Source organism: Harpegnathos saltator, unplaced genomic scaffold, assembly GCF_003227715.2.
Source record: "Harpegnathos saltator strain DR-91 unplaced genomic scaffold, Hsal_v8.6 scaffold555, whole genome shotgun sequence".
NCBI classification, from domain to species: Eukaryota; Metazoa; Arthropoda; class Insecta; order Hymenoptera; family Formicidae; genus Harpegnathos; species Harpegnathos saltator.
Window position 1 is genome coordinate 702,994 of NW_020230377.1, and position 277,320 is coordinate 980,313.

Here is a 277,320-nt window from a genome sequence, read left to right on the forward strand (position 1 = left end):
GTGGATTAGATGACGAAATCAGTTTTGAGAGTGAAAAAAGGCGAAAGGTGAAAGTGCCAACATGCCGGAACGCGCATTTAACTCTGGTTGTTGTTAGTATCTTGATTTTTACATATGAATATCTAATAAGAGTTAAATACGTGTCCCGACGCATATTAATGCCCTCGCCCCTTAATATCGCGCAAGAGAAGAACGGCGAAGAGCAGAGCCGCGGTCGTAGTAGTAAGTCGCGGATTTACGACTCCGTCGACTTTTATGCTCTGTTTGCGGAAGAAGAAGAAGAAGAAGAAGAAGAAGAAGAAGCAGCAGCAGCAGCAGCTGGCGGAGGAGCCTCCTCGATTATCTCCTCTAGTCGACTCTACGTTTCAATTTAGCTTCTTCGAGCACGAGCTCTCTCGCACTCGGTACTGCTTGTAAGCCCGTCATTTCACCGCCGCCGAGAGAAGACCGCCCGACGGGAAATCCCGTGTCTGGGTCGTCTCTAGCGGTTAAACGATCGCGGATCTCGACGACGTATCTCGACAAACGTTACGCTCAAGAAACTTACGCTCGCAGATTCGCGTCGTACGACGAGGACGCGCGCTCTCGGATTTCCGACACGCTCAGCTGACCGGCGAGAAAAAGGAGAGACGAGGGAGAGACACGGTACTTCTTTCGCACAAAGCTCGACGCAGCTGGCGGGATTAATATCGCGCGGGCGCGCTGCAATCCCGACGGCGCGCACATCATCTCGTAAGGGGACCTGCTGCTACTTTGACCCGATTAGTCACAGAACGGCCGCGATACAAACGACACGTGATGCATCACGAGTGACGCTCACGCTCTCCTCGCGGACACATCGCCTTTCTGGCCTGCGCCCCGACTCGCGTGCGCGCGCGCGCGCGCGCGCGAATTTGTTAGCCGGCCGCGTTCCGACAGCGCGCGTTTGTCTCGGTGTTATTTCGTTCGTTCCACGCCGCGCTCACGTAACACACAATTCCTGCGCGCTCGCGAGCGCGCGATCTAGCACTTTTCTCGCGACCGCGCGAGCACAGCCGAAAGGATTAATGACGCTATCAAGCGCGCTAAACGTTGCCCGTAACAAAGCACCGGCCGCGCTCTCGTCCGCGGGATAAATCACGCGCGCGCGCGCGCGTTCGCGGCTGTTCGTGGCAGCGCGGCGAAAAATGCCCGGACGCATAATATTTCCTGATCGATCGCTCGTTAACGCTCGATAACGCCGGAATATCAGCGGCGGCGTTGTGACGTTGCAGCGTCGCTGCATTACGACCTGATTCATTCGGTCTTTCCTCGTCGCCTATAGCCCCCCTCCCCCTCATCCTCGTCGATAAAGCGGTGAGATGGGAAAGTATAGCGAATCACAAAGCTTATCACTTTGTGATAATCGCAAATATCCTGCTGTCGAGCTCGTTCGGGAGAGACGGCAGTGAAGCGATTTCCATCGACTGTCGTCGACAGCCTCACGACAAACGCGATAAAATAATAACGGCAAAGTAAGGGAATAGTTAAAGCGATTCGAGTGGAGAAGCGGGGGGGGGGGGAGTCTGATAAAGGAAACGTAAGAAACGCAGAAATTCAAAAAATTGTGAAACTTTGAAAGTAAAGTAGTTAATCGATAATGCAAAACTATTTCTTATACGGAATTCCAGTCTGAGGGGGGGAAACTACCCTTCGAGAAAACGAACCGTTTTCATTTTTAGCATATATCTTTTAAAATACGAGGCGTATACAAAAACAGTTTGTACGAAAGTTGTAGTGTATTTCATACTCTTTGCAACTGTGTACTCAGATTTTGCAAAATTGGAGAAGGGTTTCAAAAATTTTTCAATTTTCGCGTTCCCTATGTTTCCTTGTGAGTGCAACGCTTGCACGCTTCCGCCGACGCTCAATGAGAGACCAGCTAGCGGGCGATTTTCGTCTACGTGTGTATCCGCGATAGTAAATAAACAATCCGCGACGCGGGCTGTCAGTCAACGAGACCGCCCCGAGAGAGCCAGCTGGAATTTGTAAATCAGCCCGATATCGGCGCGTACGGTGCAAATGAGTGGCGCGCGAGCCATTCACGCCCACCGGCCTGACCGTAGCTGCCAGCCGTAATTGACTTTGTATTGAGATTTATCCGGTACTGGCGGCAATCCCTCGGCCCGTCAATTCCCAGCCGCCGCGCGGCCGTTCTCATTATACCGGTAAACACAATCCTCGCAACGCACGTAACATTCTTATTGTTACCGTTCCGCCGGTACGTTTCTCAGCCCGGATTCTGCGGCCCTTTTCCCCAGCGGTCTCGTTTTTCGCGCGCGACGGTCGTAGTCTTTCGAAACGCGTAATAATACGTATCGCCGTATCGCGCTGACAGAACAAACGTGGAAAAAGGACTCGTACTCGGGAAAGGGATCGAGAATCTAAACGTAGCGGTTCGCTCCGCGAACGGTAAGAAGCTAATTGCAATTACAATTATATTTCTTCGTGTCCTCGATCGCAAAACTTGTTTTCATCGTTATCGTGCAGTGTCCACTGCATCGGCTGCACTGATCGATAAACGTTAGAAGGAATTTGGGAAGACCCTTAGTAGTAACTCAAGAATCTCTATCGCGCGAACCGCCGCGCGCGCGCGCGCGGCCGCTCGAGAGGCGCTCTCGAGCTCGGAGCACGAAAAATACCGTTAGGTTCACCTCGCGCGATAGCCGCGCGAGAAAATCGAGACCGTCATTGTTGTCGGACGCGCGCGTTGTCCGACCGTCGGTCGTCAACGGCGACCGTCATTTAACAGTGGCTGCGATTATCGCAGCGTAATTAACGTAACGCAATATCTCCGGGGCAGCGAGGAGACACTTTAGACACCTTGGAGGAGGCGCGCGCTGCGATTATCTGCCCGCCAGGCGACATTCTATATCTTCGTTCGTCTCCGAGATGATATGAGAAACTCGCACGATGCGCCGCTTCGGGGAAACGTCGAAGACTTTTCAGCGTCTCTCTCTCGCCTTAGATATGCTGTATCTGCCGGACTGCAAAACGACACGCACCGTATCCTCCTCGCCAACGTTGTTTCGGCGGCGGCCTTTTTGACCTGAAAAGATCGCTAGACGTCCTCGTGAGAAACCGAAGCCTCCCTCTTTGCCAAAAGCACGAACGACGACGCGTCGCCGCGGGCGAAAATCTTCTCCCTCCCTCGAACGACTGGTGACTTTTCTCGACCGACAACCGGCTAATAATTTATCTTGCCAAAAGCTCCCTCGGCCGTTCCCTCGGCGGCTCCGTTCTTATCGCCTTCTCGTCATTCGCATCGGTGCGATCCTACGCACTCGCGATAGCGCCCTTCGATCATTATTTACGCCCGTATAAAAGGAACCCGTCCCCCGTCTAAATCCCGCGACACCCACCTAACCTCCGGAACAACCAGTGCTGCTGGCCGCGAACGCCGAGGTCCGTCGCGACTGCGAGCAGAGCGCCGTGAGGATGCTCGTAAAAATCACACAACAATTCAGATAACGTAACGTTAAGAAGCCATCGAAAGAAAGTGCGGCGGCGACCGGTCTAGCTGCGATCTCCGCGAGGACTCGCCGACGAGGAGGCGCGCGCGTGTCCTCGCGGTGGAGCGTAGGCGCTCGGACGCGGGCCTCCGCCGAATCGTTTAACATTATAATGATCGGGCTGCCGAGAACAGTCGAAACAGGTAGGAGAACACACCGCGGCGAGACCTGTTGCGAGAGACCGGGGACCCCCCGCGGCCGTCGCTCGCCGGCGCGGCGCGGCGATGTTATCTTCATCTATCCCGGCCTCCTAGAGAAGCTGGCCGGCGGTGTGTAGCCGCGTAAACAATGGACCGAACGAGCGCGACTTTGGCTCATTTGGAGCGAGCGAGCGAGAGCTCGCGAGAGCGTACCGCGTGCGTGCGTGCGTGCGTGCGTGCACGTGTGTGGTATCGGACACGCGAGCGTGCCGAGTAACACGCGTGTGTGGGTGGCTGCGGCGAGACACACCGGTACGGAGAGACCGGCGAGTTGCCGTTATTATCGCGAATATCTGCAGTATTTGGCCGCGAATACCCGCATAAGCGTCGGAGGTGTCGCGCACGGAAGACTTACGGCGCACGCCGCCGGTGGGGCGGCTTCCTCTCCTCTCCTGCGGTCCTGCCGCTTCGCCCGACGAACAAACGGCCGAGGATGAAGATACCGACCGCGGTGGTGAACGCGCGAGGCTGAATCGCGTTATTTCTCTTCTCTCCTCGAGGACCGCTCGTTCCCTCTCTCGGGGTGATGACTTTCACCAACTCCGTTCCGCTCCGTCTAAGCGACGATTCGCGAAAAGCGGGCTGGGTGGCCAACACTGAAATTCCAACGGACACGAATACTTAATTAGGTCTGCTCTCTTTCGAGAACTTTCTGAACCGGTGCACACTGCGCTCTGCGGTGAGTTAGAGTGAGACAGTTTATTGTGTGTCGTTTCGCTCTAACTTGTCGCACCGATGTGCATCGGGGAATTCTTCGAAAGAAGACAGACTATTTGTCTTGTGCTTAATTTTCATGCTCGATTTTCTGGTTATCCGGTTGCTCCGTTCCGCGCGTTCCGTTACGCGTTTCAGTAATATAATATACCGTTTCGGTATAACATAAAAACGGTCTTAAGAAATGCAGGTTATGAAGCGAGAGGAAAGTACGATCCTCCCGCTTGCAACAACGATCTGCATTTATAGTGATTTCTCGGCAAGAAATAGAGACGAAAGTCGTATCGATTGAAAATGAGAAAGTTCATAAAGAAATTATCTCACCTATTCTTGAAATATACAACAAATTGATGATAAAAGGTTTCGTCCGGTGTAGTTTGCCGAACGAGGCATCGAGAGAAAGAACCAGAAAAAGATCCGCCTGCTCGCCGTTGAATCGCACTGCGACGCCGACGGTTTCTGAATAGAACTGATGACGCCACCTAGCAAAGCCTTTTGGAACCAACGAAAGTAACGAATTACTTAGATTCAAAGCCGTCAGATTAAATGATTCTTATCTCTCATCGTTAGATGTTTTCTAAATCAACTGCTGAAAAATCAACTGCTGAAAAGTGCTAACTCTTGGTTAAAATTAATTTTTAGCCGAGACTCAATCCACAATTTACCAACCTTCATCAAATTTAACCGAGACTCGAATCACAGTTTTACCGATCCGCATAAAATCCAGCCGATATTTAGTACAGGATGTTAGGTGCTAGGTGAAACGCGTCGTTTGAATACGATTTTGATGTTGACTTTAGTAACCTCAAACAGATAGATTTTATGACGACATTAATCGCTCCGAATCTAAGCTGGCCGAAGACAAGAAAACCGTCGTTTAAGGAATAATCAAAGTAAGAAAATATATATGGTTTTTTCGTTAGATAAAAATACTCGATGCCTAAGTAATCAATGTAACACATCGCTCATCCCTAGTTCTCTAACTTACCGGATCCAAAGAACGTTACTTCGAAGCGTCCGTTTGGACTGTTTCCAAGTTTCGACTGTTACGACGGTCAGATGATCTTCCATTTTCCTGCGCGTCTTGCAATGGCAGGTAAGCGATCTTTTTATTATCAAGCAATGCGGTGAGGTCAGAGGGACCTTTATTTTCAAGTCGTTTTGCGATTATGCGAGGACAGGGAGTGTGATCGTGTGAGTAACAGACAAATACAGGCACGTCGTTTAATATTATCTAATTCCAAAAAGCACAATAAATATCTGCGCTCAAGGAACGTGCGCTGCGACATCAATTGCTCGCGCCTTGGACAATAACTATATTATACAATATATAATAATTCGACAATAAATAACGCCGGTATAACGGTACAGCGAGTAAAATCGAGGGGACCTTACACGTGCTCTAAGATAACCGTATATCTCGTAAAATGGTCGAGATTATTCTTACGAGGTTAACTATTAGGAAGGACTTTGCAATTTGCTGCGATATATACAAACGTAGGTAAAAATTTCTTTTACGAAATCTATCATCTACACCTGCCGCAAGGAGTCAGACACCAGTCGCAATGCACTTGCGAATATTGTCCCTCGATCGAACGGATAGTAAAAAAAAGGTTTATCTCTACACACTACAACGAAGATTAATTTTTCTCGATCGTGGCGATATATACATAATATTTATGTGTATGTATCGACGCGTATAACGCTTATCTTTCTCTTTCTTATAATATACATATGCATAATTGTACAACACGTAACTGTTGCCGAAATTCGAGCATAGTCTCTGTACATAAAAAAAAATCCGATATATATATATTCTTACAGTATAAAAAAAGAAACTTAAATAGCAAAATATACTCAGAATAAATAATCTTTCTCCTTCAAACTGTCATCCTGCATCGCTCTGCTTTCACACAGGATGTTTCTCGATTTGCGCTCACACAGCGATCACGTCAGCGCTGTTTCTTACTCAAATTTAAATCGAAAGAAGAGCCATGCCATCTTTCCCTCGGCGATGCTTGATGAAGCAGCGAACCTTAAGCTCTAAGACAGTGAATTTTATTTAATAATTCTCACTTCGTCGAGCGTCGCGGAGGAAGAGAGTGGTCTCGGGAATTTTTCGATTTAACCTTCGATGAGGAGCAGCGTTACGTAAATCGTGGACGTAAATGAAGAAAAACCTCGTATATGCATAACATGTATAAACGATTATTTTTTTTATTTCTCATTTATATTTAAATCTGTATCTGTCTACTTCTTTCTCACTTGAGCTTCCGCAAATTATTACGTATTGAAAAGTTATAACCGTAGCGCAAAGTCTTTTCGTAAGATTGTTGGGGATTGAGAGTGATGCTTTAATGAATATATCATATATACTGCCTCGTGATGCAATGAACGTAAAACACCCGCTGCTGGTTTCGCCCTCCTCCGATCGTCCGTCGCGCAACTGGACGGACTCGAGACCGGCGAGAATCCGGGAAAATACAACAGATGGTTGTTTCTTAAAGATTACGGCAAACGGAAACTTGATTTTACTTAGCAGAAGAGGGGAGAGGGGTTTTCATCTCTTTCGGTTGTTTAACACCTTACCGGCGGCGTCTCTCTCTCTCTCTCTCTCGGCGCGGAAGAGTGCTCTCTGGCACTTCCGAGCGGCAAAGCGTTAACAACGTCTGTGAGAAAACACGCGTCTCTCGTTTTGCAAACTGAACTACAGTGTATCCAAAGCTTCTGCAAATCGGAGGGAGAGACTCGCGTGTGTTTCCTCGGTAGAACGACTGTGTGTGTGTGTGTGTGTGTGTGTTTTGTCAATACGTTTCTCGCAACATCCCTGCCGGATGTACGCGCGCGCGCGAACTCTGGAATCGAGAATTAAATATACTTTTCTACATCGGAGTCTTTGAAGCCCTACGCGAACGTTCCTGCCGGACGTTCTATAATAATTGTACCGCTAGTTCAGTCGTGTCGGATAGCGTACGCTGAAAATGAACCCCAGCTTTCAGCTTTCTCTCTCTGTGAATCTACGATGACGATTCCTGAAATTCTGATCGGATTTAACACAACTAGCCGCACGGTTCTTCGTCGCGTTAGCTATCTAGCGAATGGCACACGCTCTGCTTTACGTAGAAATTAATCGCTTATTTCGAGAACGGTGAAGCTGAGAGAGAGAGAGAGAGAGAGAGAGGGAGAGAGACTTCTCTCCGCTTCGCCACTTCGAAAACAAGAGGCTTATACGTCTTATGTATATTTCGGCGTTTATCTACATCGAGAATGAAGGAACATATAGAAAAGCGTTTCTTAAGGAACTGTTGACTGGTGTCGGAAAGAGGCGAAAACTTTACGCGAGTTTACTCTGTAGTCGTATAAAATGTGCGCGATGCGTTGTCCCTGTGGTCTGGGGAATATATCTGTTTATACAAGAATGCTATGCGAATGGACCCTCAACGAGAAACGTGAACACCGTATAAAAATCCTCCGCAAGAAATCCACTCGTTACACATCGTAATAAAATTATCATATCAATAAATAGCAGCAACTGCATGTGTGTATGTGTGTATGACCGAGTTATGCAGCCAGCCGGTGATTAGTCTTATAATATTGAACCTTAGCGCGATGTCGCGGCGAGAGAGAACAACACGGTGTGTGACGACGCGTGTGACTGACAGACATGCGCGCGTGGGCGCACTCGTCGGAGATATCGTAAGATAAGAGCGGAATCGCTCATTGACCGTTTACCTGTGACGAGTGAAAAGAGAAGGTATGTCATGGTTACGCGAACGTCGCCAGCCGGCCGGTTCGCAGAACGCCGCGGATCATCCGCTTGAAATGCGCCAGCTTCTTCCCGAAACGAACTACGGATCAACAAAGGAGGATAAAGAGAAAGGAGAAGAAGAGAAACAGGAAGAGTAGGTGAAGAGAACGAGATACGACGCGTCGCTTCTGTCTCGAGAGTCAGTCTTAAAGATGCGTTGAGCAGAAGGCGACAGAATTGCCGAATGAAGGATGCACCCCGACGCTTCGACCGACTTCGTCTCTTCGTCGCGAAATCTGCATCTGCGAGAAGCAGCTCTTCTCTCTCTTTGTTTCCTGTTTTTCTTTCTTTCTTTTCTTATGTACGTTGACTAACACTTGCCCGTGCGAGACGGCGGACAGTGTCGTCAATGGCCATCCGTGTCGGACGATGCGACTTAATTTCGTGATAGAAGTCAGTCTCAACAAAAATAGCTCCAATGAAGTGAATTTCATCATCGATATCGCGACCCGCGTGTCGCCGCGATATCCGCGTGGAGTCTCAGCTTCTCAGCTGCGACGGCCACGTTGTATTTCTGTTCTCGACTACTACTGAGCACATCTGGCTTAGGAGCCTATGGCTTCAGGGTAGGCTTTTCTACAGCTACAGCTGTGCTATCCACCGTGCAAGTGTCCCGCAAGAAGACGCATACCGTCAGCACGAAATCTACGTTCTAGCTGCCCGACGGGTATCTCGACTCAGGCTTCATTCCCGCAGTGTTTCTTTCGTTCGAGACAGAATCGCGCGCGATCGGCGCACGAGGGATACGGGGGGGGGTAGGCCGTATTTTCTCGAGATCTTTCTCTTAAGTATTCTCACGAGAAAGTGAAAATTCTCAGTACGGCGGCTACCACAACCGTCCAGGCCGCCTTCGGCTTTGTCTTCGCACATTCGAGGAATTTGGAGAATATTTCATGATATTCCCCGTCGATCAATTGAAATGCCGCGTCAGAGGAGCCGGTCGCCTCGCCTGCCTCTGTACTTGTTGAAGAACCCTTTGGTGTGATCTTGGCGCGATCACCTTCGCCCGCAGAGACACGAATACTCACGTGTCCTCCGCTGCTGCTTCATCCCGGGGTGGTATTCGCTACTTTATCATGACTATCGTGACCTCTGACCTTGTACAGTCTCGTCTCTACTCGTCAAAGCGCCGCGTTCTTGGAAGCACTTGCTGGTTCTCGATTTCTTCATGAAATCGCCTACTTGCGTCAGAGCACCGATACGTCGTCGCTACTTTTCTTCTCGTGCAGCATAGACGTCCTCTCTTCCATCTGGATGTTATTGCCGGCGCTGCCGTTCATGGCGGCTTCGCCGGCCAGTTTTAACATGCCCGGTTGAAGATTGACGTACCTGTGAGCTTGACTGTCCTTCACGTCCGTGGCATTTTCCTGCAGCCACGTTTGCTTCAGCACTGACGTTCTCAGTGGATCCAACAGCGGACTGGAACTGTCCTGCTCGTAGGACTGGCCGGCCAGTAGAGAGTCCAAATTGTGCTCGTCGTCCTGGCAATTCAAGTCCAGCAAAAGCGGCGTTGGAGAGTCCAAGGACTTGGAGCCGTGCACCTGGGAAGGTGGACGCTGCGACGGCCATGAGAGGGAGAACTTTCGAATATTCTCCGTCAACTGTATGTCCAGTTGACCGGTGTTCTCCAGCTGTACACTCGCCAGGGGCACGTCCAGACACGGCGAGACGATGCGGGGATTAGTCGCCAGGAAGTCTACGATGTACGGCGCCGTCGGCCTCTTCGAATGGTCCACGTTCCAGCAGGAGTACATTAAATTCTCGCTGCAAATGAGATACGTTCCATTGTAGAAGATTGTCTTGGCAGGCCGAAGAAAAATGATGGTCAAACGAGATAACATCGCCGCAATAGTGATCACTTACAGCAACGGCTTCACTTTCTTCGGCACGGTGAGGGAATTGCCAGCCTTCACGTGCGAGAGAACCTCGTTGTTACTCATACCTTGGAAGGGGAAGCTGCCGAAAGTCACAATCTCGTAAAGTAAGACACCGTAAGACCAAACGTCGGACGCTGGCGTGAAGATACCCAGTCCCAGTGACTCGGGCGACATCCATCTTACCGGCAGCATACCTGCGCGGAAGAAGAAAGATTTCGCGATGTGCAACCGACCGAAAAGTAGAGCGATATTGATGACTTGATTACGCGAACGTAACCTCACGGTGAAACTCACCCTTACGATTGAACTTGTAATAGTCGTTCTCATACATCGGCCTCGTCATGCCGAAATCGCCGAGTTTCACCACTCGTTGGGCGTTCACCAAACAATTGCGAGAGGCGACGTCCCTGAGGAAGAAACGAAACGTCATGCATTCTGCCGATGCATCATCGTTATCGGGATTGTTAAATTGGAAACTCTACAAGTGAACTTGCCTGTGAACGTATTTCAGTTGGGCCAAATAGCTGAGAGCTCTGGCAATGTCCAACGCCATGGCGGTCAATTTTTTATTCGAGATCTCGTCGGAATCCTCGTAGTTCTGGTCGTTCACCAGATGTCTCCTGCCTAGCAAGTAAGTCTTCAAGTCGCCGTAGAGCATAAACTCCATCACGGTGAGCACGGGTTCGCATTTGATGCACACGCCCAACAGCTTGATGATATTCTTGTGCTCGAATCTCTTCATGACTTCGACCTCGCTCAGGAAATCGAGCTTCTCGTCGGTCGAACTGCCGACTTTCAAGGTCTTCACGGCAATGGCTAGCCAGCCCTTCTCGGGGAAGAAAGCCTCGCCGCCATAAACGGTGCCGAAAGCACCCTCCCCGAGTTTTCGATTGATCACTACTCGATCTCGTGGGATCTCCCACGTGTCCAGGCTGGAAGTGTCGGCCTGCGTTATATGGATGCCCAAGGACTTCATGTACTTCTCATGCAGCCGTACCTTCTTCTCATACCTAAAAGGTAAAAGAGTGCGATTAAACTTGGGATTACAGTCACCGACTGTAAGTGACACGCGCCTGAGATCAATGAGAAAAATATAATAAACGTACTTTCGCTTAATGAAGATGAAGCCAATGAAGAGAATTATCCCGAAAAGGCCGAAGCCGATAACGTTTACTATCACGATCGCCACTTCGCAAGAGACACCCAACAGCTCCGCCAAACCTGCTAGGACACATCTCGACGGGGCTTCCGAGCCGTCATCCGGCATCGTCTCCGACAGCCAAACGAGGGCCGACATGTTCAAGTCCAAGGTCCCACCGATAACGTCGTGCTTCTCCTCCGAGATGTTCGGATAAAAATTGCCGACGACTCGCGTGTCGTTATCGATGAACTGCACGACATTGATCACGGAGTATCTCGATGGCCCGCCCAAAAATTTGATCCTGCCGGATACCTGTCGAGTAAAAAAGTGGGTCTCGCTGTTACAAGTTGAAAAACTATCAATTTTTCGATAATCGGTCAATCTTTCTCTCGCTCAACCCACCCCGTTGAAGTCGGTCTCGCCGATGATGTCCGTGAGACGATTGATCGTTTGGTCGCTGTGAAGATCGAAGACGTAACTCTGGTTCTCGTGAATCAGGCGATCCATCGCGTAGGCGTAGGTCCACATGGCGTCATAGGCGTAGCCGGCGTAGTTGGAAGGTTGCTGTTGCTGCGCTAGACAGGAATTCTCATATCGCGTGCGCCATTCGCGCACGGTGATTCCTTCCTGCATTATATCATCGTCCCGGGCGAAGTATGCGTGCGACAGGCCGAGATATCCGTTTATGGCTCTTGTCATCTCCACCGTTGTACAAGGGACCTGTTCGCCTTGCTGATTATAGTAATCCGTATCGTACCATTTTTGCTGGAGCCAAAGTGGGAGGAACCACACGTAACCCTTTGAGAGAAAAGCAGAGTGTGAGCGCTTCGAATCGCAGCCGAATCGAAAACCTCGCTTCTTAATCTTGCGAACACGCCGTTCGATTTGTAATTATCACCTGAACAGCTGTCATGTCCAGCTTGTACGCCTCGCACATGACCTGACGAACCACCCCGTCGTACACATCCGCGATGATGATCTTTGCCCGCCTTTCCTTCAGATCTTGCAAATACTGGGAACAAATGTTAGAGAATTGTCTGAGACCTCGTTTTCGCAACAACATCATCGTACGGAAGGTACAAGGAAAAGTTTCGCGTCTTTACGTCGCGGAACGCGGCTTCATTACATCGGCACAAGACGGCAAAGACTCTTATGAAGGCAAGGCAAGATCACTGCAGAGATTTACCTTCGTCATCACGTCGACCTCCCGCTCCCTCGGAAACTTGGCGGTCGCCACGAAGACGATGCCGTTGTCCCTGAGCATGTCCTGCATGTACGATATATACTCGGTGTACTTTTGCCCGTCCTCCGTGAGGGAGGCTACCCGGTGCCAGCCGAATTTCTGCAGCAGCTGCAGGTACACGTGCTTGTACTGCTTGTTCTCGCCGATGGTCCTGAAGAAATACGGGTATCTAGCGCGGTCGTTGAAGCTGGAGCCTTCGGCGCTGTAGCTGATGATGACCGTTTTGTAGTGCTTGGACACGCCGACCAGCGGCTCCACCGTTTCCGAGCAAGCGGGTCCCAACACGCCGACCAACTTCTCGTAATAGTTGTGCACGATGTAATCGATGAAGGACTTCATCACCATGTCCGACTTGCACTGGCCGTCGCTGGCCAGCAAAGAGAGGGTGTAGTCCCTCAGCAAGGTGTTGTTGGCGTTGATGGCGTGTTTCGCCATGCTGGCGGCGACCACGATCGACTTGGCCTGATAGGAAGTGCCGCTCATGGGGAATATTCCACCCACGAAGAGGGTGTTCTTGTTATCGTTGTTGGGCATCCACCTGGCCAAGGTGTAGTTGAGGTTGTCCTTGAGCCAGTCGCAGGCGACTTGCTCGTCGGGAACACCGCTCGCCGCCCGGCTGCGCCGCGCGATCAGGTCCTCGTACATGGTGCGGCTGAACTTCGCGCGATTGATCGCCTCGAAGGCAAGCCTCGCGATCATCTCCAACCGGCCCCACACCAACTTCGTCAGCCGGTTCGTCTCATAGGAGCAGCTGATCGTGCTGTTCTTCGAGCCGCAACGGGGGAAGTCGATCGTCGCGAATTCCTTCTCGTTCGGGATCACGCTGCTGGGCGAGTAATGGAGGATCACCAGTGACCTGGAAGAGACCAAGAGTTGTAAGAAACATCATACCTTGTCCTGCTTGCTCCCATCGATCAACAGCGAGAGAGAGATTTCGGCAAGATTCACGCATATTATTCGTCATCGCATCGTCAGTACCTGTTGTCGCCGACGGGAGCCGACGAGTTCCGCGTCAACTGCATGTACTCCTTCGTCAGGTACTTGCTGAGATGCCTGAGACTCGGGCCGACCCACGCCACCTTGACGTAGAGCTTCATCTCGTCGATATGCTCCTTCACGAAGCCGGTCTCGTCAGGGTACCCAGCCAACAGTAGCGCGCAGCTCGGTGGCCTCTGTTGCTCTTGACCTTGACACTGTTCCGGCACGTACATTCCGTGCTGGCAGAAAACAGCCTGGCAGTAGTAGTCCCAGGTCTCCGGGTTGATGGTGAAGTTCTTGACGATCGGTAGGTAGGCCTCGTCGATGGCGAACTTGCCGGCTGTCTCCAGCTTGGAGAAGACCAGCCAGGTGTCGTCGGGCCTGGAGAGCGCTTCCGGGACGAACCAACCGAAATGTCCCGGCGGCGCTACCGAGCCGCATTCCTTCACGTCGTACCTGTTCAACAACGGCGTCGTGTCCTGCTGCGGTGAGATCCACACCTCCATGTTTACCGTCGTCTCTGGAAATCTACGATTGAGACAGGAATGTTAATCGCCTTTAAAAGCGTCTTTGCGCGTTTGCTCGCTGGAATTTCACGCGAATTTGTCCGTTGGATTCTTCGACTTGGCGTTTCCGTCTGGGTCGTCTTCCTCGTTTCATGCGAATTTGCCGATTCGCGAGTATCCCAATTTGCAACAATTACGCGCGTCTTTCTAGATAAGTCGACTAACAAAGCTCCAAATTCATCCAAATCTTGATATCTTCGTCAATCTATGATTGATCGGTGACGACAAAAGTGTCGGATAAAATTCTTTAATTATTCTTTAATTAAATTTTTTTCTTTTAATTTACATTCTTATTTCTCTTTAATTTCTCTTTAGTTATTCTTTAATTTCCGCAAAACTAAACTGTCAATTCTAAAACAGTCCTTTCTAAAATATCTATTTGAAATAAATTGAAATCGTCCCGTATTAATCAGAAGAATATTACGAGGCACCGAATGTTTCCAGCGAAACTCGACTTTGAGTATTTGACTTGACAATTTATTATACTTGGCCGCGGATTGCGACTTTTCGAATGAATCGCCTGTCGATCGCCTTTGATTCAACGCGGAAAATATCTCGTAAAATGTCTCAGGATCGCTGATCATGTTTGAGGCGCAACTTTTCCGGCCGCTCGCGCTCGCCGGATATTAGTCAAGCGCATAATCGAGCGCATTGCTATCGTATTTGCAATCAAAGAAACATTGTCAGGCGTATTCGACGCGTCTAAGAATCGCCACTCGAGAGGAGCTCGATGCCTCGATATTACGCTGGAAAATACGTCGCGTCCGTCTGAAAGGTGCACCGTGATAGGCGCTATATTACGCGATGATGAACCCGACTCCTATCGCGCAAATACGTCCTGGATACTTGCCGCTGGGAAAACGCTGTTGCCGAGCTGAGACGCAATTGCTCGGCGAAAAGAGTACAAAGCGTATTTACAATCGGCGCAATGGGACGAGTGTCCTCGATCATTAATCCGCTGATGCGGCCGCACGGTGCTCTTTATGAATGGAAAATGCACGTCAAAAAGTTACACCTTCCATCCTTCTTACGTAAACATCCCGCGAGAAGTTCAACACAGCTGTTTACACACTCGACGAAAAAGAAAAAAAGGACACAACGTCGTATCGCGAGAAGATATTTTTGCGACTCGACAGCGGAGGAGGAGAACACTCGTGGAAAGAGAGAGAGAGAGAGAGAGAGAGAGAGAGAGAGAGAGAGAGAGAGAGAGGTACTGCGAGTTCTTCGAAGTTGAAAATTTCGCGGCAAACGGTCGCGGTCCAGGTCAACTTACACTCTGTGCCCGGTGTATCTCTGGTACACAATTTCGGACAGTCTCTCGAAAGCTTCAGTCGCGTCGAATCTGCTGTCCTTCTCGACCACGGCGACGCCGGTGTAGCCCAGCACTTCGACCAGGAAGATCTTCATGATCTCCGACGCCATCCTCTGGGTGACTCTCCTCGACACCTCGAACTGAATGTTCAGAGTCTGGCCCTCGTAGTGGATCACCCTTTTCGGATTGACCTCTGAAAAAATCACCCTCGCTCGGGGAAGCGTCCTTCGATTTCGCTCGATCGATTCTCCGATTCCGCCGCGAGATTAAATCTCCCGCTGACGACGTCGCGGATGTCAGCCGCGAACGCGAACGACTCCAGCGCGGATTGAGAGTCACTGCATATGCAGAAATACAAGGTCGCTTTGCCGTCCGATCTGAACAATGTAAACATCTGAGAAAAACATGCAGTGGAGGGAAGAACATTTCCGGCCGTTGTCAATCCGCGTAATAACCGTGTTAATAAGCGCTCGATAATAAGCAGATGAAACTACGCAGCGTGCGGCTACATTAACGCACCGGAATGAATTCAGCATATCATTACGTCGCGAGCTCGCGATACATCTAATTATTTGGCCGACGGCTGAAGTTGAGCGAATGCTGATGAACGCGCGATAAATAAATAAACATCCACGGCGGTGGCGATTCGATTCAAAGCGCGTCTAACGATCGCCGCTAATTAGCCGATCGTTGCAGGCGCCGACGTTTCGCCGAGAACGTAGAGAGAAAGAGAGGGGAGAGAGAGAGAGAGAGAGAGAGAGGGGGGGGAGCCGACGGGCAGTATCGCGTCTCTTCGCGAGCTGACAAATGCGCTGTAATTGAGCCGCACGATCGGGCCGGTGATAATGACGGCGATTTACCTTCCAGCATTGTCAGACAGCGGTTCGAGTCCGCGATCTTCAGGACGGCCACGAGGACCAACAGGCCCGCCACGGATCCGGGTCTCAGCATCGTGACCTTCTCATCCTGCAACAGACGAGGGCGATCGACGCCCGATATTGAGATGCTCGTTAGAAATGGATTAATTTAGTCACGAGGGCGGATCGATCGGTCAGGTAAATAAAATGGCTTTCGCTTTGTGTGGGCGAGCGGCATTATTCCGAGGCGAAGTTAGCGCCGGCTGAGTTGATCGCGGAAACCGTGAAGGAGCAAATGGAATTACGGCGGGGATGACCGTTGCCTTATTTAACATTCGCGCAAGCACGAACGAACCAAGTCGCTCGAAAACAGATTCATATTTATCAGCTCGGTCGCGCGCATTCGTATCTCCGGAGAATGTCGTAACAAGCTAATTACGGAACAGTTTGCTGCTATATATACATATGCGTATGCATATACATACGTAGCGATAACCAAAAGTTACCCCGGCCTAAAGATAGACGAACGGTGAGGAAAACGAAACGACCGTTTCCACGATATTCGCGACACGATTATTCACATAAATCGGTGAATCGATTCTCCGAGATGTCGCTGAGAAAGAATTGCGCATTTTTTCTCAGCGTGGCTTGACCCCGCTGAAAGATCACCTCTTCATCGCTGATAATCGCGGACTTGGCAATCTTGAAGAAATAAGAAATAAGAGCAAAGAAATCATCGCTAGAGGCTGAGAGGATTTTTCATCCTCTGAATTGAGGGCCTCTGTTCGCGTTCGGAAGGAATCGACTTTTTTGCTCGATAGCGAATTTATCTGCATATCGTCTCTTTATCGCGACGACTCTTTATCGCACATCCACGCGGCGTCTCGCGTCCGCGGCAGTATCGGAGAATATCCAGCCGGCAAGCAGCATTTCGAGTGCGCGCGCGAAAAACTTATCGTCTTTGGGGATTCAGAAATCAGATCTCGAAGCGCGATGCCACGCGTACTCCGCTCCGTGAATCAGCCGGTATAAATAGCGTTCGTGTGGCCGACATTATGTCTAGAAAGTGCCGCGAGCTGTTGCACGCCGCGCGCAGATCCGCGCGCATATACGTGCAAACGACACGCCGCTTGCTCAGGAGAAGGCGATCGTGACGACGAGCAACAACCCGGGCCGCGAAGCAATGAGTACGGTGTATTTTACAAAGTGTCCAGCGCGCAGGAGATAGGGGGCGGGAGGAGGGAACGGCGGCGGGTCAATCCTGTAATTTAACCCTAGATTGAGGCGCAGATTGTACACGCGTGTGGAAGTCGTAGCAGCCGCGATATCCGCGTCCGCACGACGGAGCGCATACTTCTGCATACCGCCTTTCTTCCGTCCTGAGAGACAGACAGAGAGAGAGAGAGAGAGAGAGAGAGAGGAGAAAAAGAGAGACAAGAAGCGTTATACATTTTTGCGCTCTAGGGCACGTCTCCTGGAACGGTTCAAACTACGATACAGTCAACTACGTAAAGCGCAGCATTTACGTGCATGACACAATTAACATAATTGAAAATTGCTACATATCGGTTCGCTAGTTGCTTATTAACTAGCAGGTATACAGTTGTGCAATTTTCCCCCGAAGGTGTTCCGTCATTTGATATTGCGGATGTTATAGAAGGAGGGAAGAGGGCGGGGGGGGAGGGGGGAGAGAGAGAGAGCGATTTAGTAGAGAATCTTCGTCACTCCGGTCGGCCTAGTCACGACGCGAGCGGAATCGCGTCGCGCGCGCAAAACACATCGTGTCGCGTTTATCACGCGCTGTTCGCACAGCGAGCGATATCAAGGCGCGCTATCAAGGTGAGGTGGCGCAGGGCGATAGGGTCGCGAGGGGTTACGAAAGTAACGGACATGTTCAGCCAGCGGGGTACCGGCCGATCTTATCTTCCCGCGGCGATCGAGAAGGCGCACTTTTTACGGGCCGCGCGATAGTACGGCGCACACGCGAGAGAGAGAGAGAGAGAAAGAGAGAGAGAGAGAGAGAGAGGGGGGGAGAACCGCCAGGACTTCCGGTTTCCATGGACAGTCGCGCGCACGCTCTGAACGGCCGCAGGAAATTCGTCGGGAGACGCCTCGCGTCTCAGCGGTATCGATGCGCCGGGCGCGATATCGTGCTTTACCTTGGATCCTGCTGAAGGTATCGGCGAAGATGCGCCAGGCTGTCGGAAGGAATGAATGAGAATCTCGAGAGCCTCGCGAGAGAGAGCCTCGCGAGAGAGAGAGAGAGAGAGAGAGAGAGAGAGAGAGAGAGAGAGAGAGAGAGAGAGAGAGCGAGCGGAACAGTTGTAACTTTACGCGGTACTCCGCTCGCGGCGCACGGTCTCCGTTGTATATTTCACTATCGCGTGCAGCGATTAAAGCGCGCCTTTAAATCATGCCGTTGCTTTGATTGCGACTATGCAAATCGAAACCGCGACAAAGCACGGCGCCAATGCGCGCCGATGACTGCGCGATTCATGCACATCCGATCCGCGGGGATTAGAGCTCACGGCGAACATGAGCGAGAGGCGCGATGCGATTTTCTGGTGTAAAGATCGCCCGGAGAGAATGGCGACAAGCTCTCGAAGAAGTTCTCGTCCGGGGAAAAGGTCGCGCGGCTCTCGCTCTCTCGGGGCCGAACGACGTGGAATCGGACTGGACGTTTGTTTCTTCATTCCCGTATCCTTGTATCCTGCACTTTAGTGGAAATGCAACGTTCGATGTCGATTTTTCTAACTTTACAAATATAAATACAAAGATTCATATCATACGTCAAACAGCTTGCCATGCCGCCTTTGCTTTATTTTCAATGGCATACGATAGCTCTAGAAAAAAAAAATAAATTAGTGCAGAAGTCGACAAAGAGCAAAACGTCCGAGCGTTGATCGCACACGAGTCAGCTGTTTGATTAATTGCGTCTCGTAATTTTTCCTTCGCTCCTCCTCCAGCGGAGACTCCCTTGCACTCGTAGCGCGCGCTATCGACCGAACGGAATTCCGCGCATCGCGCCTCCTCGACGTGGCTGCAACATCGACGCAAATGCGCCGAAGTTACGGATCGTTGCGTGCGGTCTACATCGTGCCGGGGATTACGTACGAAAGGCGAAATGGGCGTCGTGCAGAGGGCCGTACGCTCGAAAAGTCCAGACTCGCCGGCGCGGCGCCCGGATGCCGCCGCGACGTCTGAGCCCCGTCGTATCTTTCGAGGGTTATAAAGCATGGTAGCAGCGGGGCGGAATTGGGCACGGCGAATTTCGTCACGCCATTTGAGCGCGCGGACAAGCTTCTTTATTGCGAAGCCGATAGAAGGCACGAGGCGTGAAGCGAAGCTTTCGCAAATAGGAAGTGACGACGAGTGATTGACGAGAGAGACTTGGAATATATAGAGCTAGCGAGTGTAAATAACAAACATCATTTCCTCCCCCCCCCCTCCCCCCGTATTTTCCGATCAACTTTTATCAAAACATTTGGAGAAAATGACTCAGCAAAATCCCTCAGCACAGAATTACGCGAATTACAGAAGCCGCGTTAAGAGTAAAACAGAACGATGTGTCTAACAAAGCTCTGAAATCAATTTTCGATAATATACGATTTCAAAGGAAAATGTTTCTCCAAAATAATAAAATAAATAAACGACAAAATAAATAAAAAAAAAAAAACATCCAACAGACGCGCCACGTGTGGCAAATGTTGTCGCAACACGGCAGAGAGGCGGCGTCCGTGAATCCGGCGGTCGCGAAGGGCGGAGGGTGGTAACAATTCTGCGGGCGTTTCTATCTTTCACCGGCGCATACGGACGCGCCTAGCAGACCGGAAAACATGTAAAAACGCGTGAACATCCTCGTGCGTACGTCACTCTTTTTGTGCAGCGTGCGAGTTTCACACGTCTCGCCGCTCGCCTCCGAGGCTCCGCGAGCGCAAGCGCGAGCGGAGCGCTGACGATATTTTTTAACCCCGTTTATGCGCCTCACAGGCTGAATTATGCAAAAAGCGACGAAGCAAAATATCGCGGCCTGCCGAGGTGAGCGGCGAAGTGACGCGCAGGGGACGGCAGGATGGCCGGGAATGACGAAATGACACTCGTGATTTAGAACTCGCAGAGGCTGCAGAGGCGTTCGACACGAGTACGACCTACGCCCTCCGTTATCATTCATGAATAAGACATCATGAGACACGAATTGCCCGAGCTGCGCGGATGCTGCGCGGTCGAATCTCAGCTCTCACCGTCTCGTTCGTTACGAATCTCTCTACGAGAGCGAATGATTTTCAGCTGCCTCCTCGTGCATTTTCTTCTTTTTTACCATCTCCCCGCCCCCCCCCCGTCACTATCGTGGGATACGCCGCGAACGGTTCTACGCTGCGAGCTCTGCTGAACCTCGGTGAGGTCCCACGTGAACGCGACTGGATCGGCTGATTTTGCGCTGAAAACGCCACGCGGGTCCAATCTTAACGCGCGAACTGGAGCGTAAGAATTTTTCGATCACACGGCCGGGAAATTGGCGAGTGCGATTGTCCCGGCTGCGAAGGCGCCCCGGCATTTGCCTTTGTCCCCGAAGTTTTTCCTTCGTTAGCGTCGACATGAATGACGTCGCTTGTTTTAGTTCCGACGTATTAATGCACCGCGAAGGCCTCCGCGCCGCGTGCCGCCTTAGCGCAATCGTCGCAATAAAAGCGCTCAATTGCGACAATGCGTGTTCTATCACTCTTCCGCCGTTCAATGCCGATCACACCTTTGAGCTTTGCTCCGATTACATTGTCGTGACAAGAGACGAAAGTCTGCCTGCCTGGGAAGACATTCCCCGAGGCGGATTTCGCGAGAGCCTCGCTGGCGTCGCGGCGTCGTGCGCCGCGCGAGGCCAGCGTATAATTAAGACGCACGATAATGCGTGCGTCATGGTAATCACCGCACACATTTGCGCATCGCATTTCTATCTTGAATTTTGCATCGCGGAAACACACGTCGTTTGCATACACACTCCGAGTCAAAGCCGAGCGGCCGAAAACAACCGGTTTGCGATTTCTCTTATATTCGTGTTGCCTGAGTTTGTGTAACGACGCATTTTAATAAGTTTCGGACGAAAACTAAAAACGAGATAAATAATTTCCATAATTCCCATGTGAATAAACATCTTTGTTTAATTTCTTTATATTTCCGTGTAAATAAATAAATCTATATCATGAATGTCTTTGAAGACCGTCGTCTCGCGAACCCACTCCGCGAACAAACCGCGTTAATCGTCGGTGGTTGCAGTGTCGAAAAAAAACAATCGAGACGACAGTTGCTGCAAAGCGGACAAACATCTGGTGGTCCGCGTAACACGGACGAAAGCATAAAAAATTTTCCGAAATGTCGCCGCGATGTATATCGACATCGCGAGTCGTGGCTTGCAATTTAATGCAACAGCGGGCGCGTGAATCAACGGCGCAGTTTGTTGCGTCATCTGACGATATTGTAACGTTAATTCTGTCCAGATGCCAGTTGAGATAATCTCTCTCCCTCCCTCCCTCCCTCTCTCTCTCTCTCTGTCTCTCTCTTTCTCTCTCTCTCTCTCTCTCCCCCTCTCTCTCCCTCTTTCTCTGTTGCTCCGGGCGGGACGTGGGGTCAGAACTCGCTGCAGGTGGCGAAATGAGCGTTTTGCATAGGCGGACGTCCGCAAGCCCGCAATTCTAGATGCCGGGCGCCGATAGATGGATAGGAATATTTTAACAGCGCCGCGCGAAAGGGTTGATGCCAGCACGCGACCGCGCACGCGACTTCGCATGTATAAAAGTTCAAGCTGCGACTGCCACGGCTGCAGCGCGCGTTCGTGTATATTCTTGCGGACTCTTGCGCGAGTCGACGCAGCTTGGCGACATTTGTCACATCCCGTCTCTCTCTCTCTCTCTCTCTGTCTCTTTTATTTTTCTGCTTCTCCCACTGAATCCTGAAGCGTGAAAAATCGCTCGTTTAATTGGAATCCGCGTCGATCGCGAGCGTGCTGCACGCGGCTCGTCGTTGAGCGCGATTCTGTTAGACAACTCGCTCTCGCCTCCTTCGTCTCCCGTGACTGAATTTTCACGTCTCACGTACACAATCGCGTTTGATGGCGCGACCATGTGATTGCGTAGCAAATATTTTTTCTACAAATGTTGATACTCCAAGCGCAGCGGCGCGGCGCGGCGCGGCGGCTCGATGATGATGCGTCGGCTTGTTTGCTTTCTTTCTCGCGTATCGCCTGTATTTGTTCTTACGTCAATTTCCCTGTTATTATTGACGCTCCAAATTGTTTGCGCGCGGGCGCGCGTGTGTGTTCGTGGCGTTGTCGCGCGAAGTGTTCGAACGTTGCGTCTAGCCGTGGAAAAAGGGGATCCACCGTAGAACCACGACGTGGAAAGTCTGACGTAACCTCGCTTATCCCTCGCCGCTCGGGCTCTTTTATCTCGCGCCAGATAACGATAATAAATCATATTTTCCAAGCGCGAAGTGCGCCCCAAATAGAGCGCGCGAGAGCCCAGTCGAGCCGAGGAGGAGGCGAGTGGCGCGCGTAGGGAGCAACTCGCGAGAACGAGTGCGTATCTCTCGCAAACAAGCGCTAAGCGTGGAAGAAGGACCCGCCGCGCGGGAAACGTTGCAAAAGCACGCGACCGACGAATGATGCAATCGACGACGCTGAGAGATGCCCGACGACAGATTCTTTCGCGCGCTGCGCGGCGAGGCGCCGAAAAATGTCCCGTGACCGGCCCACCTGCGAGATGCTCCGGTGCGGGAGCGCGCCGGTTTCCCTGGAAGAGAGTCACGCGGAGAATCATGCAACCGGGTGACGCGTCGTCGTCGGTGACACGGCGACGAGGAAAACTCATCGGTACGCCCAGCGGCGTGCACGATGAGACGGCGAAAAGCCGCGAGAAGCGCGCAAGAAGCGAAGAGATCAAGCCGCGGCTGGCCGGCCGGCCGGCCGGCCGGCTCTCCTCCGCTCTTCGTCTATTAGCTCACTTCGCTCGCGGATTTCATCGCGTAAAATAGGAGTTAAAAACATAAAAGGGGGCTGGCTAAGTGGCTCTGTGTACCGCGCCTTCTTGCGCTCGGCAGACGCGCCGCGCGTGACGCGCGTCACTATTTTCACGCGTATTTCTCCGCCAGCAGAACACACAGAGTACTTATCGTCAACGTCTCGAATAGTTATTTCTCTCTTTTTTTCTCTCTCTTTTTTCTTGCTCCGCGCCGATGTCGCATCGCGCGCCACTGCCAGCTCGCGGATTCGTCTGTTTACGCGTATATGCGTTTGTTATTATTGCGCGCTTATTCATTTCTTGCTTTTCATCCGCCGTTTTCCATCCTCCCCCCGCCACGCGCTCGGTGCACCCGTCGTGTAATTATTTCGCGTGACTGCCGGCATTCTCCGCGGTTGTAACTTACAATCAGTCGCTCGGCGAAATTTTATCTCGCGGCGCAATTAAACACCGTCGTGTCGTCTTCTCATTCATTCTTTCTGCCCCCGCGCCCCCTCCTCCTCCTTCTCCCGCTCGCCCCTCGTTCCTCGATCCGCCCCGTTTCCCCGTTCGCCGTGCCGACGACGTCGGGGTAGCGATAAAAGTTTCAGGCGGCGAGACGTCGAACAACAGATGCGGCCGTCTATTTTCGGCGGGCAAACACGCGAGCGAGTACGGGAGCGCGAAATGAAGTGTCTCCGCGCGTTATTGCGCCCATGGAAAAACACCAGAGTGCGAGAACGGAATCGCGCGCGCGAAAGAGAGAGAGAGAGAGAGAGAGAGAGAGAGAGCCGCGAGACAAGAAGTGACGTCGCGGCGGAGGAAGGAGAGGAAACGCGAATGAAAATCACAAATCAGCGACGGCGACGGCGCCGTCGTTCCGGGCTCGTCTTCTTATCGAGTGTTTTTGCCGTGACCGCGGAAACGCGTGCACTTTTAACGGCGATAAGCGACGAGGACGACGACGCGATATCGCGAGGACGCGCTGACGAAATTTGGCCGCGCCGGCGAGGCCAAAGATTCCGCCGATTGCGCCCTCACGGATATGTCATCGCAGGCGCCGCGCGCGCCGCTCTCCGCTCGGAACACTCTTTCCCCGTTTGTTATTCATATCGCCGCGATTAACTTTGCATATGGCGTGCAGTGATCGCTCGCGCTGCCCCGCGAGCGCGTATTGCGTAGCGCGACGTGTCGCGCGCGCGGCGAGCAGCACGCTTCCTCGTGTGCGTCGGCTGACTCCCCATCGCGTCGTTCCGAATCAATAATCATCGCGCGCGGGCAAACGCAAAATTGCGTGTCGGGGCTCGTGCGCGCGAGGTTCTTGCCACGCCAGCTGCGCCAGCGGCTGCGTGTATCCTCTAATTACGCAGCAGCGGAGAGCGCGCGAGGCTGCTGCATCCGTGGGCCGTGAGAAGGATCCGCGCGAGAAAATCACGAAATCGCTGGCTGCCGGCCATCGACGACAAAAACAAGCGGACGGCTCGTAAAAAGTGCGCGAAGAACGCGGCAAATTGTTTCCAAGGAAGAAAGCGCTCTCGTCGGTTGAGCGACGATATCCCCCTCTCCCGTGTCTCGCATGCACGAGAACGGAACGGGATCATTTCCCGCGGAGACGACTACAGGAAACTGCAATTTCCTCCCATCGAGCCGAAACTTTCTCGAAAGTGAAGCGTCCCCATTACGCGCGATTATTCTCGAGCCGCCGAGAGAGTAGGCCATATACGTACGTTCCGGCCGAGGGAAATTGACGCGACGTCGTCGAGAGGAAGAAAAGCCGAAAGACGAATTAATCCGTCCGTCAGTCAGTGATCGCCATTCGGACGATGCTCCGGTCACTCGTAGAGAACGTTGCATGTCGCACAAACACGGCGGAAAGTCGCGGACAGACGAGAAGAGGAAAAGAGAGGAAGGCCGGCGGCGGGCGCGGCTCCTCCCGCGCGCGATAATCCGACGCGTCGCGTCGCGCCGTTCTACTTGATATCGATCGGCGAACTGACGCGCGATCGCCGATCGACGCGATTCGTCGAGGATACGTCGGGTCGCGCGTGACGTCGTCGCGTCGCACCGGCGTCGCGCGCGACAATCGCATAGATGTAGATAAAAGCGCGTCGGCGAATCGTACGCACTTGTCGGCCTCATTGACGTCACGATGACACTTGTTTGCTGCGACCGCGGCGTGATCTATGACGATAAGTATCATTTTCGTGCGCACAACAACGGGACGGCACTTCGCGCCGCCGAACGGTCGCGCGCGCGTGCGTGTGTTCGGCAAACGCTATTTACATTTATTCTAATTCCTGCCATTTGAATGGGAATCCGCGACGCGCTTTGTGTACGCGATTATGTATGTATGCAATTACTCGCAACTACGTTCACGTCTTCGCTGACGAGCCGCCTCGCTCATAGAGCCGCGACGACGACGACGACGACGACAACGACGATGACGACGACGACGACGAGGACGGTCGTTTCGTTCGAATCTGCCGAAGTGAACGCGATAACGATATTTTTCTCCCGGCTCTCTCGATGCAAGTAACACACTTTCGTTTTTATCTGCGCCGAGAGAACCTCGCCGATAACTATCCCCTCCTCCGCGCGCCGGCGAAGGAGCAGGCGATTTTTCATTCGCGCTGAACTCCCTCGGGGACTCCTCGCACGCTTTATCTGCACCTTGAGCCGCGTCGGAGGCGCCACGATAGTGCCGGCGAAAAAAACTTTCTCACGAAGATGCGTATGTACCCGACGGCGACGGCGGCGTATCTGACATCGGCGATTCCAGGGAATTAATCATTCGATTAACTCGCCGGTCGGAGCGCGTCGCGCGCGTGTTTACGCGCGGCGATTGATTCTCGCGGAAAAATCTCCGCCGCGATTTATCGTCGCGGAAGTGCCTGCTCTCGGTCAGCGATAAACATAAATCCTGCCGCCGCTGGCCGTTGATTTAGATTCATTATTCGCGGCGGAGAACATGCATATATTAATAGGCGTAACGCGCCGCGCCGGTCGCGGCTGTACGGCGCGGCGTAAAGGCGTTAATGGACAATAAACGTATAGGGAGGTGCGCTCCCGATACCGTTATCGCCGCCGCCGCCGCCGCCGCCGATACGATGCGCACCGTTACGATGCGCCACTCCTCGCCGAATGTGCAAGTTCATTAGCGCCGTCCGCGCGACGAGAGAGAGAGAGAGAGAGAGAGAGAGAGAGAGAGAGAGAGAGAGAGAGAGAGAGAGAGAGAGAGAGAGAGAGAGAGAGAGAGAGCGCGCGCTGAAAGCAGCCTCAGTCGCCGGCGATTACGTCGATCAAACGTTAAGCCCCGATCAGCGGGAGATGGCGGGGGCGAGGGGGAGGAGATCCGACGGCTCCGGAGAACTGTTTGTCTCCAAGCAGCGAGGCGCGCGATGCTAATTACAAAATAGCGAGCGGGAAGGCGCGGCGGTTTCCTCGCGGAGGAGGAAAACCCGCGACTTCGACGCGAGCTGGAGCGCTCTGAGTGGCGGAGAACCGCGTGCGAAGATTATCGTGGAATTCACGCGGATTTCCAGCTCGGCTCGGCGAAGAGCCGAGCGAGTACGAAATTCAGTCGGTGGATGGTCGGCGATAAAAAAAAAGGGGGCGAGGTGGTTCGCGGGGAATGAGATAAGCGCGTACTACTTAGCGCGTAATTTATTATTTACTTGTGCGATACGATCGACGACTTCGCGAGATCTCCGCGTGTTATCTCTTGAATAATTATGAAACGCGGAGTAAACACCGTAAATACGCTGAAAATAACGCGCCGCGCGCGATATCTCGCCGCGAGCGTTTTCAAGCGCGTTTCAAGCGCGCGAGCTTTCGCCGAAGCGCGCTTGTATGCCGAATTCCTTCTCCCGGCGCGGCGGCGAGTCCTCCTGGAATTCTCGCGGCGTGCGATTCCCAGCGGGAACCGGATTTCCACGCGCGGCGGCGCGGCTTTCCACGCCGCGGAGGAACTGAAAGCCCCCCCCCCGTGCGTGACGACAAATCGCTACGTGGATACCGGACGATCGCTTCCAGCTTGACTCCTGAGCTCATCGACCGGTTAACCTTGTCCGTACGTGAGTGCCGGCGAAATCACAGGTCTCCTGTCCTCGAGACTGGCCGTGAGGGCCCGCCGCCGCCGCGGTTGACCGAAATATGCATGTTCCAGCCGCGCGCGAGAGGCCGCGCGCACTGCGTACTGTGTGATTACGCGCATTAGGCAGATTACTGTTATTTTTAATTCGACGCATGATATAGGCGATTATAATGAGCGCGCGCGCGCGCGTTGCGAATGTGTAAGCACGAAGATGAGAAGCGAGCGCGTCCTCGTCCTCCGCTGAATCCGCGGATATCCGCCACGTCTCCTAGGCGGATGTTTTATTGAGTCGTTCGAACAGGTAATCTCCTAGGCGAAATTGTGTGTGTCCTGTCAAGCGGATTATCTCGTGCGCGTTGAACGGTGGCGCGTGGAAGAAAAAAGATCGCCTCGCGATTAACGCGCGACAGATGAACGAGGCAGCAGCGTTCGACGCGCGTTTGCTCGACGGGCAAACAGAATGTCTGAATCCGTCAAATTCCAGCCCGTGACGGCCGGGAATTCTGTTTTCTTCGAGCAAAGCGCGCGCTCACTTGCCTCATCATCCGTCCCGGCTCCGGATCTTTTTTCTCTCTTCGCCGGCGAGAAGAGCGGCGGCAAGAGAAGTCCATTGACGCGTCGTTGACGCGAGAGACTCGTTAGAGCAATTAGAGAGCGAGCTCGGGTGCAAAAGTCGCGCCACGCGAGTCCCTCCTTTTTCCAAAGCGCCGCCGACACGTGGGAAACGCTCGGGGGTCCCGCGACTACTTTTCACCGTCTCTTTCTCTCCTCTCGGAGGGTGCATATTTTATGAGCAGTTCCTTTGTCCGGCCGGTATATCCTCGTCGAACAAAAGACTACCATCGCGCTTGACCTCGGCGTGTACTCTCCGAGCAACGCGCACGCACATTATTCCTCCGCAGATAGCTCGGCCCATAAACCACTGGTCGCGATTACCACGACGTCATTTTTCGCGTTCCATCGCAAACTACATTGATCCGGACCTCCCACGCGGCAGATAAAGCACCGGGCGCATCGCCGCGCCGCTGGTGCGCGGCTCTCCTCCCCTCTCCCCCCCCCTCTCTCTCTCTCTCTCTCTCTCTCTCTCTCTCTCTCTCTCTCTCTCTGCATCGCGCTCCCGCGAGCCGGCTTTCGAACAAATTCTGCCGGCGAGTAATCAACCTCAGCTCGGCCGATTCATTGACCTTGAAGTGTTGCGAGATCCCCGTGCCCACAATAGCCCATAGTGAAGGCCGAGCCGTGGACATCACATCGGTGCTCTCGCTCGATCGACGCGTCCCGACCTCGTGCAAACGTAATTGACGGACGTGAGCGGGATGCTCACGGAACCCGAGAGAATCATGCGAGGAAAAGTGCCGTCGCCGTAATTTCCAGGCGCTCTCGGAGATCGGAACGGCGGGATTGGGTGAGATTGTTGCCGGGAAAGAGCGCGATTTCCAGCGCGAGTGGAGTCAGAGAGTTCCGGCCGAAGAGGGCAGGTTGCTACGTTCCTCGTGCGTGCGTGCGTGCGTGCGTGCGTGCACGGGACCCACCATCGGTTTATGATTCATGCCGCCACCCAGCCCACAGTTAATTGGTCTTCGTCCTTATTACGGTGGCCGATCGCCCACACGCGCCGTCGCCACACGCTGCATGCGAGAGCGAATGGATTTCTGTCGATCGCCGATTGAACGCGCGAAATGACGTGCGCGCGAGTGCTGACGTGCCGCGGCAAGGGCAGTCGAGAGGTCGAGAGGGAGAGGAGTTTGCCGGCGTTCACCGGCGTTCACCGGCTCGATCGCGGACTAGAGGAACGCGAGACATTTGATCCCGGACAGGTAAATGGCTAATTCCGGAACGAGATTAAGGCCAGGGGAGGGGAGGGAAGGAGATATATCCGAAGTTTCTTCGGAAATCCGTGGCCGTGGCGAGAGATCGATCGATCGTCCATCGTGTCATCGAGAACGGCGATGGATGACGACACCGTCGACGATGACTTTTTCGCTCAACGATGTGTCGCGCGCGGAGGATTGATCGCGACGACCTACGCGCTGAGTCACTCGTTACCGCGCTGCCGGGCGGCGCGGCGGTTTTCTCCGTCGTCCGGTGTCGCACCGCGGAGATTGATCGCGACTCGCGAGTCGCATGTCGGCGCTGTGCGAACGCGCGAGAAACAGAAAAGGAGCGCTGCTCTCCCCGCCATTGTGCGAGCGCGTAAAACGCGCTCTGCAATTAATTCCGGTGCGCGCGCTCGCGCGATCCTCTCTTCCCCACTGCGGCGAGCCAGGTCTCTCCCCCCCCCTCTCTCTTTCTCTCTCTCTCTCGCGCAGCCCGCGGTGCACCTACGCGGCGGCCGAGAGTCAAGGCTCTCTGAATAACTGCAACTTACGCGATGGAATGCGCAACGGTGCTCCGTCACGTAAACAAGTTTCGCGCCCATGCCGCGCCGCGCCGCGCCGGCGATCGCTCATCGAAGAACGCGCGTGGGCCGTGCGTGAGGGCACGTGCGCGTCGATGCGTCGCGGATGCCAGAGGACGGGGATACAGCTGTCCTCTCCGTATACGCGAAGCGGCACCGCGCCGATCCAACGCGTCCTGGCGTCCCTCCGTCGCGGCGGCGGCGGCGGCGGCGACGGCGACGGCGACGGCGCGGCGGCGGAGGAGCAGGCTCGGCCGATTCACGCCGGAAGCCGTCCCCGGCCGCGCGTTCCTCGCGTATCGTTCGCGTTTGTTGCTCTTGAGGATATTTTCATTCAACCGCCGCGCGGGAACGCCTTCACGTCCGATCGTAAACGACTCGTGCGATGGGTTCCGTGTATCCATCAAACGCGCGGCTGTAAGCTGCTGAAATATCATGTCTCGCGATTCTCTCTCTCTCTCTCTCTCTCTCTCTCTCTCTCTCTCTCTCTCTCTCTCTCTCTCTCTCTCTCTCTCTCTCTCTCTCTCTCTCTCTCTCTCTCTCTCTCTCTCTCTCTCTCCTCCTTTTTCCTCTTTCCCTCGCGACCCACGTCGTTCCGAGTTGTCCTCTTCCGTGAGGTGAGACACCACCCTATGTAGTAAAGTTATGCGAGCTTCTGCCGTTCGCTAATCTCGACGATACTTAAATTTCACCTGTCGACCGACGTGGTCGTTTAGCGACCTATAAACGTAACTACATTAAGCGTCATATAACTTGCACGTTGCGCGTTCCGCTGATAATCCCTTCGTACCAATCGCCGCTTTTCCTTCGGCGGGACGAGTGTCGCTCATATTTCACGGCGCGCTACATGCTTCCTCAAGCTGTTTCCCCCAGAGGCTCTCTTTCGTATCTTCGTCATCTCAAGATCGCTGCCCGGATAGATATCGTCTGACACGAAAACGGACGGAAATTCCTAACGAGTGTTTTCAACACTTGCTCCCTCGGATAATCCCCGTCTCCACACAGCGGGCCTGCACGCGATAACCGAAACCTCAAACCGGTCCTAGACGCGCATCACGCGTTCGCATGTGTGCGTGAACGCTTACGCACGTACGTACGTACGTACGAGGAAGAGCACACCGATCGGGTCGCCGCGTATCGGCGGACGCATCGTTACGCAATTTGGCACGGCGCGGCGCGGCGCGACGCAGCGCGGCGGCAGTGCGGCAGGTCAAGCGAGCCGCCGAACGTCCGGAGTCGACAGAAAAACTGATGATGATGCTGTCGCGATGGCGGCGCACGAAGGAAAGCTATGATCTTGCTCTCAATCGCTGTCGGCGGCCGCACAATGTCACGCGAGCAGATAACGTATCTAGCGCGGAAGAATTTTTCACGGGTCCATCGTTCAACACGTCGACGTGATGCTGCCGCATGCAGCAGCGTGAGAGGAAATTCGCAACCGAGTCGAGTTAAAGTGAAAGCATCGAGACGCCGCGCGCGCGCGCGCGTGAAAGTGAACCCCCGAACGGGCGGTTTTCACATCCCCGAGATAGAAGCGCGGCCGGTTCACGCCGTGTCAAGGACAGGCCGGCTATTTCGCGCGGGCCAGGTGTGGGTGGAGAGAGTGCATCGACCTGCTTACTCGCATGCTTATCCGCGCGTGCAACTGCGCTCGCTCGCGGACGTTGCGTAGCCACTCATCGACGCGGTATGCGTAGCTCAGCCGGAACGCGAGATCTTAGTCTGCGCTTAGGGCTGCCGTCGCCGACGACACCGGTTAACCCTTTCCCGACGGAGCTATTCGCGCGGATGCTTGCGCGGTCGTAGACATCGGCTCTCGGGACTCGCAGGGCCTCTCCCTCTCGTCGAGAGCTCTCGAAGGATCGGCTCGCGTAAGATCATAACGGAGCCTTGTGTTCGCGCGCGCGTGCAAGAGAGAGAGAGAGAGAGAGAGAGAGAGAGAGAGAGCCGACGACGACGACGACGAGCATCGGCGAGCCGTGACGGGCTAGGCGTGTAACCGGAATAAAACGTGGCCGGCCTGGGCCACGTAAGGGGTTAACTTTAATCTTGGCTTATCTGAGCGCGCTCGGCGCGCTCTCGCGGCCTGCGCTTCCAGCGCTAAAATTAGAAAAGAGACAAGGAGTAACTTAAGCTTCAACTAAAATTAGCCGACGCCGGCGAAACCGGCGACAAACTAGTCTGCGCACAAAGCAGCCGTAGATGGGGTCACGTAGATAGGGTAGGCACGGCAAAGCGCGCGCGAGTAAATCGTCACACGAGGTGTATTTTTAATCTGCAAGAGACATTTCGCGGAATGTATAATATATTTTTGCAGCCGCTATAAATAGCGAATAGCGCGTAGTGACGGCGCGGCTACGTCGTCGTCGTCGTCGTCGTCGGCGGCAGCGGCGGCGGTGTCGGTACGTCGTGTTGGTGCGCGACAGACAATCTCCATGACTGCGCGCGTTCTTGTTTATGAACATATTTCCCGGGAAACGTCCGGCTCCGCCTACGTGCGCGCGATCCTATGCAAACCAAACAGGCGCGTCATTAGACAGATCTCGCGAACGAGCCGGCTCGACAGCCGCCTGGCTGCGCTACGTCGCGATCCGCGGCGGCGGCGGCGGCGGTCGAGCAGCGCTAACCAGACAATGTGAAATCCATCGCGAGAGCGGAAAAGACCCCGTTCGAACGTGTCGGCCGCGTGTAGCCTATCGAGAGCGCCAGCGTTAGAGGTGGGTATCGCGCAACGCGGCGCGGCACGGCGCGCGCTTGGCAGCCGACGTGATAGCGTGTCGTGCGCGTGCCAACGACGCCGAGGCCAACGCGGTGGTCATCTGAAAAAAATTCGCGCGTGCATGAGCGAGACTGTGGGTCTGATCGTGTCCGAAGAACTCCTCAAGAACTCCTCTGACGCACGCTATCAGCGCGATCAGTCGGAGTGAAAGAGCGAGCGTGTACTTCCCGCTGGAGCCGATCGCGCGCTGCTTCCGGAGGTCCGCGAGCAGACCTCGTGATCGTCGCCGGATGTGATGATCCGCACGGCCGCGTGAGAGAGCTATTGTCTCGCGCGGATAAAAGCGCGCGGCATCCTTCCTTTCTTATCGTCACCGACGAAATCTCGCGATCATACTGCTGCGCGTTGACGAACGACGGGAGATTTGTTTCGTCGCGCTTCCACGACGGAGCCAGCGACTGAAATTTATTCTGTACGAATGTCCTGGAGAATCCTGGACACTCGCTCAGGGAATGATCTCGGGAACTTGTGTATCGCGGTTTGATATACCGCGTTTGGTCATATTCGGGCGTTCTCTGAAGGAACTGTCTCGCGGAAACTTAAATTTCGCCTGTGCATCAGCGTGCTGGGCGGTCTTCTTGGCAATCGCGTGGATGATTAAGCGTCTCGTGCCTAGAGAGAGAGAGAGAGAGAGAGAGAGAGAGAGAGAGAGAGAGAGAGGGGGGGGGCGAGAGCGCGTCGCAAAAGCTGCATCAACCATTCGCTCGCTGGACCAATGAAGAGAACGATCGCGGGGAGTGACGTCCCTGACACGCGCTTTTGCCGCCACGTCGACTAGCACGTGGCCAGAAACGATACAAAAACGGCGTAATATCATGTCGGAATTCGCGACGCAACCACAGGAACCGGTCGCACTGATAGATGCGTTGCACCATCGGGGATGCAGCTTGCACTTTCGTCGCCTAACTGCGTGGCGGCTGCCGCCCGCCAGCTGATCGCCCGCGTCACATGAACGCGCCGCTGTTTTCGGCACACACACACACATACACACACACATACACACAGAGTCGGTGTTTCCGCGAGAAGAACTCCCAGAAGAAGGCCCAGTTACGGCAATTTTTGCGACGTCTCCCTTTCCCGACCGGAGAGACGCGTAAACGTAACATTTTCCCCTTTTCTCGTTAAACCTTGGTCTTGTTAATTCGCAGCTGAGCAAGCCGCGAATGTACAAACAGCCGGGAGGGGGAGAGAGATAGAGAGGGACTTTCGCTCGCGAGCAATCGCGAGCCGCAAACAACGAAGCGAAGGCGCGACGAAAAGAAGCGGCGCGCGGCAGGTGTCGCTTCCGTGTTAAAGTTGTTTACGCGAGCGCGAGGCGAAATTCCGTATCGGCTGTTCGTACGGCCGGACAGATAACCGGGAACTTTACTGCGGTATTAAATGAAGATCGTAAGAAGCTATTGCAGCTCGACAGCGTTTATTTATTCGCGGGGCAATGCTTACCGCGATACGACAATACTCGAGCCGCCGAGAGTCGAGCGGGGTGTCGCGTCGCTACGCGGGAAGAGCGATGAAATTCACGGCCGTAAAACGGCCGACAACGACTTTGCGGCTACGCTCGCGCTCGTAACGCCCCATTGCGACCGCACGGTTCGTCGGTTTGCATGACTGATGCGAGCGGTAAGTCACATCGGGACGAACCGTTACTCCCGCGCGAGCACGTGAGCACTGTAAAACTAGGCATCGGAACATGTGTGTTAAAATTGAGTGTTAGTGTGTTATTTTGACACATTAGCTGGCGTTGAGGCACTAAGTGCGTCAAAACAATTCGTTTCCCCTGACAAAAGTGTGTTTTAATAACACACTACAGAAACGTGTTACTTTTCCTCAACAATCCCGTAGTACACGTAGAGTTATTTAAACACAGAATGATAATCGAAATACTCTGAGAACACACTTGGATGATACATTGGATAACACACCAAGTCACGTAACGCACTAGTAATGTGTTCATGATAACACACTAATTTTGTTAGCACAATTTTGTTTAAATGAACACAGATATGTGTATTAAAAGAAATACATGTGACGAAAACACAAATCGACAAAATCGCCTTCAAAAAAGTATCGTATCTATTGAAAAAAATTAATGTAATAATAACTTTCTTCCATATTGTTACAGATCAAATCATTAATTATATGTTACTCATTATTATATGTTTCAACGTAATATGTTAAATAACGCGTGACTTAAGAAGACAATAGAAGAAATGTGTAGAAAAAGATTCATTCATTTACACGCTTGTGCATTTCAAAATAACACACTTGGATTTGCAATGTTGCTCAATTCACCTTCAAAATAACACACTGTTATTTTGACATACCTTCATAACACATTTGAGATATGTTATTTTAATATACTTTCATAACACACTGAAAGTGCGTTATTTTAATACACCTAATCATTAACACACATACAAACGATTATATTTAACACATACATAAATATGTTCTTTTAACATACATATATGTGTTAATTTAATTTGCTGATTTTATATGTCTAAAGTGGAGACATTAACACGCTTCAAGCATGTATTGTAACACACTTCAGTTTACAGCGAGACGGCGCCTTTCTGCGCGTTTTGAGCTCTCGCCGCAGAAGCGGGCGCGAGAGGCGAGTTATCGCTGTTTGCTTCGTTAGTATTCGAGAGAAAGAGGGAGGGAGGGAGGGAGGGAGGGAGGGAGGGAGGGAGGAGAGAGAGAGAGAGAGAGAGAGAGAGAGAGAGAGAGAGAGAGAGAGAGAGAAAGAGAGCAGCAGACGAATGTGCCAAAACACTTGTTCCAGCTCGGCATAAGATCGAGATCACGTACGAAGAGGCAACAACAACAACAGGCACGCCGCGCGTGATAACCTTCGATAAGTGAAATTTTTCCGAGCAGGCCGTACCAAAAACAAGAGAGGAAAACGACATGATATTGAACTCGTCCGGCGCATTTTTCACGCTTCTCTGTCGAGAGTCACGAATAGCGAATCCTTTCTTCACACGAGAACTCGCTCTCCGCGCGCTTCGCGACATCTTACAAGGAAAGAGTCGTTATGCTTTGTATGAAAATGTTGGTTTCTTTTTAGGGGTTGTTTCACCCTCTAAACCTTGAGATACGCCCATAAAAAAGATACGTATCTAATGTTTTTCGTTGCTCTACAACATCTAAAATCCATCAAAATCGATGAATTCCGATCCTTTCCTTGTTATCTCCCGCCGGCTCCTCTTGAAACTTACACACCTCCCTCTCCTCTCTCTTTCTCTCTCTCTCTCTCTCTCTCTCTCTCTCTCTCTCTCTCTCTCTCTCTCTCTCTCAGCAATATCGTACTTTCGCATTGCAAATATTTTCTTCTTGTGAACCCACCGGCAAGTACGATTAGCGTAATCTCACGACGGTTATGTATAGATCGAAGCCTGCTTATTCGGAATTCAATGACGCGAGCAAAAGCACAGGGGCGCCATGCTCCTCTTGTCTTATCGCGGCGGATAAATCGAGGTGAAACGCAGATAACTCGAGTATGAATATGTACTTCGCAGATATATCGCGAGTACCAGAGCAACCGTGTGACATTCCCCGAGTCCGCCGATACACGCCACCCTCCTCCTCGATCTCCCCGACTGACGACCGACTGACTCTCCGAACGTCTCGAGCTCGCATAAGCGATACGTCGCGATTAGATACATTAATTCGCACATACATCAACATATTAAGCAAAAATATGTCAGGCTTCGCGGGTACTCGGCGAGGTCGCTTTTCGAGCAGATCGAGCCTCATTTCTTTCATCGTCCGCGAAATAAATCATCCCAGGGTGAACGAGAACTTTACGCGCGTAAAGTGCGCGTATGCTAGAGAGTCCGGCTAGAGAGAGAGAGAGAGAGAGAGAGAGAGAGAGAGAGAGAGAGAGAGAGAGGGAGAGAAGCGAAGAAAAGGGAGGAGACGCCGAGTGGCCGCGTAGTTAAACTTTAGGCGGCCGCGGACGCGGAGCTGCCAGCGTTTAATTTCATTCGGCGACACGTGCACGCGCGCATTCGTCGGCGCCTATAAACGGGCACTCGCGATACAGATCAGTTCCGGACGCCTCTCTCTCTCTCTCTCGCCGGCTCCTCGCACCTTCTGCGAGCGGTCTCTCTCGCCGTCGACCCGCGTCATCACGGTAGGCCACGCGTCACCGAGAAGCGTGACTCACGACGACTCGAGACGGCTCATCGTTGATATTCCGAACTAATTTCGAAGATATAATCATCGACACCCCCGGCGGGTTGGAGAACTCGGCGAAATTCTCGTCGGCTCGGCGCGCTCTTCGATCGTACGGACGAATCATTCGCGGGCCGGAAATCCGTCAGCCAGCCGTCTCGCGAAGCCGCGGCCCCGCCGCGAAATCGGGGCCTTACCTTACCCTACTACTACGGTCGCTTCCGTCGAGAGCTGTTCGTCGCAAGAACGGCGCCGGAGGAGCCGCGATCGAATCGATTTCGCGCGGCCGCGGAACGTTCTCGCAGAAACGCACACCAATCACGACACGACATGTGTGTGCGATCTCATCTTTATTGAAAAGCCCTGCAACCGGCGCGCGATTATCGCGACACACGCGCGAGTGTGTGCGCTGCGCCGCGCCGTCGTGCGCGCGCTTATTGAAAAAAAAAGGAGACTTGTTTACGTCGATAAAAGTCGAAAAAAACGTCGCGTCATCCGTGATAACCGACACAGCCGCTCCGCTCGGCTCATAAATGCGCATAATTATCGCGATCGAAAATATTTGTCGCGAGTCTGCGAGCACGCGGCATTCAGGCACTCTCGCATGAATTATATTGCCGAAGGAAATCAAAATGACGAATTTCGCAAAAGATCCCGTCGGCTTGCGCGACCGCGCGCGATCGGAGCTGTCTAGTCGTCGGAAGATAACTGGAACACTTGACACTTCACGTCGAGAGAGAGTGGCCGAATAAAAATTCTCCGTCCACCCGAGCATTCATCCGAAGAATAATGTGCGGAAACATTCACACACACACACATATACACAGCCAACGAGGAACCGACGCGACGTTCCCTCGTCGCGCGAATTGCTTACCAAGAAATCTTAATTAATTTATCTCCTTCGCGATCTGCAATCGTGCCAGTTCTCTCGAGTGAGCCCCCCTTTCGCTTCCTCGGAAAAGCAAAATGCTCGCCGAATATTCCTCTCTCTCTCTCTCTCTCTCTCTCTCTCTCTCTCTCTCTCTACCTCTTTCTGTTTCTCTCATTTTCCCTCCATCTCTCTCTTGAAATTTTTTCCGAGCATCTTACATAAGTCCATACGTGTATCTCGTAGAAACGTTTATCCGGCGCAGAAAAGAAGCGCATACGCATCGGTCAATGTCGAAGCGGCCGTTATTCGTGCATCAGCCTAATAATTCTGTTTGTTACAGCCGACAATGACGATGACGACGACGACGACGACGACGACGACGACGACGACGACGACGACGACGACGACGAGAGCAACTGACTCACGCGCCGCGCTCGCGCGACTCGCGCAACCCAGATCCGATTTTATCTCTGTGCTATAAAGCGCGCCGTGCGCGCGCGTTTAGGTGCCATTACGTGGCATCCGAGAAAAACAACGTGTCGCTGTACGTCGTACGTCGCGTAGGAAATGATTATCTCCCCGCGCTCTCTTTCATGAATGGACGGATGGATGGATGGATGGATGGATCCCGTCCCGTCGGCGTCGGGCCGGCGGCGAGAGAAAGCGCGCGAAAATTACACGCCGAATCGAATGGCGATCGCGATTTCATCTGGGTGACGAGCAGGCTCGGCTTTAGGCACTACCTCCGGGACACCTCCGCTTCCTGCCTGTGATCCATTTCCGTTTCCGCGTATGGGGTAGCTGCTGTGCAAAGTTCGTTTGCTCAATATCGGGTCTGGCAAGGAACATCCGCGAAGAGTCTCCCCTGTCTCCGATTTTGACGAAATTTGACATATTTGTAGGGTAGCCAAAAATAAGAGACTCATATTTTTTATCGGCAATGGCTCAGGTTTAAGGGGTGAAACCGCTCCCCTCAAAGTCTCATCCCCTTTATGCTATCTCGATAATTATTGCAGATAGGAAAAAACTTTTCAAACAGAAATGGTACGGCATGAAAAACTATACAATTTTTGTTTAAAAAGTTTTTTCCTATCTGCAATAATTATCAAGATAGTGTAAAGGGGATGAAACTTTGAGGGGCAGTTTCATTCCTTGAACCTGAGCCATTGCCGATAAAAAAAATATGGGTTTCTTATTTTTGGCTACTCTACAAATATACCAAATTTCGTCGAAATCGGCGACACACACCTAATTCCTTAAAAACGATCCTTGTGTACGAGAATGTTTCAGAGATCAGGGATTCAGACAACAGGGAAGGCAACGACGATAAACAATGGCTCGTATTCGTGGCGAGACTTTTTTGTGCTTTTCTAAATTTTTAGAGTTCCGGAGCGAACGCCTGTTGTCTTGATTAGCCTTGAGGCCGATACCGGCCACAAGGAAAGTCAGGAACGCGCGGTAAACGTATGCCTCGTGATGTCAACGGGGTCGTGATTTGCGTGCGAATCGCGCACGCGTGCGTTCGTTGCACGCGTGCACGTGTGTGTGTGTGTGTGTGTGTGCGCGCGCGTGTACATGCATCTATGTGTACCGGATTCTTTCCCCCTTGCATAATTAATACCTCAATCCGGGGAATGAAAGGTGCTCGATTAAGGTGACGCCGGCGACGATCGGGGGAACCTCGTCGAGAATCTTTACGCAAATAGGCCCGAGCACGCCGGGCCGAGCGCTGCGTGCGTCGCAGTCGGGATTCCGAAGGAGGTGAAGCAACGGCAAAGTGAAGCAATCAAAGTACGATGAGATATACGCGAGATAAATCGAAAGCCTTAACAGCGCAATTGGAACTACGCAAAACCCAGCGTCGCTCGTAATTTCTTAGCGACGTAGTGTTGAAACGAGCATAAATGGCATACGACGATATAAAATGGGAGAGGAGCGGGCGGAGGGGGGCTCTCTCACGCGCGCGCGCGCGCGCGGCTCTCAGTGCGTGTATGTGCGCGCGCGAGCGTGCGTCACGCGCAATTAAAAGACTGAGTTATCGAAATTGGAAGAATTCCCGATTACCCGAGCGCCTTGAGTTGTGTACACGACTCGTGAGCGGGAAGCTTCTTTTTCCGCGACGAATTATCGTCTCGGTAAATTGAGCGAGTTAACAGGTACGTTGTTATCTAAACTTGCGCGCTGCGCAGCGCGCGTATCGAGCGTGCGCGACCTCGGAGAAAGTAAATTGATTACCCGTGGTCTCGACAGACAGATAGAGAGAGAGAGAGAGAGGGGGGGAGGGGAAGGGGAGAGAGCGACGTCGGATCACGAACGGCGAGTCTCTCGTCGGGCGAATTATCGTCCGTTCGATGGCAGCCCCGGCCGATCGGAATCGCGACAATGGCCGTCGCCGGCCGGGAGGGCAAGGTCGCGAGCGGTCGCCGTGCGCGCACAAAGGAGCTTGCGCGTCTCTTGCGCAAAAGCGGAAATGCGGAACGCGAGCAAAAAAGAAGAGGCCGCCGCCGCCGGTTTCGCTATTTTTTTTCGAGAAAATTATCGCGTCCCCGCTCACTCTCCCGGTCCCCCGTCCGCCGGCCGCCGGGCTCGGCCCGCTCGAATTACTCGACGAGCGAGGCCGAGCGCGCAATTACATGGCACCGACCATTACTTCGGAAATCGATTCTCGCGCGTTATCGTTTTCCCGGCCGCTCGCCGCTGACGTCACGAATTCCATCGGCGACCCGCGAACGAATGGTTAGTAACTCGGCGCGAATTGCTCGGAATACTCGAGTCTCGAGACTCGACGCAGCGGCGGCAGCGCGTCCTACCCTGATTGGCCTTTTCATCGATTCTCCGCGGGTATGCGGGTGGAGAGGTGCGAAGAGGTCGGTTCTGTTGGAAAGGAAGAGAAAACTAGGTACGCGTACCGTTTGTACGGGGGGAGGGGAGGGGGGAAATTCCTCGAGCTCGTATCAGGAACACGCGTCTCCTGCTGTTTTCCTGCTGCTTCTTTTCTTTTTCCTGCTCGTCTTGGAAAGCAGCGATCCAAAGATAGCGCGCGATTGCAATTTACCAAGGAAAGGAAGACAATCGTTCGGAGGTAGATAATCCACACGTGTGCGCGCACACACAGAGCGCAGAGCGTGGATGGATAACACTGTCGCTCACGAGCGTCCCTAATAGTCGCGCTTTATCGCGCGCGCGTGCCACGGTGGCGGATAATAAATGCGAGTGACGGCAATCAACTCGGCGTAATAACTCAACGATTCGCCGCGACACGCAGGGTCGGGGAGAATTCGCGAGATCGCCTCGCGCCGCGCCTCTCGCTCGACTCGCGAGGGAGGAGGAGACAGGAGGAGAGGGAGGGAGAGAGAGAGAGAGAGAGAGAGAGAGAGAGAGAGAGAGAGAGAGAGAGAGAGAAGAGACAAAAGGGGAAAAGGACGCGAGTTCGCGTCTTTCATTCACGCCACTTTCGCGATCATCGGCTCGCGAGCGGCGGCGGCGGCGGCGGCTCCGCTGTACACACAGGCGAAAGAACCTTGGGTGAGAATTAAAACATCTCTAAAAGATGGGTGTATGCGCAAGTTTCGCCCAGGATGATAATGGAGCGCCGCGTGGCTGTTGTTCGCGCCGAATTCGTCGTACGACACAACATTGACGCAAGTTGACTCGGCCCGTCGCCGAGGCGCGCATTTTCGATGCGCCTCGCAGCCAATGACAGCTTTGCGCAAGAATAAAGGCGAGTCAAACGCCGCTCGACCTCGCCGCGCTGCTGCTGCTGGTGCTTGGGCATCGATCGACTGAAATGTTGCTGGGCTGAGATATAAGGTAAAAGTCCCGGTATGCGGTATCACTTTGAAAAGAAATATTTACTGTTTATTTTAACAATAATGAATGAAAATAATAATTATTGTAAAAGAAAACTCCAATATTTGGCGATCAGCAGAGAAGAAATACCCAATTTGATACTTTTGTGTTAAAATAAACATTAATTAAGTATGCACCTCTATGGCTTTTGGCGAAAGAACGATCGATCGTTGATAAATTCACTGAGAGATAGCATCTGCATTTATATTATTTCCCGTCAGCACATACTAATTTTCTGATTGCCGTCAGATACTGCGACAGATATATCCCTTCACCCCAACGTGAAGATCGGCTGAATCGCGCAGTAGATTCGCGTGTAACGATCGTGTTGCGACCGATCGTCGCTAGCATTTGATCGATTACGCGCACTGATTTTAACGATTGGCTTGATCGGTGGAGTGAGTTATTCGGGTCAGTGATTTGCCGATTATTTTAATCAACAGCCGAGACTTCCATCGATCAAAGCGCAGCACTGGGTTAAGCGGGCGCCGCTTTGAATCGCAGTTTTGAATCGGAAAATGTTGCGGTCATAAAGATTGATCGGAGCTTTCGAGGATTTCGTGATATCGAATCGTTCGAGGAACAAGCGATGCGGAAGGAAGTACAACGACGATGCTCGAGATGATGTCGCAAAGCTGCTAGAGCCACTTCCAACGTTCCAACGCTCATCGACGACTGCGATTTTCGAGACACCTCGAGATCGCCAACAGCATTCGACGCGGCATCAGCTTCAAATAGACCAGCAGGCCCACGTCGGTAGACAATATTACTAAAGAAAGCATCATCGTGAGAAAGAGAGAATGCGATGATCGATTGTCGGGAACTGTGTTTGAAATAGAACGCGGCGCGTGGAGTCAACGGTACGAGGCAGTCGCGTCCTCTCGTCGGCTAGACTAGACGACTCATTGTCACGTTCATAAATTCTCGTTAAGTCTCTGCTAATCGTACAATAACTCAAAGATGCTATTACGCGGCCGAGCGCTCCTAACGGAAACGTCACGTTTATCGTCACGTAAAAGGTCTGGAAAAGCTAACACGCGTCGCGAGATGTCAATCCTTCTTTCAGGGTAATGAATCGTCCCGCCGTCGATTTAAATATCTTAATGCCGAAGTTGGATAGACGGCTGTCGAATATTTTTCTGGATTTGTACATCCCGCTTGTTCGGGACGCTTTGAATATATTCCGCGCAGAGCGTCGCGCATGTTTCTTAGGGAGGAGGACCTCGCGGCGGCTTGCATCACCGATCTATTTTGCCGAAGGTGGGACTTTGTGTGCGATATTGAGTTGATTAGGACGGACGATTGTTATTGCCCGTGCACGAGTTAGACGGTTCACGCACTTATTATTATGACGAGAGACAGTGCCCCAACAATTCCGCAAAGTGCGCCAAATGCTTTACCACACATTTCTTGGCACGTCGTAGCTCACTCGGGCTTCGGCGATATAATACCCTCGACGACGTAAATATAGCACGAACCTGATTTTCCGCTGCATTGTCTGTTTTACCGTTTATCTCTCTCTCTCTCTCTCTCTCTCTCTCTCTCTCTCTCTCTCTCTCTCTCTCTCTCTCTCTCTCTCTCGCCGATAACGACGATTTATAAACAGAGCGCGTGTTGTTAGAAACATCGATCTACTACAAGTCCGATGCGAGCGAAACGCAATGTAGAAGCGACAGATCCGCTCGTACCGGAGGGAAACTTTTCAAGAAACCGAACAGGTGATTCACGAGCGGGCTCGAGTAAATACGCTCGTGAAAAACACTGCATTACGAAAATAATCGCGACTTACTACGCTGGAGCTGGCGATAATTGAGTTCCGCCAACGATAATTTTAATTGCATTTCGAATACAAAAAACAGACGAGAATTATACGTTCAACGCGGTCATGCGGTAATGTGCGATAAGTTTTTAACGAATAAGATACCGGACGAAACTACGTCAACTTCCCGAATACGTCGATTTCGTCGTTTGAAACGAAAACGCGCTGTCGACTGCATTCGCGTCGTCCGTCTAAAAGCCCCGTCGCCGGCGGCTTGTCAAGCTTCTTTTCTTCTCCTTTTTACTCCCAAAGATCTCGTTAAAATTAAAGATAATTAACTCCAATGCAAAAGCGCCGAAGAGCGTTTTCGTCACGGTAAACGATGACTCGATTCGCAAGCAAACGCCGACAAACATCTGAATGCCTGAAGCATCTCGGAAGAATCACAGAACCCCTTCATCGCGGTGACTTACTTTTCTGGGCAGGAATGAGTGTCAAGTCCCTCGCACCTCCGGAAGCGAAGCCGCGCGACGTAAATCGACAGCTCTTGCCCTTTCTCTCTCTCTCTCTCTCTCTCTGCCCCTCTCACTTTCCTTCTCACGCGAGGACGAAAATCACAGCATCTCACGCGCCGATTATGTGTCTCTGCTAGTTTGTATCCCAGATGCGACGTCGAGTCCGTTACCGCGGATACGAATACGAAAGAAGCCGGTGCCGCCGCGCGACGGCATGAAAGATCCGCAGGCAAGGCCGCGTTTTTGCATCGATTATCAGGCCGAGCGCGGCGCTCGCTCGCGCGGACTTTGCATTCGCTTAAACTTCACACGGGCCGGTCGCTCCACAGCCGTTTTATCTAATCGGCAGTGCCGAGCCGCGACGCGAGACTCGCAATTTCTCGTTCATTAATTCGCACGTTCGTTCATCAACGCGGGGACCCGCGCGCGCACACGCGATTGCACTCGCGTGCGCACGCACGCACGCACGCAAGTCCGAACCGTCACTGTCGAACTCTCTCGGCACTCGTCGTTGCTCCTCGCTTCGAGTTTCTCTAACGGGACCAAAGTGCTCCGTGCACGTTGTCCGTTTTTTCTTCTCTTCTCTCGTGCCTTTCCTCCGTCGATCCTCCGTCGGATCTCTCCTGTCGGTTCGTTCAAACCGTCGCATTCATCCGCCGAGTTTCCTCCGTCGCACTGCGCGAATCGCGAGAAACGCGATCGCGACGCGTAGTGTATCGCTCGTTTCTCGTACCTCGCGATCGAGTCGCGACGGACGGCGCGTGAGAGCACACCCCCTTACGTTCACTCGGCGCGGCAGTCGGCGCAAAACTGACAATACTGCGTATCGGTCAAAACGAGACGCCGCGCCGCGGCCGATGAGACTGGCGCGCGCAATCGCGCGCGCGCGCGCTCGCCTACGCGAGCGAGCGCGCGCGCGCCGCGTGATGCACCATTTCTGTCCCCACGTGCCGCCAGAATTAGACAAAAGAACGATTAATTAATTCCCCAGCCTGCCCGAGAGGATTACGGCGCGTGTAGAAACGCCAATAACGCGCGGCACGCGCACGCCGCACCGGCACGGACGATATCAATCGCGCATGTTCGCGCGCCACAAACACCGCGCACTTGCCGCGATTAATGCGTCCTATTTCGCGGCCGAGCGACTCAAGTGACAGGTTTTTCCGGAGGCGCATTGCGCAAGAGCGCAGAAACGCTCGTCGATCTCATTGGAGTTTTACTCGGCGTTCGTGTAAAAATACGAAGAGCCTCGCGCGGCGGTGATTTTTTCGTCTCAATAATCCGCTCTCGTGCGGCTGCTTCACCGTCGTTGTTGGAGCGATTGAAATTTCGCTGCCGAGCGAATACGCTCTGTTCACTCACGCGGTGTCTCACGGCGAGATTTATTCGTCATTGCCGCGGCCCCGCCGACTCGTCTCTCGTCTCTCGTGGATTTTTCGGCAAATTCGCCGTCAGCGAGAACGTCGCGGTGAACGTCATGATGATTTTCGTTCCCGGCATGAAATATCGTCCAATTCGAAGCGCGGCTGGTAGAGACGAGGAGGAGCCTGCAACACGCACGAACGAGACTGTTGCTTGCCGATTTATTCCGATATGCACTCCGGTGCTGGCTCGTCAAATAGAGTCGCGAGTGACTGCCGCGATCGGCTGCGTGCAAGGCGATAGGGAAGAAAAAGACAAGGAAGCGAGAAAAAAGTTTTGCGTTGGGCCGCGTATTTTTATCGCGTAACGCCGGAGCCGCGCTCCTTGTGTGTATTCTGTAATTCATGAATATCGCTCGGCGTTTGTGACAGCCCGCTAATTGGCCCGTTGATATTCCAGAATCTCGCTGCTAGTCGCTTCTCCCGTGTCTACACGCCGACGGTCGTTTTATTTTTACCGCTTTGAAATTGCATAATCGCCGCCGCTGACCGGATCGTGCGCTCAAAAAAAGTAATTTCAGAACAAGCGGAATCATCTAAATTTTAGAGGATTTTATTCTTATATAATATATATGGCCTCAAGAGGATTCCTCTGAGATTAAGAGGAGAATATTATAAGCACATTAAGAGGAAAATATTATAAACACATTATTCTTAAAGTTCGAGGGATTATATGTGATATGTATAATGCAACCGAGACCTCATGTCTGGAGGTAGAGCATGACTGAACAAAAGAAGCCGACATTTCAATCAACATATTCCTCTTCACATAAGAGGAAATCCTCCTAATGTAGAAGTAAGAGGAAAACCGTTAGAATAATATCTAATAAATTTTAAATGAATGGCTCACCTTAATCGCTTTATCGCGAAAGAGGAATTCTTTTTCTGTAAGAGGCTTCGCTTAGAATATAAGACTATGGGAAAAATCACTTTACAAATAGAATACTTCTTTTGGGTGTACGACCGACGTGGCGTATGTAGCAATTTTGACCGATCGACACGCTCAAACTGTCTTTGCGAGCGCGCCCATTCATTCTCTCGATATTTCGCCATCCGACGTCGATAATCGTCTCTCGCGGCAGACGCCTCTCCTCCGGCGCGAGTTGCTTTTTGTCGCTTCCCGCGAAAGAAAGAGGGAGAGAGAGAGAGAGAGAGGGGAGGAGGGGGGGGTCGTGCGATCATTAACGCGTCTAGCTTTTTGGTTTTGAATAAACCTTTTGCGTCTGTGCGTGAATTTTATCGCGCGGTGGAACATTAATCTTGACGACAATAGATCGTCGGCGAGTCACACCCCTCTGCGTCGGCGAACGAAAACGACTCTTTCATGGCCGCGACGGACGAATCGCTGTTAAATAATACAAGCACACGGCCGAGCGGCGCAATACCGGCTCATTAATGCTGCATATATACGTAATACGGCGACCCGTCGTCGTCGAGTATATTCGTTGTTTTTCGTATCGCGACCACCGTCCTTGTGAATCCGCTTGATCGTTCTCCATTTTGATCTCGGCTAAGCGACGGACGAGGCAATAACGGGGACACCGCCTCATTCATTTTTCTCCCGACGATCGCGAGATAACGCACGCCGAAGAGTCGATAAAAGCGTCGGAATGTTAAAAGGAAACATCAATCAGCAACTTGGCAGACGAAGACGACGGAGAAGTTGGAATTGGCGATAACAAAGCGGCAGATCGGCAGTTGCCATCGCAGGTCACTCGGCCTTATCTGCAGATAAGGATAAGGTCTCGCAACGATAACAAAGGAAATATCTGAAAATTATGTTGCTCCCGCAACATTAATGACGAGACCGAAACCTGCTCGCCGACGCCGACGCCGACGCGACGCGACGCGACGATCGTCCGCGGCGCAGAGCGCTGAAATGAATTCTCGGCTGCTCGACGGCGGCGATTGCGCTTATCGCTGAATTTCCGCGCTGATACCGCGCCGATGGCGTCAATGAAATGAAAGCCTAACTAGTTCCTTTTATTCATATCTAGGTTATATTTATATCATTTCTTCAGTCGTAAGCAATATAGAACGCACATACACACGCGCACACGCACGCACGTGTTTATCCGCTGGTGGTTTAAAATATTAATAAAGGTCATGCGCTAATTTTTGCTCACATCGGAAATGAATTTCAGATTATATTCATATGTCGGCATTTGCGCCGGCTCGTTTTAATTTCAAACAGGCGAGAGCGATAGAAAATGTGATATGATGAGCACCGGGGCGGTATTTGCCAGAAATACGTGTATTACATCTCACATGATACACACACACACGCACTCAGTTATTTATGTACAAGACATATTAAAAATAGTATTTTTATTTATACTTGGTTACTGTACAACGTATCTTTGTATGAAACATCGCGCTTGTTACTTATTAATAACAGTGGTACGTATCTCGGATTAAAAAAAAAAAAAAAACATCAAAAGAGGACGCACAAATCCTTCCGTTCGACGATGCGTCGTTCAATCGAATTAACGCGCCTTTCGGCTGTCAATTAAAACTCCGTAACGTTTGATGGCGCTTCCTTGTCGCAATTCGTACTCGACGTGACCAAGAATTGTATTAAGATTAACAAGTACGTAGTGATGCTCCCCACTATCTGTAAAGAGAAAACCGCGAGATGATGATTGTCGACAGCCGCGAAAGATACACGCGAGAATAAACACGCTTGTTTAGTGAACTCGCGAATGAGGCTTGCGGCTATCGCTTACCGCGGTGAGAAGGCTCGCGTCCACGGTGAGACCTTTCGCGGAGAATGTATTTTCACGGTGCAGTATTTGCAAGGAGAACAGCTGCAACTGCAATGTCAGACACATGCGGAACGGATCAGACGCAGAATCAAAAGTCGAAAAATCGACGGGCTTACGAATGCCCGGCGAGATCGGCGCGCGAAAGGCCGCAGCGCTTTCGTAAAAAAGGAACACGTGGAGAAAATTTGTACTGCATAATATATACTATACATATGTATCGCATAACTGAGATATATTCATATCGAGATGCAAATTTATACGTTATACGTTATACGGTAATCAATCAACAATATATTCGGATATCTGTCCAACTTGGCGATATGAAAATTTACACCGCTCTTGAGAAACAGTCCGCCATGCTATCTGCAAATGTTTCGACGACTATGAGTATATCCCAGCCGGACTTTAGCTAACACTTTGGTACTTTCTCAGTGCACGAATGTTAACGTGTCCTGAAAAAAAAATTCTTTCCGTGCAGATTAACATCTCGCTACCTCGTCCTTGATCTGCTTGTCGCTGGTATTGATGATCACCTCGTGCACGGTGGTGCCGATCTCCGAAGCCTGATCCTTGCCGGTCTCGCAGGCCCACACCATCAGCACCATTTTCACAAAGAAATATCCTATCGACATGGTGAAGTACGAATACCAGATCCGTTTCTCCGGGTCTATAATGACATTCCCTTGCCATTGCAGTATGTAGAAGTACAGGCTGAAGGTGATCTCGGCGAAGGTCATGACGACGGTAGCGAGAAGCTGCAGGCTAAAGGTCGAGTTGAGCATCTGCACCGTGTCGCTAACGAACAGATGCCTCTTCTTCAGGGCCTTGAGCTCCATCAGTAGGAACGGATTTCGCTGCTCGTGGTAGACCCTCCTGAGGAGATGTGGCTCGTCGTTCACCACGAGCTCCCGCAGATTCGCCAGGTTGTCGTTGAGCCGCTTGAAGCAGGCCTTCAGCACGCACACGCAATTCATGTAGAGCATGTCGATCTGAAACACCAGCAAGGTGATGTACAGCGTGTACACCTTCACCAAGGCTTGAAAAACGTCCGGCGAGTAAACGTTCGGCACTTGGGCGACCAGGAAGAAGAAGCCGCAGATGTCCTTGGCATGGATCAGCCAAGACAGCTTGTGATACGACTCCGGCGGTAGTCTCGACGAGATCTCCTGCAGCGTCTGAAGGAGACGCATTCGCGGGCCGTTCATGATGTACGTGACGATTGTTATGATACCGCCAAGGATGAAGTAGCAATTACCCTGAAGGGCGCTGGGCACGGTGTCGTACATCAACCTGTCGGAAAAGTCCGTCTGATAGAACACCACCAGCCCGTAGCCGCAGAAGACGATGAGGACGATGGTGGAGAGTATGTAGCGCTCCCTCGAGCTCACAAAGGTCGATGTGTTGATCTTGTACGGGAATATGCCGACCAAGCGGCAGAAGGTGAAACAGGGAAACATCAAGGACTGAAAGTCCGTGGCGTGGAACAGCCGCCACCTCTGTAGCGCTCTGCTCTTGGACCGCGGCAACTTCTTCGTCGACAGCGAACGGAACATGGCGTCAGTGGAGTGTCATGAGAGGACAGAATCACCCGTGGACCATAGCCCGGAGGAACTCGAGGGCGAAGAGAAGAAGAGGGACGACGATCGGCCGACTCTGCGAGTCTCGCTCTCGAGTCTGCTCCGTCACGAAGCGCGGAGCAGCGAGTCGAGCATGAGAGTCGTCCTCGTGCGCGAGGTAGTCCACCAGCTCGCGGCGTGTTCAAAACTGCGAGGTGTACCGTTGTACACCTCGAACCGCGAGCCAGGACACAGGGATCATTTGTTAGCCGTGGAGTAACCATGGCGCTCTTCGATCGGCCCTTGCCACCCCTGGGATGCAGCGCATAACGTAATGACATGTAATTGCTGTGACATATGACCCATCATCTTGCGCATCTAGATCGCGCGAGACGAGATCGTGTGTGCGTACGACGACGACGACGACGACGATGAGGCAAGAGGAGGCATTCAACGTGCAGTATCCAGCCCGCGATCAGTAGCTCTCAAAGGTCCACGCGGACGGTCCACCCGGTTAATGTTTGAAGCCGAGAGTCTCGTGGTCTGAAGTCTCTACATGCTGATGCTTCAGGATCGAAGCTTCGCGCGATTCCGTTCTTGTGATTTCAGGCGCGCGAGAACGTCTCTGGAAGTTTTGTCGTATTCAACATCGGATGACTCTCTGTGTTTTGGAGGCGGGATGCCCTCCCTTTTCCTCGATCGAAAGTATCTCGTCTGTGAATGACAAGTCAATCTCGCTCTCGATAAATTAAAGATGAGTTTAAAGTGAGAATGGAAGAACTGCAGCCGAATGCACACGATTCGTGAGTAATATCGCACGCTCGAACGTCGTCGAGTCGCGCGCTACGCCGGTTTTGAGAAACACTGATATAGATCGGCGTGAAAGGCACACGCGTAACAAATATAATGTCGATAAACCGAGTCATGATGCAAGGACAATGCTATTATCTAAATTAGAATTAATCGACATATTCCCCCTGCCTGGTGAAATTGTTAACAGACACGTACGCCGACCGATAAATTACCTCAAGGCGACTAATCTTAAGTATTTCAGCGGTAACAAGAGAGTGCGCGATGCAAGGGACACGAACATTATCATTACGGTAATGCCTCGATTCGACATCACGTCGACATCTCACCGAAAACTCATTAAATTCTCGCTGATGAACGAGACCATCAAGTGCGCAAATTTCCTCGGCACTCGTCTCACCTAGTTAAACATTCAATCCACTCTAAGTGTATGATTGTATTCCTATATATTCCCAGTAAAAAGGGAAAAAGATAATTGGGGAAAAGAACGAAGAATGGACAAGAATAAATTATTATTATTGTTATTATTTCTTATTCACTTGGTATTTTTATCGTTGATTTTTGTTCAACATGCAAATATAAAAGATGCACCACTTTGCAAACATTTGCTTTATATGTATATGAGCTTTTGTGTGACGAAGTCAAATAATTACCGTGTATTTTTAGAAAAGATAAAGGCACGCTAAATATACTACTAAGTGCATTTATTTAACGTTAATAAAAATCAAAAAGTTCTTCGAGTATAAATAGATATTCTCAAAATAGGTTGCCGCTCGACTAGATTTGCGTTACTCATAACGATAAATGCATCACATTTTTATGACCATTTCGCGCAATTCTTCTCGACTTAATGCATCTGCTGCAAACGTACTTTAAATACCCTTGCGTTTGTGCGTAATCAGATGTCCTATAAAATTGCGTGTTACGCACATTTTACGCATGAAACACACGATAATAATATGGTAATTATATCGTTGTGTATGATCAAATATTTATGCATGAAAGACACTTAAATGTGTGCGGCGCGTAACGCGTAGACGGACAAGAATGCAATTTTATAATGGACTACTTAGAAAATATTCAAATATATCTACATAATCTTAAGGTTATTGACTAATGACCTTAATATCAGAATAAAACATTGTGAATGGCGAGTGAATGGCATTATGTATATTTTTAGATCGAAGTAATTGTCAAGTTTGTAATTCCTCACGTCTGAAAATGTATTACGTTGTATATACGGGAGAGCAGACACAATACTGTAGACATCGAGCCTAATAAGAGCCAAGACGCAGATATAAACGCGTAAATAATATTAACATATAGAAATATAAAATTCTTGAACATTTCGGTCCTAACTTTGGACCATCCTCGGCAACTACAATTGTTCTTAAGTAAAATCAAAAAGGATATCGACGGACAAGATCGGTGAGCAAACCATACTAAAATACACGCAACCAGTAATGGTTCAAAAGCCAGCTACTGATACGTCTAAATACAAAATGGCCGGAAAAACCTGCGTAACCTTATTGGATGAAAAACAAAAAAAAAACAAAATTAAGAACATTCAAAAACAAGTTATTAATAAAGTAATGCTCACTAAATCAAGTTCCAGCAATTGTCAAATAGCGAAGCTAAGTGTTGACAGTAATGAAAAAGAAGGTTAGATCTGACTGTAAAAGATGAAACACCGAATATTCTCAAAATAGCTTAATTCAGAAATTAGCAATTTATTTAGCCATTTAATCATTTAGTCATACTTATTACGCGTTTATTTAATTTCCTTCTCATTGTAATTCAATTCTCGGCCAAATTTTATGGAGGTCGGTATACGGTATAGGCTGCTGGAAAAGTTACTGCAAACGATATGAAAAAAAAAAAAAAACATGTAAAATTCGGTAAATGGCTTTATTGTTTTTCGAAGTATTCGCCTTTAAGATCGATACACTTTTGCATACGCTCGAACCAATTTTCGAAACATTTTCTCCACTCTGAGGCTGTAATCTCAGAAACCAATGTTCGGAACGTTTCAACAGCTGCTTCAAGCGACACAAATCGCTCACCATGCATCTTATGTTTGACGTTTGGGAACAAAAAGAAGTCATTAGGTGATAAATCAGGTGAATACGGACAATGAGTCATCAATTTGACATTTGAAATTTCTTGAGCATTTCTTTACACTATTTCACACGAGTCTGTTTTTGAGCTTCGGTCAAATTGTGTGGGATCCAAAGACTGCAAAGTACGTTCAAGTGATCATGTAAAATCGTGTGTATTGCTTTCATATCAATGCCCAAGGATGCCTGAATCTCGCGGTATGTCATATGCTGATCTCGCTTAATTATTTCACGCGCAGCATCAACAACATTAGTGGCAACAACAGACGTTGGATGGACGACCTCCACGAAACTCGTTACTAAAAAAGTACGTCCATGTTGGAATTCGACAAACCAATTACAAACAGTCCTATTGGATGGTGCTTCATCCCCAAAAGCCAAATGAAGTCGATCGATACATTGTTTTGGAGTTATACTATATTTGTAATCGTAAAAAATCATTGCCCGAAATCATTTTCTCACAAAATAACTTCTTTTAAAATAATGTGCAAACAAAACTAGTTGAATAGGTACAAACCGTCAACTGAATTATAGGTTAGAAACGTCTAAATTTTACGGATATGATAATAGCAGAACGGTGGCGCCACTGCAAGTACTAGCAGAGAAAAGCCTGAAAGCGGGCATGGCTGCATTTACAGCGTTATGGAAAAGTTGGCTGATTCGCAGCGCCAACTGGGTCCATTTTTCATGGACATGAACTACTAAGCCAATGTCCACGATTTGTCAGTACTATTCCGTGCTATGTCCACAATTATTTGGTTCTGTTCTGTGCTATGTTCACGAGCGAGCTAGATTAGTTAGATAAAAACGAAGAATCGGTCTTCGTCTCACCACCAGCGAATAGACAATCGCGACGAAGCGAGCCAGCAGCGATGTTATCGTAAGGCAGACGTCGCCGTCCCCCCTTTCACTCTCTTGTTTTCCTTTCCGCATTGTTTTATATTCATAATTCGGGAAGAAAATAATTTCGAGAGTTCGGACGATTTCTAGCAATGACGCGACAGAGATAACGCGCGGCCACATTAATTTGTCATGACTTTTATATTACTTATAATTACATAAACGCCCATATGTGCAAATTATAGATAATTATTGCGCGTATGTTTTAATATTGTACAATATGGCATATAATAACAACAACTTCATTTCTTGCAGTATTTTTTTAAGATTATATGCCATATTGTACAATATTAAAACATACGCGCAATAATTATCTATAATTTGTATATATGGGCGTTTATGTAATTATAAGTAATATAAAAGTCATGACAAATTAATGTGGCCGCGCGTTATCTCTGTCGCGTCATTGCTAGAAATCGTTCGAACTCTCGAAATTATTTTCTTCCCGAATTATGAATACAAAACAATGCGGAAAGGAAAAGAAGGGAGTGAAAGGGGGGACAGCGACGTCTGCCTTACGATAACATCGCTGCTGGCTCGCTTCGTCGCGATTGTCTATTCGCTGGTGGTGAGACAAAGACCGATTCTTCGTTTTTATCTAACTAATCTAGCTCGCTCGTGAACATAGCACAAAACAGAACCAAAAATTGTGGACATAGCACGGAATAGTACCGACAAATCGTGGACATTGGCTTAGTAGTTCATGTCCATGAAAAATGGACCCAGTTAGCGCTTCGAATCAGCCAACTTTTCCATAACGCTGTAAATGCAGCCATGCCCGCTCTCAGGCTTCTCTCTGCTCTCAGGCTTCTCTCTGGCATGAATATGAATACACTTACGCATAGAAGTGCTGTTTCGTATTCTCGCCGCATGAAGCTACTAAAGTCAATCTGGGACACACTATCGAAAACTATCGATAGTCATTACGAACTCTATTTTCTATTGTTGAAGTGGATGCACTATTTTGATTCTCTTTCTCCCTTTCTCCCATTAACTCTCAATCTGTTTTCTTTAAGTTATTTAATTTTGTTTCTTTTTAAGTTTATTTAGTTAATTCTAAATTCCATGAATACACTAATTCGGCGATAAAAAACAGACTTTATAATTATCGATGGAGTAGCATATCGATAGTTCTGCGGCTATCTGTGTAGAGGTCTGTTCCTTTTAGCCGAAATAGTGCTGCACTGAAATTTCGTTCCTTCTCTCTTCAATGCAATATGTATATATTTATTTCACTCTAACGGCAAAAAGTGCAACTTGGTTCATCTAAAAAGAATAGACCTTAGCTCTTTTGGCGGCATTGCTGAACCTACTGAACCATAACAATGCTATATTTTAGTAGTTTAGTGGACGTTGTTTATTGTAATCTAGTGTGTGCTTGGTGTAATTGTGTAACGGAATAAGAGAGAAGATAAATTTTTTCTTGCTCTTTCTTCCTTTAATAACTCTTCTATTGTTATCGGCAAACGTCATTTGTTGCATTTTGCAGCATTTGGTATCTACGTTATTGTTCTTAACCTAATCATAATGGATGATATCGAAAGAGGAGTCATTACTCGCATATATTTGGAGAATTTTGTGTAAGTGTGAAAGATATCAATATCTGATAGTATTATGATCTTTTTATTCAAAACATCAATATATATATATATATATTGATATATATATATTGATATATATATATATAAATATATATATATATATACACATATATATATCTATCTTATCGTATAATTTTTAATTTTAATCTCTTTTTCAATTTTACAGTACTTATGATAAAGTCACAATAAAGCCTGGTAGATATCTGAATGTTATTATTGGGCCTAATGGATCTGGCAAGTCCACCATTGTCGCTGCTATTGTTCTTGGTTTAGGCGGTAAGACCAATATTATTGGTAGAGCACCTCATGTGGGAGAATATGTCAAATATGGATGTGAAACAGCAAAAATAGAGATTCATCTAATGTATGGTAGAAAACGGGATCGTGTGATAACCAGGATATTTACTAAACAAGGAAAGTCCACATGGATGATTGATGATGCACCATCAACTACAAAGGCTGTGCAATGTTTCGCAGCTAGTTTAGATATTCAAGTAGATATTTGTACCTTTTACCTACAATACAATTTTTATATAAAATTTACTTTATAACATTAATTGTTTCTTTTTTAAGGTTGACAATTTTTGTCAATTTCTGCCACAAGACAGAGTGCAAGATTTTTCAAAAATGGATGCTCAAACATTGTTAGAGAATACAGAAAGATCTGTTGGATCTCCAATATTACTCCAAAATCATCAAAAGTTAAAAGAGTACAGAACTAGTTTCAAACAACTAGAAGTTGAAATAAACAGTAAAAAACGATTGTTAGAATCTAAAACTCAAGCACGTGATAGAATGAAAGAAATAGTTAGTACAATAAAAGAGAGGAAAATGATAAAGAAAAAAATTACGACACTGAAACAAAAGAAAGCATGGATATTATATGATCAAGCACGTAGAAAATTAGTAGAGGTATAGAAAGTCTATTTCAAATTTTACTAACATTTATTCTATTGTTTGATTATTAAAATTAATTGATTTTCTTCTTGCTAACAGTCGAAGAACAGAAGGGACAATGCAGTAAAAGATATGCAATCTGTAGAAACTTCATTGGAACCATTAAATAAAAAAGTTAGAAAGATGACATCTGAGATAAAAATATTAAAAGATTCTCTAAATAATCATGTAAGTATAATAAAGAAAAAAATAAGGCTCTGCTAAAGATATCTGATGATTTTATAGTATTTTATTATATGTTAATCAATTTTAGAACAAAAAAACTCATGTTAAAAACACACATTTGAGAAGTATTATGGACAAGATTCTCTGCAGTGAAAATAAAATTAAAGAAGCAGAAAATACTTGTTCGTGTCGATGTCAGGCAGAACAGACTCGAGATCAGGATATTAAACTCTTACAACAGAAAAAGTGCAAATTTGAGAACGACTTATCCCTTATGATTAATGAAATTGGATCAGGTTTGTAAATTGATTTCAGTATTTATAATAGTAATAAATGTTAATACATTACAATATATCGTATTTCAGAGGGAAGCTTAAGAGAACAAATGGAAGGTACAACACATCATATGGAACAACACAAAGTTGTAATTAATAAACTCAGTGCTGAACATATATCATTAAAGTACCAAGAAGAAAATCTCAATCGTGAAATTAGAGGTATATATTTGCACATACAAACAAATATATTGTTTGAAATGTATATCCTGTATCTATTACCTATTTAATTTTTCTAATTGAAATTATACATTTAACCACAGCTGCAGAAGCAGAACATCAGTCTCTGAATATCAATACAAAACGTATGGAACTCTTAAGACAAAAGAGTTTAGATGCGTATAAAGGTGTGCTTTGGTTACGAGAGAATCGTGATAAATTTTCGGCACCAGTGCACGAACCCATGTTACTTAATATTAACGTAAAAGATGCCTCATATGCCAAGTATTTGGAAACCGTAATACCACTACGAGATTTAATTGCGTTCACGTGTGAAAACAAGGACGATATGAATTTGCTGATAAAATATTTGAGAGAACAACAGAGGCTACAAGTCAACGTAGTTCATTCCGATCCTATGAAGAGAGTTGCTATGCAACCGACTATACCGATAGAAAGTATTCAGAAATTGGGCTTCAGACATTACTTATCATCCCTTGTAGAAATGCCACCCACTATAATGAAATATCTAATCTCAATGTATCACTTGCACAACATTCCTGTGGGAACCAGTGATGTCGAGGATAACGTAGAAAATGTACCTCGTAGTATAACCTGTTACTTTAGTGGTTTGTATCACTTTTTATATCGATATCGGCTTTTAAAATATTTTAAAATGATTTTTAATTCATAAAATTGCTTTTGCAGCAAATAATGTTTACTTCGTCAGTACGTCTAAGTATACTCGTGCAACGTCCACTAGAATATCACAAGTCTCTGGAAATCAAACATTATCAATTATTTCAGATAAACAAAAGCTATATAAGCTTCAAGAAAAGTATGTCGTGTGAACAAAAGCAGATACATAGCAGATAATAATAAAAAAAAAATGTTGTACTTATTGAAAAATATGTTTTAGATTACAGATTTTGCAGAGAAAGAAGGGAGAAATTTCGAGTAACATTCAAAAGATAGATGAAAGGATAGGCGAGGAGAACAATGTATTAGAGAAGTATCGGCTCGACAGGAATAAATATCAACAAAATATTCAACAAATTGAGGTACTGAAAGGAAGAATACATATGACTGAGAACAATATCAAGAGTATGGAGAAGGAACGGACAAGCATAGATAATATAAAAGCAGCATGCACAAAAGAAATTAAGGTTTTCTTTTATAATATATATTACTTTAAAAACCTAAGTTTAGCTTTGTACATATATATTATATATATGGAATATATATTTACATCTGATAAATTTCCCTCAGGTTATAATAAAGGAACAACTAAATAGATACAAACAGTATAATACAGTTCTAAAAGAATACTTCGACTGTGTCATGAGCAACGAAGAGATCAAATTTGCATTATCATTATTACAAGAAACTTTAGCGACCACAGAAAACGAAACCATAGTGTTGAAGGACAAATATATAGCGGCAGAGAAAATATATAAACAACATGATGAGGAATTCCAACCGTTAAAAAAGGCAGCTGGAGATTTGTATAATGAAGCATTACTAACTACAGATAATATAAGTCCGCAAAATCCAGCGTTCAAGTTTTTAAATAAACTTTTTGAAAAATTACCAGCTACTATAGAGGACATAAACAAAGAGATGGGTACCGCTCAGGCAAAAGTTTTCTGTATGGGAAAAAATGTAAATGTGGAAAATGTAAGTGCAATGAAAGATATCATTCTTTACATAATCTAGCATGTTGTAAAGTATTGCTCTAATCGAAATTATGAGTATTCTTTTTAAGCCATTTTATATCGTTGCACCAAATATCTCGATAACTGGCTCGTTATTCATACTTACTATCTAGTTGAATAATTAGAGAATGTATCTAAATACTTATGTTTCCTTTCTTTCTTATATCCTTAGGTAATGTCTGAATACAAAGATGTAATACATAATATCAATATGTTGACTGAGATTGTCGAAAAAAAAATTGCCGAAGTAAACGTAATAAATCAGAAGATTGAAGAATTGAAGGGACAGTGGTTAAAACCGTTAGAAAAATTAGTCGAGAAAATAAACGTAAATTTCAGCGAATACTTTTCCGCGATGGAATGCGCTGGCGAAGTTACACTTTCGCATGGTGAAAATGATGTAAGTATATACACATTTGCGTAAAAGCTCTTCCGTTTTGATCAAGTTAAATATAATATAAAGATATTTTAACGAGCAAACATGTGTTTTTCCAGTTGGATTTTGATGAGTATGGTTTAAAAATTAGAGTAAAATTCCGAGATGCCGACGAACTGCAAGAATTAACAAGGCATTTTCAGAGCGGCGGAGAACGAACTGTAACTACTGCCATTTATATGATCGCGCTGCAGGAATTAACCCGTGTGCCATTTCGCTGTGTTGATGAAATTAATCAGGTTTGTTGCTCATTGCTAATATCGGAAACACATATTCCATGTTCATTTAAACATATTACACTGATAATGACTTTGTCAGGGTATGGACGCGACTAATGAAAAACGTATTTTCGACTTGCTCGTCAAAATGACAGGAAGACGAGGCAGTTCTCAATATTTTCTACTCACGCCAAAAGTAAGTACAACGACGATGTAGTAAATGTAGATCTGGCAAAGCGAGTTAATCTTCACTAATCGTGTTATTTTAACAGCTACTACCTGATTTAACATACACCGACACTGTGACTGTGCACTGTGTCTACAATGGACCAGCTGTTCATTTGAATGGTAAAGATTTTGAATTTGATACAGAAGCTTACTGCAATCATGTCAAGTCGCTATAATTAAAGGGAGATGTAAAAGGAGAACTAAAAGCAGTATTTTGACTGACGATGATGAAACACATGAAACATGTAAATACGAAAAAAAAAATATTAGTGTGTTAATAAGAAAACATTTTTATTTTTGTATATTATGTATGTATTGAAATTCAAAACTTCTTGATAGGTTTATAAACTGTGTAAAACTTATAACTTATTATGTGTAAAACTTAAAACTTATACAAGTTACTATCGATATGAGAAAAAGTGTATTTTTTTTTATCTTACTAATACTGAGTAGTAATACTTACTATTACAGAGTTTGTCTTGTAATGTGTGTACGTATACTAAGCAATGTTTCAGTTAAGACAGTTATTTTTCTATATAAATTGATGATTATATCAAATTCTTCTCCTGCATAAAAGTAGATATTTCTAGATCTTTGAAGAAATATGTATCTACTTCTTCCTTTTTCCTTTCTTTTTCTTCTGAGCATCTGGCCACGGAAAGCCCCGACACTTCAGCACGTCCATGATGTTGTGGCAGGTGTAATAAGCATTTTCCATCATTTCCTCGTTGAAAATATCCATAGCAAATCGCGCTTTTCCTCCGCTTCTTCTTGATTTTTTCGACCCCTTACTCTTGCCGCCATTGCCACCTTTAGCGCCTTTCCCATTGTTTTTTCCATTGGTTTTCGCGCCAGCAACTTTTTTCTTGCTCTTGCCACGCGTTGCCATTGTGAACGATTATTTCATTAATACCTGAGATTGTGCGAGTCACATTGGAAAAAAAAACTTATTTGCAGCGAGAGTCGTTTGTTTATAAGTATATATGTATGTATTTATTTACTTATTTATACATATAATAGTTGCTTGTTAATTACCGTTCAACTCAAACTCGTTTATTAATTAATTTCTCTTCACCACATTGTGATTTCTGTCGCATTCTGCTAGAAAGAAACCGGAATGAGCCGGAACTCCCGTTGCTATGTCAACTCGTAACACCCGTTGCTACAGCTTCAGTCGCTGATCAACGAGGTAACGCGCGAGCATTGATTATGCGAGACTCGTTAACTTTTTAGACTTAATAAAAGGATGGCGCGAGACACCGATAATTTACTTACATATATTTCTGTTGAAAACTCTCTTTAAAATATATCTACTTTCCTTATGCGCAAAGTTATATATCATTTGCTCCACGAGAGAATCTTTGACTTTTACAAGTTTTTTTTTTTTTCTTTATAATCAACACTTTTTTATAGTTTTGGTTACAAGGACACTGCGTTTATTTTATCGAAATTCAGGAAAAGGCATGATTGCGTCTCTATGTGACATCATTTTTAAATATTTACATAATTTAATAAATATTCAATTAGTAAGGAGACATTTATACAAATCTTACGTAAGAAAAGGCCAAAAGAACTTAGTCAAAGAATAACTGACACCAAGAATTAGATTTACACGTAAAATATGAACTTTCATTCGGCTTTTACTTCGGCTCTCATTGCTTGGCTAGAAAACTATATAATTTACGTTTTGTCTTGCTTGTATAGCGTCGACCTTCACGTGTATAGCGTTCGAAATTCACATGGACATGTTCTCGCGTAATTCGACCTTGACTACTGACCGTTACCCGACATAACGTGAACCGAGACCGACCGGAGGTCGACGTACGTACTCATCGCTTTGCGATTATCATTCAAAGAATCTCCAGTCTCAGCGAAATAACGCTGTGATAAACAGTTGAAACACAGGCTGAAATACTTGGCGCCTAAACGCCATAATATGAATTCACTACAGACTTTTACAAGACACGCATCCAGGACAAGCGCGATATTTATTTGGATATAATTACGTGGCAAGCGTTAATCGCTTTAAATTCACTCGCCTTTTAAACGCGACGAACAGATCGCCCAATTGTCCCTCTTATCGATTCAATTTCCTGCGCTCGAATCTCCGTTCCGGATTTCTCACGACCTGTAGGAAAAAATCGAGTGCGCAAATATTCTGTTCGCTTACCGCTTACCACCAACCGCTCGTACCTGCGTCTGGTATGCAAATGTCGAAACACTTTAACGGCGACCTTAATCTTTTGTCGATTTTCCCTGACGAGGAGAACCTCACGATGCGGCTCCTGCTTTTTTTCTTTGCACACCATTGGGGAACGCGCGAGAGTATTGAATTGAATCTCGATCGATCTCTCTCGACGTTGACTCTCTTCGTCTCGAGATGCGTCCGAGACGGTTCCGACTTCAATTCGCAATGTTCAATCTGCAAAAAGTGCCGAGAGTGCGAGTCACCGGGTCGTTTTACAGTCCTTCCATACGCGTGCGAGATCGTTTCATAGTTAACGAGTCAGATCAACTGGCGGCTGGAACACTTTGTTGAAGGGCTTAACGGCTTCCACCGATGCCGACTTCAGTTCTAACACCATCACAATCGCCGCCTTTCGTCGGCGCGCCACGACGCGGCGGCGCGCTGCTATGATTTTTGCGGGCGTGTACAGATGTCAGTCGTCCGGCGAGGCTCGATATGATCGGACGTGTACAGGTACGTTCGACGAGGCGCCAGTTCACCTGTATTCACCGTATACAAGCTTCGCGTTTCGTGAGGTGAGCCGGTGAGCCGGAGAGCGCACAGTGACGTGTCTGTCGAACGACCAAGTCGCCGGTCGCTCGCGGATCAGTCAGTCGACTGAAAGATCATCCGGTGAGTAGAGATTCCTCTGCGTAACGAGTGCGCGCACTTGGTGCACGTCCGTCTCCTGCGTGACTGCATCTCGCGTGCGCTCGATAATTCCGAGGAAAGCGAGCAAAACGACATTCGGTGCTTGATTTTCGTGTTTGCTGAGGGACAGGATGGCCGGTGTGCTCTGATCAGTTGATTGCGCGATTGCGGCACACACAATCACGCTCCAGACGATGGCTCCGTGATCGTCGTTGTCGTCGTCGTCGGAGTTGTCTCTCACTTTTCGAATTTCTAGTCGAGATACCTAACCGATTGTACTCTTTTTAGTTATATATGTTTGGTTTTCGTCCGTCAGCGGTCATGAATTGTCGGACTTGCGAGATTGTGTCCCGCTAAGCGTTGAGACCCCGAAATCGTGCCGGAGGAAAGGACGGGAATCGGCGACGAGTCGGGAGTCGGCGGTGAGACTCACACCTAGTAGGAATTACGTCGATTTCAAAAGGAAGGGGCTTAATTCAATCGTGTCCAGTCGTACCCGCTGCCGGATTGACGACGTCGTAACTTGACGATTGAAAATAACTCGAGAGTTTCATTATAAGGAAACAACAACTTGCTCGTTGTCAGTATGATACGTCAAAGAACATAATTTTTCACGATAAATTTACCGATATGCCGCGATCGCGCCGCGCCAAGATTGATTTCGCGGTGTGTCGAAGAGTCGCATGCTCGATTCACCTCGCGCGAATTGACCGTTCATGCGAAACGTGATCCCCGAAGTGTCAAAGCGCTCGCGGTATTCCCGCACGGTTTTGCAGACGGCTTGTCACAAAAACGCACGGCGATCGCAGACACGTTCTCCACGCAGGTCTCTCTTACGTTGAGAGAAGAAAGAAAATGCGTGAAGTCGCGCGCACAGGCAGACACGCATATTCGTCGCTCTCTCGCGATTTTTCGTATCGCTTCGCATACGCCTCTTGCGCGGCGCACATACGTGTCGCGATTACACGCGTGCTGGAAGTGCAAAACGATGTGTGATGTGTGATGTCTGATTGATCTGTTTACACGCTCGCCGCCAGCAACATCGTCTCTGTTGCTCGCGTTACAAACGCGTGCGAGCGGTCCTTGCCGACTTGTGCGCTCGCACAGCTACTTCCTGCCGCGCGCGCGTTCACACGTCATTCCGCATCTCCGGTGTGACGAGCGCCGACGAGTACCTATCAATCGACGTGTCGGCACGTTACGGCTCCTAATGAGCTGTAAATTCTGCTTCCAGGTCACGTTGACAGAAACGTCGGCCGCATGAGTCAGTGCCGTTGCACGGCCGCTGCAGCAGCCTCCGACCTTTTGTCGTTCTGAGGGATTTGCAGGAGTAAACAGCAAAATCCACTTGGTGAGGGAGATTATAAGGAGGTAAATGTATATAGAAAACAGTATTCCTTTTTCTCGTTCAAGGGGGTGTACTACGCAAGCAGAGTAGTCTTTAAAAGCCAGGCAGAATTCAGTCGATTTCGGACACAGTTCGGAGGAGATACAGAGAGCGAGGAGAAAAATGTGGGATTCCTCTTGTCGCAGGTTAACGAGAGAAGAAAAATGTCCACGGCGTTGTTGGCCGTGTTCGCTGTGATTCTCTGCATCCTCTTCAGGATATTGAACGTGAACAGCTCGCCGCACCGACCTGTCCTCGTCTGCAAGGATCAGTTCTTCTTGTCAACAGTACTGAAAATCGCGCCGGTTATCGCCGAACCGTAAGTCGACATATATATGTATATATATATATATATATATATATGTATATATATATATATTTTGCGCACGTGAATTCGTTGAATCGCTTCAAATTTTGTCGGTGAGAACCGTTGACACACGAGAAATAAGAATCTTTCTAGATTTCGGAGCCTGCGTTCGCCGGGCGAGCGAGGTTAGGTTGGCGTTCGACGCCGGTCGACGCTCCGGCACCGATGAGTGAGCGTGTCGTTTCCTCCACGAGTCAAGATTTTTCATTTTAGAATATTAACATTATCACAACACGCTACGTGCGATGTGCGTGGACGCATGAGGAAACGCAATTCTTACCTCTAAACATTATGTGTGAGCAAGAAATTGTATACAGTGGCAGAAATATCAGCTGCATTTTATTGTTTCGTTGTTTCTTCATTTTATAATGAGGAAATTGTAAGGACTCAAAGAGGAAGGACTGAGCATTGTTTATGTGTAATTATAAGACTTGTGCTTCATTTTGTACGTTACACATGGAGTTTAACTGACCACAGTGCTTAACTAATGTCAGATATGGTGCTTACGGGTGAGAATTATTCAGTCATTATTAATTATACTTATGTCAGTAATTAAAAAAAAAACGTTGTGTGTTTCTGAATAGAATAGAAATTGGTAGTAAAAGCATAGAACTGTATTTTAGTTGTATAGCTATTCTCACATGATACATGGGTTACTGTGTCTCGTGTCATTGTGATTACTTTGGGATGAATATAATGGATATTCCCATGCAATGATATTTGAGATGGTTAGGAAACACTTGCATGATGAGTCATGAACCATGTTTACGGTACTTATTAGGAGGAATAATACATGGTTGTAGTGGTGGAGTAAAGTACAGTACAGAGAATAATCCTATAATTGAGAATGCACATTCTTGAAAGGCATATTTTTCTACCATTATGAAACCTTAAATTGACATATAGACAGTGGCACTAAATCATTTAGTAAATTCTAAAAATATATAATAAAGATATCATATTATCTAAGTGAGATAATACATGCTTCCTTCTATTTACTAAATCACACAGTTGATATGCAGAAAACGATGCGAGTGTTTCATTAATTACTCGCATATGTTTACCTTTATAAATAACGTTTGCAATCGGGATGAGATGAGATAACACTCATCTCTATTTCGTCTGCTTCAGAAAGATACGCTTGAAGGAAATATACAGTGGCTTGTGAAAGTAACAAACAGTGTTTATTGCTTTCACATTGTGCAATCAATCGTACGAAATTCGTACTTGAAAGGTACATATTAAAATCGTATGCAAGAATCATTGCAAGAAAATGTTCGACAAAGTTTGACAGAGATGCGATTTCTCAAGTGTGAAAGGTCTGAAGTTGCTTAATGCAAGCTTGATTGTCTCGATTTATCTTTAGCTATACAAGATTCCAACGCGGTGAGCTTCGAGAGAACGCGTGAACCGCCGATAGGGAAAAGTTAATGTTCTAACGGAATTTTCTGTCCATTACCATGGATGAAACACCACGCAATCAGTGTAACTTCCGTGTCACGAAAAGAAACGTAAACATTGCTGCCTTTTATCATTGCTTGCGTGCGAAAGAGAAGTACATCATGTGTGTCGCGTGTGTGTCATTCGCGTATCATAAATCTCTATCCCATTCGACGAGATCACGTTCGGATCATATGATGCAAATAGAATAAGAGCAAGCTTATGTTACACTTTAACCGTTACGTAACACGCATCCATCGAACTCGCTGAAATTACCAGCGAGTTTATCGATTCTCACATTTTTAATTTTGTCGTTCCAGAAGCAGATCGAGATTAACCGAAATGTAAAACTTGACGTTTAGTCTGCAATTTTTAACGCGCGGAGATAGAAACTGTATCCATTTCGGATATCGGGATTTGTCGGCGGATGTAACAGCGTGTGTACATCGTCGTAAGTTACAAGTTGCAAAATAAACCTTCTTACTTCGAAGCTACCAACGAAGGAAATAAAATTAGCTTACGATGGACAACGGATAATTAATACTTTGAATTATCGATAAGACTTACGTAAAAGTTTCGCGTTTGAGCGCGCGTACTTCGTGTTTTCCGGCATTTTTTGCCAAATTATATCATGACGTTTAGATACAACGGGGGGTATTATATAGTTTCACTTCTCAGCGGAGATGAAATCGATGATGCGGACGGCTTATCGTTAAAATTACGGCTCTGATTTCCGTTGTCGAGGCGATACTCGCCTCGTCGAATGCTAATGTTAATACGTCACGGGCTTGTCGGATTTATGACAATTATCGTGAGTCATACTTCTATTTTATCACCGCGTCGTTTTTCCTATCCGCCCGCCCGCGCCGGCTGGATGCACACGTGTATGCTCTTTCTTTCGCGAATCATCGACTACGCGAAAGCGCATCGATAGTCATTTAGAAGTTCCCCGGCGTAACGCCGAATACGCCCGCGGAATAATCATCTCGGTCGGAATTTAAGGCGAAACTTGACTGAAACATCAGTCGGACGAGCGCATCGCTAATTACGATTTCTTTCCTCTCTCGATCGCGTCGCGTGAAAGCGCTTAAGAAAGCGGAAACACGCAATGCACAATTCGTAGCATTGTCTCATGCGGAACAACAGCATGCGAGCGTGCTCGCTCGTCCGTGTCACCGGCGAATTCAATCGAAGTCGAAGTATGGTCACGCAACTCGCGCGCGCGTTCTGCGACCAGAGTCGCAGATAACGACTTCGCCGAACTCTTATCAACGTCGCAGTAAGGCGAAGTGATAGCCGGCAAGTAGCCAGCGTATAGATATCGATTCCGTAATATCTATCCGTAATCGCAGTAATTCCCAAGGCCGCTTTATCCATCGCGAGCACTATGGCTGATCGATCGATCATCCGACTTCGCGACTTCGCGGAGGGTCTTCTGCAGTCCAGCTTGAGACGAAGCCCAAGTTCCTCCAAGATCGTCGTCAACCTGTTGGCTTCGCGCGCTTCTGCTCTCTCCGTGCGTGATCGTTCCGCGCTGCCATCGCCGAGAACGAGTCGAGAACGCTCTCGAATCCGGGGGAATTGGAAATTGCAGATTCCGCGCGTGATGATCGCGCGCTCACGCTCTTCCAGGTCTCCAGCTCGTTCATCCTTGACTGACCTCGCGTCACGAAAAACTAAATTGCTCGCGGCCTGTAAGTCGCACGAAGTCATCTTCATGGGCGAGCGAGCGAACGAGAGAACGGCATGAGAACGAGCGACTTCTCTCTCCGTCATTACCGTCCGTTTCTTCTTTCCAATAACTAATCCGCGACCGGCAACGCGCCGGTCTCCTGTATCATACCGCATGTCGGTTGACTTTTTTTCTTTTCGTCCACACGGGAATAAAAAGAAAAATAAAAAGAGCGGAGAAGGGGCAGCCGTCCTTCCAAGTCACGCGCGTGTTTCATATCTCACCCCGGTGACTCGGCGGTCTCCGAGTCGCCGTGAGGCAACTCCACATGTGCGCGAAAAAAATTGAATTGCGATCCGAGCAAGAAGTCACGCAAAGTCGTATTAGAGAATTTAACGCGGCATGAGGTCGGCTAAAGTTAAAACGGCCGAAGCGTGCATTAATATTACGCCTGAGCACTTACATGTATATGGAGTTGAAGTTTATGATCGAGTCTCCTCGTCGGTGCTCCTCGATGACGTAAATTTTACCTGGCCGATGCGCTTTAATTACTAATGCAGAATGTCGAACAAGTGGATCGTCGAGAGTTCGCGCGGGCTATCCAGGTAATGCTCCTGGAAAAATGGTCAGCATACCTGCACGAACGGCGCAATAACGTCCGGCGAATGTGGATAGCTTCCAGGCGTCCTGATCGATAATACCACCCATGACCGTGACTGTGAAAACTGCACGTTGCGACCTATCTAACGCAAGTTTACCTTTTTAATAAATGCGATTGCACAGACCGATAAAAGGAAGGACACGTTCCCTCGACAAAGTACGCGGCGGAATATTTTTGTCGGCCATAACATAAACCGATGTATTCCTGGCCGCGACAACAAACGTCGCGGTTGCCGTAATAACGTAAATCGAAAATGTAAATTCGACGTTCCCGTTGCGCTTCTTTTCGGCGGATTGTTTCATAATGCTTCAGAATGCTTTCAGAAATGTTCGCGAACTTACTTCGCCCGATATGTCGATGATGCGTTTCATTTGCGTACTCGAGGTTACTCGAGGTTTTCCTTTTTTTTCCTTTTACCTTCCTCCTTTTTGTTTTGTTCGTTTTTAGAAAGAACGATAAAGCCGTGAAGAATGTAGTTATGTATATTTATTCTTCAGCTTACCGCCAAGAGTAGACTTTGCAAATTATCCACACTCATCCGTCCATCCATTCCTACGTCACCCTTGCCTTCTATTACACTCTCCTATTCTGCCTTTGTTCTTCTTAATCCTATACCCTATCCTATTCTTTCGCATTGAATCATTTATTTCTTATATCTTACATCTCTCTTGTCTGCTATATTTGTCTGCACCTTATTAATCGCTATTTACACATTTTCCTTCCCTTTATTATATATTCTTCTATTTATCGCCTAAAGTCACATTGATCATATTTACTCTTATTCATTTCTTACCTTTAATTATTCTTTTGATTTCCCTTTCTTTTCCCCTTTTCCTGTAATCCTTTATCCTTTTCTTTCCATGTCATTTTTAATATCCTACCTTTTTGCTTCTGTTAATTCCTCCACCGAGAATGTAATCATGTACTTGCTTAATTTCATCGCGCGCGTTCCTTCGTGGAAAATTCCCGAAAATGCATCAGTTTTTTCTCTCAGGGAATTGCGAAAGGAGACGTCTAATCCTCCGACGAGCAACATACGTCGTTGTTGCTATCGCCTTAGTGCGGCATAAATTCCTTCGTTCCCCCTGCAAAGAAGCGTGTATCGTCGCAGGATGGGCGGGATGAAAGATAGAGTCATTCCACGGCGAAGGTTTCCCGGCCGTTTTATCGACGAAAAAATGGAGTAACAACCGTAACGGAAGGCGGTCGTTATGGAAAGAGCAGAGCTCTTTCTGCTGTCTTTGGCAGTTTAGCGGCCTGGCGTAGTTTACCCTACTTTTCCCTATAGCGTCTAATTCGCGCGATGACTTCGCGATGACCGCGACAGCCAGTATTGACACATTTCTCCTCGCAGAAATTACAATGGCATATTGCGACGTTTTGTCGGCTGCGACTGCGTCGTAACTTTTAAGCGCCGACTCATCGTATGTGAGAGAGGAATTTTACTTCGGCCTGTAATTTGCGGGAGATCTTTTCTCTTCTAGCGCCTCTCGCGCCTGCTCGAGAAAAACCGAATTGAATAGAAAGTACGAGAGCACAGGATAGAAAAGAAGCGTAGAAAAGCGTCCGGGACGCTTGTTAGACCAATTAAGTTCGATATTTTGTATCGTTTGCGGCACCAGTGAAAACGTGGTATTAGGGAACGCATTAGGCGTAGTGGAAAACGGCAGTTACGAGCGATCCGTCGAATCGCGGAGCCGCTCGCGCTAATAAAGCAGTCCAGGTGGACGCGAGGTGAATGTGAACAGCGACGTATGAAATTTCCACGTGTAATATGTAGAGCATCCTCGTAATTGTGACGCTCCTCCCGGTAATTTTTTTGCTCCGACAACTTTCGATTAATTCAAGATCCAACCCCCTCCTCGTGCGGCTGCACGGAGGATGGTCCTCTTTGCGAGGATCGCGCATCTTTTGTATTTAAATGCGCTTTCTCAGAGATGAGGATGACGATAAATAACTCCCGCGAGTAAAAGCGAGTCGCGCGCATTTCCCGCGAGCAGGCTTCGTTCGAGGGGCAATCGATGCCGCGTCAGCGTATTTTATCGATCCGTTGTCGTATGCAACTTTACATATTTCTCTCATTAAAATGCAACAGTTAGAGACGCGCGATGCGATCTTCCGTGCATGTGCCATCGAATTAATAATCGTCAAACAACCTCCATACGTCCTTCGACATTTGTGGGTGCGCATGGATTTTAGCCAATATTTCCATTTTATTATTGCTGCTCGGGCAATTGTTGGGTGCCATCGCAATTTTCGCGCGACTTGCGAAAAGCGGCAACGGCAGGAGAAACGCGTTCGAGACACTTTTCGGTACGGTAAAATTTATACGATTTCTCGTCCATGAGTCGGGAATTGTCGTAAATTCGGGACGTTCGCCTGGAATGGATGATTGTTATTTCGCTACGTTCACGACCGGCTCTGCAGTTTTCTTGTCGGTGAACATGAATTTTAACGCCAGACAGGCGCGCGCCATGATTTACAGTGATCGTAAAGAGCGCGTTTTCACGGAAAACCGTGTCTGGTGCGCGAGAATCTCTTCGTCCCGTGATAATAAACCGTTCTTTTCGCATGTTTGTTTTACTTAGCGTGCCCAGCCGTGCTCCACTGATCTACTGCGACTTCTTGCAATTCCCTATGAACAAGTTTAACGATGCGGCGCATTGTTCGACTTCGCTTTTCACCGTTTCGCATCGCTCGGATTTCGAGAGAAATGCGAATGGTACATTGTGTCGCGCTGTGTTAGCGTTAACAATTTTCCGCTCTTCCAGTCTCGAAAGTAATCAAATAACGGGACAGAATGAGATATTTCTCATAAATGTGTCTTGAGAGATCGATATTTGTTCGTTGTCATGTGCCCGACACATTTTCATTATCGATGACCTATTGTGACTTATTCGGACTTATTCGGACGACTTAGGAGGAACGCGCTGCATATTTCATTGTAAATTTATTTAAACATTTGCTTATCGCGCACAATATATAATTCACATGTACCGGCTTTGTGTCAATTGGAAATATTAACTTGACATCGATTTTCTAAGGCTTTCACCCGACTGCGTTCATTAAGACGCTTTGAATATCATTGCAACGCTATATAATTATAAGACAATCTAGAGTACCCGGAAACTCATGAATAAGAGTTACGCTTTATCTGTGTTTGCAGAGTGTCATAAAGGAACTATGAGTGACAGAGAGAGAGAGAGAGAGAGAGAGAGAGAGAGAGAGAGAGAGAGAGAGAGAGAGAGAAAGGTTTCTCATCCGTTTCCTTAAACGACCAATGTCTCTTGAACAAAATGTGTCATGGACGCTTTCCAAAAACAATTTACCGTTAAAAACGCTCGGGCGTTATAATTGACGTTATTTCGCTATTCTATTCCATCGTGAAGTTCCCTTGAAATAATTCATAGGCCTTCGGCGGGTCGGTTGTCGAGAGTATAAGCGGAATAATTCACGGAAATCGGGAAAGTTAAAAAGCAGTTGTAAGCTCTTAACGAATGATGAGCAGTTTCGGTGCAAGCTAAAATGGTGACGGTCCTTGACCCGTTTCAGATACAAGCCGACAAGGTTGTGGGGTTTCAGCGGGCACGTACAAACCATCATCCACAGCGTCATAGGGCGCGTTCGGTGCCCTTGGCCCATTGGCGAACGCGTGTATATCACTCTTCCGGACGAGACCACGCTTACGTACGATCTTTATCAACCCCTCACCCACGGGCATGAAGGTGCGTAAACTCGTGACGCGTGATTATCCAGAAAGAACTAACTAACTATAGGAGTCCTTTATAGCGATGCGCTTATATCTCATCTGTGAAATAGAGACCAAATTTTTTGTGGAAAAATTAAACTCGTTGATATGTTCGATCGATAAATATAGAAGTCGGCCAGTTGGAGCCTGAAAGACGTTCTTATCGCGCCAATGAATCCAATCTTCTCCGATATCCGTCTATATCGTTAAAATTTGTCAATCTTAAAATTAATATTCAATCCTTGCTTTCGATTCAGTGATAAAAAAAGCAAAACCGTTAGAATGTGCGTTGTAAACTTTAATTTATAAAAATCGTATAATTAATCATGATTGAGCGTTTATCGTGTCGAGCGGACGCACGCGCAAGCAAGCTCGATCTAAAACTACGACCAGATAACTGAAAAGAAGAACGAAACAGTGAAAGCCTTGTGCACTGACAAACAATCGATCCTTTGTGTTATGTTGGTATTTACTTCTTGAGCGCGCTCGACGATGAAGAAGAATGGCACGCTTCCGCAAGAGGAAGTTCGGAGATTTGGAGGGAGAATCGATGAAACTACAAGTATATACTGCTCTACCGTGTTTCAGATGACATAACGATAGCCATCTGTCCCGGAATCGGAAACAGCTCGGAGAGTGTTTACATCAGGACGTTCGTGCACTTCGTGCAATGCCACGGTTATCGATGTGCGGTACTTAATCACGTCGGGGCCCTATCCAGTGTCAAGATCACAGCGCCTAGAATATTCTCTTACGGTACGTGGCGATCGATAAGACTTCTGTCCCGGAGCTTCGAGGCGGTCGATCGAGGAAAGTCAGCGGATAATAACCGAGTGTCCACAACACGCGAGTGTGGGCAAATAAAAAGGGAACGCAAACAGCAGTGTCTACAAAGTTTCTGGGTTAAGCTGTCGTATGATTTCTAATTGCACGCATAAAGATGACTGATGACTGACGTCGAAACACTTTGCGAATAGAATGTTGACATGTTCGAAAGAGAAAGATAATAATTTCATATTCGGTTATATTTTATAATATATACTGTGCTTATGTAGGGGAATTTTCGACGAAGGGAACAATTTTCATTCGAGCGGACAAGTATCTTGAATTAATCGATTTTCTATCGCGCTGCTATTATACTATTTTGTAAACAGGTCACACGGAAGATTACAGTATGATGCTGCAAAGTTTGGTGGAGAAGCATCCCAACACCAGGATAGTTTGTATCGGATACAGTTTGGGCGGTAATTTAGTAACGAAATATCTAGGAGAACGCGGTTCTAACAAATTGTCCAACATTATAGGCGGTATATCAATCTGCCAAGGATACAATGCTCTCGAGTAAGCCTAAGCAGAAATTCATTTCACTATATGTCAAATATAATAACGAAGATAAATCGCGAGACGACGCGAGAGGAGGGAAATAGAGATGTATAATTAATCCGCGTTTCAGAGGGACGAAGATTCTGTTAAACTGGCAGAACTTCAGACGCTTCTACCTTTACGCAATGACAGAGTCAATGAAGAATCTTATACTTCGACATAAAAACGTGCTTTTGTCGGAGGACGTAAAACAGAAATGTAACTTGAACGAGCGCGATATAATATCCGCTGCGACATTACCCGAATTGGATGAAGCGTACACGAGAAGGGTAGGTAAAATCCTTCTGCTTAAAAAAAAAAAAGAAGAGAAAAAGAGAAATAATATCTTATTAGCATCCTCTAATCGACGAATATCATATTTAAAAATATTCTCCCGCGTTTCAGGTACATAACTTTAGGTCTGTACAAGAGCTGTACAAGTGGAGCAGTTGCGTCTTTTATCTGGACAATATTACAACGCCTATGGTATTCATTAATGCGTTAGACGATCCGATCGTACCAGAAGTGCTGCTAAATCCAATTAAAGAACACGCGGGTAAGTGTGCCACTCGCGTAACATACGCGCGCGGTAAGTGGAACGACACGTTTAGAATCAACTAATATTGTGGTTTTTTTCATCGCCAGTAAATCGCTTAAACACGTTATATGTGGAATTAGCGCATGGAGGTCATCTAGGTTTTTACGAAGGAGGTCTTCTGTATCCAAATCCTATAACATGGCTGGATCGAACGCTGGTGTCTCTTGTGGGATCTCTGACCCTAGCGCACGCAGACAAAGCTTTGAAAGCCTCTTAACCTAATTTAGCTCGGTTAATGTACTCGGATTATTGAACGTTGATTGCCAAACGTATCACGCATTGTGGTCTCTTAAGATCAGTCAACACTGCACTTGACCCCGTTGGTTGCCCTTTTAGGCAGCTAAAGTTATCTACAACGAGATGATGTATCAAGGATACTGAAGAGACGGTAGTACATTGTAGAAAAACGTTTGGTACTTTTCATTTCACGGTACATGCAGAGAGAGAGAGAGAGAGAGAGAGAGAGAGAGAGGAATTGCATTTACTTTCACAAACGATACAGGAGAAACAAGTGATAAATACGACTGTACAATAAGAGACGTTTGCTCACTGATGATAGGCAACTTTGAAATTAAAGGTGGTTTTGGGACGCCAACCAAATTGTTGCTCGCATCTCTTTATACATGAGGTTACAGTTAGTGAAGTTTTTATTGTCGCGTACAATTTAGCGTAACAAAATTAGACAGCCTAATTTCCCGGAGAAAACAGCGAGAAACGAAGTGGATTTTTAATATTTTACTAATATTGACGCTTCTTCCTCAGGGATCTTCTATAGAGCAGCGGTTTGATAACAGGGCCTTCGATGGTCGTTAACAGGTTGCTAGTGGTGCTCACTGTACAAGCGATTACGATATATGTACACACAATGAATGTGAGTTCAATGCAATACGAAAAATTTTCTGTATTCCTCACTGATAATCTGTATTTATGTACAGTACGTATATTCATAGGCTATATATCAACTTACTGTATTTATATAAAAACGCGTCTCAATTACAATTTAGGATTATATTAGCTTTATCGATATGGAAGATCGCCGCTGTACAAACATTGCATACGCGTCGTTTAACCTGGAATTGATAAAGTGAAAAAGTGTCTGGTCAGTTATAACGTTGGATTTGCGAAGAAATCGATTAAAATCGAACTCATTGTTTCGCAAATCTATAATTTAACTAGTGTACTCGAATGTATATTACAAATTTTGTAAATAATACTTTTCTAAATGAATTTATAAACAAATCACACACAAGACGACACACTGTGTTTCACAAATCCAACTTTATCGCCGATTATTATATTATATTTACATATTGCGCATGGGAGGGAAATTTTTTCATAAAATTGTAATATCACGTATTCGCGCATACATTATCATGTAATGATTCATAGATATTATGTAATACAGATAACATTAAATTACACAATATCGTACGTGTACCGCGTATCAAATTACTAGAAATATCAGAATTACGAAAATCGGTCTAATTTAATTTATTTTTATTGCATATCGTATGATATGTAAAAAAAATTAGGTGCATATGTGATACAATTAATGTATAACATTTAATCCATTGATATTCCATATCATGATGGTCAAAAATATCTTACTCGTCCACAATGTATATGTATATCTGTAAATTGCAACCTTATTCTGTGGGATATAATGGGTTAATCTTAAACAACAAAAACTGCATATTTGAATACCGGGTAGATCAAGAGTGTCTTGATCCACCCTGATGAATTCATATTGATAAAGCTAATGCACACAACGCGATGTACAATAATTTCTCACGTTAGACGATATATTTTAAACGATAGGTTAAATTGTGCCACGCCATCCTGGGCGATTGTGCGACTTAACTGATATTTATTTGCTACTACTGCATTTTGATGGTAATGGTTTAAAAACGGCACTACCAATGAGGCAACTGATGCAACCTTGTAGAAGGTTGCACAGCCGCGGACGGAGACGAATATTTCTACTTAAACTATTTATACTTACGCGAAAGTGATTCACATATGATCAAGTCGTAACTTGGCGACTTCAAAGTAAGAATTTATTTTCGTGATGATTTACGCCAGCAAGTTACGGTCCAATACCAGAATAAGCATTTGTATTCAAGACATTTAATCAAACATCCAAGCGGATTCGCTTTCTGACCACGGGAAAGCAATCATTGTACGGTAGGGTCGAAATTGTATCGAAGGTATCGATCAACATGCAACACTTGCGATTCTTTATATAATGCGCGATTGTACGAGAGTAACGAGACAATAAGAGACACGAGATATACATGAACGAAATTGATAAATAACGTTATATGTTTCATGAGCAAGGCTTATATTATTTTTTTCGGGCATAAAATATATATTTATTTTTTGTTGTAAATAGAATTTATATTTAATTCCTTTAGTTTTGTTTTAATGATTAATGTTTCGCTGTATTCCTATATGACACAGTTGAATTAGCACAAATATATGTATATGTATATATCGATGACATTGACAATACATTCATTACACAAAATGTAAAATTAGCAGAACTTAATATATGTATTATTTATCATGTTACAATGTACATTTTAAATTTCGAACGCCTAAAAAGTCAAAAAAGAAGTTTTTACGGCTTATTTGTTAAAATTCCGTAAGATTCAATGAATAAAGAAAGTTGTACTTATCAGAATGCGAGACAAAACGAGCCGAGAGTCACTCTGAGATAATCGACGTTCGATCCTGTTTTATAATTTCGTCGTTACATCTTTATTACAGCTGGACTGATAGATGTAATTTAAGATAATCGCATCGCCGTCTTGAAGTTGAACGATTCCTAGCTTTGACCAATTTCCCCACTCGTGATACGAATTGCATTGGAGAACGGATAACGACCAAGAGTAACGTGTGCATTCCTCTGTAACTGATGTAATAATCAACGACAAAAAAAATCTTTTATACACGGGTATATGGTATATATCCCCTGGTTGCAATTGTATGTGAACATGTGTATGAGGCTCCCTTATATCTGTGTGTGAAATCTGGGAGATAGCGAGAGGTGAAAGGATTTAATTTGCTGAAAGACTTGGATTAGAATGTATGCGAGACTTTTCATTCAAAGATATGGTAGGATCTCGCGCCAAATATATACGCGAAGCGCGAGGCACGGGCGCAAGATTGAACTTACACGAGAGCGAGCATTTGTCATCCTATTATCAATTGAGTTGTGTATATGTGTGATTGTTATAAAAATACCAAAGCAATGCATGATTTCAAACGTAGGAGTTAAATGTCGTGGGATGCTATTTTTTACGATTAAACGTAAAGACGTTAAAACGTTTGACGTTCAGTAAGTATGAAGGCTTAGTATGAAATTTTCGCACTGACAACAGCTAATAAGATTTATATCGGCTGGTTCCTTTCTCTATTAATTTATAATTAATATCTCTATTGACTTATTATTAATATCTGTATCGTCTTCATCGAATAACCTTGACAACAATTTATGAAAGTTTTACAGCAGGTACACTCAAACGAATGAAGGCATTCTGACTATTTGCACTATGTCGCGGATAGCAACGTAATATTTATTGTGGCCTGTTTATAGAAAGCTTTAATATTTTATTAGTTACACATGCAGCAAGAAAAATGATATTTTTAAATACAGTGTCAACGTCAATCAAATCTGAGATCACGATTTTCAAGATGTTACGCGATGGTGTTTTTGTAAATCGCGTGTAATTTAACTGCGATATTAAATGTTTCTCAAACACGACGGATAATCACAAATGTTTCGATCTTTGTACGTGACTTGAAGGTCCCCCGTTCTCTCGGGATACTACGAAAAGATATTTTTCGTTAAGTTATACGTGTAAAAATGTGTAGACTATTTTGTATAATGATTCAATATATGTGTCGTGCGACATACTGGTGTTTTTTGTTCGCCATCATTTTTCCGTCAGCTTCCCGCGCACTTGTACGATTGCATTCGTTCGAATGTATTTATTCTCCAGGATATGTTAATTAAAACGAGAGACGGTACCGCTCTTCTACCGATTCATGATGTAATCCATAGGTTTTCAAAGTGGCATAAACGAGAAATCTGCAACGATTCGAGGAACAAACGTCTAAAGGATGATGTAGGAATACAAAGATATTTCAGAAATAAGTTGCCGTCTTGTGCATTTTCAATTTATCGACTTTAGAAAGTAAGTTGCATCGATAAGCAGACATTATGTAACTTTATATATATTGGATTTGACCTATGTTATTATTTTCAACAAAACAATGTTTCGCCCTTTCATATTGTAATTACCTGCTCCCGCATGCATATTTTATTGTATCCCAATTATCACATGTAATAACTTAATGGAGATAAGATTAAGTTATTTATATTCAACGACACAACAGCACTTATCTCTGAACCTCGATCAATCTATACACGTATGCGCAAATTCAATAGCTGCGCAGTTATTGCTCTTCAACATGAATGAAAAAAATAACACTTCTATCGATCCACATGTAATTCGATATGTTTATCTGGCAACTATCTTGATTGTGCACACGTCACGCTATTTTTATTAATGGTCCAAACGAACACACTATGCGACTGATTCGCGCGCAGTGTGTTCAAGTTATTTTCTTGGAAACTATTAGGAACAATCTTCAGTAAGCAACGAGGCGATATTAAGACATTGAGTGTCTTAACATCCATCGAAAATAAATAGGCTGTCCTCTCGTGTTTCCGCAAGTAAAAATATAAAATTAGGATTATTGTAAGTTTTGAGGGATATTTGATACTTTAATGTTTTCTCATACAAAGCATGAAATATATCTTCGTACATTCATCCTCTCATTCGTTTTCCGACGATTTTCGATGTGTGTGCCCTTCATTCCCAGATACAGATTAATTCGGGACGTACTCGTTTTCATCGTAAATTGCCTCGTCGAGGAAACTTTCACTCTTATGGGTTTAGTCAGCTCTGATGGAAACGCAACGAAAAGAACTTTAGACTCTTATTTTTCTTTTTTGAGTTTTCCGTTTGTCCGGTGAAATGGAGAAGTCAGGGGGAACAGGTAGAAATCTGACCAAACGTGAGCGGTGATCTAAAGACCATAAGCGGACGCACGATGCGTTCACGGTGTGTTTAACTAAATTTTCGTGTTAATTTATGGGAAAAGCGATGAGAAAGTACACGCTGACCGAGAACGGGCGGTGAGTGTTCGTTATCGAACTACTGGTTGCAAGTGCGCTTCACGCATCGCTCGTCGTCTCCCGGTGGAAAGGAGTCATTCAGTAGAGTTTGAGCGGCCGTGACGCTCGCATCAGACCCGCATGCAGAATTCGCTGCATCTCGGCAAGATCGATTTTCCAACGCGCGACTCAACAAGTTGCTCCGGAGACCACAATCATGGCCAGATTGCTGTTGCTCGCCTTGCCGATCCTGATGAGCGGCGACGCGATTCATGCGATGATAAAACAATCCAGTTACTGGCAATTACGGAGGCAATTGCTAATGGACGAGAAACGGCAGTCGTTGGGCGGCGATTTGGAATTGGGGCCCGTCGAAACCAAAGCTAATCAGGTCCTGATGGCGGCCAAGGATCTAGAGATCTACAATGGTTCGATGTTTTTCCTTTGCGATCGGTCCGCGACCAGTCCCGTGACTGATAGTCGTACATTTTTGGGATCACGTACATCGTAATCGTGCGTACGTTAAAATTCGTGTTTGTCGGTTGTCTGAATAAGTGAGAATCTCTTGGAGCATGTGCGCGAGTTAGAAGATAGAGCCGATGGAAGGAATGGCCGTTTGAGAGGAATGTTGCCAGATTTTTTCTTATTTTTTCTTTTTTTCTTCTTTTTTATTTTTCCTTGTTTTTTCTTTTTTTATTTTCCTTTTTTTTCTATACAAAGTATTTTATAACAACTGACGCGACCGAGGATTCCACATAAATTAATAAGTAGAGAGCATAGAATGAAATGTCTTTGCATGAACGGGAAAGTTGATTTTACAATCTTTCTGATTATAGCTTTCTAGTCTATTCAATCATTCTGGTCTATCGCGAAACATCCGGTAAGACAGATTCGCGAGCTCCGTCGCAAGTATGAAACAGTTTGAAGAATTCCCTAAAAAATTTAAGGTACCGGTCATTTGTTTTTAATCGCCTGAATCCCCTCGCGCGATGCAAACTTGCCGATCCAAAAGATCGATAGCGCTCTATCGTATGATTCAGTTCCTAGATTTATTTACGTCACGGGAAACGCAGCAGGCTACTTCGTAATTAACATACTGAAGTTATATCACTATCAGTTGTAATTGCAACCGTATAATATAACTATCAACTTATCAACGGCCTTGTGTGACGGTCAATTATCAACGGCTTCGTGTAAAACCGCGAAACCACATGGCCACGCGAAACAACACTATTGAGTGTTGCGACGGACGCGTGTCGGGCGACTTATTCACTCACAACATATCTCATTGACACTGAACGCACAAACCTCCCCGTGTCCCTTCGCAGGTTTCCACAACGACAGTTTCCTGCCGGCGCGGAATTTTATGGAGGTGATACCGGAAATCGAAAAATCCCAGGTCTTCAAGATCCTGCGCGACCTACCCAAAGGCGGCATCCTCCACTGCCACGACACCGCTATCGTCTCCCACGACTACAAGCTGCACAATATCACTTACCGCGACAACTTGTACATCTGCGACGAGAACGGCACCCTGCACGCCAGGTTCTTTGACGCTCCCGACGACAAGTGCGACTGGCGATTGCTGAGCGACTTGCGACAGGACCCGAAGCAGGCTGACGCCATCAACGATAGAATCGCGAAGGAGATGACGATGATAACGCAAAATCCTCGGAACGCCTACGACACCGTTGATAAGGCGTGGAAGAAGTTCAACAGAATCTTCAGCTTCATCACGCCCATGCTGACCTACAAACCCGTCTACGAGGACCAGTTCTACCAGGCCCTGCAGGAGTTCTACGATGACAACGTCATGTACGTGGAAGTGCGAACGACCTTGGCCACGTTGTACGATCTCGATGGCAAGACGTACAGCCCGCTGGAAACCGTGCAGATCCACAAGGACATCGCCGAGAGGTGAAATATTTTCAGTATCTTGTTCCCCCTGTATAAAACGTCGTATTTCAAAGTATTGTTTCGCATTCACGAGATTTCGTCGTGAATTCTGCTTTGCTGGAAATCTCGGATTGGATCGCGGGCCAATACTTTTCAATGCTACGGGGAATAGAACGTGAAAATCTTGTATGCCTCTGAATCCGAAAACAATTAGGAGAAGAAGTGAATACTTTTCAAATGCGAAAGTTCGCATTTGAAAATTATCGATTGCGATTGAATGCAAGGCATATTCGGAATGAATCGAATCCTTTTTAATGCGAAGCATTCACCACCGCCGTCACTGCATTTAGCGCGGTGAAATTTAATGGGAACCAATACTTTTCGATCCCTTTCTTCGGATCAGAAAGCAGAACTCAGACGTATTCAAAATGTCAATACTTTTTAATACACTTCAATTCGAATTCATTTTATACTTGGGTCTGTAGAATTCGATCTAGCCGGCTATCTCACGTTATCCTACCTCTCCGATAAAGAGAGGAATTCCTCGAGATAGACAGCATACTCTACTGACTTTACTGATATTGTTATGCAACAATTCTTCTTTTATCGTCGGAAACAATTACTACGGCTATCTCGGTGTAGTTTTGCGCAATTTACGCCGGTTACGTGTTAGAAAGGAAAAAAAAAAGTTGCACGTGTAGGAGCAGATGTGATGAACAGATGCACATACAGATTCACGAACGACCATCCCGATTTCATCGGTGTTAAGCTCATATACGCCCCGTCTCGAGCCGTTGACGTCGAACAAGTGGACAATTATCTGGAAATAATGGCGCAGCTGAGGAAACGTTACCCGAACTTCGTGGTTGGTTTCGACCTGGTCGGCCAGGAGGACAAAGGCCAACCCCTCATCGCGTTCGCGGACAAGCTGAACTCCGTCGACCCGCAAATTCAGTTCTTCTTCCACGCCGGGGAAACCAACTGGAACGGATGGTCCACCGACATGAATATCCTCGACGCTTTCTTGCTCAACACTAGACGCATCGGCCACGGGTTAGTATCAGCGGCTGCTGCTCTATGCATGAGACAAGCAAGAGTCGACCGCAAAGTTTCAATAAGAAAAAAATTTAATCGGAAACAACGAGAAGTCGAAAGGTCGGTGTTTTCGATCTTTCTAATTATCTGCGAAATTATTCAACGGGATCTCGCGTCTCGTCTGATTGTCGGCTCAAAGGTTCAAGGAGAGAAGTATGATGTAAGAAGTATGATTTGCACAAGGATACTCCTTGGCTCGCTTCGCATTATTAACAATCGGTGTAAAGCAGACGGAGTTTCGAAACGTCAACGGCTGTACTTCTTCAGGTACGCGTTGACGAAGCACCCGCTCCTGTGGGATCTCGTGAAGCATCTGGGAATCGCCGTAGAGGTCTGCCCCATCTCGAATCAGGTTCTCGGCCTCGTGAACGACATGAGGAATCACCCGGCGGCCAACCTGTTCGCGTCGGGGTCGCCGATGGTGATCTCCAACGACGACCCCGCGCTCTGGGGCGCTAAAGGACTGAGCTACGACTTTTACGAGGCTTTCATGGGCATTATGAGCGCGGGTTCGGATCTCAGAAGTCTCAAGAAACTGGCGCTGAACTCGTTTGCCTACAGCAGCATGAACAGGTCGGAGAAGCAAAACGCCATAACCCGGTGGCATGCCAAATGGGACGTCTTCGTGACGAAGTTGGCCGGATTGTCCAGCTGAGGACCGTCTGTCGGCTAAGGACGACGAATCACGAGAGAACTATGGAAAGTATCTTTAGCCTCTCGGTCTCTTTATCAGTACGCATCATCGATTTAATACAAATACATCGCCAGAACAGTGCCATATACGCGTATATTTATATTCTGATAATTTCACTCCTGATGGCTTTATCTCTGAAATTATCTCACCTAATCGCTAATTTATCAGAATATATTTGTTAGAAGAATATCTAAGAAAATTATAATTACGCACACCGCCTTGTCATACACCTGCGCAAATAAATTCTCGTGACGTAAATCGTTATCAGAGATAAAACTGTTTGCGTTAATGCAACATGTGCTCTTAATTCTTGCACGCAAGTTCGCGTTCACGCGCACACTCGCTTCCTCGGTATGCTTCCGGGCGGTGTGTGTTAATTAGTAGAATTATTAAAATCGTACATCTCTACTACCTCATCACGTCCGTTAACGACGCGTAGGCATCTCTTCTTTTCGCGCATGTCCAATAAATTGCTCTTCCGGCGAGACTCTTCTTGCGGAACGAAACAAAGTTGAATTCTCATCACTACGAAGCGTGACATGGACGGCACTTAGTCACGCTTGCGTTAATTGTTCGACTTTCGTAATGATCCGGATGCAATTTTTACACAGGTTTGTATACACACGAGAGTGCCGTGTATATATGTTAATAAAATATATATGTATACGCACAACTACGTACAAAATAAACATCATGTCTCTCCCTCACGCTAGACACACGTTGATGCGAACGTTGATTAATCCGACGCTTGCTGCAGAAGATTGAAAGCCGAGTAAGACGTCTTGAAAATCTGAGGAAACGAAATTCGAGTTACGTCATCACGATATCTCTATATCCGTGTAGTTCTTGCTTCGCCTTCTTTCTCACATTCACTTGGAGATAAATAGCAGTAGCGATAGCAATAAGCCCGAGAGCCATTGGCTCTGACTGTGGCAAACTGACGATCAATTTAAACACATACTTATTGCTGCTATCTAGTTGCTGCTGCCGGCTTACCCAAGTAAAAGTGTCCAGACACAACGTGAATGTCCCATGATAGGAAAATACGAATCCCTTCTGACAGTTTATCATAATGAGCATCAAAGACTTGCGTTCCTGCGGCGTCACCATCGTCCAATTGCTAAAATAAATAGCTCTCGCGATTCCACTGCTCTGCAAACAGAAACCGCACGTCTTCATCTGTACGTTAATATGACATCTTTTCGCAGGATAAACGACGCTCTCCACGAGTAACGACACTGAACGTAAAACATGAAAATATTGCATTAATCGTTTCACCTTCAGTTCAAGCTCATTCCCGTACCAGCAGTAAAAAAATATTTGCAACATTATACCGCTAAAGTATAATATCAGAGAAAAAAACTCGACGCTGAAGAGTTTCGTCTGCAAAAGAAAATAGGCAGAATTGAGGAACGCACGAAAGAACACGCGACGGGACATACAAACCGTGAAGCTCTCTACCGCACGGAGTGACATGTATATCTACTGTAAAAAGCTTGACTTGGTCGTAAGTGAAAGCTAGATCAACTGCGTGTTAATCCCGTACGAATATACTTCTGTCTCTCCACCTTCGTTATGAGGAAAATGCTGGTGCAGAAAATGATCAGACTGAAGAAGAAGAGGACCGCGACCGTCCATACGAACAGCGCTCCTACTCTCTTCACAAAAGCGTGCATGAGTACATGATGCCTGACGCACTCTTCGATCGACGTGTTCGAGCCCGGTCTCATCTCGAGAGTCTCCGAGGCTGCGAGATCGTCCTTTAATCGGCGACCGAGCAACTCGATCTGCCCGCACGCGTGTATCGTCAGGCCGTAAACGAGAGAGTCGAAGGAGACGTTGAGCATCACCGCGTAGAAAAGCGTTAGAACGTGCTGCAGATACGTAGCCGCGTACGGGAACAATCTCGTGATAGAATAAGGGACATACAATTTCAGGGGCAGCACTCGTTCTTCTGCATTTGTTTCCAGAACTGGCGCGATCATCAAGGCCAGACTAGTCGCCTGCGAGATTATCAGGAAGGAGAGAGCGCTCCACTTGGCTGTGACGAATTATTTCGATCGGTGTGATTAGAGGACGTGATTTTTTAACAGGACGGCCAATCTTGGAGCGCACAGAAATGTTTCGTTGCATCGAACAAGAAGTGAAGTGAAAACTTTCCTCCACGCAAACGTACGTTTCGACCACTTGCTGTATCATTCATTTTCGGTGTCATAAATATATCGGTTAAATTAGAATGGCAGGAACGTATCCGCGAAGGCAATTTCTCGTTCTCTCCAAAACCAGCTGTCGATTTTTATCGGTCAATCCGATTCTTATTATTTATTTTTTATTTAAGAATTATAATTATTAATAAATTTGATTCCTCTTCTTTTTCCCCTTTACCATACGGAAAGTCGCACAAATGACTTTAAGAATTTTTTTTAATCGCAAGCGAAAATTACACGGTCGTGATCGCCCGATCGTCGGGAATTTATTTCGCATGGACGATCGAATGGCACGAACATGCAGATCCTGACATCAGGATCGCGACGATTATTCTATTACCTTTCCGACTATGTGCGTCTATTATTAGTCTCTCCTTGAAATTCCTCGGCTGGCATATTTTCATACGCAGATATTCCAACAGCGCCGACAGTTCGTTTCTTCGCAGCAGGAAGTTCGCGTATTTCAGGCACAACGTTACAAAAGTCGACGTCAGGAAGAGTCCTTCCGTCACGTCGCTCATATGATTGCGCGTGCGAAATAATTCTATCACCTCGAATATCGTGGACTCGTATATCAAAAGGAAAACCGCGTACCTGCGAACATCAACATCGTAATCAAAATAAGCTTGAGCCAATTCTTCGAGGTCGGGAGGATTTTTATCTCCGAAACGTTCATTTTCTACAAATTCCCACGCTCGAATAAAATTGCATGCGACCTGCACCTTTAATCCAACTTTCTTCCAATTTCCATTTTTATTTTCTAATTGAACGTTGCTCATAACTACCTGTAACAAGTATACAAGAACGCGAGAACTATATTCTCGTCTTTCCGCTCCTTCCACGCGCCGCAGAACCACAGAACTTTGAAGTTCACCGGTAGGATGTCCATAATTCCCTCGTCTTACTACAAGTCGTTTCACGTTTCTAATCTCAACTCAGTCGGTACTTACTTTTCCCAACATGCCTTGATAATATATGCGAAGAACCGAGACGCGCGTCCGAAAATAACTGACGAGAAATCGCCCGTGTTATTCCGTCAATGCGAACTGCATTAATAATGACACGCGTGCGACATCCTCGAGCGTATTTGAAATTTTAATACAGCCACGGGGTGTTCCTACCCGACTATTTATCTCCGCATTATGGAGAGGGGAAAAAAGAGTAGCCATTTCCGTATGCGATATGTTTTCCATGTAACAACAAGATTACCATAATAAACAGCGCGGTATGTCGTCCGCGTCGCGGACAGAGATGTATTCAATAAGGCTAGTCATTAATATTTGATGAATTATTAAACATCGACGTTCTCTATGCTTCGCGAATAAACTGCGTATAGAAAGAGTAAAGAACAAACAGCGACTTGCTACCGCAAGAAGATCGCCTTGTATGAGACATGAAGAAACTTATATTACTTAATATGTACATATGCTTAAAAATGTCTACAATCTGCAGAAGATTCTACTTCGAAGGATTTTTACGTTTGCCTGAGAAACATGGATGTGAAAATCGTACGTAGCGTCGTACAACGTATTGTTCCTTTTAATGATACAAGATCTTCTTTGTCACATTGACGCCTGTTGCAGAACGTTGAAGGCGGAATAGGAAGTTTTCAATATCTGCAATAAAAACAATGATCTCCGTTTGGTCATCGCTGTATCGCATTGACTGAGTGTCAATGATCGTCCACGTAAATTTTACCCAGGTGAAAGTATCGAGAGCCAAGTTGAAGATGCCGTAATAGGACAGCTTCAATCCCCTCTGACTGATAGTCATCACGAACAGTAAACTCCTGCGATCTTGCAACGTGGCGGTCGTCCAATTGCTCGAATAAATAGCGTCGCTGATGCTCTTGCTCTACGCATGCAATGGATGAAAAAAAGTCCCTCATCGGTCACCGATCAGCTCCCAAGCATATTTCAGACGAACTATATGTGTAATTCGAGGCGAAATTGTAACTACAAACTAAACACAATGGAGGGAACTCAAAACTAGGAAGAAAAAATTTCAAAAGACACGTAAGAAGGAAAATAAAACGAGACGAAAAAAAATAAAAAACAAAATAAAATGCATAACGCGCGTTATTATTTCCTCTCGAGTCAGAGATCGTCTGAGAAATAAACTTCGGAGCGGACGCTCCGAACTCGTCACCTTCCGATCACCTTCAGCTGCAGCTCGTTTCCGTACCAGCAGTAGAAGAACACTTGGAACAGCATGCATCCGAGGTACAGGACCAATGACAGGAATCCGACGCTGAGGAGCCTCTTCTGCGAAGCAAACTTCCGGTCAGTATATTCCCGCTAGCACGGCGATATGCCGAACATCGCACAAGCTAGATACTTCAACAATGAAATGCTGACGTATCTTATTTTACCGACATTTTGTATTGTGCGCTATACGATAACAAAGGCAAGCTCTAGTCTACTCAATGTCTACTCGACGACGGCCGTCAGATCGCCAGGAGTGATGAACGATCGTGACGCGAAATTCGATTCGTACAACCTTGGACATTTGGAAAATACTGGTGCACAGGGTGACCATGCTGAAAATGAACAAGATCGTCACAGTCCACACGAACAACGACTGTATCCTGCTGACGAGCTCGTGCACGCGCAGATGATGCCTCACGCACTCGCCGATTACCACCGCCTTGTTCGATTTGATCCGATACTGATTTACATTGAGGTGATCCTCGAAGATCTCCGACAGACGGTGGCACAGCAACTCGATCTGTCCGCAGGCGTGAAGAGTGAAGCCGTAAACGAGAGAATCGAAGGAGACGTTGAGCAGGACCCCGTAAAATATAGCAGCCACATGCTGCAAGTACGTCAGTACGTATAAGTACCAATCGGATATAGAGTATGGCATGTAAGTCTTGAAAGGCAACGGCCTATCGGTGTCTTGCGGTCCCACAATAGGAGCGAATACAAGGGCCCAGCAGGTAGCTTGGGACATGCTCATGAAAGTTCTGACGCACCACTTGACTGCAAGCAACGTATATCTTTTGATCGATGCCACGTTCAAGTATATTTCTCAAAAGAAGAAATCATTGATATCATGTTGCGTTAGGAATATTAATGTCCATCATCTATTGGACACCGCGCACAAATTCGAACATAATTTGTAAGGAGAATCTGGAGAACGATTTGCCATATGAATGAAGGAAAAAGCAAGAAAAAGACTCTTTGACTACCTTTACGGTCGTATTTGATCAGGATCATCTGTTCCTCGGAGTTCTTCGGCTGGCACGTCTCACCTCGAAAACAGTCCAACAATGCAGACATCTCGTCCCGTCGCACCAGAAAATTTCCGTATTTAATGCACAGGGCTACATAAGTCAGAGTTAGGAAGAGTCCCTCTGTTATATCTTCAATGTGGTCGCGCGTCCTCACAAGTTCAATCACTTCCGATATCGTAAACTCGTATATTAATAACACTATAGAGTACCTAAAAATTTACAGTAAAAACGTATAGTGTAGGTCAGACAGTACAGCAGTAAGACACTACTGCAACAAGCAGTTAGTCGACGAAAAATTACAAAAAAGTGACAAAATATGCTGAAGTTGTATCTCATAACCATCGTAAAAACATGATGCAAATACATTCACCGAATAACGCGACATTGTTATACCTGTAGCAGAGACTTAAGAAACGAACGAGAGGATCGCTCTCTTTTCGTTCGCTCCACACGCCGCAGAACCACAGAACTTTGAAGTTCACCGGTAGGATGTCCATAATCCTTTCACCTTATTACCCTTATCATGTGTCGTTTTACTTGATCCTAACTCAGCCGGTACATATTTTTTCCAATGTGCCTCGATAATATACGAGAATAACCGAGACATTCATCCGAAAATAACTGACGAGAAATGGCCCACGTCATTCCATTTCTGCATTAACAATGACACGTGTGCGACATCGTCGAGCGTATTTGAAATTTTAATACAGCCACAGTATGTTCCTATCTGTTCCTTCTTACTCCACATTATAGGCAGAAGAAAAAAAGAGCACTTTCGTTTTCACGAGCGACATGTTTTCGATGTAATAACAAGATTACCGTAATAGACAGCGCGGTATGTCATGCGTGCAGACCAAGATGTATTCAATGAGGCTTGCTGTTAATATTTGATGAATTATTAAATATCGACGTTTTCTATACTTTGCGAATAAACAGTCATAGAAGCAGTAGAGGACATGCGGCTGCTTGCTACCAGAGGAAGATTGCCTCGTACGAGACGAACAGAAAATTATACTATTTAATATATACATATGTACATTAAAAGTTTCAATAGAGAATCTGGAAAATCTAGAAAAGATTCTATTTCGAAGAATTTTTACATTTGCCTAGGATACATGCACGTGAAAAGAGCGGCATAGTATCGTATTACGTGTTGTTCCTTCTAATGATACACTCTGATCTACTCTGTCACCGATGCCTGTTGCAGAACGTTAAAGACGGAATAAGACGTCTTCAATACCTGCAATAAAAAATATCGATCTCTGCTTGGTCATCGCTGTATCGCATTGACTGAGCATCATCGTTCACGTAAATTTTACCCAGGTGAAAGTGTCGAGAGCCAAGTTGAAGATGCCGTAATAGGACAGCTTCAATCCCCTCTGACTGATAGTCATCACGAATAGCAAGCTCCTACGATCTTGCAACGTGGCGGTCGTCCAATTGCTCGAATAAATAGCGTCGCTGATGCTCTTGCTCTACGCATGCAATGGATGAAAAAAAGTCCCTCATCGGTCACCGATCAGCTCCCAAGCATATTTCAGACGATCTATACGTGTAATTCGAGGCGAAATTGTAACTACAAACTATACACAATGGAGGGAACTCAAAACTAGGAAGAAAAAATTTCAAAAGACACGTAAGAAGGAAAATAAAACGAGACGAAAAAAAATAAAAAACAAAATAAAATGCATAACGCGCGTTATTATTTCCTCTCGAGTCAGAGATCGTCTGAGAAATAAACTTCGGAGCGGACGCTCCGAACTCGTCACCTTCCGATCACCTTCAGCTGCAGCTCGTTTCCGTACCAGCAGTAGAAGAACACTTGGAACAGCATGCATCCGAGGTACAGGACCAATGAGAGGAATCCGACACTGAGGAGCCTCTTCTGCGAAGCAAACTTCCGGTCAGTATATTCCCGCTGGCACGGCGATATGCCGAACATCGCACAGCTAGATACTTCAACAATGAAATGCTGACGTATCTTATTTTACCGACATTTGTATTGTGCGCTATACATAAAAACAAGCTCTAGTCTACTCGATGTCTACTCGACGACGGCCGTCAGATCGCCAGGAGTGATGAACGATCGTGACGCCAAATTCGATTCGTACAACCTTGGACATTTGGAAAATACTGGTGCACAGGGTGACCATGCTGAAAATGAACAAGATCGTCACAGTCCACACGAACAACGACTGTATCCTGTTGACGAGCTCGTGCACGCGCAGATGATGCCTCACGCATTCGCCGATTACCACCGCCTTGTTCGATTTGATCCGATACTGATTTACATTGAGATGATCCTCGAAGATCTCCGACAGACGGTGGCACAGCAACTCGATCTGTCCGCAAGCGTGAAGAGTAAAGCCATAAACAAGGGCGTCGAAGGAGACGTTAAGCAGGATTCCGTAAAATGTAGCAGCTGCATGCTGCAAGTACGTCAGCACGTATATATACCAATCGGATATGGAATATGGTATATACGTCTTAAAAGGCAACGGCCTGTCGGTGTCTTGCGGTCCCACAATAGGAGCCAACACAAAGGCCAAGCAGGCAGCTTGGCACATGCTCATGAAGGTTCTAACGCACCACCTAGCTGCAAGAAACATATATTTTTCAATCTGTACCACATTCGAGTATAATTAGTAGGAAAGAAAATATTGTCAAGAAAATTTCTATTCAGGTCAAGCCAATTTCAAAATTACGAGATCTTGAGACGCGAGTGACGTTGAATTAATGATGCCAATTGTTCATTTGGATCACAAAATTTGGACGCAATTTGTAAAGAGAATCTAGAGAATGGAAAAAAAAGCAAAAAAAAAGCAAAAAAAAATTCTTCTTAGACTACCTTTGCGGTCGTATTTAATCAGAATCGTCCGTTCCTCGGAGTTCTTCGGCTGGCACGTCTGACCTCGAAAACAGTTCAACAATGCAGACATCTCGTCTCGTCGCACCAGGAAATTTCCGTACTTAAAGCACAGGGCTACATAAGTCAGAGTTACAAAGAGTCCTTCTGTTATATCTTCAACGTGGTCGCGCGTCCTCACGAGTTCGATCACTTCCGATATCGTAAACTCGTATATTAATAACAATATAGAGTACCTAAAAATTTCACTACGTTCTAACATTTACAGTAGAAACGTATAGTGTAGGTCAGACAGTACAGTAGTAAGACACTACTGCAACAAGCAGTTAGTCGACGAAAAATTACAAACTAGTGACAAAATATGCTGAAGTTGTATCTCATAACCATCGTAAAAACACGATGCAAATACATTCACCGAATAACGCGATATTGTTATACCTGTAGCAGAGACTTAAGAAACGAACGAGAGAATTGCTCTCTTTTCGTTCGCTCCACGCGCCGCAGAACCACAGAACTTTGAAGTTCATCGGTAAGATATCCATAATCCTTTCACCTTATCACCCTTATCACGTGTCGTTTTAGTTAATCCCAACTCAGTCGGTACATATTTTTTCCAATGTGCCTCGATAATATACGAGAATAACCGAGACGTTCGTCCGAAAATACTGATGAGAAATCGCCCATGTCATTCCATCTCTGCATTAACAATGACACGTGTGCGATATCGTCGAGCGTATTTAAAATTTTAATACAGCCACAGCATGTTCCTTTCTGTTCCTTTTTACTCCACATTATAGGCAGAAGAAAAAAGAGCACTTTCGTTTTCATGAGTGACATGTTTTTGATGTAATAACAAGATTACCGTAATAGACAGCGCGGTATGTCATTCGTGCAGACCAAGATGTATTCACTGAGGCTTGTTGTTAATATTTGATGAATTATTAAATATCGACGTTTTCTATACTTTGCGAATAAACAGTCATAGAAGCAGTAGAGAACATGCGGCTGCTTGCTACCAGAGGAAGATTGCCTCGTACGAGACGAACAGAAAATTATACTATTTAATATATACATATGTACATTAAAAGTTTCAATAGAGAACCAGAAAATCTAGAAAAGATTCTATTTCGAAGAATTTTTACATTTGCCTAAGATACACGCACGTGAAAAGGGCGGCATAGTATCGTACAACGTGTTGTTCCTTCTAATGATACACTCTGATCTACTCTGTCACACCGATGCCTGTTGCAGAACATTAAAGACGGAATAGGACGTCTTCAATATCTGCAATAAAAAACATTGATCTCCGTTTGGTCGCTGTATCGCAATGACTGAGTGTCATCGTTCACGTAAATTTTACCCAGGTGAAAGTGTCGAGGGCCAAGTTGAAGATGCCGTAATAGGACAGCATCAATCCTCTCTGACTGATAGTCATCACGAACAGCAAACTCCTGCGATCTTGCAACGTGGCGGTCGTCCAATTGCTCGAATAAATAGCGTCGCTGATGCTCTTGCTCTACGCATGCAATGGATGAAAAAAAGTTCCTAATCGGCCACCGATCAGCTCCCAAGCATATTTCAGACAATCTATATGTGTAATTCGAGGCGAAATTGTAACTACAAACTATACACAATGGAGGGAACTCAAAACTAGGAAGAAAACATTTCAAAAGACACGTAAGAAGGAAAATAAAACGAGACGAAAAAAATAAGAAACAAAATAAAATGCATAACGCGTGTTACTGTCCCTCGAGTCAGAGATTGTCCGAGAAATAAACTTCGGGGCGGGCGCTAACCCGTCACCTTCAGCTGCAGCTCGTTTCCGTACCAGCAGTAGAAAAACACTTGGAACAGCATGCATCCGAAGTACAGGACCAATGAGAGGAATCCGACGCTGAGAAGTCTCTTCTGTGAAGAAACTTTCAATGAGTATACATGCATAGTTAAGACGATATGCCTAACATCGCGAGCTTGATACTTCAGCAGTGAAGTGCTAACGTAGTTTATTTTATCGACGACACGTTGTATATTGTACGATAATAAAAACAAGCTCTAATCTATTCAATATCGATGACGGCCATCAGATCGCCAGAAATGATGAACGACCGTGACGCGAAATTAGTACAACCTTGGACATTTGAAAAATACTGGTGCACAGGGTGACCATGCTGAATATGAACAAGATCGTGACAGTCCACACGAACAACGACTGTATCCTGCTGACGAGCTCGTGCACGCGCAGATGATGCCTCACGCACTCGCCGATTACCACTGTCTTGTTCGATTTAATCCGATACTGATTTACATTGAATTGATCCTCGAAGATCTCCGACAGACGGTGGCACAGCAACTCGATCTGTCCACAAGTACGAAGAGTAAAGCCGTAAACAAGGGCGTCGAAGGAGACGCTAAGCAGAACCCCGTAAAATGGAGCAGCTGTTTGCTGCAAGTACGTCAGCACGTATATGTACCAATCGGATATGGAATATGGTATATACGTCTTGAAAGGCAACGGCCTGTCGGTGTCTTGCGGTCCCACAATAGGAGCGAACACAAAGGCCAAGCAGGTAGCTTGGGACATGCTCATGAAGGTTCTAACGCACCACCTAGCTGCAAGAAACATATATTTTTCAATCTACACCACATTCTAGTATATTTAATAAAAAAGGAAATGTTGTCAAGAAAGTTTTTATTCAGGTCAAGCCAATTTCAAAATCACGAGATCTTGAGACGCGAGTGACGTTGAATTAATGATGTCAATTGTTCATTTGGATCACAAAATTTGGACGCAATTTGTAAAGAGAATCTAGAGAATGGTTAGAGCATCCGAATGGAAAAAAGAACAAGAAAAAATTCCCCTTAGACTACCTTTGCGGTCGTATTTGATCAGGATCATCTGTTCCTCGGAGTTCTTCGGCTGGCACGTCTGACCTCGAAAACAGTTCAACAATGCAGACATCTCGTCTCGACGCACCAGGAAATTTCCGTACTTAAAGCACAGGGCTACATAAGTCAGAGTTACAAAGAGTCCTTCTGTTATATCTTCAACGTGGTCGCGCGTCCTCACGAGTTCGATCACTTCCGATATCGTAAACTCGTATATTAATAACACTATAGAGTACCTAAAAATTTCACTGCGTTCTAACATTTACAGTAGAAACGTATAGTCTAGTTCAGACACTACAAAAAAAATAGTTAATCAGAGAAAAATTGTGAAAAAATAAAGAGAGCAGTGACAAAATATTTTTGAATATGGTCGTTATCGTATAACCATGTCGCGAAAACGTGATACAAATCATGATACAAATCAGTTCACCTGGGCGAATAACGCGCCATTATCATACCTGTAGCAGAGACTTAAAAAACGGACGAAAGAATTGCTGCCTTTTTGTTCGCTCCACGCGCCGCAAAACGATAAAACTCGAAAGTTTAGCGGCAGTATGTCCATAATTCTCCGGGCCTGCGTTTCGATAAAGTCTCACTCGGGCAGTAATGACCCTCTCATATCTTGCTGTACTTTGAAATGTTACAACTCAGGTTACGGAGAAGAAAATACAGCAAAGCATATGTTGTCAACGCCTATTCTCATGAATTAGTAATGGTACGCCATTAGAGCGTTCTTTAACATTTAATGTGTCGTCGAAGAGAGCGCGCGGGACTACGAGGATTTCTTCTTCTAGCCGCATATTTCCCCCCTAACCGTCGTATTAATTTTGAATAATATACTCCTCTCTCTCTCTCTCTCTCTCAGGACAAAAGTATGCGAATCTGTACGTTATTTTTTATAAATCATGAGGTTGCACAATTTTACATTATTGGGAAATAAAGATGCGTGGTAAAAGATGTGAAGGAATATTGCGCGAATCCGAGGAAAGCATCGAAGTGTCGTTATTATCAGTGGGGTTTATTTGCGAGCAATTCATCTGCGAATTTCGCTCGCTTGTCAGCGAAGCTAAACAGCGGATGGGAGTTTTACGAGAGGAATATAATCCAGAAAATGTCAGTGGAAGTGCGCGGAGCGGACTTTGCAGCTACGTTTTCAGATTTGTTTATATGTTCAAGTTGCTCGGAAGATTACTCAACAGGGAATCTCACTTTATTCTTTTCCACTTACGATAGGACACACGAGATGCGTTCAAAACAGTCTAAGGAACAAGCATCTAGTATAAAAATACGATTCTATTGGTATTCTACATAAACATGCGATATAAACTACTACATCTATAAATATGATACGAAAATACATTCGATATGATTCCGATACTGATAAGTTCGAAACAAGGAACAATAAATGCCACCGTATGTTTTATTACCAGCGCGCGAGGTACTAACTCGAAGTTTGCTGCAGCAAGTTGAAAGCGGCGTAGGACGTCTTCAAGATCTACGCAAGTACAAAGAACGAACGTGTGATTTATAGCGTGATTCTTATGGAATCTGTATCGCACATGTTTTCCAACTGTGCATGCTTCACAGTCTCAAGTCACGTAAGTGGCGCGTACTCACCCACGTAAAGGTGCTGAGAAGCAAAGCGAAAATTCCGTAAGTGGAGAGTATTTTTCCTCGTTGGCTTATCATCATCACGAGCAGCAAACTTTTACGTTGCTTGGCCGAAATTACAGTCCAGTTGCTGGCGTAGATAGCGTGCGCGATATATTTAGCCTAAATAAAACAAATGATAACACCGGAAATGTGGACTTCCGTGAATGCGGAAGATTATCAAATAAGGCAGAGAGTGTCAAGTGACAAGATTCATCATTAACTATACCTTCAAGTCGAGCTCATTACTGTACCAGCAATATAAGAATGTTTGAAACAGCATCGCTCCTAGGTACAACGTAAGAGTGATGAACTCAAGACTGAACAAATTTTTCTGCAACAGACATATCATCACCATGTGATTTGCATGTTGGTTCGACTTAGATTTCATCAGATCAAATTTTATGCTTCTAACATGTATACTGAGAAAAAATATATAAAAAATAAAAAATATTTTTTCGGTAAGTATCAATAACATATTTACTTAAATATAATTTTTGATATTTAAATGAAATAAGAATTTAAATAAAAATTTATTTCTTATGAAAAGTTGCATTTTCAAAAGAATGTACATCTTCTCATCCGAAAAAAAAATGTTCTCTTAGTGTAAAAATATATGTGTATTAGTGTAAGTAAATATGCTATTAATACCCACCGAGTAAATACTTTCTATATTTCTTAAATATTCCTTCTCTCAGAGTAGATATGCTTACTTTGGACATCTGGTAGATAGTGGTGCAGAGAGTAACGAGACTGAAGAAGAACAAAATAGCGACAGTCCACACAAACAATGACTGTATTTTATATATGATGTTGTACATCGATATATGGTGCTTCACGCATTCTGCGATAACGACGTTCTCAATCGCGTTGATTTTTCTTGCCTCGATCTCGTTCTCACCAAGATATCTGAACGTCTCCATCATTCGATGGCACAGGAGCTCGATTTGTCCGCAGGTGTAAATAATGAGACCATAAATGAGGGTATCGCAAGACGTGTTCAAAGCAATCGAGCAAGTTAGGGTTGTGGCTTGCTGGATATATGTCAACACGTAAGGAAACAGCGGTGCGATAGAGTATGGTACGTACACTTTATACGGCAAAGGTCTCTTGTCCGAAGCTAAGACAGGTGAAATGATAAAAAACAGGCCCGTCATTTGACATAAGATCATGTAGAACCAGGCTATCTGGTTAGCTTCGTTCGCAGCGCGTCACAAGATGAGTGGAGTTTGCAACATAGATAATTGGATTTTGTGAGGTCCAAGGATGACTTCGTAGAAATATCTATTCTTAACAATACAATCTGAATCAAATAAAATCTCTCCGTCTGGAGATCATTTTTCATCACTGGTAATGAATTCGAGTTCTGAGAGATGAAATTTTTGTATATTCGTATGCGCATTTATGTATTTCTCTCTCTCTCTCTCTCTCTCTCTCTCTCTCTCTCTCTCTTTTTCTAACGTATATATGACGTTTCCTTAGTAAGATTTAAATCACTAACATATTTTTACATTTAACTTACGTAATCGTTTGACCGTTTAACATATTAAAATTAATAAAAATACCTTTGCGACTGTATCGCTTCAGAATCGATTCCTCCGCACTGTTCTTTGGCTGACATAGCTTGGCGTGAAAGGAGTCTAACAGAGCGCGCACTTCGAACTGCCGCGCCAAAAAGTTCGTATACTTCAGGCACAGATGCACGAAAGTCAGAGTAATGAACAAACTTTCCATTAATTCCTCGATGTTATTTCTTATATGTACGAGCCGAATTATCATGGATGCCGTGAAGTAATATATTGAGATGACGATGGCGTACCTACGAAGAAACACATAAAAGAAAGAAAAAGAAAAATGTGTGCGTAATATCGAGAAATCTATATCGCTCGAATGACGAATACAATAGATTTTAACATATCGGCGGTAAAACTGTTTTTACCAATTGTACCTGTGACAAAAACTAGCAAAGCGTATTATCAAGTTGCTCTCCTTCCGCTTTTTCCATGCGCCGCACAAGCGAAAGACGCAGAAATTCATCGGCAAAAAGTCCATATTTTTAATGTCACGTTCAACATAAGAGAAAATCTCTCTCCGACAATGGCAGGATATAACGTGTCATCAGCTTGGAATTCTGCCAACGGCAATTCCCGCCAATGTCCCTGCATTAGTAACGACGTCAACGGTATACGGCATTATTAGGGTTCATTAATTTTTAAAGACGTGCGCCAGGCAAGTCATCCGTTGTTCCCTCTAATGGCCCATCTACATAGGTCGCAACACACAAAACACAGATCGCAGGACGCAAAAATTGATTAATTACAATCAAATGTGAGAAAAATGATGGACTATGATTCGTTAATTTCTACGTCCTGCCATTAGCGTTTTGCGTGTTGCGACCTATGTGGATGGGCCGTTACCCGCTCTGTTTGCTGCATATTATTATTCTTGACTTTAAATTCTCTGTAGACAGCTTCAGCGCCCGACGGCAATGCGCCATGCGATGACTTCAGTGTGCCTTCAGTATCAGATAAGTTACCATTTATTCACAAGATTCTCGTCGAATATCTCTTATAAATTTCTCAAAATAACCGTAGGACGCAAAATCATTAACGTAGTACTGAGCATTCATCGTAGGGGATAATTTCTTCTAGGAACAAAAATTCTATACGACAGCAAATTTATTTTATCAGGAAAATAATGCGGAATAAGTATGAGTATTGCTGCAAATTCTTTCATTAGGAAAAATAATAAATCGTCTCTCAACGTCTCTAAAACAATCAGAATGGTAAAAATTATCGGTTCGTATCTTATAATTTCTTATAAAAATTATTCAGATTTATGTAAATCTATATATTCCATATTTTTAATGAACGCTGAACAAAAAACTAAAAGGAATAGTTAAACAGTTTGCCCTTGCACAATGTATTTTTTCAAAAATCCACCGTTTCAACCGATAGAAACCGGATGTACTAATTCTTAACAGTTCTAATACTAAGTGACTTAACTTCTTTGTATCGTGACATAATTCTTCCCGTCTTTCCAATCTTATATATCCAATGTTACCGATATAACATTATTTTTCTTTTATCAGATCGGAGGTAATGTCGTGGATAATAATAATAATAATATCGACCAATCAAAGGATAGAGGACAAAAGGACGAAACGCCCATGGATACATTCTGACATTACCATAAAGCATTGATCTCCCATCAAACACTCTGAACGGCGAGTGCTTCAGTCTGAGTATCATTCCGTCGAAAGTCTCGTTATTCTTTAACAAAGGCGTGTTGTTGTTACCGAGCAAATCGTTAAACCGACTCGTTGACTTCGACGGAAGACTTCGACTCGCATTGATCGACGAAGGCACAATGGCACGAAGAGTCTCCTCCCGATTAACTTCTTCGTCCTGATGAGACGTCGTCGTTGTCTCTGCTGACGGAAGTAGCCGTGGCAGATGATTGTTGTCGTGTAACGACGCGGGACTCTCCTTCGAGTTCGTTCTTCGGGCCACGCACGCTCCCGACCCTTCAATTTCGTCGGTCATCAATTTTATTTGCTGTCATCCCTTCGCATAATTATGCCCGTGACTGTTCTATTGACTATTGACTATTGACTATTGACTGACTATTGACTGACTATTGACTATTCAATATTTCTTGGGACTGACGCGAAAGTCCGAGTCTGATTCGTCCGACGTTTTATTTACGAGCTATCGCATCGAGTTAGAAAATTCAAGATTCCCAACGCCAGTCCGGCATCCTTATTACGAAACTATTCGGATTCCGATCGGAAGAATTACAGTTCTTGGACGTCTTGTAACATTGTCTGACGAAGACGGAATTATTCGAATCGGAAACTATTCTGAATATTTCCATAATAATCGTCCTGGCTCCTTCTAGAGAGAGCTGGAATGTATTCTCCAGATGTCCAGTCGGAGAAAGCAACGTGATGTACTTACAAGGTTGACACACGTACGTCTGGCTCTGCTTGCAAGATAGTCCGTACACGATAGGAGTATCGTGATCTGCGCGATCCACGTTCAAGCAATTCCCGTTATCATTGTGACATTGCCCAGTTGTGCACCATGGAACGAAGCTCGCCCCTATTTCCGAGACTGGTTCACCGCTGCTTTCCCAAATCCACCTGCGCGTCGTCGTGCCGTCAAGTTTCATCAACTTTCGCCGACCATCGGTCCAAATGTGTCGTAATTCTGCAACGTGACGTGAGGTCATGACGTGAGGTAATCATCGTTAACGCGCGAAATAAGTAATTGACTCTTGACATTCATTGGAACGCACTTCTCTTGTAAGTAGCGTCACTTTTATGTTTTAATGTTACGTGTCGTTTCTGCAACATATGTGTATGTGTGTGTGTGTGTGTATGTGTCCTACGCGAAGACAAAGACTTGACTTTGAACGTGTGATATAATCTGTTAAATTTTTTTTTAATATATTATTTATGACGTGCGCGCATCATTTTACCTCCTCTGTTATCCTCCATCAGAGATATCATATGGCTAATTACTCTCGGGGAATCCAGTATGACGAGCGAGGCGTTCAATTCTTTACACGAAAGCTGAGCTTGGAACCATGTAAGCTCGCGGAATCCGATCCAATAAGAGCATCCTCCGATGTAAACCGGAACGGGCTTTTCGCTTATCCACTTCTTGAAAGCTGCAATTAAGATTCAAACTACCTTCGAAACGGATTACTCTTTGTAAATACGATTGCGAGTGACTTCAGATTCACTTAAGCACAGCGATTTTACGCGAGTTTTCCTAATTCCCGAGAACGATGTTGCACAGCAAAATCTTCCGAACACTTCACGAAAAAAGAAAAGATATTTAGAAAATATTGAGATTTACGAGAGATGATTAACTTTGTGCATGAGACAGTCGATCTTTTTAGATGAGATAGTACGCCATGCATAATTCAATAAATTCTACGTTACTTCTACGTTAATTTTGCAGTCATGATCCTTACATGGCTTTTGACATATAACATCGCGTTTGCGGTCGCACTTGGCCCCCAGGTAAACCGGTAATTCGCACACGTGCCTGTCCAACAAAAGGCAACCGTGAGATTCTCCGTTGTCGTCTCTCCATAAATCATTGTTCGAAATGTTGCTGCCGGACGGCAACCACTTCCATGTATTATCGTTCGCATAACCGCCGATCCATGCATTCTCGATCGATTCTGAAATCATCAATCTTTGTTACGATCTCCAGACGAGTAATAAGAATTTACTCCAATAAAGATTCTTCTTATTTAAAGAAATTTAAATAAGAATCTTATTAATTATTTACTTAGAAATTTTGTGCAAATATAGATTGACAGGACGTCTAATATTGCGAATCAAAGTAATTAAGTTCTAGACAGATACAGTTGCTCGGATAATTTCGCCAAATTTTCGAAAAATCACGCGTGATATCGTTTACACAAAATACCAGGCCGAGCTCGTATCATGAGAAACGCCAAGGACTGAGCTTCTGCCGTCGTCTTGACTTCAGCAATCTGCAAACCTTCCTTGCGACAGCTCATCACAGCTTCCGGCCAAGTGAGTCTCGTAGAATACAAAATAAATTCTTCCTTGTCGATGCGAGTGGAACTCATCATCTTCATACTTGCATCGCTAGACTTCTCTTTACCTTGCAAAGGAAGTTAGACTATGCAGCCAAAAAAAATTTTATTCTGTTCGTTGTTCGTATTAAAGAAGAGGCAGAAATGGTCGTTACCTCGTTGACACATGAAGGGTTTCCGTTGGTTGCATCGCAACGAGACGAAAACCGATGCATCGTGACTCACTCGGTCTATGCTCAGGCATCGTAAGTCCTCGTCGGAGGAATTTGAATACCGTAAAACGACGTTTCGTCGCGATACATTCCTCAGGATCATCATTCTGTTTCCGCCCGAGAGCCAAAACCAGGAGTCGGGAGAGTCCTCGCGCGCTCCGATCCACACATGATCGCTGATCGCTGTTTGCACAGTTATTACCATTCTTGAGATTTTGCATCTTCAGCCTGTGTTCATCAAAGGTTTCCTCACGATTGAGTTACAATCGGAAACTCAGGATGCACCTCCTCTTCGAGTGAATTTCCACTGGAGTTTCCCTCGATCCCGACTGAGCTCTCATACTTACATATATCACTGTCGGTGATCGCGCGACTCGCAGCTTGCGCTCGTCGATCGCTGTCCACCGTCGCAAGCTCAGCTTTGTAACTCGAACATATAACACGAGCCTCATGCCAGGTGACACCGTAGTTGCACAAAATATATTCCGTATTATCGTGGACGAAGATATGCGTGTCGAATGGTAAGTCTGCGGAGTATATATCATAAACTGTTTAAATTGTTTGACAATATCGATCATTAATTTATGAGCACATACGAAAGACGCAAAAAAAGTTTTGTATAAAAGGATCTTCGTCAGTGAATCCCCCGTATAATTATTCCCCGTCGAAATATGAATCTCAATCGTTATCAAAAGAAATTAATTTCAGCGGATAATTATTTGCGATTTCGTACACATTCGCGAATGTAAATTGAAGTTATTTGATAGCAATTATGGATTAATATCTTAAGAAATTAGTCATTAAGCGTCGGCTAAGACAGATATTATTCTTTGCTGGAAATAAAGTCTTCGCAAGCGCACAGACACCAATGATCGATATACATAATTCGATATATGTATTTTTGAGAAATATTATACGTTCAAAACAAATGTGAGATACATACCTGTCCCACTTGAAATATGCGCAGTGATCTTCGGTATCGGCATTAAGAAACAGAGCGGAACGACGACGATTGCTAACATTACGCTTGATATATCGTTACAGTTGCCAGCTTGACTAGCCTTCGACTGATTTTATCGGCGGCTAATTCAAACGGCAATCGCTAATGTTTCTAAACAAAGCGCACCAATAACGCTTTTGATACAGCCTTAAAAATCACGACCATTTATGCCTAAAGAACGTAAAGAAAGAAATTAAAGCGATACGAAAGAAGATTGTGAAACGAAAGAAAATTGCGTTACGAATAAGTAAGAGTAGAGTATGATGAATAATATACTTCCTCTACACATTTTAGCTAACAATTTGCGCGCTTGTGTTAGAAATCTCAATGTTTAGTATTCGATTGCGTTTCAGAAATATCGAGAACAATTCTCGAGAATTATCGAGAATTATCTCGAGAATTATCGAGAACAATTAGTCAATTCTCTCGTTTCGATAACTATTCGATATATGCGATAAATTATCAATAATCTTTAACTCTTGAATATTATGATGTTTTTGTTACCTTCTATTACTAGGATGGATGAGTTTTCATTCATAATTTTTTTTATTATTTTTTGAATGTACATGAACTATAAATATTTATCAAAGAGAAAAAGGAGAGGGCCGCTTTTAGCCGAGCCAATACATAGTTTGTGTCACATATATACTCATTGAAATATAACCATACTGGAAGGAGCACTCCTTTGTCTCGTGCGGTCAGAGCTGAGTGAGAGAGATAGTTAAGCTGGGACCGTGTTACCCTTGTCTAACTGCAGCGATCACGTGACTCGATATATTGGGTCTTGGAAAATGTTTGTGGCGTTCTTGAAAAAGTCCAGCAAGATAAGCATATCAGCAATGTCGATATTGGTATGGAGCTAGGCATTGACCACAAAACTGTTTTGAACCATTTACACAAAGCTGGCTACAAAAAGAAGCTCGATCTATGGGTTCCTCATGAGTTGAGCGCGAAAAACATGATAGACCGAATTAACATCTGCGATGCGCTGCTGAAACGCAATGAAATCGAGCCATTTCTGAAACGTGTCATAACCGGTGATGAAAAATGGATCACGTACGACAATCGGAAGCGTCAAAGATCGTGGACAAGGGATGGTGAGCCGTCACAAGCGTTCGCGAAGCCAGGATTGACGCCGAAAAAGGTGATGCTGTGTGTGTGGTGGGACTGGAAGGGAATCGTCCACTATGAGCTACTTCCAGTTGGTCAGACGATTAATTCTCAACTCTACTGTGGACAATTAGAGAGATTACGCCAGGCAATTGAAAGAAAACAGCCCAAATTGAATAATAGGAAAGGTGTCTTCTATCATGACTACACCCGACCACACTTCTTTGATGACCCGTCAAAAATTGCGAGAGCTTGGTTGGGAAGTTTTGATGCATCCACCGTATAGTCCAGACATAGCACCCTCTGACTATCACTTCTTCCGATCTCTGCAGAACTCTCTCAATGGAATTAAGCTGGTTTCAAAAGAAGCCTGTGAAAACCACTTGATTCAGTTTTTCAACCAGAAACCACAGAAGTTCTTCACCGATGGCATCATGGCTCTACCCGAAAAATGGCGAAACATTGTCGATAATAATGGAGCATATTTGGTTTAAATAAATTCATTTTCACACTATAAGAAAACCAGTTGAATTTTACTAAAAAAACGCCATGAACTTTTTCCCAAACCCAATATTATTCAGTCTGAAAACATTTGCCTTTGCAAACATTTTCCACACACCTAAAATTTATTTGATCAAAGAAGATTTTTAATAAATAATAATTTTCGGAATCGCATATAATAAAATTGCATATATGTATATAGCAAAAAATGAAATTGTATACACATAGCAATGTACAAATCTAATTTTGTGGATATATATATTTATTAAAATAATATACAATATATAAAAATGCAGGAGAAATAAATTTACATATTAAGTAATAACTAAATAATATGAAATTAATAATACTTAACTTTATTGTGTTTAACATTATCTTACAATTATTTAAGATGATGTTACATATATAAATCCAGACTGTAAATATGAGCTATTGGCTCTTTGGATTCGTCACACGCACTATACACACGCATGTACAGGACGAGACCAATGTTTTCAGCCACGGTAGTTGACGCTAGAAAGAGACAACACGGTCCCAGCCAGTCCCAGCTTAACTATCTCTCTCTAACCGCTTGGTATAGTGGAGGAAATAGGGCAGTGCTCCTTCCAGTATAGTTATATTTCAATGTATATACTATGGGCAAAAGCACAGGCTTTTACATAACACATAATACATAACACATAAGAGAATCAACCAATTAGTTTTCTTCATTTCCTTCCTCAGGATAGAAATGAAGAACTCTGATTGGTTGATTCTCTTATACGTTGTGTATTATGCGTTATGCAGAAGTCTGTGCTCTGCAGGCTTATTCTGAAACTTTTTAACGCATGCGTTATAAGTATAACGCATTGGATAAGTATCACGATTATTTTATATTTATTTACCTAATAATGTACATAAAAATGTTTATTTGATTATAGGCGATGCAGGTTTGGAACCTTGGCTGATGACACCTATCACAGATGCACCAGAGCTACAAGATGCATAACGTTATACTAACATTATAAAAAAATAGCATTTTAATAATAAAGAAAACAATGTGAGGAAATAATACTTTAATTATGATAGAAATATACAATAAAACTTACTTTTCTCCAACCTTCTGTACCTTTTGATGGGCCGTCGAAGCAATTTAACTATTCAATTAATTGCTGCCATTGTAAGTCGTAAACTGGCTTTCCTCTTGCTCCTGATAATTTGCCTGTGGCAAACGCAGTATGGTTTTCCATATATGTAATAAGGAAATCTAATTGCTTGTTTGTTGTTTTAGGGGCTTTTTTCTTTTTCTGTGCAACTTCCATACTGTAAGAACATATTGTTCATTAGTTAAGTCAGGTTATGTATCTATTTTTTTCGTACATTGCGTAAAAACAAATTAATTACTCACTACAATTTATTTATTACAAATGTGTGCACATAGCCTAATATATGTTATATATATAGTAAGTAAAATATACATAACCTTGAAAATATACATAACCTTGTTTTTCTTTGGTATATGTGTACAAACAGCGTAAACAGCCTCTTCTTCTTCTTTCGTAATCGGATTTCTTCAATAATCCGGAACAAACAACTTTACTTAAGCCGATTGAAATATTTTAAATCTTTCGCTATGATTGGTATATAGATTATTGCGTCATCATTACCTCCTAGTTCCTTCGCAATTTGCATTATATTCCCGAAGATGCCCGAAGAACAGACGACTCATAACGCAAGGCACTAACGTAGCTTAAGCGAGCGGCACACGGTGCTTGTTTTCGTGCTGGATTGCTTGCTGGATGAAAATACTGCGTTCTGATTGGTGCATTTCCATCCATCTTCGGAAATGCACCAATCAGAACGCAGTATTTTCATCCAGCAAGCAATCCAGCACGAAAACAAGCACCGTGTGCCGCTGGCTTTATAGAATAGGATTCTCAAGAATAATGCGTTGTAAGTTAACGCAAATTTCGTTAATGAAGTTATAACGCAAAAAAATTTCAGAATAAGCCTGCTGGCCCTATAGATTTTCAGTGTTGGCAGTGAATATCGGAACGCAACCAGTAAAGAATCGTGGACATTGGCCGCGTTCAGTAGAACAAAGTGATCAGAGAGCGCTTAGTGATTACTGTCTGTGATTGGAGCATTCTTTTAGATTCTTCATAGATCCAGAAATATTGACCAATCAGGAGCGAGATTCAATGGAAAATCTAGTAATGTTGTCCAACTGTTGAGTCTGCTGAATGCAGCCAATGGCCGCGTTCAGTAGAACAAAGTGATCAGAGAGCGCTTAGTGATTATTGTCTGTGATTGGAGCATTCTTTTAGATTCTTCATAGATCTAGAAATATTGACCAATCAGAAGCGAGATTCAGTGGATAATCTAGTAATGTTGTCCAACTGTTGAGTCTGCTGAATGCAGCCATATGGTCTGTTCTTTTCAGCTGCACTGCGGAACTAGTGCAATAAGTTAGAATGAGACAACTATATTTTTTCTCACTTTAACTTATTGCACCAGTTCAGTAGTGCAGCTGAAAAAAACAGACCAATAGGCATCATAGTTTAGTGCACGGTTGTATAGAGAGCGCTTCGCACTTGGCTCTGCTAAAAGCGACCTACCTCTCTCCTTTTTCTCTCTGGCTGCACCTTTAACCATTTAGACCATTCAATCTATTTGATCTCTGTCCTCACGACGTGTATCAACATTGGATTACTGTACTTTGAAACGTTAATAATTGTTATAAGATAATTTCTATATTTTACATAAATATGTCCGACTTTGCAAAAGCGCAATTACAAAAATTCGGTTGGGAAGAAGGTAAAATCCAATAAGTATCTTAATACGAATAAACATTGTATTGTTGTTCACGATAATTTAACCTCACTAACATATTACTACTCGTACTTTTTCTTGCTGCACTGTATACATATTTTAACACTTATTTTTTAGTCTTATTTTATTTGAACATATATTTATTTTCTAAGACTTTCAATCTCAAACATGTAAAGTTGAAAATCGAAAACAACGAACGAAATAAATATTTGTTACTTTAAAGAAAACAAAAGAATGAAAAAATATAAAATATACAAAATCATGTTTTACACAATATATTTACAATGCATATATCTGCTTGAAAGATTATTAAGAAATAAGATATTAGATCCATTGGATTCATCTGATATATCCGATTTATTTGAAGACTTCTTTACTGCTTGTACCTAGCAGTAGAATTACTGAATGAGCATCCTTAATAATTATTGTTTATGGTACATTCTATCTCTGAATCTATCAAGGATCAAAAAATACTCTAGTCACATACAATAATCACTAACTGCTTACTGAATAATTTTCTCTGCTGAATATAGCTGACCTCTCTAGTCTCAAAAAAATTAGTTATGTTCAGCACAATAACTGAATGATCAACTTTTGGGATATAATTTGTTAGATATAACTTTTTAGATATAATTTGTAAATCTAAAAGCCTAATCATAGAAACCAACTATAGAAAATTTTTATTTCATGTACTACTGATAATGAATTTGCTGATGTAATCATTATAAATCTTACAAGTATCCTTATAGCTAAAATCTCTAGAAATATATACAAAACTATAATTTAAATAAAAACAAACATCTCTAAAATAATTACTAAACAAATAAAAATCAAAGTATATATATTACTTCATATAAACCTAAGCTTGTATTCTGAGGTCAATATACATTTGGTCTGTTCTTTTCAGCTGCACTGCGGAACTAGTGCAATAAGTTAGAATGAGACAACTATATTTTTTCTCACTTTAACTTATTATACCAGTTCAGTAGTGCAGCTGAAAAGAACAGACCAATAGACTATTACATCATCTGTATCTGGATGTTACATGAGATCTTCCAGGTATTATATATTATCTGTTTATAGGTGATATTTTTACTTAACTGATTAAATATGATTGTACTAATTATTTAATAAAAACATCAAAATATTAGTAACGATACTAAGAATTTGGACCTGGAGAAACTTGTATGTGAATTCCATGTAACAGTTAAAGTAATAAAGAATTGTGAAAAGATTTAAAATTATTATGTGTTTGATACAACTTAAATTTTTATTTTTATAACACAGGAAAAGGACTTGGAAAGGATGAGAATGGCATCACAAAACCTATAAAACCTATATTAAAATCTGATTCAAGTGGTCTCGGATACAAGAAAGAATCTGATAATTGGTGGGATAAAGTTTATGAGACAGCCCTTAACAACATAATGGTTAACACATCTGAAAATAAAGTTTCTTTATCTGCAGTCGATGATAATTCGGATTTCTCCAAGAAATCTAACGCTCAATTAGGGTATGGAAATTTCCAGAAATCCTCTGTCCATAATAATTCTTTAGTGCAAGATGACTCTGCAATGTCAAAAAAAGAGGAAGTAACTACAACAGATACTATTTTATCACCCATTGAAAAATTAATGTTTCCTAAAAAGGAATCAAGTAAAGAAGTAAAAGAATTGTACGCAAGTCTATCATATGCAAAACTAGAGAGAATTAAGACGCAGGATGCATTATTATCTAAAATGAAAACTACTTCAAGAATCTATTGTCCAGAGTGTAGTTTAAGAAGCAACAGTCCACCGATGTGTGACGATTCGACGTTCCGTCCTCCTGTGCCAAATCTTTCTTTACCTCCCGACCGTACTTCATCATTCCCTGTAGCTCTCAAGTACATCTCGCGAGGATTATCTTTGCCTCTCGGAGGTACATACACCAGATACTTTACACCAGATATCAATTGGCATTACAAATCCAATGATAAATTAGATATCTCTTTGAAAGATGAGGCGACAAACATGTATGAGCAATACATGTCTGGTGCGCCATGTAAAGAAGGGGGTGTATATAATACAAATAACAATACATTAATGGTAAAATCTCTAGAACCTTTTATCTTCAAATCTAAGTTTGGAGACAGAAGACATAACAAAAAGATAAACGATATAATACAACAATTAACCTCCTGTAATATAAAAGAAAGTGACAAAAAAGTAGACTTTGTGGACAATAAGAAATTGCAAAAAGTGAAGAAAAATAGAAAAGAATGCTTAAAAATGAGAAGAAAGCCTGACTGTGTACAATTTGTGAAAGAAATCGCACAACCATGTATGACGAAAGAATATTCAAATAAACAAACAATAAATCAAGATGAAGAATATCCAACTAAACAGACAAGGGAGCAAAACGAAGAAGAATGTAGACTACTTGGAATAAATCCGTTCAATATACGCGATGCAATTTTGTCCAAAGAAGAAAACTGTAAATTACCACTTGAGCAAATCATAAAACAATCCACCTGTTTATTACCTTCAATGAAGTATAGAGCATTACAGCATGAAAATGATGGCTCAGCCGCAAGAATTGCAAATACAGTATATTTAAAAAAATCTATAAAAAATAAAAAAAATAAGAGACGTCAGAATTTGAGAATAAACGACGTGATCCAAAATATTGTAAATAAACAAAATGCGAATGCCGTGGATGTTGTATCAAAAGCTCTAAAAGAAATTAAACTTACAGAAGATGTAAGTACAACGATTAAAAAGAAGTTTACTTAAACTTATGTTATATTTCAAAAAAACTTAAAGAGATTCAAACACAAAATAAGTGAAGAAAAATAGAAAAGTATGCTTAAAAATGAGAAGAAAGCCTGACTGTACAATTTATGAAAGAAATCGCACAACTATGTATGACGAAAGGATATTCAAATAAACAAACAATGAATCAAGGTGAAGAATATCCAACTAAACAGAGAAGGGAGCAAAACGGAGAAGAATGTTATATACTATTTGGAATAAAACCGTTCAAGATAGGCTGTATGTTAATACTATTTGGAATAACACCGTTCAAGATAGGCTGTAATAACATTTTCACAAATAACATTTGTGTTATTAATAATAACATTATTCGAATATAATTATTAAAAAATAAATTTTATACATACATATCTTAGTAATTGAATTGTAAACAAATAAATTCCTTATCAAGACAAAGTATAAATTCCAGCTATTCATAGTTCCTCCAGTATAGCAATCCCTAATATAGCAGTAATAATTATTTATATTAAATTGTATTTATATATTATTTATGATTTTACACTTTGAAAAGAAGTTAATCTAATATTTCTTTTTATAGAATACTCAGTGTCCTATCTTTATCTTTTATACACACATACAAATATAAAGTAGAACAAAATATTTTGCTATTATACATATTTATTAAAATGTATCAAGCATATTTTGGACAATCTATTTACAACAGAATTTTATTTATAAGAAAATATTGGAATGATTAGATTTATATCTATAAATGTATATTCATACACACATACACAAATTTTTTCATGATTTAAATAAATTGGACAATTGTAGCTATAAATTTTGTTTCAAATTTTTATAGATTTATAATCATACACATATATTCTTTCTGCAATTAGTAAGTATACATATGTATAAGTAAGCATACATATGTGAGAATAATAATTAAAAATATAATAAAAAATAAAATATATAATAAAATTGTGATATATTTATATACATACACGAGATATTATTAGTTACATCTGAAAAAATATAACTATAATAATTGAAATAATTCCGCTACTAATCGAGGAAAACTGAGCTTTATTAAATTAAACATTCATATTTCCTGTGCCCAATTTAGATGATTTATAATTTTAAATAATTTGAAACAAACAGGAATTGTGTATAAGATTATCGTTTAATGTAATTGACAATGTAAATATTGCTACGTTACATTTTGAATAAAGAACAAAAACTGGCATAAAAATAAATGCTTTTAGAGTATTATTTATTAAAGATATATGTATATACGTATTGTGCTGTATAACACGTTGCACATTTTTTATTTTACAGTAAGTACTTTGTACATATATGAACATTTTTATAATACAGAATTAGCAAGTACACACTAACGACACCTACAATTAAATGTATTATCAAAGAAATACATGCTCGTAAAAAGTAAATATAATAATGACAAACATAATACACGCATACACATACACAGATTTTCCTATATTTTTCATATGTTCAAGTTAGTTATAAACTTATAAATGACATTCTGTTTCAAATTATTTCAAATTGTAAATCATCTAAAGTAAGCACAGGAAATATATTTAATAAAATTCAATGTCTTCCTCAATTATTAGAATGATTTCAATCATTCATTAACGAAATTATAGTTATATTTTTTTAGATATAACTAATATTTGATATATGTATATCGACACATAACATATACATAACAATTTTATTATATATTTTATATTTTATTGTATTTTTAATTCTCGTGTGTGTGTGTGCGTGTGTATGTGTGTGTGTATTTATTGTACTAATTACAGAAAGATTATGATCATGATCTATAAAAATTTGAAATAAAATCTATAGCTACTTTTTGATCATGTATATATTAGGTGTACAAATGAATAATCCAATTTTTTCAACTACATTCAAGGTTTATTTTAAAAGAAAGTAAATTAAATTGTTCAATCAAAGTATTCGCCGTTGCTTTCTATAACTTTAAGCCATCTTTCAGGCAGCTGATGAATTCCATCTCGGAAAAATGTTACGTCTTTGGACACGATAAAGTCGTCAAGCCATTTTCGGATTTCATTCACTGATTGGAAGTGCATATCGGACAAGGCGTGTTACATCGACCGGAACAAGTGATAATCGGATGAAGCAATGTCTGGTGAATACGCCGGCCGTGCTGCAAGACATCCCAGCCAAGACTCATTATGGTGTCTTTTGTATTAGAAGCAATGTGTGGCCTAGTGTTGTCATGCAATAATTTCACTGGACTCCTGGTTCTCCTTTGCCAGTATACGGGCGTTTTCGTTCCAATTCTTGACTCAAGCAGATTAATTGACGTTGGTAGCAGTCCGTAGTAACTGTTTCACCCGGTTCCAACAACTCATAATAAAGCACGCCCTTGATATCCCATCAAATGCAGAGACGAACCTTCTTTCCAAAGCGATTGGGTTTTGCGACCGATTTTGATGATTCGCCGGGATTTACCCATGACTTTCTGCGTTTCGGATTGTCATAGAGTATCCATTTCTCATCGCCCGTAACGATTTTCCACAAGAAAGACTTTCGACGCTGCTTATTGAGAAGAGAAAGACACGCTGCCACTTGTTGATTTTTGTTGGTTTCAGTAAGTTCATGCGAAACCCATTTTCTTCTTCTTTCTGGATCTTTCTTCTTTCTGGATCTTTTTCATCTCATGTAGGCGTTTGGAAATCGTTTGCTGCGTTACTCCCAACTGTTCTGCAAGCTCTTTTTGTGTTTGTGCTGAATTCTCAGCAAGCAGTTGTTCCAAATCATCATTATCGCACTTCCGAGGGCCTCCAGGACGTTGTTTGTCGATTAGACTGAAATCACCGCTTTTAAACCGCTTAAACCAAAATGCACACACATCATACGATACAACACCTTCGCCGAGAAAGGAACAAATCGATTCGCACGCTCTTGCAGCATTTTTTCCTTGTTGGAATTCGTAAAGAATGCAGTGTCGGATATGCACCTTATCTGTTGCCATTTTCAACTGTATTAAACTGAATACTTTTGAAGGTTATGTTGGGTCTTTCGCCCATGGACGTAAGATTCAATTCAATTCAATTCAATAAATGGCTCTGAGCAAAATAAGTTACTGCTCCAACGCCACTCTCACGGTGTAGATAGATTAAATTCTGTAAGGCTATTTTCCAGCAGAGGTAAAAGAAAACAGGGACAACGCGTACGCAGTCCCAACGATCAAAAAATATGCGTAGTTACAGGAACCACATCCAACCGCCACGGAGGCGAACAAAAGACTCCATGGACGTAAGAATATATGGATGGAGCATAGAGCTGCGGGGGTGAGCCATGAAGGATGAGGGGAAAGAAATGTCTATTGTAACGGATATGAGACCAAGATGGCGACAGTCGCTAGTGTCACGGAATGTTATATATTTCAACATCTTAAAAGAAATAAAGCTTTTTCACTCTTAATACAAAAAACTAAAAAATTGTTGTAAATTAATAATAAACTTCCTATACACGTCATAAAACCAATAACTCCACATTTGCTTTTTGATTGCATTAACAATATACCGTTTTCCGATCGTAATTGTGATAGATAAATAAAACCTTCGTTTAGTCTGTTAATAATACTAAAACTATTATTTTCATGTAATGGTTGTAAATCCTTTTTGTCGTATATTTATCGAATTAAAGATATCAAAGAGATCATTAATAAAACGTATAAAGCGTGTTGTTTGTGCGGAATCTGCGAAATCGGGATATTTTAAATCACTTGTACAAAAATCTATTGCATCAGCTACGGCAGGCTTTTGCATAACACATAATACATAATGCATAAGAGAATAAACCAATTGGTTTTCTTCATTTCCCTCCTCAGGGCAGAAATGAAGAACTCTGATTGGTTGATTCTCTTATGCATTGTGTATTATGCGTTATGCAGAAGCCTGTGCTCTGCGGCGCGATTCTTTAACTCGTTATTGGAGTTAACGACACTTTCGTTATCGTTGCGCAGCTTTTGTATACCGTAGAAAAGCTGCGCAACGATAACGAAACTGTCGTTAACTCCAATAACGAGTTAAAGAATCGCACCACTGGCCCTTTGTTCTTTTTAATAGCTATATATCAACATTGCATAATCATAAGAGAGCGGGAAAATCTATTCAATTTAAAATTGATTTCATAACTGCTTAAAATAATTTGGATTATTCATTTGTACACCTAATATCATTTTTATTCTTACTCTTTATAAGTAAGCATTTTTTTGATAATATATTTAATTGTAGGTGCCATTAGTGTATACTTGGTAATTCTGTATTATAAAAATTCTCATATATGTACAAAATTCTTATTGTAAAACAAAAAATGTGCAGCGTATTATATAGCGAAATATATGTGTACTTATATTTTTAATAAATAATATTCTGAAAGCATTTATTTTCATGTCAGTTCCTTGTTCTTTATTCGAAATGCAACGTAACAATATTTACATTGTCATTAAACGACAATCTTATGCGCAATTCCTGCTGTACATTCAGATAAACATAGAGGTTCACATTCTTATTTAAAATGTTAAAAACGCTTTCGGTGTAATATAAATAGCACAAATGCTATCATAAAAAAAAATATATATAAATTGGTGTATTATTTATATCCTATTTCTCTTAATTACGTTACGCAATCGTCAAAATTCACGTGTCTCAAAAAGAAAGAAGCTTCAAATGCTATACTATCTTAGTTGACTTTATTTTTAACATGAAGACTGACGAAAATTACTTGTAGGATGACTATATTTTGTATTACACTTATGTAGTGTTTCGAACGTTTACATGTTAAATAGCATCGGATATTACAGTGTGGGGTAACAAAGATTTTTTTCTCAACGTAAATAATAAAAATAATACGATAAATTTAACGTTGGATCGGTCTGGTTTTATAAAATGAAGCAAAGTTTCTAAGGCCACTAGGATATTCCACGTGATTGTTTTTGTAATTTTCATCTTGCCGCAAGGTTACAAATGTCTCGTCGTGGAATATATGAATTTTGAAGCACATGAGTATACATACCTAATAATTGTATGATTTACAAACTGATTTGCCGTTCCAAATTCACAATTCTGATATGACGAAAATGACTACGCGATTACACAAATTGCTCGTTTTTAATCCGATTATATGTAAATACTAAGTTATAACAAATTCTTATCATACATCAGATCAAAGATTCTAGCAAGAATATTAGGCTACATTATCAAGCTCTTAATGGCTAACTGCCTGTTTGTATTTTTTGCGATCGTATAATTATATATATATATTAAAAATTTATAAATAGTGACGAATATATGGCTTGAAGTCCATTGGAAAAAATGCACACACAACATTGTGCATTCCAAACAATATTCTGCTGGTATACTTATAGTACAGATATTTAATTATTATTTAAACTAAACCGTTCGCCACACATTATGATATTCTTTGACGTTCGTTCAATTCAGTTGTAACAAATGTTACGTGCGATCTTTCGATATCATTAAAGACAAATTCATGCATACAGATCTTTTTGTTGGAAGAGTATAATCACATGTTATATACAAATATAATACATGCCATGACATAAACATATGAATTTTATATAAAATTTGTCTTAAAAGGAGAAATAATTTCAAAAAGTGAAATATTGCGATATGCAAATAGCCCAACTTTTAATGTACAGAAGTCGAATAGATGTAAAGAAAGTATTATTTCTATCTACAGAATATTCACAAAATATACTTACATATTTTTAGAATTTTATCAAGTTACATTTTAAAATAAAACAGATTTTCTTTTTTGAATCTTTAAAATAGATTCTTTTAGATATTTTAATAAACATTTCCGTTAGCACACAATATTAATATATCCTCGTAAATAATGTATAACACAATAAATAAATATATCATGCTATTTGTAAAACTGTTCCTATTAGCACAAACAAAAATACTGTAAAATTTTAATTTAAATATATCACATTATTTCCCTTTCATATGTATGTATAAAATAGGAATACAAATTCTAAAAGTAAGAATTTAGTTTTAAAATTTACAAAACACAATAATATACATTATCAGTAGACTCATTGGTAGTAGAGTCGACGCAAATATTTAAGGGATATAAATAATAAGAATATCAATTTATACTTGATAATATCATTATGTCAGATGTTTCAGATTCAATCATTAACATTATAGTTTGTTATTTAGATATAAAACGATATCTATATCTTACATTACCACATCAAGGAAGCAATTTTCTTATGTTATAGTTTATATATTGCATGCATTCGGTTTCAAAACAGTTTAAATACTTAGAGAGAAGTGGGTTTTGATTAATTCCCAGAAATTCTCTTTCATTATATCATTAACTACATTCTAAACTGCACCGAAGAGAAAGTATTCAAACTATTTTAAAACCAAGTGTATATGCTCAGGAAACAAGGCTATACGAGAGATTCTGAAATATATAGATTAATTACTCTATTAATCTTAGAAGGAGAGAGAGAGAGAGAGAGAGAGAGAGAGAGAGAGAAGGATGATCGTGTTGTTATATTCTTAAATGATTTGACATAAGTACCTAGAAGCAATACAACATTCTATGGAGATTATCTGTAAAATAAAGACATTGTCTCTCATCTTCCCCCTACTCTCTTGCAACTTTCGGATAATGACTATTCAATCTTTTTTAATCTTTTAATCTTTGTATATTGCACAAAATTTAGGAATAGTGTTGCGCATGAAGAATTTTCCATGCATGATTAAATATGTTATACGTGTGATTAGAAAATATTAATCGATAAGCCTAATACTTAACTAAATCATTTGTGACACGTGAATCATTTCTTCAAAAATCATGTGTCGAAGATTCTCTCGTTATTAAATCGTTGTGCCTGACACAGAGGCGAAACGGTCAAATTATGTAAAAGATCTAATTGACAGCGTATCCTTAAATACTACTTTGGTCTAAATAGAAAAATATACAAAACACCTTCGGATACCATCCGAACGTCTGTTCGACTCCTCTTCCCAAATATGCATAGGGCCGGTTGCACCAATATCAGTTAACGTTAATTCTAGTTAATTAAATTCTTTCTGTCGCTGTGTGTCTACACTACGCATAAAACCATGATCTGCAGGGAGACAATAAATCGCTAACCGACGATCAGTCAGACTGTCAGTATAAGTCAGCCGTAGTCTTATGCGAAACTTAAAGGCTCGCTATCAATCATAAACTAGTAATGAGAAGTAGACACAGCCTGGTATTAGAATGGGAGATTCATTGATTTCAGATTTTTTCGACATTTAATGATTCACCATTCGCATTCGACACGATGAGACAAAAAGCGAGTAACACACGAAACGGCATTTTAGAAAGATCGGTTGAGTAATCAATTCAATATCATCACATCACAGACAGATAAAGAAATATAGCTGCCGAATCATGTTGCTCGTATTCATCTAGCGTTGCCAGTTTCGAGATTACAAAACCCATCTTATTACTTTCACACCACAATCCGTGTGACGTAATCAATCGTGAAAAGAATGTTATCAGAAAACATTTAAATGCATCGGTTTATAGTTTTCCTTTTGAAAACATAGTAGCCGGCATTCCTACCGCTTCGACTCAACGTAACCGGCTTTCTGTCAATGCGAGTGTGATTGCTGCATGTGACGCTCGTGTCGTTTAGCTTCACCCAAATCACATACATATTGGACGCATTAACTTTGTGCGTGGTAATGGCGTTCCTTAGTACGCAGGGATCTAACTTACGAGGTATGTAACTGAATCCCGGATGATTGACAGGTCGGATCTTCGCGCGTTTCGCGCATAAACCTGTGATGTAAACGTCTTCTAAATGCAGCAATGGTGTCACTAACGCTGCTTGATATAATTTAAATGCTACACTCGTGCTCATAACATACCCCGTGCCTGATAAATAATTCGGATATGTTTTCTCCGGGTACATATACTTTGGTGTATACCTGTATGCAAATAAAATGATTAACATCTCACTTCAAAATATCACAGTGATGTTTCGATGGATATAAGTCAGGCACTCACCACTTGTTCTTAGGATCTAATATTGGTCTAGCATTACAAATAAGAGAACCTAGCAGCAGGGTTTCGGTATTTTGCGTTTTCGAACGCAATGTTTGCAGGAGCAACGGAATATTCACGAACATATCGTCGTCCGTTTTCATTAGGTACTTGGCTTGATTGCAATTCGATGTCACCCATTTTAGCATCATGACTGATTTCAACGTTAGATTGTTGTATGTGTCGAAAAAACGTTCTTGTACAATATCATTATACTGAGAACTTTCTTCAATAATTAAATTCTAGAAGAAACACAACACAACGCGCAACGTGTGAATGATGGAATGCTCAATGCAAAATTCCGTACAAAAGAACAAAGCAACAAGATGTACTTACATTGAGTGTGTCATTGTCACTTTGTCCTAATAGAAATGCTATTTTCACTGCAGAATTATATAAATGATCTAAATTATACTTGTTGGCCCATGTGTTCCTGATAGCAGCACGAGCCTCATGATTTGCGACTGCCGAGCATATAATTATTAACAAATATGGCGATGGTGAACAGATGTTGGTAGGATTAAGAATTGATGTAGTATTTTCTGGATGAATATAAACACAGAGATCTCTTGAAGTATTATATGACCATCCAGGTAGTTGTGCTACAAATTAATTAATGTATTAGAAACTTTGATATCGTGTATAGATATCAGCAAGAAGCATTTTCCTGCTTCTTAAATGAAAATACACTGCTCTATAGTCATGCTATATACATACATATCATCATCATGGTGAGTCAATCATAAATACACCCAAAAATATTGCATCCAGACACAAAGGAAGCATTCACATTATCATTTATTGATTTTCAAATTTAAAGAATTTATATATTTCTCAACTATACTGTTTAATTAATATTTATGTTGCAATTGATCATTCTCACAATTGATCAAACTTGTATTATCATAAATGAAGAGTGTGTGTTAAGCAATGGATGCATACCCACGGATGCTATCGAATGTGAACTGCCAAGAGGTTCTGCAGGAGATGGAGTCTCACCTAATCCTAAGAATGGACTCTGAGCAGAGTGGTATGCTGGCACATATAAAAGGCCTAGTATAGCCAAAATTACAAATCCTATTGCCAATCGTCGAACGAAAGATGCCTTGCCTTTAATATTTCCAGTATTACTGACAGTGATTGCAGGTAAATCCACAGGCAGTAGTCGTAATCTGTCCATCTGTATCAGGAAAGAAATAAATATCTTTTTAATTTGTTCAAAATTTTTAAGTACATTATTAACAAACACAAAATATGAAGTCCTTTTATACAAAACATGACATTTTTGCACAGCTAAATATATAAAGATTAATGACACACATGAGAATATTATCACTCTTATGATATTATCTCCATATTATATTGTAATTTAGCTCTTAACTCATTTGAATTCATATATAAATATTTTTCAAACATTTAATAACAAATACGTTAATAATATAAAACACATGCTTTAATATATTGGTCATCCTATAAATTATAAACATGCTGATGAAAAAATTGTTAAACCTATAATTTTATAAAAATAGAATTGAAACATTAGCTGTAAACTAATTAATTTGTAAAACAACAAAATATATCCAATAGTGAATATATCTTGGAAGAAACTTTTTTTTATTTTCATACAAATTTGGATTGCTGATACATAATTTCTTATGGAATATATTATGTATTTTGTCAATAGATATTGATATTTTACAACATATAATCAATTTATTAAAATCTTCAAATTGTAAGAATATTCAAAATAAACTTAAATTTATAAAAAATATATATATATTATTGAGAACATTTTGTTGTTTTACAAATTAATTAGTTTACAGCTGATGTCTCAATTCTATTATATGTATGTATATACATACATATATATATATATATCTATTATATTATACATGTATACTTGAGCCATTACTGATACAGTTGCTACAATAAAGACTGTAAGACTTCACTTTTACTACTGGCTGTAATTGGTATATAGAACTTTATGACTGGTCTTATAATAGATTTCTATATTCCTGATATTTAGAAACACATGAACATGCCAGTTTTAAATGTTTCAATAAATCTCCATGACGACATAAATATAATAACCATAAAATGTATGATAATGAACCTGGCTATTTAAATAACATTACTCTAAATGTATATGTACACATTCTTATCTGACACCACATTTACATAGATAAAAATTGAAGCAGCGCGTATCTACTTTCAACGTTTATAACAAACTGATTTTACTGATCTTTCGCTTGTATTAGTTCTAGAAATAAAAAGATCAATTTTGTCAGAATATCAATTTTATTTATCCAATCAAGAACAATTGAACCAATCTGTCAAATAAGTAGACCTAATAACAATAACAAATACTGCATCTTTTATGACAATAAGTGCAGTTACATGGTAGCGAGACTTCATCGCTTCCGATACGGGACTCTGAGTCTAAGAACTCGCCTTGACTTGCGACGCTTGTGAGTCCTTGTGACAAGGTATATCCGGTAAGCCATCAAACCGGCGTTATCGGTAATTTGTATGCGATAACGTGCAAACTACTCGCCTTTCGGCCGCGATGACTGCGTCGTTACGCCGCATCTGACAGATCTCCATTTACTCCAGTCCTCGTAAGAGATGACACACTCGACTCACCGAAGCATCGCGCACTGCAGAGAGTATACACGTATGTACATACGCGGTAAGGAGAGAAAAAAGAATCTGATTTAACTCAAACTTCCTCTCGCTCTCTCCTCCACTGCCGTTCCACCACTCACTCTTTTCCTCTTTTGATGCTGTCACACGCCACACAGCCTGAAATCTTATAACCGTGCGCGCGCGCTTGCGCATCTCGACGCGGTGTTATTACGAGAATTTCTCGTAATCTTATGTATGAAACTTCCCCTTCTTTATAGGCAATGAATAAAATGTATAGATGTTCCACCTCCCTCTGTAAAAAAAGATCATTCAATGTAATTCGACATTACGCCGCAGATGACGTTAGTATAGCCTGTCAAATAAACATAATTCAATTGCGACTAAAAAATATCTCGGTTATACGTATATAATATTTTTTTCGATAAATCATATATATATATATATAAAATATACATATATTCTGGTCTCTACGTCTGGTCTTGACGTTTAGGTCAAAGTGTGAACTTCAAATACGACATGTTTGATGAGACATTCCTAGACCTCCTAGACTATCCCTAGAACTAAAAAATGGAGTGGCGCTAATGTCGGTCGGTGCTTCGCAGAAAAAGATATGCATGAGCATTCTATGAATCTAGTGATTTTCTCGGGAAAAACGAACGCAGCTATGTGGATCGCCTAAAATCGCGGGAAACGCGTCCTCTCTTCTAGAGGCCCGTGAGGTTCGCCCGTAATTCCATATTATTAACAGTTGCAGCGACTTGACTGGTGACAAGCAGGTTCGCGTGAATGCTGGTGCCGTGTAGAAGTTAGTGTGGGGCTTTGGCTGAGGCAGATTAAGTTATTGGTGAAAGAGAAGGTAACCCTCGAAAATCAGAGGTAGGTCGCTCAATGCTAGCGGTAAAGAGTAATATTTTCGACATGTGCACCTTTGCTGCTGGTATCCTGCGATCCTCGTCAGCGGTCATTGTTGCAAAATCTCATATACTTTCATGATTTACAGCGTTTGGATTTGGAAAGTGTAAAGATGATTTACTAATCGCTGCGTTATGAGTACCATCAACACAAGCACTAGCAAGGCATCTACGCCAACTAGCCATGCTCAGACAGAGACTGAAGAGCAAACCAAGGTTGCAGGCGAGGATGCGTGTGATAGTCAAGAGAGCTCGTATGATAATAATTGCCCTGATAGCCAACTTGGTAGAAGCCGTTATGGCAGAAAAATTAAGCTCAAATCTATCAATATTGCTAATTCGCCACAAGTATGCTGTTCCTTCTTTGTCTAAGTTTCAACATGTTCATAGTATCTTAATCATCATTATCATATTGATTCTATATACTTTTTAATTCATAAACCATATATATACATTAATTTATATATACATATATATAATATATATATATATATAATTTGACTTTTATACTAGTATGTAATTTGATGTAATAGTATGTAATTTTGTAGAATCCTTATATGTAACATTATAATTTTAACTTTTATTTGTCCTTTTTAAATTTATTGCTACTATTTTTTAAATATAAAAAAAATTTCATGTCAATATGAAAAAAATTGAGTAGAAATAATGACGAGAAAATGAGTAGATATTAAATAGAAATAATTTGTGATATGTGACAAATACATATAATTTTACTATATATATATATTACATACATATATTTTATCATTATTGAAAATATTGTATATTCTGATTTGAAATTTATGTTTACATAATATAATATGTGCCATTTTTATGATCTCAGAATTCAACAATGCCAAAGACACGTAGACATCAAAACTCCACTGATAATAATAATGAAAATATACATGAAAATAATGTAGGTAACACAGCAGATGAAGCTAATGACACTTCCACAAATCCAAACAAAACAGAAGAGAACTTACCTTCGAGAACAATTAGTCCTATGGAGTGCAACTGGGTTGCAGGCCATTTAGCATGGGCTAGAGTTGGAAATTTTCCATTTTGGCCTTGTGTTGTAACACCTGATCCAAATTCAATGATATATTACAAATTTATAGGTAAATTTATAAAATGTACAATATATATTTTGTTTTTTTAAATTGTCTGATATCTAATAAGTTATTAAACATGTATAGAAGTGAAGAAATGATGAAATTATAGTTTAATTAAATGTTATAATTATTGTTATAAAATTACAAAATAATCGTCATCAAAAAGTACATCGATAGTTATAAATTGTTGAACAGTTTTTTTGTGTTTTCTTTTACAGCCAGGCGCAGATCACATATATTAATGATACATGTTCAATATTTTGGTGACAGAGGACGTCACAGTTGGGTTTCTTCAAACTGTATGATGGAATTTACAAGTCTTGCTGACTTTAAAAAAGTAGCAGAATTAGCAATATTAGATTCAAAAAAGAAAGCCCCTAAATATGTTGCAGCTTTTACTGTAAAACAAGGGATCAAATCGAAATGGGAAAGTGCTGTCGAGGAAGCTTTAGAGGTAAAATCAATGACGATTGAAGAGAGAGCTAAAACTTTCGCTCCAAAAGTTAAAGCCTCGAAATCTACAAGTTCAAAATCATCTACCGTTGATGAAAAGAGTAAGAATAATAAGAGAAAAAACTCGAACGATCAAGATGTCCCTGATTCGAAACGCATCAAGCACGATAATACGGAAAAGTCGCCGCGCAAATCGGAAGGAACAAAATTGAAAAGCTCACGATTTATTGTAAATGGTAAATATGATGCAAAACTAACTTCAGACGGTAGATCTTCGTCTCCTTCGAGTCACAGATCTCAAAACGACAATTCCTCCAATACAAAAGTTGATAGAAACGAGGAGGAAGAAGATGGTGTGTTCGAAATTTATTATGAACGGAACAGAGATATGTTAGAGGACGAATATCCTGATGCATCAGAACATGACATTAAAAAGTATTTACGAAATACTTGGGACAACATGGACCCGGCATTCCGGAAAAAGTATCGGTCGTACATGACACGTGACAATAGCGAACATTCGAAAGAAAGTTCTTCAGATCATGACGATCATGACGAAGCATCCGTATGTACTGATACGAGCGTGAAAGAGAGTAAAAAGACAAAAAATAAGGTTGACAAAGATGAGAGTTTAATCTTAGAAACAAAACGAGCTAAACCGCAAAATCTCTTTAAAGGTATGAAACAGGAAAAGGTTTGTCAGATTTGCGAAAAGACAGGCAAGCTAACGAGGTGTAAAGGGCCTTGTTATTCTTATTTTCATTTGCCCTGTGTAAAACCTGGTGAATCTAGTCCAGAGCATTCTGTAGACGATAATACATCGGAAGATAAAATAATCGACGACGTAAACGTAATTAAGAGAAGCATCAATGATAGAGACGATAATGGTAATTGTAATGGCAGATTATTATTAATCTCAGATTCGAACTTTAACTTAAAATATCAATAATTTAATAATGTTAAACGTTTTAGTTAACCATTTTTTTCTATTATTGATTAATATATCATTAATTCAGTTAAAAATGAGGAACAAGAGGACGAGATGTTCAAGTGTATCGATTGTCTGTCTGGAGTAGCGCCTGCTTGTTTTATATGCAACGAGAGGGAGGGTGACAGAATAAGATGTTCAGTAATGGCTTGCGGAAAACATTATCATTCCATGTGTCTAAAATCATGGCCTCAGGTAAAGTTCTATTGCTATATTGTTTATTTTATTATTCCACTATTTTTATGCCACTATTCCATATCATATTATTACGTTGTATTATTACGTGTCTAACGACAATATTTTACTTCACTATTAGTCGCATTGGCAAGGTGGACGTTTGACCTGTCCGTATCACTTGTGTCATACGTGCAGCTCAGATAATCCACAAGACAGTCACTCGCGCGCACCAAATGAGAAAATGGCAAAATGTGTCCGTTGCCCATCATCTTATCATACATCCACATTGTGTTTACCAGCTGGCTCAGTGATTTTGACTGGTAGTCAGATTGTATGCCCGAAGCACTACAAGGCGCATCATCCTCCATTAAATGCAGCATGGTGCTTCTTATGTACTCGCGGTGGTAGTCTTATATGCTGCGACACATGTCCAACTTCGTTTCACTTAGAATGCCTCGGTAAGTTTATTAGAAATTAATGTTTCTTTAGTAACTACATTTAAATTTATTAGATTGATACAAAATGCAGCACATATATATATATATATATATATATATATATAATAAATCACTTTTGCAGTATATAACATAAAAGTATATAGTCGCTTCTGTATATTATAATTTTGATTTTATGTTAATGAATTATTAATATATATTGCTAATGTATATGTATATTGTAATGCATTGATAATTTAGGTATAGATGCACCTGATGGTGCATTCTTCTGCGAAGATTGCGAGACGGGAAGATTACCTTTATATGGGGAAATTGTATGGGTAAAATTAGGTAGTTACCGATGGTGGCCAGCTCGTATATGTTATCCGGTAGAAGTACCTGATAAAGTAGAGGCCATTCCACATAGAGCTGGTACTTTTTGTGTAATGTTTTTGGGATCTTATGATTATTATTGGGTACACAGGTAAATAAAAGTGCTTATTATGTAGAGTACAATCAACACGAATTAATAACTATCTATCTTTTAATGTAATGATCAAATTTTTTTAGAGGCCGAGCTTTTTTATATCAAGACGGTGATGCAAATATGACACCGGCTATAGGTAAAAAGTCTTTTACAGATATATATCGGAAAGCTTTAGAAGAGGCTAACGAAATACATCAACAATTAAAAGAGAAACGGTCTGCGACAAAAGAGCCAAAAGGATTGAAGCCACCACCTTATGTAAAATTAAAAGTATGGTCTTAAAAGCTTTAAAATGAAAAACTAGATTAAAAAGCTCTGTTGGTTTGCGTTATGTCAAAGGCGATAACCAACCAGTCTTCAATCATCATTCTTACGATATATTATTGTATTACTATTCTACTAGAAATTAAAACAGCTTTCTTATATAAAGACGAATTCAAAGATGAAAGTTTGTATTTATATAGTATATACATAAGAAAATTCGTATGATTTTTTTAATTCCAATATTTATAGTTTACGATGGAAGTTATAGGCATTAATAAAGTTATTGTGTGACAGGTCAATAAACCTGTTGGTAACGTCAAACCAGCAGAAGTCGAAAGTATCGTTGCGTGTGAATGCGATCCGGCCTGGGACGATCCTTGCGCACCAGGAACAGATTGCTTGAATCGCATACTATTGGTTGAATGTAGCCCTGGTATTTGTCCGGCTGGGTCCAAGTGCAACAATCAGTCATTTGTGTTGCGAAAATATCCAGCGATGGAACCATTCCATACCACCGGTCGTGGTTGGGGTTTAAAATCTCTGGAAGATATCAAGGCAGGACAATTTGTGATCGAGTATGTGGGTGAGGTTATTGACGAGGCAGAATACAAGCACAGGTTGCATAGAAAAAAGGAACTGAAAAATGAGAACTTTTACTTCCTAACAATTGATAATAACAGAACGATTGACGCAGAGCCGAAAGGGAATTTGAGTCGGTTTATGAGTGAGTATGCTACTGTAACTTTGCAACATACTTAAAAAATTATTGTGTCTGAACTTGACGCTTTAACGTCCTTTTTTTTATTTTTTTATTTATTTTTTTTTTTTTTAATATGAACTTTTTCTTTCCTATTCTCTGTTTTATCTCTAAAAATGAACCAGTTAGTGGTCAGTCTGAAGTTGTATAAAATACCTGAATTTATTCGTATTATCACTTGCATTTGATTGGCATATCTTTATATCTTCCTTTTTTTCATTTCATAATTACGTCATTGCTTTTCTGTACGTAGATCATTCATGTGCACCGAACTGTGAAACACAGAAATGGACGGTAAACGGCGACACACGCATCGGATTATTTGCGTTACGTGACATAGAATCCGGAGAGGAGCTGACATTTAATTATAATTTAGCGTCCGACGGAGAAACTCGGAAAGCGTGCCTCTGCGGCGCGTCGAACTGTAGCGGATTCATTGGTTTGAAGGCACAGAAACAGCAATTGCCAGCGATGCAGCCAGCTGTGCAACCAAAATCAACTCCACAACCAAAGAAAGTCGAAAAGACTCTCGAAAAGACTCTCTTACATAGAAAGCTAGAAAAACGACACAAAAGGTATATTATACATTTCATTATACACGGTTCATCCAATTATCCTTCTAATTGTATGACCAGTGTTGCTAACGCCTTTTATTTTTCCCGATTTAGATCGATAAAGTATATGTGTTGGCAGTGCGGGCAAGCAATATCAAGTTCGAGCGAACTGTTAATCTGCCAACAAAGAACGTGTAAAAAAAAGTATCACAGGACATGTGTAACCTTCGATGGCGTGGAATCGAAATTCAGTTGTCCCTGGCATTACTGTTTAGAGTGCGGTCGTCGAACATCAGCACATTGTTCATTCTGTAGCACTGCCTTTTGCCAAGGTAATTCAAATACAATTATCGCATATTTGCACAGAATGTATTTGAAAAAAATACGCTTAATTCTTAAGCTAAAACATTAGTCTATTAGACTTGATGATAATTTATGATTTTAAATTATGCGATCACTATAAACGTATCTATATAGGAGGGGAGAAAGTTGGAAACTGCAAGTAAATGATAAAATTATATTCATGTTATACTTCAGAAAAAATATATATAAGATAAATGCACATTGAACAATCTCGGACACTGTACACTTCTAAATATCAATACGATTTAAATTTAAGATTTGAGATTTTGAACTTAAGAATTCAAAAGATATCTGATGGTTTCAAAACATTATATATGTATGATATAATTATATGCATCGTAAAGATTAACATTATTACTTTTATTTTCAGTTCATCTCGATGGAAACTTGTTCGAACATAGCGAAAAGAGTGGCGTGGTGTGTAAATTGCATGTAAATGCGGATGTACAGAAATCTGTCGAGGGCGAGAAAGAATATTCGGATAATGATAACGATAACGAAACCGACAGAGAGTATTCTTCCACGAGTTCAAGCTCCAATAGTTCGATTGTGATGGAAAAAATTACTACGCGAGAACCATTACCAAGAGTTGCTATCGTAGAGGTGAGATGAAACCTTACACTCTATCTGTGTCATCACATAAATCGATGCGAAGATCATCAGATAATCACACGATATTGTAATTGCATATCGTATAGCTTCGCGTAGTACACTTGCATCAAATGCATCGTGTATCAAATGCAATTAACGTTCTTTTTATCCTTATTTGTAAATTTCCGTATTATTTTCGCACAATTTAATTGGCTGCATATTATTTTGGTGGTGGTAGAGCATGAAAGAGAGAATTTATGTTGAAAGATTCACCCGAGGCTAAAACCTGAGATTGTATAAAAATGAGTGAATGCCTTCGTAATTTATCAAAGTGCTCTATGAATTTTCGTTTGCTTTATTGTAACAACTCGTGTTGTTTTATGCTAAATCCATGTTTACAAAAATTATATTTACAGAGGTCTAGATCCAAATTGTAGTTTGCGCATAGAAATTGTAGTACAGAAAATTATACCTTTTGAAAGCGACTATTTTATCTGTATTACGTTATACATCGATGTTTTATTTGAATCTATGTCGCAGTGATACTGTATGCCAGAAACAATGATCATTGTTATAATATTGTGAAGATTATGTTGTAATATTGGAAGGTAGAGCATGTTTCGAAAAAATGCAAAACAAAAGACGCCTAAACTTTTTTTTTTTTTTAATTATTTTTCATTGTTCCCAGCATCCCTTCCCTCGAATTGGCAATAGTGTGACACCTAACGAAAAAAAAAAAAAAATTATTTAACTTCACGTCCACCAGTGAGTGTTTTTTTCAGTATATTGTAATTGAATTTGTATGCAGATAATTATAGTAATAAGTGAATGTATTAATCACAGTTATTGTAAGAAACATTGCTTCATTCATTATTATTATTTGCTTAACTCCGAGACTTAACATGGTGAGTAACAATTCTAAATTATTACGAAAATGTTCCCGAAATTATACGGATTTTAATATGTCAATCAATTTCAATCAATGCTTAGAAATTATATTTAAATGTCAATCAAGTTTCATGCAATATATCTTGTCATTAATTTGGTATATTTTGTCACATTATTCTAAATTATTCAAATAATGCATTATTAAAGCAAGGGTCGTCTTAAACGGCAATGTACCTCACAGGTTCATCTAAGCAGCGAAGAAAGTGAAGAATCTCAAATGGAGGAAGAAGAAAACAATCTTGAGACTAGTTTTACATCGTATGATAAAAATTCAATGGCAACGAAGAAAAAGACATTTCATCGTTTGTCTTTTAAATTGCAGAAGAAAGAAAGTCAGGCAGAGGAATTAAATAATCTTACATCTAGTCAATTGGAAGCTATAATTGGCGGTAGTTTGTATGAATAAACACTCCATCACTATATAATAAATAACATATTTACACATTATATAAATATATAACATAAATATTTCACAATATTTTGCAATATGCCTTTCTGTGACTTCTTTAATATATGTTATGTACCTATTAATCTCAAAAATAATTTGAAAAACAAAATTGACATTTGAACTTTTAAGTTGCAAGTATTTATTATCATAAGAATATTACATGGTAACTAGTGCCTTGATAAGACAAAATAAGAAAACTTCTAAGTTCGATTATATTTATGTATTATAGATTTCATGTATGTGATATATTATTCCTGGAATTTTATCGTCTATTTATTTATATCTATTTAAGTATAATATAAATGCGTCAGAGCGATGCACTGTAGGATGCATTGAATTTATATTACTTCTGTATCAATTATCTTATAAACCGAGTTAAGCAATAAACTATCTTCACTGCCTTACATTCGGGAAAAGCTTTATTGAGCAGAAATAATAAGATGTAAACAATTATGCTATACATATTTTTCAAATTTTACTTAGTAAGTTTAAATTTTGAAATTTAAACTTTAAAGTTTAAAATTTGAGATTTAAACTTTTTAATTTTTTCCATAATAAAGCGCTTGTAGTGAAACATCGTAGTAGAAGTCGTGTACAAAATAAGTTCTGTAGCATTAAATTGATATATATAAACTGCGAATGACGAACACAAATAGTTAATAATTATGCCACAATCATATAAATATTTAAGAAATCACATGTACATATAATGTACACAAAATTATTTGTAAAAAATAAAAACTTCAGAAAAAATCAAGTCGAAATTCGAAATTTAAAGATGTGTATGTATATGTATACACACACACACACACATTATATATATATTAATGCCGAAATTTTTATTATGTATACATATATGTAATTGTAAAGTACTTCCAGGTATAAACAGGGATAAAAATTACATAAAATTACATACTGCATTTTTTCATCTTACAACTAAACAAAGTAGAACATCCTGCTTACATCTACCTTTTCTATGTCCCGATAATCGCAATAAAATCTAATTTAATCCTAGGAAGCAAAGATTCTTGACAAAAGCCTGTAAAAGAAAATTTAAATAAAGATAAAATAATGTCAACTTACTATGAGGATACTACATAGTAGTAGTTTAAAATTATACTATGGCAGAAAATGATTATATATGAATTTTGTTTTTATATGGCTACATATAATCACACAGAATTGTCCACATTGAAAAAATATTGTGATAAAAATAATTGAGATAAATACTTATGTGACTTGTAAGCCCATAATGAGCTCATAATGACGTTTAACCGAAATTATTTTCTTCTTAAAAAAATTCAACGCTTTTTTCTTGCGGACACACATAATTATATATGATTATATATATGACCATATAGAGATAAAATATATATACATATGTGCGTATGTGTGTAGCTCAATTTATTATTTTATATTTATATGTACTCAGATATAATTTTATATACCATTATATATAATCATTTTTCTCCGGATCTGAAGATCATCTGAGTTCAATTAAAAATATAAATATAACAACGTGAAAATAAATATAGAATCATAAAGCTTACTTATGCATCCTAGGATTAAAAAGAGTCGATTTACCAAATCATTTTTTTCATAATTTAAAGAATGAATGTGATATGTACATATTATAAAGATCTTTTTGCAGAGACTTGTAAAAAAATAATATCAGTACTTGTGTTGAGTGAGAACAAAAGGTAACTCATAATTAATTAAGCATTATTCGCAAGTAAAATGCGTACAAGAGCGAGTTTAGCTTTGCTAATATTGTTACTTAGCAATATTATGTATGTGTTAACACTTAGTATGATACAAAGTTATAATATTGAAATAAATTATTTAATAAACGTTCCATCTTTCTACACAAACCAATTTGAAACGATAAAATAGCTCTATTTGCTCTCTTGGTTTGTGAGATTTCTTAAGTAACGTGTGATTACCTGAAGAATATCGTTAATAAGGCTTTATATAATTCTTAAAATGTAATACTTCTTATAAATGTAGAGTATGTTAAATATAATATCCTTATTTCCTCTTATCACAAACTGTCAAGCATAATGCGTGAAGAAAGTGAGAAGTGGTGTAAAGTAGTATTCTTTGTAATTTTTCTCTTAAATTGCTCTACTTTGTATTATGACATGTAACAATTTCGTGTAAGAAATGTACATTATTTATACAATTTCTGCCAATTGCACAATCGTTTAATATTAATGATTAAAACAAATTTGTTAAATAAGTTTATGGAATATTTTATATCCGAATATCAGACAGAGTATTACAAACACAGTTATTAAACTCTTTGTTCATTGCCATAGTTTTGGTAAAGCTTTGGGCTTTCTTGTAAAGTGGAAGTGGTGCTCCTTGGGCTTGGTAAGTTCGAATCTGAAGCAGTCGATATAGTTTCCTCTATAGACAACTGATTTTTTCTCAATACTGGTGCGACGAAATTTTGGCCCGTCGAGAGATCTCTCTTCGGTGCTTGTGCCTAATAAGAAATCGGTTAATCAATCATGAAGCCAGCGATAGCCTGTAAAGCAATGTATATTTTAAAATTGTTTCTATAACAATCCTATAAGTACCTTAGATTTCGAAAATGGTAACGCAGCACCAGTCACCAAGCCTAAAATACTCGCAGCGAGGCCACTGAGCTGCACTGCAGCTAATGGTGATAGACCTCTTCTTACCAGACCTATGGCTAAAAGAGCAGCTTGCGCTAAAACAGGTGCGGCTCCTGCGGCACCGACCGCTGCTCCCGCCAATTGGCCACCGCCGATGCTTGGTCCATAAGCGAAGCATAAATTATGCCTATCCACCTAAACAAGATATTTTTACTACAAGAGATACTACGAGAGACAAAAAGTTTTTAAATCAAGAAACAAAAAATTTAAATAATCCATCAAGAGTTTTGCTAAAACATGTTTCAGTTTCAATTATATAGTTCTAACATACCAAGTGTTTAACTACGAGATATAGTAAGCCAAAAGGAGTGATCAAAGGACACGCTAGGCTGTACACGGTCGTCATAGTGAAGACTAATAATAACCACGCGTAATGAGCTCCCAGTGGAAATTCCCACAACACCGCTTTCCTAACATGTATCCTTTCTGCCCTGCTACGAGCCATGCACAGTCTGAAGGTGTACAACGCAAGTTCTGGAAATCTGACCAATTCCAATCCGCTTCCAAGTAAAGCCGCTGTTATAACGTAATTTACAAAAAGTGCACCCTGTAAATTAAAAATTTTTTTTAATTTTTTTCACGCAAATATTGAAGAATGTTGTAAGAATATTCATTTTACCTGATCTGGCAAAAACACGCATTCCCATCTTGCTGTATTATTCCGAGCATTTACTGTCCAATCAAGAAATGCTTGAGCACTAGTTAATCCTAAACTAGGTAATATAAGCACCATCAATAGCAGGAGAAGCAACGTTTTCCTCATTACAGCACGATTTAAACTGCTTCTAGTCCAATGCCTAACGAGCGATTCACTTCTTGCAACCAATACAGGCATTAGTGCAGCTACACTTATCAATAATACGGTAGGCAAGAAGGATGAAACTATCGGGCTCAGATTCCTAATTTCTCCAGTAATTGGTAATTTATTAACAGCTGTTACTATAACCTAAAGTAAAAAGTGAGTAACAATATATTACATATTTTCTAACAATTCTTACAAAATTCTTACAAAATGTAAATAAAATCACGAAAGAATTCTTCGAAAAACATAAATTGGCAATGATGCATTATTATATTACTGATTACGTCAGAAAACAATAATTTTGCTATTTGTTTTTTTACATAAACTCAACTTTTTATTTAGCTCTATAGTAAGCTCTTTTGTAACGTATATGACCTTATGAAGGAAAAAATCAACTTACAGCCGGTGTAGTAAGGAAAAATAATATAAGTCCCAGAGCGAAATTTATTAGTACAGCGTTTAGATACCAGCACGGCCTAGCAATACTCAAATTCTCCCAAAATATATCTGACGGTGTTGGTGCGTAATCTACAATCCATTTTGGAGATGGTGCAGATCTCAGCTGTTTACGCATAGTTTTGGCCGCGCCAGGTGTTCCTATTATAATTATCGTTCATGATTTATTTTGTTAATTATAAAAAAGAAACATAACATATATGTTTATATATATAACGATTAAATACCTAAAGTAACAAAAGCTACTCCAAGAGGTTTACTGAGTGCTACCTTTTTTTCTTCTTCAACTAATGCCGTTAGTCGTATCTCTTCATTGGTGTAGAACTCTTGAGCATCTACTTGCTACACATTTTATAAACGATTAATTATAAATTATGCATAACAAATTCACGTAATAATCTACTTAAAACAATTGTTTCCAAGTATTCATAATTTTACCTTTTTACAACAATGTCCAAGGACTTGACCACACGGATAAGGATACATTTTCAAAGGTTCTTTTTTCTTAGCATAATTCTCGCAATATAAACGCGCTTGTTCCGCACAGTCTCTTTCCGCATCCAACTTTGAAAGACGTCTTATATCATGAGCCAAAGTAATATCTTCCACTGTTAAAGTAGGAAATGCTTCTCTAAAAGAATTAATAACATATGTAGATCTAAATATTACCAGCACAAATATTAAGAAAGAATATATTTAATTGATAAAAAATCTTTCATGTATTTATCTTGAATTGAGTTAGCAATAAATACTATTTAGAAAAATTAAAAAAAGATTCACAATTAAACAGAATTCTTTTTTCTTTACACGTACTTGAAATATTCAGTAAGATTTTCAATGGTGCATTGATGTTTTGGAATATCTGTAATTAATAATGTTCTTGCTGCTAATTCACCAGTAGGTCTGGTATCCCGTACCTGCAAATATATACAAATTTTTATAACACTATATATAAGCCAAATGTATTTCATATATAGAACAAAGTAACTTGGACTATATACGATACTGTGTTTTATATCAATTAATTTGATACCTGCTTCAAACAGCGTCTCATGACTAACCCACCAACTGGCAAATAAGATAAGATCAATATTGTATGAACCCAAATCCAAGAAGAAGTAGGTTCTAAATTTGATAATGTTGTATGACTGAATGTCGCACTATCCCCTTGCATATTTCCGTGAAAATTTATTGGTAAAGCTATACACAGTGACACAATAACCATCATACTGGTCAATATGATTAAGCAACGCTCAAACAAAATATATAATAACCCATCAGGACCTGCACGTTGTAATAATTCATTGTCACTGTAATTATAAAAATGAATTATAAGTATATACTAAATATATATATATACATATATATATAATATATATAATTAATAAAGTACTTTAAGTAAACTAACGTAATTTTAAAAGCAGTGACAATCCAGGATAGAAATCCTTTATCCAATTGAGAGAATTGAGCATCAACAGAAGCTTCTATACACAAAGGATCAGTGTCTCTATTCTCATTAACACCATAGAATAACTCCATCCATCTATTATCGGACTTGTGTAATAATGCAAGACGTCCATAGTTCCATGCCTTCTTACGTAATAGGCCAAATAAACTAACTAAAAGCTACAGAATATCATTGTAAATACCATTGTTAAATATCAATTATTAAACATAAATTATTGAATAATTATATAAAATCTCACTATATACAAATAACTAATCTTAATTTGTACAATCCAAGGAATATATAAAAATAAGATTAAAATCTTACCAAAAATCCTATTACATTAAGTAATAAATTCTCAGGTATTCCTGCATAAACATCTGTGATGATTGTTCTATTGTTCCGGGGAAATGGAATGCATGTTTCAGGGGAAGGTGTGTCGCGTAAACTGTAATATTAAACAATATCGTAAAATAAGGATATAAATTACGACAAGGTGTTATATATATTATCTTTTATAATGTAACAAAGAAAAATATGAGTACAGTTAAAGACATGTTAAAATATGATATCCAAATGATATAGCACAACGTACTTCATTTCATAATTTAATTTACATAAGATTGTGATAAATTCACGAAACACTGTTAATTAATTCCAATATAATTCACAGATACGCACAAAGTAGTCACGGTTTGTGCACACGATGCGAGAGATAAATACGATAAGCGTCGAAAGAGTGAGTAGTTAACCATGAAGATATTATTAAAAACGAATAGATGTTTAACGTGCTTCGATCTTATTACTTACTTCTCAAAGGTGTAATCCATGGTCAGCAGAGACGCGTAAATCAATATGCTGTTAAACAAATAGTATGAAAGAACATGTTAGCGAACGTGTGTCAATGTGACACATCGGACCATATCGCACGTTAAGTGCACTATGTCATACAAGTATTCGGCCTGTACGTCATCCTAACTTAACCTAACCTGACTCGACTTTAAAGGTCACTCTACAATACAATATAGTCGTAAGTTGTAAACCGTAAAGGCTCGTCTACATTAGCTGTAAGAGTAAGGCTGTAAGGTTGCAAGGCACGAAATGAAATATTTTCATTCGCTGACAGCTTACGTTACAGCCTTACTCTTACAGTTATTGTAGACGAGCCTTAATTCGCCAATTCTTACGGCTTACAACTTAGGGTGCGGTCCATCAATCGCTATAAATGCTTCGAAGCGTTTTTACTTCTCTCTCTTTCTTCGTTTGCATCCGAGAAATGAACGAGAAAGAGAAACGCTCCAAAGCATTTGTAGCGGGCCGCATTCATTGTAGAATGACCTTAAGGCCTGTACAAATTTGCAGATGAGAACGCGCACATGAGGAGAATGGCGTGTGGACGTATCTCAATTTGTCCGGTGCCATATATTGAACTGAACGCGCATATGGACAAATAACAAACCAATCACATAGAAATAAAAATGTTTTTAAATTAAATATTCTTAAAAATATCCTAGTATTTCCTCAATATTTTGTATTCTGTTCAATTTAAAAGTTATATATATTGTTTCGTTAAATATAAAATAAAACAATGAATAGCATAAAGCATAAATTTCTTACAAATTTATTAATAGTTACGTACAGTATATACAACCCATGTATACAAATTATAAATATATAATTCTTTATCAACTAAATTATATAGAAGTTAATTATTCGATATACAAATCTCTTTTTTGTACTTTATAGTAAACATAATTTTAAATGTATATATATATTCTCATAGAAGACATGATCTCTCTTCACTTTTTCTGATAAAGTTTAGTTGACTGTAATTCACCCGTTGTGATAGAATCTATAACCCAAGTTTCCTTCAGACCATTTGCGCCAACAGTAATTCTAGCGAGCTTAGGATTTTCAGTAATATGCCCGCCTGCTGTCTTTATAAGCTCTTTAAGCGTATCGCACGGCATCGTGGTTTTATGCTCTACGTATATGAATCCACATGCAGTGAACAATTCTGGGATGTACGACAGCCCAAATAATTGCCTGTCCTCCCGATTTTCCTACAAAATATACAATATATATATATATATATATATGTACTACATAATACATAAATACAAACATGTAAACGTGTATGCACACATGAAACTTTACCATCACAGCTTTAGAGAAATGTTTCATCTCAAATTCCTCAGGATTCAACCACACATTACTTTCCAAAGATTTGAGAACCCATTCTAATGTAATAAGCCAGCATCCTCTTATTATCCCTCGAAGTAGATTCACTGTACGTACACCTGTACTCACTACATGAGTTGTATGTCTAGATACGTTCAACTCCATTTTTGCCATGCCAAGAGATTTCACGATACTCTTCACCAAACTTTTATCCCTATATAAGTAAAAAATATAAAACGTATTATAAAGGCAATTACATACATAAATCAAATTATATCACATTATCAAATTATATTATTAAATAATATCAACAATTATTTCAATTAATAATAAAGAGTTTTAAGTAGAGATTAAATTAGTATTACCCTATCGATAATCCAGTTGTTACAATAACGATATTTTGCGACTTATACTTATTCCATTGGGTGGATATCATTCGATGTGCCACGAAATCGTCTATGGAATTTCTGTTTTCCGTTGACAGATTTCCCTTATCTTGTCTATCTTTTGCTATCATACTCAACATATTTTCATTCACGAATTTTTTAATGACAATTTTCTTACTAACAATTTTCTTTGGTTTCTGCGTTTTCTTATTTGTTTTTTTCTTATTTTCAGGTATGTCATAATCATAGTCGTCGTCTGAGGACACTTGTTTGCTTACAATATTATCCTCAACACTACTTGCATCGTTTTTAGGATCTATCGGTTTCTTTTTTGGTCGTTTCTTTTTTAGCTTCTTTTTATTTCTTCTTATAGACACAGATTTTTCAGACGTATCGCTATGTTCCTTTATTAACTCGATGGAACACAATTGAGAATTTTCGTTAAGTGGCAATAATTTCCTCTTACCTCTTTTTTTTGGAACATATTCTGCGTTTTGTAAAATAGTTGTGTTCCCTTCATTTATTTCAAGTCCTGTTTTATTCAGTGTATCTTCAATAATCGTTGGTTTCTCTTGATTAAGGGAAAAATTACAGTTGAGTGCTGAGTCTTTTAAAATAACTGTATCATTTTCAATCTCTTTCGATGTTTCAGTTGACATATGCATATTATTTGAGATGGATGTCAGATTCCTGGTAATATAAGGAAAAAAGTTGTATCAACCTACTTAATGATTTGTAATAATTAGTAATACAATAATTTATATAATACAATAATTATATTGTATAATAATTCATTATATATTTATACATATACTTACGAATCATTCGAATTAGTTCTATCGTTATTCTCTTCATTATTATTTGAATTTTGTGTTTTATGTTTCAATTGCATTTTGAATAAGACTGAACGACTAATTGGATAGGGAGTTCCTTCGACGTAGCTATGACTGTCTCTACTGTTATTATTTGCAGAATCACTACTTTGAAATTTAGCACTTATTACGTTGCTAGATTTAATATCCGTTCTTTCTTTATTTTCCATTTCGGGAATTTTCCATTTATCGTTGTGAGGAACTTTATCCCACATAGTGATATTTCTTAATCTCTCAATTAAACTGATGTTCTCCAAAGAATCTACATCATTTACTTGCATATTATCAGCTATTAATGAAGTTCGATTATCTGTACTTGCACAATCTATTGGATGTTTATTCTTTTTATTTTCAATCAAAGATTGTTCATTAAAATGATTATTTTTCCTTCGCCACGTGTCGCATATAGAATCTATCGATGTATTCACTTGCAACGAAGTGCGATTCGTATTTGTACTTTCACGCTGATTATCCAAAATTATTGATTCCTTATCATTAATTGTGATTTTAAGGCATCGATCAGTAATTCCATGGTCATCTAGTTCTTTTATATTTTTTTCTTTGCTGTTTCCAATTACTGCATCCAATGATGTATTTACATTTAAAGACGATCGAATTGAATTATTATCAGAGAGATTCAAGGTACATTGTTTCTTATTTTGTTTCATGATCTGATTATTCTGTTTTTGAGCTTGTAATGCATCACATGTCCTTGTGGTGAATGTCATTTCTTCCGCAGATGCTGATTGTGTGGATATAATTCTTGTTTTCGAGCACACATCTATTGCATTTGAATTATTTGCAATATCTGAATGTGTACTACTATTCTGCAAAATAAGCTTGTTGAAAGAATTATCAATATTCTGTAATACCTGTGCAGATATCCCATTCTTATCTTGCTCCATATTTTTATTGTTGAATTCCTCTTTCTCTGTGGTGATAATACTGTTACATGAATTTCCACTTGACAAAGACGAATATTTCTCTCTAAATTGAATACCACCATGCGTTTCTGTCATATTCATAGATACTAATGTGTTTATTGTATGCATAGGCTGAGATATATTAATATTACTTTGCTGGTTTACTTCATCATGATGACTTCCTTCTTCATTCTTTGTATTATTTTCAATAAAAGTAGAAGAAGTAATAGGTTGTCCTATATTAATACTGTGATCAGAATATGCAGTCAAGTGTGTCTTATTATAATTTTCAGATTGATTTTGTGAAAATAACTTAGACCGTGATCTTGATAACCGCAGTCTTCTATTACTGCCACTTATTATAGGACTACCACACTGATCTACCTGTTTGAGAGGGAATAGTGAAAACGGTTTATCCACAATAACATCAGTTATAATCCTACATCCTTGTTTTTTCCTTTTTTCAGCAAATAAATATTTTGGAGTTACTTTAGATCTATCTACAACTTTTTCAGAATTTCGTCTTTCACCATTCTTTGGTGTAGCATCAATATTAAGGCATTCGTTCTCTTTCCGTTGTTTGTTTGCAATATCAATATATTGATTGCATATCATAGACTTTTTGTTTTCAGAATGCTGACTAGTTGATTTATCAGCATTTAAATTATGTATCATATTACTTATAGAGCAATTTTCTTGGTTTGCCAATATCTTTGTAGTTTTTACAGTAAGCTCATCTTGTTTATCAAATATTTCTTTAGTCTTATTTAAAATGGCATCTTTTAAACGTTTGCAATTTGTATCGAGAACATGTTCCTTAGCACTTATGTCCTCTAGATTTATTGTAAGATGTTTTAATTGTATTCCTTTGACTTGTAGAGATACTTTGCTGTCTTTATTTTCAGTATATTTGCCTTTTTTACCTGTGGCTCTTAAAGTTTTATTATGACTATTAGATAGATGTTTGTTCCTTGATGATCTTCTATCAATTTGTGATTTGTCCATCCTTTTTTCGTCATTCTCAGCTTCCGTTCTTCCGAGAGATTCATTACCAGAATCCGTAAAATTTGTAAAGTAACTTAAATTAACTCTCAAAGAGCTACGCCGATGCTTGAAAGTATCATCTTCGCTTGACTCATCTGACACAATCATTCTTCTTTTATTGGGACTCATCGTTGATCTATTATATATAAATATATTAGATTATATACATATATCATTAAAATAACTTATATATATGTATAATTTCTCATTAAGTTATATTATATAAGTTATTACTTCTTATTTATTAAACAATGATGTTTGTGAGAGTATAAATTAATTATTTGATAATGAAAAGTATTTTAGCATTATAATCTTGTTTAGTTATATCTTACCTATAATAATCATATACTATTATTTTCACACATTATTCAAGATATTAACTGTCAAAATATAAATTCCTTCCCCAATTTCGTGTTTACTAACACCATTTATTAACGCTATATGTTGCCATGATGGAAATTAGTACATACATATACCACTATGAGCGTTATAAGCATTACAAGCATGACAAATAGGGTGCGGTCCATCAATCGCTACAAATGCTTCGAAGCGTTTTTACTTCTCTCTCTTTCTTTGTTTGCATCCGAGAAATAGAACGAGAAAGAGAAACGCTTCAAAGCATTTGTAGCGGTTGCCGGACCGCACTCATAGATGCAAGAAACACAAAAATAAGCTCACATAAGGAACGGGCAGTGTTGAAGAAAATAATTGGCTTCTAAGAAATCGATAAAAAAATATATAAATTTTTTATAATCGCTAAAACAGATTTTAGTCAAGACATGAACCACAATTTACCGACTTCTATAAAATTTAACGAAAATTAAACTAGAAGCTTTTTGTAAACTTTTAATATTCTTTAAACTGTATAAGATGGCGCCACCCACAAGTTTTCTTCTACAAAAATACCACAAAATAATTGCTTTACAAATTTATAGTAACATCTTTATTTTTCGAGCACTTCCGATGGAAGGAAAAATTCGAAGACAGCGCCATCTTACGTAGTTTGACGAGTACTTGAGTAGATCGAATACAATTCTAAAAGTTCACATTCTCTCAGTCATCGAGTTACTCAGGTGTCGCAGGTGCGATTTAACGACGAGTTTAGCAAGTGTGACAGCCAGGCTGGAAGACAAAAATGAGTAAAGCACAGGTAAAGTATCCATACGTTAACGTTTAACATATCGCAATTTAACAAAGATGAAATTTCATATAGTTCCAGTCTTCTAGTTTTTTGATTCTCTGATATTTAAAATATATATCTACAAAAGTATTAACTGTATTATTAAATTAACAGACACAAGAAACTGAGAAAAGGAACTCTTTAGTAGTTGTAATAAAATCCCTTAATATTACTGAAATTTTACAGTGAATAATTATTATACAGGAAAAATTCCTTAAAAAGGATGAAGTTAATCTTTTTAATCCTACTATATTAGAAAGATTGACATTACCACCTACAGATGGATTACTTATAAGACCTCTAAACAGTACAGATTATGAAAAAGGTACATTAGATATCATTTTTTCTTTTACACAAAATATGATTGTTTTTCATACATGAAAATATGCAAAAATTATACTATATGCTATATGCAAATATTTGTTATAAATATTTTGTATCATCAGGTTTCTTGGTTCTTTTGTCTCAATTGACTGATGTTGGAAATGTTACCAAGGAACAATTTTTAAGTAAGTCATCAAATTGATCCCCTATTTACAAAAGAAATGATAATAATCATTATTCTTATATCATTCAGATAGATTCTATAACATGAAGGCTGCAGGTGGTTACTATATTGTTGTTATTGAGGACATATACACTGGAAAAGTAATTGCTTGTGCAACACTAGTTGTGGAGCAGAAATTTATTCATAACTGTGGTGTGGTATGTACCTTTCTATGTATTTTCTGTATTACTCTTAAAACAAAGCAGGTAGAATGATATGAAATACATAAATTATATACTTATAAAATTTCTTACAGAGAGGTCGTTTAGAAGATGTTGTGGTTAATAACAATTATAGAGGAAAATCATTAGGCAAACTAGTAGTAACAATCATAGTGCAGTTATCACGCTATTTTCACTGTTATAAATTATCTTTGGATTGCACAGACCGTTTAGTGTCATTTTATGAAAATATAGGTTTTAAACGAGAACCTAACAATGCAAACCATCTTAATATGCGGTTTCCAGGTGACAATGTTACTGAACAATCTCATTTATAGCAATAGAACAACCATTTTAACGAGGCCTTATCTACTATAATGATTAATTGAAATTCTTATCCATTTAAGTATTCAGTTTTAGAGATATAACAATCAATTACATTTTTATGGAGAAAATATCTGATTAATTAATAAAAATTTAAAAAAGTGTATACTCTATCTGTAAGATATCTATAATATAGACATTTGCTTGTATATTGGTATGTGGTTAACATATGTGCTGACAAGTATTTTATATTTCAAATTATTTAATTTATATATATATATATATATATATATATATATACACCATTTATCCTGATCATAAAAGATTCTATATATGTACATAAAATATCTTATCAATAACTTTATACCATAGACTGTATAGGTTGTAAAAACAAACAATTGTTAAATAAAATAATTAATTTTTCTCAACATATGTATTTTTCCATGCATATAATATTAATAAATAATGTTGTAGAAAACAGTTTTGGATGAATCTCTCTTTCTCTCTTTCTTACATTGGATAAGTTATAAATACAGAAAATACTTTCATCATATTACTCGTAGTATTTAATTTGCTTAATGTACAATAGAATGTTCAATAATATACGGAGTATAATTATTTCATTTAAATCTTCTTAGCGGCTGGATTGGTTCGCAATTTTACTGCTCGTTTTGCCTCCATTTGCCTTTGCCTAGCTAATTTGCGTTCTTCTCTTTTCCTCTTTGCTTCTTCAAATTTATTATTTCCACTAGGAACGCCTATTATAAGAAAAAATTGTTGGTTAGTAGATATAAATTTAGTAAGATAGATTTTTCATTTTCAAGATGATATTCTGGAAACAAATCAAATATACCTGGTTGTTCTATAGGTTGAACGTCCTCGAAAGGCTGAAACTCCGAATCTTCCCATCCTACTTCGGAAGAATCATTTTTTTCTTGAACACCTTGGGCTGCTTCTTCCTCCTGTAATATACAAAAGTTTATACATACTGCTGACAACGATATCAAAATACTTGTTAACCACAACCATTCTTTTCTTATTATCTCACTTTTTATCTATGTAAACGTACTTGTATTTATATATACCGACTATTCCACGAATTATGTACTGCAATTAACTTCTTCTGGAGCACTTTTATATAAGTTAAAATTAACAAAAATTTATTTAGAAAACTTAAATTCTCTCCACTATCATTAATTATTTGATATCAAATATCTAATTATCAAGTTTTAAATAAAAATGTCTACCTGATGTTTTTAGCTTGCGAAGAATCTTTTATTTTCGATTGTTTGTGACCTAAGCTATAAGTACTTTGATATTTTTATTAAGGAGAAATCAGCTCTAAACCGGTTGAGCGATTTTGCTACGTGGAGGCTTAGGAGCAAGTTTGCGTCACATGTGTATCGCACGCACTAACACGTATCGAGTTGGATAGGATAACCAGTGAGAACCTTGACTTAGCATATAAAAGTTTTGTAAAATGCCAAGTGACAAACCGGTTCCTCTTCAAGGCTGGTCCACTGTTCATTGGCCTTGGGGGAGTGGCCGGACGGTGATATACTACTGGCTAGATTCAACGGCACCGACGATTGCGTAGTAGCGGGTTGCTGTTCCATGTCCCCCCAGTTATCGGCATCCCAACAATCCCAATCGCAATCGGAATTCGTATTCTGCGTATTTTGCGTATCGTGCTCATAGTCGGGATCGAGGGAGGTCGTGCTCGTAGCGCTACTCGTCGTGGCAGTTGTGCTTGCACTGCTCTGCGAGCTGCTGGCTTGTTCTGAAGTTGAGTGGAAGTATCGTTATTAAAGAATAGACGCATCGTTTTTCTTTTTTATATAATTTATATAATCAAAAAATAGAAAGAAAAAATGTCTCAAGCAATCTAACAATAAAAGCAACAAATGCAAACCTAAAGAAGCAGGTTTATTCAATAAGATCCTAGATGTGTTCTGGGCATTTGATGATTTTGGTGTATCCGACTGACTACGATAGAACTTCGCTGTGACTGCGGTGACAGCCCATCCAGCCCACGTAGCCGCAGCATTACTAAGACTGGGCGTCGCGGTATTCACGTCCGCCTCTACAAAAATTCCAAATATAACATAATTCTCGAATTAATTTTAATACAGTGTATTTTAATACATTTATTTTAGTATTTTAATACATTTTCTCTTCTTAAACCTTTTTCGCAAAAATGTATCGTAAATTTTTATTTAATATTAAAGAAATGTAAACTTTTATTTTATATTCGTAATATTAATATGTTGTATTGGCTAGCTGCGTCAGTTAGCACAAATGTTATAAAAATAAAAACGCGCATTTACCCATTGATTCACGAAGACCGGGGTCTTCTGAAACTCTCTCGAGTTTAGACAGAAAACCACGAATGGTTCGGAACGCATTGTCCCTTACTCCTTTGTCCACATCTGTGGTGAGTGGGCACAGAGCCGGTAGGATGCGATTAGCTACTTCCTGCAGTAGATAGTACTGTTGCGTTGCAGCCAGAGCCAATATACTCGCTGTTCTGGCCGGTGGAAACGGGTCGCGAGTGCCACGGATAAAAGCGCCAATCAATACCTAAAAAATGATAATTTTTGGTAACTTAACAAATATTACTAAACCAAACAGCGTAGAAGACTCGATAATGAAAAGTTACAAAATAAAACTGCTTCCTACATTTTATATTTTGTATAACTACATATTCTTACGAATATTGTGGCATTGAACTGAATTAGTACAAAGTCACATTTTTTTAAGACACAGAAAAAACTTTTCCATGAAGAACCTACCCCGATCAATAGGAAGAGAAATCCAAAAATAAAGTAATCTGGAAAAAAGGGGGATAGGAAGATGAAAGAACAAGTGGTTGTGTCCCAAGTGGAACAGATATCCATTGAAGAAGAAGAAGAAGAATAGTAGTTATCGGTTGAACACAGCTGGGAGTACCAAGTGCCAATCGACATTACCTTCTGTCTAATTTGTGGGTGAAGATGTTGAGCAATTTTTCCAAGGCAAACCGTGGTATTTGTACGAATACCACCGTGTTCATCCTTCGACTGAAGCTTCGCGAAGTATCTTAGGATCTCGACATTGAGATTATTGTAATCTAACTTTGGCGCTAAATATACGACCGACTTGATCGTTTGACCCCTGATAGCTGCATTCGTGTCGAGAAAACCTCTTGCTACCTATAAGAAATATATATATATATATAACACGCAATACAATTAGAATACTCTTTTATAAATATATTTTATACGATTCTTATTATCTAATTAAATTTGCTCACAAGTATTTATATCATATTGTTTTAATCTCTTATTGTTTTTTAATGTTTAATATATTCTCAAGTTTCTAATCGATGAAACTATTACCTGTGGGAAGATGGCCTCATTAACGGTTGCTGATTGTAGATGATCGACAAAACGATCTAGTTGCTGCAGCAAACGCAATCTCGTCGCTCTATCGTTTGACGCAAAGAGCTTCACAACACACGGCACCACACGGCGCTGGTACTCGGCGTCGGGTAATTGACAACCTAGTTGCAATAGCGGCGGTAATACCGCACTACCGGCGTCCCCGAATTCAAAGGCGGCCAGTAACTGCGGTAGGATTTTGTATCGACCAACACCGTCAGGAAATGAATCCAGTTGGGCTGCTAATTGCGCAAAGAATCGTCCTTTCTCGCCCCTTTCCTTCATCTGGATCTCCTCTAGGAACAACAGAGCATCCACGAGATCGTTCTTGAAGAAGCCGCCGTTACTGCGACAACGAGCTATCACATCCGCAGGATTCGGTCTTCCTTCTGGATTACCGCCAGTTAATTCTCGGTAGACTGCCATTATTTGCTTCGGAATCTTGGAATAATTTAAGACTATGATATATCATAAACTTATAATATAAGTAATAAATAGCTGTATTATTATTACTATGATATATCATTACTTATAATATAAGTAATAAATAGCTGTAATATAAAATAGTAAATAGCAAACTTACTTTGTCTGTATTTTTTAACTGTAATATGGTGTTGAGCACACCATTATATGTTTCCCAAATCAGGCAACCGAGTCCCCACATGTCGACTGAGCTATTTTTTATTTATTCACATCAGTTTCATAGTGTTAATATTAAACCTAAACGTTTACATATAGAAGCTGGTATTTTAGGATAATAATAAGTATGAAAAACTTACTCAACTAATTATAGGATATTTATTAAAGTGCAAGGATTGATAGAAAAGTTACTGTTTTTAATATTCTTCTTTATCAAGTAGATGTAAATATGCAGTGAGTTTTATTATGTGGCTAAATATATTTGTTTTAATAAAATTAATATAATATAAAGTTTACCATTTAGTTACTGGCTTTTCATTTTCTTTAGCATCTGGTGGTTGATATACTTGGAAAGTAAAAGGTAACAAATTATAAAGCGTATCCACAGCAGTCATGTACTCAACCCCACCAAGTTTCCATTCTCCGCTCTCTTCATTAACAAACACTGTCCATAGATTGACATTATTATGCCGTAAATTCCCATCATTATTTAAGAAGTTAAGTGCTCTCTGCCATCAAATTGAAGTAATATATATTATAGATTTTTTCCTGTATTCAGTATTATGCATTGCTTAGAAATTTCTGATATATGATGTGCATACTTGTTTATACATACTGTAATTTGAAATATACCCCAGGAGAAATACAATTCATTCTTAAAACCACTCTCAGAATCATATTTCCGTGTCAAACGATTATGTAATGGCTCTACACGTTCTGTTGCTAAGTAAACCATTTTGTCAGTCTAAAGTAATAAAATGCAGATTACACATTTATATTTATACAGTTATGCTTTTATTTTAAGTTATAATTATGTTAGTATAAAAATACGATACAGGTCATACCTCAAGACTATCAAGATATGCAAGTATACTTGGATGCCTCAGTGTCTTAAGTCTTTTCACTGCCGAACGGGCTATGTCCAACTGTTGCTCTCCTCCATTCTTAACATCAAAAACAAAAACTGAAACATCTTCTCCTGCTGTGGTACCCTGTAGAAAAACTTAATATAATATTTCTGCTGTTAGATTATTTGCTGTTAGATTAATAAAATAAACAGAATATTGCATGGTATATACACATATGTGATATTTGTATAATTTAATTATTATTATATCTCAAATTACCTTTCTCTTGGCTCTGTGTAATGTCCAGATACTTTTATTTTCCAGGCCTAAAATAGGTTCCCCAATATCATATGGGAAATCTTTGGCAGGATCTTTTGAAAAAAAGGACCACATTGTACAGCTTATATCTTTACATACATATACAGACTACATTCAACCTTCAGTGTGATGTATCATGGAACATTATCAATGACAGCAATGCATCAAACCTATAAATCATAAAAAATTACTAGCTAATTTTATTTATTAATCTCTTTCATTATCATATCTTTTATATTAATGCATTGATATGTTATATTTATATTTATGTATCTATTTAATGCACACGAAACGTCACAGAGAGGCAATTAACTTTGCAGTTTCCAGACTACTCGCGTCATATTCACCTCATAAACGTATATGCTTATTTTCCTTATCATAAATTTAGAAAAGACTTATTACCGCAAACTTTCAACTTGATTTCAGCCTCAATAATGAGCAGCTCGTTTGCCGACAAAAGAATATATCGTGTAAATTGGATTCACTTACCTGCGAAAATAGAAAGAGTTTAGTTACGTGTAAATCCGAAGCTATATGTTCTTTGAATTCATGTGACAATATGAATAACAAATGATACGTCATTTTCAACATACAGCTGTAATTGATTGGTAAAAAACGTCGGCGTGACTCAAATTAACTAACACCGCCGAAACACGTAGGTTCTACAACAAGATCATGACGTCATATATAACGAGATGGCAAAGTACGATCAGTGCAGTGCGCAGTCTTTGGGTTTGTTCTTTTTAGTTGCTAATGGATATCAAGCTCGTATAAGACAACGCAGCGGTGCAGAACAAAAGAACAGACCAATAATGAGGACTGCGTTCCGATATTCACTGCCAGCACTGAAAGTCTATAGTATACGTGACACAAATTATGTATTTTCAGTAGTGGCAGTGGATTTTGGAACGTAGTCCAGGTCACATTAAAATCGCCTATTGAGAATTATAATTCTCGACCAATCAAGATAAGAGGAATTTTGTTGCCCATAAAGCGCTACTAAAATTTGTTCTAATATACATCTGCAGTTTGATTCCCGATCGTGAGTGGTACGATTATTGTATGTATATACATATCCACATAATATATACGTAAATTTATAAAGACTGACATATATTCTATCAATTATACTGAAAAATATATACTTCTGATACGGGAGTACAAGAACTTAAAGTTCACTTTTTAACACAACTTTGTTTTGAGTGAGTACGTAGTATAAACCGGTTGAATATGTTTATAGGTTATGTTATGTTTGCAAAAGACTTATATTGGCATAAATATAAGTATTTGTGTTAATATGCGCGATTAGTCTTCATTAATAAATTATTTTTATTTCTGTAGCTAATAATATAGCTAAATATTATATGATATATAAAAGAAAAAAATATTTCAGTGAACTAGTCAAAGCTAACAATTCTATTTGTGGCAATTTATAATCAAGTACTTGTCTTTTTTTATATAGAATGGAGTCTAGGACTGAATTTAAAATAAAATCACCACCGACAGATGCGATTTCTGCAGTAGAATTTGGACCAAACTCCACACAGTTCCTATTAGTATCATCATGGGACAGTACAGTAAGATTGTATGACATTCATGCAAATACAATGCGAATGAAATACAATCATGATTTACCAGTATTAGATGTCGCATTTCAGGTAAGTAAAAGCTGCAGAATAAGATAAAAATGACATAAAATTCTCTCTATAATAATATCCTTATAATGTAAAATTATCTTTTATAGGATGCTGTTCATGCATATAGTGGTGGTCTAGGAAGTACACTGAAAATGTTTGATATAAATAGTAACACTGGTACTGTTATATTTTTCTTATTTTAGATTTCACTGTTTAGATATTTTACATGTATCATTATAATTATAAATTATATATACTAAAAAATAGGATTTATTTACAGAAACAGTAATGGGTACACATGATAAGGCAATCAGAAAAATTGAGTTCTGTGCAGCAGTGAATGCAATATTGACTGGTGGTTGGGATGCTGCAGTAAAATTGTGGGATCCACGATCACCTACATGTGTGGGCAGTTATTTGCAACCAGATGTGATTCTTGCTCTCTCTGTTTGTGGAGACAAGTTTGTAGTAGGAACTGCAAAACGAAAAGTTTGTATTTGGGATTTAAGAAATATGGCAGGCATGTTTCAAAGACGAGAAAGTAGTCTGAAATATCAAACACGCTGCATCAAAGGCTTTCCTAACGAACAGGTGCTTTATTTTTTAAAATTGTCATGTAATTCCTTCAATTTGATAATATTAATAAAAATTTGCCTAATTAATAAGAAATTTTACATTATATTCTTAATTATATATTTTCAGTTATATCACTTTTTAATATAATTTTATCTGCAGTATATATTAAAAAATCTTGTAATTCTGATCTCTGCACTTTTGTATATATGTCATATGCTGTTATTGTAATTGATAACCAAAAACAACTTTTAGAAAAAAAAATACAAGTAATGATATTTCTCATTAGTGTGGTCAAACACTATGCACACATTATTAGACACATTTTTTTTCACATTTTACTCCCTTTTTGTTTATCATGTTCCAGGGCTATGTATTGAGTAGCATAGAAGGTCGAGTTGCTGTTGAATACCTTGATACAATGCCAGAGGCTCAAAAAAAGAAATATGCGTTTAAGTGTCATAGAATCAAGGATAATAATGTGGAGCATATCTATCCAGTGAATGCTATTAGTTTTCATTCTGCATACAATACATTTGCTACTGGTGGTTCGGACGGCTATGTTAATATTTGGGATGGTTTTAACAAGAAACGTCTGTGCCAATTTCACCGGTATAATGCTGGCGTAGCTGCACTTAGTTTTAGCCACGATGGCTCTGTACTCGCGATAGGTGTATCATATTTGAACGAAGCTGAAATTCCACCTGGTGGTAATGATGAAAGAGAGATTTATATAAGATATGTTAACGATCAGGAAACCAAGCCTAAGTAACAGTACTGACCATTACATAATAAATTGTGTAAGGAGTCAGTAATAAATTATATCAAGTCTACTCTTTTTAGCTGGTTTTTTTTTATTTTTGTCTTTATGATCTTTCCCCTCAATGCATGACTATATACTAATATTTCACTTTGAGGGCGTTGGATATAACACAGCTAAAGAGAATAGACATAACGGAATATGGTTATAAATTCGCGATATCGTACATCAAAAAAATTCATGAAAAACGTAATTCTGCTCTATTTCAAAGAGAAACTTATTCTGTGAATAACGTTAATTGTAAATAAATACTCTGACTGAATTAATTTATACGCGAAGCATGATAAATAGTAAATGATTACTAGGCTAGTAAATTTTCAATAAAATACTTTTTACCGAAATTTTCTGTCTTTATTGACTTAATTGTGACACAAATACTTTCCTTTCAACATTCAATATCGATACTTTCACACATGCAAGTAGTTTTATTTATTTTATCATATATCGAAGTATGTGTATCAATTTTTTAAAGATATTCTTAATAAAAATAATTGGTTCCTTTATTCAGTTGTATTAAATTCACAGCCTTATACAATAAAACTAGTCATCAATAGTTAATGACACAAAAGAGATTACAAATTTCATATAACATATTACACATATATAATACAACTTAATCGTGTGATTTTGAAAGAAAAGAACTAAAATTTAATATTTGGAAAGAATTATATTTAGGTAACTGTAGAAATTACAAAATTGGATAAAGTAAAAAGAAACTATACCTACTGTATACAATTTTTATATTTACTAAATGACCACACAGTAATTAATATAATTATTGCAAACAAGCTACAAAATTCAAAGAAATAAATAACCAAATAATCATATTTATAATACGTACGTTGTAATTAACATTATTTCCAGAAATATCTGCTAGAAAATCATGAAAATGACTAAAAAAATATGTATGTGTGTATTATATACAATATATATACATACATATCAAAGAGGTAGCAGTTTCTGGACAAATTTGTTTAAGCATAAAATGCTACAAATAAAAAAATTATTTTTTTTTATCAATATGGAATATAATTTCTTTCTACACTTTTCATTACATTAATTTCATACCTCTGATTCCTAGCAAAAATAGTAAAGCACTTATAAGTATGTACAATATATTAAAAGTATTTCGTTAAACAAAATACTCAGATATAATCATATTATTAAATTAATCTTTTCTTTACAATTTTGCCTTTGATCAATTATAATTTCATATTCCAATTAAACCTTTTTTAAAAATTATAAAAGAACTATAATTATGAACCTTATTAATCTTTTTATTCTTTGTACAATTTTACATTTTTTTTCTTCATGATGTTTTTAGCTTTAAATTTTATTGTTGCTACCAACTAGTAGTTGCTCAAGATATTATATTGAGTTGTTAATAATTATGATACAAAAGCTGTTAATTGATCGCGTTATAAATTTAACAACTAAATAAAATATAATAAAACGAATGATCAAATAATAGCGCCATTTTAAACGCAATTCTCTTTTCTATCTTGGAAAATATATAATATATTATACATGACCTATATGTGTCATCATTTTTTTCTCGAACATTCTCTAGAATATTGTCATTTTCAAAATGAAAAGTACCTTAAAAGTACTACGTTCGAGCACATGACTTTCGCAAAATATATCAACTTGATCGTTTTTATCATACCATATTTATTTTTATATTTGCAAGACGATTTTTTCCATAGCAAATTAGAAATATCTCCTTGCAAATGTACAGGCTGTCAACGTGAGGATTGAGAACGCCTGTCAATAGGCCTGTTCTTTTTCGAAGGATTTCTGAACTAGTGCGATAAGTTGAAGTGAAACAGATATACTCTTTCTCTCATTTTAATTTATTGCACTAGTATACATTAGTTCAAAAGTTCTTCAAAAAAGAACAAACCATTGTTTTTCGCACATGCACGTATACATATATCTTGTTATATAACTTCAACGATCCCTATAGCTTTTGAAATAACAATATGTACAGAATATTTAACAATTTGTACTAATGACTTTCTGCTTTCAGAAATGCCCTCTCAAAATAACAAAATACTATTTTCTTATATTATTATTACAATATATCTACTGTAATATAACGCTTTATTATTAATAATATTTTGTGCTTTTAGAGCTTCTTTTTTCGTTGAACAGTTTTTTAAGAAACTAATGTTGGCATGCATATTCATCGATAAAGACTGTCAACCGTTAAATGATGAAGATGACATATGGTGCTTGTTTTATAAACGCTATACTTCATTCTGTTAACTTTACGTTATATCTTCGGCAATAATTTCTCTAAGTGTATCTCGGATCGTATCATGCGTGGCAAAGCTGATTCCAACTGCGATAGGACCTTTGACCCAATTCATACTTAAGCTTTTGTAAAATGCCATTATTCCTTCTTCCCTATAAAATATAAAATATTAGAATAATAGTTTAACAAGACTTAATAATTTTGTACTTTACTATATTTACAAATAAGTAACAGTGTTTGCTATATAAATAGCAAAAATATATACTTCAGGGTATTTATTAAAAAATCCATACATTACGTCTAACTTCTCTAATTCGCAACTTGTATGATACTTACGTGTAGATTTTCATGATGGTCGATCTAGTCGTGTGATAATGCTGTCCTTTGACCGCCGATGTCTGCATTCTTCGCCTCACGATGTCCAGTGGATAGCTGCTCGTCTGACCGACCACTCCAGCAATGCCACCACAAATGAGCGAGGTTGAGAATCCCGGAATAGCCACCGTGTGCGCTGTTCATCGACACGTCAGCCATCATCATCGAACATGAAGCACGCACGCTTCGAAATACGTCGCCGTTGTCGGGCTATTAAAGAGTAAATACCCAAGTCCCAATAACGGGGAAACAGACCCCCCGTTTTCACCCACGAGTGTACGTTATTTTATACGTGTTTACTGCTTTGTTTTGCTTTGCGTGTAAATACCGAGTATCAAGTATAACTCGTGGATGAATCACGCAACTCACCAGGCAATAAGTTTCTCAACATGTCGTACGTGAAGAAGCTGCAACCAGCATATGGAATGGCACCGAGAATCGTGGCGTTGAAGCCGCGATAATATGCCAGGATACCCTCATCTTTATAGATGCGCCAGAATACCTGCCGCAACGTCTTATATTCGGCCTTTAGAGTCACCGCCATCCTAGCCCTCATCATATCCAGTGGGTAAGTCATAGTCTGCGAAGTTACACCCGCGAGAGAACCGGCAAGAAAGCTCACCCATGGCTTTTTACTGCAAACATTTGCAGCACATCAATAATTAAAGCAGTGAATCCGGATGCAGAGTGGCGATCTTGGTACACAGAATATTACATACTGTACTAGAGTAAATGTTTTAAGTATTTCATAAGTTTATATATCTGTAGATCCATTATAAGCATCAAACTTATTTAAAGTATATTTTGAATCTTAATTTAATATTTTAACTAAAAATTTTGAAAATTAAAACAAGAATATTAAATAAAAAAAGAACATTCGGTTATAGCATCTACATGTAATATAAGTTTTATAGTATTCTTGTAAAGAGAATAAATTATTTTTTTGATGATAATAAACTTCTTTACAATTTGTGATGATTGTGATATTTTTAGACTATTATCTAGAAATTATTATTTGTTGAAGATAACCATTATTTAAAATAATAAAATAGTAAGAAACAAGCTAAATAACTTTCGTCAATTTTTTCTGTGCAGGAGAGTATGATATTTTTTTCCGCTGAACAACTGCAGTATGTTTGTCTCATTGTACACAAGTACCTTTCTGAACCATCCACTCCCAGGATTCTCTTCCACTGTTCGTGCGCCGTGAATTGCACCGCGGAATATGGCACAATTCGAACCATGGTAGCGCTGTTTCCACGCCAGAGACTGAAGAGGCCTTCGGTACGCATAGTTTTGACTAAGAAATCTATCGCCGCTCTGGCCGAGTAGGGTTGTTTTGAGATTTGAAAGTTTATTTTCGTACGGTCTAACGGTGCTATTGTAGTTTTTGCTAACGCGCCTGCTATCGCACCGGCCACCAAGCTCGTCCAAACTCTTTGGGCGTTCGTAATATTATCCATTTGTGTGTCCTCTTTGTCCTATAATATATGGAAACATTTATCGATTACCTACGATAACTTACAATATAGTTACGGTATCAATATGTAAAATTTATTGTGAATAACAAGGCATAATAATCGAATGCTAACTCTTCGCACTGTTGTGCTTTTTAATAACATTTATTTTTAATAATATTTAACATACAGCAGTGTATTATGTACAATTTGAGTTATCCAAAACATTTCAGAATCTCTGAAATATTTCTAAGAGACTACGGAGATAAACTGATGAAGACTGAGAGAAATTTGAACTACAAAAGTTACATAGTATATGCGCAATAGTATTAAAAGCAATAGTATATGCGTATATACAATAGTATATGCGCATATACTATTGCTTTTAACCATCGGTCATTTAGCTTTAAACTCCGTTTAAAGCAAGTTGTGGAACTGGTTAAACATATTATCTTACCGCGACAGCTGCATTTTGCTTATCCATTGGTGCAGCTGATGAAGACAACGTCACTGCGTGTTTTCCGGAGATCGGTAGCACCTGAAGGCGCTCGAGGACAGCTTGACTACTTTCGGCTGGACGGGCTGCAGCATGCCCGCTCATCTATGGCGCACTTAGCTTCGTTTATAATGAGTTCTCATGCAAATCGTCTCGCGTCTCCTGTGCGTCACGTATGCACGCAGACTGATGTAACGCAGTGCTGCAAACAGACTTCATCTCGTCAAGCTTTTCTATGCTTTCCTGTTCTTCTTCTATCTAATCCTCTTATCTTATCACTTGATGTCTTTCAAGAAGTAAATAACTTATTCCCCTTTCTTTCCACACAATTAAAATTAATTCATTATTAAAAAAGAAACCTCTGTTACGTAACTTCGGATTATATTTAAAAAGAAAATTTTAAAAAGTTTAAAACTTTAAAAGTTTATTAACTTTAAAAAGTTAATAAAAAAAGATCATTAAGTCAAATCAAATAAATAGTTTAATAATCAATTTAATAAATATATATTAGATATAATAAATGTATTCATAGTTTATTATCACTAAAACATAAAAATAGATGCAAAGATTAAAATGATTTTTTTATATATTACATGGATAAATAAAAAACAGAATCGAATTAAGTACAGCTTGAAGGGCTTAAAGTATAAAAACTGAAAGAACTAACACATACGTTTTGTCTTTTTTTTATAAAATAGAACTATAATTTAAAACATCCCAATCTTGACATATATCTTATAAGCATACAAAAAAGAAACTACAATTATATAATTATATAAAACACTCAAGACCTTATCTTTTATGATATATCTTTTATGATGTAAAACACTTTTGAATTCATGATATATATAGTTAGCGTAAATAACATTGAAATGAGATGAAAACTTTCTAAAATATAGTCTACAGCGATACAAGGTTATCAAACATTAATAAATGTTCATACAAGTCACGATAGTGACTTGCAAACTTAGTGATCCTTACATAAATAAAAAAAATCATATACTCGTTTATGTTTTGAAACATAATGTATACGTGGCGATTGCATATGGCGATTAAGTAATCTCTTTTAGCAAGCTGTTTACAAGCTGACATATATGTTTAAAATACATGACATAAAATATATGACATACATGACTAAAAATATTTCTATATCGACAAATTTCTGTTCAACTGTATAAGATATTATATTATACATCGTTTGATACACATGCTGTTTTTGTTATATTGTTACTATGTAGGAAAGCATGTATAAGTGATGAAAATAGAATAGTAAATAAGTGACTTTGTCCACTCAACTGAGTGTCTCTAATCTAATCTCATCTTTCATTTAGCATGTGACTATATGACAACGGAACATTTTATCTGTGATATTACTATTTAAGATTAATAATAGCAATGTAGCAATCTACTCTAAGCATTTTAGTAGGGCAGATTCAGATTTTGATAACAGAGATTTTTACACGGAAAATTTTATTTATTATTATATGGAATCAGATTCATTTTATTTTATAAATTTAAATAAATATATATAAACTGTGTTTATATACACATGTGCGTATATGCACATGCATGCCTGCATGTATATGTGTATGTGATATGTGTGAAAAAATATTATAACTTGCTAAAAACTGCAGTTTCTACTCGAGCATGTACTTCTTCTCGTACGTCATAATATGATAATTGCCACCCGCCTTGAAAGATAAACAACAGCGGATGTCTTAATTTGTGCATAGTCATGCAACAATTAACTACTGTACTATTATAACTACTATAACAACTGTAACTACTAAGATATACTATATTTTTATCATATACATGTATGCATACATGTGATGATATATGGTATAGATATCTCCAAGAATGATATTTACACAAAGTTAAAAGAATGTACTATAAAATCTGACTAATGTATGATATTTATTAAAAAGCATAAATACTCATTTAATATTTCACTAATTTAATTAACTTAACAAATCACAAAAAAAGATATATATAATATTACAAATATCTAGTCGATATCGTTAGTAATATCGATAGTTAGTATCGAATTTGCTACATTGTGTAACAAAGATTCTATAATTTGTCAGAGACATGTGACATGTGTGTGATAAAAATAACTCTGCGACAGACGGGAGAAGGTTCAGTAGCACTAAGCTAATAGTATATGTGTGATCATTTAAATTTAACTCAATTTTTTTTCCTACCTTCTTCCATCAAGGGAGATTATCAGAGCCCCATCATGTCTTTTTTCACGCTTTTCAGTATAAATTAAATTTTTTTCTGTTATGACACTAATTACATATAATTAAATTTAAAAGTGAATGGATAACGCTATCGAATGAAAGAACACGAGATCGCATAGTTACACTTGTTATTTTTGAAAATGACGTACAAGTGACGTCACCAATTGCTTAAAAGTGTTCCACCACAACGACCTTCGTACTTTAATCTAAGAAGCGAATTAATCGAAACGTGAATACAGATGGTCCTGAATGTGATTCTCCATTGAGGCTTCAAAAATGTTACTTGTATTATTCACTGCTCATTCTACAAAACGATTTAGAAAACGATTGACAGGTAATTACTCGAGCAAAATAGCGTCAGATGAATGAGAAATGACATGATTAGTAAATACTCCGAATATGCATTTTATGCAATAAAGCATCATTCGAAATATATAAAACGCGTTTTTCATATTTGTCGAAACGCCATCACGACAGATATACGTGTAACATGGAACGTGTGATCCATAAATATCTTGTGTTTCTTCCATTTTGTTTTTTTTTTTCAAGCACGAAAATTATCCGGCGACGCGAGATATCAGAATAACGACATCGAGCTCGGCATAATCGAAAAAAAGATCGACAATTATCTCTGTGCGTTTCTCCTCGACGATAAATTAATTAAGCAGATTATTAATGTTATTGATGATATATTATGAGTAAACCAACCTTTTCGTATGCGTTCAAGTAATCGTATTTCGTAAAGTCTCGTACACTCGTAGCACATCCACATCCATAGCAGTCTATAAATCAACTGAATTATGGACCATCTACAAGCGATAATGTGAAAACTCCAGACTCGAATTTTCGTGATCTTCCTCTAGATGGCAGTACTCTACAGTACGGTTTTGCACGCTACATGAAAAACACGATATTGCAAACAGAATAGAAATCGATTGGTTGAAAGCTCTAGTGACAATTTTAGACGTGTGTAAGAAAAAATTTCTTCTCTCACGTCGTGTGTGAACGAATTGTTTTAATCGTTTCGAACACTGATAAATATAAAGAAATTTGCATTTGTCGCATATATATTAAATTGTTATATTCGTTATAACACGCCTTCCAAATTTGTGATTTATGTGGTGGTTCCATTGTTAAGGTATGTGTAAACGTGACGCTTGATTCATATTTTAAACCTGCGATGTGGAAAAATGCTTGATTGCTTTCCGGGTTAGCACCGTGTACATCGTAGATTTGTTTTCGATTTGTTTTGTGAACATTCCAGTTCACGATGAACACGATACCAATCCGGAAACCGAATTAAGCATGATGCTTTGTTACGAACTCGCATATAACCTAACATTGATAAAAACTTGTTTCAACTTACAAGTGTGTATTTAATATTACAATCACTTGAAGTGCCTAGCCTTCGCTGCAAAATTTTTGGTTGATAACAAAATCCATGTTAAAAATTCTTACAAATTACATTAAAGTAAAATATTGCTTATAAAGTGACATTTGTAATCGGCAGTATATTTCTAAACCGCTTCTTGCATTCTCGCTTCTGATGTCATTCAAAATGGCTGCAGCGAGGAAAGAGAAACTTTAATGAGCGGTTAGATACTGAATGCATCTAATTATATATTGAACATGTAAATTATTATTTATGGCTAATTTATACCGATTGTTTAATACGCGTATCAATTTCTATATTCGTGATAAATTGACTTGGTTTTAATAATGTGAACGAATTAATGGTTCAATGTTAATATTTTATAAAGTTAGGTTAGTTGATTGTAATAACCAAGAGATAGGTACACATTGTATTATGCAAGAAAGGGTTACAAAATATGCAATCTGATTTAACAATTAACCTGCATTATTTTAGTTTGCGTATCAAACAAATATAAAGTAAATAATAACATAAAGTAAATAATTTTGTATCATAAACTACAAATTTGTACTTCATTAAATTTATATTAAGTCAGTCTTTTTTTTTAGATATTCAATATGGATACAAAAACTTTACCTAGTCTGTTGAGTCTAAAAGTAACTCCTCCATCAGAGTTACAAAATCAAAATGTCGACAATGGAGTTGGAGAAGGAGACAGTAGTTCGGTCAAGCTTCCTGCTGCATTGGAACAAGCCTTAGCGTTCAAAACAGAGAGAGCTAAGGAAGTAGGTGGTGACCCCAATGATGTTGTACTTGCGAATAAATCACCAAAAGATGATGGCGAAGATGTTTCTCATATAGAAGATGTTATAACAGAGATAGAGCCATCCACAGAGAAGACAGATGGCAAATTGAGTAAAACAAAGAAAAAGAAAAAGTCAAAGAGGAAGAGGCATAACTTGGAGAAGAAAGACATAGATCAGAAAAAGGATAGTACAGAGGAAACAAAGAACAAGGAGGATATGCCTGAAATAGAGTACATACAAGAGATACCAAGCATCAATGACTTAGAACCAATGTATCGTCAATTCGCTCGAGTTTTTGAGGCTTTCAAACTAGTGGAGCCTGAACCGAGTCCAAACGACGCGGCCGACAAGGGTGAACCAATCGGACAATATCCACCAGTGACCAGTATACAGACCACCGGCAATGTACCGAACAAAGTGCCGTTATTGGACGATTTCGACGATGAGACGAATCAGCAACAGCAGCAACAAGGCACAGGTGAGAATGGTGCACCGCGTTTATCCAAGCGAAAGCTGAAGAGGCTTACGCGGTTGAGCGTGGCGGAACTGAAGCAACTAGTAGGTCGTCCTGATGTCGTGGAGATGCATGATGTCACCGCACGAGACCCAAAGCTGCTCGTGCAATTGAAAGCGCATCGAAATACGGTACCGGTACCACGACACTGGTGCTTCAAACGTAAATACCTGCAGGGCAAACGTGGTATCGAGAAGCCACCGTTCGACTTGCCCGATTTCATCAAACGCACCGGCATCACAGAAATGCGTGCTAGCCTACAGGAACGCGACGACACGCGAACACTGAAGGCGAAGATGCGGGAACGAGCGAGACCGAAACTAGGCAAAATCGACATCGACTACCAGAAGTTGCACGACGCGTTCTTCAAATGGCAAACGAAGCCGCGCATGACAATCCACGGCGATCTCTACTACGAGGGCAAAGAGTTTGAAACACGTCTGAAAGAAAAGAAGCCGGGCGAGCTGTCGGACGAACTACGCACGGCGCTGGGTATGCCAGTGGGCCCGAACTGTCAGAAAGTACCGCCACCGTGGCTGATCGCGATGCAACGATATGGCCCGCCGCCGAGTTACCCAAACCTCAAGATACCCGGTTTGAACGCACCTATTCCAGAAGGTTGCGCATTCGGTTATCACGCAGGAGGTTGGGGCAAACCACCAGTGGACGAGACCGGACGACCACTCTATGGTGACGTGTTTGGCATCTCACGAACGTCCGGCGCAGATGCCATGGACGAAGAGGTAGACCGCGGCATGTGGGGTGAACCTGAGTCGGAATCGTCCGGTGACGAAGACGATGACGAAGATGGCGAGGAGGGCGGTGAGGCTGGTGAGAACGATGGCAAGGACGCGGACGGCGACGCGAGCGGTCTGGTTACACCAGGTGCCGAGGGTCTGATCACACCCAGCGGAATCACGTCGATTCCGGCGGGCTTAGAGACACCGGAGACGATCGAGCTGAGGAAGAAGAAGATAGAGAGCGAGATGGAGGGTGGTGATACACCCGCGTTGTACACAGTATTGCAAGAACGTAGAACGGAAGGTCTTGGTGCCAGTATGATGGGCAGCACACATGTATATGATATGACAGGTGCAGCAGGTGGTCAGGCGCCACCTTCTGTCATAGCTGCTCGTCGCGGCGGTGCGATCAGCGCTGGTGGTCCTAGCGATGCTGCCAGAGCGGAGAAGGATGGCGCGGTAGAATTGACATTGGATCCCAGTGAATTGGATCTTGACTCAGAAGCCATGGCATCCAGGTACGAAGAAACGATGAGGTCGAGACAGGCGCATTTAAGAAGAGAGGACCTATCAGACATGCTTCAAGATCACGTACAACGACAAAAGGTATATAATCATCATATGACAAATATATAGATTGTGTTAATGATTAACATTAATATATTAAGGATAAAATGTATAGGAAGTCACATATTTTTCACTGCTTTAATTCGAGATTGAGAAATCTTTCGATATTAGAACATCTATTTCTGTTTCAGAGCAAACGCAAACGTCAGCAAATCCAGGACACAAAGACGTCTAAGAAATATAAAGAATTTAAGTTTTAGATGTCATGTCACCTCCAATTATGTACTATAGTGTAGTAAGTAAATTGCTTTTGACATAACGTACAGTTATACGATACTTTACAAATCTTATAATATACTTGAATATTATATAATTGTTATATTATTTAAACTTTTTTTACTGGTCTCTTGTTTTGATTTTAAAACTTCGATACTTTTGTGAAACCTATCATAAATCGCCTTACTTATTAGTGACTTTCGATTCATGAATTGATAGATAACTATAAATATATTAAATTATTATTACAAAGATAATTTTTTTTCTATTAACGAAACGCGCGTACATTTAATTACACGCCCATATTTTAATGAAGGACGATAGAAGTTTTTAATTCGTATTATTAATAGAAATAAATAATAGCTTTCTTCAACAGTAGAGAGAGAGAGAGAGAGAGAGAGAGAGAGAGAGAGAGAGAGAGAGAGAGAGGGGGGGAGGGGGGAGAGAAGAGAGAGAGAGAGAGAGAGAGAGAGAGAGAGAGAGAGAGAAAATAATCTTTTTCTCTGTGCAGGAAAGTATATTTGATTTTGCTGAGCAAATGTTTTACACATATTTGTTTCATTGTATTGAGTATGCATACTTCCGTAATGAAAATCGAGTAAATTTGAAAAGCAGATTGGGAACAATCGATTTCTTCTATTCAACTTCTTTATTTCTACTTATTTTATCATGTTTGACATATAAAAGATATAAGACATAAGAGACAGTTGTCCATGTTTATTTATATTATTAATCAATCAAGTTTCAATCATTATCAAACTGATGATATATTATAAGTAAACCAGTCTCGCTGTCTTGCATATAAGACATTTTATAACATATTGCATCTATATAAGTATTCAGAAAATTATACAATGTGCGTTTTCTGAGAAACTAAACTTACTTGGAATAATCTCGAATCTATTTTCATAAGCAGATATGAAAGACGCTGTAACAATAGCAAAAGACACGGAAGAGAAATAGCAATTATAAATTTACTAATAGCGCTACCAATGTCGAGCCAACTGCCGTACGGCGTAACGGAATACATTAAAGGTAGCGATAAGCAATCTCCCAAGAAAAGAACTGCCAAAGAAATGGACTTCGTTCCTAAAGCGTGATTTGCGCAGCCGACTAATATCAAAGGAATACTAAGTTTAAGAAGGATTAAAGATGTCATTAGAAATGGGGAGAAAACTGTGACGAAATGGCGTGTCCAAGATGGATCGAACGAGCTGATACTCGCCATATTTCCTGTGCCGAAAAAGCATAATAATGTATACAACATCTGTAATAAAACATGTTAAGAAAATACAAATCAGAAATAATTGCTGAAATTTAAAATTATCATATGTAAGATCTGCCGTATAGAGTTGTCATATTTTAAATATGCAAATTAATAAGATAAATTCGCACAGAGAAAAGGATACAAAAAATGCTGCTTCGATCATGTCCTCTGTGGACAATGTACTTCTTTTTGAATACTTTGGAGTGGCCGGAGCAGCCGTTAACCAACAATATAAATTGCCTGTCAGTGTCAGTAAAAAAAGCGGCTCGTACGACGCGGACAATAATGCGAACGGACAAAAAAGTCCAAGTGTTATGCCCAACATTCTTGTTTTGACTTCAGTTGGATATTGCCAGATACATAACGGTGTTGTCAACAAAATAATCCATGATACCAAGTATCGACCGTCGATGAATTTTGTGTATACGAAACCTGTGATGACTAAACGTAAGATCTCCATAATCCTCCGACTCCGTGAGGTCTCACGGAGAACCACTATCGAAATAGTCAGGCAAATACTAATTATCCTGAAATCATCAATGATGAAAATACATTAATATTCTGTTTGATTTGATCTCTTCATTGAACTTCAATAATATGCAAAATCATAACTCACACGATGTAAACGCGTGGGTATGGCTCCACAACTGGTAACAAGGGAAATACGCACAGCGCCAAGGACGTCCAAAGAAACATAGGAGACTGTAGGTTTCCCGATTGTATTTTCCGTATCAACACGGTAGATAGCATACCGATGCTAAGGGCAAGTCTGTACGTCAGCCCGAAAAATAATGTCATCAACAGAAATAGTGTGCCTCCAATCTCTATGAAAAGCTGTCTCTTATTTTTTACCACGAATACAGGCGTTGATGTAATTAGAGTATTGACGGCGAGCCAAACTGATATTATAGCGAAAGACGCGTAGCATGGCAATCTCCAGTTACCGCAATCGGACACTATCGACAGAAATTTGCCTATAAAGTGTTTATTTTTTTACGGATATATACAAAATATATTTAATATATTTTATGTTACCTATATGCCCCACTAATGTTATTATCAGCAGGCTCACGAATCCAATGTTTGTTAACAGTAACAGAGAGATTCGACGATATTGGCGTTCCGCGCCAGCAATCTTCAAGAATAACACAGTTATCCAGGCAAACCACATTATCGATAAATAAGTCAAGAATCGTATTCGCTGATACTGTCGAAAATATGATAAAGCTTCCTTGGCGAAAATGATTGCAGCGTCACCCTTGCGGATTCCTTCTGTCACGTCTCCTCTATCGAGGAGCTGTTCAATTTTACGAATTTTGTCTTTTAATTGATCTTCCCGCCAATCGAGAAGACCACCGTTTCCGCAATTTATTGCACGATTTCCTGTTACTTGATATGCAAGCTGCTTCACATTGCCAAGTAAAGCGCGACCAATGTACTCGTGATAATTGCTATCAAAATACTGCCACGGTAATAAACCCTATAAAAATTTGGTGTGCAGTATGTTATATAAAATAAATTACATAAAATATTACTCATTTAAGTATGATTCAAATTGAATCAGAATTGCGAATAACTTACTTCGTTATTTACAGGGATAGGTATTCCTATTAAAGATGCTATCAATGGAGCTATGCTTGCTTGTTCCACGTCTTGACGGTATCCAGACTTTTTTATTCCAGCTCCCCAAAGAATCAATGGTGTTTCAGTCTCTGACAACAAACCGCTCCCGTGGGACCCCCAATCGGTCATTCCATGATCTGCCGTAAAGACATAAGCAGTAGTGCCGTTTTTAAAAAACCTTTCTGTCACATTAACAATCTCTTCAATCCTTTGACTGACATAGTTCATATTTTCCGTATATTCCCTGTGTATAAAATTTTGTTCTGATTAACAAATCTGCAATTATATTTGATGGTTACAGCAATTTTGTTAAATGGTTTATAAATACCTGGAATATGGCTTTTTAGCATGTCCCAAAGTGTCACATCCAAGTAAATGAAAAAAGAAAATAATTCCTTTTTCATCTTTAATTCCATCAGCTATAGTAGAATGTAACCATTCTAAATAAGCATTAAATACCCAGGAATCCAAGCGCATTGTCTGATTACTCAAGTTTGCATCAAAGTCTTGCCATGCCGAAGGATAAGTCTTTCCATGAACATTCTGTTTGCTACCTGACTTTTGGAGATTTCAATATGAACACAAAAAATAACAAAGATCAATATAATTACTTCTTTTTGGAATACCTCTTGTAAATATTGGAATTATATCTGGACTACCCCAGGCCCAAGTAGAATGACTTTGATTAAAGACAGAATCAAAGTCTACTGGATTTTCCTGCCATCCTTTAAAAATAGCACTAGGATCCTCATATAATCCTGCGGCAATTGCAACATGACCTGGCCTTGATTCTGTAGGTACTCTTGTATGAGATATTCCCCAAACACCTTTGTTCTTCATTATGTTTCTACAAAATAAAATGGATTAAAACAATTATTGAATTAAAAAATAAATGTTATTGAGGTACAGAATGCTTGTTAGTCAAAAGTAAAATTCTTGACTAAAAAAATCATAAAACTGACAAAAAAAGACTAAATAATATGCAAATAAAAGCAAAATTTTTTATATATCTTTGATATATAAAATATTTTATATATCTTTGAATAAAAATACTTGAGTTATCAAGAATACCTGAGATAAAGTGGTGGCTTATCTATAAATGTTTGAAATCTTAAACCATCCGCCACGAAAAGAAACACTCTTTTAGCTGGTGCTCCATGTGGTGCCGTTATAGCTGGTAATTCCTTAATAATAGGCGAGTGGAAATTAACGTCTAGCACGCCCCATAGTAAAATTAAATGCACAATTAAACCCCATAAACTAAATAGACAATTGCTACTTGTTTTGATCCATGTTTCATCCAGCTCATATTTTTTAGAGTTGGATGATTCACGATTCGCTACGTCAAATAATTTCTTCGTGAACATTTTCAATAAAGTTTAGAATTTACAGAATTTACACACGATTGACAAATATAACAATCAAACAATATACTCAACAAGACGCCATTTTTATTTAGACTTGCACTTTTTAATTAAATAAGTTGCACTTTTCGTCGTAAGAGTGAAGGCCGTCGCATACAAAATGACATAGATGCATAGCATAAAATCATCTCGGCTAATGAGCGTCTAGGGCCGGTATACCATCATAGTCAGATCTTAAGGCTCGTCTACATTAGCTGTAAGAGTAAAGGCTCGTCTACATTAGCTGTAAGAGTAAGGCTGTAAGGTTGCAAGACACAAAATGAAATATTTTCATTCGCTGACAGCTTACGTTACAGCCTTACAGCCTTACTCTTACAGCTATTGTAGACGAGCCTTTATAAGCCTTTATAGCCTTATGGGCCTTCTACAATAAGCTATTAATTATAAGATGTAACCAAATTGACCAATCACAGTCGATTATTTTTGAAATGACCAATTGTGATTGGTCAATTTGCTTATAGCTTATGACTAATTGCTTATTGTAGAAGGCCTCTTATATTTAAGACAGTCTTAAATTCATCTTCAGATATCCCGTAGCCAATGAAATAATTTATACAGCATCTGAAGGTGAACTTAAGATGGTCTCAATGGCGCGTGTGCCAATACATGGGAGCGTCGAGCGTCCAACCAATCAGTTTTTCATTTCTTATTTCACGGATAAAAACAAGGAACTTTGATTGGTTGGACGCTTTGACGCTCGATGCTCGACGCTCCCATGTATTGGCACCTTTAAATATAAGATCCAACTTTGAATACCGGCCTATGAAAGTTATGTATGTCACCGAGTTATGTTCTATAAATCAAAATAATAACTTTTTCCTGGACACTCATTAGTCGAAGTGAGCTTATGCTATACATATGCATTTATGGCTGCGTTCCGATATTCACTGCCAGTACTAAAAATACATAATTTGTGTCATGTATACTATAGATTTTTGGTGCTAGCAGTGAATATCGGAACGCATCCGGAATCGATTCATGACGTCACAAGACTTTACTAGCCAATCACAAAACCTACTCGCGTATATTCGACCCAAGAACCTGGGTTAATTGATCCCGGGTGGTTTAAAACCATTCACTTGAATACGCCATACGGTTTTATCAATCGCCAAACAGACCAAAATTTTATAATTGCGAATACAAGTTGTTACACCCTTTTATATTTCCTGCACTTAAAATGTAAAATTACATGAAAAGTTACAATGTTTTTTCTATAAATTTTATTTTATTATATGTCTATGCTCATTTTAAAATTATCAATCTAAATAAGTATAATTAAATGTTACCTTACATAATATACATACCTGAATCTGTACATGTAACTATCATAAATTACAAATTAAAGCAATAAATTACAACATATATTATAAATCTATTATGTAATTCTATTATGCAAGATCTTACACACTGATTAATATAATTTGTTAATCTTCATGTTGCACATTTTTCTCTATATATGTGTATATATATATATATATGTATATACATATACACATACATATATACATATGTATATATATACATACACAAAATATAAGTATCTACTAACTTAATTTATCTGTTTTCAAATCTTTATCGTAGTACATTATAGCACGTTCTATGAGTGATCTACTCTTATTCTCTGTATCTGCTTCCATCCTATTTTTGTTGTTTTTACTAAGATTCTCATTATTACTGTCATTCAAATTATCATTATTGTTTACTTGTAATACTGGTTCAGGCGTTTGTAATTTATGCTTTGTATGGTTTGCTAATTCATTAATTGCACTCTGTAAATATTGAATACGGGCTTCTTGTTGCAATGAGGTACTATATAATGCCTGTATGTCATCTGTGAACTTTTGTAACTGCATTTGTCTAACTTCTTCTTTCTTAGCCTCCTTTATTGTCTGTCTGTTGTATTCTAGTATTAAACATCCACCAGCCACACCAAAAATAATTACCTCACTCATCAAACTAGCACCTAAGTCAATTGCCATAGCTTCATTTAATTTTGCTACTTTTGTTGGCTTACCAATATTCATAATGTACATTTTTGCTTTTACCTCCGCCCAGTGATACACTATGCATATAAAAATATTGAGAAATATTTAATAGTATTTAGTACATAAATTCTTGGAAACAGAAAAATATACTTACACTGAGCAGGTGGTACAATAATATAAGTTCTAAAAACTGGATGATTCTTTGCTTGATTAACAAGAAATTTAGCCAAAGGTTTGCTGATCTGCTTGATGAAAAGCACAGACAATTTAAGAACTGGAAACACACCAACTGGCATTTTTTATAAATTCTTATTACTGGACAAGCTTTTCATTAGTTTTTATGGAACTCTGAAAATTTCAGTTATATAAGTACAAATTTATCTGACTAATATATCAATATGTAATAGTATCAACATAAAATATTAAATAGTATATTAAATAGATTAGATAGTAGTTTAATCAGTGACAGTGGTTTGATTGTTTCATAATTGCGAATCATTACTTCACCTCTAAGATTAATTTGAAATATAACATTATGGTAGTCATAATTCATCATAATTAACATTCTAGTAAAAATTTATATGATTTTTCAAATAATGGTTATAACGTATATTTCTTTGCTAACAAATGCTTGCTAAATCTCGTGCAAACCTCATAATTAATATATTTGATGGAATTGTGCAGTTTCGTAAGTAATCTATTTCCTCAAAGAGGCACGGTACGTAGAAGGTATTCAGACCTCCAAATTGATCTCCAAACACTCTTTAACATCCTGCAACGAGCTCCCCGAAGAGAACAGAAAAGATACCGTAGTCACTTTCTTTGAAAATATATTCTCTAGATGAGCGATAATAGGCTTGCCCTTTATGAAAAATTAAGCCTACGACATACGTACTTGTTTCGTGTTAATGGCCTTAGATTGTATGCAATTTAGGCTGCGTTCCGATATTCACTGTCAACACTGAAAATCTATAGTATACGTGACACAAACTATGTATTTTCAGTACTGGCAGTGGATATCGGAACGCAGCCTTAATAACATACTAGAAATACAGCTTTCTGTATGGTGCATTTCTAGTAATTGACCAGCTCGTATGAGATCTAATAAGAAAACCAAACGTGTATCGTAGGTTTAAGTAAATCTAGTATTTCTTAACGCCAACTAGCGGCTATTCTGAAAATGAAGGTGTTCCCCCAAGCACCTATGCACTATGTTCAGTTATATGACACTGTGTCTGCTGCGTTTGCTGTCAAAATTATCTGTTCACGCATGTCGTGTGTAATTAATAGGAGTAAAGTCACACGTAAATGAGCGAGCAAATATGAAGTAAAATGACTGTTTGAACGTATCTTGTTACTTGACATGTTAAAAATGCGATATTAACCGGTAAGCAATTTTCGTACAATACTTCTTTGATGCACTTTCACTTTGCGTATGTATACAGCGAAATATATTAATTATTATCAAGTTGCAAACAAACAATTAGATATATCGATAACGCTTCTATGTTTGTCAGCTATTGACTTTCATTAACTTCCGCGCTGTGTGATCTTACATATTGTTAATTTGCCTCAATACAATTATTTTTAACCTATTTTTGCATTTCGCTCGATTTTGTTACCTAATTATCATCTAATTGTTGATTTCATTACTTGTCATTACTTGATCACATATTGCATCACAATTATATTGTAATACAAAGAATACAAATCCATTAGGGATCTATTATTTATACACAGATATTTTACATGCGCATGTGCATATGTTTATTTTTTATTTATGCCATCGATACAAGGAAAAAGCACTTGTTCTACTTCAAAGATTCTCAGGTTTTATTTGTTAAAGTTTATATTGCCATTCTTGTTTGCAGGATTTTATAACATTTTTTACTTTAACTATGTTTTGAAGAAAAATGCCATCAGAAACAAATGCCATGGGCAGTGTTTCCAAGCAAGAGGATGATGCTGAGAAATCTAATGAACAGTCTGTTACATTAAGGACTTTAAATTCTACAATTCAAGAAGTAACAAATGCATCAACAAATCATATTAATACTCATGTAGCAAATGTTAATAGGGATAATATACCTGTATCAGATATCAGAACTAAACATGTACACTCAACTGGAAATGCAGTCTCATTAGCCACTGCTAGCTCTATAGCAAAAAGTGATTCGCTGGAAGTGGAGACTTTGTGCCACAAAGATATGACAAGTAATGTCAATGTTAATACCTCCAACTATTTCCAAGTTCTTTTCATATTTGTTAGAGAGTTTCAAATTTGTTTAATTTTCAGATTCAAAGGTTGACGATGAAGGTGACGAGTATGTATCATTGGATATTACAAATGCAGTGGCTAAACAAACTGAAGGAAATAACAATAATGCGAATAAAAAATCAATTGTCCTTGCTCACAAAAATCTGTCCAGAAAGAAATGCTTGCTAGTGGAAAATATTTCTGAAATTCATCAGAACATCTTAGAATTAACGACACATTCTGACAGTCTCTCAGATGAAGAAGCTTGTGGCAAAAGTACACTAATGGAGTCTGAGGGAAGCGACGATACTATTGCACAGTGTGAATTTCAAGAAAATGCGGATAATTCATGTAAAAATGGGTCTAATAATGATATGTCAGACATGGGACATAAATCAGTGAACAACACGGTGCCATTATCATGCAAAGTATCCTTAAAAGACGACGGTCCCGTTATGTACCACAGTCGACTAACGAGCATATTGTTAAAAACGTCTAGCGAAAACAACGAAGACGATGACGACGACGACGACGATGACGACGACGATGATGATGATGATGATGATGATGATGATGATGATGATGATGATGATGATGATGATGATGATGATGATGATGATGATGATATACATAGCGACGCGAATTTATTAACAGACGGGTTAGCACCTCTTCCTTCGCACGCATTCAAAGAACCGTCAAATTCGCAAAGTGTTTTATCGACACATTACAGCGACGCGACTGACGCTGTAGTATCTTCAAGTACACTGGACAATAATAATAAGATTAGAAATTCGCTAGAAGATACAATCGACGGGAACGAAGCGGCTGTTTTACCCGAGCACGTTCGCAAGGAAATGTTGACGTCGCGAGACGCGGCGTGCACATTGTCGCATTACAATGACACCGCGAGCACAAGCAAGCCGTTCAAACTGCCAATTTTAGAGAAGATGCACAAAACTGCCAATGCTCAACCAGCTGAGATCGAGGAAAACGCAGTAGCGCTCTTAGAATCGTCATTCTCCAGGCAAGATCAGTTGGAGGAAGTGCGTTGTTTAGACCTGGAGCCACGTTCATCGAACAGCAGCGAAGAGAGCAATTCGGACATGGAGTCTCAGCATGCGAGTGTAAGCCGTAATGACGTGAAGAAGAGGCAGTGCAGGCCCAATGGAGTTGTGACGCAGGAAGGAGTGGAGTATTATCAGCTGTGGCGCAGCAGAGGTGGACTGTCGTCTCCGGAATCCTTATATGAGACCTTGTACCCGATGCCGCCGCCGCTCCCACCGAGGGCCGCACATCGGCCGTTGCATCGAAGCAACGCTTTACCAAGCGGCGCGCCGGAATTACCTAAAAGACATTCTCAAAGACACCCTACACCGCTGCATCCCGAGGATTGCTTCGGATTCGAGATTGTGGACGTTGACGAGGCCTCGAACCTTAAGGTTGACAGATTATCTCCTACGACCCGAGTTCTCTTCGCACTCGACGCATATACTTCGCACGTGTATAGACCGTAATATATAGATCGTCTAACATTTCAGTTGAGGACAGCGGTCACGAAGAGCATCGCGTTATTGAGCTCGCCAAGATCGCACAGACAACGAGAGAGACCAGAGGCAGGGTCAGGACCAGGACCAGTACCGGGACCGGGACCAGGACCAGGATCAGGACCACCGGGGCCGGAATCGATACTGGCTAATCAGTTAGAGTGCCCACCAACGCCAACGCATCGACCCAAACCTCTCTGTCCGTTGCCTGTGTGCCAAACGTCAAACGTGTCGTTATCTTCGGAAGAACCGCTGCCACCATGTAAGTGATGCTTTGAGATCGCCCGTGTTGGAGATGTACGAGAGAAACAAGTCCATTAGTGCAATCGATCGGCACATTTTAATACAATTGAATGTTTAGACAAATATTTTCACAATATATACATAGACAAGCTTTATGGTCTACAATCAAGCTAAGAGAATTACTGAATCAATCGTAGGCTTTTTGTGCAAATAACTATTAAATCATGGGAGAATAACAATGTTTGACAAATATTTCCGGCCGATATTCTCCTCATTTTGCTCATTCAATTACACGAACTGAACTTTTTGTTTCTGTGTAAGAGTACGAACTTGTTCAATACGTTCTTCCCTTCTTGGATTCCGATATCAATCGCTATATATGTTTCAGCATGGGAAGCCAGGATCGACAGTCACGGTCGAGTGTTTTACATAGATCACATTAATCGCACCACGACATGGCAGAGGCCGACACGGTTGACGACGCGCAACACCGGCTGTGATCTACGACGGCAACAATTGGACAGACGTTACCAAAGTGTACGACGCACGATCTCGCGCCCCGACAACATCGACCGCGAAGCCCACAACTCGAACGCGAACGGCAATCACTTCGAGAACGCCAGCGAACGGACTGCGGGCGAGCGTATCGACAGGAGCGAGCCCGAGCCGTTTGACATCACCACGATACCGCCAGTGTTGTTCTTGACGCGGTCCGACTTCTTCACCGTGCTGCACACCAACACGGACGCAATGGAAGTATACAATCGTAATCCGAGCTTGAAGCACATGATCAGCCGAGTCCGAAGAAACCCGTTGATTTTCCCGAGATACGAGCACAATAGGGACCTGGTCGCCTTGATTAATTACTTCGCTGACTCGAGCAAGGAGCTCCCACGAGGCTACGAGTCGAAGCTCGATAGAACAGGCAAGGTGAGCTACATCGCCGGCCTGTAATTCCTCATGGCTCATGGGAGCCGAAATCTCCCTATGTCCTCCGTATTAATGCCACCCCTTGCCCCTCCATACAACACAGCGTGATAATGTTGGTAATGTCATTGTAACCAAACGAAATTGTAATTTCAGAGATTTTTTATATGTCATGCTAGAAAGGCGACGTCCTTTATCGATCCACGATTACCTACCGAAGCTGCTCACGTACGAACGTTGCTGGACGAAGCTCCCGTACCGCCGCCTAGACCGCAGCAATCGTCCGTGACCGCTATGCCCGACATACCTGTGGCCTACAATGACAAAGTAGTTGCTTTCCTACGTCAGCCTAATATAATGGATATCCTGAAGGAGAGACATTCCGCATTAGGGCAGAATATCGCGCTGCGAGAGAAGGTTAACACTATAAGAGTCGAGGGGACTACGGCGTTGCAGAGAATGGGTCACGATGTTCCATTGGCGTTGTTACTGAGGTAGGAAATGCAGGCAGAGGAGAGAGATATATATTCAATGGTAAATTTATAGTTGGCCTTGCTGCTTTCTTATGAGGAATGACAGATTACATATCTAATCGCGCTGGAGCCATTCCGTCAACGTTGTATCATTATTTGCAGTTTATTCGAGCAAGAGATAATGTCGTATGTACCTGGCAGCATGGGTAGATCTCCGCTCGGTAGTCCACACGCATCGCCCGGCTTGACGAGGGCATCCGCCAGAGCGCCCGCACCGTATAGAAGAGATTTTGAAGCTAAGCTCCGGACGTTTTACCGAAAGCTGGAGAGCAAAGGCTACGGACAAGGGCCGGGTAAATTGAAGTACGTTTCAGCTATCTTAAGTTTCTAGGATGCAAATATATATAATTATTATTTCTGTTATTATTATAATTATTATTCTGTTACGAGACTTTTACACTTTTGTTTATATGTTTATGCACAGATTGCACATCAGGAGAGAACATTTGCTTGAGGATGCTTTTACGCGTATAATGGCTGCGTCGAAAAAGGACCTGCAGAAAGGTAAACTGGTGGTGATTTTCGACCACGAAGAAGGCTTGGACTACGGCGGGCCGTCTCGAGAATTTTTCTTTCACTTATCGCGTGAGCTGTTCAATCCTTATTACGGATTGTTCGAATATTCGGCCAATGATACTTATACAGTGCAAATTTCACCAATGTCGGCCTTCGTGGATAACTATCACGATTGGTTTCGATTCTCGGGCAGAGTTCTAGGTCTAGCGTTAGTCCATCAATATCTGCTTGATGCGTTTTTCACCAGGCCGTTTTACAAAGCACTCTTGAGGATACCGGCAAGTTTGAGTGACCTTGAGAGTTTGGATCAGGAATTTCATCAGAGTCTAATGTGGATCAAAGAGAAGGACATAAGCATCGAACCGTTGGAGTTGACTTTCTCGGTAACAGAGGAGCTGCTGGGACGAGTCGCCGAGCGCGAGCTCAAGCCAGGCGGTAGAAACATCGCGGTCACCGAAAAGAACAAGAAGGAATATCTCGAGAGAGTGGTACGTTGGCGTCTGGAGCGCGGTGTGGCCGAGCAAACGGAATCGTTGGTTCGCGGTTTCTACGAAGTGGTAGATCCACGCTTGGTGTCGGTCTTTGATGCTCGTGAGTTGGAATTGGTGATCGCCGGTGCGGCTGAGATCGATCTGAATGATTGGCGGACGCATACCGAGTACAGGAGCGGATATCACGACGCGCATCCAGTAGTGGAATGGTTCTGGAGCAGCATAAGTCGGTTCACCAATGAGCAACGTTTGAGACTACTGCAGTTTGTTACCGGCACTTCAAGTATTCCGTACGAAGGATTCGCGGCGCTGCGAGGTTCTACAGGACCGAGGAAGTTCTGCATCGAGAAGTGGGGAAGGCCGAACAGTTTACCAAGGTATTTAATAAGTTCTCGTTTCCTCGGTATCCTTATTGACTCTAAACGTTACATTTGCAGTTGTGTACGTTGATGAACTGAGTTTCAAAATGATTTGAATGTATTTCTTGATGTAATTCGTAGTAAAAATTAATTTAATTTTGAAAGAAGTAGTATAGTTATATTATGTTTTATTATTTACTATGGTTTTTAATTTTATCCGAAAGTTATGACTAATGATACAAACGTTAAATTAAGTAACACGTGTTTAAGGATAAATGTGGGTCCGTATTAGCTGATTTGTTAAAGAAAACTGGTGCAATTATCACAAATTAGAACATTGTCACATATTTCTATTCTTATTGTTTCAGGGCACATACATGTTTCAATCGCTTGGATCTTCCACCTTATCCTACGCCTGAAATTTTATACGAGAAGTTACTGTTGGCCGTAGAGGAGACGAATACATTCGGAATAGAATAAAGCAAGACACATTGAATTTATAATTATAAAGAATTTGTACAATCGAGTTATGATGATGGGTTGCACTCTCTTTTAGGAAGAATAGGACAAGATTTTGTATATGGGCCTAACAGCTTACGAATTATGCGGTTCTCTACTAATTCGACTTATTCAAATCGGATATGTAAATAATCGAACAATTTTGCAGCTTCGTAATTTTTCTCGAGGCTTTCGGTTTCTCTCTTTCTCTCTCTTTTTCTCTTGAGAAATGTACACATAATTTATTGAAATAACTTAAGAAATTTTTTCTTTAAATCTTTTACAAATCTCTATAACGAATTGTAGTTCGTGTTCCGTTCAGCGAACAAAGACACAATGTATGAGAATTTTGGACCACAGGTTAATTTTTTTACAGGTTAATTTTTTTTTTTTTTTAGTATCCTTGGAAATTAATCCTGCGCGAATTTTAATTTCCATGTCTTATGATTATATGCTTTAGTGCGGACATTATTTATCCGCAACAATTAGAGCAAGGCTGTTTCCATAACGGCCATTCAGCTTCATTAATAAAGTTGTAAGGATATCCTGTCTAGGACAATCGACGAAACACAAAACGAATTAATTGGTATCTTCCTGTGCAAGTCGGACGCAAATAAAGGAACGAATCCTTATTGAATTGGCAGATATAGAATATTCTGATTCTGAAGAATGCAATGAAAAATACCTCTCCCTTCATTAGAGGGGAGAGGTATTTTTCGTCGCATTTTTAAGACTTCACGTACCCGAGCTTTAGTATAATAATATATTCCTCATCATTCTTGACATGAAGTTTCCGTACCCAAAATGGTTTTCACAATTCATTGACTTTCTGTGCGCTACATGTCCAACAATGCCGATATCAATTGTCGCTTGTCCGCCGATTACTTTGCGAGACAATGCAGCCAATTTATTCATGCCTGATTTTGATAGATTTTGTTTGCAGAAATTCAGTTGATCCACTGGTCACTCCAAGTCCCTCTTCGCCGTCTATTTTTCACAACTGTGACGATAACAAACAGCGTCTTGCACGTTTGTTCACATGAGATTGCACGAGGTACTACTACCTGTTCGTTGTTCCTTCGTTTTAGAGAACTGTACCGCAAAGTACAGAACGTAAAAACCATGATTTGTTAATTCTAAATCCGAGCTTTTTTCCTCGATACAATTGTTGATTAACTGCACATTAAGATCCCATAATCAACGCACATTCGCTTTTTCTTGCTTTTTAGTCTCTTCTCTCCTACTCGCGGAAAATTAAGCATCTATTGAGACTAGTACGAATTTGTTTACCAACATTTCAACGCATACATACAGTAACTTTGACAAGAACAAATACATTCTGAACATCATTATATTATTACAGTCAGTATGTGAACGCTTCAGATTGGAAATATTAATTAATTATAGATACTGGGCAAAAGAACGCATGTTGTTAATGCTACTATTATTGGCTGCTGCCACCACTGCTACAATCGCTATTATTACTATTAATGCCACCGCTATTATATTGTTAACACTATCATTGTGGTATCACTACTATTACTATTCAAATTAATAATACTGATATTAATACTGCGCTGTTATATAATTATTATTTCTATCATTACTGCAATTATTATTGTTCTTAGTCTCGCTCGGATCTCGATGTAGGACTCTTCGCAAGAGACATTACATAACGAGTAACAATTGTGTATAGTGTCATTTACAGTTTCGCTGATTGTTTCAAACTATATGCACATCTGAATCATAATTGACTTTTTTTTTTATAACGATATAATATGCCGAATTAGAGACCGCAACGTTGTCAGGACTAAGTTTGTTACCGTAACGCAAGTGGGAACTATTGTGTTACCCAATTCCGCTACGATAAATCTATATTTTCACGTTTCTATCATAATACTATTGCGATGCATATCACATCGAGATTCGAGTGTATTCGTCCTTATAAGAACACCGTTTAATTTTCATCACAAACTATCACCCATCTCTAGTCCATGAATTGAAACGACGTACAGCTGCATTTTAATGTATCTTAACATTCCGATAGCTCTTGTTATTCATATTTAAAGAGTTTATAGTGTGAATGTTGACGTAAAGGGTAAATATCATTTGTATAAGTTAAACTATTTTGAAAACGTTCACCGAAGAAGCCTTTTACTTTGTTTCTATTTTTTTGGCTTAGTCAGGATCCAAGATAATGTATAAGTTCATCTCTTTGAAACATTTTGCACATAAAATAATAAAAAAATTAAGCGATATAATTCGTACACGAGAAATATAGACTTATTGCGATATCTTTGTATTATGATAAGAGCGTATATGTTGTTACATATATATATATATACATATATATATAGTATATATATATATATTTATTATTAGATCTTCTTAAATAGCAAATGAAAGTTATGTATTTGTACAGCTGTCATATAGTCGTTATATATAAGCCATAAATAAAATACAACGAACAAAAAACAAGTGTTGTTAACCAATAAGTCTAAATAAGTGAGTATCTCGTGGAATTTATTTCGCAGTCGAATGCAGAGTTTTGTTGCATATTACTTGTTGCCGAAGTATTTAATCAAATATTATTTATTTTCTGGAATGATAAGTGAAATTATATATGTATATATGAAAATGAATGTGCTTCTATATGTATATATAATTTAGCAATATTTATTAATATATACCTCATCTGTTTGTCTTATCGTTTTACAATTTGAATTTTTCTATATTCTCCATGTGAACATTGCACTTATAAAAAAATTCGTGATGTATCAATTCATATAATATGATCAAATCTTTCAATCTAATCAAATATATCTTCTGCATCCACAGGGAACTCTGGCTTTTCGTCACTTTTTGTATGTTCTACTTCGTCATTTTGCCAATTCTCATCGTAATTTTCTTCGCTCTCCGGCTTGATGTCTATGTCATAAAATATTTCATTACTATTAATGTCAAAATTAAAGTATAATTCGATAAAATAATATATATAAAAAAAGTAAATATTCTATATATGCGTATAAATAGAAAAATACAATGTTATGATCCGATGTCATTAAATGACCATCAGATCGCGGTTAATGATGGAAAAAGACCAATAAAGTAAATAGATTTGGAATTTATCAAAATCATCGATCGGGGTACATATCAGTAATATTCACTTATATCCACTTGCATAAGACGATTCAGTTATACAAGGCGGATTTTATTTGGCAAAATTAAGATTCTCCTAATTTTTTCGTTACCTCTATCGTTCCAGGACATTATATCCCTAAACTGAATTGGGTGTTGCAATTTCGTCTTCAATTTGAGATTCTTGATATCCTCCTGAAATAGATGCTTTTGTCGCATTTGATTTTTGAGAATCCTTTCCAACTTTATTATATCGTTCTTGTATGTCTTCTCCAATTCTAACATTTTCTCCTGCGAACAGTATCAGTAAATAATTCTTTATGAGATTTATCAATGATTATGTTCCATTAAAGGATAATTCTCGTGAAAAAGAAATATTTGACGGATAACGTTCTAAACGACGGATGTTGTGCGACTTACACCCGATGCAATATGTTGTCTCAAGAGTTTCTTAAGCTTCGATTGTTCTTCCACCAAAAGTGTCATGAAGCTCAACTTTTGTGTGTGTTCCCGGATCATGTTCTTAAATGTAATTAATTCTTCAGCATAGCATTCCTTGATCTCTATAATAAAACAGTAAAATACAGGATACAGAGAATATGTGTGAAAATGAAAAGATTGAGACGAACGAAGATATAACAAACTCACCATTAGTTCGTTTACTAAATTGCATAGTAGTCTCGTTTAAGTCAGCCTTGATATCGTATACCATTCGACGTAGTATCGTTTCGTACAATTCAGTCACAGATACATTCTGACCGAATTTTTCCATTATCCTTTGCTTTATCTCACTCTTCAGTTTTTTATTATTAACACTCATGTGATTACAGTCGATTTTTATTCTGTGAAGGTGCGTTCTAGAACGTCTACAATCATCGCGTATGTTATTAAGAGTCTTATTTGTTATTTGTGAATTCTCCGTATATACGATATATAAATGTATGTACACATACTTATATTTAGCATATAACTCAAGCGTCTCCTCGTGCAACTCCTGTATTCTCGCGTACAGTTTAGACAATTTCTTTTTGTCGAATACAACGCAATCGTCCACCTTAGTCGGCACATCGGATTCTTGGAGATACTGCAACTGATGCAACTTCATTGTCACTGTGACATCTACGTTGTTCAATTTCCCTTGTTTCTCAAGCTGTCAAGAGAAATACAATTAGACAAATGAAGTGTTATTTCCCTGATAGTTGCAATTAGCTTTCAATATGCGAGCGATACCATAAATAATTTCAAATCATCCTTATGCGCCTTTAAGTCGTTCTCTATGATTTTCAACTTCTTCGTCTGAATTTCAGCTTCCTTTTGAAGAGTTTCCATAATATGCTGAGCATCTTTGATTTTGTGTTCGCACGCATATCGTTTCTCTCTCATCGAAAATGCTAGCTTGTATAATTCTTTGTCGCATTTCGCAGGGCACGTATTTACATCGAAATAAATGAACTCTGTTTCTTTACTATCGACACTGTTAGTTTCATCCGACGTTGTTTCAGTCGTCGTAGTAGTTTCTAGAGCAACGATATACCATCATACAAACTAAACACTACAATTTTGTACTTCAAGATGTTAGAACAACTCGGTCATATGATTAATTCCGATCTTTTGTCTGGATCATAATCCGAAAAAAGCTTTAAAATGCCCTTACCATCATCCTCTTTCAACTCTTTGTACTTCTTTTTAAATATCCTGCATAGAAAATTACGAAATTCATCTTCGCTTATATTTTTCATATATTCTGAAGTAATATCTTTAATTTGATTGCGTAGCTTTGTAATTTCCTTCATTTTACTGTCAGCCTTGTCGGTGATCTCCTGTATCTAAAAATATCAAATATAGTGTGATACAAATTTCTTGATAGTTATCATCAATTGCATGGAACTAATAATATTTCTGTTAACTAACTTTTTGCTTTATTGCTATGATCTCGTCTATTTTACGATTAACTTTGTCATGCAACATATTTTCCATTGTTTCATATTCCTTCAGGATAATATATTCTTGACGAAGTGTCAATAAAAATAAATTGATATTAACATTCTCAGCGACGATGTCCAATCTGTCATGCTCTAATTTATCTAACTTCTTATCTAAATTTTCGTAACTGGTTTGTATGTATCGCAATATACAGTCTTGTTCATATATCCTGCGCAACACGCGAGCAGCTTTCATTTCTAATTCCCACGGACTGTCGGAATCATCGCTCAAATGAAGCAACGATGTATCGTCCTGCGCAATAGAATCAAGTTTGATTTTTTTCTCCGAGACAGAGGGTAATTCTTCGCTAGAAATATCTATAGTTTCCGGAAATTCTTCATCCAGGAGCAACACTTCGTATTCCTCATCTGGGCAAATAAATATCGGCTCCGGAAGAAGAGATAATCGCGGTCGTTGCATTTTTTCCTCCTTTATCGTATACTTTTCAAGCTATGTAAAAGTGAAAGCGCGTCTTTATACATTATGGCTTAAACTTGCATATTACAACTACGATTCATGATACATATTAATACATACAGCTATTTTTTTCTCAGGAAATTCTGCATCAGTATTTAACATAGGGATATACGGGAAGGCTTTTATGCTTCTCGATGGTATCTCGGCGTGAATTTCTCTGAGAGTTTTTATTAAGGATATAACTTGCGCATATAACTGTTCTTTCTCTGTTCTTACGGCCTTCAATCTCTCGTTGAAGGCTTCTTGCAGATAATAAAGCTAATAATAAAAATCAGAATTGTCAAAAGAATAATATTAATAAAGAAATAGGAATTAATGAAAAAAATGTCATTCTTTTCTCTTCTTCGAAAAATTCGATGATGTACAAAACCTTTTTCCAACAGTTAAACAGTTCTCTGTGCTTTGAAAGGAGAGTATCTCGTTCCTCCGATAACGAATCAAAGGTCGATAATGTCTTCAATTTATAATCGCCGATAGTTCTCTTTGCTTCTTCTATAGCGGCTATATCGTGTATGTGATTAACAGATGCATCCGGTTTCTCTTGATGTATAATTTTCCACTACATACAAATAAAACAATATCTATTCATTAAATTTCATAGAATTCTATTTAGAAATGCGTCACTTATTTGCTTATCTGAATGTTGAGCATATTTACAAAGATCTCTTTTTGTTCAGACGTGTAAGTGTTATGCGAAAACTTCAAGAATTCTTGGAAATTTGAAGATAGTTACGAGCAAATCAAATTAACGTCAACAATATGTATCGTCTACTCGTATCGAAAGAATTATATGATTATAAAAAATAGAAAAAAGAATTTTAAATATTTCAGTCGCGATAACACACTGACTTGTTTCTTGCGCTCCTTCAGCCTTGCCTTCCTCGAGATATATTTACGTAGCATTTGATTCAATCGAATTTTCTGGCTGCTATCTACATCCTCGTAATTCACGCCTTTCAAGATGTCCGCGATCGCTTGTTCTTGTATTTTTTCCGTCTCAATTTCTTCTTCAGTTTTCCCTTCTTCTTGTTGTTCTTTTTTATAATACTGCACCGGATCCTTCGTTACACTACTCGTTCAAGTACGTTTCATGAATATTATAGTATTTTCTATTAATACTTGCTCAAGCATATAGCACGCATTACCTGGCTCCATTAGTTTGCTTATTGAGCGTGTGTACATGTTTTACCGTATCCACATGCGGCAGGATGCCATCGGTGTTCAAAACGTGCTGACGCAGAGAATGGACCGCACTATTAGGTTGTCTATAGCAGTGTAAATATAATTAGAATTTGGAAGGAAAGGTTCAGACGAATTTTATAAATACTTACATATTAGTGTACTTAATTACATAATACTTCATTTATTATTTATATAATATTTGAATATTAGTCGGTTACATTTTCTAACGCGAAGAATGGAAGCAACGTTTACTTACAAGATTTTGTAGACTACGAACGGCAAGCCTGTGATAGAATGGATAAAGTGTTCCATGAGTTTCTGCAATCCAATTTCACTCCTCTCCACTTTAAATGCGAATCTTTCTCGCACTGTGGCCATCTCCGTTTCCAATTCCTGATTTAGATCAGCCGTAATTCTGGAATCCAATTCTAGTTCCTCGCGAGATATTTGATGAGGCTTCGATAGTGTGTTATTCCTAACATATAAAAAATGCAAATAAGTGCACCCTGATCGTTCCTTCCTTACTTGAAGCAATCGATTCACTACTACATCTGGCACAACTCGAACCTCTTCACAATATTGCTGTATTTCTCACTCAGTTTGAACAATATCTCACGAGTTTGACGTTTACACTGTCCCGCTTCCCTCGCAACCCTGTCCTGTTCAGCTTTTTGAATCGTCTCTTCTAGACTCGCGTACGTATCGATTTCCTCGAGATCTTCAATACCGAATACGTACGACTGTGTCATGTAGGAATATATCTTATTGGGTGGTACATTCATGAAGAAGGTCTCTTGCTTATTGTGCATATCGCGATAAATTTAAATTAACAACACAAATATAATTGTGGACGCACCAAGGATGATGTTTCCGCGGCCGTCTCGAATTCGATTGCTTCTGGTGATGTGTCGTCGTTTATCTCATAAGAAAACAAGTTTCCGTCATGTCCACATGTAAATAACATCTTCTGGTCGTGGCTGAGAATCATTTTCGGAATATAGCCGTTATAATTATCGTGCATCGGAAGTATCCAATAATCCGAGAGATCCGTGTAGTCCTCGGATTTATATTTGCAAACACGTATCTGTCCGTGTTCCATTCCCAAAAATAAATATTTTCTCTGCTTACTAGGGTACATGTAAAAGTTGACGACTAAAGTTAACTCCTCCTTGTGTAAAAAGGAAATTACGATAATTTCAGCGGATCTTACTAGAATAGCCAACTTCGTATTTCCATGTCATCCGCGTCATATATTACGGTACTTCTAACAGGTTCCTTGCCGATAACATCTTCTTCAACAGATTCCGGACTTGGGTACTCGTATATGTACCCCGCGTCGAAGCCCGCCATTGACAACCAAATGATATCACGACTGATGTATTGCGCCGTTAATATCTTGTTTGGTATTTTCGGTATATATATTTCCGGTAACGGCTCTTCTTCAATATCCGCTGTAATTATAATGTGATTATATAGCGTGATAAGTACAAGATTATTTCAGTTTCATTATCGTCGTGAATTATGCAGTTACTTTTATTTTAACGTGAACGAATAGAAAAGAAAAAATATGGTTGTCTCATACCGCAATATTATTTTAGATGTTAATTAATAAGTGACGTAATTACCGAAAAGTTCTTCTTCGCTAATCTCCATTTCGGGACTTTCGACCATTAATCGAATTACTTCTTCGCGTCTCTTTGCCATTCTTTCCTTCCTTTCTTCCTCGCGTTTTATACGCATCAATTCCCTTCTAATGGCAGATTTTACAGAATAGAACTGAAATGTTTTCAACAAGCATTGTACAAGTTTGTACGAGACAGTGGTATACGTTTGAGGTGTGCTTGGTAATACAACTTCTACACAATCTCCTCTTATGCATCCAATTAACAATGTCGTTTCCTACAAGAAAAAGCATATTAAATTTAGAAAGATTGCTAATGCAATTGCTATGTAAAATGAGACTGGAACATTGTTCATTTACACAATGTGGCTTCCATGTGAGACACGTGACTCCCGAAGGTACTTCGATGAAGCCAATTGGTACGATGACTGGATGAGTGTCGGTTACCGTGATAGAGAAACTAAACACAGTTGAGTCTTCGCTACCAGTCACCAGCAAGCTGAAATATTAATATAAATGTATATAAATATAATACAAATTAATTATGATACATATAAATGAAATATTATTAATTCTTATATAGACATTTACAACTGTATAACTGCGGAGAAGTGAATTGACGCAGATGAACGATTTGAATTGACTAAACTCGCAAAAATTATTAATATTTTCGGCATACTTGCACGATGGGTTTAGAGACATCGCGGTTATTGCCATTCTGTGCGGTCTTATAATCTGTATCAATTTGAGACAATCGTTTTTAGTGTCGACGTTGGCTGCTGATATTGTTACGGCAATTACCCGAATAACACCACTCCCAAAAGCACAAGCGAGCATTAATCCTGTCGCTTCAATCTTTTAAATATGTAAAAACATATTATACATTAATACCGATAATATTAGGAAAACATGTACATACGATAAAAAATCGAAGATGATAAAAAATCAAAAGAAAAGCGACTGAAGACTTTTTTGTCTCATGTTAATTACATAAACGTATTATAATCGGTCATATTATATAAGCTATATTTCGCATTGTAAATAAACAAATTCTTAACATTCCAATATATATGTTAGACTTCCGTAGTATGGACTCGATATTGTGATTTACTTTACATGGAAACCAGACGACTTGACTACCGATGTCATTGAATTTATGATCCAAAATTAATTTTTTTTCCATGTAATTGTAAATATGTAATTGTCCAGCTTTGCTAATCGTTGCCACAAAAGGTCCCCATGTTGCATTATCCATGTCAACCACAGGTCCCGCGTGACATGTAAATATCTTCCGTGGACTTTCTGCCTTTGATATATGCAAATCAATTAACCATATCCCACCATTTCCATCCTACAAATATAAAAAGCATTAGCATTTAGAAACTTCATATTATATATACATGTATTTTTCTGATCAAATTAACAGTCAAATTAATATTATAAATAGTATATTATACACGTAACAATATTGTATGAAATATAAAATGTAATAAATGAATATAAATATTAATATTATAACAAAGATATATATGTTACTTACTTGAGCATACCAAAATGTATTTTCCGGATTGTCCGGCTCCTGTTTACACATGCACATAAGCATCGAACTGAGCGTTTCGCCGATTTGAAATTCATAAACGGGTTGGATTTCTAAAAAGCGATCCTCATCGTGAATATCCGCTTGATCTATCGTCTCGTAGAACCAAACTCTAATCCATCCATCCATACCTACAATTCATTTATAATACAAGAAATTTATTCAAGATTTATGTTACGCATTTTCTGTTTTAATTTAGATCAATATATGAAGTGATCTAATTTTTATGGAATACTTTTTCAGATAAAATTCTTTAAGTAATTCGGTAAGAAAATTTTGACATGAAAATATCAAGAATGCAATATTTTTCACGCGATATACGTAACTCACATATATACTGGCCTAATTTTTATATCAATATAAAGAAAATGCAAAATAAAGGGGTATTATTACCAACTGATATCAGTTCTCCGTTTAAATACTCAAATTGTGTAATTGGTTTAGCATGACAAGGCTGTCTGTGTTTCCTGCATATTTCCAGACTGATTAAGCCTTCTTCCCACAGTAAAATATTTCCCCACTCACAACCTGATACGACCTAAAAGTAATTACGATTAACAATTGAGATATTCGTATGTCTGTTTCGAATTCATACAACTCTTATCATACAATTGTTACTTATGATATTAAATAAACAATCAAGGCCAAAGCATGGTATAATATTTACTTTTCCATCTGGCATGATATATACACCAATAATATCAGATATTTCTGTCTGGCCAAATCTGCCAATTTCGCCTTTTAATTTTAGCCCAGTAAACGTGTTGGAGATTTTCCAAAACTTTATGTGTCCAGATCCACTAGTCACCAAATATTCAGATGATGACGCAGATATTGTAACATTATAAACATCCCGATTATAAGACTTGCATTTTAATGTTATTTGAGACCTCTGCCAATTCCAAAGTGTAATCATATAATCCGGATCTCCTCCTTGCGACACTAACAACAAACCATCCGTACTGCAAAATATATAAAACTATATAATAAGAAATTTATGAACGTAATTTCGCATATTATAAAAAACCTTTATGAAAAACCTGTATGTTAAGTGGGAGTAACGCTTCAACGTGCCATTATATAATATCGTCAAGATATTCATTGAAGGCCATTTATATATTATTATTGGAGGTTTCAAACCATTTTCCGCAACAGCAATATGATCAAATGCGGGATTTTTCTAAACAGACAAAACACCATGAAAGATCATATTTCTCTCTCTCTCCCTCTCTGCGTATATTTATATAGAAAGAAATTATCAATATCATATCACTTTTCAAGAAAATCCTGTTTGCAATTTGCGGAAAAAATTAAAGAAAATAATTTAAATAATAATCATAATTCAAGCATATGGACGATTTTAATGAATATAAAGAAAGATCATGTAAAAAAGGTACCGTCACATGCCCAATCCCACCACCAGTAGATCCTCTTCTAAACCATAGTTCATTTGTTGTAGTGTTTAAAAAATGTAGTATATTACCAGAAACGAAGATAAGAACATTCGGTTCTACCACACAAAGATTGAAGTATTTTTGACAATCGTATGAGAATGAATGACTTGCATATATATGTAAGGTATTATATGCATATGCGTATATGGATGTATATGAAATTGAAAGGATACTGAAGCCGTAAAATATTCATAGGCACTGTCCCGTCTTTTACGCATACTGCGCCAGAGATGTATTCGTTCGAATCGTAAATCTCTTTGTGTTGCCTTTCATTGCTTTTCTGTGTCCCTTCCTCTGCTTTTCGGTTTTCTGATCTATTTTCCTGCATTTTTTCTTTTTTTCGTTTAGAATCTTTCGCTCCTACTTTCCGTGCAGTCTTAAAACACTGCGAAGAACTTTGTGCAAAGTTTAATGCAAAACACGCTTACAAAAACGGAACAGGTCTACGATATATCGTGATACATGGCATGAAATATATATAACAGGAGTTTCCATAGAAACATGGATTTTATATATTTGATTGTAACAGCCCTCAAGCGCATACAAATTCGTACATATACAAATTCGCATAATTTCGACTGCGCAATCTCCGTGGTATACCTTCGGTAATGCTAACACCACAGTTATGGTCCATAAAAAGAAATTCTTGGAAAAAATTCTATCTTTGATCATTATCTCTATTTCTTAAATAAATAACAAATAACTTATCAATAACTCATTAATAAATTAAATAAACATTTTAATGCACAAATCTGTTTCAAGAAAACACACGCAAGTGTCATGTCTCATCGCATCAGGGATATTTGCTCAGAAATAAAGATCGATTTTCTCGAGACTGAGATATGTAGTAATATCTTTTGCGACTTTATTGCTTACTATTAGCGCGAAAGGTTATTATACTTCTTGATATGTAAAATTCATCAAAATCGTAATGTAACACGTGCATGTGTATTTCTTCTTAGAAAGATAAAATTCTTAGAAAGATAAAATAGAAGAGATTGTTATTCTCCTTATAAAATATCATAAAGTAAAATAACAACAATTTTACTATAAGTTAAGATTGACTCGACATTTGATTCTCATGTTACTCGCTGTTTGCAAATTAAACATTAATGAATCACTTGTTATTAACAAATTACTTAATTCAGAAAGACATAAAGTCATTCGGCACATCCTCAAACTGCTGATTTTGCGTATTACCCGGTGCCATTGGTCTTGTTAGTTGGCCTCTTGGACCGACCATTTGCTGTTGCACTCCGAACACTTGTTGTCTATACTGAGATTGTGGCTGCAGCAAAAAAGCATCAATTACAATACGCGTTTTAGAAAACTTTTTACAATTCTTCGGAACGCGCATAAATAATAATGTAAACGAAATTTAAGTTTTCTTGAGACTATTTTTTAAGTTCTTACCTGCTGTAATAAATGTCTAAGACCAAGATTACTAGCAGAGACAGGACGCATCAATCTTTGAGTGTTTGCTTGTTGATTGGCCATGGCAGCTGGATTAAGGCCCCTTTGTGCCTGTTGCGCCTGTAAAAGCAATTATGCTGTTCACAAATATTGGAATTTATATATTTTCACTATAAAACAAAATCCATAAAATTCAATACAAATTATTATGGTTGTGAATAAAATATTTATAGGTAAAAACTCATGTAATTCATATATATATACATATATATATATATATATATAAGTATATTCATTCTATTTATATATATTCATATATATAAGTATTAAAAATACTTTTTTGATATTTTTTAATATTTTTATATCTTTTACCAGTTTTGTAGATTTTGTAGATTACATCAGATGATGATTCAGAATACTAAAATGATTTTCTTACTAAACATTAATCGGAAAACAAACCAAAATATTAAGAAGAATCTTAAGAGCAATAGATATGTGCTGTACATGACAAAAGTAATTTTATAAAATAATTATCTTTCTAGTTTGAATGGTGCGCCATATACTGTGTTAAAATATTTGTTATATAGAATATTTATTCACGATTAAAAATTACTCACTTCAAGCTGTTGCTTATATTGCATTTCTTGTTGCTGCGCAACCTCCAGATTCTGTTGAATCTGTACAATAATCACAATTATAAATGTGAGAGTTTATAGTTGAAACTTTTCTCTATTCGTGATAAAATTGCATGTACTTACGTTTACTTCTAATTGTGATTTATACTGCGCCTCTTGCTGTTGCGCAGCCTCTAATGTTTGTCTTAAATGTTGAATCTTTAGTAAATTTTGATGTCTAGCAATTTCCAAATCATCAAACGGAGGCCTCTGCTGAGTGATCATACCTCCGGCGGCAGCATTTGCTTGAGGTCCACTAATACCGCTGTTCTGTAAATATAACATTTAATACACACATCATGATGAATTACTTGAAAAACTCTTTAGAAATTCACATACTAGAATTACCTGCATATTTATTTGAGTTTGCGGAACAGTTGAACTTAAAGTTTGCGGGACAGTGTTATTAGATATAACATTCTGCGTTATTTGACCACCACCCATCGCCATGGTATTTGTTTGGGACATAAGAATACCTCCCTGTGTACCCGTGGTAGGCATTGGTGCTGGAATTGTATTTCCCGGACCAGGATTGGCCTGGAAAAGATAAATTTCTCAATACCTTCTCTCCCTCATCAACTTGTATATATGAATAACTTGTATCTTCATCATGTTTACTTGTCCATGTCTCATGGAAGCATGAGATGTTTTCTGTTGTTGTATCACTTTACGCAGACTATCCACGAAAGCTGTTTGGTCGTTTGGGATAAAACCTAAGTATGATTTTTTCTCTAAAGTATACAAAAGTATAAGCACTTTAATTTCGCAAGCTGGGCTTGGCGGAACTGATGTGAAATGAACGCAACCAGCCTGTAAAGTAAGTTCATAATTTAGATATTATATATATATATATATGTATATATATATATATATCTATATATCAAAGTATATACCTATGATTAATATATACTCACAAATCCGGCGCTCATCATTTTTGTCAAAGACTCTAGTGCTTCACATGGTGTAGGATGGAAAATAACGGATTTGGAATTTTTTAGATAGGAACTGCCAATGTTTCCTATCAACTGCTTTGGCATTAATTGCATTATCAATTTTGGTGGCCATGTATCTGCTTTCCTGAAGAATGAAAGTCATGTAAAATGAAAGTAAGATCATTGGGATGACGAGAAATAATATCAAAAACAAATATAAAAAAAATTAATATTATTATTTGTTTTTGATGATTAAAATAACTTACAATTCTGGATCTCCGTCTTTTGAATTAGCCGACACTTGACATGGCACATGTCTCGTCTGTTTTTGCGCATCTGTGGGATTTTTGGCTTTCTCGATCCACTCTAAAATACCTTGCCAAATATTCTGGCGTTCACGTTGTACAAGTTGTTGACCTTGCACAGGACCTTGTACAGTGGATACGTTGCCCTAGAAAGTATCACAACATAGAAAAATTATATAAAATATGTCTTATAGTACACAAGCTCACTATATACTAATGTGATCAAAAAGTATCGGAAATGGTTCAATAAAACGTAAGATTTGAATTTATTCATCAAAATTTATTTTGTTCAAAGTAACCCCCTCCCACTGCAATGCACTTATGCCAACATTTTTTCCAATCCTCAAAACATGCCTTAAAAAGTCGTTTTCGTGAAATCCCTTTAGGACTCGCAGTGAATTTTCTTTTATGGCATGAATCAATTCAAAACGGTGACCACGAAGCGGAAATTTTAGTCGAGGAAACAGGAAAAAATTACACGGTGCTATATCAGGTGAATAAGAAGCTTGCGGAACTGTATTTGTAGAATTTTTGGCCAAAAATTCACGAACAAGAGCATTGTAAGCAGGTGCATTATCGTGGTGCAAAATCCATAAGTTATCTCGCCACAAATCAGATCGTTTTCTACAAATTGCTTCATGCAAACAACGCAAAACGCTTGAATTATATTCTTTGTTGACAGTTTGGCCAGTCGGAAGGAATTCGTGATGTACAACATGACAGTTGAAAAAAAAAACAGTCAACATTACCTTGATTCGTTCCCTGCGTTTCTTGAACATCTCGTACCACTTGAAAACTATCTTTTGTGGTAGAGAATCGTCACCAAAAGCTCTTTGCAACATTTTCAACGTTGTTGTAGCAGTAATTCCATTGTGAAAACAAAATTTAATGCACGTTCTTTGCTCAATTATGTTCGACATTTTTAAAAATCGCCGGAACAAAAATTCTTTGCACAAAAAACAAGCGGTTATTCGTAAACAAAAATAGACAATGACATACGAATTGCGGCTAGATGTCGATGAAAGTCGTATCAATCTGGTAAAAAATGACAACAGCGCCATCTTGCACGCGCGTAATTTAAATGAATCATTCCCGATACTTTTTGATTATAGAAGTATATAAATATAATCTCATTTAATTACCTGTGTCTGAGGAGGAGCAATTTGTTGTGTAACAGAGGACACCGAGACTGGTGCTTGCGAAGCTGTGACAGTTTGTGGTACTTGAGTGGGCACTGATTGGCTCATACAAGATACAGTAAGCTGTGATCCTGGCTGACTGTGAGTCGGTTGAGCGTTCATGGACATAGTAGCTTGTTGGGCATTTTGTTGCTGCAGCTGCATCGTCAGTCTCATTTGTTGCTGTTGTTGCTGCGTGAGTTGCTGCTGTTGTTGTGGATTAGGTGCCATAACATTGTTTCCACCTACTAAAGTAAATTGTTGTATGATTTGCTAGTAAATTATAGATATTTCTTTTTATTACTCTTATTTATGCACAATGATACAAAGATAATGATATAGTCAATGATAGTTTCTTTGTCTCAGCTCAATTTCAAATCATTCTTATAAGTGAAATATACATCAAATGACGATAGTCTTACCATCTAATCTTTGGCCAAACGTAGCTACGTTAAGTCCCAGCGAAGGTGGTTGTGTTAGTTGCGCTATCAGCGCGCTGCTGTTTTGTGCATTTGTAGGCGCAGTTGTCCCAGGAGCTATGAACGGCCGCATCCATCTAGTATGTGTTGTCCTTGGACTCAAACTCGTCGGATGATAATTTGGCGGTGCGGCAATCTGTGAATTGTAAGGCGGTCGCGCGGTATTCATCGGAGCCGCCATGGATGATGTCACAGTCTGATGCACAGAAGTGATATTTTGAGGCGTTTGGTTCCTAAAGGGAGACCCTTGCGGTTGGCTCGGCGGAGCGATGTTTTGTTGCACCTGATTCGTGTTCGGACTATCGTTACTTTGTAAAGGACTCAAAGGAATTTGCGCCGCGGTAGCAGTGGTATTATGAACGTTGCCACCTGTTGCGGGACTAACAGGACGCTCTTTCAAGTTATAATTACGTAGGAGCACCAAATGTCGTGGATCCTTGGCATAATTCTTCTTTTGTGACGACTGCAAGTCACCACCAGCTTTCTCGAATAACTTAAATAATGCTGGGATCTTTCTTGGTGATAATATAGAGATGTTAATATTTCTCTGGAAAGTAATATAAAAATAACATACATCATAATTATTTATTTTAGATATTCTCAGAGCTATATTTTAATAAATAACATTTATATTGTTTACCTCTTGATAAATGGTGGCTAATTGTTCAATAGTATGACCAGCAAACTTGTAACATTCTTGAATCATAATTTGATATGGAGGTGAATTGCATATTAAAATACAATGTTTCTGTGATGCTGTATTAGGCTCTCGTTTCAGCTGTAAATCTTCGAAACACTGCAATCCTGTTGCTAGACCTTCACCTATGTTTGCATAGGATTCGCCCTTCCCACCAACCATTCTGATAAATGTAACATTATGGTTATAACATTTTATATTACTATTGAACTAATATAATAATAGTTAATAAATTTATAACAGTTAAAATAGTTAAAATTGATTAAAATTTATTGTACAAGTTAAATTATACATTTTGTACTTACTCAAGTTTATCTAGTATTACCAGTACTTTGTGTGGATTTGTATAAGGTCCAAATGTTTCTGTACTAGGTGCTGGCAAACAATCAGCCGCATGATAAACAACTATCCCATACAATGTTGTACTATTCTGCTATATAAATTCCATTTGTAATAAAAAAAGTTCTAACATTATTATTTCATCATTTATATTGTAAATATAAATAGATAAATAATATAAGCACATAAATGATAAATAGTAACAATATATAACTGTAGCATATCATACCTCAGAAATATATTCTCTATCTTCTATGCCACCTTGGTTAAAATATCTATAATATAAAAATATATAAAATATATAGTATAAAATAAATTTTGTACATATACATATAAATATATTTATATATAAAATCATGTATCATATATTGTATGTATATTTCAGTACTCTACTTCTTCTCTAATTTACTTACTCTAATGTTGGTATAATATAACTTGCTTTGAGATCATTAAGATATGCACTGTTAACAGCTGTTCCTTCAATGACAAATATAACATCAGCTTGCATTCCTTGATCTGTAGGACCTGTTACCATTGTCCTAAAATATACAAAAATCTTATATACAGGATATCTTTAAGTTAAAAGATGAAATTTCTCCAATATATTTTATGAGTAAAAAAAATAAAAATGTTATAGAAATATAAATCTGGAAACACTTCATTATATATATCACAAGGAACAATAGAAGTTTATATGATTATTACACACATATAAAATATTAAGATCTACTTTGAAATCTAAATTAATATTTTGATTAAAATAAAATTGTAAATATTCCAATTCTTTTGAGTCACAAAAGAATTAAAATATTTTTGTTCAATTTCATTAAACTTTCTAAAATAAACAAATGGTAATGTCTTCTAATAAGGAAATGTCTTCTAATAAGGAAATGCAAAAAATTTAATGTCTCGCTACAATAAATTTCTAAACCATAGTAGTAATCATGTAAAAAAGTATATATGTCGAAACTTGCAATAATAAATGATTCTATATATTTTGTTCTTTTATTACCAGCTGATTCCAACCTTTGTATACTTTAATTAGACAAATTTCAACTTAATAACATTTAGATTTACTCAATCATACTCAATCTATACATAACTCACACCTACGCAGCACACATAACATACGCATATACACAAACAGACACACCTCAATCTAAATTAAACATAATTTAACTATGTTCTTTTATGCAGATAAACAATGCGCTATTATATAAAAAGTCTGAATCACAAATTTCAAATAAATTTTATCTGTCATACGATTATTTGTCTAATCAGTGCGTTTGACAATCAAAATATTATATAAAATTCACACCACTTTTTCCAATATACTCAAAGTTAAAGGGTTGAACACTTTATCTCGATACATTTCAGAACACATTTAATATCCAATAAGAAAATCTATCTTTGATGTTAAGATTATCCAATGACACATCACTGTGAGCTAAATATCACCCAATGCTATGATCGTAGTTCCAACACTCAATAGGGAAATTCGTTCTCTACGAACTTCAGCCTAGTCACGTTTATATTCCTAGAGCATACCGTTCGTGAACACCTAATATTCCAATCTCTATTCCGACTATTCCAAGACTGCATATCGAGGGGACGAGCTCGTTCCACGGTACGAAAGCTTTATTCGCTTCGTTCCACGTATGAGAAAGTGCGAAATACTCGCGGCCGAAGCGTCGATCGCAAGACAGAAGAGCTTTTAGCCGTCGTCGCGTGTAATCGCGAAGTGATCTCGCGCGCGCACCGCGAAACTGATAATGCTGAAAGTACTCGCATTATTCGAGCTATAACGTCGAGCTGTAGCGAATCAACGATTGGCAAGTTATAGTGTGCGACAACGACGACGACGACGACGACGTCGACGACAACGACGACGACAACGACGTCGACGACGACGACGACGACGACGACAGTGGTGGTGGTGAGGATAACGACGACGGCAGCGGCGACAACAGTAGTGAGTGATCCACAACGTCTCGAGAGGACAACTGTAAATAAATGCACGTAGGTGCATGACTGGTCGTGCTAGCTACGTAACTCCCGAGTCGTGAAGAACGAAGCTGACTGCGTAACGTATATCTACACATTGTAGACCGTTAGCTGCGCGACACGCGCATAGTCTCGCGAACCAGACTCTGCACGGACGATTCGATTTTTTCAAGCGCGCGCTCACACTCTGTCTCTGTCTTTCTTCCTCTTTCCCTCTCCCCCTATTCTCTCCATCTGTCTCTCTTTCTCTCTCCCCCTCCCCGGGCCCTCTCCTTTTGGCGTGTGCTTTTGCGTTACCAAGCTCGTTTCGTCGTGTACGCGCGACTTCCTCGCCTTCCTCGCGATCACCTCGTGTTTTGTTTCTTCGTGCGAGCAAGCGAGCGAGCGAGAGCGCGACAGTGCAATGTTTCGGAGTACGAGCGCCTCGTGAAATTTCTCCGAGGAATCGTCATTCCCCCGTCATCCGTTCTCTCGGTCCGACGACGACGACGACGACAACGACGGCGGCGGCGGCGGTGACGGTAACGGCGCAGAAACGAGCAAAGACGGTACGGAGGCGAGTAAAAAAAGAAAAAAGAGGAGAGAAGTAGCGAGTAATTTCCTGACACAAATCGAATTCGTGAGCGATTCATTAGTCAGTATACGGCCAGAAAACGTCGAGGTCATCGACGTCCCATTCGAGGCTCCCTTTTCTGCTGGATCGCGCGCGAACGACATCGCGCGATGGCATCGTCCACGGTGGCTGTTCCATCCGGAGCAGCCTCGGTACCGTCGGTTGGCACGACAAGCGGCGGTATCGGCAACGGCACCGAGGAGATCGACGGTAGTGATATATATGGCAATGACAATCGCAACTCCGTGAACGCTATCGGAGGCGGTTATAATAACAGCAGTGGCAATCCGGGCGACGCTCTGGAGGAGATAACATGCGGCAACGGCGAGAACAACGAGCAAGGTTGCACTTTGTGCAGAAGCAAACTGTGCTCGCCCCGTGTGCTGTCTTGTCTCCACGTGTTCTGCGAAGTTTGTTTAGATAAACTGCTAATGGATGAAGCCGGAGACTCCAAGGTGGTCTCGGTCATCAGCTGTCCTATATGCCAGCAAGAGACTTCCGTTAGTTCTAAGGGTGCTGCGTCGCTCACGTGCGACTACGTTCTCACCAATATACTGGATATGTCTGCTATTGAGAATATGGCTGTACTATGTACCTCGTGCAAGGCCAAAGAGAGTGCCGTGGCGCGCTGCTCTGATTGCGCCAATTTCCTATGTCCAAACTGCAACACGGCACACCAGTTTATGCGCTGCTTTGAGAGTCACAAAGTTGTAGCTTTTGAGGACTTGAAGCAATCCAAGGAAGCTATTCCGATACACAAGCCGATATTTTGTGAGTGTCATCCTGCTGAGAATATGAAGTTCTACTGTCATACATGTCAAGTAAGTTGGTACTTATTTGTTAAAAAGATTGAAATTTCAGGAAGATATTTTGCAACTTATATTTAATTAACTTATATTTAATATTCATTTATAATTTCATATTCATGATACATACCAGTTGATTGTTACATATTTTTGGTTATAAAAACTTTCGCATAAAAATTTAGAAAGGTGATTCTATAGAAGAAATAACATTTTCTAAGAAATATTTTATAATGAAAACTATATTATATTTTGTATGTGTGTGTATGTGTGTAGTTTCTTAAACTTTTCTGACATAAAATATACTACTTTATAAAAGATATTTTATTGCAATATTTAACTATCATTATTAAAATAAAAAATAAATAGAGCTCTAAAGCTTTAAATAGAACTCAAATATGTATATCTTATGTATAATCAGGAACCTATTTGCAATGAATGTCTACTTGTGGAACATAAAGCTCCAGAGCATCAGTACGAACGATTAACAGATGCAGAACCACGACAGAAAGAAGAATTATTTAATCTAATGACTGAAAGTAAAGCGAAAATTACTGAATGCGATCAGATTTCGACGCAATTAGATACTGCACTTAACGAGCTGCAAGTGCAACATGACCAAGCAAAAGATCTAATTATGGAAACTTTTCAAAGTTACAAGGCCATACTGGAAAAATGTAAAGCTAATGCATTGGAAGAGCTTGGAAAGCTTCATGAAACCAGAGAACTTGAGATAATGGATACTTTTCACAAGTATGCATATTTAAAATAATCAATGAAACAAGTGAATGAAGATATGCATTATAAATAGAAAAACAAAATGCCAAAATAAAATAGGAGATATAATTACTTTTAATCACTTGCACCTTCATTCATCTGTATCATTGTATTGTTATTGTATCTTGCATATTATAGTTTTCACAGAGAACAAGTTCTTACTGTATTGAAATGTATTGCAGTGTTGAAAAGACTGTAGAAAAAATAGAGGACGCTTGTCGTTTTACGTCAAGACTCCTCGAGCACGGCGACGCAGTAGAAATTCTAGCCCTTCGTCGCGTCGTAGGAACACAATTGATGAACCTAATAAAAAACACTCCAAAACATAGTGTAACGTACTCTATCGAGTTTCAAACTGATTATAATCATTTTGAAAAAACTGTTAAGGTAAATATACACTCAATTAAATGTAATACATTTTCCTTCTCTTTTTATTTTGTTTTATTTTGTTAAATAATATAATGTTATAATGAGTTTACAAAAAAATTGTAGGAGGTGTTTGGAAAATTTCGCACTGAAGATACTTCGACCTCCGTCAAGACTCTTCCCGAGCCGATCTCAACTGTGTCAGGAGTCTCTACAAATCAGCAAATGATCCATACCTCGATCGGTTGTGCAAGCTCTCTTAGCACAAGCTCTCCTATCTCGCTTCCCGCGTCAATGCAATCCTCGTTCGAAGGTGAACCCTCGTTCGTTATTCCGCCAACCACGAGTCCTCAAAATATCCCACCTCCTCCACCACCTGTACCTCTTCCACCAGGTCCTATCCACGGACTGACTAGCATACAGGAATATAATCTACAGCAACTGGCCAGTTTAGCGGAAAAAGTGGACATGGTGGGTGACACTGGTGTCGTAGGACCTAGCTCGAACCCTAGTCCAACTCCGTCCTTTACATTGGCAGATCTGTTTGCCGGGGACCTAAGTTCAACGAGCCACGCCATTAACAATTTACAGGCTCTTGCAAAATTAGGAAATACTCTTGGTAATCAAGGTAAGAAATTGTCAACAAACTGTGCTGTCAAAAATGAAGTTGCAAAATAATTTGCATCTGTACTTACCATGATCGTCTATTAATATTTTATATTTTTCCTTACTAATCATATTTCTTCTTTCTCTGATACCATATTCGTCTATACGTCAATTGTTTTCAAATTTTTCCACTGAAAGGAAGGTCCATTGGCCCGTTAGTTTTGTAAAAAGAACTTTAACCTCACACAGTGCCCTCCATTTTATCTTATAAAGAAAAACAAAACAATCTGAGATAAAACGATTCGCATGATGTACGACGACAAATAATAAGATTCAACATAATAATTATGTATTTCTTCGCGATCCGAATAAAACTTTACACTTTGATAATTGAAGGAAAGGATAATTGAACGAAATAGTAGAACTATAAATTACGAATTATAAAATAAGAAAAATTTTCATTTACTTAATAGAAATAAGTGTAACGTGCACGATTGATTTATTTTTAACCTAGATCTGGTAAATGCTACAATTAATGGTGGTGGTGGATTAGTATTGGGACGTGGACCTTCACCAGCCATTGTGGACACCCCCATGGTGGGTCCTCTGGCTGCCAATAGTTTATTAAATGGAGGATTCCAGTCAATGTCCTCTTCCACTTCGCCAATACTTTCACAGGGTACTGGTAAGACCATCTTAATCCAAATATATATCGAGTACTCTATTAGTTACGAGTATTGTAAAAACACATGTATTATACTCACAAATGATATGTTGCGTTTTTTACAAATTTGAATTAATACTAGAATACAATTGGTGTTAATGCGAAACAGTTAACGAAGTTAGTCAAAATGATACAGATTTTGAAAAAAAAAAAAGATATACAAGTAAAAATATGTATTATGTATTTCCTTTAGCTATACATTTAACGTTCATTAAAAAATATAAATTATGTAAAAATTAGAGTAATTTTTATAAGAAATTGTAAACAGGTTATTGTGATCATTTTGGTAGATCTAATTAAATAACGCAAATAATTGATAAAGAAGTTAAATGTTAAAAATTAATAAGAATATAATCGTCCGTGATTGTTAATATTTAATAATTTAGTGTTGAAAAAAAATCATTCTGCTTATTTTATAAATAACACACAACATATTTTGTTTAATTATATTATTTGAAAGATGTTAAGAAGAAAATTTTATCATTGTAATGATTGCATTGGCTTACCATAGTTTATATCGATATTTTATTTTTAGACGATTTAATAGGTGATTCCATGCATAACATGCCTGTAGTAGTAGGGAATACTGTTGCCAATGTAACGGGATCAGGGACGGCGAATTATGCTCACCCGCGTTCAAACAATGCAAAATTGACGCCAATGCATATCCGCAGCAAGTTTGGACAATTAGGACCTAGTAAAGGGCAGTTTAATTCGCCGCATGGATTTTGTCTGGGAACAGATGAGGACATTATTGTCGCAGATACGAATAATCATAGAATTCAGGTAAGGACTTCATAATGAGATACATAATTAATAAGCTCAATAATATTTCATTATAAATGAAATTACAGAGATGTTATACAATATATTATGTACAAATATTATGTACTGATTCCAGATTTTTGATAAGACTGGTACGTTCAAGTTTCAATTCGGTGTTCCTGGCAAAGAAGAAGGACAATTATGGTATCCCAGGAAAGTGGCCGTTATGAAGAATAATGGCAAATTTGTTGTGTGCGATCGGGGAAACGAACGATCCCGAATGCAAATATTTACGAAGAGTGGTCACTTTATAAAGAAGATCGCTATTCGTTACATCGATATCGTAGCTGGCCTAGCTGTTACCAGTCAAGGGCACATTGTGGCTGTTGACAGTGTGTCTCCAACTGTGTTCGTAATCAGTGATACCGGAGACCTCTTAAGGTGGTTTGATTGTAGTGACTACATGAGAGAACCAAGTGATATCGCTATCAGTGGTGAGCATTTATTTTCTTTTTTTCCTGCTGTTGATATTATCACTGCTAGCATAACATAGTTTGGGAAAAATTATACTTTGCTTGTAACGATGTATTGCGATAATACATACGACAATTATTATGATCTTATTGATATTGCGATCTCTCGTGAATGAACTTTATGCATATTTCTAGGCAAGGAATATTTTGTTTGCGACTTCAAAGGACATTGTGTTGTGGTATTTAACGAAGACGGCAAATTCCTGCGTCGCATTGGCTGTGAAAATTTAACCAACTTCCCAAATGGGATCGATATTAGCGATGCGGGAGATGTATTAATTGGAGATTCTCATGGCAACCGTTTCCATGTAGCTGTCTTTTCCAGAGACGGGTCTTTAATTTCGGAATTTGAATGTCCATATGTGAAGGTAAGATGCTCTACATTTTTTATCACACTGCACGATCACTAAAATTTTTTTTACACTTAATTAAGAGATCCGATTGCCAGTAATAATTTAATATTGTACTGAGCAATCTTGCATATATGAAATTTCTTGATATACTTTCGTATGTATATTTCATCCTCATTAACATTAGAATTCGTATTAATATCTCTGTAGCAAAAAGATTTCCTCCATCGTGTTAGCAACAGCTTATTTATTCTGGTATTATATCGTGGTATTACAATGTAATAGGTATCTCGATGTTGTGGCTTAAAAATAACTTCGGAAGGATATATAGTGACACTGGCAAAAAACAACCACCATGTCCTCGTATTGAACACACTTTATATATTATGAAGTGGAATCAGACGGATAAGTATAACTTCTTTCCTACAAGTGGAAACCCTCGGAAACCGCTCTCAACGAAAGATGGGAAAGGCATGCCCAAGGAATTATGTTCGAATTTTGGGCCTATTGAAGCAATAGAAACAAGTGCAGCATGCAGCTTTAATAGTTATAAAAGTATAATGCGTCCCTGTTTTATGAAAGTAACAATGTTGAAAAAAAAGCAAAAAGGTAATGTACGTCTCCGACCAAACAGTATAATAGTAACTTAGCAACTTGCATTTTGGTAAACTGCCAAAGTAAATTAAATTAACTAAGTGGAACCAGTTAAAGAAGCAGTAAGCTATATCGACCGAAGCCAGTCGGGTCGCTTGTAGTAGAGAAAGCAATCTACATATGGCCTTCCGTCAAAATTGGTTGTTGTACATCATTTTTGACACATCAGTATTTTAAGTATGTAAATCAAATTATTCTAGTCTCCAGCGAGCACCTTTTATATGCCGATAATTTCGATTTGTGCTCGGGAAATAAGACGTTCTCGTCTTGATTTTAATTACATTTGAGAACAATATCGGTCTCTTAGTCTTAACCGATGCTTCAGGATATACACAAGAGTGCACATATATTATGTTCAAAATTTTTCTTTTAAGAATTCTATAAGTAACTAATAAGCTCAGCAGGATAACTTTCATGACGTGAGGATCAAAATTTTTCGCTTAACAGAAAAATGACAAAAAAAAAACGTTGCATGCTGCGAGGTAGTTGGTAGTACTCCTGCTCTTATCATATCGTATTTCTAAAGAAGAGAACGAAACGATACTCCTCATTGCAGCAGGCACGAAGCTTAACGAGAGAGCTATGTTCCTGATTTCTTTCTGCGCGTTTGAAAATGATAGTTGAGAACATTAATATAAAAGCAACGTTAATGTGCAAGGAATAGATTATGGTATGTTGAAAATCAAACATTTAATATCTTATAAGAAAGATGTCATACACAGAGAGGATACTTTGTGAGCATAAAAAGTGAAATAATTATTTACACTTAACGAAAAATAAAATCGAGTAGATCCCATTTGTGCATTGTTAAAATTAGACGAGACACATAATGGTTACAATATTTACTCAGGATGCTTTATTATTATGGTCCACTATATGAATATAATATATATACGTGTGTGAATTATTGGTTCGTGGTGCTAGCGAATAATGTATCCATACCATGTAAATGTATTTGTTATAAAATTACAGGAATCGCTGCCCCCGCATTTTGTAGATGCAAGGGTAACGATTCTGCGTAATGTATTATATAAGATTCGTAAGAACATACGCCACTGGTATCATATAGGGACGATACTTTATCTATGTAAAGAGAGGGAAGATAACGTACAGTTTGCTAAACAACCTCTATTTATGTACATATTAATACGATCTATGAGAGAAAGGAGGAAAACCACATAAGACACATACATATATAGAAATACACATATTTTTTAGGGTTGTTTACATGATCAGCCTTAAGATTTGATTGAACTAAAATGCAATGTGTATACAACAATGTACATCAGATATTTGGCAGATTGCTACACTGTGTTACCTTATATTATCTACAATAATGTTTAATTACGAATACTATCTTGCCATACCAAATGCTAGGTAGCACATCCATATATACATAAATATACATATATATACATATATATATATATATATATTTATATTTATACTTGACTAGCTTTTATCGGGTTTGTTTTGCAAACAGAAAATTGTCTGATTTTATTATTCGTGTGGAACAAACGTGAAATTAGAGGAACGACGAATATAGAAAAGGAAGAGCAGTAATAGGAGGCTATTTTAAAATTCGCGCATAACATCAGAATTTGTAGTAAAAATTGCACGAAGCCTACGTACATACACCTAAGCTAATCAGTCGTACTCATCTCGTATATATATAATGTTAGAAGTTTTAATTTTATATATAAAGAAGAAAAAAAGAAAAGAGAGAAAAACTAATCTTGAAATATTTAATAGTCATGGTTAGCAGAGTTATATAAATAATGCCTGTGATAATAGTATCGTCAGGATAAGTTGTGTCCTTAAAGAGTCTCTGATGTTGTTGCTAGGTAAATATAATTAGAAGTATCAATGAGAGATACCATTGGTGCCGTCTGAATGGTGTATTTATGCACAATAACACCTAATGCAGAGCCATCAATAGTCTCTGATGATACGTTACATATGAAAAAGAAAAGAGGATATTCAAAATAAAGAGAACATGTTGCAAAATTTTTGCCAGTCATTAAAAAACTCATAGTGTAACGAAATGGATGACCATTAACGAGAGGGTCTTTTACCTCACAAAATTATTATATTACGCTCACCTTATATATACTTGAATATTTTAGTATAGATTTACTCTATTTACATATTTTTATCTGTGAAAGACTACTTGGCTAATTTAGGCCACTGTTGAAATTCACCCCTTATTTGCCTTGATGTTTAAATTACAACAATAATATTAAAAGGAAAAAAAGAACGAGAATTACTTGTTACGTAAATGGTAATTGTGATAGATTTTTTGATGATTTTTACAATCTCAAAAGTCTTATTATCCTAATATGTATAGAATTATATAGTCACTCTGTACGTACTAGATAAACTTTGCTTACATTGTTAAACTAATATTAAAAGCTCTCATAATCCATACTAAACAGTTTTACAACTGGCAGCGTAATCGAAGATCATATTTTGAATATGCGATAGGTTCTGTGTGTATTACTTTAGCAGTACTGTTTTTATTGCTACAAAACTTCCAAGGCCTTTTAGGTGCCATTAATTTCTCGACATCATTACAAATGGTACTGCTTGACTTTACATGTTACAAACGAAATTATTATTGTGTCCGAATTTTTGATGCTGTGTTTACTGTGGAATTTCAATTATGAGTACTGTTTACTTTGATAATTGTAGTTGTCGCTTGTTTTATTTATAAATCAGCGTTGTAGTATGTGCATACTTGTTTTCTTCGATTTTTCAAAAAATTGCTCTCAACGTGCCGTTTTACAAGCTGTTTTACGATACTTGACAAACATATGAGGAAGATATATTTATGAGCACCTGGAACTGTTCTACTCCAATTTCACACATGATCCGAATTGTGTAAGACACACGATATTTGTGAATTGTACGTCGTATGTCGTGTATCTCCGACGATGACAAATTGTTGCTACATATATCACGCGAATATGTTCCTGATTTCGAGAAAGAGAAAAAACCTTTCGCGTCGTATTATATATAATAAGAATTAACCGCAAGATTTATAAGCATTAACGGAGACATCTACAATTATGTGAAAGATAGAGGACTAACATGACACGACATAAACTGAATTCTAGCCTACGGTTAATCATAGTCTTCCTAGAATCCTAAAGAAGAGTATGACTTTGCTATATTGATTAGGGCATGGCCAATTAACACTATATAGCTGGTTATAAACGAGGAAATGCGTAACGAAGGAGTTACTTCTCCAGGAGTACCCTAAATTAACAGCTCTATATCGTTTTATATATATTAGACATGGCTTATACATTAGAGAGTCCGCAATCTTCTCTTCTTTTTTTTTTTCTGTTTTTTCTCCCTCATATTTTTTCTTTCAGCATAATTTATATTTATACGAAAACAAGAGAAAAATCTACGATCAAAAGAGAAAAAAAATCGCGATGGTTCACCGTGTATAAGAGTTCCGCGTTATTTTTGTAACGATATTTTTATTCCTTACTCGCTCTTATACATTGTCTTATTATATATATATATATGTATCATTAATTTTAATTCTTTACGCGAGCATTATGTGTTCCATTGGCTGTTTCCGATACTATCTCAGCGTACTACTCGGATACGTTAAAGTATCGTTCCTTCGGCAGGCGTTGTTGAAGGCACGGTATTAAGGCCTGCTATTTTGATCTATTACGTTTTTATTTGCGCAATTGGACGGAATAAAGTTGCTTCCATAAGCCGTATTTATATTATTATTTATATATTTTTTTGTTTCATTGGTTTTATAATTTCTTATCAGTTGTATATCTTACTTAAAAAGATAAAGAAGCGTTATCGAACGGTGTTTTTATTATACCATTCATTGCATTTTAGTTGTTTTTCTTTTTTTTTCTTCAATGTTTATCTTTTATTTTTCGTTCTTTTTCTCTTTGTTTCAAATACTCAGTCTGACGTGAGGTGACAACAAATTGTATACATAGCTCGTCGTGCTGTCTCATTCAAAATGAGAAGGCGATTTATTCGTATATAGTGAATTAGATGTAACGAGTATTGTTGTTGATTCTATTTACGATTTAACTGCATTCCAAATAGATCATTTTATCTTTCACTTTTATGAGATATAAAAATTTAAATTCCTTAGTGCCAAAAGAAGAAGGAAAAAAAAAAGAAAAAGGACAGACTAATCAGAGTATTTTATACACAACACGTATTGCTTATGATTTATTTTTTATTTCTCATAAGTTTATCTTATTCGTGTTTTGAGTTTGCGTCGTGTGTGGGTATCGAAGCTCTTAGAGTAAGAAAACAAAAAAATATTACAGTTAAATCCTTGCTTAGTCAGTTAAAGTACAAATATTTAATGTATTCTATCTTTAGGCGATAAGTAATGAGAGGCGTGTAATCGCGTATATACTGTTACTTGGTTTCATTCCTCAAACAGCACTAGCTTTATTTATTCGCATTAGTTACTCGATGTAATACTTAACAGGCTGAGAGCGAGCGAACGAACGAACGAGAGAGAGGAGAGAGAGAGAGAGAGAGAGGGAGAGCGCATGTATGTAATATGTGTAAGAGAGAGAGAGAGAGAGGGTAAAGAAAAGCTTTTGCCATTGCCCTATACACGTGTAATATTATTTTGATATTAAAACACATGTTCCTTTTTGGAGGTACTTTGTTTACATATCAAATTGACCACTAAAACACATTACACATACAGTTGCATTCCATCGGTATGCTGAAACAGTATCAACTTGCATCATAGCGTACCGTTGAAGTTCGGTGATCTCCGTGTTTCCACACTTACTTTTAAGTAGCGATCGCGAGACTGACTGAGAGAAATCGTTTGCGCTGAGAGTGACATTGTCATAGGCTGCGTTATCGTTCATGAGGCTTATTATAGCAAGAAATAGAGAGAGAGAGAGAGAGAGAGGGAGAGAGAGAGAGAGAGAGAGAGAGAGAGAGAGAGAGAGAGAGAGAGAGAGAGAGAGAGAGCATGAGCATGAGAATGAGAATGAGAAGTCACACTGCGAGCTTTTTAATCGTTAAGCGAGAAATAAGCTTCCGTTTGTACGTCGAGCGATTGCTCCAGCAGAATCGAGCCCGAACTATTGTCACGTTTCTCTATGCAAAATTAGTTTATAGCATCACTTTCTCGAATCTATCTAATTAAACTACTATACGCATACACCACCACCGAGTATCTGGAACGGTACTTCTTAACGATTCGGCTTGTGTTATTTACGACGATTCGTCTTGTCGATATTATAGCTGTTTTAAATCGATACTGCGGATTACTGTGTGTAAACCATGTTTTCCTGAAACCTCCATTGGTATTTTACATAGAACGATTATCTCTGAAAAGAAAAAAAAGAAGGAAAAGAAGACAGAACGAAGGAAAGGGAAAAGTTTTAAATGTTCCGACATCACTTATACTTCAAAATGTAAACTGTATAAGAATAGTACAACTGATGAAAAGGTAAATTGTAATGCAATATGGAAAGCGTGTATACCGATATATATTTTTTATATGCTAATGGGATGCCAAGGAGCATGGTCATCTTGTAATGTAAACATATTATTTAGAGTTCACACGTCCAGATTGACTGTGTACGCAAATCAGTTCTCATCCTCAAGTCCCCCGGAAACTCTACTCAGCCTTTATATTAAACACACGTCATCGGACTACTTGAATTTCTCAAGTATTTCACTGTATCTATCTCTTAAGTTTACGAGTCTTACGATTTTTAATCTTCCAAAGTTTGTCAAGGCTAGTCCCCAAGATACCTATATAACACAGATCTAACTCTTTTCTTTATTTTTTTTCTCTCTGTTTACCGCGAATCAGCTTTTTTCTACCTTGTACCTATAAAAGAAAATTTTAGTTTCATTTTTATATGAAATATTCAAATTTATGGTATTATATACGTATACACATCTATATACACTTTTACAAAAAAGAAAAAAAAATATTTTAATCTACATAATGTATTACATAATTATAAAGATATGGAACATTTGCTATACTTATATATTTGTCAAATGTATTATATTGAAAATATTTTATTATAGGATGGACAAAAGATTTAGCCTTAAAGTAAATGTTCTCTGTTGATCGTACATTGCTTCATCATATCAACTCAATTTTGCCATTACCTGTCAATTCATATGGTACTATCCTATACTAAGATATTCTCAAATGATATCACTATGCAGTTATTTGAAAACGTGTAGAAGTATACATTCTTGTCTGCGCATAGCTGCAATGCAATAATAAATATATTGTGATGCTCACAAAGCACATATAACACAATTTACCAAAATTATAATGTTTAAATATTTCATGTGATTTTGGAAACTGTTATATTTTTTATTTCCTGCCAATTGTTTAATTTGTAATGTTGTTCTTTGTTCTTTTTCAATAAAGTAATCGACCGAATGTTGCATTCTTTCTGTTATTGACTACACCTTGGTCTCTTAGTTAGCATTGCTTGCCCGATTTACGATTTAATACAGGTGCAATAAAAAAGAGAGATAAGAGAGAAATCGATTCAATTGAAATGTCTATATTTGTAATATAGTTACATCTTTACACACAAATTTCTTTCTCGTATACTTTAAACATGTGTATAATATATTTATTCAGAGTCCGAGTCTTTTCGACTGTATTGTTGTTTCGGTAATTCACTCTGCAACTCAAGGACGTGTTCTATGGGTTTCGGCTTCCCGTCTTCTCCGATGCGGCAAGGACGTACGACTCCCTCTCTAGCCGATAAATCGTTCGAATGTATTTCATTGTGTATATATGATTTATTCATTTAAATAAACATGTATGCACGCGCAGGCTACAATTACTACAGTTACGCGGAAAAACGATGGCTCTTAAAATTAACATATCTAAAATTAGCATAACTATTTTTCATTAACATGGCATATAAGCCATATTGATAAAAAATAATTTCTATATATATATATATACATACATACACACACACACACACACAGCTCACCTTGTCAGCTTATCAACAAGATCTACTAGCTGTAAAGCTTCAAATTCTTTTTGTTCTTCCGTCATTCCTTCAAGCGGATTTGGCTTGGGATGCTCGAAACACCCTGTTACTGGATTTATTCTGTGAACAATGAATATACACAATTTAATCGCCAAATATTTCTAATTAACACAAATGTTGCAAAAAACTCTATGGAGCAATGTAAGAAAACAGTTTGTTTTCCTGTTTCTGGATATTATTATGAATTCGAGATCACTCACTGCTCTTTGTACTTGAGGTATTCTTCCGTTTCACTGTCTTCTGATTCGGAAGAATACGCCGTTTCCGCCTGGTTGCGTCCCAACAATCCTTTCTTGGCGAACATTCCAGCCGCATTTCCGTATCCCGTATACTTTACCATGCGATTAACTGTAAATAACAACGACACGATCTTAACAATGCTGTTACTCGCTCCAGATAAAATCATGCTATATTATGAGCGCCAAAATAATCCAATAATGAGTAAATATGAATGTTTCTTTTGTAACATAAGTTATGACACAAGGGGCAGATAGATAAATTACCATTTTCTTTACAAAGGATAAATAATAGCTCTGCAACGAGATCACGTAGCTCTATGAGAGGCGACGTTAATAACTTGCATAATTTGGCTCTCAATGTTGTCCCTTCTTCGGGCCGATTCATCACGTCCTTCAACGGAGGTAGAATCTGAAACATTTTGTGTATTTGTACGCATGCATATATATACAATTAAAAAGTTTACGTTTTACAAATGGATTATAAAATTAAAAATCTTGCCTTACCTGCAATCTCACGTATTTGCGAATTATTCTCTCTGATTTAACGAGTCTAATTAGAGCGGTAACTACCGGAGAGATGTTCTCGATCAAATGCGTTTTACAATCCAATCTTTGATCCAAAAATCTAAGTAAAACGCATATTGCACTCATGTCCATACCTTGATACACACTCTTACGGTCGTTGTATTTGACGGGTTGTATAATTGGTGTGTAACAACTATACAATATTACAGTTAACAAGTTGATGACATTGCTGCAACACAAGAATAAATGTAACATTTTTCCCAAGAATTCCTCATATGTATTTCCTCTACATCTTTACACATATATCTCACCTCTCAAGATCGTCCTGTTGCATCGAGTATTTAAGAATTAATAATTTATATAAAATCAACATCAAATTTTTATGTTTCTCTTGATCCTCAATCCCAGTATCGTCCGATTGTATGTATAAATTAAACAGAACTTTTAAAACTTCACAAATTACTGTGATTTCTTCAGTCTAAAATAATGAAAAAGCTTAAATCATATTGTTGATTTTACATGAGTAATATAATATAACAATATAAATTATGAATCACTTATTGTGATATAAAATAATTTTATATAGAGAATATTAGCACTGTAAATGCTTTTACCTTAATAATAGTTGTTTCATTATTATCTTGATTTCTTGTCACAAAATCCTCTATTATTTTTATAAGACATACATCACCACACAAGTCATGTTTAATTATGTTTCTGGTCGAAGTATTTAACGCAGTGATAAGAAACAATATTCTCATGTCAAATAATTTGACATCATATGGAGTATCATTTGTATAATTTCTAACACGATCCATCAGATAAGGCAAAGAGGATATTAGTACTTTCGATTGTTGCATTTTTACGCTATTGAATAATAAGTTGCATAACAACTTTAATGATTCTATCATGACTGCAATCAGAACAAGAAAAAATGAGAGAAATATTTATATAAATAAAATTAAATTAATAAGTTTTATACAAAATTTTCTTAACAAGAATGCCATTTAAATTTTATTGATATTTTATACTGTTTTACATTGAAATTATTTCCATCACTTACCTACTGTATATGAAATTTGTTCTTCATCGTATATTTTTGTCAGGCCTGTATTTAACAATATAATCTTTACTGCATTATCAGTAATTAATTCATCTAAATTAGTTTTGTCTCGACTGAAATACATAGAAATATAAAAATATAAAATCTGCTATAATTCTTATAATTACCACGATTAATTCTACATATAATTAAATTACCTGAGTATTCTCAATGCAGCCAAGCAATGATGTCGGTGATCTATATACATTTGATTTGTTAAATGATGAAATAACATCTTCCATAGTTTCTCTCGTAAACAGTTACTATTTAATTCATCAAAACTGGTCTTTTTATTGTACTGAAATATTAATAATTCAAATTATATTCAAAATTAAGAAAGAAAAGCAATGTATGAAAGTATATGATATAAATATTGAATATTTAATATAAATATAATCTATATAAAAGCATAATAGTTTCTAAGTTTTAACAACAATATACTCACAGTGTCTAAAAATACAATAATGTTCTCACAAAATTCTTCGTATGTCCCGGAGATTAATTTCGGGATCAACTTGTCCGCTGTAGTCTTCTCCATGTCTGTTTTCTTTTAACAACAGGCACCATTGAGTTGCATTATAACATAGAATATATTTTGTTATTATACTATTAAATATACCAACACAATTCGTTTGATTGAACGAATTAAATCAAGTTTGACAGTTGATTCTTCTCCAACCTTTTCACCTGCCTGTCATCACAGTTGGATATGAACGATTTGTCTATGAGAAACGACCTTGCCAAATATATCGCCATCTATTGTATTTCATGATAAGTTGACGTTCTTATTTACACTTTTAATTATTTGTTACAACAGGAAAGATATTTCGCGATTATATTATATTTTATATTTTTCTCAAAATAAAATTTATCACAAGTAAAAATAAGTGTATATTCGTGCATTATATTTTATTTAAACTTCCTAATCATTTTTACAAATAATTGAATAATTAACTAAAAAATTATCTGACATAATTAGCACGTATAGATATATACAAAAGAATAAATTATTTAAGAAATATTTAAATGTATTTATATATACATATATAATAAATGTAAGTCCGTTCCGTTGCTTGTATTTTCGATACTTTATATCTCATATCCGTTGCATACCGGTCTTTCTTCAAAAAGAACTCTCATTGAATATCGTTCGTCGTGTCTGGTGTGAAACGGGCATTAAATAGTAAAAGATGTCAAAAGTGCAAGCAAAGAGAAACCTGAGAGCGGCCACCGAGCCGATTACGCTGGGACGCTTTTTCCACCGAATTCTGTTGCGCCCTCTGAGAAAATGTGTACACACTACATCCGTCCTGACGGTAACGACAAAGCGTGCATGGTTCTTACTCAATCTACTCTCTTTACAAGAAATAGTAAAGCCAGCGGCGGCACACGGTGCTTGTTTTCGTGCTGGATTGCTTGCTGGATGAAAATACTGCGTTCTGATTGGTACATTTCCGAAGATGGATGGAAATACACCAATCAGAACGTAGTATTTTCATCCAGCAAGCAATCCAGCACAAAAACAAGCACCGTGTGCCGCTGGCTTTAGACAAGCACAGATGATCAATCGCTTTCCGTTTTTGTCGCACCGATGAGCGTATACGCGGCGCGGAGGAAGTACGAGGCGACTCAGCGGCAGATCTTATCGCTAAGCTAAATCTTTCCCGTCTTGCCCTTCGACTTCTCATTTTTCACGCAACGCACTGCTCGCAATTCGGAAAGAAATATTTCGAGACCACGCAGAAAACTTCTAGTAATGACTAACTAAAACATCCGTTTGAAATATTCCAAGAAGTCGGCCGACAGAAAAAATCCCCGAAACTTTATTCGACCTTCCCGACGAACAATGCACATTTTCAGCGAATATTTAATGGAAGCTGTGCCATGATCGATGTTTAACGATAATTCGCGACCGAGACTCGGCTGATGAGTCGAAAATGAAGTTCCGTGATGTGAAAACCGAGTTGCCTTTACACAGCTGGTGCACTGAACTTTCCTCGGTATTCCGATGATTCATCTCACTTCACTTTGCGCAACGGAACATCATTCCGCCATAACATACGCGCGAAATTTACTTTCGGCACTCCCGGTAACGATTTAAGGCACGAGACTCAGCTACGACGAGTCAAAATTACGAGAAATCACGCGCGACGGTTTCTCGCACACTACACAACTCGTAATCGGCGCCATAACTAAATACGAAGCAACTGCGAACAGCGCCACAAGCGGAATACTCGGGAAGCTGGGTCGACCAATCGCGTTGATTCATTCCTTTCCGTAGTGGAACTATTTATCTGCACAAAGTGTACAAGGTGCGGGTGAAAGCAATCGATGGTAGATCGATTTAATTCGGAGCTACGCGCAGTGTAATAAGATAGTGGTGGTACAATCTGATGTAATAATCGGACCGCTTCATTGCACCCTATTAAGCTAAGACTCCATGCATGCGGTGAGCTGCGGCAAACGGTTGCGGTGACCAATCAGGAGACAGACGCATGCCGGAGCTTGCCGCAACCGGACTTGCGCCTCCCTCCTGATTGGTCACCGCAACCGTTTGCCGCAGTTCACCGCATGCATGGAGTCTTAGCTTTAGCTTTACGCTAAATAAAATTATCGTTCGTTCGTTCGTTCGGTATATGGCTTTAGGTAGTAAGGTGTACCCATACGCCATTCTCCAGCTGCGTTATAAACAAAATTATATGCAGAGAGAAACCTGAGAGCGGCCACCGGACCGATTACTGGGGACTGGGACGCTTTTTCCACCGAATTTCGTCGCCGCCCTCTGAGAAAATTGTTCTTTTTAGCTGCACTGTGGAACTAGTGCAATAAGTTAGAATAAGACAACTATATTTTTTTTCACTTTAACTTATTGCACCAGTTTAGTAGTGCATCTAAAAAGAATAGACCAATAGCAAAGCGTGCACGGTTCTTGTTCACTCTACTTTCCTTAAGGCCTGGTCTACAATAGTCGTAAGTTGTAAGTTGTAAGCCGTAAAAATTGGCAAAAGAATTGGCAGTCGATTATCAGGCCCCTTGCACAATGCCAGGCAACAAGCAATAAGAATAAAAATAGACCAATCACAATCGACTATTACACGAATAATCTATTGTGATTGATCTATTTTTATTCTTATTGCCTGTTGCCTGGCATTGTGCAAAGGGCTTTACAAAAATAATCGGCTATAAAGGTCATTCTACAATACGTGTCGTAAGTTGTAAACCGTAAGAATTGGCGAATCACAGTCGATTATTACAAAAATAATCGGCTATAATTGGTCAGTTCTTACGGCTTACAACTACGACACGTATTGTAGAATGACCTTTAATTGGTCAGTTCTTAAGGTCATTCTACAATGAGGTTGTAGTAGTGCAGTAGGCAAATTGACCAATCACGATCGATTGTTCTCTTTACGATCGAAGAATAATCGACTGTGATTGGTCAATTTGCCTACTGCATACTACTACAACCTCATTGTAGAAACCTTTACAGCTTACAACTTTACGACATGTATTGTAGACCAGGCCTTAGGGAATTATTCGACCCGTTCTTTTAACGGGCCAATACAGAGTTTACATAGGATTATTAACTTACAGATATATTTATTATTAACTTACTTATTATTTACTTATTATTCTCTTACAGATATATTTATTTATATATATTTTTTTAATATAATCTAATGCGGGAAGATTAACCAAAAAGAACAAATCTAGTGCATAGTGTTTTCCTCCTGTCATTCCAAAAAGGAATAGCAACCTTGTCTATTAGTTTAGATATATAACAGGTGTCGGTATATAAATAGCATACACGAACATTTATAATAAATGAATCTTTCTTAATCCGTAATTATATCATGAAACGCGAATTACGTGTATGTATGTTAATTGCTGTAATCGCCTACGCAAAATAGATAGCTATTCGATATAAACGCGATTTCTTATAAGCTATAAAGATGGAGCAAATAAAGGTTCCTAAGGTATTAAACGACTTTTTATTTAATATTTGTATATAGTGTAAATTTTTTTATAAAGTAGTATATTTGCAGGTAGAAAATGTAAGAATGTTGGATAAATATAGTATCAATCATTCTATTGGTACGCTTTATCTAACAGTGACACATCTTATATTTGTTGAGAGAAGTGGGAAGAAGAAAATATGGGTAAGTTATATAGTCATTAATAGTTGTTTGATTCAGAGTTACAGAGATGATTTATTATTTAACAGTGGCATATCATTATCCTTGCAGGTATTATATACGCATATATCTAATATAGAAAAACAACCATTGACTACAAGAGGATCGCCATTGTATATTAAGTGTAAACATTTCTTTATTACCACATTTGTTATTCCAAAGGAACGTGATTGCCATGAGATTTATCTCACTTTATTGAAATTATCTTGTCCAGGTAAAAAAAAATTAATTGTGTCTTATGTGCACATCTTATAGATATATCTATATTTAAAATTGAAATTTCTGATTAAGAAATAGATACAACCATCTTTGCTAAAAAAATATGTTGTATAGATATAGTTATATAACAAGGAATTAGTGTTAAAAAACAATTATTTAGCTATACAATCTTTTTCTTAGGTACATATCAATATACATGTATATATGTATGACGTGATTCAATATTCATGTTTTTTTCCTTTTTTTCATCTACAGCTAGTCTAGAAGATTTATATTGCTTCAATTATCAAGGAAGTGAAGATATGTTACCTAAACATGCAGGATGGAATTTTTTCAATGTACAAAGTGAATTTCAACGGCAAGGTGTCCCAAATGAAGAATGGTCACTTTCATATTTAAATTCTAATTATGAAGTAAATATCCTTTTCTTGTATTTTTCTTCTCTTTTATGTGTATATAATTAAGTTACATTAATTTTTTAGCTTTGTGATACTTATCCAAGGTACTTATATGTTCCTAGTAAAAGCACTAATAATGTTCTATTGGGTAGTGCAAAGTTTAGAAGCAGAGGAAGGTTACCAGTTTTAACTTACTTGCACTCAAACAAGGTTTGCAAAGAATAACAAACTAAATAGCACAGCATTTATTTACTGAATGAAATAAATATACAAATGAATTTTTAGGCTGCCATTTGTCGTTGTAGTCAACCACTTTCAGGATTTAGTGCAAGATGTCCAGAGGATGAAGAAATGATGTATAATATATTATGTACAAATCCTAATTCAAGATACATGTATGTAGTAGATACAAGGCCACGAGTGAGTATTTGAATTAAACTATAAAATTTATCTTTCCTGCTGCATAATCAATAAAAATACATAGCTTTCAAATTATAATTCTATTCATAAAATATGAGATATTAAAAATTAAATTGAATTAAAACCGACATTTTTCTTTTTGTTTGGATTAGATTAATGCTTTTGCTAATAGAGCTGCAGGAAAAGGATACGAAAATGAGAATTTCTATGACAATATTAAATTTCATTTCTTTGGGATAGAAAACATCCACGTGATGAGGACAAGTTTAAATAAGCTTATGGACCGTGAGTATGACACCTTTCTCTAAAACAATTATCTGATAGAAGTATATTGGATCCATACTTACGTCTCTTCGAATTTAGTACAAAGATCGACTTCCATGAGTGCGTTTTTAAGTGGTCTAGAAAGCAGCGGTTGGTTGAAACATATTCGCTCCATCTTGGAGACAGCTTGGTTTATCGCACGGGCAGTTTCAAACGGTGTAAGCGTGGTTGTGCACTGCAGCGACGGATGGGATCGTACCGCGCAAGTGTGCTCTCTGGCTGCATTATTGCTAGATCCATTTTACAGAACTATTCAAGGTTTTCAAGTGAGTAATCGCAAAAATATATTTTTTAAGAGGCTATGTATATATGTGTGTGTGTTTTTGTGTTTTTATTCAGAAAACTTTTTTTGTAAGGCTTTAATAGAAAAAGACTGGCTATCGTTTGGTCACAAATTCAGCGACCGGTGTGGCTACGTCAGCAGTGACGGTAAAGAACTCGCTCCAGTATTTACACAGTTCATAGACGCAACGTACCAGTTGTTACGACAGTATCCATACAAATTTCAATTTAACGAATATTTCCTGCTGACGTTACACGATCATGTACATAGTTGTCAACACGGCACGTTTATCGGCAATTCGGAGAAAGAAAGGCAGATATTAAGGTATCACCTCGCTTCTCGACATCTTTTGCTCTCCTGTGATGAGTTTTTATGAAGAGAAAATGTAAGCAGAAATTATCGTTTTAGATTATCTGAACGTACGTATTCGTTGTGGGGTTACTTCGCGAATAACACGAATGAGTATATAAACCCGATCTACAGATGCAGTCGTTATAACAGCGACGACTCCACCGATGTTCTTCAACCTAAATTGGCACCCCAATCTATCGTGTAATAAATATGTATCTTTTATACGAACACACGTTAATCCGTGTAGCCTCATAGTCCGCAATTTAATTCAAACTATTTTCTAGTCTTTGGAGGGGCTTGTACTTCAGATTCGAGAACGGTGTACACCCGAGAGAATCGTGCGAAGACTTGCTTTTATCAATCTACGATCACACCAGCTCCTTGGAAGATCATGTGAAGCTTCTATTGAAGGTACATATTGCAAGTTCGATGAAGAGCACAAGTGTATGGATTGATTCGAATGATCTGTAGACGAATGGATTCTTTGCTAGACCCGTGTAACTTTGAAGAATTGCTATTGACAGTCGCATTTAAAATTCCGATTCTCTGCCCTTGACAGCAAGTCAATTCTCTGGGGCAACTTCTAAATATAAATAACACGCAAAAAAAAGGAAAGCATAAGTTCGACAATAAATTCATGGAGACTCTGCCGAAGACCATAATCGAGAATACCGCGAACCACGATGAAAAGATGAAGGCGAAGTTAAAAATGAATCAATTGGAGAATGAATTGAAGACGGTCGCTTTGGATTGGAAGTCGTCGCGAAATATGGAAGAATGCGGGTGCTCTACCACATTTGATGCTTTTAATAAAAAGGTATACTCGCTGAAGTGTTATTCGGATATTGATTGAAACACATGTTCATTCTTTCTGTTTGATAACAACCATCCCGTTTCAGCATCACTGTTGGTCCTGCGGCTGTGTGTTGTGCACGAGGTGTATGGCGGTGCACACGAAATTGCCCGGACATTTGTCGCAACGTGCCGTGCCCACGTGCAAATCATGCCATCAGAGCTCAGCGATAAGCTCTGCTAGTCAATGGCTGCGTTCAGCGGAATGAGACGCTTCGCAGCCGATCAATGGGCGTTCAAAACAGTTCGAATATTCCGCTGAATATTCGTGAATTGGCCACTTTGGTCAACGTGTCATCAGGAAGAAACGTGGCGATCACGAGTAGACATTATTACCGCGGAGAAATTAGTGTCGTTGTTTGGTTAAATCAACTCGCTGAGAGCGATCGCGTCGTAATTGCGTCCTGTTGAACGAAAAATGTATTTTATCGTCGACGTGTATCTACAGTCTATATTTACTCGCGCAATGTCTTTTATGTGATTTAACAAGGAAGCGTAGCATATGTGAAGCAATATTACATTTCGACTATTTAGCTCCTTTATTTTTGTCTCTTTGGATTTTATTTCACGATCAATCGATACAAATAACGTAGTACCTGATTACATTTATATGTACCTTATAGATGGACTTATTCTTAACTCAAAGAGCTCGATAACACATCGAAATTGACGAATAGTATATGGAATAATTAATGATAAAGATAAATTTTATCTCTCAACTATTATGGTGGCAGATCAGTGTGCACACATAAAAATGTCCTTGTGTTTCAGGCAGATGGGATTCTATGAATAGAAATCTATCTCCTTTGCATTTTCTATCGTGTATTTTTATAATATTCAAGAAAAAACGGCTGTATATGCGTAGAGTTGTAGGTGAAATAAAAATTAGTTTGCACGTTTTTGTACAGCATTGTCGGGCAATGCTACCTAGGAACTGCAGCTACATTTGACTCCACCATAATAGTTAAAGTATACGGTATATACGGTATCGAATGACACGTCTCTCTTATTCATATGTTTCACTTATAATCGGTCGATTTCTCTACAAACATCTATTTGCCCAATTGTATTAATGAACCGTCTATGAACCGAACGAAACGAGCCTATTCTCTTAACGCTACAACACTTCATAAGATCATAATCAGAAAAACACAAATACAGAGAGAGAAACATCATGTGCTATTAGAGCATTTCCTGTTCTCTAATGGACGATACTTTTGCAATGTTTTGTTTTTTCTTTTTTTTTTTTTGTAATACAGATGCATCGTATATGCATTCTCATATGAAAGCGTATATAATCCAAGAACAGCTTCCTCAAATATATCGGTGACAATTTATATACGAAGTCGTGTCAGTACCCTCTTATATAGACATGGAATTAAATACTATTGATCACATCTCAGTGACTGACTTTACTAGTGATTTGGTAACCCTACTATCCACAGTGGCAAGTGTAGTGTGGAATGTGATAATATTACATAAATACCAGCGCAATAATTTTCTTTAAAAATTTTTTGTATTACTCTTTATTTGGTTTTCTTCGACGTGGTCCTTCGCCACTGAGTAGTGGTGCATCCTGCAGCAAAAAGAAAAGTTTATATATCGTACAAGTAGAAATTTCAAATTTAAGATTTTCACTATCGTGTTTTACGCTTTGATTGCTGACCTTATCGCCCTCGATTATTTCCTCTGTTCCAGTCTCTTTATCTTCTATTTCTTCGATAATAGGCTGCTGATCAGAAAGCTCAAGATTCGGGGATTGCAATTCATCTTTCGCGATGTCCGCGAGATCATCGTTTATATCCATGAGCTGTTTATCTTCCTCTTCTTTCGATTCCGATTTATCCTGATACATGACATTATCCTTTGACATGATATAAACAACATTTTTAACTCACTATACTTTGCGTTAATGTAGCAACGAGGATAATAAACAATACCACGTACAATGATTAGAATCTAATATACTCAACGAAGCAACCGATGGGAAAATGTAGTAGAAAGACATAAAATATAACATTCACAATTTCGAGATATTTATGGGAATAAACTAGATCGTACCTTCAATAGGATTAATATTTACAAGTGCGCATTATGTACTCTAGCCGATTTTGATTACGCATTTATATTACGCACACATATATACATCGCACTAATTTTATGTATTTACCTCATAGCAGCAACAATATACTATCAGCACTATTGGGATTAAAAATACTGATATATATACTGTCCATATCCACGGATGATCCGTGGTAAAGTTCACGATCCGTTTCCATATGCTCCACTGAATCAAATAAATACCAAATGTATATGTACACGTTTTCTAGCGTACGAACAAAGCTATTATAAACATTTAGAACCATTCGTGAGACATTACGAGGGTAATGTTTTGATTTTTCTTAGCACTTTGAGGATAAATACATAGGGATTGTGAAATGAAGACTAACATTATTCTATAATTAGAGTTCATCAATATCTACCGTAAAGCAAGTATTATACGAATGATTTAGGTATAAATACATATCTAAAACATGTATGTTATTGACTTTTGTATATACAATAATATATCTTAATTCTGGAAGATTGGAATAGATAAATTTATTTTTTAATCTTATGTATATAAGACAAACGAATTTCAATAAAATAAGATCCAAAGAAAAAGGCTAAAGAAAAAAATGTCGATTCTTTCGCAGAGAAAGATTCAAAATACTTGAAGTTTTCGTATCTCCAGATTTAATCAATTGCTCCAATATTTCAGAATTGATACATCACTAAGCGAGTACTTCTTCAGTGTCTTTTATACTTTGCATTAAATATCTACGTGAGTGTTATACCTCACGACATCGCTTGTACAAATACCAGATGTAAGCTACAACTGGTATCGCACAATACACGAAATATAATGCCCACCAGCCTGGCTTATAATTCATCGCTTTCATCATTCGACCCCACAAAGAGTCCTGCGTATCACAATTCGCAACAAGATGAAGGATTTGTTAAACATCGAATTTTGATTTTGATAAAATGTGATCTGCTCGCATGGGTCTACTTATTTTCAATGTATATGACAACGAAAGAACGTCTAAATCGTGACTGAAAAAAACACTTACATTTTCCTTGGCGATCTTAACACGTCGAATCTCGAAGGTATCGTCCGCCCATTTCCTCGCGACTTCTTCATCGTCCGTGATAATAATATTATCAAAATATATGTCGGGTGACATTGACCACAGCTCAAAACCAACAGCGCTCTAAAACAATTTCATGTCGAGCATCGCAAATTGTACCCTCCACAAGACCTAAGTTTTCATACATTAAAGGAAATGAAGAATAGAGAGATAAAGAGACAGAGAGATAACAGCGATTTGTTATCGGCTACGTACAATCGGTAACATTTCGAACGGATGTTCGTCGTTAAAGTAGTCGGGGTTATGTATAAGTCTAGGCTTCCACTTTCCTTTGTAATTGGGATTGTTAATAAGCGGCGCCAGCCATTTCCCCTTATATCGCGGATTCTTCTTCATATTCTGCTTGTATGGTCCGCAGCCGGGAGCGTCGGCGCATTTCGGATTCAATACTTCCGGTGCCTCCCATTCGCCATCCATCACATCGTCCCAATCGTCGGGTTTGACCGCATTCGGATTCGATATCGTGGGTGGTTCGTCCTCGAGCCATCCCTCAGGCATAATATCCGTCTCATCGACAATTTGCACTGGTGCATCTTCGTCCCAGTCGTCTGGCTTAACCGCCAATGGGTCGGGGATTTTTTCTCTATCATCCCAATCCTCTGGTTGCTTGTCGTCGGGATCCTCTATCTCTAGAGGTGGATTCACTGGTGGAATAAAATCATCCATCAATGAACCTGAATTTAGTATTTTATTGTCCACTTTAATCTCGTAGCTGTTATCAGGCCGTATAATCAGAGTGTACAGATGTGGATTTTTATCCTTGAAATAGTCTTCTAGCCGATCCTTTGCCTTCTTACAGTGTTTCTCTGTGATTGTACCATTTAGTGGGTTCTGATGTCGGAATATAAAATGCAGCTAAAAGTGCAGAAGGAAATATAAGTTTTAAGTGTAAAGCTCAAAACATTTCCACAACATTAAAGCTGAATCAACTGAACTTTAACTTATCTTTTCCTCCTGCTATTATAATACAATAAAACAGGAGAAAGCAAAATATATGCTATTAGTTGTATCAACATAATTTGGAAAAAGTAAATAATACCTTATGATCATTGCCACATTTATCAGGCCCAAACATTATCACATATGGTGTTTTATCTTGAAACTGTTTCAAGTCACTATAATTATCATCCAATGTGAGTAACTTAAGGTAGGCACCACCACATTCCTGTCCTTCTTGGAAATTAACTTCATATTGTACAATCAAAGGTTTGTCTTTAAAATAAAATGGCTTAGTTAATAATGTAGAAATGGCAGCATGTCTAGCTTTGCTTTTAAGCACTAGTCCAAAATCTCCATTCTCGGCATGTCTTTTCAGCTCTTCGGTGGACCAACTTCCTAATAAATAATAAAAGGATGGTAAAGTAATGAATATTTATTTAATGTTTTACTAGATGGAATTTGTTTAAAACAATATAAAATATAAATATAAATATATAAGTAAAAATTACATATAATAATAAATAAAAACTTGTATAAAAATATAAAAGCTTTACCATCATATTTTGCAATATCTTCATCAATATCATCCTTCTTTGCTTCTGATAATACCCATGTGTTTTTAAACCTTTCTTTACTGTCAAAGTGCTCTGCTAAGTAAGCAAAGCCGGAAGGTTCTGGACTCTTGTAAGGTGGCTTATGTGTCGCATTCCTAACATCCTCATCATGACTTTCATCTGCATTTAATATATTACAACATACACCTAAATAAACTAATACAATACACGCTACGAATTTTGCCATTTCATATTCCTGAAACAAGAATGAAGGTGTTAGCTTAATCTCTTAATTCTACTGTGGATAAATTATATTTCTCACGATAAGATAAAAATAACGCCGTGTTTGACGGTGTTCGTGTTGACGTTTCTAAAACGGACACGTTAAAAAATGTTATAGATAATAAAATTAGCAAAATATTAACTCCGATATTGCGTCATGTATGTATATATTTACGATAGAGATCGCAACGTGAATAAGATTTACGTAAACTTTTTATATATTGCATAATTAGTCTTATGTTATTGTGACAATATACCGCTTAGCGAAATATTTTCTTACCGGTGTCACCGGATCACGGGTCCTAAGAATAAATAGTGGCAGATATAAAAATCACACCGCAAGAAATCGATGAACTCGTGTATTATTCAATTATTTAATAACGATAATTTAATCTATTTACATACGTACGTAAGTTACACACCGAATGGAGCGTTCTGAAAAGGAAGCATCAAAGCTGAAAGTTTGTCTAGACTGTACTACTTACGAAATAAAAAATGTTGGCTGACCCACCGTTGAGTCGTAAAACTGTGGAATAAAAAGAATGGCTCACCTATCGTTGAGTCGTACTACTCGTATCGCTTTTTGCCACGACACCACCAGACAGCGCCAGAAAGTCGATTAACCACTTTCCTTAGTGTCAAAATCTCCGCTGAGAGTCGCCACTATCTTTAAAGAAGAATCGAGTGTTGTGACATGACTCAATCGTAAGTCAGATGTAATATAATTCAATTATATGTCAAACATCTTTATTTTCAAGTCTCTTACGGCTTAATATATCAATTTAAGAATTCTTTATATTTCTAATTAGATCAGCTCACTTGTAAGCCAGAAGGCCTAAAGATTAAATAGATATTATAAGCGCGTCAAATAGAGCCCTGTTGAAATCAAACGTAAAAAAGGACTGTAAACAAATGCCTTGTCATACTTCACCATCATTCATGCAAAATTATGTATTGTAATAAATAATTTATTTTTCGTGCTTAGATAAATATGAAACTATTATTATAGTGGTAGGAATTCCTCTTGTATATATAACTTGTAGAATATTCTTTTTCTAATATCTTTATTGCTGATGTTTACATCTAAATAATTAAAATTTTTCATGTAAATTATTATTTCTGAGCCACTCAAATTAGTCTCATTCCTGAAATAGCTTAAGTATTCTTGTATTTAACGAGTACTCGGATATACTTCTATTCTTAGATTATACGTATCATACGTTGAATCAACTACTCAAAAAGTATTTGCATTGTTAAGAAATTTGTTGTAGTTTATTAGCAGTATCGATTCGCATGGCATATTCATACGTAAAATGACAAATATAAAATATATACTAGTATACATTTACAAATGCATGTTTAATCGTGCAAATTGTAGCATAGCATGCTATTATTATAACAGGCTTAACAATATCATAACTACAATTTTATCATTTTGCATTAAATATTTGCAGTCGTGGATAAATTTTCATAACTAGTTACATATAAATATTGTAAACTGCTTTTGTTTACTTAATATATTGTTTATAGATATTTATAAGCTGATTACATCTTTTTTGCAGAAAAACTGACTTTGCCTCATCCCTTTTCAACATGCATAAAGCTAAGTAAAATTTCATTCATATTTAAAACCTCTATATATTATATATAGAAGCTATATATATTGTTTGTGTAAAACAATGCTAATTAAGTAATTTCACTTAAAAATATAATATATTTAAACGATCATGACAGAGCGAATTACTTGTGCTTTTGAATTGTATTTTTAAGTTTATCGTAATTTGCGCCAGCAAAGGACTCCAGCTGAAAATAAAAATTTAATTATTGACAAAATTGTATCTCTATTTAGCCAATTCTATTATTAATGCAGAAAAATCTAATATTCAATTGGTTGAACTTGTTAAATTAATTTAAATTTAATACATACCACTTTGGAGTTTTTTATAAAAACAAATGTGGGCATACTGCTTATTTGATATTGTGCAGCAACATCTTCACATTCATCCACATCAACTTTGAGAAAGATAACATCCTCCATTTCCTATAATGTATATATTTGTGTGTGTGTGTAAATATATTAAATAAATAATATAATAATTCAATTTAATATAGCAATTAATGATATGATAAAAAACCTTTGCCAACTCCGCCACCTTAGGTCCAATCATCTTGCATGGTCCACACCATATAGCAAAGAAATCAATCACCACCAACTTATCACCTGCTTTCTCAAGCTTGCTGGTCAAGTCTTCCTATAAAAATTGATCATATTAATGACATGTGTTCTTAACAGAATATTTCTGTTTATTGAATATCAGCTGTTTAAATATATATTAATGTAATAAAACAGATATAGGGGAAAAGAACAAATATCTGACAATCATGTTAGTGATAAGATATAATAACAAACAGTCGACATATGCAAAATATGGCATTGTATTTAAAGACTTATAATTTCACTCAATACGAACAATCTCCATAACAACAGTTTTCAAATATTTAAACTTTCAAATTTATAATTAAAAATAAATATATTTTGTACAAAATTTGGCTCTTCATCGAATGCGAAAAAATTCGAAAGTTCGCTCTTATCCTTCCAAATTACAGACACGACGTATGCGACTGCATGAATACGACAAAATGTAAGTTCGTAAAATGAAACAAATGCAGCACCGTTCGTCATTGATTAACGATACGATTTAATCTCTCGCTCGAGCACGCTCTGTACGACTGTGCGAATCTGTTTGGACAGGCCCTAATAATTAATTAAGCTGATTATTGCTAGTGTAATTGTCTCGCCGATGGAAAAGTATCCAGGCTTATTATTATTTTTCCAGCTTCAGCGCCGATGCGATCAGTCTCGCGCGCGGCTGGATGGCGTAATCGGAATCATTTATGACTGACGTAACGCTCGATGAGTTGTTCTGCGGTATTCGCAGCTGCAGTTGAGCGAAAGGAACGAAGGCGGAATCAATGCCTCCAAGGTCGGGGACGATTTCGCGAAAAAGTGTGACAACTCACGCGCGAATACGCCAGTGTTGCCAGACCACATAATCGTGCTCGAGCTTTATGCAGTTATTCCGTTATATCTCGTCACGCATGAGATGGGACGTCACGCGGCTTTTTCCATCCGCACGATATTTAATTTACCATAATTGAGTCGCAATCCCCGTGAGTGTAATTCTCTTGAAAGAAATGTCGGTAAAAATCAATATCTTGTCACGTGATACGACTATTTCGCCTAGCCTAGTATATGCGACTTTCTCTCTCTCTCTCTCTCACATACACCAACTTATTTTTATCTATCTCTATCTATCTCGAACTCCCTCTCTTTTTTGCGCGTTCTATATTATATGAACTACATTTCACAAACATTTACCGCGACCACTCGGTCCGGTATTTTTTGTACGCATTGTGCATGATGCACATCCTTTATTTCACCAGGTTGGTAGTTGGTACCGCATGTTGATCTAGCAATATTGTCTCATGGTACACAGAATACGAAAGCCGTCGCGCGCTCGCGGCTTTTTAACACCCACAGTTATCTCATTTTTTTATTACGGAATATCATTGCAACTGGCGTTGAAACGTCTCTCGCGCGCTCGTTCGCGTATCTCGCTACTTCGTCGATTACTTACTAAGTTTTCGATGAGGCACACCTCTCCAACCATTTTGTGATATCGGGGACGGCGGGTTCCTTCTGGCGAACGAGGCGGTAAGGTCTTCAATGATGAACTGGCGCTACGAGACTTCGACAGTGACTAACCGTGTCCGACCAACCAGCGCGGCGACTGCTTCGTCACGGCGCGTACCAATGGCGTACAACGCAGCGATGGTGGGAGCGGGGACAGGAGGTAGTGACGTGTTACCGTCCACTTGGCCGTAAATCACCGGATGAGAATCGAAGACCAGCCGAGTTTGCCTAACGTTTCTCGCCTCTCACGCCACGCTTCTTCGTAGCGCAATGTGGCGTAATATAAGGAAAATAGTGCGTGAGTATATGCGATATTGTGCTCCTCCAACACTGTGTGCAGTGGTTCTCACTCGGCGCCCGCGCTCCATCACCAGACGGACTCCCCCGTTTCTTCGTCGTGTTTTTTAACGACAGTTTGACCTCGACCGATTTGGCGTCGACTTTGCCGCAAGTCCGCGCTTAAACCGACCGTGCGTCCGTAATGTCAAGAATGCGCGCTGACATGGCGTTCTGTGCGCTTTAAACGCGCGATCGATCGATTACTTCGTGTTGTATACACGCGTTATGCACAATTGTGAAATTCCGTTCGAGTGGAACCTCAACGAAAATGTGTCGAGACATCGATAACTTTTTTAACTTTTTCTTCACTCAAAATGTCCTTTTCTCCGTCGACTCGTTATGATGTGAGAGCAATGTTAATATTCGCCCCGTTGAAGATGTTGCGAATATAGAATATTAGAAATATGGCAGCCGCAAAATGGTGCGATTTGAGAAACGCTGAACCTCATTCTTAATCGGTCTTCTTGGTGGTTAATTGGCATTCTCAAGAATTCATCGTTTAATTGGTTTTTACGAAGTGATTTGACAATATCATCAGTGGATAATTGAATAGTACTTGAATCTATTAACATTAGTACCACAATTACACTTGAGATGTAAACTTCAAAATATAGAAAGTGGTTCAGTTTTTTTTTTGTTATGGAATGTTCACAGACTTTTCAAATGACTTCTTGCTATAATGCTTTTGTATTTTTATTTAAATAAATTAGAAATATATTAAAATCTCAATCGTTCTCCTGCCAGATTATTCTATCATACAAGTCATCTGTATAATTAAATTATATATGGAAGGCTTCATTAGAAATTAGAATTTTAGACTTTTCAAAAATTTAGTCTCCATTTAGCTACATGAGTTTAATATACTTTAATATACTAATTTCTTAAGAAATAAATGCATTTAATTAAAAAAAAGAATATTTTTATATGTTATGTTTTAGTTTTGTTGCATGAAACTGCATTTACCTTACAAATGCTGATTTTATGTTAAATAAACTTGTAAAAACCAGTTGACAAAAAAATAATATGTAGGAAAGAGGAGAACATGTTCCCATATTAAACTTATTGATACAAATTATTAACATAATTGTTATATATTGGCATGAGTAGTATCCTATATAATTATCTTTTAATTTAGATATGTATCTAGCAGATAATAAAGTAAAAAGTAACAATTGCGTGAAAGTAAAGTATAATGATAATATACGTAATATACTTCTTATGTCTTTTATTCTTTTGTAGAATATTTTGTATTATTTATGCAGCTTTATACCATTCTATAAAACTTTGTAATCACCCTATCATATATAAGCAGACACTATATCATATAATCGATTATCTTAAAATATACCGTTTTCACTACCTATGTTAAGAAGATGTACGTGATAAAACATCTGCATATCACTATAATTCATTTGTGTTAAAAAGTGACTTGAAGATCTGTTCTCCTCATTTATAGCCGAAACACGAGTATGTAATTTAACACACGTCGCACACTGTCACTAAACTAGATCAATTATATCGAAACATACTTATGTAAAACATTTGACACCATTCGAGCTTCTTGAAAAAAGAAAAAAATGCCAATTCTTTGACCAATTTTAAGTTTCTTCGGTTCCACGTTTCTTCGGTAAAAGAATATCAGAACACTGGTAAATTTTGTGAAACAAGTTTTCGAAAGTGCACTTTTGACATTTTCGCCACGAGAAAATCGACATTAAATTCGCCAAAGAATCTGCGTCTGAAAAAATCGTGATTTAATTTCGGACATAGTCTGTAGAATACGCGTTATATATGTGAACGCAATTTGATGCGATGAACGTATACTTTATCACAAAGTTAAAAGTACAATTGAGAGCTTTGCCTTTATTTGTCTAGTGATAAAAGATAAATCGAGATATTTGACCGTATAGTAATACACTAATTCGTTCTTCATTATACACAACCATTTCGTTTTTGCACATTTATCTATGAAAATTAAAAATTTCGGAAGCTATTATTATTGCTTTCTCTCTCTCTCTCTCTCTCTCTCTCTCTCTCTCTCTCTCTCTCAGAGTATCGTACAACGGTAGATATACAAATACTTATAACAAACGGACAATTCAACATTCAACGTTATACAATAGTGGATTCGTAGTATCTAGTTGAAGTTTCATGTGTATCGGGCTAACGTAAGAATGCGTAAGATTAATTCAAGTATGCATATGCGAGTGAATTTTAAAGGATATTTATAAAGGTAGCTTGTTGGAATTATTACTATACAGCTTCGTTATACCCAGGACTGTAGAATCCGTCGCGTCACGAGTGAAATAACGTTTTGAATTACGCGAGAGATTTATGAATTTTCGTTCGGATCGTAAAGTGCTAAGGCACCAGAGGTAAATGTTGCTAAATGCAAATGATAATAGTGTGACTGACATTACGTTATTTCCTGTTTTAACATTAGAATCATCAACTACAGAAGTTTTCTTTGCATGTAAATGTGTTTAATAGTTGTACATGTTGCAAAGGTATTATTATTCTTCTTTTTTTTTGTTTGTACAAGTTTACATATATATATAGGTATATCCTACATCTCTCGATATTCTCAGACTTCTTGTTTACTCCGGACAGTAAAATAAATTGAACGTTTTTTTTTCTTTAATATACTCATCCCGTTAATTGCCATTGTGTTCTAAGTGTGTATCTCTGTCAAAATTTTATTTTCTGTATTCCAATTTTTCTTCACGTGTAATCTTCAGAATTAAAAAACTATGTTTATGAGAGTGCAGACAATAATTTGAAAAAAAAGAAGCGAATCTAAGAATCTTCTTGAATATTGTGTATCGTCGCTACACCGATCTTCTCATTCTAGTAATACTGCGTAATGTATCTACTATAACCATTTGTCAAGTTATAAGTGACGAAAAAGAACACATTACATCCTTCGATTCATGGCAGTTAATAAGACGAGTACAACATTCGTAATTCTTCAACATTACCTATGTATGTTTGTCATTTCACAAATTGTTTAATTACACATAAATAAATTAAATTTCACTTAAAAACATTTTCGTTATTCACGTTAAATGCTCGACTGAAGAAAAAATTATATAGCCTAATGACGTACATAATAATATAATTATAATAAAAAATAATATTAATAACAATAATAGAGTGGTGCGGGGCGGTCCATTAGTTAAAGATCTGCCTGTGGCAATCACAAGGGTACTACACGAATGGTGAAATTCACTTATGCATTTTGCACAATCTACCAAACTCGTTATCCATCGTTTTAGAACTCTAGGTCACTATTCGTACAGTTCCCTAATAGACGCCTAAAGACAAAGCCGAATTCATCAATATGTAATCATGAGTCGCAATCTCTCTTATTTCGATATTTAAATATCGTTCAATTTAAATCGTGAATAATGCCTCCAAAAATCGTGGATTTGTCATCTGCAAAGAATTGCAAGAATCGAAAAAACGAGTACATACCAAGTAACATCGATACCACCTAAAATCTGTTGGAATAAAATATAATCGAAAGATGAGGTGTCTTTTTGAAATTATTATGAGTACCTTGAAACGTAAAACGAATATACAGGTAAATATATATGTATATATATACACACACATATACATATATATGTGTGTATAAACTTTGTACAGATGTGTATCTGTACCTCGGAAGAAAAAGGACTGATTCCATTTGTTCATTTATTCAGTTTCCAGTTATAGAAGTTTTAGAATTTGTAAATGTTTCAGAATTTCTAAAAATTTCTTAAGTTCAGTCATAAATTTCATTCTTTATATAATCCTAAAATGTTATTTAAAATATCAGTTAATCAATTCATAGTATATATGTTATACGCACAAACACATACATACACACAAATCTTGAAATGCTTATAAACTCACACTTATACAATCGTAAACAATGAAGACGTAGGTATTGGACTTTTTTTTTTCATGCACTCAAGATGCAGATATACCACTTGAGTATACACATGTGCCCACAATTTATAATCTAGAATTTCAAAACCATTTATTTATAAGGATATGATCGTTTAACAAGGATTCTCAAGATCAGAAAGCGCGGAAAAATTCATAGAAAGCAATCGATTGGAGATGCAAAACATGTCACATCGTAAAGCATAAACGATCGAGGAAACGAACTCATAAAGTCAAAGAATGGTAACAACAGCGAGGAGCAGTCGACTAGTATGAATTTCCAATGGGAGATTGTTGCCAAGATTTTGCAGTGCCAAAAGTAACATCGATTTTAAAAGTTCTATTCGCTGCCTTATGTTTAACATTATGAAATGTTTAACATTATGAAATGTTTAACATTAATGTTTAACATTATGAAATGAGAAAACATGTAAATAAACCCACTCATTCCCTTAAAGCTAGCGTAGTATGATTTGTCATGCTGCGATAAAAATATCACAAGCAGCAGCAAAATTTGTATTTCTTCATCGAATTTTTCCGTTCAATCCGCAAAAGACCGATAAACCCTTGTGAGATTGCGATTTGTGATTAGATACCGTTACGCTTCACAATACTCATAATACTGCAAGTTTCGAACACGCTGCGGATGGTATCGATAAAACTCGGAGCGCACTCGATCCCCATTCCCTAGAGACCTTCTCGATAATACACATAGACTGGATAATTTTTTTCATGCAAATCACACGATTATAAATCCAACTAAAAATTGATATATCATCGTGTTTTTCTTTTTTTTCTTTTTTTTCTTTATAAATGCTTGAACAAATAGAAGGAAAAGATTTCACACATTTACAAATATCGCTCTTTAAATTCTGTAGTTCGTTACGCTGCACTAGAAACGCAGCAAAATATTTATTTCTCCACTAAACATTTTCGAATTCCCGCTCAGTCCGCCAAAAGTTCCGATAATCCCTCACAAGATTACGATACATACTTGAAAATTTATACAGTCTCTTAAGAAAAGACGAAAACTGCAAAACATAACACATTAAAATAATGTATATATATATATCACTAATCGAGATGACCAATTTCGAATAAAACTCTAGACCCGAGACTGTGGTATCTTTTTACAGTGCTTATTAGTACAATTAGAGTCAAATCTGACAAAATTCTCGTCGAAACATAATATCTCTACGATATTGTTCCAAGATTATTATGTGGATTCATTCCATGCACAATATGTTGCCGTTTGTTGTTGGATATAATTTTATCTTTAGACACCAATTCTCTAAGACGGAATTTTCTTCATTTTCTACTCTGCCGTATAACATTACTTTATTATATTATACCGTATTATACCGTATTCTCGATTATTAGTTCTCGTAATTAAATCACTCAACGTTTTCAATCGAGATAACACAACGAATTCCATGATGTATATAAAATCCGTAAGATAATATGAAACAAAAAGTATATATGCACAAATGTGAAAATTACACTCGATGGTTGGCTTCGGTTTTTAATGGTTAGCAGTTGTTGCTAACATATACATCCCTCCTATTATCTCCGTACGCATTGGATGGTGGCTAAGAGCGACAGTAGTGAGGTATAGAAGGGCAACTGCAGAAGGCAGAAAAATGTCAGTATGACAATCAACACGACAGTCTTTTGAACACCATGAGGTCATGGGAACCCTGATGCGCTGTAGTTCGCTACGATACCATTGCGCGCCAGATGTCAATATTTGAAGGGGGAGCTTCTAGCGCTGAAAACAATGACAAAATATGTGAGAAAAGGAAAAATTACACACATACGTACACACGCTTGTTTTTTCTCGATAAACGAGCAATGCTTTATTCAAGACACAATTACGACACTCATAGCATTTTGAAACACTTACCAGCTTTATCGTAATCGGATCCTTCCGGACAGGCTGATCTTGGACCCCATATCCTTACTGTACAATCATCCGATACGGAAGCCATCATTTGGTGATAAACGGGATTCCACGAAACACAATTGACTGTCCTACTGTGTCCTATGAGGGTCGCTATAGGTTGTTCTCTTTTGATATGCCATACATATACTTTATTGTCTATGATAAAATGAAGAAATATTATTATGACGTTGTTCTTTTTCGCGATTTCGACTCCGTACGAAACAAAAGGTATAGGTAAGTGCAAAAATACATTTTTTTCATCATGCATGACAAACCTTCACTGCCAGATGCAATAAAGTCCTGATTAACTCCTCCAAAACAGCTGTGAATAGTGAAATGTCCCTGAGTGACACCTTGAAAACGTCTTACAAGACATCTATCATGTAAGTCCCAAAGGTGAACACCTTGATTCGCAACGTTAAGTAACGCAAGTCGATCAGTTTTATTTACGCTAAATGACATGACAGGATGATCCTCTTGTAATCTGTAATACAGTTCACGGGAGAATCCTATTAAAACTCTTGCTAGACGAAGCAGTCGGGCAACCCACGTCTCACAGGTCTTTATAGAGAACATACATTGTGAAATCGCATAAATCGTCGAAGTTGTATCCGCGAATTCGATGATGTGAATCGGCCGCTAAGACTGTTTTGCCATCGTTTCGACACCATAGACATTTTACTCTTATCCCTTCCCACGTCTCAGAAACATTGCCATCCATATCCTAAATTGGTTAAAATTGCCAAATTTACACACTACGATCGAATACTTCAAACAGCATATTCAATATGCATATTGAATGAATTTTCGTCTCGCAGAAATCTTCTCATTACACATATCCTATTATATCGAATATCGCAAATTGTAATTATTACTAATGATTTCTAAAGATGCACACGTACACATTGGTAGAATTGACCACGGAGACCTCCCGCGACGAACTTGTTCGAATCACGATGCCATGCGCAGGCCGTTAACGAGTCATCCGTACTTTGAGTTAGTTTTACACGTAACTCACAATCTGGCGTGTCAACATTCCAGAGCCACAACTCGGGGCAATCCTCAGGACCGCAAGCGATCAGATGAGTGCTATCGGGGCTCCAAGTGATTAACGCTACGCCATATGTATGTCCTTCGAGTGTTTTTCTATGTGTTACTTTCAACGTTTCCTGCATCATATTCAGATAAGTGTTCACCGAGGTACTTAACCGAAGAAGGCAAAACGTATGACTTGGGAGAGAAACAGCCGATATAAGTTACTTCAATTTTCAATTTATCTTTCAAAATTTCCAAACACACAACCATCAATTTCATATTTAACATAATAATCAATCGCTGTAGTTAACGCGGTATATGTTGGTTTGAAATATTTGGAAATTCCAAGATTTCGATAAAGAAGAACTGAAGGGAAACGTGCATCGGTTTCTCTTCCTCCAAGATATAAAATACTGTATCGACGATTTTCAGCACGATGTATTGATATATACTTACTGGATCTACATCCCATATAATTACAGTCATATCTTTAGAACCTGTGGCGAGTTTGAGACCATCGGGCGAGAATTTACAATACCAAACTTCGTCGCAATGGTCATTGAGTATTTGTATGGTATGGCACGGAAATTCTTCCTTGCTACAGCTGTGATCCACAAGCAGAGAGACGTTTTCTAGACTTGTCTGCTTTGGAAGGAAAATGATTGGTAATTTCAGCAGAGCAGTAGAGAGATTTATCTCACTAAATTTATCTTTCTTTTGATTTCTGTAATAATTTCAACTGTACACGCACGCGCGCGCTCGCATATGTGTGTATGTGTGCGTACATGCGTATCACAGTAATATAATATTATAAAGGAAAGAAAGAAAATAATTTAAAATTTAATTTAATAACGATAGAACTCATCAATATACCTGCGTATGTGTTACATGATACGTGCATTGTTGATTTTGCATTTCCACAGCTTGACAAAGTAAAGAATGAAGTCTGCGCGGTGGTAACATAATGGAGGGTGGCAGGTATCTTTGTAGTCTATCCATAAGAGCAGCTCTGGAAGCTGGTCCTTTACCATCCCAGCCTGCACGTATCTGTCGAAATATACATATATACATTTGTCAAAGTGATCGAATTTTTAGTTATAAATCAGAATTTTGAAGATATCTCAAGGATAATCTTACAAGAATCGATCCTTGCGGAAATGTGTTAACGCAAACGCGTACAGAAATTTGTTCGAAGCGTTATATATTTTAATCACTTTAATGTTTTAACATCATATTCCGTATCTAAAATAAAATATACCTGTAATTCATCTCGTCCACTGCACATCATAAATGCGGACAACTGATGAACGCGACCGGTATTATGGCCCAAAGGTGTAAGCTCGTTACGTAATACTTGTAATGCTTCCAATACTTTACCCTCTTCTAAGTATTCCAAATATTTCTGTTCCAATAATAAGAACTTCATCTCCTGCGGATGTAAAACATATTGTTAAAATTAAGTATCTGACTATCGTATAGTTATGTGGAGGTGGAGGTAAGAACTCACCACTAAACTTTGGTTTGCACTGTTTAGAAAAGACTTGAGTTCATTGAGGTCGTGATCCGCTTTGCTCCAGTCGCCGTCCATAACGTGTTGTCTAAATTTTGCCGCAGCGGGATGATCTAGTCGACATCCTGATTCTTGCATGAGCAGATCCGCAGTACGACTGAAAGTGATATTTTTTTCGTTATATTGTTATTAATTGTGTTGCACAGCATACAATCTTATGAAGTCACATAGTTCTTTGAGAATCTACATTAAATATCGACGTAACAAGGTGTAACAAGTGTTACAACAAATGTGTCAATATCTTATCTGTATCAATTTATATGTCGCGATGGTGAACATATTGGCTTTTGTTATATTTTTTATTATTATTAAAGTATCTTATAATTACGAAATTTTATAAACGTAATATTACTCAAACTAAACCAAATATACATAAACATTTGAGGTTTCAATGAGCTTGAATATTTTCAATGCCATTTGCCATTTTTACATTGCCTGCTGTTATAAAGTAAATATAACTGACAGATATACATGTATTTCAAAGTTCTATAATTAGCTTTCTCCCACTATGTAGGATGAGATGCAGATAGTTTGATACCATCTTCTTCATGCATACGCAAGAATAAAGACAGTAAAGAATGTGATTCTATCTATGAAATTCCAATTAGTAATCAAGAAATGACTACGATAATAAAGAAAAATGACCTACTCCATCCTTCTCCTATCTCCATAGCCTACCAAGATTAGAACGCATATGCAAACTGCAACAATATTACAAAGTCATACTTAGTTGCTATTATATAATAATTAATAATAATCATTAATAATCAGTAATAATTATTATGTATATATTTATACACTAAGTATGATAATCATTATAATAATAGCTATCAGTAATAATTTACGTATGTGTTCTAATACTGCTACACTATGGAAATAGTGTATAGGTTATCTTTCTTTTCTAAACAAGACTATTTGATTAGCATATTAAAATATTAAAAAGTTATAAAGTGTTACATACTCTAAACCAACTGTCTTCAAGTGTTGTCCGATCAGTCTCACAATGTCCTGATTAGTTTTGTCCATTATCTTTGGAGGTCCTGAACTTGGATTTGCTTCCCCATTCACACCACTGACATCATTATCTGTTTCTGGCAACAAATTGCCATTGGCAATTTGCGATCCACCAGAATCTGCTGTGTCTCCATTCTGTTGTAGTCCAGAAGATACGCCACTGTTTGCGGCTTGCTGTTGCATTAAGCTGTAGCGCATACTGGAATGTTATCCATGATGGCAATACTGACAATGCCACAATACTAACACAATGACATAATAATCGGCAAGTCCTATCTCAGAAGAAATGTTTTCTCATAGTAATCTTTAAAAGTCTTGAGAAGTCTATTTAAAAGTCTTGTTGTGAGATGCATATTAGGTGGAGAAAATGGGGGAATGCAGGAAGAGGTAGAGAAAGAAAAGTGACAGCAGCAAAGAGAGAGAGAGAGAGAGAGAGAGAGAGAGAGAGAGAGAGAGAGAGAGAGAGAGAGAGAGAGAGAGAGAGAGAGAGAGAGAGAGAGAGAGAGAGAGGGAGCAGAAAAAGATGGCAAGGAGCTAAATAAACAAGAAAATCGTGCGAAGGACACGACATATACGGAATGAAAACGGTGAATCCGTGATTTTGGAAATCACAATGATCGTACGAGAAAATTCAAGGACGATGCGAGCGAAAAAAAAAAATTCTGTCACTCTATCAATGCATTCGCGCACTGAAAGAGAAATTTTGAAAGAATTTAAAAGAGAAAGAGAAAAAAAATGCGATAGAAAGCGAGGCAGAGACAGAAAGCAAGAACAGAAGGAGGGAGGGAGTATGTGAGCAAGAGCGAGAGAGATAGAAACAGAAAGCAGGGGGCGACAGAGACACAGAGAGAGGGAGAGGAAGAGAGAGAGAGAGAGAGAGAGAGAGAGAAAGAGCAAGAGAAAGGAGAGAGAAGGGACTACACGTTACCGATAATTATCCATGTCCAGGCTAGAGGAAGAGTGGTTCTCGTCCGCTGGTGGTACGCTAGCCGGCTGAGAACTACTACGGGACCTTTTGCACGGTGGCGGAGCGAGTCCACCGTCGTCCGACTCGCCGCTCGAGGCCAGGCTTATGCGCGTACCGCCCCGTTTTTCACACGATTATTGTCTCCCGTGGGTGGTTATCGTCGGTGATCGGCGGCCGGAGCTGGGGTCGGGGGCTCCTGAGCACGCACGCAGCCACGATTGCGTTAAGAGAACGAAAAAAGATCCTGTCCTCGTCCCGTCCTAGCCTCCCCTCTTTTTTTTCTTCTCCTCGCCACTTGCCGTGCCCAGAACCTAAAAGCGCTCGTACGACTTGTCGCGTGTCCCGTCCGGATCACAGGGTCGTCACTCTCGCAGCCGTCTTGCCGATGTCGTTCCACTCGATCGGAGATAACACGGAGAACACAGAGAAGCGAAGCCGTTCGTACGCCTACCGAAACGGATGGCAAGCCAGGGAACAATGACTGCAACACAGCTGATACTTGTTTGGATCGTCGTTTACGTCACGCCGTACTCTCCTTGCGGATAGGCTGGCCGACGATGATTACGCCCCCTATGTACATGTGTTCCGCACCGCGGACTGTCCGGTCGGTCATTTCGCTACGGCACCGACGAGATACTACAAAGACTGTTGGCAGAGAGAAGCCTGAGAGCAGGCATGGCTGCATTTACACAGCAGAGAGAAGCCTGAGAGCGGGCATGGCTGCATTTACAGCGTTATGGAAAAGTTGGCTGATTCGCAGCGCTAACTGGGTCCATTTTTCATGGACATGAACTACTAAGCCAATGTCCACGATTTGTTGGTACTATTCCGTGCTATGTCCATAATTATTTGGTTCTGTTCTGTGCTATGTTCACGAGTGAGCTAGATTAGTTAGATAAAAACGAAGAATCGGTCTTTGTCTCACCACCAGTGAATAGACAATCGCGACAAAGCGAGCTAGCAGCGATGTTATCGTAAGGCAGACGTCATCCCCCCTTTCACCCCCTTGTTTTCCTTTCCACATTGTTTTATATTCATAATTCGGGAAGAAAATAATTTCGAGAGTTCGGATGATTTCTAGCAATGACGCGACAGAGATAACGCGCGGCCACATTAATTTGTCATGACTTTTATATTACTTGTAATTACATAAACGCCCATATATGCAAATTATAGATAATTATTGCGCATATGTTTTAATATTGTGCAATATGGTATATAATAACAACAACTTCATTTCTTGCAGTAATTTTTTTAAGATCTTCGTTGAGGTCGTGAATTAATTTTTTTCTTCATCAATCAGTTTTCTGCAAAAATTACGATTTTTTAAATAAAATATATAATGTTTCTCTTCTCTTCTCTCCGAAGAGTTAATTAAAAAATATGTACTCCAGAATGAACTAAAAATGTGTAGTCAGAAGAGTCAATTTAAAAGTGTACTCCGAAAAGTCAATTTAATAGCGTATTCCGAAGAGTCAATTTTAAAGCGTACTCTGAAAAATCAAATTAATATTGTAATCCGGAAAGTCAATTTATAATAGAATATTTACTTCGATGATTCAGCTAAAGAAAAAAATATTTATTTATTATTATATTCAGAGAATAATATTTAATTTATTATTTATACTTATCTTACTTATGCTTACCCTACATATGCTTCTTTGAATGAAAAATTTAATTTGTTGACTGATTCAGATTCAGATTTGTTAAAATATCTCTTATGCGCAACTCTTGAACAGGTAAGTAGTAAAATAATTTTCTTCCTTTACGAATTTTATAACTTTTTCTTCCTTTACGAATTTTATAACTTTTCACGAACATAAAAATTGAAAGATTCTCAGAGAACAAATAACTTTTCTTGAACATTTAAATCAAAGGAAAATCTTCTCCCATTAATAAAGAATGAATAATTAATATCTCATACAAGAGGAATCTTCATCCTTGAAATCACCGCGCGATTTTGCTTTTAGAAAAGTATAATATTGATGTAATAGTAACAAATGCTATCCAAAAACGGTATAAATCTTAAACGTTTTTGAGAAATACAGTTTGAAGTTTAGTCTTTTCTGTTAATGTCGTTATAGCAGAAGAATTACCAATTTGCTTCAGTAGTGCAGTGGATCAGGCTTTGTGATATAAACGTAGAGGTTGTTCAAGTGTTATTTTTGCTATCACAGGGAAAACTATGTAGAATGTATAATAATATGCAGACAAATTCTTTACATAATCATACTTATTTCTTTTAGCATGAATAAAAATGATCAATGCTAACGTGATAAGTATATATCGCAATTATACGTGTACACATACACACACACGTACACACGTATACCAATGATGTCAAAACCGAACAATTCATGAAAATTTTTTATTGATCGCAATTGTACGCAAAGACGAAAGAGAAGTACACGGGTCTCCGCGGGTATCTCGTCATATTAATTGTCTATGACCTGATAAACAGTTGATCTCTGGTATTTACAAGTTACGCTTGTCCGCAGCTTGTTCGGTTTTGACATCATTGGTATCAGTGATGCGAATTGGTGACGGGCTTGCACGAGGATTCCCCCCCCCCATGCACGCACACAGCCAGCTCGGTCAATCCGTGTGAGCCACGCGATCGGCAATTGTTGACGCGCCGAGCGAGCTAGAGAGAGAGAAAGAGAGAGAATATCATTCCCTCCTTGTCGCTTTCGTTCTCGCTCAGCGAGCCTAATTCTTTCTTGCCCATAATCTGAATCGCGGGCGCAAACGTCTCTCTCTCTCTCTCCTTTCCTCTCTATGACAATACTGAAAGTTTTGTCTACTCGGCGCACCGAAATTATTACAAATAATATTTTATTATTAATAATATTATTATTTGTATATATTATTTGTAATATTATTATTTGTAATTTTATTTGTAATTGTATAATAATGTTACAAATAATATAAATTTTTACAAATTTTATTATTTGTAAAAATTTATATCATTTGTAATATTATTTGTAATAGTATTAATAATATTCGGCGCCAAGAAAATGAAATATATTTTATTAATTATTTTGCGGAGTCGGGCAGGTTCACAGGTTTGATTATTGAATTGTTTAATAATATTTTAAGAATAATTTTAAGTTATACAAGGATGTAGTATGAAATATAAAAGAATATTGTAACAGAATCAAGAAGTACGAAATGAAACCTCTTTGCTTTTATTACAATATCCTGTAAGTTAATAAATATTTTTCATACAGTATTAAATAATCTCCAAAAACAATTACATCCGTGAAATTTTCTATCTGCGCGAAAAAAAAATTCATAAAATACATTTGTTTCGTCGCTCTAAATGAGAAAACTCTCAGAACAATGTGATAGTTGTTCAGTGCACTACTCAATAAAAATATAATAATACTATGTTTGTATGTGTGAAGAATATTTGCTAACTTACAGGATATTGTAATAAAAGCAAGGAGGTTTTATTTCGTACTTCTAAGGCCAAGACTTATTAACGGCTAAAGACATATTCGAATTGATCTTGCCTTAATTGGTCGGATCAGTGATCGGTCTTGCCTTAAGTTCCAAGCCTCATAACTCGGAAAGTACTCGATGAAATGTAACTTTGTTAGAGTGTTTTGGAATGCTCTCGAGATAAGCTACAAGAATATGTAATAAAAAATCGTAGTTTCTATTTAAAAAAACATTAATGACCTTGGCCTGATTTTGACAAGGTCACTCAAGGTCAAGTCCACATTTCCGTCATGTGTCGTCCTTCAAACCATGCAACTTTCGTTCGAAAAATTTTTTAATAAAATAATAAATTTTTATAAATAAAATTTATCACTATTTATTAGAAAACTGAGTTATATGGTTATTTTACTTGTTATTGTTATATTTTACTTGTTATTGTACTTGTTATTGTAACAAATTAAGTATTATAACAATGCAATAAAAAATATTGCACGCACAAGGGTCCGGTCTGGGCCCCCTGCTATGGGACATCGCGTTCGATAGGGTTTTGCGAACCCCCCTCCCCTCAGGCTGCCACGTCATCTGCTACGCAGATGACACCCTAGTGCTAGCCGGGGGGGAGGACTGGTGGGAGGCCCGCCTCTACGCGGAGGTGGCCTTGGCGTCGGTGGTGGGCACCATTCGTGACCTGGGTCTGAAGGTGGCGCCCCAAAAAACGGAGGCCGTCTTTTTTCACGACGGCAACCGTGAGGCGCCACCGGAGACCCAGGTCGTGGTGGACGGAGTCTGCGTCCGCGTCGTGCCCAGCATAAAGTATCCGGGCCTGACACTGGACGGCCGGTGGGACTTCAGGGCCCATTTCAGGGATCTGGCCCCCCGGATCAGAAAGGCAGGTCTGGCCCTAGCCAGACTAATGCAGACCTAGAGGGTCCGGGTTGGCACGCGCGCCGCCTATATGTTGGAGTGGTTCTCTCGATCGCCCTCTATGGGGCGCCAATATGGACGCCCCAATTGTTGGCCACCGCTCAAAGCAAACGCCTAATGCGCCAAGCGCTGAGGGCGGTGGCTGTGAGGCCGATTCGGGGGTTCCGCTCCATTTCATATATGGCGGCGACGACCCTGGTCGGCTCACTCCTCCCGTGGAGAACCTTGCCGAGGAACGAAGTATCCTCTCAAGGAGCTCCGCGAAACGGGAGAATTAACGGCCAGGGAATTAACGGCCCTGAGATCCCGGGTGGCTGCCCGAACTCTGGAGCGGTGGGCGGACGCGATGTCTGCTCCGCGGGAGTTCGGGCCGCTGATGACGACGGCTATCCGCCCCTGCCTTGCAGAATTTGCAGGCAGGAGGGGGCGCGGACTTACATTTCATCTGGTGCAGGTGATGACTGGACATGGATGTTTTGGTCATTACCTGCACCAGATAAAGAAGGAGCCCACCACCGGGTGCCACCACTGCCCGGAGCCGGACAACACCGTGCACCACACCTGGCCGAGTGTGTAGCTTGGAGCAGGGAACGCGGTGTCCTGGCCTGGTCAGTGGGGTGCGGGGAGAATGAGTTGTCGCTTCCGCGCATGGCAAGAGCCATGTGCGGGAACGAGGAGGTATGGGGAAAGGTGGCCTCCTTCTGTCCCAGTGTTCTGTCGCGGAAAGAGGCCGCCGAGTGGGAGCGTCGCCCTGGAGACCGCCACAGGCAGCGGCGCTCCCCGGGTTTTGGCAGCGAGCCCGAGGAGGCGCCGGCCGAGGAAGAGGATAGGCTACGGGCTAGACGGAGGCCACCCCCTCGGCCGCCTCGGCCACGTCTTCGGACCGCGCGGGGAGGGGAGCGATGGGTGCGTGATGCCCGCCCGCCACCCCTCTAGGCGTCGGATAGGGTAGGAAAAGAAGGAGTGGAAGCCCGGTTTGGGGCTGGGCTCCACTCCCCCGCCCCCTCTCCTTTGGAGGGGAGCAATAGGAGGCGCGGAGAGGGGGTGAATGACCCCCCTTCAAAGTAATCATCGGAAGGTCGGGGAACCCGGTCGGGGAACCGACCGGGGGACAGCGCCCTGGACCCCCTGCGTGGGACAGGGCGCGGTAATCGATGGCGTGGGGCTCCCGAAGAGCCCTGGGGCCGGGGTGTTGGGGACGGAATGCGGGAGCAGTTCCCCTAACTCCCCTCACAACGGTCCGATGGTAGACATTCCGCAGGGGTTTTAGTCAGTGTGAGTCTGACATAACTCCCGACCCTCCCCCAAAGGGTCGGAGGTATCCATGATGGATTCCCCTGCGTTACCAAAAAAAAGATTCGATAGAGAATCATTTGTACCCGTTTGTACCACTTTGCATTTCGTTTGTACTTCGACCGGTTCGGAAATACAGCAATTTTCAATTTCTGTCATGTAACGCTAAAATGGTACTTCCGCTATTTTTAAGATATCTTAAAACGGACAACGGGGTTCGATAGAGAATCGTTTGTACCCGTTTGTACCACTTTGCATTTCGTTTGTACTTCAACCGGTTCGGAGATACAGCAATTTTCAATTTCTGTCATGTAACGCTAAAATGGTACTTCCGTTATTTTTTAAGATATCTTAAAACGGACGACGGGGTTCGATAGAGAATCGTTTGTACCCGTTTGTACCACTTTGCATTTCGTTTGTACCTCGACCGGTTCGGAGATACAGCAATTTTCAATTTCTGTCATGTAACGCTAAAATGGTACTTCTGCTATTTTTTAAGATATCTTAAAACGGACAACGGGGTTCAATATAGAATCGTTTATACCCGTTTGTACCACTTTGCATTTCGTTTGTACTTCGACCGGTTCGGAGATACAGCAATTTTCAATTTCTGTCATGTAACGCTAAAATGGTACTTCCGCTATTTTTTAAGATATCTTAAAACGGACAACGGGGTTCGATAGATAATCGTTTGTACCCGTTTGTACCACTTTACATTTCGTTTGTACTTCGACCGGTTCGGAGATACATACTGGTACGACGGGCGCTTTATTTATATATTATACATTTTTGACGACCGGATTGCAAAATCCGGCTTTGTACCGATCTCGGGTATAGTACGAAGAAGATGCTGTAACAATTTGGTAATAATACGTATCGTCAAAGAGACGAAATATTGCATCTCGTAAAATAATATTTCGAGTGACTCTCAGCGACGCTTAGTACAGCGAACGCTTTATTAATGTATGATATATTTTTGACGGCCAGATTGCAAAATCTGGCTTTGTAGGGTTCTCGGGGATAGTTCAAGGAAAATACCATAATAATTTGGCGATTATATATATTGTCAACGAGGCAATAAATCTGTTCTAGTAAAATTGTATTCCGCCTGACTCGCTGCGATTTGGTACAGCTGACGTTTTATTTATGTATAATAAATTGTTGATAGCCTATTTGTAAAATCTAACTCTGTACAGATCTCGGAAATAATTGTAGGAAGATGCTATAACAAGTTCATGATCATATATTACGTCAATAAGGCAAAATATTGCTTCTTGTAAAATGGTATTCCACCTGACTTGCTGCAACTCCTGGTACGGCTGATACTTTATTTATATATTATAAATTTTGGACGGCCGGATTGTAAAATCTGGCTGTGTAAGGTCCTCAGGGATAGTTCAAGGAAGATGCTGTAACAGTTTAGCAATTATACGTATCGTCAACGAGGCGAAATTTTGCATCTTGTAAGATAATTTTTGGAGTGATTCGCTGCAATGCTTGGTACGGCGGACGCTTCATTTATTTTTCATAAATTTTAGACGGCCGGATTGCAAAATCTGGCTTTGTGGGGATCTCGGAAATAATATAAGGAACATGCTATAATAATTTGGCGGTGATATATAACGTCAGTTAGACAAAATACGTCAATTTGTAAAATGGTATTGCACGTGAGTCGCTGCGACACTTAGCTCACTCACCCAAAAGCCTGAAAAGCATTTTCTTGCCGTGTATCGGCCGGCGAAATGCTCGAGTGAGTAAGACAAGGACGGTGCGATCGATTGTTCGTCCTTGTCAAACTGACTTGACCCAACCTCCTGCTCTTATGCTCGCGCGCACGGTGTTGGTTCGCGATCTCGCCACACGAGACCTCCAAAGTCAACGCTGGATTTGTCTCTGGCTCCTGTAGACCCTTAAATGACACATTTTCTCTATTCTTCAATCGATGACTGCGCAGGCGTGTCAGAGCAGAAGCTCTCATTCTCGTCAAGACAGAATACGTTCCGAAACTCACTATAAAAAACCTGACAACCTTTCTGTCCACGACTGTACCGGCAATAGTTGCTAGCTGTATTATCTTGAGCGTAGTTAAAGCAGTCGGTATTATCATCGCTCTTCAATTACCTGTGGGCCCTTTGAGTCTCCCTTGGCTGATACGAAAATTTACCCAGGGCTGTCAGTCTTTATATTACCTTGTCGGTGGTCACGGTCGCTTTCGAGATTTTCTACGCATCTGCATTCACTCGGTTGTCATAATTCGCCGCAAGATGCTGCTTACAGGTCGGCTAAAACGCGGCACGATGAGCACCACGCGATGACCGATATTTTTCAGGTTTGTTGCTTCCGTTTTATTGTAATATTTACGCGAGATTAGTTACACTAAAGCGGCGAAAAGTGCGGTCTTATCGAAGCAACAGAATGTATCATTGGCTGCGTTCAGAAAACACAACGGTTGAGTAATTCGTCAACGTTATTGGTCTGAATGTAAGGATCTAACAGTAAGGACCAATAGTTACTAAGCGCTCAGTGAGCGCTTTGTTTTCTGAACGCAACCATTGTTGGGCTGACTGAGATGTCTTTTCCCGTTGAACAAGAGCGTAACCGTTACAATTATTTAATTTTACTTTTTATTTGACGACACGTTTCATGTGAAAAGTGCTTTCTTCGTGTTAATACTCGTCCAGTGCTTGTGAGAAAGTTCCGGAATCAACTTAATATTAGCGTCGAGTGTCGAGAATTCGTTTCGTCAGATGGCAGCGAATGAATTTGAGATTTGTCTCAAATTTGAATTAGGTTATACTTTTTGCCGTTAGAATAAAACAAAGAGTTGAAACGAGAAGGAACAAAGTTTCGTTGCAGTTAATAAGTTAAAAAGAACAGACTTCATTCTGAAACGACATGGCGCTACCACACGAAAATTGAACATTTTCATCACGATATATCTGTAAACAATCGTTTGACTGCATAATAACGTAACATGACATACATAATATAGTTTCTTCGAATAACATTACGATTATATCTCACTCGGTTATATCTCGCTCTAAAGTGCACGCGAAATTTTCAATATGTATGAGTCGACTTGTCGGACATATCGATAATATCGATCGGTTCGAGAATCGCAACCGTTGCAAGATGGACGATTCGTACGAGCAGTTGCCGCGATTGCAGTTTGTCGGAGGTGAGTTTTCACGCGCGAATGATCGTCGCCGTGGCTTTTGTCGTGAGTTTCGCGGGTTCCTCGTAACCGAGTGCCATTGAGTCGAAACAGTCAACAGTCGAAAGTGAAAATCGCGAGCGTCGGGAGTGCCGAGTGAAATGCCGCGTGTTCGTCGTGTTGTGTCGGCAACTCAAGGTTCAAATTATCGACTCGTCGACTCGCCAAAGGAGAGTCGTCACGCACGTCGGCATTATTATTGTTAAACGCGTTGGTGTTGTTAAACAACCGCGAAAAATGAAGATCTCGTGGAAGCCAAGAGTACCGAGCAAAATATCGCCCACATAATAGCAGTTGTAGCTGCATTTTGCACTTCCGACTTGCCGAAGCAGGAGCAGTCGGTGAGTACCGAAACAGTAGAAGCCACGACAAATTTCATCTGATTGTGCGCGAAAATTACATTTTGCATCGTAACGCCGGATGTTCGACGAAATTTGCGTCTTTTCAAGAGAACACTCGACTCCCCGAGTAACGATCTTGTTCAGCGTACATAAAACGAGATCCAAATCTAGTTCAGTGAGACGATTACAAAGTTGACGCGACATATTATTGTTATTATTATTTAATTACCCATCGTCTACTTAACTTTCTGCCAAATTACTTGTGTTGCGCAGTCAAATCAATCAATCTTTCGACAGTCGGAGGGGATATCTACATTTCAGCTACATTTCAGTTCCGTTAATCCTTCATCGTCGACTAGATTTCGTGGTCTAAATTCCCGCGTGTTGATCCGCGTCCGATTCGATCCGTATCGGATCCGACTCGATTTCAATTTGCGCGACAAACTCTGCGCAACCTCGGGACTTCGGTTTGCCCTTTCACTCGATTATTTTCGCACGATTCATCATAACCTATTACATCGTTACCTAAACACTCGAGACACTCGAGTTTCCGGCAAAATTTCCGAAAAAGTCCGAGGAGTTTTTCATTAACATTCATTCGCCTCGGACCTCCAGTCATCGTTACTCGCGGCTAGACGGTCTCCTCCGATACCGGGGCCGGAGTCGGGAGTCGACGGGGTACGCGGACGGGTATGCGAGCCGGCGTGTGCCGGCAGCCAGTCAGTCAGTCATTCGCCGGCCGCTGGTGCAGTGTGTCGCGATTGCGTCCATCGTGCGGTTTCGTTGACGCCTCCGCGTTGCCGGAACTCTGTCACGTTCGTTGGAACGCCGGTCGAGGGAGAGAGAGAGAGAAAGAGAGAGAGAGAGAGAGAGAGAGAGAGAGAGAGAGAGAGAGAGAGAGAGAGAGAGAGAGAGAGAGAGAGAGAATGCCATTCGCCGGGCTGTTGAAGGGACCGCTCACCGTCGCGATCGGTCTGTGACGAGAAGCCGCTACGAGAGACAGAGAGAGAGAGAGAGAGAGAGAGAGAGAGAGAGAGGGAGAGAGAGAGAGACACAGACTATGTGCATTCCGTGGTCGCGAGAGCGAGTTGATGCGTGACCGAGGCGAAACGCGAGAGCGGTGATCTTAAGGCGAAATTTCAATGCCGGGGGTTCGCAGGAGCGTGCAATTTGTGCTGTGCTGTGCATCTTGTACATATAGATATATAAATATATAAATATATATATAGATATATACATATATTTATGTACACACATGTATCTCGGCCCGCGAGTGTTTACCTTCGACGACCACCTGTTGCGCGGTTAACCCGCGCAAACGTCCCTCTTGTGTCACGTTGGATTAACCGGATTACGCGCGCCGCCGGGATACCCTACGCGCGGAGATAAATCATCAGCCGTTGGGGACGCCGCCAAAGTCAAAAGCAGCAGGAGAGACGCGAGAGGAGAGGAAAGGTAAGGCGAGCGAATGACCCCACGCGTGCGTCTCGGTGCGTGCATGCGTGCGTTCGCGTTCCTCGCTTTTCGTCCGAGTGAACGGCGCGGCGGCGGCGCCGCTTCGTCGGGATTCGTGTAATCGCCGCGGCATAACATTGACACTAATTCGCGCTCGCGCGACTCGTTTCCCGTGCTTGATTATTAATGAACGAGCGCGTACTCGCTCGTTCGGTGTTCCTTCCTTACGCTTTCCCGAGCGAGTCGCAAGTTTGTCAAGTACTTGGTCGAACCACAACGTCGATTCGACGTTTCATCGACCATTTCGACATCAAATCAACGTCGAATCAACGTTATGCTTCTGACTCGATACCCGGTAGCGGTAGCGTTGAAATTGACACTCGGACGAGAGATTCGCAGATGGCTCCGAGCAGAAACGCAATTAGCATTCCTCGCGAATGAAAAGTGAGGAGCCCTTATCTGCGGCGACACGTCTTCTGTCTTCGTAGATCGAACCCTTCTGACGTCTTCACGAATCTGTCGAATCTTCTCTAGTAGCACATATTGTTGGACCAATATTGGCTACAAATTGGGCCCCTAATATTGGCCAATGTAACCCCAATGTAAGTCAGTATTGGTGTAACAATGCTATGCAATATTGGCTATGGTTATATTGTAATTTAATATCTAATTAATATTGGCTGTATATTGGGACACACTGGGCCGATGTAACCTCAATTTATGTCACCATAGCCAATGCAACACCAATGTAACGCCAATGAAGTATGCTACTAGGGTTATTTATATAATTATGTTTCTTGGAAATGATAAAATCCGGTAGACCATTCCGTCGAGTGATGCAAGTGTAAACACGAAAAATTCGATTTAATTACATAGATACAATCACGATTTTCGAGACATATACGTGTGTACGATCACGTATGATGAGTAAAGACACATGTCATTGAGATGCCACGCGAACTATCTGAATCTTATCGAGAGCGCTTGCTAGATAAAACGTTAGAAACTGGAGTATATATATATATTTTTTTTTTCATCATGGAATTTTCCCTACAAAATCGTGTTGCGCCTGCGTTCTTTCTCGTGAGATCTTCCTCGCGCGATATGTAAATCGTGTCGTGCGTAAGGATATCGCGAGCTCGTCCCTGACGATTAAATTAAATCTCTAAATAATCTCTTACAATTATAAATAACGATAAAATAACAATAAGATATAACAATAAAAATGAAACAACGCTCGTGAGTTCTCGGCGGACTCGTGTGGATGTTCTTCGCAGAAAATTGAGGGAACAGATAGCCGGGTAGAGATGCAACGATAAGTCGATAATATTGAAATATCGATATCTCGAGAGACAAATATCGAATATTTATCGATATTTTTTTGTCTCCGATAAAATCGACATATCGATATGAATTTTACTGATTTTCGTATTTTTCAGTTACAGCTCTGGGGGACTTATTACGGTTCTACGACCGAGATGAAAATTACAAAAGTGAGTGAATTCACTAGAATATATATTATGTAATTGCTCGATGTCTAGTAAATTCGCTCACTTTTATACTTTCCACCTCAATCGTTGAACCGTAATAGACCTCCTGCTCTATGTATGTGGTGATCTCCGGCAAACGACTGCGGTTCATATATTTTCTAATAAGAATACGACAATAAATTATATGAAGATAAAAATTTTTTAAATTTATCTTTTCAAATTTTTCGGGCATACCCTTCATATACATACCCCTATATATATATATTTTTTTTTTTATATAATATATATATATAATATATATAAAAATATCGATATTTTTCAAAATTATCGATATTATCGTTATCGATATTTTGAGAAGTCGTTGCATCCCTATAGCCGGGGCATTTTTTGCCTCCAACATACACCATGCGCATACTCGATACCGCCATGTGACAGCGCGTCGCGGAATGGAACGGGCCGCCGCGTGGCACAGCGCGAGAAGATAGCCGTATCGAACGGACGAACGCGCGGCGCGGCGCGGCGCAGCGTGGCACGGCGAAGGGGAGATCGCAAGGGCTTCGCAAAGTGGGGATCAGAGAGGAGTAGGGCCATTTGGATGTGACGGGGGAGGGGGCGAGAGAGGAGCACGAGAGAGCGTGCATTCCAAAGCGAACGCGACTGCGCACGCTCGCAACTCGCACGCGGCACGGCGCGGCTCGTTGGCGTGTTCGTAGCCGCTCGGCGGCTCGCGGAACATTCGTTTGAGCGTACGTCGTCGAAGTCGAGGAGCGTGAAGAACGTAGCACGTATGAAGCCTACTTTAGACGATCTGCAATTCGCAACGGAATTCGGGACAGGATTCCACGCTGCTGATTCTATGCAGTGCCGCGCGATGCGGGGAACTCTACTCGGCTCGGGCTTTTGCCAGATACGCACGCGTCTGCGAGAATGTAAAATTGCGATGCTTCGAGTGCACGTCCTCCGATTGCGCCTGGGATTAATTAGAGTGCGAGTAAAGCGGGACGGAGCAGTCGCGGAGCGAGAACTCGCTGCAAGAAGGACGCGCTCCGTCCTCCGTCTTCGGGCGCGACCCGTTGAATGAGAAGCGAGATGGATTTCTCGTCGGTTCGTTTTACACAAAAGTCGCTTTCGTTTATCGTCCGAGGGACATGCCCGAGGCGTATCGCGAGTTTATCGTTGGCGTTCTCTCGCCGCGCGGTCGCGCGTCCTATTTCCTGAGGAACAGCAATCGCGACACGTAGTGGTTGCATAGGCGCGTTCTTCACGAAAATATGTCGAAAATATGTCGGAAGACGTGCGAAAGGAACGAGTGCGGAAGCACTAGCACACGCACACACATACACCCAATTCTCAACTCACCCTTAGTAAGCACGCTCTCCTACTCCGTGTTCTCTCCTTCGCGCTGAGAGTGTACAGGATCGCGCGAGTAGAGGCGCAGCCTTAACAGTACAGAAGTACTTGATTGTAGGCGCGCGCACGCGGAACGGTTTTCCAGCGGCGACGCCGTCTATCGTGCTACGCCACGTTGAATGTTAATACGTAAGAAACGGTAGACTACAATGTCGCCAGTCATCGCATGCTCAGTCTCGTGTATGCACCTTCGCGTATGAAGTCAGACGTTTCCGGGTCGAGCACGTCGTGTATCCAGAGACACGCAATACTCCTGCGTATCGCGAGACGCGCCGCGCCGCGCCGCGCCGCGCCGCTCGAAGGATCCTACTCGAAGTCGGCCGATTTGTCGTCGCGCGAGGAGAACGAACGAGAGCTGAGAGGTTCTTTATTCCCGAACGTATGTGCGAAAATTAAGCTAGCCTTCTCTTAGCCTCCCAAGTTTCTTTTACATTTCGTAGAAACGTGAGAAACACTTGAAATTAAAAGGGCGTAACTCGCGGCGAAACAGACTATGAATATGACCTTGGTGCGCACCGGTGCAAGCAAGCGGCCGAGTTCGCTGTTGGAGGTGTAATTTTTCTTCGAAGTCCTCGTATTCGAAGCTTCGAAGAAACGAAGCCTCGATGGAAAATATCCGACGATCGACCAAGTCTCTTCGAACTTCGAAATTTCGAGAATTATATATTGCTTGATTTTTTATACTTTTGTTGTACCGCGAAATGTAGAATGGTGGAGAATGTAAATGGCTTAGCATGCATGCAGAAACAAAGAGCGCAGACTCAGAAATAACCGCCGCGCATCCTTCGAAGCTTTCAATATATCGAAGCTTCGAAGAGTGACATCCTCGAAGACAAGTCTTCGAAGCTTCGAAGCTTCGGCATAAAAAACCTCAAAGCTTCGAATCATTCAAAACTTCGAAGCTGCCGAAAAATAACAGCCCTATTCGCTATGAATTTTCATCCGGAATACGAACTCTGTTTATCCTCCGTTTGCAATGAGTATTATTTTCGCGCGAATTCCCCTCCCCCCTCTCCTCTCATCTTTTACCCCCCGAGATTCCGATTACCCGATCGAGCTATCTGTTCGCGGCCGGCTCTCTCTCTCTCTCTCTCTCTCTCTCTCTCTCTCCCTCTCTCTCTCTCTCTCTCTCTCTCTCTCTCTCGGACGAAAGTCGTCGCTTTCGAGGAACCGCCGCCTCTCACCCTTCGCGACTCGGTGGAGCTCGGGGCGAATTTATCCGCCGCAAATAACGCCGTTGGCGACGCAAAAACGACGATACGGGCGCGCGAGTTTCTCGCGCGAGGTTTTGCACGCCCGAGGACTACGTTTCGGGGCAACGTGAGCCGAAGCGCGTTCACGATATCATAAAGTTACTACCCCTTATATTACGCGCCGGGCACGGACCGCTTTTGTGCGTCTCACGCGCTCGCGAGGTCCGGCCCGTAGCTCGCGCGGTCATGCGTGTTTGCTCTGCGTAAATATAGCCGGTGCAAAATACCTTTCGAGGCTGAGCTGGAGGCCGTTGTGGTGGGCAAATAATACCTGGGCTTCTCCCCGAGCTTCGTAGAAGCGAATCGCGTCGCGCTATAACGAAAGCATTTTTCCTCTCAGCGAGAGCGCAGCGAGGGGCGTTGAATCTCTCTCTCTCTCTCTCTTTCTCTCCCTCTCTCTCTCTCTCTCTCTCTCTGCGAGAGACCTCGTTCCTTTCTTTTCTTCTGTTTTCCGGATGGATTTTCTATACGATCGCGAAATCGTAATAATCGTGAGAATTCCTGGACGATCGATTTCTCACGTCTTAGCGGCAAAGGGTGGCGTGACTCGGCTGTTTTCCGATCGACTGGCTTTCCATTTGTCACTTGGCGCAACTTCCGCGCCGCGACAAATTCTCCTCTCGTAGATTCGCGCGCGTAAAACGCGCGCCGTTTCGTCACGGTGACGCCCCGGCGCGGCGCACACGTCGCGTTAATGCGTAACGATCCACGCGTGCACGCGCACGCACTCGCCCTTAAATATTAACGGTAAATAATATATTCCGGCCACGAGGCAACATAAAGTCCGGTGCGCGCGCACGCTTAAACGCGCGCGATTTATATCGACGCCGCTTTCGTGCGCGGCCAGACGCGTACGAAATGTGCGGGCGCGAGTGAACGTTATTACGCGCGCGCGCGAAAGAAAGAGAGGAACGGAGAGGAGGAGTATGGAGGAGAGGAGAGAGCGCAAGCACGAGAATCGTGTTCGCATAAATTTCGCGCGCTCGTCGGTCATCCGTAACTTATCTCTCTCGCATGTACGTCCGCGGCGGTCGCCGCGCAATGAATTCCTCGCTTCGCGAGGAATTCGCTGAAAATTTCAACTTGACGAAGGATCCTCAAGGTTGAGGAGTGTGACGCGCACCACGCATTGTGTGACGTCTAACTCGGGAATCCGGCGGTGTGTTTTGACGTGAAGTCACACAGCGGGAAGTTGTACTCTGTGATCTTCAGACGCGACGAGAATTACGTGATGACCCATTGAAAAAGGAAAAAAAAAGAAAGAGAGAGAGAGAGAGAGAGAGAGAGAACTTTCGTCCGCCGTACAGCGCGGTGCGAGTGTGGAACCTTCCACGAGAAAGCCTCCTCGAGAAACCGCGCCAACGTGGTGTGTCGCTCGTGCCCGGGCATTTGGTCCACGATGGAAATCCGTTACCCGTGGCACGTACGACTTAGGCATACCGTAGTGTGCGAGATTGAGCGCGCGCGTACGATTACGAGAACCGCAATGAATAATATCGCGATCACGTCAGGATAGAAGCCCGCACGTGACACGCCAACGTTTTCTCTTTCCGGCGCGCCGGGGAAGGGCACTCTCTGAGGGAATGAGCGACGTGCATTAGCATTCTCGATCGAGCTCTACAGCCGATTCTTTCACGCGCCATTCTACGCGATAAGTTACAAGATATTCGCTAGTTTGCTACTTACAGTTTCTTTTTTCAACCTTAACATTCTTCTGTACATATATTTGTCTAAAAGCTTCGCTTTATACGTACGTAGGGAGAAAGTACCGTAACAAACCGTTTGGTGATCTTGGATCATGTTTAAAAATGTTACGCATGCTTCACTTTTTTTCGCCACGCGATAATTATTTGAATAATCTGCCTTTTTTTGTTCTTTCTCGTGGTTTATGATTTCTATAGTAATTCACGTTATACAATATCGATCGTACAATTTGCATTTTTTGCGCGAGTGCTAAGACGAGGTTAGCTCATTAACTTTTCGAGATGCGAATAATTTCAGTGGTATTTTTTCACTTCTCCTCCACCTTCCCCTCTCTCTTTCTCTCTTGCTTCCTTCTTTCTACCTGCGGCTCTCGGCTATGGTCTCAGTGACGACCGCTACGCTAGTCCAGGCAGTTGTAAAAATTTTCTACGAAGGTCTAAATATTCGGGGGATGCCGCCAGGGAGTGATTATAATGCCTGAGAGTTGCCGAAGTTGCCTCGAGTGGCGGAGGAATGCGGAGGGGCGGCTAAGACAAAGCGCGTCATCTCCTTTCCTCTTCAGGTCTGCTATCTTCTCTCGACTCTCGGAGATTAGTATCTACAGCCGGGACGACAGATGGTGTTCGGTAGCTTCGCGATCCGGCCTCTATATAAAGTCTGGAGGCAACAACCCTTCTTTTTCTTCCTCCTTTCCTTACCTTTTCTTCTTCTTCTTCTTCTTCTCCTTCTCCTTCCCCTCCTTTTTCTTCTTCTTCTTCTTCTTCTTCTTCTTCTTCTTCTTCTTCGACGTCGACTTCGTCTTCTTCTTCTTCTCCTCCTCCTCATTGCTCCTCTTCCTCTTTTCGTCGTCCTTCTTTTTCTTCTTCTTCTCCTCCACCTTATCATTGCCGATGCTACCGCGCCCTTTTCTTCCTCCCCGCCTCGATCAGCATTTCTAACCCCTTTGCCTTCGCGACGCGAGCAGAAAAATCTCGATGTTCAAGTTATTCGATTTTACACTCTATCCCTCCCGCGGAAAGCTAAACTTGAAGCCACATACGGCGCATTCCGGCATCAGCGCGCGAAATACGACACCGCTGAATCATTACCCTCGGAGGTAACTATGAATTCGAGTTCCCCTCGTGGAAAAATGCCGGTTGTAACGCGGCACGATTCGATCTCCAATACAGTCACCGTATCATAGACTACACATTCTCGTCGTTCTACCGTTGATACGGAGGGGAGGAGGAGGAGGAGGAGGAGGAGGAGGGAGCTTGTTATCATCAGGCAGACCGGACAGTGTAGCTGGCACAAGCCGGTTTCGATTGATTTCAATATAGACGCTATATATATATTACAATCTCGGATGCGATATAAACGAATCGATAAGCAGCGCTTTATTTTACATATATAGAAAAAGAAAGCCGTCTCTCTTTCCCTCTCCGTCTCTCCCCGCGGTGCGCCATCGCGACTCGCTCGATCGTCGTCGATCGCGGCCCAACGGGTGTGAATGCCCGTACGTGCCAGAAACGAATAACGAAGCCGCGGACGGCCCGCGATCAAATCCCCCTGTCCTCCCCCTCCTCCCCTCCTCGATACACAGCAAGATGTACGCTACTCACGTACGAATCCTTTACCTTGTACCCGATTTGCGAGCGAGCGAGTCGGCCGCGAGTTTCATCGCTCCGCTTTGACCGCTTGATTTCCACGCGGTTCGTGAATCACGTTACGCGACAGCCTACATCGACGACGACGATGTATCAGTCCGCGCTTCGTTTCCTCCTTCTTCTTTTCCCGTCGCACTAGGCGAAGCTAACTCGACCAACGAGGCGGTGTTAGAGACCGACGTTGGAAATAGATTCTCAACGGCGGGCGGAGAATCTCAGCGAATTCGTTTAGTTACGCGCGACGCCGGGTGGCCGCGGAGGAAGCACGCGGAAGCGCCTCAGCATCCTCTTCCACGAACATCGAGGAATTCGTATACAACCGGTGAAAGTGCGGAGGTACCCACTCCGCACGTAAAGACGTGCGTTTCCCCGTGATAATAGCGTGATATTAGCGACGGCGTGGAAGGAAATTCCATATTTCGCGACTCGATCGACTCGTTCGCTTCGTGGCGTTCGATTTTGCACGTTTCGTCTCCCCCCTCTCTCTCTCTCCCCCCCCCTCTCTCTCTTTCTCTCTCTCTCTCTCTCTCGCTCTCCTGTCTCATTGCCGTGATAATCAGCAATCGCGATCGAACTCGGTGCCTTTGAGTCGGGCATGGAGCGAGGAGAGAAGGTAGAAGAGGAGGAGGGGAGAGACGAGACAGAGACCGTTTTTACAAAGTGCGACAAACCGAATGCGCTCAATTATCATTCCGAGCGGGCGCTATCGTATACGTAATTAACTCGAAAGTGAGCACTCGCCTCGCGGTTTTTGCATGCGTGGAAACGAGCTCGACCGATTATTATCGGCCATTGATATCGCACGGAACTCGACTCGCGAAACCGCGCGCTCGCGCACGCCTTCTCTCTCTGGCCTTACTTAATCCCGGCATAGATACAGCGTGCAGTATGCGCAATGGAATGCAGTCTCTCAAAGTGGGCTGCTCTTGGCTATCGGCGTGCATCGTGGAATCCGGCTACCTGGTGAAAGTACAACTACCTTGACGGCGCTCTACGCGCGCGCTCTCTCGAGCGAGCGTTCCGCGCGCGCGCGCAGATATCTGTGTGTGCGCATTTATATATATATATATATATATATAATATGTGTGCCGAGCACGAGGTGAGACTCTGTCGGGCTACAGCTTGGTACGAAGTGTCAACGTACTCTATTGTGTCATCCGTCACAGACGCGTGAGATAACGCATCGTATTACTGGCCACGATGCTTCTCGCCACGCATCTATCTATCTATCGATCTATCATCAGCGCGTAAACCCTCTTCGATACTCTCGGCACTCTTCCGAGAACTCCCGGCTCCGAGTGATACTCGATCCGGATCCTCGTGCGATCGAGTTGTCCGCCGAATTCATTGCAGATTTTTACCTCAGACCTTGCTCGAGAGGAATTCCTTCGCAAGCTCCTCTTCTCTCTCCCCCGAGGAGATCCGCGCGCGCGCGCATACGCGCTTCACCATTACCTTGTCTCATTCTTTTCTCCAGTCATCCGCCCTTTCGCGCGCACGTGCGCTCCGGCGACGTGTGTAGCCTAATTAACGACGCGCGATTATCTCTCGCGGCGTCCACCGCGAGTATATCCGTCAATTTATCGGCGTCTACTTGCTACGAGGACTCTCCTTCTCCTCCCTCCCTCCCCCCCTCCCCTCTTCCTCTCTTTCTCAAAAACGTACACACATGCGTATCGACGCCTACTATCGCGTACACGTACACACGCATCACAGACGCGCGCTCATACATGTACGCACATTGCATACCCATTGCGCACTGGTCCTGATATACACGCGCGCACTTATACGGCTGGCAAGGCGTAATCGGGTATAACTCCTCCGGATACTTTACACGACGCGCACCACGGGCTGCCCATTACGCGCGGACTTATGCAACCAACTCGTTTGTACGTATGTACGACCCTTAGTTATCTCTACGCATTCCAGCCTGATAAGTGTAGACCTCGGCTCGTACTCGATCGTCTCGTCGATCGCCGAGAGCTTGCCGTTACCCTGCTCGCGTCCGCTTCATGAGATGCTGAGCATTTTCAGAAATTCCTTCTTTCGTCGCTCTCGCCGTCTTCCTGACTTGACCGATCTCGGCTTGCGCGAAATCTCGCGGACGAGGTATTCACAATTCTCCTTCGGTTCGATTAAATTTGTTCGATGAAATTGAGTGATGAAGAAGATCAGTCTGTTGAAACAGATTTGTTGTAATTTCTTAACCGACCTCGTCTTGGGCGAAATCTCACGGACGAGATATTCACAATTCTCCTTCGGTTCGATTAAATCTGTTCGATAAAATTGGGTGATGAAGAAGATCAGTCTGTTGAAACAGATTTGTTGTAATTTCTTCCAACACTCTGGGTCAGGGGAAGAAGAAAGAAAGAGTCTCGCGACACTTTTTAGCCGCGGACGGGCTGTCGGGGAAGACGCGCGCTCAGCGCGTCGAGACGATTCAAGCAAAATGCGATCATCTAGAACTCATCATCGTTTCGCCCCTCTGCCCCACGTTGGTCCCGGCTTAGAGATTGGTTCGGGCTTCGGCAAGCGGATTGGACGATGCCGGTTAAGCTCTCATCGCGCGAGGAGCCGGTCGAGGCGAAACCGAACGAGAGTGGGCTCGTACGGCTGCGTAGCTCGGGAGCTCGCCATTATATTCGCATTATAATCCCATCAGGGGATTCCTCCGCTTAGCCGGACAGCTACGAAAATACGAAGCGCATGCCCTGCCCTATCTGGCCGGGCCCGGGCCCGGGCTTCAGCCTGACTTAGAAACGAAAAAAGACGTCGACACAATGGAATCGCGCGTTTTGGCTCTCGCGGGCCTTTGAAAATGCCTCGGCTCGAGCTCTCGGCGAATTCTCGCAGCCCTTCGACACATGGAATTTGCACGCTACTCGACCGCCTGCGTTTCCCTTGTCATTGCTTACGCGCGTCGTTGCCTGGTGAAAGCCACCGGCCACGATAACCTACTCTGATGCACGCCACGGCGAGTAGTCGCAGCTATTGGCAACCCTTGCGAAAGGTGGAATCCCAGTTACGCACTGACAAGCGAGCCGGAGCACGTTGTTACGTATGCGCACGCACACGCACAAAATCAGCCTCTCGAGAGCGGCCGATCGAACTTCAGCTTGTACTCCACTCGTCGCAAAAAACAGATGGCCTAAACGCGGGTCTCGCGAAACGACCGATCCACCTTATGGCTACCTTTCGCTTGCAGCAATATTTGGCAACAGGGTTGAATTTTGCACTTGCTACTTTGATCCCAATATTGCTGTTACAGCGATCGCTTTTAACCGAGAGGAAATAATGATATTGCTGCAAATTCTTCATTGGAATTTGCGCCAAATTTTCTTGTGCAACTAATCATACCAAAGATGAATATGTATATGTGTGTGTGTGTGTGTGTGTGTGTGTGTGTGTGTGTGTGTGTGTGTGTGTGTGTGTGTGTGTATGTATATACCTGCGGTATATATGTGTCGGTTTACTTCCGTCGGGCACACGCGGCACGCGGCACGCGGTCGAGATGCGAGAGGGAGAAAGAGGGAGAGAAAGAGAGACAGAGAAAACCAGAAGAAGCAGGGATATGGAGGACGCGGAGGAAAGGTCGGAAGAAGTGTAGGCTGAAGAGAGGAAGGTAAAGGGAGACGCTCGATGATTAGAGCGAGGAAAAAGCAGACGAAGAGAAGAGGAAGAGAACGATACGCGGACGACTCCCCGCGCAGCTGCTTCCAGTTTCGCCTTCCTTTTTCTTCCTCTCGAATCCTTTTCCCTCCCTTCCCTCCCCCTTCTCTCTCTCTCTCTCTCTCTCTCCCTCTCTCTCTCTCTCTCTCTCTCTCTCTCTCTCTCTCTGTCTGTCTGTCTGTCTGTCTGTCTGTCTCTTTTCCTCTTTTCTCTTGGCCGTTGCTCGCTCTCCTTTTCTCACTCTGAGTTCCATCTTCTTTGACTCCTTCTCTCTCGCTTTCTATCTCGTTTCTTTTATATCGCTCTCGTTTACTCCTTCCCCTTCTCGTTCTCTCTCTTCCTCCCCCCTTCTCTTTCTCTCTTCTCCCTCCAAGTTGCCTTGCCCCTGCTCTTCTCGTCTCATTTTCTCTCTCGCTTCCTCCTTCTGTACGGCCGATTCTTCGTATTATACCAGGTTACGGCGTGGAATGCGGGCGTCCTTCGTCCGCTTCGAGCAGCGTCCAACCGATGAGCCCCGCTAGCGTTATCCTTCGCCGGTCCTTCGCATGCGCTCCTTAGGGCTCGGTAAAATTAACCTGAAATACTTGCTCGAGAAATGCCCGTCTCGCTCTCCTCTTCGCTCTCCTCGCTTTCGTAAAACCCGCTGATGCGCTCGACGCGCTCTCTCGGATTTACGGCTAATGAAATTAGCGCGACTTATTTGAGCACAGCGATCAGAGCGACGTCGGGTTTGGGTAAACGTTTGGATATGCTACTGCATCAAAAATCGCAGTCTTTTTTTCTAATAACCGACAAAATATATTATACAAATATCTATGTGCGTATACGAGTTTTTGAGGGAAAAACTCGAAAAATGTCACGTCTTGCGTGATGACAGTGCGGTACTCGCACATCGCGAGAAATAACACGACGTCATCTTGTCTTCTTCTACATTGTCGTTTCTCCATATGTTATTAATAATAATAATAATAATATTATTTGTGCGAATCGCACTCCTCCGGTAAAACTAAAATTTGCTGGAAGAGAATTCCAACACAAGAGTACACTTCTTGCAAAATTTGTGGAACAACACGAGATTACAAGACACGATTATTGCACAGCCAATTGTGACGATTACAATCTCTTTTTCTCTACGTGTTGCAGGCGCACCCGTGAAGTCGCAGGCGGAGGATTCAGGAGACGAGGGAATCTAGGTGAGTTTTCTTTCGCCCGATCGATATTCGACTCGAACATCTAAGATTACGGCGCGGCGGGGAGGTATGCGTGTGTCCGCATCGCGTGTGTTCCGTTGTTTCTGCCTAAGCCGCCATCGCGTCTTGGGTATGTGTCGGGGGAAAGATTTGTTTCGCGACGGAGGAATGCACGGCATTATAATGAGAACGCGTGTTGCGGCGATGCGATACCGCAACTCGGTAATTTCCTTTAATTGCCGGGAACGTTAGGCGAGTCACATCCGCAATCATACTGCTGCGTCGTCTTGTGCCGTCGCGAGCTCGCGAGTACGTCGCCAGAGAGAACCGAATGGGATTTTTTCGTCCGTCCCTCTCTTTCTCAGCTCGCGATCTTGATTGAAGAGCGGTGTTCGTACGGATATACGGACACGACGCGAAAATACAAATACGTTATTATTACGTGGTAGAAATAATATTCACGCCGAATGCGCGGGATGCCGAAGCTACGCACGTCGCCGACGGTGCTCGAGTAACGTTTCGGGTTACTTCAGGTTTGGCCGCCGAAGAATTCGCTATTGAGCCTAGCCGGCTGTCGTGTCACGTGTGTCTCATCGAGTTGTTCCTCGATCCTTGGCGATTTCAACGTTGCCGCGATGTCTCCGCGGATCACGTTAATCGCGTGAGCACATCTCGGTTATACAGTCGAGAAAAGAACGTCGGAAGTCGCTCCGACGACGTAAAGACGACGACGACGACGACGTTACTTTTACTTCATATTGACTCGCGCTATAATCGCCAAACGTGATTACAGCGTGGATCGATCTTAATTTAAACCGAGCAATAAAAATGAGCGATGCATTTCTGCCCGCAACGAGAGGCGCGCGAAACCGGTAGCCATTTCGTTCGCGGCGGCGAACGACGTAATTATTTTCTCATTCCCGTTGTTCGTCCGAGTGCGCGCGCCTTCTTCTTCTTCTTCGTCTTCGTCTTCGTCTTCTTCTTCTTCGTCTCTTCCTCCTTCTCTTTCTCCTCCTTCTTCGTCGATCACGACAAGAGCGTGTTTCTAATCCACACCGAAGCGCGTACTTACGACAGCTTACGGCTGCACGATGAAAGAAAAAGACGCGACTGAAAGGAAGCTGAAAAAGAGAAAAATGAAATGGGCTCGCTTACGAGCGGTAGTCCGTGAGCGAAAATTTCTCGCTTTATTGCGGAAAGTGGCGAACACACCACCGATTTACAAGCGCGCGCACCGAATGCCTATCAGCGAATACTGCGAGGGGAAACGGAGAAATAAGGGGAAAAAAATAATCCGGCTTTCACGAGGATCGCACACCGCAAACGCTCCGCTTCATCGTATATACGGAGCGTCTCGGGCAGAAAAAGAGAAAGAGAACTGCGTCGTTATATTTCTACGTTCCTTCTACGAATTCCTCCGTGCGTTCCTTCTACATTCCTTCCACGGATTCTTTCGATCGGTTACAGTCGAATCCCGCCTCCCTAACGGAAGTTCTCTCGTGTGTGTCGCTGCCTCCTGTATTTTTTACCTCCGAATTTTTCACTCCGGACGTTGCTGGTTTTTTAGCCTCGCGCGCGATCTCCGGCTCTACAATTAATATTCGCAGGAGTAACGCGAGTCGAGCGATAGCTCGAACGCGCACGGTATTACAGACCGAGAACGCAATGTGACATTCCAGCGAGAAATCCAAGATAGACTCGAGTTACGGCTGCCGAATTTGAACATTGAAAAATGTGAACAGACTCGCAGAGAGAAAGAAAAAAACTGGTCACAGAGTTTGTAAAAATGTATTTTCGGAAGGATATACCATATAAGAAATATTTGGAATTACTAGTTAAATAGCTGTGCGTGCGTGTGCGTGCGTGCGTGCGTGCGTGCGTGCGTGCGTGCGTGCGTGTGTGTGTGTGTGTGTGTGTGTGTGTGTGTGTGTGTGTGTGTGTGTGTGTGTGTGTGTGTGTGTGTGTGTGTGTACGACGGTAAAATCTGGGCGTCTGGCGGGTCCAGGTCGAGTAGATAAAAAAAAATTGAGTCTCGTCGGGCCTTCCCGTCGTTGTCGGGCATTATCGTTGTGACGACGAAACGTCAAACGTAACAAAGCTCGCGCCGACCGGAACGAAGCGGGACGGATTCCGAGGGAGAATTCCGAGGAGCGGTCAGAGTCGCGCGCGAGCTTTGTTACGTTTATAGGTTTGCGTTTTCGAAGTTACTTATTTCGGCTATGGTGCGCGGCACTTTATTCCCTTACGTAAGACCTGCATGACGCGGGTCGTTGCTTGCGTCCGCTCTGTATGTCACCGTATGCCGCGCTCGCGCGCGTCGCGGATGCGCGCGCGAGCGCGCGAGAGAGCGCGTACACGCGCGCCCACACACACACACACACACACACACACACACACACACACACACACACACACACACACACACACACACACACACACACACACACACACACACACACACACACACAGACACACACACAATACACGCACACAGACGGGGGACACCAGTCCGACGGCATTCCATCGTGATTTGCGAACGTTTCGGTAAACGTGTACAGCGCGCCCGTGGTCCGTGGTGTTTACGTCTGTACGTCGTGCTGGCATTCCGCCGCACGACTCACGGTGTATGAAAATCGGTTCTCGCTTCTAGGAAGAGCGAAATTAGAGACGGATTCGCGGAGAGGCGCGGAATCGAGCGCGTCGCGCTCGAATCTCTCTCTCTCTCTCTCTCTTCTTCTCGTCCCTTACGAATAAAATGAATATTACGGAGTAACGAACAATCGTCATCTCGCCTTACGCCCGCCAACTCCTTCGACTCCGACCTGACCGAGGGGCCAGGTCCGCTCGATTTCGTTCGTTTACGCACGTCGAAACTTGCCGGCGTTAGTGCTCCGGACGCTGCCGCTATAGCCGACGTCCACGTGCGCATTCGAACGCGCGCGCGCGCGGAGAAGTGCGAACGCGAGTAAATGCGCGCGTTCAATGCGCGTTCTTACGACGACAGGTTTCATCGAGCGCGTTCGTGCTGCAAAACTCATCGGTTTCTCCTCGTCCTCCTTGCTTCGCCCGCTTCGCCACGATCGGACTCAGTAAAACAGGATCGATCTCGCTCGGATCTTCCTTGAAAATCCATCTGGCGATCCAGCTGGCCGCCCATCCGACGGCCACGGCAACGAGGAATCCCAATGGGCAGTACCACATGTAAGAGATGCGATAGAGGTAGAAGTAGGAGCCGTTCTCCTGCGACCTGCAATCGAGGCCGGCATTAGTTCGGACCCGTTAAATGCGTAACGCGCACGAAAATAAAGGACGAGCTGGATTAACGTGACTGCGAATGATCAGCCAGACAGAGAGCTTCGCGCTCGAGGGAAACACACAATTTCCGACCCTCGTGAGCCAGATTCGGTTCGGAGAAGCAGGAATTCCCTCCGAAAGCCTCCAGAGGCCGTTCATTGTCACGTTAATCCGAGCGATTTTTCTCTCTCCCCCTTGTGCGTGATGTGCACAAGGAGGAGTGTGCGCGGGTAGATCCGAGAGAGATACCCGTGGCGAATCTGCTCTCACCGGTCGTCGTAGCTCGCCGAGCTCGCATAAATAAACGATCCGCCGTCATTTCCGTGATACGTAATAACGGTGTCGTTGGATCCGCAGCCGTCGGTCGAAACACTCAGCCGCGGGATTGGCGGTTTCGGCTGGCCGAATCCGATCCATGAGGAAAATGCGAGGCTGAGAACGAAGCCCGTGATCGCGCCCCTCTGGTTGCACGACGGGACGAACATGCCGAGCGTGTACAAACCCAGCATAGGTCCGCCGACGACACCGAAGATTGTCAGGGCTGCCTGCAGACAGCAGACAAAGAGGAGGTGGAGGAGGAGGAGGAGGAGGAGGAGAGAACGTTTGATCATTGTGCGATGCGGCGTCGAGCGAAAAATGCCCATACCTGCAAAAGCCCGCCGAGAAATCGCGTCAGGAAAGCGATCGTCAGACACGTCAGCCCGACCACAAGAGCCAGAACTTTGCTGAGTATTACGGACATTCTTGCGGATAGCTCCTTCCTTCTGCAATCGACATTTACTTATGCTTTATCTTGTCGAGTACACGCGAGGCCCGGTATAACGGCCCGATCGCATGAGAACGAGGAATGTTCTATTCACTGTTCTATGACTTTCCTTAACCACAACGGTGACACACTCACTTCGTGCTTGAGTAACCTCGCACGTCCATCGGACGTGTATCATCGAAAAATTGACCCGTAATCTATCGATTCGCTTCTTGTGAGTTGCAATCATCGCTCTCTCTCTCTCTCTCTCTCTCTCTCTCTCTCTTCTGGTTTTACTTTCAACATGCTTTTCGTGAAACTACACCTACAGGGTTGAGAGGTTCGTGTTACGCGTTCTGGAATGATGACGATCTCATGTGTCTCGAGACTATCACGCCGACCTGTGCGCTCGCATATATTTTTCTGCGAACGCACCGCCGGATGAGTCCTCGCATCTTTCGCCGCTTGAAACATCATCATACAGTAGCTACGCTACAAGGAGCGAGAGCGAGCGATCTCCGTGACGTATCGATTACCGTCGGACATAACGTCGTCGGACGTATTCCCGATACATCGATATACATTTCGTTGCACGCGAGTCGCGAAAGAATTCGGGCTGCCTTGAAACCGGATTGTTTTCCGGGACGACTCTCTTACACCGCGTGCGCGCACGCATCTTTACGATCCTTCGCGCTTTTACGACTCCTACCTTACACGCCAGAGAGGCTTGATATAATCTTCGAGGATAACAGCGGCGAGGGAATTAACCGTGGCCGAGATGGTGCTGAGTCCGGCACTGAAGATTCCGGCTACGAAGAGCCCAGGCACACCGGGATAGCCCGACAGCGTGTCCATCACGTACAACGGCATCAATTGATCGTTCGAGCTGATCCTGCCCGCCTCGAGCGGATCGCAGCTACGATATTTCGAGTATATCGCCAAGCCGGAGAAGCACAGGGTGAGCGACATGATCGACGCCATCGGCCAGCTCCACCATAGCGCGCGCTGGCCGGCTTTCAGATTTCTAGTAGAAATCGACGAACACAAGGTTACCTTGAGACCCGCGTGCGTTCACCGTCCAAAAAATCGATCGCGCTCTTATGCGGTGGACTCTAATCGCGAGCGTTGACCTTAGCGTTGACAAGTTCGGTATACCCAAGATATTCCGAGAAATCTTCCTCAATGTGATCTCGCACACTCTCTCCGCGCGCGCGTATGTAACGGTAACGGCGTACGGCGCTACAATAATGATTTTTCGGTACGATTGACTCGTGCCCGATCGGAAATTAATCCAGTTCGCTTTACCTGACGGTCAGCAGTCTCTGAATCTGAACTTGATTAACGCCGTATAAGGAGAGGTAAGTGAAGAAACCACCGAGTGTCAGACTCCACCAGGTGTGCCGTACAGTTGGATCCGGGGAGATGCTGCGGACACACGTAAAAAGTTGAGCCAACCGAGTGTCATTTTTACGTTCGTTGACAACTTCATTTCGTCGCTTTCGTCGTAACGTCGCGCGAGCGGGGCGGGAGTCTTGCGGAATAGAGAGAGAGAGAGAGAGAGAGAGAGAGAGAGAGAGAGAGAGAGAGAGAGAGAGAGAGAGAGAGAGAGAGAGAGAGAGAGAGAGAGAGAGAGAGAGAGAGAGAGAGAGAGAGAATGCTCGTTTTGTGTCTTTTCTATCAGAAATGCGATCGAATGAATACTTCGTAGCGAGCTTCTTCTTGAGATGTTGAGACTCTTGAAGAAACTCCTTACGGAATTACTTGATATTCATCGAATAACCGAATATAGTGTTATAGCTCGAAATTCGCGGTTAATCCTTCAAGTTAAAAGAACCTCCGCAAAAAGGGTTGATTTTTTGCCCGTTTTTCGGTCCTCGATTTTGAAATGGAATTTTATGCCAAAAGATAGTCTATGATGAGACATTAATTACAGAAAAGTTTTACGTTGAGCATACGATTGGTTTCAAAGATGTAGAGGGTCAAAGTGGTCACTACCTACTAAGAAAGTATAACACTAATAACGCTTTATCGCACGAATTTTTGCAAAATTCGATATCTATGGGTTCTTTGAGTTGCTGATTATGAATCTGATATCAGATTTTAAATATTCAAGATGACAGGTGCAACATGGCGGACATACATAGTGAAACAATCATTTACTTTTATTGGAACTGTTATATTGTGGTGTTTTTGGCTAGCTGATTGCGAATTTTCTATATATATACTTTCTTAATAGGTAGTGACCACTTTGACTCTCTACATCTTTAAAACCAATCGTATGCTCAACGTAAAACTTTTTGTGATTAATGTTCTTGTCATGAGCTATCATTTCGCATAAAATTTAATTTAAAAATCGGGGACTGGAAAACGGGCACTTTTTGCGGAGGTTCTTTACTTTAGGGATTAACGTGGGACCAACATTCGAACTCGGATGTATCCGTGTCCAATCTTCCAATACCCTTGAAATTATTCCCGGATCAAATTTTTTTATCGAATCTAATTCGATCGCACTAAGCTGAGTCGAAGGAGAGACATAGACGAGTCCAGACAGATATCGATGTCTCTCGGTTGTCTCGTGGACTTCTGCCGGAGAGCGTCGTCGCGGTCAGATCGTTACTTGTCAAATTCTATTCGGGATCCTTCGCGAGCGATCAGCCAGATTTGATCGAAACCGCCAGCGTCGACTGCCGCAGTGGCGATCACTGTGACAACGGCGGCCAGCATCAGCAGACTCTGCAACACATCGGTGATGAGGACCGCTTTAATGCCGCCGATCGTCGAGTAGAAGGTGCACACGAGCCCTATGCCGATCACGCTCGCGCTCGTCGAGATCCCCGTGGTGGCTTCCAGCGCTAACGCGGGTGCATACAACACCACGCCGGTGTAGAGAAGCAGCTGCACCAGAAAGGCCAAGCTGGCCGTTAATCTGGCGGCTGTGCCGAAGCGCCTCTGCAGATACTGCGGAAGGTGGATTTCGGTTTTATCAGACCGAGTCACAATTTCTTTCATTTTTATAGAGACCGAGGCGACGCGCGGCGGCGGCGATGCCCGTGGCCATGATTTTTCCTTTACCTCGAAGGCGCTCGTAGCGTCGAGCTTGTAAAACACCGGCAGGTAAAAATAGGCCGCGAACGGCGTGGCGAGGCCGTAGGAGACGTTGATCACGGCGTATTGCGTGCCGTAAACATAATTCTCCGAGCTCACTCCGAGTAGGCTGACCGCTGATAAATATGAAACCATCAAACCTATCGCCACCGGCGTCACTCGCATCGATTTGTTCGCCACGAAGTACTCCTGCGGAAAGACATTCGGCGAAAGTGACACGCGAGTGTCTACGTGTGTGTGCCTCCTTCACTCAGGACGCGTTAGGTATATATATATATATTTCAAGAATGTTTCCCGCCACATCTCATCGCCGCCACATCATAATGCTATGCAATGCAACAAGGTGACTCGATGGCCGGTAAATCGAAGGAAGACGCGCCGAAAACGGAGCGCAAGTATTTTTGTTTCGGAAAAGTTTAGCGGCTCGGGCCAATGAGACACTCAAACTTCTTTTCTACACCGAGAGAAAAAAAAATGGCCAATGCCACTGAAATTGTGGTTATTTTTGGTATCGCCTATATACCTATCCTCTTGTTATTCTAATAATGATACTTGTTATTCTAAATAATGATACTTGCTAGATACATAGTAGCTAGATATGGTTATTATCTTTCTAATACCATATCGTAGAGCGCTTGCTATCAAAATGTTTCTCCTGGATAGAATTCTTTCGTTGTGCACGATCACACAGCGATTACAAATACCGAGAGCAATTCTGTTCTCATCGTACCTCGGTCGACTTTTGTCGATCACCGGTGAGCCAATAGTACACGCCGATGCCGGAACTGATGAGCATCGATACACCAATCACCACGTAATCCGCGGCAACTAACGTAGACATGATGTCTCACTGTAATAAAATGTGAACACGTCACTACGATCTATTAACACTTGGTATCCCCTTATCTACTGTCTCACAGGCTCGCGTTAGACGACACCGACGTGAACTAATACACAAACACGCTTTACAATATATCACTTTTTTCTTTCCTCTGCGCGTCCATCCTTTCGCTCTCGCGCTTGAAACCGTTTCTGCATATGGAACTCGAGCGTTTTTCTTTCCTCTCCGTTGTATTTGCCTCGCGACTTTTATTTCAATAGCAAACACATTTCATCATTCGCACATGTTCACGCGGAACCTCGATAGCTTCTCTCCCGACGAATGCCGCATGTCATCTGTATATTTATTGCTTATCAGCAAATACGCTTATCATCCACCGTATAGATGAATCGCTCACGATCTTAAGTACGATCTAATCTTATGCGTATATATAGTTGTCGAAAGATACGCGGTACATAGTGACGTACTACAGATGTAAAAGTGTCCTTGCTCGCATTTATCGGAAATTCTAGCATTTCCGACCGCGAGATCTGACTGTGGTGATCTACATATGGCGTGCTCCGCAACAATGACAATGTGCATCTGAGCGGGGGACAGCGTTGGGAATGCGAAGCGTTTCGCAAGCGACGATGAAGGACGAGACCGAATTCGGCGGCCGCGATCAGTCGTCCAGCGGCGCACCGCGCACGCACCATTGACGAACGCGCCGCGAACAGATCGCGGTCGCGCCGCGTCCGCTCGCCTCTCGTGTGATATCGCGCCGCTAAAAATGCTGGACGTCGCAAGGTCGAGGTGAGGCGAGGCGAACGCGCGAGAGCGAGCGAGCGCGCGCACGCGTCGCAAGAGCGGCTCCTTCCGACGATTTTCCTTCGCGCAATGCGGCGCGATGCGGCGCGGCGCGGCGCGGCGCGGTGCGACCGGGTGCACGGGGTCGGTGATCGCGCGGAGAATGCTGCGGGGACGCGCAGGTTGAACGCCTGCGAAATGCATCGGCCATCGGGGCTCTCCGCGAGACCGAAGAAGGAGCGAGAACGAGGGAGCCGAAAGGGAGAGATAGAAGGAGCGAGAAAAAGAGAGAAAGGGGCAAGGAGGGGCGGAGAAGGAGGAGGAGGAGGAGGAGGGGGAGGGGGAGACCGGCTTTTATAATGGCGCGGCAGTTATACCGGTAAGCGAGTAAATGCATCAACGTGTTGCAAGAGCGGAGAGAAGCGTCCGGGGGACGGAGAAAGAGAGAAATAGGCAACCTCCTCCTCCTCCTTCTCCTCCCCCCCGCCCCGCCGCCGCCGCCGTCGCTCGTTCATGAGCGCGCGCGTACGAGAGGATCGGCAGGATGAGCGCGAGGGTAGGAGATGGCGGGGTCAAGGGGGAGGCAGCCCTTGTTCGGGGTGTGGGCGGATTGCACGCGTCTCCCGGTAATGGATCCCATCGATCATTCCTTCGCGGATAAGATGGTCTCTCCTCCTTTCCGCTCTCTCTATCTCTCTTCTCTGCCTCCTCCTCCCTCTCTCATTCTCTCTCTCTCTCTCTCTCTCTCTCTCTCTCTCTCTCTCTCTCTCTCTCTCTCTCTCTCTCTCTCTCTCTATCTATCTCTCTCTCTCTCTCTCTCTCTATCTATCTGTCTGTGTGGTGGCTCATCCATTAGTCAATTCCGTCGATTACCATCACGACTCGACTTGACTGGCACGAAACCGCAGGACAATCCAAAATAATCCGCTCGGGGAGCAATTATGCCGATCACTTTGCGCGCTCGCGGCCGCCGTTCCCGAAATAAGTCGTTCAAGATGATCCTCTCGTTAGAAAGAGGGATCGGAAGAGAAACCCGAACGAATCGCATGATTCGATCGTTTGATCGTCCGTGCGGTTCGCCCGGGCGGAGAGACGTTAGAAGCGCGAGCAGAACCCGAACGATCTTCGAGCTTCGATCTCGTCAGGTTCGCGTCGGACTAGGTAGGCGCGCGGTCGATCGATCGGAACAAAGTGAGAGACAGGATCGGAATTAGTCGATTCGTCGAGTTTCAATCTCTGATCCGCATTCCTTCGGTCGCGATATCCAGTCCGATATAGGCTGAAGCCGAACCTTCTGAATCACTCGGACCACCACTCGGCAGCCCAGGATTTGCGTTTCGCCATTGGAGGATCACGATGAATCACGATTTCTTGCTGTTCACAGTGAGGACGCTGGACGTAGCGGCGACGAAATGAAGCATGCAGCATGCGTGGTAGCGGTGTCACGGCTGCGCGGTCTTGCCTTCAACCCCTGGTGTCCGCCAGCCGCTATCTCGCCGTACACGCCCTCCCCGGTGATCCTCTCTACTTCGTCGTCGAGGTGAGACAAGTGAGAGAGAGAGAGAGAGAGAGAGAGAGAGAGAGAGAGAGAGAGAGAGAGAGAGAGAGAGACGACTGCGCGGGTATCATCGGAACTTGACGACGTTCATCCGTGATTATCGCGGAACCGAGGAGCACGTTTACATCTCACGCGAGTACGAGATCTTTCGAGGCAAAAGCAGGAAGAAGAAATCCGCTAGTTTTTTTTATTTCTCTCGTTTTCCTTCTCCGGAGGTGAACAACACACGAAATCGTTGCGATGCCTTTCACATATGCGAACGCTCAATGCCAAGGTTCGGCCGATTCGACCCCCGTAGTCATTAGACCGGCAAGCTAGCGTGTCTTCTCACACGATACCATCTTCCTAATTGTAGCGAGACTCGTTTCTGCAGCGACGAATCTTCGGATTCCGCCGAGCTGCGTGGAAATTCCTCGTTCTGCCTCCGTGAGTCCGCAGCCTGATACGAGCCGACTTCTTTCCGCTCTTCGATCTTTACGCGCGTCTGTCTGGCTGCTCGAGGAGTTCCGTTCGAGTTCATTTTGATTCGAGTATCGAGATAGGAGCGTTAATGAGAAGTAAATTTTGCTTCGGGCACGAATCAATCGGGTCGAGGAAATTGATCGAGTGAAAATTCACACAAATGTGTAGAGCTGCGTTCTCTCTCTCTCTCTCTCTCTCTCTCTCTCTCTCTCTCTCTTTTCTTTCTCCTTATTTTTGTTCTGTTTTTCCTTTTTTGCTTGGGATTTTCGTTGCACGAAACGATATTTAGCCGATTCCCTCGCGACACGATCGCGGTTGCGAAATGGCGCGATCGGCGTGATGGCGATACCGGAGCACGATAATCGCTCGTCGTAAGCACCGTGTAATTATGGAAAAGCTTGCTCGTTCGCGGCCATTGTTCCCTTTCCGCCTTTCCACCCGTAATAGGGTGCGGCGAGCAGTGAACGGCGAGCGGAAAAGAGAGAAAAAAAAGCGTTAGAGCGAACACCCACAGCCCACGGATATTTAAATCGGTCCTTGCTCCTTGCCTCCATTCCTTCCTTTCTTCCTTTTCCCTCTTTTCCACCCTTCGTCTTTCCGTCCTCTCTTCCTTCCTTCCTCCCCTCTTCCTGCCTCTTTAACTTTCTTCCCGCCTATCGTATCGTGACTCGCATCGCGACTTTTCCTTAACTTAACGAAGGCACGTGCCATATTTATTATTCGTATTATTTAGCAAATCACCGTTTTCTGAGATCCTACAATTTTTACTCGTAATTGGAAACATCGTGAAATAATGAACTGAGAGAAAGCGACTAATTGTAAGACAAGCGCCAATTTGGAATCGCGTTGCTGATCAGTTCACTTTACTGTATTTCAGGCAAAGTCGAGAGTGAAGGAGGTTTACACGCAGACATGCATGCTTCTCAACCAACAGGGCATGCGAGATTGCGAACTTTTCGGCTTAGCAATATTGTCCGGTGAGTGAACGCTATTCTCACATTCTCGTCTATACAACGTCCAAGTTACTTAACGAACGTTGCGGGATTTTTTTGTGATGATAAGGCGATCGAAGAACAGGGACATGCGATCTATATAATATATGTAGCCAAGGCCAATATTCATACATATATAATCAGATCTTATATTCAAGATCGTCTTGAGGAAACTGTCTCGTAATCGATGGAACGATTTGCACAGCATGTGAAGACGAATTTGAAATAATCTTAAATATAGGATCCGATACTACTTCGCGAGTTGCAAGAATTCATAGTTTATAATAAACAATGAGAAATCGAAGGGTGCATTGGAAGCATCCTCCGACGCCTCCAACCTCTGTCAGAGACAGAGCGAACGAAGATGCCACCTCTTAAAGATCGCAACCTCCTCAACTTGTCACTTGGAAAAGCGGACATTACGACGCCGCCGCCGCTCGAATTCGGTTGCCTCCGACGGAAAAGGGAGTGGCGAGAAATCACGTAAACATTAAGCTAGCGAGACGTCCGGGCCTCTTGACTAATCGTCAGGTCTTTCTGCATACCGCACGGCTCACGTTCATCGCTACCCTCGGATCGCGACAAGCCGGTCCGACTGGTGGCCCCCACCACGAACGAAGTCTTCCCGGGCCCTCGAAGGGCCCCATGGGACCCCATCCCAACCAGGTCCCTTCTACATTCCAGAGCCCCATCACTGGGCTCGGTTGAGCCGTGGCGGGTTTTGAGACGCGCGGCACGACGGGAAAAAATGCGCCTAGAGAACAAGTAGAAAAAGAGAGACGCGCGCACACGCGTCGCGATTCGCGACTTTTCTCCTCTCGCGGCCTCCTCAACGCGGCGCGCACGCTTTTTCCCTCCGCCTCTTTTAACGAGCTTTAATCTTCTCCTTCCGTTCTCCCCGTGTTCCGCCGCTTCGTCCTTCCTTTATTCTGTGCAACGTGCACTTCGGCTCATTCTCTTCTTCTTCCCTTACTTCCAATTATCCTCGTCGATAGTGAAATCACGGCAACTGCTCATTATTACATTTTATAAATGTACCGTGCATGTGCGCGCGCGCGTATGTATGTGTGTATGTGTGTGTGTGTGTGTGTGTATTAGTTATTAATAACTTTGGTTACTGGTAGTAGAGAGAGAGAGAGAGAGAGAGAGAGTAACACACGGTGGACTCTCTCTTTCGACTTTCGATTTTCGACATCGCAGCCCTTTACCTCGCGCTGAGGCGCGAGCTCAAGGTCGCCATCATACGAGTGTGCCGTCACGTCCTGTCTAATAATCGTGAAACACGTTTTTCTAGCGTGAGTGCGCCTGGGAAGTCACTCAATCTATTTCCAATTGAATGAAACGGGACAAAAGTCACCGCCTTCCTCCACCCCGAGGTGAAATTTACATATTTATAAGCAGATGAAGGGAACGGAGATACCGCCTGTTCGTCTTCATTACAGCGTCAGGCTCTGCTCGAGACGACTTCGAGACGATTATTATCTTGAACGTATGACACTTGAACTTTCTCGATTTAACACTGTATGAGATGATCCATCTGCAAGTAACTGCGCCCCCGAAATTTCTCTATTCAAGTATTTGGACCAGATAGTGCGAATGGGAATTTACGGGAAACGTCGAATTTCACGAATGTCAATTACAGTACAGTAGCTGCCAACAACAAGAGACTCGGCATGCGGGAGGACGTAGGTGAGCGTGAAAAAGAGTGGTCGATATTACTCGTCTCTTAGTCGCGCGGGAAAAGATTCAGCGAGAGAACGAGAGAGAATACTAGAACTAAAAAAGTACCAATGTGGGTGCGAGAGAGAGAGAGAGAGAGAGAGAGAGAGAGAGAGAGAGAGAGAATGCGATAAATGAGAGAGATAATAGACTGCCATAAGACGGAGAAGAATAACGAGCGCTGAAGAAAAGAGAGAGGGCCCGGTCCTGCAATAGAGGGAGAAAAGCGGACGGAAAGGAGACGCAGAAAGAAAGAGATCGGGGTCCGGGTAAGACGGGTAGCCCGGTGATTTGTATAGGGCCTCTCGTATTCCACCTCCCCAGTCGAGCGTCTTCACCGGCGCGACGCGGCGGCTCCGAACACAGGAATGTGGAAGGAGGGCGCCGAGGACAGGAATCGCGTCGGCGCACGACGCGCGCGGCGCGGGTGAGGAGGGAGAACGCCCGACCAGGGCCGCGCGCTCAGGTACGAAGGACGAGGTGGAGGGAGGGGGGAGGTGAGCAGATAGCGGAGAATGGACTCCGGCACAGGTCCGGGGGATACATATCGCGGCGAAGCTGAACCTACGTCACAACAGGGCTCGACGTCCTTCCCTCCTTTCCCGTCTTCTCCTTTTCTCCCCGCCGCCCTATGCGCGATGGTCCTTTTCAGCATCGCAGAGTTCCGCAAGCTACGAAGCAGCACCTTTTGCGCTACTTGTCGGACTTGCCGGCGAAGTCCATCGCTCTTTTCAGAGAGATGAGAAAACTGCTTTCCTTTTCTTTCATCGCGCTCGCTTTCGCAGCTTTCTTTGCCCTGTCTTTGCAACTCACACCGCCGTCATCCCCCCTTTCTTATCCCATTTATCCCGCTACAGCACGGTTACGATCGAACTACTACGTGGAATGAAATGAAATTTCTTCGTCGAAAAGCACTATCCGGCACCATTTCGTCTCCCTCTACTCTTTTTCCTTCGTTTTTTCGCTCTTCCTTCCCACTTATCCTCTCTCTCTCTCTCTCTCTCTCCTGCTCTTCCTTTTCTCCTGCTCTTCCTTTTTTACTTCTGTCTTTCTCTTTCTTTCTTCCTTCCTCCCTGTCTTCCTTTCTTTCCTCCTCCTCCTCCTACACCTCTGCGTTCTTTGCTCTATCTCTTCCTTTTTTCTCTCTTTTTTCTCTCTTCTCTTCTTCGTTCTGCCTTTCCTCCCTTTCGTCGTCCTTCTTCTTTATTTCTGTTCTTCCTTTTTTTCTTATTGCTCTTCTCCCTCCTCCCGCCTCCCTCGTCTTTCTGAGCACATTGTAACAATGCGGACGTGTCCACAAAACAAGAATCCTCACATGAATGAGTCATTCATAAAGCATAATGGCGTTCTATAAATTAAAACTCGCTACGATCTGGTTTACATTAGATCACTATTTCATCGCATCTTGCCTTTTTTTATATTTATACATAATACTGTATTATATATAATACTATATAATCGAATTGGGTGTTGAGTCATAACTGAGGCAGCTGGTGAGACGACACCTAATGTGAAAGATACAAGAGGATGTCAATGAGATCAGACCTCAATAAAATTTGTCGATAAGATATCCCGACTGATTTTAAAGCATTCTCGGCATAGAAGGAGATATTAAAACAATTATTGGAAACTTCTCTTGGCGGGCACCTCACATACCGTACATAGGATGACAAAGACCATTATTATCCGGAAACGATATGTCGGACGATGGGATAGCATGACTAATGCGGAATGCCATCGATACGATTGTTGTCCCAGACTACCTTTTTGTCCTAAACGCGGCAGGATTCTGTCCCGAATCGAACGTTATAAAATATAAGGAATGTCTAAGAAGAAACATTCCGTAAAGTGCTGTAGTTTCGCACACAGTATATAAAAGGTAGAGAGGGAGGGGGCGAGTTTTTCTCATCACCCGCAGTCCGTAGAAAGTGGCAGTTTTCGCGACTTTTATCATTTCAGTGTCTTTGTATGCCGTAGAGCTCGTCTCCCAAATTTTCGCGATCCCTCGCGTGTGACTTGAGGCACGTGTGACAGCCTGAGAAATCGATCGAACTCGATCGTTACGTAACGTCCTGGATCAGGAATCAGTCAGGGATGAACGCAGCGGCGACTCGTTGTGTCGCGCGCTCCGCATGTTTACGCGTATCAGCCACGTTCATGCCCTCTTAATATTTATCGGAGTCACGATTTCCTCCTTTTTCCCCTTGTTTTTTCCCTTTGTATAATTACGAGGGAAGGTTTCCTCTCGGGGTCTAAACCGGGACCGAGGCACGGGTATGTCCGCGAAATTCCTCGAAAGGGGCCCCCGATCTTCCTCGGTTCAGGGATACCTCGCGCGCGCTCGAGAATAGGCCGTCTCTCGGGTGTAGGACAAGCAGCGAGAGTGCGAAGGTAGAAGAGCAGCTCGGAGGATCCCCTCTCAGCAATCAAGGGTGATTACGGCTGTAATTATGGTTACGGCGCATTGCTGCGTCACGCCGAGACAGAGAGCAAGGGGAAGTATTGTTTCCTTCTGGGAAAGCAGTGGCTTTACAAGAGAATCGTTCTTCTCTCTTCTCGTCGAATTTTTCTCCTCGCAACGTGGAACGCCATCATCCCGGATCCGTTCTCTCGTCGCCAGAGAGAACGCGGTGACTTCTCTGCACTATATCTGTTACTTTGCCGACTCTCTTCAACTTCTCCCTTGATCCGCGAGACCGTCAAGGCATCTACGATGTCCGTGATGAACGAGTTGCAAAGACAAAGCGCAATGTTCGGCGCGGACGAGATTAGAACTTCGACGTATCTTTGTTAGAATTAACATAAATTCGCGCGCGTCGTTCGCGTCACGTTCGAGGCACACGAAGATCTAAGAATATAAGGCGAAACGTAAGAGATAAACAGGATGCGAGGCAGCGACTCGATCGGATTTATGCGAGATGAAGAAAAAGAGAGATCGCTCCGTCCGTGACTGCGAGGTATCTCCGAGGAGGAATACGATGGGCCCTATGGGCCCCGATGGATGGTTACGCGAGGGCCAGGGTTAGCCCTCGGGCAACATTCCCCGGTAATGGTCGGGTTATACCTCGGGTAACACAGGTGCTCCTCGCCGCGGAGAGAGAGAGTGAGCGCATCGAAAGAGGAATACCGGACCGTCTTAAGCCCATTTTAGACGATCTGTGATTCGCGACGGAACTCGAGACGGGAAAGCGCGCGTAATCCGATATATTGTCTAACCGTCGAGAAATATTCACGAAGCCTTTCGTCCTGAGTCTCTAATAGGATTGAAAAATGTGCTGTTATATCTTGCAAAAATTTTAGTTTACACCGACAAAGCGCAGATAGAAAGTATAATTTTGAGTAAAACTTTAGAATAGGGTCTTTCCCGAATTTTGATATATTTTTGCTGCTTGCTGGATAAAAATCTTTGTTATGACTACGATAATGATAATCAATGGGGGCGCCCGAAAAAAATGTTACCGACCTACTTTTTTCAAGCTTTTTCGGATCTTATAAAACTCTGAAGGAAAAATGCATCAAATTTAAACTATTGAGTAAAAGTATAAAAAACTCAATGAACTTTAATAAACCGAAGACATAAACTATTCTCCGCTATAATTTAGACTTTATAATATAAATTTGTGCTTTTGATTAAAGCAGGGCATGATTGTGAATAATGCTCTGCTTTATTTTGCTTGTAATTTATGATACGTCCTACCTTGTGTAGGAGTCTTGCTAATCTTTTCAGTATCCATTTTTAGTATATCGTAGACTCATCTGTTTAGTAAGGCGAAAGATTCGAGTAACTAGTGTGAACGGTATTTAATCAGTATAAAATCGATATTTAAAATTTTAAATATATGGAATAAAATTTTCGTGCTTTTTCCTATAAAGATCGTAGCATCCCTCCGCCCTTAATATAAATGTAAAACTTTGTATACATGTTTTTGTACAGCTAGTTTTGTAAATTATTGAACAAGAAAGAAAGTAGTTTTTTTTTTGGTATAATAGTACTTTTGAATATTTACCAAAAAAATTGTTCAGAAAATAAGTGGGTAACATTTTTTTCGGGTTCCCCCGATTGATTATCACTGTCCGAGTCACAACAAAGGTTTTTACCATGAGGATAGCAAATAAATATCAAAATTCGGAAAAGGCCCTATTCTAAAGTTTTACCATTTTTTTTTCACACGAAATTTGATTTTACCTGAAGAACCTGAAGATTTTGAACCGGCAAGAATCGGTCTCGATGAATACTCTTCCGCCTTCTCAAGCTTCACGTGTCTTTCGCGACGAGCCTCGCAGTGCATTGTTAGAGCCTAAAGCATCCTCGAATTCATCCCTCGACATCGGCTGCCGGAATACAAACAGAAAGAAAGCACTGTTTTCTCCCTTCACTTGCGAATTTGTATGTTCTACGTAAAAGAAGATAACGTTACTCTAATGTTCTCTTTGCGGCTACCGTTGCCGATTCACTCGTATAACGTACGATCACAACACAGCCTAAATCCAACGACTGTTGAGAGATGTTAATGCGTAACCCGAGACAAAGCCTCGGTGTACTCGCGAGCGACCCTTTTGTCTCGCCGCGCGCGCGCACGCGAGAGAGTGTTGTACTCTCCCGTTCCGCAACGGCACCCTGTCTGCCGAAGCGGTGACTGCATCGGGAAGCACGAATGAACCGCTCTCGATGGCCTCGAGGACCTGCTCCCGGTCCTGCTTCCCGTTTGAGCTTTCGAAGCGAGTCCCAGTTTGGAAAGCGCGTCTCGCGCATTATCGTGCGTAAGGGCCCGGGCGCGTGTAGGCAGGACAGGTTTCGAGCCCTCTCATTCACGAACGTCTCCTCGCCGACTCGAGTTCTCTTTCATTGTTTCGCTCGTTTAAGGGGGTATCGGTATTTCGGCTTGTCAGCCGTGTAAAAAGTCGCGCGAGGAGAATGAGCGGCTTCGGGCTTCGTGGAAGAACCATATCGGGACACCATGGGCACGCGTGTGCGCCTTCTACGGACCCGTTTGGTGGGCCCAGCCGCGACCCACGACCCGCGACCCGCGACCTATGCGGCGCGCCGACCATGGACGATCCGCGACGCGTGGTCAGCGAGAGAAATCGTAATGATCCACCGGTTCGTCATCGTGAACATTCCTGAGCGTCCGCGACGTTTGAAATATCTACATCTCGTAGCGTCTCTTCTGAGCTTGCATCGAAATGAGCCAGTCATTCTTGCTGTTTCAGACGGCGAGTATCTCTTCGTGGATCCCGAGAATAAGCTGAGCAAATACGCCCCGAAGAATTGGCGAAACTCTCACACATACGTAAGTAGTCGTTTATTTCTATACCGCGCATGTCGTACGGGTAATTAACTCTTCAGGCTCATTATCAACGAAACTAATCGGGGAATTGCGGTGGTAACTCGCGAACAAGTAAACGTCGAGGCCGAATAACGTCAACGAGTGGAAATGAGAAAATGATATTTTTCGCGAACGAGAAGAGAGCAATGAGGAGGAGGAGGAGGAGAAGGGGAGGAGAGCGCGTAGCGCGGTTTTCTCGGCTGAAATTAACATTTTCACCCACGGTTTTATA

General features: G+C 40.8%; 34 protein-coding genes and 2 long non-coding RNA genes across 73 annotated transcripts in view; 13 read left to right on the forward strand and 23 right to left on the reverse strand.

Annotated features, from left to right (window-relative positions):
* The first annotated feature begins 5,285 nt into the window (after positions 1-5,285).
* Positions 5,286-48,601, forward strand: LOC109503752 (uncharacterized). Its single transcript, XR_002162715.2, has 5 exons — positions 5,286-5,337; positions 5,420-5,540; positions 16,237-16,424; positions 48,320-48,479; positions 48,537-48,601. It is a non-coding gene; the product is annotated as an uncharacterized LOC109503752 (long non-coding RNA).
* On the reverse strand, positions 5,655-44,474 carry LOC105182277 (uncharacterized). Of its 2 annotated transcripts, NM_001304470.1 has the most exon segments (13): positions 9,440-10,016; positions 10,116-10,323; positions 10,424-10,536; positions 10,612-11,139; positions 11,236-11,582; positions 11,673-12,068; positions 12,169-12,282; positions 12,457-13,369; positions 13,492-14,019; positions 14,893-15,036; positions 15,331-15,546; positions 15,576-15,707; positions 16,199-16,320. In NM_001304470.1, coding segments are annotated over 13 exon segments (4,338 nt in total).
* Positions 47,147-52,917, reverse strand: LOC105182276 (uncharacterized). 3 transcript variants are annotated; one of them, XM_025303532.1, is made up of 4 exons: positions 52,842-52,917; positions 48,336-49,131; positions 47,803-47,889; positions 47,150-47,690 (listed from the first exon to the last, which is right to left on the reverse strand). In XM_025303532.1, exons 2-4 carry the CDS (start codon positions 49,125-49,127, stop codon positions 47,586-47,588), a joined length of 984 nt encoding a protein of 327 aa, XP_025159317.1. In that variant the 5' UTR covers positions 49,128-49,131; positions 52,842-52,917; the 3' UTR covers positions 47,150-47,585. The 3 variants fall into 3 exon arrangements, with proteins under 3 accessions (XP_025159316.1, XP_011137907.1, XP_025159317.1); XM_011139605.3 differs by lacking the exon at positions 52,842-52,917 and having other exon boundaries at positions 47,149-47,690; positions 48,336-51,727; XM_025303531.1 differs by lacking the exons at positions 47,803-47,889; positions 52,842-52,917 and having other exon boundaries at positions 47,147-47,690; positions 48,336-51,727.
* A 1,605-nt stretch (positions 52,918-54,522) lies between these two features.
* On the forward strand, positions 54,523-59,394 carry SMC5 (structural maintenance of chromosomes 5). The gene is made up of 14 exons (XM_011139604.3): positions 54,523-54,804; positions 54,992-55,319; positions 55,399-55,737; positions 55,822-55,950; positions 56,036-56,243; positions 56,313-56,444; positions 56,546-57,070; positions 57,150-57,279; positions 57,361-57,607; positions 57,711-58,118; positions 58,329-58,556; positions 58,652-58,831; positions 58,911-59,006; positions 59,083-59,394. The coding sequence occupies exons 1-14, from the start codon at positions 54,752-54,754 to the stop codon at positions 59,212-59,214; spliced, it is 3,135 nt and encodes a 1,044-aa protein (XP_011137906.1). The 5' UTR covers positions 54,523-54,751; the 3' UTR covers positions 59,215-59,394.
* An 87-nt stretch (positions 59,395-59,481) lies between these two features.
* LOC105182273 (small lysine-rich protein 1) lies at positions 59,482-60,531 on the reverse strand. The gene is made up of 2 exons (XM_011139603.3): positions 60,074-60,531; positions 59,482-59,951 (listed from the first exon to the last, which is right to left on the reverse strand). Exon 2 carries the CDS (start codon positions 59,925-59,927, stop codon positions 59,649-59,651), a length of 279 nt encoding a protein of 92 aa, XP_011137905.1. The 5' UTR covers positions 59,928-59,951; positions 60,074-60,531; the 3' UTR covers positions 59,482-59,648.
* Positions 60,532-61,686: 1,155 nt separating this feature from the next.
* Hydr2 (abhydrolase domain-containing protein 2) lies at positions 61,687-77,067 on the forward strand. 3 transcript variants are annotated; one of them, XM_011139602.3, is made up of 9 exons: positions 61,687-61,898; positions 63,151-63,267; positions 63,309-63,622; positions 70,996-71,168; positions 71,780-71,947; positions 72,346-72,532; positions 72,645-72,843; positions 72,959-73,109; positions 73,199-77,067. In XM_011139602.3, the coding sequence occupies exons 3-9, from the start codon at positions 63,468-63,470 to the stop codon at positions 73,366-73,368; spliced, it is 1,203 nt and encodes a 400-aa protein (XP_011137904.1). In that variant the 5' UTR covers positions 61,687-61,898; positions 63,151-63,267; positions 63,309-63,467; the 3' UTR covers positions 73,369-77,067. The 3 variants fall into 3 exon arrangements, with proteins under 3 accessions (XP_011137904.1, XP_011137902.1, XP_011137903.1); XM_011139600.3 differs by having other exon boundaries at positions 61,688-61,898; positions 63,151-63,287; positions 63,450-63,622; XM_011139601.3 differs by having other exon boundaries at positions 61,688-61,898; positions 63,330-63,622.
* Positions 77,068-78,424: 1,357 nt separating this feature from the next.
* On the forward strand, positions 78,425-82,691 carry LOC105182271 (adenosine deaminase 2). Its single transcript, XM_011139599.3, has 4 exons — positions 78,425-78,764; positions 79,665-80,253; positions 80,965-81,285; positions 81,595-82,691. Exons 1-4 carry the CDS (start codon positions 78,554-78,556, stop codon positions 81,980-81,982), a joined length of 1,509 nt encoding a protein of 502 aa, XP_011137901.1. The 5' UTR covers positions 78,425-78,553; the 3' UTR covers positions 81,983-82,691.
* Positions 82,692-82,742: 51 nt separating this feature from the next.
* Positions 82,743-85,713, reverse strand: LOC105182296 (odorant receptor 82a). Its single transcript, XM_019840969.2, has 6 exons — positions 85,014-85,713; positions 84,569-84,822; positions 83,590-84,062; positions 83,300-83,404; positions 83,018-83,173; positions 82,743-82,811 (listed from the first exon to the last, which is right to left on the reverse strand). Exons 1-6 carry the CDS (start codon positions 85,115-85,117, stop codon positions 82,758-82,760), a joined length of 1,146 nt encoding a protein of 381 aa, XP_019696528.1. The 5' UTR covers positions 85,118-85,713; the 3' UTR covers positions 82,743-82,757.
* Positions 85,714-85,749: 36 nt separating this feature from the next.
* On the reverse strand, positions 85,750-94,348 carry LOC105182294 (uncharacterized). The gene is made up of 16 exons (XM_025303522.1): positions 93,674-94,348; positions 93,198-93,451; positions 92,458-92,939; positions 92,133-92,237; positions 91,690-91,845; positions 90,312-90,432; positions 89,598-90,059; positions 89,244-89,419; positions 88,783-88,938; positions 88,648-88,703; positions 87,857-87,964; positions 87,419-87,672; positions 86,728-87,209; positions 86,388-86,492; positions 85,927-86,082; positions 85,750-85,844 (listed from the first exon to the last, which is right to left on the reverse strand). Exons 1-16 carry the CDS (start codon positions 93,775-93,777, stop codon positions 85,791-85,793), a joined length of 3,231 nt encoding a protein of 1,076 aa, XP_025159307.1. The 5' UTR covers positions 93,778-94,348; the 3' UTR covers positions 85,750-85,790.
* Positions 88,530-90,687, reverse strand: LOC109503753 (odorant receptor 46a-like). Of its 3 annotated transcripts, none has more exons than XM_025303533.1 (5): positions 90,312-90,687; positions 89,578-90,059; positions 89,244-89,348; positions 88,783-88,938; positions 88,530-88,703 (listed from the first exon to the last, which is right to left on the reverse strand). In XM_025303533.1, exons 1-5 carry the CDS (start codon positions 90,589-90,591, stop codon positions 88,644-88,646), a joined length of 1,083 nt encoding a protein of 360 aa, XP_025159318.1. In that variant the 5' UTR covers positions 90,592-90,687; the 3' UTR covers positions 88,530-88,643. The 3 variants fall into 3 exon arrangements, 2 of the variants coding, with proteins under 2 accessions (XP_025159318.1, XP_025159319.1); XR_003113658.1 differs by having other exon boundaries at positions 88,684-88,703; positions 89,233-89,348; XM_025303534.1 differs by lacking the exon at positions 88,530-88,703 and having other exon boundaries at positions 88,908-89,009; positions 89,233-89,348.
* Positions 94,349-94,403: 55 nt separating the features above from the next.
* Positions 94,404-96,934, reverse strand: LOC105182293 (odorant receptor 46a-like). Its single transcript, XM_011139625.3, has 6 exons — positions 96,814-96,934; positions 96,431-96,684; positions 95,579-96,060; positions 95,095-95,199; positions 94,833-94,988; positions 94,404-94,710 (listed from the first exon to the last, which is right to left on the reverse strand). The coding sequence occupies exons 1-6, from the start codon at positions 96,915-96,917 to the stop codon at positions 94,657-94,659; spliced, it is 1,155 nt and encodes a 384-aa protein (XP_011137927.2). The 5' UTR covers positions 96,918-96,934; the 3' UTR covers positions 94,404-94,656.
* An 807-nt stretch (positions 96,935-97,741) lies between these two features.
* On the reverse strand, positions 97,742-101,834 carry LOC105182270 (uncharacterized). 3 transcript variants are annotated; one of them, XM_011139596.2, is made up of 8 exons: positions 101,601-101,834; positions 101,005-101,184; positions 100,601-100,885; positions 100,313-100,513; positions 99,849-100,061; positions 99,348-99,539; positions 98,825-99,076; positions 97,742-98,391 (listed from the first exon to the last, which is right to left on the reverse strand). In XM_011139596.2, exons 3-8 carry the CDS (start codon positions 100,860-100,862, stop codon positions 97,925-97,927), a joined length of 1,587 nt encoding a protein of 528 aa, XP_011137898.2. In that variant the 5' UTR covers positions 100,863-100,885; positions 101,005-101,184; positions 101,601-101,834; the 3' UTR covers positions 97,742-97,924. The 3 variants fall into 3 exon arrangements, with proteins under 3 accessions (XP_011137898.2, XP_025159314.1, XP_025159315.1); XM_025303530.1 differs by having other exon boundaries at positions 98,292-98,431; XM_025303529.1 differs by having other exon boundaries at positions 100,601-101,184.
* A 2,226-nt stretch (positions 101,835-104,060) lies between these two features.
* LOC105182292 (uncharacterized) lies at positions 104,061-104,960 on the reverse strand. The gene is made up of 4 exons (XR_003113659.1): positions 104,731-104,960; positions 104,357-104,570; positions 104,153-104,241; positions 104,061-104,084 (listed from the first exon to the last, which is right to left on the reverse strand). It is a non-coding gene; the product is annotated as an uncharacterized LOC105182292 (long non-coding RNA).
* Positions 104,961-105,833: 873 nt separating this feature from the next.
* On the forward strand, positions 105,834-109,035 carry LOC105182269 (uncharacterized). 2 transcript variants are annotated; one of them, XM_011139594.3, is made up of 2 exons: positions 105,834-106,064; positions 107,367-109,035. In XM_011139594.3, exons 1-2 carry the CDS (start codon positions 106,016-106,018, stop codon positions 108,851-108,853), a joined length of 1,536 nt encoding a protein of 511 aa, XP_011137896.1. In that variant the 5' UTR covers positions 105,834-106,015; the 3' UTR covers positions 108,854-109,035. The 2 variants fall into 2 exon arrangements, with proteins under 2 accessions (XP_011137896.1, XP_025159326.1); XM_025303541.1 differs by lacking the exon at positions 105,834-106,064 and adding an exon at positions 107,082-107,138.
* A 5,913-nt stretch (positions 109,036-114,948) lies between these two features.
* On the reverse strand, positions 114,949-119,823 carry LOC105182267 (beta-1,3-galactosyltransferase 1). 3 transcript variants are annotated; one of them, XM_011139593.3, is made up of 5 exons: positions 119,523-119,823; positions 117,968-118,148; positions 117,305-117,570; positions 116,933-117,210; positions 114,949-116,853 (listed from the first exon to the last, which is right to left on the reverse strand). In XM_011139593.3, exons 2-5 carry the CDS (start codon positions 118,146-118,148, stop codon positions 116,430-116,432), a joined length of 1,149 nt encoding a protein of 382 aa, XP_011137895.1. In that variant the 5' UTR covers positions 119,523-119,823; the 3' UTR covers positions 114,949-116,429. The 3 variants fall into 3 exon arrangements, with proteins under 3 accessions (XP_011137895.1, XP_025159325.1, XP_011137894.1); XM_025303540.1 differs by having other exon boundaries at positions 117,911-118,148; positions 119,420-119,822; XM_011139592.3 differs by having other exon boundaries at positions 114,950-116,853; positions 117,911-118,148; positions 119,523-119,822.
* Positions 119,824-120,258: 435 nt separating this feature from the next.
* Positions 120,259-129,015, forward strand: NSD (Nuclear receptor binding SET domain protein). 5 transcript variants are annotated; one of them, XM_011139588.3, is made up of 13 exons: positions 120,259-120,490; positions 120,615-120,873; positions 121,370-121,646; positions 121,859-122,980; positions 123,110-123,276; positions 123,398-123,716; positions 123,954-124,176; positions 124,263-124,449; positions 124,738-125,167; positions 125,454-125,775; positions 125,869-126,086; positions 126,488-126,720; positions 127,838-129,015. In XM_011139588.3, the coding sequence occupies exons 2-13, from the start codon at positions 120,661-120,663 to the stop codon at positions 128,060-128,062; spliced, it is 3,936 nt and encodes a 1,311-aa protein (XP_011137890.1). In that variant the 5' UTR covers positions 120,259-120,490; positions 120,615-120,660; the 3' UTR covers positions 128,063-129,015. The 5 variants fall into 5 exon arrangements, with proteins under 5 accessions (XP_011137890.1, XP_011137891.1, XP_025159312.1 ...); XM_011139589.3 differs by having other exon boundaries at positions 120,259-120,470; XM_025303527.1 differs by having other exon boundaries at positions 127,397-127,993.
* Positions 129,016-130,210: 1,195 nt separating this feature from the next.
* On the reverse strand, positions 130,211-134,478 carry Tmem63 (transmembrane protein 63). Its single transcript, XM_011139587.3, has 12 exons — positions 134,301-134,478; positions 133,818-133,938; positions 133,452-133,669; positions 133,077-133,353; positions 132,857-132,960; positions 132,482-132,674; positions 132,271-132,385; positions 131,988-132,184; positions 131,405-131,731; positions 131,057-131,332; positions 130,687-130,920; positions 130,211-130,592 (listed from the first exon to the last, which is right to left on the reverse strand). The coding sequence occupies exons 1-12, from the start codon at positions 134,318-134,320 to the stop codon at positions 130,398-130,400; spliced, it is 2,277 nt and encodes a 758-aa protein (XP_011137889.1). The 5' UTR covers positions 134,321-134,478; the 3' UTR covers positions 130,211-130,397.
* Positions 134,479-135,130: 652 nt separating this feature from the next.
* MCPH1 (Microcephalin) lies at positions 135,131-139,563 on the reverse strand. Its single transcript, XM_011139586.3, has 5 exons — positions 139,229-139,563; positions 136,876-139,032; positions 136,037-136,747; positions 135,648-135,885; positions 135,131-135,553 (listed from the first exon to the last, which is right to left on the reverse strand). The coding sequence occupies exons 2-5, from the start codon at positions 139,023-139,025 to the stop codon at positions 135,290-135,292; spliced, it is 3,363 nt and encodes a 1,120-aa protein (XP_011137888.1). The 5' UTR covers positions 139,026-139,032; positions 139,229-139,563; the 3' UTR covers positions 135,131-135,289.
* Positions 139,564-139,898: 335 nt separating this feature from the next.
* Gnpnat (glucosamine 6-phosphate N-acetyltransferase) lies at positions 139,899-141,341 on the forward strand. The gene is made up of 5 exons (XM_011139585.3): positions 139,899-140,046; positions 140,281-140,401; positions 140,523-140,585; positions 140,654-140,781; positions 140,880-141,341. Exons 1-5 carry the CDS (start codon positions 140,032-140,034, stop codon positions 141,120-141,122), a joined length of 570 nt encoding a protein of 189 aa, XP_011137887.1. The 5' UTR covers positions 139,899-140,031; the 3' UTR covers positions 141,123-141,341.
* Positions 141,342-141,648: 307 nt separating this feature from the next.
* Positions 141,649-147,021, reverse strand: yata (N-terminal kinase-like protein yata). Of its 3 annotated transcripts, none has more exons than XM_011139582.3 (13): positions 146,822-147,021; positions 146,294-146,502; positions 146,012-146,158; positions 145,783-145,911; positions 145,464-145,675; positions 145,111-145,201; positions 144,486-144,968; positions 144,078-144,299; positions 143,436-143,688; positions 143,021-143,191; positions 142,605-142,888; positions 141,962-142,070; positions 141,649-141,866 (listed from the first exon to the last, which is right to left on the reverse strand). In XM_011139582.3, the coding sequence occupies exons 2-13, from the start codon at positions 146,405-146,407 to the stop codon at positions 141,733-141,735; spliced, it is 2,349 nt and encodes a 782-aa protein (XP_011137884.1). In that variant the 5' UTR covers positions 146,408-146,502; positions 146,822-147,021; the 3' UTR covers positions 141,649-141,732. The 3 variants fall into 3 exon arrangements, with proteins under 3 accessions (XP_011137884.1, XP_025159320.1, XP_025159321.1); XM_025303535.1 differs by lacking the exon at positions 146,822-147,021 and adding an exon at positions 146,735-146,807; XM_025303536.1 differs by lacking the exons at positions 146,012-146,158; positions 146,294-146,502; positions 146,822-147,021 and having other exon boundaries at positions 145,769-145,882.
* A 242-nt stretch (positions 147,022-147,263) lies between these two features.
* On the forward strand, positions 147,264-149,747 carry Bub3 (mitotic checkpoint protein Bub3). Of its 3 annotated transcripts, none has more exons than XM_011139581.3 (5): positions 147,264-147,392; positions 147,795-147,990; positions 148,077-148,146; positions 148,250-148,560; positions 148,910-149,747. In XM_011139581.3, the coding sequence occupies exons 2-5, from the start codon at positions 147,796-147,798 to the stop codon at positions 149,312-149,314; spliced, it is 981 nt and encodes a 326-aa protein (XP_011137883.1). In that variant the 5' UTR covers positions 147,264-147,392; position 147,795; the 3' UTR covers positions 149,315-149,747. The 3 variants fall into 3 exon arrangements, with proteins under 3 accessions (XP_011137883.1, XP_011137882.1, XP_011137881.1); XM_011139580.3 differs by having other exon boundaries at positions 147,265-147,538; positions 148,910-149,746; XM_011139579.3 differs by having other exon boundaries at positions 147,267-147,534; positions 148,910-149,746.
* Positions 149,748-151,445: 1,698 nt separating this feature from the next.
* DPCoAC (dephosphocoenzyme A carrier) lies at positions 151,446-156,988 on the reverse strand. 2 transcript variants are annotated; one of them, XM_025303539.1, is made up of 7 exons: positions 156,899-156,988; positions 156,152-156,201; positions 153,909-154,149; positions 153,153-153,475; positions 152,364-152,629; positions 151,956-152,130; positions 151,446-151,771 (listed from the first exon to the last, which is right to left on the reverse strand). In XM_025303539.1, exons 3-7 carry the CDS (start codon positions 154,050-154,052, stop codon positions 151,633-151,635), a joined length of 1,047 nt encoding a protein of 348 aa, XP_025159324.1. In that variant the 5' UTR covers positions 154,053-154,149; positions 156,152-156,201; positions 156,899-156,988; the 3' UTR covers positions 151,446-151,632. The 2 variants fall into 2 exon arrangements, with proteins under 2 accessions (XP_025159324.1, XP_011137879.1); XM_011139577.3 differs by lacking the exon at positions 156,152-156,201 and having other exon boundaries at positions 151,447-151,771.
* Positions 156,989-157,145: 157 nt separating this feature from the next.
* Sf3b2 (splicing factor 3B subunit 2) lies at positions 157,146-160,542 on the forward strand. Its single transcript, XM_011139572.3, has 3 exons — positions 157,146-157,328; positions 158,171-160,228; positions 160,381-160,542. Exons 2-3 carry the CDS (start codon positions 158,180-158,182, stop codon positions 160,447-160,449), a joined length of 2,118 nt encoding a protein of 705 aa, XP_011137874.1. The 5' UTR covers positions 157,146-157,328; positions 158,171-158,179; the 3' UTR covers positions 160,450-160,542.
* Positions 160,543-160,947: 405 nt separating this feature from the next.
* LOC105182258 (Phosphatidylinositol glycan anchor biosynthesis class N) lies at positions 160,948-164,808 on the reverse strand. Of its 2 annotated transcripts, none has more exons than XM_025303538.1 (8): positions 164,427-164,808; positions 164,015-164,202; positions 163,684-163,909; positions 163,314-163,599; positions 162,768-163,212; positions 162,349-162,688; positions 161,875-162,259; positions 160,948-161,732 (listed from the first exon to the last, which is right to left on the reverse strand). In XM_025303538.1, exons 1-8 carry the CDS (start codon positions 164,720-164,722, stop codon positions 161,313-161,315), a joined length of 2,586 nt encoding a protein of 861 aa, XP_025159323.1. In that variant the 5' UTR covers positions 164,723-164,808; the 3' UTR covers positions 160,948-161,312. The 2 variants fall into 2 exon arrangements, with proteins under 2 accessions (XP_025159323.1, XP_011137878.1); XM_011139576.3 differs by having other exon boundaries at positions 163,982-164,202.
* A 1,482-nt stretch (positions 164,809-166,290) lies between these two features.
* LOC105182256 (optic atrophy 3 protein homolog) lies at positions 166,291-167,608 on the reverse strand. Its single transcript, XM_011139569.3, has 3 exons — positions 167,416-167,608; positions 166,919-167,112; positions 166,291-166,841 (listed from the first exon to the last, which is right to left on the reverse strand). The coding sequence occupies exons 2-3, from the start codon at positions 167,058-167,060 to the stop codon at positions 166,324-166,326; spliced, it is 660 nt and encodes a 219-aa protein (XP_011137871.1). The 5' UTR covers positions 167,061-167,112; positions 167,416-167,608; the 3' UTR covers positions 166,291-166,323.
* A 371-nt stretch (positions 167,609-167,979) lies between these two features.
* On the forward strand, positions 167,980-174,773 carry Hecw (Hecw ubiquitin protein ligase). Of its 2 annotated transcripts, XM_019840978.2 has the most exons (10): positions 167,980-168,151; positions 168,636-168,978; positions 169,061-169,533; positions 169,639-170,460; positions 170,560-170,827; positions 171,197-171,738; positions 171,892-172,229; positions 172,371-172,571; positions 172,693-173,652; positions 174,003-174,773. In XM_019840978.2, exons 2-10 carry the CDS (start codon positions 168,678-168,680, stop codon positions 174,112-174,114), a joined length of 4,017 nt encoding a protein of 1,338 aa, XP_019696537.1. In that variant the 5' UTR covers positions 167,980-168,151; positions 168,636-168,677; the 3' UTR covers positions 174,115-174,773. The 2 variants fall into 2 exon arrangements, with proteins under 2 accessions (XP_019696537.1, XP_025159308.1); XM_025303523.1 differs by lacking the exons at positions 167,980-168,151; positions 168,636-168,978; positions 169,061-169,533; positions 169,639-170,460; positions 170,560-170,827 and having other exon boundaries at positions 171,559-171,738; positions 171,915-172,229.
* A 2,049-nt stretch (positions 174,774-176,822) lies between these two features.
* Positions 176,823-186,256, reverse strand: LOC105182290 (uncharacterized). The gene is made up of 25 exons (XM_019840950.2): positions 186,185-186,256; positions 185,758-185,969; positions 184,798-185,092; positions 184,524-184,668; positions 184,074-184,261; positions 183,645-183,884; positions 183,213-183,388; positions 182,894-183,032; positions 182,538-182,811; positions 182,123-182,363; positions 181,769-182,039; positions 181,480-181,652; positions 181,169-181,387; positions 180,876-180,995; positions 180,580-180,799; positions 180,101-180,289; positions 179,791-179,988; positions 179,182-179,703; positions 178,925-179,096; positions 178,501-178,787; positions 178,224-178,420; positions 177,919-178,136; positions 177,691-177,833; positions 177,384-177,561; positions 176,823-177,060 (listed from the first exon to the last, which is right to left on the reverse strand). Exons 1-25 carry the CDS (start codon positions 186,254-186,256, stop codon positions 176,942-176,944), a joined length of 5,208 nt encoding a protein of 1,735 aa, XP_019696509.1. The 3' UTR covers positions 176,823-176,941.
* LOC105182254 (mediator of RNA polymerase II transcription subunit 25) lies at positions 185,919-192,836 on the reverse strand. 5 transcript variants are annotated; one of them, XM_025303495.1, is made up of 15 exons: positions 192,755-192,836; positions 192,015-192,140; positions 191,831-191,876; positions 191,568-191,695; positions 191,206-191,425; positions 190,509-191,112; positions 190,051-190,331; positions 188,870-189,054; positions 188,586-188,748; positions 188,290-188,481; positions 188,011-188,208; positions 187,756-187,941; positions 187,615-187,674; positions 186,998-187,117; positions 185,919-186,872 (listed from the first exon to the last, which is right to left on the reverse strand). In XM_025303495.1, exons 2-15 carry the CDS (start codon positions 192,134-192,136, stop codon positions 186,729-186,731), a joined length of 2,649 nt encoding a protein of 882 aa, XP_025159280.1. In that variant the 5' UTR covers positions 192,137-192,140; positions 192,755-192,836; the 3' UTR covers positions 185,919-186,728. The 5 variants fall into 5 exon arrangements, with proteins under 5 accessions (XP_025159280.1, XP_025159279.1, XP_025159278.1 ...); XM_025303494.1 differs by having other exon boundaries at positions 190,051-190,334; positions 191,568-191,692; positions 192,755-192,835; XM_025303493.1 differs by having other exon boundaries at positions 190,051-190,334; positions 192,755-192,835.
* Positions 192,837-193,386: 550 nt separating this feature from the next.
* LOC105182253 (B-box type zinc finger protein ncl-1) lies at positions 193,387-204,107 on the forward strand. The gene is made up of 9 exons (XM_011139560.3): positions 193,387-195,039; positions 195,443-195,774; positions 195,981-196,185; positions 196,291-196,792; positions 197,285-197,455; positions 198,030-198,280; positions 198,396-198,753; positions 198,928-199,160; positions 199,428-204,107. The coding sequence occupies exons 1-9, from the start codon at positions 194,329-194,331 to the stop codon at positions 199,530-199,532; spliced, it is 2,868 nt and encodes a 955-aa protein (XP_011137862.1). The 5' UTR covers positions 193,387-194,328; the 3' UTR covers positions 199,533-204,107.
* Positions 204,108-206,336: 2,229 nt separating this feature from the next.
* On the reverse strand, positions 206,337-209,899 carry ric8a (ric8 guanine nucleotide exchange factor A). 4 transcript variants are annotated; one of them, XM_025303499.1, is made up of 12 exons: positions 209,840-209,899; positions 209,350-209,482; positions 209,172-209,273; positions 208,885-209,024; positions 208,688-208,800; positions 208,239-208,537; positions 207,936-208,102; positions 207,604-207,853; positions 207,364-207,508; positions 207,061-207,208; positions 206,801-206,920; positions 206,337-206,555 (listed from the first exon to the last, which is right to left on the reverse strand). In XM_025303499.1, exons 3-12 carry the CDS (start codon positions 209,262-209,264, stop codon positions 206,429-206,431), a joined length of 1,602 nt encoding a protein of 533 aa, XP_025159284.1. In that variant the 5' UTR covers positions 209,265-209,273; positions 209,350-209,482; positions 209,840-209,899; the 3' UTR covers positions 206,337-206,428. The 4 variants fall into 4 exon arrangements, with proteins under 4 accessions (XP_025159284.1, XP_011137861.1, XP_025159285.1 ...); XM_011139559.3 differs by having other exon boundaries at positions 209,769-209,867; XM_025303500.1 differs by having other exon boundaries at positions 209,346-209,482; positions 209,769-209,867.
* A 2,539-nt stretch (positions 209,900-212,438) lies between these two features.
* Mtmr6 (Myotubularin related protein 6) lies at positions 212,439-216,408 on the forward strand. The gene is made up of 13 exons (XM_011139550.3): positions 212,439-212,703; positions 212,773-212,886; positions 212,974-213,136; positions 213,397-213,554; positions 213,624-213,749; positions 213,825-213,959; positions 214,112-214,244; positions 214,323-214,549; positions 214,640-214,890; positions 214,975-215,118; positions 215,202-215,328; positions 215,477-215,734; positions 215,817-216,408. The coding sequence occupies exons 1-13, from the start codon at positions 212,680-212,682 to the stop codon at positions 215,976-215,978; spliced, it is 2,022 nt and encodes a 673-aa protein (XP_011137852.1). The 5' UTR covers positions 212,439-212,679; the 3' UTR covers positions 215,979-216,408.
* Positions 216,308-221,218, reverse strand: LOC105182250 (calnexin). Of its 5 annotated transcripts, XM_011139551.3 has the most exons (9): positions 221,145-221,218; positions 221,016-221,037; positions 220,454-220,709; positions 220,000-220,295; positions 219,156-219,815; positions 218,883-219,023; positions 217,940-218,056; positions 217,436-217,633; positions 216,308-217,345 (listed from the first exon to the last, which is right to left on the reverse strand). In XM_011139551.3, exons 3-9 carry the CDS (start codon positions 220,698-220,700, stop codon positions 217,289-217,291), a joined length of 1,716 nt encoding a protein of 571 aa, XP_011137853.1. In that variant the 5' UTR covers positions 220,701-220,709; positions 221,016-221,037; positions 221,145-221,218; the 3' UTR covers positions 216,308-217,288. The 5 variants fall into 5 exon arrangements, with proteins under 5 accessions (XP_011137853.1, XP_011137854.1, XP_011137857.1 ...); XM_011139552.3 differs by lacking the exon at positions 221,016-221,037 and having other exon boundaries at positions 221,145-221,209; XM_011139555.3 differs by lacking the exon at positions 217,940-218,056 and adding an exon at positions 218,607-218,732 and having other exon boundaries at positions 217,436-217,615; positions 221,016-221,200.
* A 761-nt stretch (positions 221,219-221,979) lies between these two features.
* On the reverse strand, positions 221,980-224,825 carry LOC105182248 (thioredoxin-2). Of its 2 annotated transcripts, none has more exons than XM_011139548.3 (4): positions 224,374-224,825; positions 222,871-222,987; positions 222,663-222,776; positions 221,980-222,538 (listed from the first exon to the last, which is right to left on the reverse strand). In XM_011139548.3, exons 1-4 carry the CDS (start codon positions 224,404-224,406, stop codon positions 222,476-222,478), a joined length of 327 nt encoding a protein of 108 aa, XP_011137850.1. In that variant the 5' UTR covers positions 224,407-224,825; the 3' UTR covers positions 221,980-222,475. The 2 variants fall into 2 exon arrangements, with proteins under 2 accessions (XP_011137850.1, XP_011137851.1); XM_011139549.3 differs by lacking the exon at positions 224,374-224,825 and adding an exon at positions 223,886-223,904.
* A 1,786-nt stretch (positions 224,826-226,611) lies between these two features.
* Positions 226,612-235,739, reverse strand: LOC105182247 (WD repeat-containing protein 26). Of its 2 annotated transcripts, none has more exons than XM_011139546.3 (11): positions 235,188-235,739; positions 234,207-234,458; positions 233,183-233,342; positions 232,934-233,104; positions 232,549-232,722; positions 232,132-232,317; positions 231,543-231,809; positions 231,219-231,364; positions 230,916-231,124; positions 230,602-230,796; positions 226,612-230,466 (listed from the first exon to the last, which is right to left on the reverse strand). In XM_011139546.3, exons 1-11 carry the CDS (start codon positions 235,199-235,201, stop codon positions 230,414-230,416), a joined length of 1,827 nt encoding a protein of 608 aa, XP_011137848.1. In that variant the 5' UTR covers positions 235,202-235,739; the 3' UTR covers positions 226,612-230,413. The 2 variants fall into 2 exon arrangements, with proteins under 2 accessions (XP_011137848.1, XP_011137847.1); XM_011139545.3 differs by having other exon boundaries at positions 232,132-232,320; positions 235,188-235,738.
* Positions 235,740-245,326: 9,587 nt separating this feature from the next.
* LOC105182289 (protein expanded) overlaps positions 245,327-277,320 on the forward strand; it is a 44,063-nt gene continuing 12,069 nt past the window's right edge. For both annotated transcript variants that reach the window (XM_011139622.3, XM_025303537.1), the window contains exons 1-5: positions 245,327-245,897; positions 258,213-258,262; positions 268,415-268,570; positions 269,928-270,027; positions 276,973-277,052. In XM_011139622.3, the coding sequence (XP_011137924.2) occupies positions 268,457-268,570; positions 269,928-270,027; positions 276,973-277,052 (294 nt within the window). In that variant the 5' untranslated portion in view covers positions 245,327-245,897; positions 258,213-258,262; positions 268,415-268,456. The remainder of the gene's footprint in view (positions 245,898-258,212; positions 258,263-268,414; positions 268,571-269,927; positions 270,028-276,972; positions 277,053-277,320) is intronic.
* On the reverse strand, positions 260,750-266,565 carry LOC105182246 (putative sodium-dependent multivitamin transporter). The gene is made up of 8 exons (XM_011139544.3): positions 266,134-266,565; positions 265,371-265,592; positions 264,916-265,256; positions 263,604-263,723; positions 263,008-263,322; positions 262,200-262,317; positions 261,824-262,098; positions 260,750-261,506 (listed from the first exon to the last, which is right to left on the reverse strand). Exons 1-8 carry the CDS (start codon positions 266,242-266,244, stop codon positions 261,239-261,241), a joined length of 1,770 nt encoding a protein of 589 aa, XP_011137846.1. The 5' UTR covers positions 266,245-266,565; the 3' UTR covers positions 260,750-261,238.

Excerpts from the sequence above, each read along its gene's own strand:
- LOC105182277 (XM_011139606.3), bottom strand. The coding sequence starts at position 16,320 with ATGCTGAGACCCGGATCCGTGGCGGGCCTGTTGGTCCTCGTGGCCGTC. Across the intron at positions 12,283-12,456 it reads AGGTCGACGTGATGACGAAG|TATTTGCAAGATCTGAAGGA; the intron begins GTAAATCTCTGC and ends ATTTGTTCCCAG. Across the intron at positions 11,140-11,235 it reads TTCATCTTCATTAAGCGAAA|GTATGAGAAGAAGGTACGGC; the intron begins GTACGTTTATTA and ends TTTACCTTTTAG.
- LOC105182276 (XM_011139605.3), bottom strand. The coding sequence starts at position 49,394 with ATGTTCCGTTCGCTGTCGACGAAGAAGTTGCCGCGGTCCAAGAGCAGA. Across the intron at positions 47,890-48,335 it reads ACAAGCAGATCAAGGACGAG|TTGCAGCTGTTCTCCTTGCA; the intron begins GTAGCGAGATGT and ends CTGACATTGCAG. Across the intron at positions 47,691-47,802 it reads ACGCGAGCCTTCTCACCGCG|ATAGTGGGGAGCATCACTAC; the intron begins GTAAGCGATAGC and ends TTCTCTTTACAG.
- SMC5 (XM_011139604.3), top strand. The coding sequence starts at position 54,752 with ATGGATGATATCGAAAGAGGAGTCATTACTCGCATATATTTGGAGAAT. Across the intron at positions 54,805-54,991 it reads ATATATTTGGAGAATTTTGT|TACTTATGATAAAGTCACAA; the intron begins GTAAGTGTGAAA and ends TCAATTTTACAG. Across the intron at positions 55,320-55,398 it reads CAGCTAGTTTAGATATTCAA|GTTGACAATTTTTGTCAATT; the intron begins GTAGATATTTGT and ends TTCTTTTTTAAG.
- LOC105182273 (XM_011139603.3), bottom strand. The coding sequence starts at position 59,927 with ATGGCAACGCGTGGCAAGAGCAAGAAAAAAGTTGCTGGCGCGAAAACC.
- Hydr2 (XM_011139602.3), top strand. The coding sequence starts at position 63,468 with ATGTCCACGGCGTTGTTGGCCGTGTTCGCTGTGATTCTCTGCATCCTC. Across the intron at positions 71,169-71,779 it reads CCTCACCCACGGGCATGAAG|ATGACATAACGATAGCCATC; the intron begins GTGCGTAAACTC and ends ACCGTGTTTCAG. Across the intron at positions 72,844-72,958 it reads ATGAAGCGTACACGAGAAGG|GTACATAACTTTAGGTCTGT; the intron begins GTAGGTAAAATC and ends CCCGCGTTTCAG.
- LOC105182271 (XM_011139599.3), top strand. The coding sequence starts at position 78,554 with ATGGCCAGATTGCTGTTGCTCGCCTTGCCGATCCTGATGAGCGGCGAC. Across the intron at positions 78,765-79,664 it reads GGATCTAGAGATCTACAATG|GTTTCCACAACGACAGTTTC; the intron begins GTTCGATGTTTT and ends GTCCCTTCGCAG. Across the intron at positions 80,254-80,964 it reads CACAAGGACATCGCCGAGAG|ATTCACGAACGACCATCCCG; the intron begins GTGAAATATTTT and ends ATGCACATACAG.
- LOC105182296 (XM_019840969.2), bottom strand. The coding sequence starts at position 85,117 with ATGGACATCCTACCGGTGAACTTCAAAGTTCTGTGGTTCTGCGGCGCG. Across the intron at positions 84,823-85,013 it reads TTCTTGTATACTTGTTACAG|GTACGCGGTTTTCCTTTTGA; the intron begins GTAGTTATGAGC and ends TGATGTTCGCAG. Across the intron at positions 83,174-83,299 it reads GGAATGAGCTTGAACTGAAG|AGCAGTGGAATCGCGAGAGC; the intron begins GTGAAACGATTA and ends TTCTGTTTGCAG.
- LOC109503753 (XM_025303533.1), bottom strand. The coding sequence starts at position 90,591 with ATGTTAGAACGTAGTGAAATTTTTAGGTACTCTATATTGTTATTAATA. Across the intron at positions 88,939-89,243 it reads GAAACGAGCTGCAGCTGAAG|AGCAAGAGCATCAGCGACGC; the intron begins GTGATCGGAAGG and ends TTGCATGCGTAG. Across the intron at positions 88,704-88,782 it reads CTCTCGACACTTTCACCTGG|GTATTGAAGACGTCTTATTC; the intron begins GTAAAATTTACG and ends TTTTTATTGCAG.
- LOC105182294 (XM_025303522.1), bottom strand. The coding sequence starts at position 93,777 with ATGGACATACTGCCGCTAAACTTTCGAGTTTTATCGTTTTGCGGCGCG. Across the intron at positions 90,433-91,689 it reads CCCTCGACACTTTCACCTGG|TACGGAAATTTCCTGGTGCG; the intron begins GTAAAATTTACG and ends CTGTGCTTTAAG. Across the intron at positions 86,493-86,727 it reads GTATTTTCCAAATGTCCAAG|AAGAGGCTCCTCAGCGTCGG; the intron begins GTTGTACGAATC and ends TTTGCTTCGCAG.
- LOC105182293 (XM_011139625.3), bottom strand. The coding sequence starts at position 96,917 with ATGGACTTTTTGCCGATGAATTTCTGCGTCTTTCGCTTGTGCGGCGCA. Across the intron at positions 96,061-96,430 it reads GAAGCGATACAGTCGCAAAG|CTAACCAGATAGCCTGGTTC; the intron begins GTATTTTTATTA and ends CTGCGAACGAAG. Across the intron at positions 95,200-95,578 it reads CTATCTACCAGATGTCCAAA|AAAAATTTGTTCAGTCTTGA; the intron begins GTAAGCATATCT and ends TGTCTGTTGCAG.
- LOC105182270 (XM_011139596.2), bottom strand. The coding sequence starts at position 100,862 with ATGGTAATAACTGTGCAAACAGCGATCAGCGATCATGTGTGGATCGGA. Across the intron at positions 99,540-99,848 it reads TGTTATATGTCAAAAGCCAT|CTTTCAAGAAGTGGATAAGC; the intron begins GTAAGGATCATG and ends TCTTAATTGCAG. Across the intron at positions 98,392-98,824 it reads GACGTACGTGTGTCAACCTT|GGTCGGGAGCGTGCGTGGCC; the intron begins GTAAGTACATCA and ends ACGAAATTGAAG.
- LOC105182269 (XM_011139594.3), top strand. The coding sequence starts at position 106,016 with ATGTCCGACTTTGCAAAAGCGCAATTACAAAAATTCGGTTGGGAAGAA. Across the intron at positions 106,065-107,366 it reads AAAATTCGGTTGGGAAGAAG|GAAAAGGACTTGGAAAGGAT; the intron begins GTAAAATCCAAT and ends TTTATAACACAG.
- LOC105182267 (XM_025303540.1), bottom strand. The coding sequence starts at position 118,148 with ATGGACAGATTACGACTACTGCCTGTGGATTTACCTGCAATCACTGTC. Across the intron at positions 117,571-117,910 it reads ACATTCGATAGCATCCGTGG|CACAACTACCTGGATGGTCA; the intron begins GTATGCATCCAT and ends ATTAATTTGTAG. Across the intron at positions 117,211-117,304 it reads GTGACAATGACACACTCAAT|AATTTAATTATTGAAGAAAG; the intron begins GTAAGTACATCT and ends TGTTTCTTCTAG.
- NSD (XM_011139588.3), top strand. The coding sequence starts at position 120,661 with ATGAGTACCATCAACACAAGCACTAGCAAGGCATCTACGCCAACTAGC. Across the intron at positions 124,450-124,737 it reads CACCTTATGTAAAATTAAAA|GTCAATAAACCTGTTGGTAA; the intron begins GTATGGTCTTAA and ends ATTGTGTGACAG. Across the intron at positions 126,087-126,487 it reads TAGCACTGCCTTTTGCCAAG|TTCATCTCGATGGAAACTTG; the intron begins GTAATTCAAATA and ends TTTTATTTTCAG.
- Tmem63 (XM_011139587.3), bottom strand. The coding sequence starts at position 134,320 with ATGGATTACACCTTTGAGAA. Across the intron at positions 132,961-133,076 it reads TGAGACGCTGTTTGAAGCAG|GTACGGGATACCAGACCTAC; the intron begins GTATCAAATTAA and ends ATATATTTGCAG. Across the intron at positions 130,921-131,056 it reads ATCTCGTAGTTAAACACTTG|GTGGATAGGCATAATTTATG; the intron begins GTATGTTAGAAC and ends TATCTTGTTTAG.
- MCPH1 (XM_011139586.3), bottom strand. The coding sequence starts at position 139,025 with ATGAGTCCCAATAAAAGAAGAATGATTGTGTCAGATGAGTCAAGCGAA. Across the intron at positions 135,886-136,036 it reads ACAACTGGATTATCGATAGG|GGATAAAAGTTTGGTGAAGA; the intron begins GTAATACTAATT and ends TTACTTATATAG. Across the intron at positions 135,554-135,647 it reads ATTTCTCTAAAGCTGTGATG|GAAAATCGGGAGGACAGGCA; the intron begins GTAAAGTTTCAT and ends TATATTTTGTAG.
- Gnpnat (XM_011139585.3), top strand. Across the intron at positions 140,402-140,522 it reads CAGTACAGATTATGAAAAAG|GTTTCTTGGTTCTTTTGTCT; the intron begins GTACATTAGATA and ends TTGTATCATCAG. Across the intron at positions 140,782-140,879 it reads TTATTCATAACTGTGGTGTG|AGAGGTCGTTTAGAAGATGT; the intron begins GTATGTACCTTT and ends AATTTCTTACAG.
- yata (XM_011139582.3), bottom strand. The coding sequence starts at position 146,407 with ATGTGGTCCTTTTTTTCAAAAGATCCTGCCAAAGATTTCCCATATGAT. Across the intron at positions 144,300-144,485 it reads ATGAGGCCATCTTCCCACAG|GTAGCAAGAGGTTTTCTCGA; the intron begins GTAATAGTTTCA and ends TATTTCTTATAG. Across the intron at positions 142,889-143,020 it reads GAATAAACCTGCTTCTTTAG|AACAAGCCAGCAGCTCGCAG; the intron begins GTTTGCATTTGT and ends ACTCAACTTCAG.
- Bub3 (XM_011139581.3), top strand. The coding sequence starts at position 147,796 with ATGGAGTCTAGGACTGAATTTAAAATAAAATCACCACCGACAGATGCG. Across the intron at positions 148,147-148,249 it reads TGATATAAATAGTAACACTG|AAACAGTAATGGGTACACAT; the intron begins GTACTGTTATAT and ends ATTTATTTACAG. Across the intron at positions 148,561-148,909 it reads AAGGCTTTCCTAACGAACAG|GGCTATGTATTGAGTAGCAT; the intron begins GTGCTTTATTTT and ends ATCATGTTCCAG.
- DPCoAC (XM_025303539.1), bottom strand. The coding sequence starts at position 154,052 with ATGAGCGGGCATGCTGCAGCCCGTCCAGCCGAAAGTAGTCAAGCTGTC. Across the intron at positions 153,476-153,908 it reads AGCAAAATGCAGCTGTCGCG|GACAAAGAGGACACACAAAT; the intron begins GTAAGATAATAT and ends CATATATTATAG. Across the intron at positions 152,630-153,152 it reads GGAGTGGATGGTTCAGAAAG|TAAAAAGCCATGGGTGAGCT; the intron begins GTACTTGTGTAC and ends AAATGTTTGCAG.
- Sf3b2 (XM_011139572.3), top strand. The coding sequence starts at position 158,180 with ATGGATACAAAAACTTTACCTAGTCTGTTGAGTCTAAAAGTAACTCCT. Across the intron at positions 160,229-160,380 it reads ATCACGTACAACGACAAAAG|AGCAAACGCAAACGTCAGCA; the intron begins GTATATAATCAT and ends TTTCTGTTTCAG.
- LOC105182258 (XM_011139576.3), bottom strand. The coding sequence starts at position 164,722 with ATGTTCACGAAGAAATTATTTGACGTAGCGAATCGTGAATCATCCAAC. Across the intron at positions 164,203-164,426 it reads AAGCCACCACTTTATCTCAG|AAACATAATGAAGAACAAAG; the intron begins GTATTCTTGATA and ends TTTATTTTGTAG. Across the intron at positions 163,910-163,981 it reads AATTCCAATATTTACAAGAG|GTAGCAAACAGAATGTTCAT; the intron begins GTATTCCAAAAA and ends TCCAAAAGTCAG.
- LOC105182256 (XM_011139569.3), bottom strand. The coding sequence starts at position 167,060 with ATGCCAGTTGGTGTGTTTCCAGTTCTTAAATTGTCTGTGCTTTTCATC. Across the intron at positions 166,842-166,918 it reads TATTGTACCACCTGCTCAGT|TGTATCACTGGGCGGAGGTA; the intron begins GTAAGTATATTT and ends TTATATGCATAG.
- Hecw (XM_019840978.2), top strand. The coding sequence starts at position 168,678 with ATGCCATCAGAAACAAATGCCATGGGCAGTGTTTCCAAGCAAGAGGAT. Across the intron at positions 169,534-169,638 it reads CGTCTAGCGAAAACAACGAA|GATGATGATATACATAGCGA; the intron begins GACGATGACGAC and ends GATGATGATGAT. Across the intron at positions 173,653-174,002 it reads AGGCCGAACAGTTTACCAAG|GGCACATACATGTTTCAATC; the intron begins GTATTTAATAAG and ends TTATTGTTTCAG.
- LOC105182290 (XM_019840950.2), bottom strand. The coding sequence starts at position 186,256 with ATGATCAAAGATAGAATTTTTTCCAAGAATTTCTTTTTATGGACCATA. Across the intron at positions 181,653-181,768 it reads CCGCGGAAACATCATCCTTG|TCGTACGTATTCGGTATTGA; the intron begins GTGCGTCCACAA and ends TACATGACACAG. Across the intron at positions 179,097-179,181 it reads TCATAGCAATAAAGCAAAAA|ATACAGGAGATCACCGACAA; the intron begins GTTAGTTAACAG and ends TGATATTTTTAG.
- LOC105182254 (XM_025303493.1), bottom strand. The coding sequence starts at position 192,136 with ATGGTAACAGGTCCTACAGATCAAGGAATGCAAGCTGATGTTATATTT. Across the intron at positions 191,696-191,830 it reads ATAGAGAATATATTTCTGAG|CAGAATAGTACAACATTGTA; the intron begins GTATGATATGCT and ends GAATTTATATAG. Across the intron at positions 187,118-187,614 it reads AATATAAGCAACAGCTTGAA|GCGCAACAGGCACAAAGGGG; the intron begins GTGAGTAATTTT and ends TTGCTTTTACAG.
- LOC105182253 (XM_011139560.3), top strand. The coding sequence starts at position 194,329 with ATGGCATCGTCCACGGTGGCTGTTCCATCCGGAGCAGCCTCGGTACCG. Across the intron at positions 195,040-195,442 it reads TCTACTGTCATACATGTCAA|GAACCTATTTGCAATGAATG; the intron begins GTAAGTTGGTAC and ends ATGTATAATCAG. Across the intron at positions 196,186-196,290 it reads ATTTTGAAAAAACTGTTAAG|GAGGTGTTTGGAAAATTTCG; the intron begins GTAAATATACAC and ends AAAAAATTGTAG.
- ric8a (XM_025303498.1), bottom strand. The coding sequence starts at position 209,866 with ATGAGAGTTCTTTTTGAAGAAAGACCG. Across the intron at positions 207,854-207,935 it reads CAACAGGACGATCTTGAGAG|CAATGTCATCAACTTGTTAA; the intron begins GTGAGATATATG and ends CTTGTGTTGCAG. Across the intron at positions 207,209-207,363 it reads TATCCTTTGTAAAGAAAATG|TTAATCGCATGGTAAAGTAT; the intron begins GTAATTTATCTA and ends TGTTATTTACAG.
- Mtmr6 (XM_011139550.3), top strand. The coding sequence starts at position 212,680 with ATGGAGCAAATAAAGGTTCCTAAG. Across the intron at positions 212,704-212,772 it reads AGCAAATAAAGGTTCCTAAG|GTAGAAAATGTAAGAATGTT; the intron begins GTATTAAACGAC and ends GTATATTTGCAG. Across the intron at positions 214,245-214,322 it reads TTTAAATAAGCTTATGGACC|TACAAAGATCGACTTCCATG; the intron begins GTGAGTATGACA and ends CTTCGAATTTAG.
- LOC105182250 (XM_011139551.3), bottom strand. The coding sequence starts at position 220,700 with ATGGCAAAATTCGTAGCGTGTATTGTATTAGTTTATTTAGGTGTATGT. Across the intron at positions 220,296-220,453 it reads AGATATTGCAAAATATGATG|GAAGTTGGTCCACCGAAGAG; the intron begins GTAAAGCTTTTA and ends ATTATTTATTAG. Across the intron at positions 219,816-219,999 it reads AATGTGGCAATGATCATAAG|CTGCATTTTATATTCCGACA; the intron begins GTATTATTTACT and ends CTGCACTTTTAG.
- LOC105182248 (XM_011139548.3), bottom strand. The coding sequence starts at position 224,406 with ATGGTTGGAGAGGTGTGCCTCATCGAAAACTTA. Across the intron at positions 222,777-222,870 it reads AGGTGGCGGAGTTGGCAAAG|GAAATGGAGGATGTTATCTT; the intron begins GTTTTTTATCAT and ends TATACATTATAG. Across the intron at positions 222,539-222,662 it reads TTATAAAAAACTCCAAAGTG|CTGGAGTCCTTTGCTGGCGC; the intron begins GTATGTATTAAA and ends TTTTATTTTCAG.
- LOC105182247 (XM_011139545.3), bottom strand. Across the intron at positions 232,723-232,933 it reads GTGGACGAGATGAATTACAG|ATACGTGCAGGCTGGGATGG; the intron begins GTATATTTTATT and ends ATATTTCGACAG. Across the intron at positions 231,365-231,542 it reads GTGGTCAATTCTACCAATGT|GATATGGATGGCAATGTTTC; the intron begins GTACGTGTGCAT and ends TAACCAATTTAG.
- LOC105182246 (XM_011139544.3), bottom strand. The coding sequence starts at position 266,244 with ATGTCTACGTTAGTTGCCGCGGATTACGTGGTGATTGGTGTATCGATG. Across the intron at positions 263,724-264,915 it reads TCCCGAATAGAATTTGACAA|CATCTCCCCGGATCCAACTG; the intron begins GTAACGATCTGA and ends GTGTGTCCGCAG. Across the intron at positions 261,507-261,823 it reads TCGGCGAGCTACGACGACCG|GTCGCAGGAGAACGGCTCCT; the intron begins GTGAGAGCAGAT and ends CCTCGATTGCAG.